This window comes from Aotus nancymaae, unplaced genomic scaffold (genome assembly GCF_030222135.1).
Source record: "Aotus nancymaae isolate 86718 unplaced genomic scaffold, 86718_ANA_hifiasm-v0.15.2.pri h1tg000059l, whole genome shotgun sequence".
NCBI lineage: Eukaryota > Metazoa > Chordata > Mammalia > Primates > Aotidae > Aotus > Aotus nancymaae.
The window spans coordinates 28,066,697-28,292,799 of record NW_026988473.1 but is presented as its reverse complement, the minus strand read 5'-3'; the positions used below and the strand labels follow the sequence as shown (position 1 = coordinate 28,292,799).

Below are 226,103 nucleotides of genomic sequence, written 5' to 3'. Positions count from 1 at the left end.
AGCCTCCTGAGTAGCTGGGATTACAGGCACGCGCCACCATGTCCAGCTAATTTTTTGTATTTTTAGTAGAGATGGGGTTTCACCATGTTGACCAGGATGGTCTTGATCTCTTGACCTCGTGATCCACCCGCCTCGGCCTCCCAAAGTGCTGGGATTACAGGTGTGAGCCACTGCGCCCGGCCCTGTGGATCTCTTTTTATTTATCCTACTTGGAGTTAATTGAGCTTCCTAGATGTGTAAGATTTTTATTTTGGGAAATAAAATTAATTGTATTTTATTATTAATTAATTTGGGAAGTTTTCTCCATTATTTTTTCAAATATGTTTTCTGTTCCTTTCTATTACATGTATGTTGCTGTGTTTAATAGTATCTCATATTTCTCTGAGGCTTTCATTTTTTAAAATTTATTTTTCTCTGTTTTTCTTCATGCTGCATAATCACTATTGATGTATCGTCAAGTTCACTTATTCATTCTTTTATCGGTTCAAATGTAATGGTGAGCTCCTCTTGTTTTTTCTTTCAGTTATTGCATTTTTCAATTTCAGAATTTCATTTGGTTCTTCTAAAATAATTTCTATCTCCTTACTAATATTCTTGATTTGAAGAAACATTGTCATTATACCTTCCTTTGCTTCTTTAATCATGGCTTCCTTTAGTTCTATGACCATATTTATGATAGCTTCTTTGATAAATCTGATAAATCTGACATTGAGTCATTATCATAGACAACTTCTATTGCCTGCTTTTCCTCAAGGCATGAGTCATACTATTTTTGTTGTTGTTATTTTTGTTTTTGCAGTCTTCAAAAGTTTTCATTTGAAACGAGATGTTTTAGACATTATTGTAACTATACATATAGTAGATATATTATAGCCATATATATGTGTTGTACACATATATACATTAGATACATGTATATACATATATGTGTGTGTATACATATATATAACTCTGGGTGTTGTCATTATTAATGGATTTTTTGTTTAGTCATTGGCTGGATTATTTCAGTGAGGCCCTCTCTACCCTTCCCTTCAGTATTGAGCCTCTGAAGTTGCTCCTCAGGGAAGTGCAGTTTTAGGTATGCCCACAGTCACTGTAGGATGACAGTTGCTTTGGCATGTCTCTCTGCCTCTCTTCCACTGACTACACCTGGGTGTTAGCTCCATTAATTACTGTCTAATTGCTCTATCAATGTCAGCAATGGGTTGGGGCATAAACTGTTCTATAAATTAATCCAATCAAGGCTGATTTGAAGAAATAGTTTCTGAGGAATAGTTTCACCGTCTGATATTTGTTCTGACCCTAGGAGGGCTTCTCCCAGCTCTCTTCTTATTCTCTTCTAAAAACTAGGCAGTCCACAGTATAGCCTGTATCTTGAATCTCTTCCCAGTTGCCTTTCACGACAACCTGCACTGTTCTCATGAATGCCCTTAGCCTTGATCTTCTCCATGCCCTGTTGCAAATGAAGACAGTTCCATTCTGAAAAGATTGATAGTCATCGTTTTTATGAGCTGCCTGAGCCCAGACTGTAGAATCAGGTGTGGGGATCATGGCAAACTTCTCTCTGAGTGACATCCCTCCTCTCTGGGCTAGGTGCTAGTTGAAGGAAGGAGGAAGCAGCAAGGGTCATCTAAGTTTGCCTCTCCTGTCATGGAACCACTGCTTTATAAGCCAGGGAAAAGATGATCAGGGCCCCAACAATCTCAATATGTTACACCCAAGAGTAGAGCCTCTGTTACATGAATGCAAAGAAAGGAGTCCCTACACTACTTACCTAGGACTTTGCCTCACAACAGGCGGTTGAAGGCTGAATGAGAAATGTTGATAATCTGATCCTCCCAGGAATAAAGTTCTCCCAGTAGGAGCTTGTGGGTTAATGAGTCCTATGTTCTTGGATGCATCAGTCTGGAGTAGAATCCCTGCCTTACTGAATTGGGAGGAGGAGGAAAGTAGTGGTTGCTTCAATACCACAAACTCTCACCTTTCTCACCCAATTTTCAGACATTTTCTTTTCTTTTTCTTTGCAAGACAGGTCTTGCTCTGCTGCTCAGCCTGGAGTGCAGTGGTGCAATCACGGCTCACTGCAGCCTCAACTTCCTGGGCTTAAGAGATCTTCCCAACTCAGTCCCACAAATAGCTGGGACTACAGGCACACACCACCACACCTGGCTAATTTTTTTAAAATTATTTTTTGTAGAGACAAGGTCTCCCTGTGTTGCCCAGGCTGGTCTTGAACTCCTGGGCTCAAGCAATTCTCAGCCTCCCAAAGTCCTGGGATTATAGGTGTAAGCCACCATGCTTACCCCAGACATTTTCTTGAATAGATGTTTACTTGTTGTTTGTCCTTAGGACCATTTCCAGAGGCTTTACATAGCTGTCATTTAGAAAATTTCTGGAGCATAGCAGCACATTCCTGTGGTCCCAGCTACTCAGCAGGCTGAGGCAGAAGGATCACTTGAACCCATGAGATCGAGGCTGCAGTGAGCCATAGTTGTGTCATTGTACTCCAGCCTGGGCAACAGAGGGAGACCCTATCTGAAATAAATAAATAGTAAAAATAATTGTGGCCAGTTCCACCGAAGAGTGGGGTCAGTGGTGCTCCTCTCAGTGTCATGATGAAACTCAATCTTCAGCTGCTATGGATTTTTTCTTTTTTTTTTTTTTGAGACAGAGTCTCGCTCTGACACCCAGGCTGGAGCGCAATAGCACACTCTCAGCTCACCGCAACCTCTGCCTCCCTGGTTCAAACGATTCTCCTGCCTCAGCCTCCCGAGTAACTGGGATTACAGGTGCCTGCCTTTTTGTATTTTTAGTAGAGACGGGGTTTTACCATGTTGGTCAGCCTGGACTTGAACTCCTGACCTCGTGATCCGCCCACCTTAGCCTCCCAAAGTGCTGAGATTACAGACGTGAGCCACTGCACCCGGCTTCCAGCTGCTATGGTTTTAAAATGTATGTTATTATGCAAAAATTGAAATGGTGTATAGTTTATATAACTGTAAGGGTCTTTGTACCATGTTTGTATGTGATTAAAAATAATTATATATAATAATTATATAAATAAATTAATATGGTATAGTTTGTATATGTAATAAAAAGAATAATTAAAATTTATATTATGGTTTTTGGTAGCATTGTATATAAAATAGCAGAAAATACACTTTTTCTTTTCCTTTCTATTGTCCCTTGGTCCTTCTTTTCAGTTCTATTTTTTTTCTTATTACATATAGTATTTGTTAATGTTAATAGAAACAGCATCTGCTTTTATTTTAAATCAGAAAACAGCTGGGTACAGTGGCTCATGCCTGTAATCCCAACACTTTGAGAGGCTGAGGTGGGTGAATCACTTGTGGTCAGGAGCTCAAGATCAGTCTGGAAAACATGGTGAAACCCTGTCTCTACTAAAAACACAAAACTTAGCTGGGCATGGTGGCACACACCTGTAATCCCATGTACTTGAGAGGTTGAGACATGAGAATCACTTGAACCCAGGAAGTGGAGGTTGCAGTGAGCTGAGATCACATCACTGCTCTCCAGCCTGGGAAACAGAGCAAGACTGTTTCAAAAAAAAAAAAAAAATCAGAAAACAACAAAACCTCCTTACTTCAATTAAAAATTAAGCACTAAACATGTTGGCATGATTAGGTTTTTATTTTATATTGAGACCACAGAAAAGTGATTTACTAACTACAATGCATCCAATTCTTTAAAAAAAGATTTTGTCATTGGGTTGAGAACTGCCTGTTCTGAACTTTGCAGTCACAACTTGACAGCATACTCACTGTTTATATAGTTATATACGTTATTAATGCTTAGGCCCTAAGTGGTGTGTATATGTGTTTAAGAAAGTAGATGATTAGCTAAGTCAGTGTAATTTACTGTTTCTTAATTGTCTATAAATACATTAGCTCTTAAATTAGTCATAAACAATTTTATTTTTTTGCTAACTGGAAAAGGATATTTATAATTCATTACCTAGTGATATCAAGCACCCACTATGTATGAGGTGCTTTGCTTTTGAGACGCAGCAATAAAAACTAAGATGAAGATAAGCCAAGACTGATTATTAACTGGTAGTAGAAGTATAAATTATTTATTCTGGATACTAAAGCTATCTTTTCCTCTGGGTAAAAGAGGCCGCCATCCTGGGCCTTTTTAATTAATGGGGATCTAAGAGACAACAGAAAGAAGCACATACTATGTGCTAAACAATTAGTCTGATAAACATACCTTGATAATTCCTAAATATTTAATATCTTAATTTTCACAACAGACCTATGAGATAGGCATTATTATTATTATTGAGACGGAGTTTCACTCTTGTTACCCAGGCTAGAGTGCAATGGCGCAATCTTGGCTCATCACAACCTTTGCCTCCCAGGTTCGAGCTATTCTCCTGCCTCAGCCTTCCGAGTAGCTGGGATTACAGGCATGTGCCACCATGCCTGGCTAATTTTGTATGTTTAGTAGAGACAGGGTTTATCCATATTGGTCAGGCTGGTCTTGAACTCCCAACCTCAGGTGATCTGCCCGCCTCGACCTCCCAAAGTGCTGGGACTACAGGCGTGAGCCACCATGCCCAGCCAAGATAGGTATTACTATTATCCAACTTTACAGATGAAGAAAGTAGGGAAATTAAGTAAATAACCTAAAGCTATGTAGTGGAGCTAGGATTTGAGCCCAAGTCTTATGATCCAGGTTCACAGTCTTAACAATGATAAATTCAAGGCGCTTAATTCAATGGTAGACAAAATTGGACAAATTCTATGAACAACATTTCTTCAGTTTTTTGTTTGCTTGTTTGATACGGGGTCTTGCTCTGTCTTCCAGGCTGGAGTGCAATGGGCTGAACATGGTTCATTGCAGCTCAACCTGGGCTCAAGTGATCCGCTCACTGATGCCTCCCAAGTAGCTGGACTATAGATGCATGCCACCATGCTTGACTAACTTTCCAATTTTTTGTAGAGATGGGTCTCACCATGTTGTCTAGGCTGGTCTAGAATTCCTGAGCTCAAGCAATCCTCCTGCTTTGGCCTCCCAGAGTGCTGGGATTACAGGCGTAAGCCACCATGCCCAGCCCATTCCTTCAAATTTTAAGTACACAGCATTGAGTGAGTTTGATAATCTATGACAGGAAATGTTACTGGTAATAACACAGACATATCTTTGGAGATATGTTTCATATATAATATATATATTATACAATTATAAAACTTCATATTAGAAATCTTATTTAACAAAATAAAGATGATCAAAATTTTGTAAAAAATAATTATGTCCCATAGTCATCACTCAAATGTCACTATATTTCAAAGTTTTTTTTTTTTTGAAAGAAAGAAAGAAAGAAAAAATGAACAAGAGGAAGAAAAAGGAAGAGAAAGAGAGAGAGAGAGAATGGGAGTATTGCTTTCTTGCCCAGGCTATAATGCAGTTTAGTAGTGGGTATTGAAAACCTCTTTTATACCAATAATTATACTTGATGTAGACAGGAAGGAATAACGGAAGAAAATAACAAACAAGCAGCCAACCAATATTTCATTTAAACCTATGAAATGCTATGCGATTACTGAGGAGTGATTTACTTCCAATTATGTAGTCACTTTTGGAATAGGTGTGAGGTGGTAATGTATGTTTTGTGTATTTGAAGTGGAGAGTTCTGTAAATGTTTATTAAGTTTACTTGTTCCGGGTCTGAGTTCAAGTCCTGAATGTCCTTGTTAATTTTCTGTCTCGTTGATCTATAAAATCATTAGCTCTTCTTGTTACACTGATCCTTTTGCCATTATATACTGTCCTTCTTTGCCTCTTTTGCTCTTTGTTGCTTTAAAGTCTACTTTATCAGAGGCAAGAATTGCATCGCCTGCTTTTTGTTTATTTGTTTATTTTTACTCTCCGATTGGTTGATAAATCTTCCTCCTTTCAAAGTTTTCACTACACATTGTGATGATATGCTTTTAAGACAAGAGTCTCACAAATTATTGTTTTTTATTAAGACATAATTCATATATCATAAAATTCACCTTTAAAGTATAGAATTCAGGCCCAGCACAGTGACTCAAGCCTATAATCTCAGCACTTAGGAGGCTGAGGCAGGCAGATTGCTTGAGGGCAGGAATTCCAGACCAGGCTGGGCAACATGGTGAAATTCTGCCTCTACAAAAAATACAAAAATTAGCTGGACATGGTCCACTGTGCCTGTAGACCCAGTTACTTGGGAAGTTAAGGTGGAAGGATCGCTTGAGCATGGGAGGTTGAGGCTGCAGTGAGCCACAATCATGCCACTGCACCCCAGCCTGGGCGACAAAGAGAGACCCTGTCTCAAAAAATAAAATAAAGCATACAATTCAGCTGTTTTTAGCAAGATTATATAACCATCACCACTAATTCCAGAACATTTGCCTCATCCCCAGAAGAAATCCCATATCCGTTAGTAGTTATTACCCATTTCCCTCTACCCCCAGTCTACCTTCTATCTTTATGGATTTGTCTATTCATATAAATGGAATCACAATATGTGTTGTCTTTTATGTCTGGTTTCTTTTACTTAGCATAATATTTTCAGAATTCACCTATCTTTTTTTTTTTTTTTGAGACGGAGTTTCACTCTTGTTACCCAGGCTGGAGTGCAATGGCGCGATCTCGGCTCACCGCAACCTCCGCCTCCTGGGTTCAGGCAATTCTCCTGCCTCAGCCTCCTGAGTAGCTGGGATTACAGGCATGCGCCACCATGCCCAGCTAATTTTTGTATTTTTAGTAGAGACGGGGTTTCACCGTGTTGACCAGGATGGTCTTGATCTCTTGACCTCGTGATCCACCCGCCTCAGCCTCCCAAAGTGCTGGGATTACAGGCTTGAGCCACCGCGCCCGGCCCTTTTTTTTTTTTTTTTTTTTTAATAGAGATGGGGTTTCACCATGTTAGCCAGGCTGGTCTCAAACCCCTGACCTCAAGCAGTCCACCCACCTTGGCCTCCCAAAGTGCTGGGATTACAGGCATGAGCCACCACACTTGGCCCAGAATTCACCTATCTTATAACCTATATCAGTACTTCATTTCTTTCTCTGGCTAAATAATATTCCATTGTATAAATATATCACATTTTGTTTATCCATTCATCAGTTCATGAACATCTGGGTTGCTTCCACCTTTTAGCTTTTATAAAAAAGGCTGCTAAGAACAATTGTGTATCAGGTTCTTACAGACCCATTCTTCAATTCTCTTGAATATATACCTTGGCCTAGAATTGCTGAGTCATATACTAACTGTGTTTAACTTTTTGAGGAACTGCCAAACTATTTTCCAAAGTGACTACACTATTTTACATTCCGACCAGCAATGCATGAGGGTTCTTATTTCTCCACAATTGCCCAGCAAGCATTATTTCAAAATATATTTTAGGTTAGCTTTTTTTTCGGTCCAGTGCAGTGGCTCATGCCTGTAATCTCATTGCTTTGGGAGATCAAGAGTTTGAGACCAGCCTGATCAACATGGAGATACCCCATCTCTACTAAAAATACAAAAATTAGTTGAGTATGGTGGCAGACACCTGTAATCCCAGCTACTCGGGAGGCTGAGGTAGGAGAATCTCTTGAACCTGGGAGGCAGAGGTTGCAGTGAGCCAAGATCATGCCATTACACTCCAGCCTGGGCGACAGAGTGAGACTCCATCTCAAAAAAAAACAAAAAGTTAGCTTTTTTGGTTTTTTTGAGACAGTCTCTCTCTCTGTCCCCTAGGCTGGAGTGTATTGTGGTGTGATTCCAGCTCACTGCAACCTCCACCTCCCAGGTTCAAGCGATTCTCCTGTCTCAGCCTCCCAAGTAGCTGGGATTACAGGTATCCGCCACCAGGTCTGGCTAAACTTTGTATTTTTAGTAGAGACGGAGTTTCACCATGTTGGCCAGACTGGTCTCAAACTCCTGACCTCAAGTGATCCACCCACTTTGGCCTCCCAAAGTGATGGGATTACAAGCATGAGCAACTGTACCCAGCTGTTAACTTATTTTTCTAAACATGAGGAGAAATATTAGTTCAATATCAGGGGTCTCCAACCCCCCCAGGTTGTGAATCAGTACCAGTGTGTGGCCTGTTAGGAACCAGGCCACACAGCAGGAGGTGAGTAGCTGGCAAACAAGTGAAACTTCATCTCTATTTACAGTCACTCCCCATTGCTCACATTATTGCCTGAGCTCCACCTCCTGTCAGATTAGCAGTGGCATTAGATTCTCACAGGAGCAGGAACCCTATGCTCCTTATGAGAATCTAACCAATGCCTGATGATCTGAGGTGAAACAGTTTCATCTTGAAACCATCACCCCATTCCTGGTCCATGGAAAAACTGTCTTCCATAAAATGGGTCACTGGCACCAAAAAGGTTGGGCACTTCTGCTATAAATGATAGCTGGACCCCAGATGAATTTCTATTAAATCATCTGCTAAATACCAGAAGTAATGACCCTGTCAAAATTGCAGTCTGTTCAAAACACATTACATTGCTATAGTAATTAAAACAGTGTGGTCCTGACATAAAGACAGATATCTAGACCAATGGAACAAAATAGAATGCCTGGAAATAATCCTTCATGTATACGGTCAACTGATTTGTTTTTCTTTTTTTGCTCAAATAATTTTTGACAACAGTGCCACGACCACACTATATGGAAAGTACAGTGTCTTCAACAAATGGTGCTGATAAAACAATATCCACCCATGAAAGTTTGAAGTTGGAACCTCACCTTACACTACATATTTTATCTCAAAATGGATTAAAGAGCTAAATATAAGACCTAAAATTATAAAACTCCCAGAAGAAGAAAATACAGGAGGAAAGTTTTTTTTTTTTTTTTTTTTTTTTTGAGACGGAGTTTCGCTCTTGTTACCCAGGCTGGAGTGCAATGGCGCGATCTCGGCTCACCGCAACCTCCGCCTCCTGGGTTCAGGCAATTCTCCAGCCTCAGCCTCCTGAGTAGCTGGGATTACAGGCACACGCCACCATGCCCAGTTGATTTTTTGTATTTTTAATAGAGACGGGGTTTCACCATGTTGACCAGGATGGTCTCGATCTCTTGACCTCGTGATCCACCCGTCTCGGCCTCCCAAAGTGCTGGGATTACAGGCTTGAGCCACCGCGCCCGGCCTAGGAGGAAAGTTTTATGACATTGTATTTGGTAATGATTTCTTGGATAGACACCAAAGGCACAGGCAATAGTGAAAATAGATACCTGGGACTACATCAAACTTAAAAACTCCTGCATACTAAAGGAAAGAACAAAGTGCAAGGCAACCTACAGTATTAGAGAAAATAATTACAAATTATATATCTAATAAAAGGTTAATATCCAGAATATATAAAGAACTCCTACAACTCAAAAACAAATAAACAAGTAGCCCATTTAAAAAACAGGCAAAGCACCTGAAAGCGTATTTCTCCAAAAAAGATATATAAATACAAACAACCATATGAAGCAATGCTCAACATCACCAACCATTAAAGAAATGCAATTCAAAATCACAAGATATCACCTCACATCCATTAGGATGGCCATTATCAAAAAAAGAAAAGAGAAGAGAAAAAATAAAAGAAAAATAAGAAAATATGGGTGTGGTGGCTGATGTCTGTAATTCCAGCACTTGGGAGGCCAAGGTGGGAAGATCACTTGAGTCCAGGAGTTTGAGTCCAGCCTGGGAAACACAGTGAGACCATATATATATTTTTAAACTGCATAAAGAAAAAGAAAATAAGTGTTGGTGAGGATGTCGAAAAACTGGAGCTCTTGCGCATTGCTGGTGGCAATGTAAAATGTTCAGTCACCACGAAAAACAGTATGGATGTTCCTCAAAAACTAAACATAGAATTACAATATGATCCAGCAATCTCACTTCTGGGTATATACCCAAAAGATATAAAAGCAGGATCTAGAGATATTTGCACACCCATATTAATTACATTATTCACAATTACAAAAATGTCCAATTGCCCATTGAAAGATGAACAGATAAGGCTGGGCGCAGTAGCTCATGCCTGTAATCTCAGCACTTTTGGAGGCCAAAGCGGGTGGATCACGAGGTCAGAAGTTTGAGACCAGCCTGGCCAAGATGGTGAAACCCCGTCTCTACTAAAAATACAAAAATTAGCCATGTGTGGTGGCTGGTGCCTGTAATCTCAGTTACTCGGGAGGCTGAGGCAGAAGAATCGCTTGAACCCAGGAGGCAGAGGTTGCAGTGAGCTGAGATCGCACCATTGCACTCCAGCCTGGGTAACAAGCAAAACTCCGTCTCAAAAAAAAAAAAAAAAAAAAAAAGGTTCTAGAGATCTGCTACACAAGAATGTGAATATAGTTAGCACTACTGAACTTTTTACTTCATTCATGCTTTTACTGACCATATTTCTTCTGCTTACCAAGAAGTCTTCCTCTTCCCCTTTCTCTTCTATCCAGTAAACATTCTTTAACACTCAAGTTTAACATAACTCCACAGAGAAGACTACTATTTTCCTTCAGACAGTCTGAGGAACCCCTCCTGTAATCCCAAAGAATTCTGAGCATCCTGTATTATATTGCTTCTCACATGGCTGTGGAATTGTTTTTAGACATCTTAGTTGTTCTCACCAGATGGAAATCGAAAACAGGCAACAGTGTACTATTTTCTTTTTATACCTCAATCCTAACATACTGATAAGTACATATTAGTTGCCTGATAAATGTCTATTTACTTTTAACCTACCCATGTCTTTGAATCTAACCTGTATCTTTTGCAGACAGTATATTGTTGGATCATGCTTTTTTTTTTTTAAGCCATTCTGCCAATCTCTGTCTTTTGAGTGGAATTTTTAATCCACTCACGTTTAATGTTATTACAATAAAGTAGGGTTTCTTTCTGACATTTTGCTATTTGTTCTAAAGGTTTATGTCTCTTTTCTTCTTCCATTTTCAATTATTGCCTTTTTTGTGCTAACTAGATTTTCTAGTGTACCATCTTAATTCCCTGAATTTTCTGTTTTTGAGACAGGGTCTCAATCTGTTACCCAGGCTGGAGTACAGTGGCCCAATCATAGCTCACTGCAGCCTCAAACTCTTGGGCTCAGATGATCCTGCCCCCTCAGCAGCTTCCCAAGTAGCTAGGACTACAGGTCCAGCTATGTTTTATTTTTATTTTATTTTACCACTATGTTGCTCAGGTTGGTCACAAACTCTTGGTCTCAAGCAATCTTCCTGCCTTAGCCTCCCAAAGCATTGAAATAACAGGTGTGAGTCGCTGTGTCTGACTCCCTGGGGCTTTTAACTATATATTTGTTGAATTATTTTCGTAGTAGTTTATCTGTAAGTCATAATAAACATCTTAACTTAAAACAGCCTAGTTCAGATTAACGCCAATTTAAGTAATATATAAAAACATTTATCCAACACAATTTCACTTTGTTCCCTTCCCCCTCCTTTGAGTTACTGTTAAATAAAATCTATTTTTATACATTAAAAGCCCACCAATGCAGATCAGTATAGTTTTAAACTACTGACTATTGCTTTATGCAATTGTTTTTTAGAGATGGGATCTTGCTATGTTGCCCAGACTAGTCTTAAACTCTGGGGCTCAAGCAATCCTCCCACCTCAGCCTCCTGAGGAGTTAGGACTATAGACACATGGCACCAAAACCAGCTTAGTATTGAGTTTTTAAAAAATGTGTTGATTCATATTTTTCATCCAATTATGGTAATTTTTTGTCTTTGTTTTGTGCTGCTATAACAAAATACCACAGACTGGGTGGCTTATAGATAACAGAAATTTATTTCTCATAGTTCTGGAGGCTGGGAAGTCCAAGATCAAGGTACCTGTATCTGATGACTGTGAGGGCCTTCTTGCTGTGCCTTTGCATGAAAGAAGGCAGAGGGCAAGCTGATATTAACAATGTGTCTTTAAATGGCAAAAGAATGGAAGAGAGTAAACCTATTCCTACAAACCCTTTTTATAGTGGCATTAATCCATTCATGAGGTCAGAGATCTCATGATCTAAATACCTCCCATTAAGCCTCCACTCCCAACACTGTTGCTTTGGGAAATGTTTCCAACACATAAATTTTTGGGGAAATATTAAGACCACAGCATTCTAATCATCATTTCTTTTAGCCCCTTTCTCTCTCTACTTTTTCTGGCCACCCCATTATGGGGATCTTCATACACTTGATGATGTCCCACAAGTCTCTCAGGCTCTGCTCATTTTCTCCTTTCTTTTTCTTTCTATTCCTCATACTGAATAATTTCAATGAATCTATCTTCAAGTATGCTGATTCTTACTTCTTCCAGCTCAAATATGCTGTTGAGTCCCTCTCGTGAATTTTTCACTTACTATCCATATATATATATATATATATATATATATATTTTTTTTTTTTTTTTTAAGACAGAGTCTTGCTCTGTCACCCAGGCTGGAGTACGGTGGCATGATCTCAGCTCACTGCAGCCTCTGCCTCCTGAGTCCAAGTGATTCTCATGCTGCAGCCTCCTGAGTAGCTGGGATTATGGGCATGTGCCACCATGCCCAGCTAATTTTTGTATTTTTAGTAGAGATGGGGTTTTGCTATGATGTCCAGGCTGGTTTAAAACTCCTGACCTCAGGTGATCTGCCTGCCTCAGCCTCTCAAAGTGCTGGGATTACAGGCAGGAGCCACTGCACCTGGCCCCAGCTCTATTTTATAATTTCCGTTTCTTGATATTGTGTATTATGTAAGATATTGTTCTCATACATTCCTTTAATTCTTTAAATATTTTCTTTTACTTCCATGAATATATTTATAATGGGTGATTTGAAATCTTTGTCTAATAAATTGAAGTCCTTGAGCTTCCTCAGGGTCAGTTTCTACTGATAATTTTTATCCTGTACATTTGTTCTCCTTTCCTATTTCTTTGCCTGTTTTACTTTTTGGTTGATAGTTAAATATTTTAAGCACTATAATGTGGTAAGCCTGGATATATACCCACCCCAAGCCAGGTTTTGTTGTAGTTTGTGTTTGTTATGGTTGCTGCTGCTATTTGTTTAGTAACTCTCCTAGTATAATTCTATAAAGTTTGTAGTATTTACCATGCATGGCCACTGAAGTATCTGCTTAGTTAGCTTAGTGACCAGCTAATGATTGCAGATATTTCCTTAAATGCCTTGAACCAGTGAGTCTTCTACTCCTTTACCAAGAATCTCTATGTGTGTTTGGGCACGCTATCAATGCTTTGGCAATTTATAACTCTGCCTTCATCTTCACTTCCTGATTGTGCAGCACCTACAAATCAGCCAGAGGTGAGAGATTAGAACCTCCTCAGGTTTTTTCTGGACATGTTTACAGTATGCAAATGCACATGGCCTTCTATATCTCCAGAATATTCTAGTTTTTCCTGTTGTTGTTGAGACAGGGTCTCATTCCTGTTGTCCAGGCTAGAGTGCAGTGGTGCAACTTGAGCTCACTGCAGCCTCCATCTCCAGGGTTCAAGTAATTCTCCCAGCTCAGCCTCCTGGGTAGCTGGGACTGCACCACTGCAGCTAATTTTTTGTATTTTTAGTAGAGATGAGGTTTCACCATGTTACTCAGGCTGTCTTGAATTCCTGGGTTCAAGTGATCCTCCCACCTTGGTCTCCCAAAGTGCTGTGATTATAGGCGTGAGATACAGAGTTTTGTTTTTGTTTTTATGACCAACTTTTATTTTAAGTTCAGGGGTACATGTACAGGATGTGCAGGTTTGTTAGGTAAACATGTGCCATGCTGGTTTGTGCACACACAGATCATCCCATCACCTAGGTATTAAGCCCAGCATCCACTAACTATTATTCCTTATGCTCTCCCTCCTTTCACCACCCATTCTCCAACAAGCCCCAGTGAGTGTTGTTTGCCCCCCATGTGTCTGTGTGTTCTCATCATTCAGCTCCCACTTTCAAGTGAGAACATGTGGTATTTGGTTTTGTGTTCTTGTGTTCATTTGCTGAGAATAATGGCTTCCAGCTCCATCCATGTCACTGCAAAGGATGTGATCTTGTTCTTTTTTTGGCTGCACAGTATTCCATGGTGTATATGTACCACATTTTCTTTATTCAGTCTCACTGATGGGGATTTAGGTTGATTTCATGTCTTTGCTATTGTGACTAGTACCACAATGAACATACACATCCATGTATATTTATAATAGAATGATTTATAGTCCTTTGGGTATATACTGGGTCAAATGGTATCTCTAGATCTTTGAGGAATTGCCACACTGTTTTCCACAATGGTTGAACCAATTTACGCTCCTACCAACAGTGTAAAATTTGATCAGATGGTTCTAGATGTGTGGTCTTATTTCTGGGTTCTCTATTATGTTTTATTGGTCTATGTGTCCGGGTTCTCTATCATGTTTCATTGGTCTATGTCTTCCACAATAGTTGAACCAATTTATACTCCTACCAATAGTGTAAAAGTATTCCTTTTTCTCCATAACCTCACCAGCATCTGTAGTTTTTTGACTTTCTAATAGTAGCTATTCTGACTGGTGTGAGATGGTATCTCATTATGGATTTGATTTATATTTCCCTAATGAGTAGTGATGTTGAGCTTTTTTTCATATGTTTGTTGGCTGCATGTATGTCCTCTTTTAAGATGTATCTGTTATATCTTTTGCCCACTTTTTAACGGTTCTTTTTTTCTTGTAAATTTGTTTAAGTTCCTTGCAGATGCTAGATATTAGACCTTTGTCAGATGGATAGATTTTTAAAATGTTCTCCCATTTTGTAGGCTGTTTACTCTGTTGATTGTTCCTTTTGCTGTGCAGAAGCTCTTTAGTTTAATTAGATCTCATTTGTCAATTTTTGCTCTTGTTGCAATGGCTTTTGGCATCTTCATCATGAAATCTTTATCCATGCCTATGTCCTGAATGACGTATTCCCTAGGTTTTCTTCTAAGGTTTTTTAGTTTTGGGTTTTACATTTAAGTCCTTAATCCATCTTGAGCCGATTTTTGTATGCAGTATAAGGAAAGGATCAAGTTTTAGTTTTTTGCCTATGGCTAGCCAGTTCTCCCAGCACCATTTATTATGTAGGGAATCTTCTCCTCATTGCTTGTTTTTGTCAGGTTTGTCAAAAATCAGATGGTTCTAGGTGCATGGTCTTATTTCCAGGTTCTCTATTATGTTTCATTGGTCTATGTGTCTGTTCTTGTACCAGTACCACGCTGTTTTGGCTACTGTAGCCCTGTAGTATAGTTTAAAGTTGGTTAATGTGATGCCTCCAGCTTTGTTCTTTTTGCTTAGGATTTCCTTGGCTATTTGGACTCTTTTTTAGTTCCATATAAATTTTTAAATAGTTTTTTTCTTATTCTGTGAAGAATGTCAATAGCAGTTTAATGGGAATAGCATTGAATCTACAAATTGCTTTGAGCAGTATGGCTATTTTCATGATATTGATTCTTCCTATCCATGAGTGTGGAATGTTTTTCCATTTGTTTGTGTCATCTCTGATTTATTTGAGTGGTTTGCAGCTCTACTTGAAGAGGTCCTTCACTTCTCTTTTTAACTGTATTCCTAGGTAATTTTTTCTTTTTGTGACGATTGTGAATGGGAGTTCATTTGTGATTTGGCTCTTGGCTTGCCTGTTGTTAATGTATAGGAATGGCAGCAATTTTTGCACATTGATTTTGTATCCTGAGACTTTGCTGAAGTTGCTTATCAGCTTAAGAAGCTTTTGGGATGAAATGATGGGGTTTTCTAGATATAGGATCACATCATCTGCAAACAAAAATAGTTTGACTTCCTCTTGTCCTATTTGAATATCCTTTACTTCTTTCTCTTGCCTGATTGCTCTGGCCAGAACGTCCAACACTATGTTGAAGGGAGTGCTGAGAGAGGGCATCCTTGTCTTATGCCAGTTTTCAAGGAGAATGCTTCCAGCTTTTGCCCATTCAGTATAATACTGGCTGTGAATCTGTCATATATGGCTTTTATTATTTTGAGGTATGTTCCTTCAATACCTACTTTATTGAGAGTTTTTTAATGTGAAGGGATGATGAATTTTATTGAAGGCCTTTTCTTCATCTATTGAGATAATCATGTGGTTTTTGTCTTTAGTTCTGCTTATGTGATGAATCACATTTATTGATCTGTGTATGTCAAATCAACCTTGCATCCCAGAGATGAAGCCTACTTGATTATGGTGGATAAGCTTCGTGATGCACTACTGGATTCAGTTTGCCACTATTTTCTCTTTTCTTTTCTTTTTTTGAGACAGAGTCTCATTCTGTTGCTAGGCACCAGGCTGGAGTGCAGTGGCATGATCTCGGCTCACTGCAATCTCTGCCTCCCAGCTTCAAGCAATTCTCCTGCCTCAGCCTCACAAGTAGCTGGGACTACAGGCGCGCGCCACCACACCCAGCTAATTTTTGTATTTTAGTAGAGATAAGGTTTCACTATGTTGGCCAGGATGGTTTCAATCTCTTGACCTCATGATCCACCCACCTCAGTCTCCCAAAGTGCTGGGATTACAGGCATGTACCATCATGCCCAGCCCAGTTTGCCAGTATTTTCTTGAGAATTTTTGCTTCAATATTCATCAAGGATATTGGACTGGAGTTTTCTTTTTTTGTTGCATCTCTGCCAGGTTTTGAGATTAGGATGATGCTGGTCTCATAGAATGAGCCCCTCCTTTGCAATTTTTTTGGAATAATTTCAGTAGAAATAGTACCAGCCCTTCTTTGTGCCTCTGGTAGAATTCAGCTGTGAATCCATTTGGTCCTCGGCTTTTTGGTTTGTAGATTATTTATTACTGCCTCAATTTCAGAACTCATTATTGACCTATTCAGTGATTCAATTTCTTCGTGGTTCAGTCTTGGGTGGGTTATGTGTCTAGGAATTTATCCATTTATTCTAGATTTCCTAGTTTATGTGCATAGAGGTGTTTATAGTATTCTGATGGTTGTTTGTATTTCTGTGGGATCAGTGATGACAATCCCCTTATCATTTCTGATTGTGTTTATTTGAATCTTCTTTCTTTTCTTCTTTATTAGTCTAGCTAGCAGTCTATTTTATTAGTTTTTTCAAAATAATGACTTCTGAATTTTTTGATTATTCAAAGGGTTTTTCATGTCTCTATCTCCTTCAGCTCTGCTCTGATCTTGGTTATTACTTGTCTTCTGCTAGCTCTGGGGTTTGTTTGCTCTTGGTCCTCTAGTTCTTTTAGTTGTGATGTTATGTTGTTAACCTGAGATCTTTTTAGCTTTTTGATGTAGGCATTTAGTGCTATATATTTTCCTCTTAACACTGCTTTAGCTGTGTCCCAGAGATTCTGGTACCTTGCTTCTTTGTTCTTAGTTTCAAAGAGCTTCTTAATTTCTGCCTTAATTTCATTATTTACCCAAAAGTCATTCAAAACCAGGTTGTTCATTTCCATGTACTTGTATGGTTTTGAGTGAATTTCTTTTTTCTTTTTCTTTTTCTTTTTTTTTTTTTTTTGAGACAGAATTTCACTCTTGTTATCCAGGCTGGAGTGAATTTCTTAATCTTGAGTTCTAATTTGATTGAGTGGTTGTCTGAGAGACTGTTATGATTTCAGTTATCTTGCACTTGCTGAGGGTCATTTTGCTTCCAATTATGTGATCAATTTAAGAATAAGTGCTGTGTACTGGTGAGAAGAATATATGTTCTGTTGTTTTGAGGTGGAGAGTTCTGTAGATATCTATCAGGTCCACTTTATCCAGAGCTGAGTTTAGGTCCTGAATATCTGTTTAACATCGTCAGGCAGGTTTGTTAAAGTCTCCCTCTATTATTGTGTGTGAGTCAAAGTCTCTTCAAAGGTCTCTAACAACTTGCTTTACAAATCTGGGTGCTCCTATATTGACTGCATATATATTCAAGATAGCCACTCTTTTGTTGAGTTGAACCCTTTTCCATTATGTAATGCCCTTCTTTGTCTTTTTAAATCTTTGTTGGTTTAAAGTCTGTTTTGTCAGAAACTAAGATCGCAATCCCTGCTTTTTTTTTTTCTCCCATTTGCTTGGTAAATTTTCCTCCATCCCTTTATTTTGAGCCTATGTGTGTCTTTGCATGTGAGATGGGTCTCTTGAAGACAGCATACTGATGGGTATTGGTTCTTTATCTAGCTTGTCACTCTGTGTCTTTTGATTGGGGCATTTAGCCCATTTTCTCCTGTGCTTATAAAGCTTAGTTTGGCCAGATGTGAATTTCTGGGTTGAAAATTCTTTTCTTTAGCAATGTTGAATATTGGCCCCCAACCTCTTTTCACTGACAGGTCTGCTATTAGTCTGATGGGCTTCCCTTTGTAGGTGACCTGGCTTTTCTTTCTGGCTGCCCTTCGTGGAGAATCTGATTATATGTCTTGAGGATGATCTTGTGGAGTATCTTATCTTACTGGAGTTCCCTGCATTTCCTGGATTTGAATGATGGCTTTTCTTACTAGGTTGGGAAAGTTCTCCTGTATGATATACTGAAGTATGTTTTCCAAATGGATTCCATTCTTCCTGTCTCTTTCAGGTACCCCAATCCATCATGGATGTGATCTCTTTACATAAGCCCATATTTTTTGGAGATTTTGTTCATTCCTTTTGGGACCCTCTTAAAGAAGCATTCTAGCTGCTTTTTGGTAGAGCAGTTGTGCTGTGTTGGGGATCCTTTCAGTCTGCAATTGATTTGGGCTCTCCAAAGCCCATAGGCTGGACTGGCTGAGAAGCCCAAACAGCCAAGGTGGCAGCCTGCCCTGCCCCTACCCAAGTACTCTGTCCCAGGGAGAAATTAAGAGCTTGGTTGGCAGTAGAATATGGGCAGAGGTGGCTGGAGATCCTGGCTGGGAGGACCCGCCCATGAGGAGGAGTGGATCAGGGTCCCACTTAAAAAAGCATTCTAGCCATACCTCAACAAGATAGCTTTGTCCTGCTAGGGAACTGCCTCTGCTCCATCATCCTAGACTCTCCAAAGCCCACAGGCTGGAATAGCTGAGTGGTCCAACCAACCCAGGTGGTGGCCCTCTCCTCCCCCAGGCACTCTGTTTCAGGGAGAGATCAGATCTCTATCCATAGAAAATGGGTGGGGTGGGCCGGGCGCGGTGGCTCAAGCCTGTAATCCCAGCACTTTGGGAGGCCGAGGCGGGTGGATCACGAGGTCAAGAGATCGAGACCATCCTGGTCAACATTGTGAAACCCCGTCTCTACTAATACAAAAAAATTAGCTGGGCACGGTGGCGCGTGCCTGTAATCCCAGCTACTCAGGAGGCTGAGGCAGGAGAATTGCCTGAACCCAGGAGGCGGAGGTTGCGGTGAGCCGAGATCGCGCCATTGCACTCCAGCCTGGGTAACAAGAGCGAGACTCCGTCTCAAAAAAAAAAAAAAAAAAAAAAAAAAAAAAAAAAAAAAAAAAAAAAAAAAAAAAAGAAAATGGGTGGGGTGACTGGAAGGCCCTACTGTTTGAGGTCTCACCCAACGAGGAGAAATGGATGGGAGTCTCACTTAAAGAAGCAGTCTGGTCACAATCTGGCAAAGCAGCTGTGCTGAGCTGTGGGGACCCTTCCTTGTCCTGACTGTTTGGACTCTCCAAAGCCCACAGGCTGGAATGGCTGAGTCGATCAAACAGCAGAGATGGCGTCTGTCCCTCCCCCTGGGGGCTCCATTCCTTCTCAGGCAGGCTCCACCCTATTGCCAGTGGCTAGCTGGAATTCAGGCTAGTGGGTCTTATCTTGTGAGGTGTTGTGGAAGTGGAGTCCACAGAACTACACTGCTTGGCTCCATGGATTCAGCTCCCTTCCTAGGGATGTGTACAGACCTCCCACTTTCCCAGGGATCCTGTAAAACTCCTGGGTCTCCGTGTGTGCCTCAGTGGCTGCTCTGCTGAGACTCCCCACAGCTCTGTGTATCAGACCCAAGGCCCTGGTGGTGTGGGCTCATGAGGAGATCTCCTGATCTGCAGGTTGCAAAGATTCGTGGGAGAAGTGTGGTTTCCCAGGGCCACACAATCACTCACCACTTCCCTCAGCTGGGGGTGAGGGTTCCTTTGGCTCTGTGTCACTCCCAGGTGGGCCATTGCCCCACGCCGCTTTTCTTTGTTCTCCATGGCTTGTGTTGTTTCCCTGATCAGCCCCAATGAGAGTTACCTGAATATTTCAGCAGAAGGCGCTGTATTCACTTGCCCCTTTCATTCTTCTCCGTGAGTGCTGTGGACTGCAGCTGTTTCTAATCCACCATCTCGGCCACCTGCCCCACAGAGTTTTTCAAAGCCCCTATGGACATCTCATTCCCCAGATTTTTCTTTTAAAGTTTTTTTTTTTAAGCCAGCTTCTTGTTTGCCCCAACTTATATAACCATTTCAGGCTATGGTTGCTAGGCTGCTGCTTTTCACAGATATTGTAGTGAAAAGATTGCTGGTTTTCAAGACTACCATGGAGCTGTGGATGGGGGGATTGAAATAGGGCAAGTTAAACACTACAAATCTCACTGTCTGAGATTTCGCCATTTTTCTTCAATAAGCACTCCTCAAATTGTTACAAGCCTTTGGTTTTTTTCTAGAGTTCTGAAAAAGCAGAGAACATTTGCCAGTGATCTCATTGCTTTTATGGAGAAATAAGTTTTTGGAAGTCCTTACTCTGTCATTCTGGAAGTGCTTTCCAATAAATGTTTATTTAATTATGAGGAATCATATTACATGGAGGCTTCACTTACAGTCTCATCACACACACACACACACACACACACACACACACACACCCCAGAAAACAACATTTACAAAGGGAGCAAAATTGCAGTTCCAATCCAAAATTGTCCAAGTCCTAATTTATATGTTTCCTTTTAATTTACTTCATTTACTGCTATTAGGCTGTCTTAATTATTTATGCCATTTGTTAAAATCCCACCACTACAGATAGTTGCAAGACTGTAGCTAAAAACATAGGAAGAATGCCCGATTTCACATATCCAAATGACCCTTTATATTTCCAAAGGCCTTGTCAAATATTTTGGTGAATGACCCAAATAAATGTAAACTAAAAGTAGCAGACATTTAAATACCACAAAAATGCTAATATGAGTTACTTCAAAAATATATATATTTGTATTTATTTAAATGGTTAAGTGAATTTCGGTATGTTTATGTGATAAAAGAATGTTTATTAAACATTCTTTAATCTATAAAATGTCTATTAAAAAGTTTGTAATATGTTCTAGCATTAAGCAAAAAATGTAAATGCAAAATTTTATATACAGTATGACCTCAATTGCATAACATATTGTTTTAAAAAAAATTTTTAATGCCTCAAATGTTAATAATGGTTGTTTCATAGTGAAAGTTTTCTTTATACATTTTCATTTCAAATGTTCTACAATATGCAATTATTTCTATATTAAGCAATAAAAGGTAAACTCTTAAACTTTGCTCAATATACAACTCCTTTCCTTTCCCAACTTGGAATCATAATGCTGGGTGATCATGGAGAGCTGGAGAAAGGGTTATTTACCAAGTTGCTATTTGTTAACGGCAGAGCCAGGACTAGAAACAATCCTCTTACCTTCAAGTCCTCTTATTTCTCTGGCTGGAGCAAGCAGGTTATTTTGTCTGTGCCCATTGATGTTTTCAGGTTGCTGGCTTCTTCTACTTTGCCTGGATATATGAGGTAAAGAGAGAGCTCATCATCATGTCATTGCTGGGTCCCAAGGCCCCTAGTCGGTCTGCCTTCTCTTCTCCATTCTTAAAGTCTAGATATGTTTGTTTATAGATAGCAGCTAGGGTTTTTGGTTGTACTTAGTAGAAGAAATGGGGAGATGTATTTCTTTTTCTTTTTTTGAGATAGAGTTTTGCTTTGTCACCAGGCTGGAGTGCAATGGTTTGATCTTGGCTCATTGCAACCTCCGACTCCCTAGTTCAGGAATTCTCCTGCTCCAGCCTCCTAAGTAGCTGGCATTGCAGGCACATACCACCATGCCCAGCTAATTTTTTATTTTTTTTATTTTTAGTAGAAACGGAGTTTCACCATGTTGGCCAGGATGCTCTGGATTGGAAAGGTGTATTTCTATTACATCTTCCTAGAAACAGAAGTTGGTACCTAATTTTGAATTTGTACTTTTATCACCACTGCTACCACTGTCATTATCATTGTTGTCATGGTCCCCTCTTGCCCCTCCCCCTTTCCCCTCTTTTTTTTCTCCCTTCTCTTCCTTCTTTTTGTTTAATTTTTTAAAAGCCAGTCAAATGTAGCAGTGGGGGGCTGTATACCAACTTTAGTAACACTAATGTTAATAAGTTCTGATAACCCACTCCCATCAGAACAACCTTCCTTCTTTTTTCAAAGATAGCCCACAAATTTGTAGTAAGTTTCAGGCCCCACAGAACCCAAATCCACCTCTGGCATCTGGCATATTATGAAACCTCAATAAATATTTTTTGAATGCATAAATGATTAGACCCCATATAAGGATCTCATGAAATTACAGTAATAGTGAATTCTAGAAAAAAAATGGTTCCCTTGAAACACTGAAAAATCATAAAGAACAAAAATCTCATTTGAAACACCTCACAAGCAGTGAAGATAATCAGGTATCTGCGTATCTTGATATTCTGGGTAATGCCTTTAGGCTTTGGGGGGGAAAAAAAGCAAAAAGAACTTCCAGGGAAAAAAACTAAACAGCTAAATGGTGACTAATTGAGGATAACTACTCCTGAGTGTAGTTATTACCACTTCAAGATTTCACCTTTCCTCTAAACTCTCATCTATTCCAGCAGCTCCCAATCTACCTGCATTCTGAAACCACTTAGAGAGCTTATTCCTAAGTGCAGAAGAGATGGAAAACTTTCATACACATCCTACCAGGAATTATTGAAGTATATACCTCAGGATTTCCAAGCACCAATTTGTAACTAGCCCCTGCCAAACTACAACTGAAAAGGAACTTGTAAACAAACGGGGGGGAAATCTGCATCAATAAAGAGGATATGAACCAAATGCTCCAAACTTTAAAATGTCTGCTAAACAGAGTATTGAATCAGACCAGAGTGAAGAAAGACATCAGATATGATGTTTAACTTTTCTTCCAAAGAAAGCAGGATATTTGTATGGTAAATAAATAGAGGCGATTTGACAGAATGTAACTATCAACCCCTAACTTGGAGGAATAAGGAGAGACAGAAAGGATAAGTCACAAGACTCTAGGGAGCAGTCCAACTGAAACACCCTTTCCAAACTCAAAAGGACTTTGAAAGTTACAGGAGTTGGAAGGCCTTAGTGTAAACATGTCCACATCAAACATCAGCCAACAGGTGAGAGGGGTTTCCCCCACCCACGAGGAAATTATAACAGGAAAGACATTGAAAACATCATATATATGAGTGAAAGCTTGACCACACTTTGAAAAGTCACTGGGAGGACTGCTTGAGCCCAGGCATTCAAGACTGCAGCGAACTATTATCCCGCTATGTACTCCAGCCTGGGTGACAGAGGGAGACCCTGTCTCAAATAAATAAATATCTGAAAAAATTTTTTAAATTTTTGTAGCCTTAAATATTCAGTAGTAATTTTTTTAGGCTTTACATGTTAGCTCAAAAGAAAAATAAAGCTGTATCTGTTTTGTAAGGGAAAAAAAGAAACTCCATTTGTAAAAGAGAAAATGGTCGATCTAAGCCAAATTCTGGGGACCTTGATAAAATTACAATTGTCACAGTTTATTTATTAGTTTACCAGCTCAAAACATAACACAACTTTACTATAGACATTATGTTGTAAGTATTAGTTATCATATCTATTATTTTGTAATTATTTGAAACTTATATAGAACTAAAGAGTAAAGGAGCCCTTTAATATATTTCCACTACCCTACAAGAAGGGTCATTGTTGATTTATGATTAATATAAAGGTCAAAGGGGGTGGACCATAGATAACTGGAATACTTGTGCAAAATACTTATGGTGAATATGAGTTATTCTAATTCTTCCATAGCACCTATAGCTTCAAACAAATAAGAAAAAATTTAAAGTCCTGTATTTGAAATTATATGAGTACTTCATTAAGACTTAATTTATTCTTCAGTTTTCTATGATTTAAATATCCAAGTAAACATGTACAGAAATTAACACTAAAGATTTTATGCTTCTCACTAAAGAAAACTTAGGATGTAGCATTATAACAAGTAAATGTACAGTATACAGAAAATTCTATACTTGGAATGATTTTTTGAAACACTGTATCCAAAATAAATACTTTATTTACTCAGGCATTCACAAAAATTATTGCAAGCCAATTATGAACCAGATTCTGAACTAATAACTACTAAGGATATAGCAGTGAAAAGATAAAAATCCCTCCTGTCTTGGAATTGACATTCTGTGAAAAAATCCTTATTAGGTAAAAGGAAACTTTATGAGGTGTAAGAGGAATATCCTTCAAAATGTAGTTCTTTAAAATTCTGTATTGTAATCATCTGCAGTGCATGTTAAAAATGATGCAGGGGGGCCAGGCGCGGTGGCTCAGGCCTGTAATCCCAGCACTTTGGGAGGCCGAGGCGGGTGGATCACGAGGTCAAGAGATCGAGACCATCCTGGTCAACATGGTGAAACCCCGTCTCTACTAAAAATACAAAAAATTAGCTGGGCATGGTGGTGCGTGCCTGTAATCCCAGCTACTCAGGAGGCTGAGGCAGGAGAATTGCCTGAACCCAGGAGGCGGAGGTTGCGGTGAGCTGAGATCGCGCCATTGCACTCCAGCCTGGGTAACAAGAGTGAAACTCCGTCTCAAAAAAAAAAAAAAAAAAAGATACAGACCAGGCACAGTGGCTCATGCTTACAATTCCAGCACTTTGAGAGGCCAAGGGGGAAGATCTCTTGAGCCCGGGAGTTCAAGACCAGCCCTAGGCAACAGAGCGAAATCCCATCTCTACAAAAAAAAAGGTAAAAAAAAAAAAAATAGCTAGGCATGGTGGCACGTGGCTGTAGTCTCAGCTACTTGGGAGGGGAAGGTGGGAGAATCGCTTGAGCCTGGGAGGTTGAGGCTGTAGTGAAATGTGATCATGCCACTGCACTCTGGCCTAGATGACAGAATGAGACCCTGTTTCAAAAAAAGGAAAAAGAAAAGATGCAAGTTTGTATATTTTATCACAATGGAAGAGAAAACAACAGAGATTCTCAGGGTTTCCACCCCATTAGTAGTAAATCAGAACAAGTGTGGGGGACAGAAATCTACGTTTTTAATGGCTTCTATACACACTATCATTAGAAAACTTTCTTTTTGAATGTGTTTTTTAGAGTATTTCTAAGGTCTTCATAGACTCATGGTCTTTGAGTACCTCTAAAAGGCCATTATAAGGACATCCAAATCTAAATTATACCTTCTAAATTAGGAGCAGATGGATTTAAATCTGTTGAAATGCAGTCATTTGAACAAACATGTACCAAATGATGCAAACTATCTCTGAAAAAAATCTTCTTTCTTAAGGGACAGAAGAGAATATTTTCAGTGTGGTGTATATTTAATGTTGAAAGCCTGGGCAACACAGTGAGACCTCTTTTCTGCAAAAAATTTTAAAAAATTTAGCTGGGCATGATAGTGTACTACTACAGGTGCGACTACAGCTACTTGGTAGCTGAGGTGGGAGGATCACTTGAGCCAGGGCCAGGGAGGTTGAGGCTGCAGTGTGTTCGCACCACTGCCCTTCAACCTGAGTGACAGAGCAAGACTTTGTCTCAAAAAAAAAAATCGAAATTAGAAAAATAAAAAGCTACAAGGCTAGTATCAAGGCTTCCTTTGCCCTCCCAAATACATCCATCATGTAATATACTATTGCTCAAAATTTATTTAATGGAGGAAAATCTTGCTATGTATCATCCTTTCTAGAAAACAGGCTTTATTCCCTTCTGTTTTCAGTGCCCTCCTGCCCCAGCACTTGGCACTAAAATTGGGAGTATATATGAGAGGGGTTAGTTTCCTAAACACAAATGGTCTACTACTATGGCAATTGTTGGTAGGATGAGTCTTGATTAAGGCATCAGCCTGAATTTCGTTTGTTTTGTTTTTGTTTTTGAGACGCAGTCTTGCTCTGTCACCCAGGCAGGAGGAGTGCAGTGGCACGATCTTGGCTCACTGCAACCTCTGTCTCCTAAGTTCAAGCAATTTTCCCTGCCTCAGCCTCCCGAGCAGCTGGGATTATAGGCACTGGCCACCATGCCTGGATAATTTTTGTATTTTTCAGTAGAGATGGGGTTTCCCCATGTTGGCCAGGCTGGTCTTAAACTCCTGACCTCAGGTGATCTACCTGCCATGGCCTCCCAAAGTGCTGGGATTACAGGCATGAGTCACTGTGCCTGGTCTGAGCCTGAAATTTGAGTTAGCAAAAATTTGAGATGAAAATTTAAAGATTACACTTTCGATATTTTAATAGTGAAAGGATGACATTATATTACCATCTTAATAACAAAGTTAAAAACTATGGAAGATTTTTTACTCATCATCGTTTTACAGTGCCACAGAAACGGGAAGTGGGTTGGTGGTTTTTTTTTTTTTTTCTTTTTGGTGAATTTTGGATTGCACCAGAACAGACCAGTGAATCATAAACTTTCTGCTCTGTTTCCTACCTCTTGACTGGTTTAGACAAGTTTGATCTTAGACAAGCTTAGTCAAGTGAACTTTTTCCCATATGCTAAACATATATTGATTTGACATACTTGTTGGTGAAATAATCAATAAAAGTGGGTTTAAAGCACTCTGTAAGTGAAAATAAAAAATACTATGCAAAGATTACAACTTGAGTGTATGCTGCTGGTAATTTTATGGCACAGAAAAGAAAAAAGGCCAAAGGCTTTGCAGCTGTGCACTGATTAATCAGAAAGGGATGAAAGAAATTTCCTTTCACGTCATCAACTGTCTGATTGTGATACCTTTTAGTTATGAAAGGGACTTTTTTTTTTTTTGAGGCAGGGTCTCACTCTCAAGCAGGCTGGAGTGCAGTGGCGCGATCTTGGCTTACTGCAGCCTCCACCTCTCCAGGCTCAAGCAATCCTCCCAACTCAGCCTCCCAAGTAGCTGGGACTACAGGTGCACACCACCAGGCCCAGATAATTTTTTGTATTTTTTTTTTTTTTTTTTTTTTTTGTAGAGATGGGGTTTTGCCATGTTTCCCAGGCTGGTCTCAAACTCCTGGACTCAATTAATCCACCTGCTTTAGCCTCCCAAAGTGCTGGGACTATAGGCATGAGCCACTGTGCCCAGTGGGATTTTTAAAAGAATTTTTCCTATTAGAAGTTCCTAAACTTAAAAAGGCATGAAACTGATATTTTTTAAAGCTTGCATTTTGATGGGGACAATCAAATCATCTACTATTTGCCCAACAATGCACAGATGCTGAAAGAAATCCGAGAGGTTAGAACATGCTCCATGCCCTGGACAATTTTCCAATTTTCTTAGGCAATTAAGATATGTGTGTGCTGTAATAATTAGAGAGTATCAATACAAGCAGGGGCTGAATAGTAATGCATTTGGTAAGTGCTATAGGTGCTAAGGGAAAAAAATACATCAGGGTAACCTGGAAAAAAATCATGCAGGGAAGAAAGTGGGAAAAGGGTTAGGCATTTCCTATTCCAAGGTTTGTAGAAAGTACCTGAGTAGAGAAGAAAATTCTAGCATTCCAGAAGAGGTAGACAATTATTGCATAAGCTGGTGAAAAACTCTTTGAAATGTTAAAGTATCAAAATGGTCACTGAGGTCACCAGCCTTTTTCAAACGACCCAATATTAGTGTTTGTAGTGAGGGTGGACTTGCGTGTTCATTTAGTTATACAGCAGGGGATAAAGTTAATCGGATATTGGGTGCCAGAAACTGGCCCTGAATGCATCCTCTTTCTGTGAGTAATAGCCAATTGAGATTACAAAGAAAATCTTTTTTTTTTTTTTTTTTTTTTTTTTGAGACGGAGTTTCGCTCTTGATACCCAGGCTGGAGTGCAATGGCGCGATCTCGGCTCACCGCAACCTCCGCCTCCTGGGTTCAGGCAATTCTCCTGCCTCAGCCTCCTGAGTAGCTGGGATTACAGGCACGCGCCACCGTGCCCAGCTAATTTTTTGTATTAGTAGAGACGGGGTTTCACCATGTTGACCAGGATGGTCTCGATCTCTTGACCTCGTGATCCACCCGCCTCGGCCTCCCAAAGTGCTGGGATTACAGGCTTGAGCCACCGCGCCCGGCCAAAGAAAATCTTTAAACAGAAGTGAAGCAAGGTTTTACTACCATTAGGGGAAGGGGGCACATAAAAAAAGTTGCCAACCAGTTGGCAACCTTTTTTTTTCTTTTTTGAGATGGAGTCTCACTGTTGCACAGGCTGGAGTGCAGGCATGATCTTGGCTCGCTGCAACTTCCGCCTCCCAGACTCAAGCGATTCTCCTGCCTCGGCCTCCTTAGTAGCTAAGATTACAGGCACCTGCCACCATGTCCGGCTAAGTTTTGTATTTTTAGTAAAGACGGGGTTTCGCCATCTTGGCCAGGCAGGTCTTGAACGCTTGAACACGTGACCAGCAGCGCGGGTGGGGCCTACAACCCAGGTCCCTAAGGGCACAGCTTCTATGTATTCTCTGAAACAACCCCATGTAGAAGCTCTTTCCAATAAGCAAAATAATGAACTCCCACCTAAACACCGTTCTAATTTACACCTAAATCACATAAGCATCCTTCTTCTAAGAAGACGTGATAATCATTTTGAAAATGATTGCAAAATTCCCAAACTTGAAAAAAAAAACGGGCAAGTATCTGGAAATTGGATTACTGGTCTCTAAGACCACTCGTCCTTTCAGAGGTATCCAGCACTGGATCCCTGGATTCCCTGGCTTCAACTTCCAAGTGCCTCAGACGTGTCCCATTAACAGTCCTTCCTCCTTTTCTCTCCCCACCTTCACTCCAATGGCAGCAAACTGTCCCTACCCACCCGACCCCACAGTTTCTTTGGAGACAGCACACATTTTCTGACAGCCAGTCTCAGGTTTTTTTGTTGCTGCCCTCCTGTGACCTCTAGACATTGCTCCCCTGGGCCACATACGATTTATTTGTTCTCTACAGGGAAGGATGTCAGAAAAACTCGATGATGATGATTATTATTACTATGACATAATTTTAAGCACTTGTATTCCGGACTCAGTTACTAAATGCTGAACCTGAATTGGTTCCTATAAACCTTATTAAAAAACAAACACCTCAGTGAAGCAGGTACTACACCTACCGCCGCATCACAGGTGAGAACACAGAGCAGTTAGGCAGCTTGCCAGGTCGCCGACTTCTCTTTCTTCTTTTTTCTTTCTTTTCTTTCCTTTCTTTTTCTTTTCTTTCTCTTTCTTTTCTCTCTTTCTCTTTCTTTCTTTTCTCTCTCTCTTCTTTCTTTTTTTTTTTTTGAGACAGAGTCTCACTCTGTCGCCCAGGCTGGAGTGCAGTGGTGTGATCTTGACTCTCTGCAACCTCCACCTCCCGGGTTCAAGCGATTCTTGTGCCTGGGCCTCCCAAGTAGCTAGGATTACAGGCGCCCGCCACCAAGCCCGGCTAATTTTTGTATTTTTAGTAGAGACGGGGTTTCACCATGTTGGCCAGGCTGGTCTCGAACTCCTGCCCTCAGGCGCTCCGCCCGCATAGGCCTCCCAAAGTACTGGTATTACAGGCATGAGCCACCGCGCCCAGCCTGAGCCTGGTCCCCCAGTTAATCTGCGGCAGGCTGCGGTTCGAACCCCGCTGGTGTGAGCCCCAGGCCGCGTGGTGCTGGCCCAGGGAACCGCTCTCTCCCCCTCCACCGCTCGCGTGGCGTCGCGCCTGAGGTAACTTGGATCGCTGGCGCCGCGGGCTACGTTCAGTGGCTGCCAGGGAGACACGTGACCGGCAGCGCGGGCGGGGCCTGCAGGGAGCCCCGCCCCCGCCCAGTTAACAGGCGGCCGCGGCGCTGGCGTTCAGAGCGCGGTGAAGCTGTTGGAGAAGTCGGCGTAGGGGGGCGAGGTCATGGCCACGGTGCGGGAGAAGGCTGCAGCGCTGAACCTCTCGGCTTTCCACAGCCCCGCGCACAGGCCTCCCGGTAGGTGCCGAGGACCCCCGCCCGGGACGGCGCAGGGCGGGCTGGGGTGCGTGGGCTGGGTTCAGGCGCGGGGCGGGCGGCTTGGGGCGTTCGGCCGCCTGCGCCCGGCAACGACTGGCTGCGCGAGCCCCGCACAGCTGCGACCACTTGACTAGCGCCCCGGCCGAGCGGGCGGATGGGTTTCTCTCTGGCTGGTGCGCTGCAGGCGGCAGACCCTGCCCGCACAGCCCAGCTTTTTCTCAAACTCCCAACTTGACCGCGCGTTAGTCTGTGCGCCCGCTAACGTGCCAGGCACCCGCCGGGGAGCTCCGGGATGTGCTCCGCGGTGCTGCCGGCGACAAGTGTGGTATCTGGAATTTGTGTAGCTCTTTGCTCCCTGTCTGAACCACAAACCTTGACTGCACAGTACGGCCAGGGGCCGAGCGCCTCCCTTCCCCACTTTGTTCTCCAGACTGCTAGGAGTCAAGAGTCAGCTTGTCTCCCCAGACTCTTCCTGGGAGGTATGAGAGGTTTATGTGAGTTCTATCTGCAGGAATTTGGCATAAAAGGTATTTATTAATACTTTATGTATAAGCAGTATTTTAGTGAATAGAAGTTTTTGACTTAAAAAAAAGTTACATGAAATTAGGAGAGAAGTTGGCAAATTCTGCCACCAGCTTACTCGTGTCTTTTGGGGGCAGTTGATTTAGGATCCTGGTTTCTTCAAATGTTCAAACACTTCAACAGAATCGGATGATCACTTGTAAAATGCTGGTTATAGCAGACTTACAACTCAGTTAATAGGGGTGACTCATAACTGTTAAGATGCTCAGATAACACTTGGCTTTTTTCTTTTTGTTAAGTTACAACCTTTTCCCCTTTCTGGAGCTCCAGTCTGGGGTGTCATAGAAATTGGTTCCCTTTCTGACAAAAGCCTTTCATTTTTAAAAAAAAACACCAACCAGTGAAACTGTGATTCCTTCCTCTGGGTCTAAAGGGTGCATCTCAGTGGTCCTACTCTTGTGGTTGACTTGCTGACTAATGCTCCTTTTAATCTTCAAAATGCTAATGATAGATTGTGATAGAGAACCATTTTCACTTGTTCTTTTCTAAGAAACATAATATTGACCTTTGTCTGCTCCCATGTAAAGGATTCAGATAAGCATGGTGGCCACATTGAGAATCTCTTTGATTTATGTTGTGAAAAGACAAATACTAAGACCTTTGGGAATTTAAAACCAAATGATATTGAGAACAGTCTTGAGAAATCTTTTTCCACCCAGTCACAGCTGTCCAGTTTTAACACCATAAACACAATTCTCTTTACATTTATCTATTTTCATGAGGTTTTGGTTACTGTCCAACAAATGTCCTTTTTCTTTGTTGTCCTGACAATTCTGTGAGTAATATTTTAAAACCTCTTTTGAAAAAAAATCTTAAAATTCTCTTAAATCCTAAGTGATTTAGGATTTATAGATTTGTTATTTACTGATGAAAAGTTAAAGTGAAAGAAATTCCCAATGTCACCTGCTTAAAATAAAAACATGATATCCTGTCTTCTCTAATAGCTGAAATTCTGGGTGTTTGGGCATTTGGGAACAGGTTCTTAGATGATGTAAGGGAATATGTATTCAGAAATCAAGTAGATGACTCTCAAAGATTTGAAGTGCTAGTTATCAGGAGTAGAAGGGGAAAAAAAAAAAACCACTGTCCTCCGCACACCAGCTGCAGTGGACAGTGAGGGGCCCGCTGCTGTTCTCATTCGTTTTGCTTGCTATTGCTGGAATCCCAACCTGGTAACGTTTGTTAGTCTTTCTTTCACCCTTTAGTTGTCTTGTCATAGTCCCAGTGAGCCAAGTAATGGTAGCACACTGTTCTTGGTCCCTGGCCGTTCTTTTTCTGTGTGCTCTGGCAGGCAGCTTCATACTTTTGTTTCTCCACCGATTAGTAGCTCTCCATTACCTCAAAGGGGCTCTAATGACCAAGGACCTGATTTATGTACAAGAAATGAGATCTATATGCCAGTCTTCGGCCAGTACATCAAAGACACTTGTCTTTTAATGTGACAAACAAGAAAGTGGTCTGTTACCCTGTTATCCCTTTATACTGTAACCTAATTCTTTGAGTTTGCCTGGTATCACTTTTCCAGGGAGCTCAAAGTACTTCCCATATGCTGTCTCATTAATCTGTGTGAATTAAAGCAGGGACTAATGTCTGCTTTTGTTGATAATTCTCATAGATATTTTCAATTTTTCTTGTTTGTAGAGACTTCTTTTACCTACCTGCATCCTTCTTTTTAGAGGCAATCACAGTCTTCAGCATGATGCCTCTAATGCCAACTAGCAGGAAAATAAACTTTGGACTACCAGAACCAATATCCAGTAAAAGTGTTGCAATCTTGGGATCATAGTATAGGAAATTTTTCCACTCAGTCACCACTGTCCAGTTTTAACACGATAAACACAATTCTCTTTACATTTATCTATTATTTTCATGAGGTTTTGGTTACTGTCCAACAAATGTCCTTTTTCTTTGTTGTCTTGACAATTCTATGAGTAATATTTTAAAACCTCTTTTGAAAAAAAAACAAGTATTTCTTAAAATTCTCTTAAATCCTAAGTGATTTAGGATTTATAGATTTGTTATTTTCCGATGAAAAGTTAAATCCCCTGGTATGTGCCACATCTTGTCTTCTCAACTCCTGGTGGCCTTTATGTGATTGAATACTGTTCAGAGATTGACATTATCATCCAGGTAGTAGGAGTAGGTAAAAGGTAAACTCCTAAGGTTGAGGATAGTATGGTCCATTTGTCATAATTAATGAACCAATATTGATACATATAATTATTAACTGAAGTCCACACTTAGATTTCCTTGGTGTTTGCCTAATGTCTTCCAGGATCTCATCCAAGATACTATATTACCTTGAGTTGTCAGGTTTCCTTAGACTCTTCTAGACTGTGACAGTTTCCTCCTTTTGTTTTTAGTGATACATCTGTTAATTTCTGGGCATTTTGCTAGACACATTAACATATTGTCTCATGATCTTCACAGTGAGTGAGAGAAGTGGAGTTAGCTCTGTTTTGCAATAGAAAAGTTAGGCAGTTTGCCCAAGATTGTGTTATCAGTAAATGATGGACCCAGTGATGGAACTCAGGTCCCTGGGACTGCAGAGTCCACACTGTTAATCTAACTCTTTGTAGTCACAGCACCTAGCACTGTCTCTTGCATTAGCACAAGTTTCCATGTCTGAACAGTCTTCAGTCAACCCAAGGTTTCTTAACCTTGGCACTATAGATGTTTTCTTTGTAGTGGGGGCTGTCTGTGCATTGTAGGATGTTTAGTAGCATCCCTGGCCTCTACCCACGAGATGCCAGGAGTACCCACATTCATTGTGACAATCAAAAATGTCTCCATACATGCCGTGTGGGGGGTATAAACACCCACTGAAAACCACTGGGTTAAACTTTGTTTAAAAATGTTTTTTATGAGTGGGGTGTAGTGGCTCACACCTGTAATGCCAGCACTTTGGGAGGTTGAGGCGGGTGGATCATCCAAGGCCAGGAGTTTGAGACCAACCTGGTCAACATGATGAAACCCTATCTCTACTAAAAATCCAAAAATTATCTGGGTGTGGTGGCATACACCTGTATTCCCAGCTGCTCAGGATGTTGAAGCAGGAGAATCGCTTGAACCCAGGAGGCGGAGGTTGTAGTGAGCCAAGATCACACCACTGCACTCCAGCCTGGACGACACAGCAAGACTTTGTCTCAAAAAAAGAAAAGAACAGATTTTTAGTAGTTGGCAATAATCAACAACTAACAAATATTGACTAACCAATTGTATTATATTGAGGCAATCTGTAAGGCAATTAAATAATTTAAACCTCTATAAACTGTAAGAAAATCTGAAAGAAATCAGGCACTAGCTAACAAAGTTTTACGGAAAAACATCAGCTATCTGGATTCAGTTCCCTTTTTTTTTTTTTAAAAGTCCAGTCTAAAGCCTAAGAATGAAAACAAAATTGTTTTATGTTCATTAAGAGGTAGTGTGTTTTAGTAATTCTATGTGTATGTTTACCTTACATTGGGATCCAATTTTATAATGTGTATATTGATCTACTTCTAAAGATTTAATATAATCTCACTATTTGAAGTGATTATACAATTGTTTTCCCTTTGGATAGGTTTTCATAGTAGGACTAGAGTTGCTGACAGGATAGATTATGGTTGATGCTGATTATCCCTAATTTTTGGGTAAATGTAATTTCCTGAAATTTTTAGGGAATTATTATAACTTGATTATATAGTGTGAATTCTTAGAAGTGAAGATGATTATTACTAGTACTACACACACATATATAAGTGTTCAATATTATCTTAGAAGTTTAACTTTTATTATTGGTAAGCTTTTTTTTTTGGTAGTGTTCAAATACACGTGAAGGGCAGCTTTTGAAAAATAGCTATTGTTTGCAAGCAAATAAGGATGAGACTGCTTGAAAAATGAAGTTATTAAGGGATGGAGGCAGCAAACCACATTTCCATGTATGTACCTATGCAACAGTCCTGCATGTTCTGCACATATACCCCAGAACCTAAAGTACAACAAAATATATGGTTAACCTAGATTTATATAGTGCATAAGACCATGTGTTGTATGTTAGGTAATGAAATGATTTCTAAGCCTCATTAGGCAACCTTCCAAAAAATTTTATATCTGGTAGGGTCAGATTTGTCTGTATGCTTCCTTTCTTGCCTATAGGTCTGCCATATTAGGTATTCAGTGTCCTTACCTAAATGGAGGACATACAATTTCAGTCTTTACATTCCTATAGTCGGCAGTTTATTTAAAGACAGAGTCTCTGTCACCCAGACTGGAGTGCAGTGATGCAGTCTTAGCCCACTGTAACCTCAAATTCCTGACCTCAAGCAATCTTCCCACTGTGGCCTCCCAAAGTCCTGGGATTAGAGGAGTGAGCCACTGTGCCTGGCCTGGCAGTTTTGACCTGAAACTAACCTAAAATACTGTGTTCAACTATTTTATCAGTAGATAAAGAAAGCTACTTACAGAGATTGTCTCTCATGCAGAATTTTTACAGCTGATCTCTATTTAGACCTGAAACTAACCTAAAATATTGTGTTCCACTATCAGTAGATGAAGAAACTTACTTACAGAGATTGTCTCTTATCCAGAGTTTTTACAGTTGATCTCTAAACTCTTTGACTCCATTTGTCATGATGCTTTTAGAAAATACTTGACCAAATGTAAGTAAGGAAGCATCAAGATTTAGATAGTGATGGATTTTAAATGGTTGTTTAGCTCATATGAAAGTGAGCTTTGAGGACAAGTTGAACCCTTAATTCTGATTGCAAGATTTAAAAAACATTCATTGTCTATTTCTGGTCTCTTAAATCCTGTTTAGAAATCACAGTAAGTCATTTTACTGGGCCGTGATCTGCTATCCCAATATTCATCTCAGATTTTAGATGATGATAAATAAGTTTAAAACCAACATGTGAGGGATGTTTGTTCAACTGGTGAAGTCAGCATTTTAAAAAGCAGGTTATCCTGGTATGGGCTTTGGCACATTTACTTGTCAAGTCCAGGGTATGTTGTATATGAAAGCATCTGTATGAACATGAGCTAGTTTGGGTCTGTGGGTGGTGATGCTTGAAGGGAAGTATCCCAGGATGCAATGGTTGGGAATTAATGGTCAGTGAGAACAGAGGGGGTCTGGAGGGCTGTATTGTATCATGCCTAGAGGACTCTGGAAACGTGTGGTTCACAAATGCCTACTATTCTGCTCTAACCAGTTCTTTAATCTTTTATACAGTGTTATCCAACCTGTAAAACCTCCTGATTTCCCACAAGTTAATATGAGGAAATTTATTCTTTACCTCTTAATTCCTCTGTGAGGATTAGCCCTTTCTACTCATTGAGGCCAAATATCCCCTCTCTCATCACCCTCTTCAGCTGTCTTAGTGGTCTGTAATTAATAAATGACTCAGCTGGCTAGGTGCAGTGGCCCATGCCTGTAATCCCAGGACTTTGGGAGGCTGAGGCGGGTGGATCACGAGGTCATGAGTTCAAGATCAGCCTGGCCAAGATGGTGAAACCCCATCTCTACTAAAAATATGAAAATAAGCTAGGCATGGTGGCGTGCACCTGTAATCTCAGCTACTCAGGAGGCTGAGGCAGGGAATTGCTTGAACCTGGGAGGTAGAGGTTGCAGTGAGCTAAGATCGTGCCACTGCACTCCAGCCTGGGTGACAGAGCAAGATTCCATCTAAAAAAAAAAAAAAAAAAAAAAAAAAAACTGACTCAGCCTTATCATTTAGGATTTGTATGCTAACCCACTTGTAGCAAAAGTGTTATGTCTTAATGTGTTTCATCTTTATATTATCTGTCACAAGCCCAAAAGTCTGTCTCATTGGTACTTAAAAGGAGTCTGATCTAAGTTTGAATCTTGCATGTCTTCCTTTTCCTGTCTTACCCCTGTGTATGTACTGTGGTAGTATTTATTACACATTTTATGATATCCTGCCTTATTTTAGGAGTAGTGACTATTTTTAAATAGCTTAGTTAAGGGTTCTTAGAATTCGTTTTATCTCTTGGCTCTCTTAAAGCTGTTCACTTAATCCAAGTTTCCAACGAAAGGTTAATGCTTAAACAACTTATCTGGTGGCTGACTTTTCATGTATTTGTATTTAAGTACTGGGAACAACAAGTATATATTTATTAGCTGTCTAACTGAGTGCAGGTTTAACTCACTGAGCCTCAGTTTCTTCAAAATAGGATTATTAATCATTTTGCAGAGAAGCTTATCAGAACTAAATGAGGGAAGACAGAACCTGTCATAGTGTAAATACTCAGATGTTAGCTATGAATAATAAAGATTTGAAAAGTTAAGCAGAAATTGTTTAAATCTTATTTATGATCTCTGGTATTTTAGGCAGTTAAGAATATTAGTCGCTAACAATGTTTAGGCATTGTGGCTGGAAACAGTACAACTACTCCTGAGTTCTGGATACCAGGAATAACCTGGACTGACTTTGAGATTCCATTAAATGCCTCATTCTTGCTCTGTTCAACAGAGACTAAATACTATACCAGTAGTAAATCTAATTCCAGCTTTATTCATCTAGTCAATTCTCCATAATTCAGTTCCTGAAACAGCTCACATTATATTTGGAAGACTGGCAACAATTACTTCCATCTTTGTTTAGTACTGGCATATGAAATATCTTCAAATTTAAAACACAGTTTTGACAATTAATCTTGCTGATCATTTTAAACCAACATTATAATAATGGGGAGGTGGTAAATTACCCATCTATTTTTGGTATTAGAAATATACAAATAAACAATAAAGGGCTGTGTGTTTGTGTGTGTGTTATTTTCACTGTAAAGATGTTTAAATTGCTAGCAGCTATAGAATAAAGATGTTTAAATTGCTAGAAGCTACAGAATTATGCTACCAATGAAAACAATGTAGTGGTTCAGTGTACTCCTTGTATTTATTGCAACGTAAGAGATGAATTTCAAATTACCCACTTAAAACTTATGGCTCTAGTGCATTAAGAGGAGTTTTTAGAAGTCTCGCTTTGTCACCCAGACTGGAGTGCAGTGGTGTGATCTTGGCTCACTGCAACCTCCACCTCCCGGGTTCAAGCAATTCTCTGCCTCAGCCTCCCAAGTAGCTAGGATTACAGGCACCTGCCACCACGCCCAGCTAATTTTTGTATTTTTAGTAGAGAAGGGGTTTCACCTTGTTGACCAGGTTGTAAGAGGAGTTTTAATGTCCTTCAGAAGCTTATCTTATGCTTTCATCTTCTTACACATTCTATTTTGCCTAAAAAAGTAGGAAGATAATTTCAAGTAGAAATTTCTTTAATTATAATTCCCTGTTTTCCTTACCATTGTACTCATGCATATGATCTTCTTTTTTAGACTATCTTAAAGGAAGTAATAACTTTAACTTCTCTCCCAAAATATCCTAAAAATAAAGGAAGTAATATACTTAACATAAATGGGGGCTTAAATTAGGACTGCTGAATTTTCAGAGGATCACTGAAAAGTGTAACACATTAAAGGTTATACTCTTTATGTAAAGAGACAGCCAGCCAGCACCAGGTGGGTGATTCGCTAGAGTTCGTTCCATCAGTTTACAAAAACCTAAGACCTGTTCATTGCCAAATATCTATTAATTACAATGATGAAAAATATAAGGATATTTTTGAAAGTTTTTTTCACCTTTGTGTTTGGCAAAAATCTTGATTTACTTCTGTGCCTATTCTATCTTTACAGTAGGTCATAAGATCCTATAGGGCAGGAACCAAATTGTTACTTTACCCTTCATACAAAGTATATTTAACTAATACGCCTGGGTAATAGGAGACTTTAAAAATACTAGTTTATTCCTGCAATGATTGTGTGTCTATGCGTGTATACAGTCATGCATAGCGTAATGACGGGGATATGCTTTGAGAAATGTATTGCCAGGCAGTTTCACTGTTGTGCAAATATCATAGTGTGTACTTCCACAGACCTTGATGGTACAGCCTACTACACACCTAGGCTATGTGGTATAGCCTGTTGCTCCTTGGCTATAGACCTGCGGAGTGTACTGAATGCTGTAGACAATTGTAACACAATGATAAGTACTTGTGTATCCAAACATAGAAAAGGTACAGCAAGAGATAGGAGCAGGAAATTTTAAGTTCCATTATAATTGTATAGGACCACTGTTATATGTGGCCCATTGTTGACAGAAATGTTTTGTGGTGCATGACTCTGTGTGTGTACGTGTGTGTGTGGTATGTATATGTGTGACTCATAAGTACTTCGAAGTTATCTAAAACATGAGCCAAGTCCCAGTACTACCTCTTTGAATATAATATCTGGAAGTGACATGTAACCTCTGTGATTCTGTTTTCCGTCTCTCAAATGGAAACAATACATACCTCATAGGTTGCTATTGAAGATTAGACAATTTATAAGGCACATAATAGAATTCTTGTACATAACTGGTAACTGCCACAGGTCCTAGTTGATGTGTCCTCCTAACTCCCATTCTCAAACCCCAGCCCTACTCCCACCTTGATCTAACTAACTGTTCTTCTCTCCCTCCCCATACCACTCTGGCTGTGCTGACCTCCTTCCTATCCTATGGAGCACACTCCCACCTCAGGGCATTTGCTCTTTCTGTTTTCCCTGCTTTTCCCCAGATGTCTACACAGCTTGCTCCTTGCTTCTTGGTTTTACTTGAGTTTCCGCTCAGGTATAACCTTATCACACAGGTCTTTCCTGACATCCCATTTAAAATAGCATTCCTTATCTTATCCAGCTTTGTATTTCTTCTTAGTACTGATCTAACACATATGGATTATCTGTATCTTCCTACAAAGTCTTAAGTTCCTGAGAACAGAGATCTTACTTTGCTTACTGTTGTATCTTAGCACATAGAACAGTATTTAGTATATAATAAGTTCTGATTTTTTTTAATGAATTGCTATTAATAACAGTATGTCTATAAGCAACTCTCATAATTGCTTTTTATCAATAACTTTGGACATTACTACGTTTTTACCTAAGGATTGCTTAGACCTTACTACAAATTAACAAGGTACTAAATCCCAGTTTCTCTATGATTTTTCTCCTTCTAGGTTTCAGTGTAGCTCAGAAGCCATTTGGAGCCACATATGTATGGAGCAGCATCATAAATACTCTTCAAACACAAGTGGAAGTGAAAAAACGAAGGCACCGTTTAAAACGACACAATGACTGCTTTGTTGGTTCAGAAGCTGTGGATGTCATTTTTTCTCACCTACTTCAGAATAAGTATTTTGGTGATGTAGATATTCCTCGGGCCAAAGTGGTTAGAGTGTGTCAGGCACTTATGGACTACAAAGTATTTGAAGCAGTTCCAACCAAAGTCTTTGGAAAAGACAAAAGACCTACATTTGAAGATAGTAGTTCCAGCCTTTATAGATTCACAACAATACCTAAACAAGACAGTGAGTTAGGCAAAGAGAACAAACTGTATTCACCTTCCAGGTTAGTATATAATGTTAGAGTATCACGGGGATATTGGCAAGGTTTTGTCTACCTTTTTATGAGATGTCGACTGACTTTATATTTACATTTTTAGCATTAAATGTGGCTAAAATATGGGTCTGTGGGTAAATTTGATAAAGTGCAATGAAATTTTGTTAACTTTATTGGGTTTCTCCTAGTCGTATTTAGCAGAAGCAGTCAACACACTTTGATTTGCCTGCTTCAGGTTATAGTTACAGTGTAAAAAATGTTCTCGTACCAAGTGGCATGAGAACACAGCGAAGGCAGGCAGAGAGAAACCCAGATTGCATTGGGAGGGAAGAAGGAATCATTTAAAGGAAAACTGGGGAAACAGAATTGTGGAATCCAGTGATTGAAATGGATGTGGTGATAAGTGCATAATGAACTTACAGCTACTTGTGAAGTAAACCAACTTTACCTTTTCCCCTTTGTTACCCTCAGCTAAACTGTGCAGGGGTGACACAGAGGTATAATTGAAGCTCTTATAATTCAGATCTGACCTAAAGTCAGAATTTTAATGTATTCATTTTCAAATATTTGTCTGTGTCTGTGTATGTGTGCATGCATATATATATATATATATATATATATATTTGAGACAGAGTCTTACTCTGTTACCCAGACTGGAGTGCAGTGGTGTGATCTCAACTCACTGCAACCTCTGCCTCCTGGGCTCAAGCGATCCTCCCACCCTAGCCTCCCAGTAGCTGGGACTACAGGCATGCACCACCATGCGGCTAATTTTTTTTTCTTTTTTTCTGTAGAGACAGAGTCCCATTATTATGTTGCCCAGGCTGGTCTCAAACTCCTGGGCTCAAGTGATCCTCCTCAAGTGTTGGAATTACAAGCGTAAGCCACAGCACCTGACCCATTCTTACATTTTTTTTTTTTTGAGACAGAGTTTTTCTCTTATTGTCCAGGCTGGAGTACAATGGTGCGATCTTGGCTCACCGCAACCTCTACCTCCCGGGTTCAAGCGATTCTCCTGCCTCAGCCTCCCGAGTAGCTGGGATTACAGGCATGCACCACCACGCCTGGCTAATTTTGAATTTTTAATAGAGACAGGGTTTCTCCACGTTGGTCAGGCTGGTCTCGAACTCCCAACCTCAGGTGATCCGCCTGCCCTGGCCTCCCAAAGTGCTGGGATTATAGGCATGAGCCACTGCGCCCAACCCCATTTTTACATATTTTTAACCCAATCTAAAACATGATTAAATGTACCTCTATGTATAGAAAGGAAACATGAGGATAAGGTAAAGTCACAGTTAACACTTTCACATGCAGGTCCACACACTTTAAATGAAATCCTTAGGACAAGATGCATTTAGGAATTTGGAACTTCGGATCATTTAGAAAAGTTACCTTGTGCATATATATGGTTCAACACCCCTACAGGCATCTGGGACAGCATCTGGTAATCAAGCATAATGATATTTCTGTGGTAAACAAAAGAATATACTAACCGGGATAAATAAAAGCTGACAGTTTCGGGACAGGTTTTGTCACAATATGAACTCTAAATAAACTTGATTTTCAAAGCTTTTTGGGTTTCAGAATTGCAGGTAAAGGGCTATAGATCTGTATTTAGAAAACTGTAAGCATTGTCCACCAAAGAATGCCCCAGAAAGAGATAACTGATAAAACCAGTACAAATAATGAAGTTCGCTTATGTTTGATCACATTTTTAAACTGGTGACTAAGATTTTAGTCATTGAATTACATAAATCTAAGAAAATGTTTAAAGGAGAACAAAATAGGTTTATGCTTGAGTAAGAAGGTGGGTGTTTTCATATTTTATTCCACTCTTAGAATTTGCATTTGTTGTGGTTTTGCTCTGAAATGCATAACTCTGCAGAAACTCTTAGCTCTCAAATACTAAAATATTTCTGTGGGCTTAGTAAATGTTCATTTCTGAAATGAATTCATTTTAGGTATGCAGATGCATTATTTAAGTCATCCGATATCAAATCAGCCAGTTTAGAGGATCTATGGGAAAATCTGAGTTTAAAGCCTGCCAGCTCCCCTCATGTAAATATCTTTGCAACCTTATCTCCACAAGGTAAGTTAAAGATGAAACAAAGTAAGAAGTAGAAGACTAACTTCAAAGTTATTTAAAATTTTAAAATCTTAACCTTTATTAGAATTTAAATATTCAAAGTACAGAGAAAGAGTACACTCTGTATTAAAGCTGTTTATGTTCAATTTTAACAGAAGTCTTTTATCTTTAACAAATAGATCAGTGTTACAACTCTTGAACACTGACTTTTGTCCGATCAGCTGGCAAAGGTTCAGATCTGAGATGTTTTGCATGCAGATTTGTATTGAAAATATGCTCTCAGATATTTTTTTTTTCCTTTCTTAAACATGAAATTTTTCACAAGTTATTTCTTTTCCTAAGATTTTATTGGGTCAAATAAAATTTGAAAATTACATTAAAACATTAACAGAATTCTTTGGTTCTTCCGTGTTTGTGGTAGTGGAATATAGTTTAATGACTTTGATTTCCACCTTCTTTCCCCCATTCCAGTTGTGGAAACCCTGAGTGGAATAATCTGCAGCCAATGGTTTCAAACAAGTTTTTAGCTTGAATGAATCATTCTTTCTTCCAAAGTCCTTATTAACATGTTATATGACTTGATCTCTTATCTCTGACAGATTGCTTTTTACAGTACAAAGAATGAAAAGAATTCCTGTTGTCCAAAGCCTGTTCTCCTAAACTCTAAACAAATCTTGGATTGTTTTACTTTGTTATAAGAAAGCACTTCATAAGGTTGACTTTTTCTTTCTTTTTGGCCACAAATTTACTAGCTTAGACCTGCTTAGAAAAATATTGTGGTGAGTATATAGTAACTATTAATTGTTACTTTTCACCTTGTAATTTTTCCTGTGTAGTTATTAATGAAGTATGGCAAGAAGAAACAATTGGGCGTCTACTGCAACTTGTAGACCTTCCACTTCTTGACTCCTTACTCAAACAGCAAGAGGTTGTACCTAAAGTTCCTCAATCTAAGAGGCAGTCCGACATGGTCAACAGCAGTAACTATCTGGATCGAGGGATTCTCAAGGCTTATAGTGACTCTCAGTATGTGGAAATACATATAATAATTTGAGTGTGTTTGTACGTGGATTGAGATAATGATTTTAAGATAATCTGTTCTATTTTTATAGGATCAGATATGCATTGTTAGTTGATATTATCAGTATTTGAGAATGTGAAGAATAAAATTACATTAGTCAAAATTAGAAAAAGATTTGTTTCATTTTTCATATTCATTTTTGTTTCGCATGTAACTTCCACATTAAGTGAAGACAATGATTGTGCTTTAGCTTCTTTTCTTTGTTAAAATGTAGAGCTGTCTGGTCTCTTAAGATTCCTCAAAGGGACCTGGAAGAATAGAAACAGATTTGACAGATTCTTGAGATCCTTTGACTACATATCTAGAATGCCTGTTACATATGTATTTTGTTAACTAGTTGTATTAAATGCAGTGAGGCCAGGTGTGGTGGCCCACACCTGTAATCCCAGCACTTTGGGAAGCCAAGGTGGGCCAATCAACTAAGGTCAGGAGTTCAAGGCCAGCCTGGCCAACATGGTAAAACCCCATCTCTACTAAAAATACGAAAATTAGCCAGGTGTGGTGGCACATAATCTCAATTACTTGGGAGGCTGAGGCAGGAGAATCAGTTGAATTCGGAGGCAAAGGTTGCAGTGAGCTGAGATCATTGCACTGTAGCCTGGGTGACACAGTGAGACTTCATCGCAAAAAAAAAATACAATGAAAGCTAACTCTTACTTTCAGTTACTGGTCTCTTGAAAATAAATTCTAAGGTTTGAAGGCTTAACTTTAGGTGCTAAAGGAATTAAAATTTTTTTCCTTAAGGAAGAGTTCTGTATTACTCATAACTTTGAGGCTCTTCTATAAAAATTATTAAAAGTTAAAGTAAGTTCTCAGATTTTTCAAGCCTAATTTTTTATTATTTTTGCCTTAGCAGATAGTGTTCCAGTCTAGTTAAGGGGATGAAAATGTTTGAAAGGAATACAACTTACATTTTCAATACTTCACTAGTTCACGTTCCAAAGAACTGTTAATACTATAAACAGTTGACTATCAAAAGGCAGCTTTTAAAGCCTTATAAAATGACCTGCCTGAGATACCTTACCTGGCCGAATTAGCTGTCCTGAGTCCATGGCAATAGAGAGACAGACAGATAGATATAAACAAACTGAATATTAAAAGTTTGCCACTTTATTTCTTGAAATGTAACATGTTTCTGAAGTTACCCAGCAAGATTTTACTGTAGATTATAATATTTAATTATTTTGTTGGTTTCTTTTTTGAGATGGGGTCTCATTCTGTTGCCCAGGCTAGAGTGCAGTGGCATGATCTTGGCTTACTGCAGCCTCCGCCTCTCAGGTTCAAGCAGTTCTCCCACCTCAGCCTCCCAAGTAGTTTGGATTACAGGGCGCACCACCACGCCGAGCTAATTTTTGCATTTTTAGTAGAGACGGGATTTCACCATGTTGGCCAGGCTGGTCTCGAACTCCTGACCTCAGGTGATCCACCTGCCTTGGCCTCCTTAAAGTGCTGGGATTACAGGCGTGAGCCACCACGCCAGGCCTGATATGTAATTATTTTGAAATGTTACCTTCCTCTATTCTATCTTAGCTAAAGGGAGAGCTAATAGATAATACACAGAGCTCTGAAGTAAGCAACGCTGTGTTGGAGAAATACTGACCCAGCACTTAGATCTGGGATCTAGCCCTGCCTGAGGCCTGAGCAAGTAACTTGGAGTTTCTTCTCCATTGTAAATGTGAAGAGAAGAGTAGAGTCTGAATTTGTATGCTCTTTTTCACCTCTATATTGTGGTGGAGAGTTTGTTTTCATGAAAAAGGAAAAAATAAAACATTAAGCTGAATTTTTAAATGTGATACATGATCTAGCTATACATTAAAAAGAACCATACATCTCTTAAGCATGTAGAAATTTATCCTGATGGCAAGCTTGAAATAACTAGTGTGTATTTGTGTATATTTGTTATTCTTTGCTTTTTAAATAGTCTTCCTCTCGCCCCTATAGGGAAGATGAGTGGCTGTCTGCAGCAATTGACTGTTTGGAATACCTTCCAGACCAGATGGTGGTAGAAATAAGCAGAAGCTTTCCTGAGCAACCAGACCGAACAGACTTAGTGAAAGAACTTCTGTTTGATGCCATTGGCAGATACTACAGTACTAGGAAACCTCTGTTGAATCATTTATATGACGTTCATAATGGAATTGCAGAACTCTTAGGTAAGTAAGATCTAATTAGATACTAGTATTTACATTTTGGAGGAAACAAGAAAAAAGTTAGTTGTTCTCAAACTTAACCAAAATAGTACTACTACAAGCTGGGAATGGATCTGGATTAATTCATGGAAAGTATGTTTGTTCAAAAACTTCTAGGGCTCATTTGGAAAGAGGCTTTAACAAGCTCTAAAGTTATGCAGAAACTTCTGATTACCCAGGAGCATAATGCTGCTCTTTCTCATTCACCAGAAGCTTAAGCATAAAGCAGCAATTCTCTTCTTTAGAAGAGTTACCAGCACCACCACTACTCCCCCTTCCGCCTCTTCAAAATGGCAGACTCTCTGCTTTGTCTCTTTACCAATGAGCCACATAATTTGTTGGAAACAAATTGGAGGTTTCAGAAAATTCCTCCTATTTTTCTCAAGTAGAGTTGGATACCTGAGTATTGTACATTTGGTATACCCCCAAATGTACCGAATTAATGAAAAACAGAATGGGAATTTATCCACAGAGCTAAGAGTTAGATTTAATGCCTGAAGATATTATATGACAGGGACTTAGGGTGTTAGTTGCCAATTTGAGAACAAGCTGCCTTTATGGTATCGACCATTCATTGTTAATTCCTAGTCTTGCTTTTGCTTTTGGAAATAATTTTGAATAAGTGCACTTTTTAGCTCAAACTGTAACTTGAGTTTTGTTCCCTTTAATATAGTCATATTTGGTTAATTAAAAGCAGTTTTTTCTTTTGGCTTAAGTGAATGGGAAGACAGAAATAGCTTTAGAAGCTACTCAGCTCCTTCTAAAGCTTTTGGATTTCCAAAATAGAGAAGAATTTAGAAGACTACTATATTTCATGGCTGTTGCAGCACATCCTTCTGAGTTTAAATTACAAAAAGAAGTAAGTCTTTTGTTTAAATGTTAGTTGTATTTAATATCCTTAATACTTATAGATTAAGTATTAGATTATTCCATCTTCAGCATCAAGTATGCTGAAATGGATAATAGCTATTAATATTTAATATTCCCTTTTATACTAAACTTGTCTCTTAAATATATACTATTGGATATATTTATTTTTATAGAGTGACAACCGAATGGTTGTGAAAAGGATATTCTCGAAAGCTATTGTTGACAATAAAAATTTATCCAAAGGCAAAACAGATCTTCTGGTACTCTTTTTAATGGATCATCAAAAAGATGTTTTTAAGGTAAAATTGTGAAAGAAGTTAAATTCAGCTTTATGTAATAGATCATTAGATTAAAACGCATTTGAGTAATGTCCTATGTCCCTTCTTTTTCTTAAGATTCCTGGAACTCTACATAAAATAGTAAGTGTTAAGCTTATGGCCATACAGAATGGAAGAGATCCAAATAGAGATGCAGGTAATCTGAGAAATATTATTTTCATGATCTTCCAAAGACAAATTTCAGGTGTTTTTTGAAAATGTTTTGCTCTAAGTAGTTGGACTTTAATTTCAACCAAATTTAAAACATTCTCCTCAGAGTTATTCAGACTAAGCAACTTGACCAGAGTTAGAAAGTCAGTAGTGTTTACCATCTTCAGTGCATATTACAAAATGGGGAAGAAAAACATAAAGACAAGAATATTGCTTGATTTTTCTGAGGAACTGAGTCATTAACTTAACTTTTTACTTTTAAACTTTAAGGATATATTTATTGCCAGAGAATTGATCAACGTGACTATTCCAGCAATACACAGAAGACAACCAAAGATGAGCTGTTGAATTTACTAAAAACTATTGATGAGGATTCAAAACTTTCTGCCAAAGAGAAGAAAAAATTGCTAGGTCAATTCTATAAGTGTCACCCAGACATCTTTATTGAGTATTTTGGAAACTAAGTTTTTAATGTCTGTATATAAGTTGTGTATTTTAAGAATAAATTATGTATCCTAAATATCCAATCACATTTGTAAGCTTGGAAGCTCTAAATATAAACTCTACTTAATAAATTTTTTTTTTATAACTTTGTGTGTCAGAAACTTGAGTATTAGTCATATAGTATATCACTTTTAAGTTCTTACCTTAGGTGAGTTAATTTATAAATACTGTGGTCAATGCTTTATAGAACAAAATAGGAATTTAGATGATATGACATTGCAATGTTTATATAAGAAAGTATTAAACAGTAAAAATGATAATTACATGTTAATAGGAGTGGTGTTTGTGTTTTGAAAGGTAATCCTTAAAGATGCAAGATAGAAGCTTAGGCTGTGATAAAAAGAATTTGCTAATTACCTTAAGTTGTAGACAAATCAGAAATCAGACTGTCCTAATGCTTCTGAAAACTTCAACATTTTTTAATCTTACTGTGGAAAATTTCAAACATACATAAAAGTGGGGAAAATAGAATAATGAACTCTTCTTGTACCCATTAACTAATATTGACAGCTGCCAACTCATGGCCAATCTTGTTTAATCTATACCCTCACTCATTTCCTCACCCCAGCAAACTTCAGATATCGTTTCTTAAATAAAATGTCAGTATGTATGACCAAAAGGATGTTAAACCACAACACCATTGTCATTCACATAAACCTACAATTCCTAAATATCAGATTTCTAGTTAGTGTTGAAATATGATGATGATCTCAAATGATTTTATTCAAATGGACATCCAAATAATAAATTGCCGTTGGTTAATGTGTTTAGGTCTCTAAAAATCTGGGCGGGTTGTGGTGGCTCACACCGGTAATCCCTGCGCTTTGGGAGGCCAAGTTGGGCGGATCACCTGAGGTCAGGTGTTGCAAGAACATCCTGGCCAACATGGTGAAACCCCATCTCTATTAAAAATACAAAAATTAGTTGGGTGTGGTGGCAGGTGCCTGTAATCCCAGCTACACGGGAGGCTGAGGCAGGAGAATCGCTTGCACCTGGGAGGCAGAGGTTACAGTGAACCAAAATTGAGCCATTGCACTCCAGTCTGGGGGACAAGAGTGAGACTTCATCTCAGAAAAAAAAAAAAAGTTCTCCTTTCTCCTTCTACCCTTCCCCTCTGTCTTCTTGTCTGTCTCTCTGTGTGTCTGTCTCTGTTGTTGAATATACTTGGTCAGTTCTTGTTTTCCTCAGTCTGAATTTTTCTGATTACAAGTCTGGGCTGTCCTTTATCATGTTCCTTTTTATCCTGTAGTTCTTGTAAATTGGGCATTAGAGTTAAAGTTTTTAACACCTTTTTAACCAAGTTAATGATTATTTGGAATGAGTGCACTGTTAAGATATACAGGTGACCTTTGAACACCACAAGTTTGAACTGTGCAAGTCCACTTAGATTTGTGTAAGTGTAACAAAAGTTACACAGTGTGCCTGCCTCTCCTGCCTTCCCTTCTACCTCCTCCACCTCTGTGATAACTGAGATAGCAAGACCAGCCCTTCCTCCTCCTCTACCTATTCAATGTGAAGATGACAAAGATGAAGACCTTTAGAATGATCCACTTTCACTTTGAATAGTATATATTCTCTTCCTTGTGATTTTTTTTTTTTTTTTGAGACGGAGTCTCGCTGTTGTCAGCAAGCTGGAGTGCAGTGGCATGATCTCGGCTCACTAAAACCTCCTCCTCCTGGGTTCAAGCAATTATCCTGCCTCAGCTTCCCAAGTAGCTGGGAATACAGGCGCATGCCACCACACCCAGATAATTCTTGGTATTTTTTTAGAGATGAGGTTTCACCGTGTTAGCCAGGATGGTCTCCATCTCCTGACCTCATGATCTGCCCTGCCTTGGCCTCCCAAAGTGCTGGGATTACAGGTGTGACCCACCTCGCTGGCTCCTTATGAATTTCTTGACATTTTCTTTTCTCTAGCTTACTTTATGGTAGGAATACAGTATTTAGAAAAGACACGGTGGCTCATGACTGTAATCCCAGCACTTTGGGAAGGTGAGAGGATTGCTTGAGACCAGCCTGGGCACTGTAGAGAGATCCTGTCTCTTAACACCCCACCCCCAAAAAAGAAATTAGCCAGGCACGGTAGCATGCACCTGTGGTATAGCTACCAGGGAGGCTGAGGTGAAAGGATCCATTTGAGTCTGGAAAGTTGAGACCGCACTGAACCATGATTATGCCACTGCACTTCAGCCTAGGTGACAGCAAGATCCTGTTTCAACCCAAAAAACAAACAAACAAAAATGCTATATAATGTAACATACAAAATGTGTGTTAATTGACTTATTGGTAAGGCTTCTGGCCAGGAGTAGGCTGATAAGTTTTGGGGGAGTCAAAAGTTATACGTAGATTTTAGATTGTGCAGGGGGATTGGTGCCTGTAACCCCTACATTGTTCAAGGGTCATAGTTTGAAATTGTCCATCTTACAATAAAGCCAAAAGATTAAACACTGAATTTTGTCTATTTTAACTTTTTTTATTTTTTTGAGATGGATTCTCACTCTTGTCACCCAGGCTGGAGTGCAGTGATGTGATCTCTACCCACTGCAACCTCTGTCTCCCGGGTTTGAATGATTCTCCTGCCTTTATTTCTCTAGTAGCTGGGATTAGAGGAGCCCACTACCATGCCCAGCTAATTTTTATATTTTTAGTAGAGACGGGATTTCACCATGTTGGCCAGGCTGGTCTTGAACTCCTGACCTCAAGTGATCCACCCGCCTCGGCCTCTCAAAGTGCTGGGATTACAGGCATGAGCCACTGTGCCTGGCCTTTAACTTTGACTTTTAATGAGAGGTGGGGAAAACTTAAACGACACACCAATATACTAGCATGTCAGTAATGTTTGTTTCCCCTTAGGTATAACTGATAGTGGCTAGTCTAAATGGGCAAAGTTTGAGGACTAATATCTATAAAGTACCTATTATACCAGTTCTAATAACTCAGGGAATAACTCAGTTTTTTTGCATAGGTAAGATGGAAAGGGCCAGGCATGGCGGTCATGCCTGTAATTCCAGCACTTTGGGAGGCCGAGGCGGGTGGATCATCTGAAGTCAGGAGTTCGAGACCAGCCTGGCCAACATGGTGAAACTCCATCTTTATTAAAAATACAAAAATTAGCTGGGCGTGGTGGTGGGTGCCTGTAATCTCAGCCACTCGGGAGGCTGAGGCATGAGAATCACTTGAACCTGAGGCCAGAGGTCACAGTGAGCCGAGAGGGTGCAATTGCATCCCGCTCCCCACCAAAAAAAGGGGTGGGGGGAAGGCAGTTCTCTTTACAGTGAGGTGAAAGAGAAGCTAAGTTTATGATTTAAATGTGAGAGGAAGCTTTCAGAAACAGGCTACTGGAACTGTGGTAAGATCAGCTTGGTGGGCAGAGCAACTGCGTGCTATCTGATTTGCAACCTTTATTTTGCACATAATTGAATAGCATATTTATTTCACAACCAAAACTTATCTTTAGGGGAAGGGAGAACTGCTTAGTTACATTCATGCTCCTAGAAAAAGCAACATTCTAGTAAAACGATAATTTCATGGAAAATATACTAGTAAAACCAGCTTACCTTAAGCCTTATAAGCAGAATAGAATAAAAAGAAAAACTGATCATGTTTATTGCAACCATTGTCAAGGTTTTAAACTACAGGTCCAGTGCTACCTTGAAAGCCTCGGGCAACCCTCCTCAGTCACTAGAAATGTTGATTATCTTTTGCTGTGTGCTCTCATTCACCCATGATGACTTCTTGGGGACCCATCCCCTCATAGACACCTGATGCCTATTTAACTGTGAGTCTTGCCATCATCCTAGCAGAGTAGACCAAAGTTGAGCACCTGATCCAAGGGCAGCCTCCCTAGAGGTTAATGAGACTAACCTTGCACAAATCATTTTGGCCTGCCAGGCACAGTGGCTCACACCTGTAATCCCAGAACTTTGGGATGCCAAGGCGGGCAGACCACCTAAGGTCCAAAGTTCAAGACCAGCCTGGCCAACATGGTGAAACTCTTGTCTCTACTAAAAATACAAAAATTAGCTGGGCATGGTGGCATGGGCCTGTAATTCCAGCTACTCAGGAGGCAGAGGCAGGAGAATTGCTTGAACCCGAGGGATGGAGGTTGCAGTAAGCCAAGATTGAGTCACTTCACTCCAGCCTGGTGAAAGAGTGAGACACCACCTCAAAAAAAAATCAGTTTGGCCAATCAAATTCTATATAGGTAAATTTAAATTATGAGGAGGATCAATGAAGAAAGTAGAGAAACCAGCCTGTAGCGTAAAGAAGAGTGGAATAGACTATCGAAAGCAGAGATGTGACGAGAGATCTTATGTCCAGGAGCAGCAGCCCACCTCTAGAGCGGCTGCCACTTTTCTCCCTCCAAGTCCTACGTAGCCTTGCAGTGCACTTCCTTTAAGTTAATTTAAATTTCCAGTCCTTGAAGCCAAAGATCAAACTGGAATGTGTCTATGTATATATTAATATTTAAAGGAAACAGTACAAAACATTAAAAGATTACAGGTGAAACGTCCCAAATTAAATCAGTGATTTTGGTATTGTTGCAGTCACCTCTCCAGGTGCAACTTGAGTATATTCATTCACTTGTTCCTAAACAAGTGAAAATTGGTTATATTAATCTTTCTTTCTTTCTTTTTTTTTTTTTTTGAGATGGAGTCTCGCTCTGTCACCCAGGCTGGAGTGCAGTGACACCATCTCGGCTCACTGCAACCTCTGCCTCCCAGGTTCAAGCGATTCTCCTGCCTCAGCCTCCCGATCCTCAGCTGGGATTACAGGCACCTGCCACCACACCTGGCTAATTTTTGTGTTTTTAGTAGAGAGGTTTTGCCATGTATGGCCAGGCTGGTCTTGAACTCCTGACCTCAGGTGATCCGCCTGCCCTGGCTTCCCAAAGTGCTAGGATGACAGGTGTGAGCCATTGTGCAGGGCCATATGGAAGGTAGGGGAGGTGGTTCTAGCCTGCTTCCCCCAGAGAATCTTTTAAAAATGGTAGGCATCATCCCTCAGAGTTTTGGATAATAGTTTTCAAACCCCTGTCCCCAGATTCCAATTGTAGTCAGGGCTGAAAACACTAGAGACTTTTATATTAGTCTAGACTTGGAAGAACTGCATGGCCAGGCGCGCTGGCTCACGCCTGTAATCCCAGCACTTTGGGAGGTTAAGGCGGGAGGATCACAAGGTCAGAAGAAGTTCAAGACCAGCCTGGCCAAGATGGTGAAATCCCGTTTCTACTAAAAATACAAAAATCAGCGGGGCACTGTGGCAGGCACCTGTAATCCCAGCTACTCGGGAGGCTGAGGCAGGAGAATTGTTTGAACCTGGGCGGCAGAGGTTGCGGTGAGCCGAGATCGCGCCACTACACTCCAGCCTGGGCAATAAAGTGAGATTCCATCTCAAAACAAAACAAAACAAAACTTCATGTTTTCTTTGTGGATCTTAACAGTTTCAGTGAGTTGAGTATCTTAAGGGTTTTTGGTGTTTTTTCCTCCAAAGAGTGAATCTTCACTGGAGAACTTCTGTTTTTGTCTTTTTCTTTTTTAAAGCAAAAAGATTTTAATGTGCAAATTCGTAAGTGGTTTGAGGGTCTGGCATTGCACTCAGCCTTCAATACGTTAGAATAACTACCCATATGTGATCTATTTAGAAGCAGTGTTTGAAACCACCCATTTCACCCCATCTGCTATGTTGTAGTTGGGTTTTTTTGTTTTTGAGACAGAGTCTCGTTCTGTCGCCAGGCTGGAGTGCAGTGGCGCGATCTCGGCTCACCACAACCTCCGCCTCTGGGTTCAAGCGATTCTCCTGCCTCAGCATCCCGAGTAGCTGGGACTCTGTAGTCCACCACGGCCCAGCTAATTTTTGTTATTTTTAGTAGACACGAGGTTTCACCATATTGGTCAGGCTGGATGGTCTCGATCTCTTGACCTAGTAATCCACCCGCCTCAACTTCTCAAAGTGCTGGGATTACAGGCTTGGGCCGCTGCTCCCGGATTGACTTTTTTAAAAACAGCCAAAATGAGAAAAGAAAAATAAACTGTGTAGCTACAAAGAGGAAGCCATAATTAAATTTCAAAGCCCGGGCGGGGAAGGTTTCCGAGGCGGTTGCTTCTTCTCTTGACTGACCCGCGCCTTCTCCGCCTCCCTTTCCCCTCGTCACCCACCCCAACTGCTGGGATGCGGCGGCGCCTTCTGCCTTTCCGTACGCAAACATGGCACCTCCCTGATTGGGGCCGGCCATCCCCAGCTTCGAGCCACCGCCCACTGAGCCTCAGCGGCGGGCACTCGGCCACGCCTCTCACGTTTCCGTACGAAAACATGGCGCCTCTCTGAGTGAGGCGAGCGACTCTTGGCTCAGAGCCACTGCCCACGGAACCCCCCTCAGCGGTCATCGGTCTGCGCTTTCCACCTTCCCTGAGGAAACGTGGCGTCGCCCACCTGCCAGTCACCGCTTACTGAGCCCCTTCGGCAAGCACGGGAAAAAGCCGCTCGCCTTTCCGTACGAAGACATGGCGCTGCCCTTTATTGGGCTGGCGCCTCCCGGTCAAGAGCAGTCTCCTCCTTCCCGATGCTGAGAAGCGGCCTCTTGGACCGCTGGCCACCCAAGCCGGGCTGGGAGGACCGCCCGCAGCGTGGCGAGGGATGCGGCCTCTTAGGGGCAGAGGCTGAACCGCCCCAGTCTGCCGCGCGTCGCTCCGGTCTCCGCCGTAGCGCCAGCCCGCGCCTGATTCGCGGCGGGAGGGAGAACACCGACTCCACGGCAGGTGAGGAGAGCGGGAGCGGGAGCGGGAGCGGGAGCGGGAGCGCGAGCGCGGGCGGAGGCTGACGGGGCCCGCTCCGGAGGCGCGCGGCCCAAGTCGCCCTCATCTCTTCGCCTCTTCCCGTCGGATCCCGTCCGGGGATGTCTGGGGCAGGCGAGGAAGAGGCGGGGTCCGCGGGCGGGTGGGGCCCACGCCTTGAGGCCGCCCTCCTGGCGCGCCCGCGTCCTCCCCTGCTCCCGGCGGTGCCACTCCCTCGCCGGCCCGAACAGCTGTTTACAACGGAATCCGGACGCCGGGCGCGTGTGGAGCTCAGTGCCAGAGGAGGGATTCCCGGCGCCGGAGGACAGAGCCCCTTTCTTTTGCTGAAAGACCCTCTCTGCTGGGGAGCGTCTTGTGTCCAGCTTAGGCCCGCGTGCAGCCCCGACGGATGACCGTCTTCTTGGCAAGTGCGTGGATCCTCCTCCCCTCTGCTCCCTTTTTTACATACAGTGGGGGTTGAATGAATGCGCGCGCTGTAAGCAATTAAATGGTTCCTGGCTGCATCCTAGAGCCCTTTAATTAGAGTTACAGTTTGTGGAAGGCCTGCCGTGTGCCAGCCTCTGCTGTGCACATCTTTCGTTTCAGCTCCCCCCAAACCGAGCAGGTAGGTAGCTCTATTTTACAGAGGAAGGAACTGAAGTTACACAGCTAGTAAAGAGCCAGAATTGGGGCCCAGGTATGTCTGAGACCAACGCCCAGCCCTCCCACATACACTGACATCACAGAGATGACGTAGGGATTCATCTCTGTCAACAGATACTTCGTGGATGTCTATTTGGGGGATATAAGGATGGAGCATAAGTGGGGAATATGACTGGTGCTGGCTCTTAAGAAGTTCGAAATCTAGGTGGAGAATTTTAAAATAAAAACTAGCACTTTTACCATCTGGCCCCAACGCATCTTTCCATCATCACTAGCCACTTCCTTTTCTCATTTTCTGCCCTCTGAGTGAAATGCCCTTTTTTTTTCACCTCCTTTCTCCCCCTCCAGACATGTTTTAACAGGGTGAAATCCTACTCCTTTTAAAGATCAGCTCAAATGTCATCTTTTATGGGAAGGTTTTCTCAATCTCCTCCCAGGCAGTTAGTTTCTTCCTCTGCTATGTTCCCTGGGCAATTTCATAATGCCACTAAGGCTTAAGTTTCATTATGGCTCCTTGTAAGCATGTCTGCCTCCCCCTCTAGACTATATATTTGCATCTTTCTGTTTAAATAAGCATACTTTGAATTGAATTTAAGGCAGTGATGAATGCCAACTGTCGACTAGCCAGCCCTATAGGAGTTGAGAAAGGCACAATCACTGGTGAGGTCCGGGAAGCGTCCTGGGAAGAGACAGGACTTGAACTCAATCTTAAAAGGATGGAGTTAGTTTACTAAGCTGAGTATTAGAGACCTAGAAATCCTGCCTTTCCTCCTCACTGCACAGAATGAATTACTTCATCCCTTCTGGGCTTCTTCTCAGCATGTGAAGAGGATAAAATTAGAAGCGTTTTGTTTGTCCTTTCTCATAGAATATGCTGGTAACGTTATCCTTTGGATCTTGGAGCATTTCCTGACCCTAACAGGATTTAGGATAGAGAGGAGATGGGTGTCCCCAGTGAGGTGTTGGAAGCTAAAATGAGACTAGAAAGGGGAAATTCATGAAAACACCTTCGTATTAACACAGGCCTGGGCCGGGCGCGGTGGCTCACACCTGTAATCCCAGCACTTTGGGAGCCCAAGGAGGGCGGATCACTAGAGGTCAGGAGTTCGAGACCAGCCTGACCACCATCGTGAAACCCCATCTCAACTAAAAATAAAAAAATTAGCTGGGCGTGGTGGCAGGCGCCTGTAATTCCAGCTATTCGAGAGGCTGAGGCAAGAGAATCCCTTGAACCAGGGAGGCAGAGGTTGCAGTGAGCTGAGCTGAGATCTCGCCACTGCACTTCAATCTGGGCCACAGAGCAAGACTCTGTCTCAAAAAAAAACCAAAAAACAAAAAACAAAAAACAGGCCAGAATATTTCAGTTCCTGTAACTTCATTCTATTTAATGGAGTTCTTTGAATTTCAGATAATTCTATTAGGTGACTCTTCACATCTTTCTAATGTGCAGAACACAGTCTGCCAAACTCCCTAAATCACTTGACATTTCCTTTGATCCCTTCATTACCTTCCATGTATGTAAGAAAGTCTAATTAATGTTTATGAAAATGTTTTGTAATCTTCAAGTGCTAATGTTACAAATGTTAATTATTTTCAGCAAATGCAGAGACATTGTGTCTTCTTCCTCAGTTAGAAACACCCTAGGAGGCAGGCGTGGTGGCTCACACTTGTAATCCCAGCACTTTGGGAGGCTGAGGCAGGTGGATCACCTGAGGTCTGGCGTTTGAGACCAACCTGATCAACATGGTGAAACCCCGTCTCTACTAAAAATACAAAATCAGCTGGGCATGGTGGCGCATGCCTGTAATTCCAGCTACTTGGAAGGCTGAGGCAGGAGAATCTCATAAACCCTGGAGGTGGAGGTTGCAGTGAGCCAATGCTCCATTGCACTCCAGCCTGGGCAACAAGAGTGAAACTCCATCTCAAAAAAAAAGATTCTATTTTCTGTCATCTCTAGGTATCTTATTCACACGATAATATCAAGGAATCAACCCTTCAGCCTAGTGGATTCACTTGTAAGCTTGATTAAAAACATTTTTTCCAAGGAGTTTACCTATCTGCTCTTAGGAATGAAAGTGAAGAATGTAACACTGAATCACTGATTAAAGTAGTAGCCGCAGGCAGTTTAGAGTGTGTCTTCTAGTAGTTTAAGTTCCTGTATTCTTGTAACATGCTACTCAGGAGTAGGACAAAAATATTCCAACTAACTATCTGAGATCCAGAAATTTGTTAAATTACAAATGCCATTTTACAAGTATCTGTTTAATCATTGAAGTAGAATATTATAGCTGGATAAGATCTTAGCAAGCTCATTTATTCTACAAAAAAGAAAACTGAAACCCAAAGAGATTAAATGATTTGCCCTAAGTCACATTGCTAGCTGGTGACAGAACTAGAATACTTTTGGTTCTTTTTTTTTCTTTCCTAGGAAAGTGAATAAACTTAATTGAGAATGTCTGAAAACCTTGACAAGTCCAATGTAAATGAAGCAGGAAAATCAAAATCCAATGATTCTGAGCAAGGCCTTGAAGATGCTGTGGAAGGTGCTGATGAAGCCTTACAGAAAGCAATAAAGTCGGACTCCACCAGCCCCCAAAGAGTGCAAAGACCTCACTGTAAGCAAATTTGACTGTGGCTAGATGCAATGTTATCATTGTTTTCAGGTGACAGTTGTATGAGGCCTTTTTGTGCATGTGGCCCTGAGCTAGGTTCTCATAATATATTATTGCCAACATAGATTTAGGAATAATAGCAGTTCCTCAGCTGGCAGCCTAGCTACTTGTGGATTTTCAATTGCATGGAAAATTAATATTTAAGAATAATGTCCAGAATGTTCCTTTCTCCAGCCTCAGTGATATTCCAGTTTCTGAAGTGCTCTGAGAAATAGGAGGGTGGAGTGCAAATTGCAGCTTTCATTAAAAGAGTGAAAAGTCTGAGGCTGATTCCAGCCAGGACTGTGCTTGTGCAGGTTAAAAAAAAAAATGTGAGTGAATTCACCACACACTAATTCCCTGCCTGGGGGCTTAGTTCCCACGAACTTCAGGGGATTCAGTTTGCTGAATGTGTTTGGTGAAGTCATTTCAAATCCCTGCCAAGGAGCAAGCCTCTTAAATGAAAGGATGGCAGTATCTTCAGGCATTCCTAGCAGTTGCCTCAACTCACATCTTTTATGAAGGGTACCTTAAACATTTTGAAGTGAGTCCAAAAATGAAAGTTTTTAAGAGGGAATGTCATAGTCTAAGAATGTTGGTATTGATGTTATCTTTTTAAATTGTAGGTGATCAGTAGTTGTACGTATTTGGAAAAAGTACAGACATTTTTGGGTTTTGGGATGTGTTTCTTCTAAAATGATGAAAGCCCTTCCCAGGCAATGTATTAGTCAACGTAGTATTCTTCAAGCAAACATTAACGGACCCTGTGTTATTGTGATTTATTATCACATAGATTATAATAAATCAACTGTTAGGTCAAATTGTGTCCAGGGAAACATGTTGTTACTAGCACAGTCTAGCATGCTAGGCCTGTCTCCAATATGTATAGTTAGAAAGCTTCTGTTTTCCTAACTTTAAAATGAGGAAAATACATCTATTTCTTAGGGTAGCGGTAAAGATTAATGAATTTGTATGACACTTAGAACAGTGCTTCACAGGTAATAAATTCTTAATAAACATTAGTTGTTGTTACTACTATTGCTACTAACATGTCATCTATTGCATTTAAAGATGCCAGCATCGGCCAGGCACAGTGACTGATATCTGTAACACCAGCACTTTGGGAGGCTGAGGCAGGAGAATCACTTGAGTCCAGGAGTTCAAGATCAGGTTGGGCAATATAATGAGACTCCATCTCTACAAAAAATAAAAAATTAGCCAGACATGGTGGTGCATGCCTATAGTCCCAGCTACTTAGGGGGCTGAGGCAGGAGGATTGCTTGAGCCTGGGAGGTGGAGGTCGCAGTGAGCCAAGATCATACCACTGCATTCCAGTCTAGGTGACGTAGTGAGACCCTTTGTCAGAAAAAGAAAAGGTTAGCTGAGCATGGTTGCACATGGCTGTAGTCCCAGCTACTTGGGAGGCTGGGACAGGAGGATCACCTGTGCTGGGGAGGTTAAGACTGCAGTGAGCCATGATCGTGTTACCACACTCTAGCCTGGATGACAGTGTGAGACAATCCTCTCTCATAAATAAGTAAATAAATAAGTAGGCCAGGATTGTTTGCTGTAATGTGGATGTATATGATAGCTTTGCAACCTATAGTTTCTGCTAAAGAAGAACTTTTGGTTTAGGTCTTCAGTCATTCTCTATTGGTTGGTTGGTTGATTGGTTTTAATAGTTTAAAACAATTTTAATTTTTATGGGTTCAGCCATTCTTTGGTTGATGGCTGCACCTTTGGCAACCTGTCAGTCTGATGGCATGATTCCAAATTAGTGTTAAACCAGTACTAAGCTACATTATCTGAAATTGTGTGTAGTTATGCCCTTAAGGCAAGAATACTTATCCTAGAACCTATGATCAAAATTTAGAGGATCTAGTAACAGCCAAAAAAGTACATCAACATTTGTTTGTATATGCATGCTTTTAGGAAGAAGGTCATGGAAGCTTTCATTAAGTTCTCATAGTGGTCTGTACCAAAATCAGGTTTAAAATCAATGCCCTAAGATATTTCTGTTAGCTGCCTTCCTATTTCTCCTGTAGTAGTAGGTAGGTACAGGGCTATAAACCCAAAAGATAAAGCTAAGACCCCATTATTTGGGGATCAGGTAAGGAAGCATTATTGAACACAAAGAGCATAAATAAAGATTTACAAAATACAGAATTAACAATTTGCAGACATTTTCCCCAAACTCTGTAAATGTGTAGCTACTAAGTTTAAAGGAACTCTAAAGTCACATTTGGAATTCTATAAATTAAAATGTAAGTAGCAAAAAGATAACATTTATTGTTTGAAATTATAACACAGAGTAATACTTTAAGAGTGGAATTGCTATGCTAGGCAAGGTGGCTATCCCTGTAATCCCAGCCCTTTGGGAGGCCAAGGTGGGTGGATAACCTGAGATCAGGAGTTTGAGACCAGCCTGGCCAATATGGCGAAACCCTATCTCTACTAAAAATACAAAAATTAGCTGGGCATGGTGGTACGCACCTGTAATCCCAGCTACTTAGGAGGCTGAGGCAAGAGAATCACTTGAACCTGGGAGGCAGAGGTTTCAGTGACGCAAGATTGCATCATTGTACTCCAGCCTGGGCAATAAGAGTGAAACTTCATCTCAAAAAAAAAAAAGAGTGGAATTGCTGATGGTAACTGATACAGAATATTGAAAAAGGAGAAATGGCTGGCTTGTAAAAAATTGGTTGGTACTAATTTGAGGTGGTGATTTGATTGTAAAAGATTATCTGTTCTTTAAACAGAGATCCTTTAAACAGAATAAGGATCAGTCAACTGTAACTTAACAATGTTTTCTTTAAAATCTTGTACTTGTATATACTTTAATCCTCTTCTCACAAAGAACCTTCTGTTCTAATGTTTAATCCCCTAGTTGACCAGTAAAAGATGCTATATTCAGATGACAAACATCAATTATTACTCCAGTTAATATCCCCTACGTAGGACTTTGGTTTATTAAATCAGATCCTTGTGAATTTAATTAGTAGATCCCAGTCATCCTTAGATGAATAGATGAAACGAGAACTTACATTTCTAAAGCTCATGACTAGACTTTGAATTATGGTATCTCTGTATTCAATCAGTCAAATATTTGTTGAGTGCATACTCTATGTCAGGGATTCAGCAGTGAACCAGGCCCATGTTGTCTCTGTCCTCATGGAGCTTACAGGCTAGCAAGGAAGACAAATTAACAAGCAGTTTCCATCAACATAATAAGTAATATGAGTAACCTTTACCCTTGCTTTACTGTACTTACTCTATAGTAGCTATTTTGGTGACATTTACCATCTTGCTTTCCATAAATGTCCATCCACTTGTGTGACTAACAGCATCTTTTTAGAGGGTATAGACATCTCAGGACACCCTAGTAAAGAAAGAGTACAACCATTCTAAATTAGAACTTCATTTTATTTTGGAATCTGTCTGCCAGGCTCTCAGAAATCATATTTAACCTAATACGGTTTTCAGTTTCTCTACAGGGCATCAGTGCACAAATGCTGTAACAAAATAACAGAATTTAGCAACAGCTTTAGCTTTGTATCACTAAGATAAACTCCAGGGTAAGTTATATGTAACCTTAACTTTTTTTTTTTTTTTAAGAGAACAATCTCTTTATGTTGCCCAGACTGGCCTTGAACTCCTGGGCTCAAGTGATTCACCCACCTCAGCCTCCCTAGTAGCTTAGACTACAAGTGTGCACCACTGTGTCTGAGTTAACCTTATACCATTTTTCATGGCTCTTATTACAACTCAGATTCTCTTCACAAATTGAGGCAAAGCCGTATTGTCCACCAAATTGCATCTTTATGAATTTTTTTTTTTTCTCTCTCTAGGTACAGGAGGCACATGGAAGAGGAAAAAAGATGAAATGTTGTCCTAGATCAGTTAGAGAGTGAATCCTACTTTATTTTATTTTATTTTAATTATTATTATTTTTTTTTAAAGAAAGAAAGAGGAAAAGAAAGGGAGAGAGAACAGGAGTCTTGCTCTATTGCCCAGGCTGGAATGCAATCTAAAAATAGGTATTAAAAACCTCTTTTATGCCAATAATTGTGCTTAACAGCAGAGAATAAGGAAGGAATAAGGGAAGAAAATAACAAACAAACAGCCAACCAATATTTCATTTAAGTCTGTGAAATGGCCGGGTGCGGTGGCTCACGCCTGTAATCCCAGCACTTTGGGAGGCCAAGGCGGGTGGATCACGAGGTCAAGAGATCGAGACCATCCTGGTCAACATGGTGAAACCCCGTCTCTACTAAAAACACAAAAAATTAGCTGGGCATGGTGGCGCGTGCCTGTAATCCCAGCTACTCAGGAGGCTGAGACAGGAGAATTGCCTGAACCCAGGAGGCGGAGGTGGCGGTGAGCCGAAATTGCGCCATTGCACTCCAGCCTGGGTAACAAGAGCAAAATTCCGTCTCAAAAAAAAAAAAAAAAAAAAAGTCTATGAAATGTTATGCAAATGCTGAAGAGTGATTTACTTCCAATTATGTCCACTTTCAAAATAGGTGTAATGTGATACTGAGAAAAATGTATGTTCTGTGGACCTAGGGTGAAGGATTCTATAAATATTCACTGAGTTTACTTGTTCCAGGTCTGAGTTTTAATCATATATGTCCCTGTTAATTTTCTATCTCGTTGATCCGTCGAGTATTAACAATGTGGTGTCAAAGTCTCCCGCTATTATTGTGCGGGAGTCCAAGTCTCTTTATAAGTCATTAAGAACTTGTCTTATGTATCTGGGTGCTCCTATATTGGGTGCATGTATATTTATGATCATTGACTCCTGTTGTTGCATTGATCCTTCTACCATTATGTAATGTCCTTCTTTGTTTCTTTTAGTCTTTGTTACTATTAAAGTCTATTTTGTCAGAGACAAAAGTTACAACTTCTGGTTTTTTTTTTGCTCTCCATTTGATTGGTGAGTCTTCCTCCAATCCTTTATTTTGAGTCTTTGTGTGTCCTTGCTCATGAGATGGATCTGGATACAGCGTACCGATGGGTTTTGACTTTTTATTCAATTTGCCTGTCTGTGTCTTTGATTAGGGCATTTAATCCATTTAAATTTAGGATTAATATTGATATTTGTGAGTTTAATATTGTCATTTAATGCTATCTGGCTATTTTGCCCATTAGTTGATATAGATTCTTCATTATGGAGATACTCTTTACATTTTGGTAAGTTTTTGGGATGACTGATATTGGTTGTTCCTTTCTGTGTGTAATGCTTCTTTCAAAAGCTCTTATAAAGCAGGCCTGGTGGTGATGAAATCTCTGAGTGCTTGCTAGTTCACGAAAAATTTTATTTTTACTTCATTTATGAAGCTTAGTTTGGCTGGATATGAGATTCTGGGTTGAAAATTCTTTTCTTTGAGGATATTGAATATTGACCCCCACACTCTTCTAGTTTGTAGGGTTTCTGCTGAGAGATCTGCTGTGAGTCTGATAGGCTTCCCTTTATGGGTAACCTGACCTTTCTCTCTAGATGCCCTTAGAATTTTCTCCTTTATTTCAACCCTGGTGAATCTAATGCTAATGTGTCTTGGGGTTGCTCTACTTGAGGAACATCTTTGTGGTGTTCTCTATATTACCTGGAGTTGAGTATTGCCCTGCCTTACTAGGTTAGGAAAGTTTTCCTGAATAATATCCTGAAGAATATTTTCCAGCTTGGATTCATTCTCTTCATGACATTCAGGTACACCTATCAAACATAAATTAGGTCTTTTCACATAGTCCTATATTTCTTGGAGACTTTGCTCATTCCTTTTTACTCTTTCTTCTCTAATCTTGTCTTCTCGTTTCATTTCATTAAGTTGGTCTTCGACCTCTGATATCCTTTCTTCTGCTTGATCAATTTGACTGTTAAAACCTGTGTATACTTCGTGGAGTTCTCGTATTGTATTCTTCAGTTCCATTAATTCACTTATATTCCTCTCTACATTGTCTATTCTCGTTAGGATTTCGTCAAACCTTTTTTCAAGGTTCTTAGTTTCTTTATGGTGGGCTAGAACATGTTCTTTTAACTCACAGAAGTTTCTTATTATCCACCTTCTGAAGCCTAATTCTGTTAATGGAATGCACTCATTCTCCATCAGGCCTTGTTCCCCTGTTGATGAGGAACTGTGATCCCCTGTAGAGGGAGAGGCATTCTGATTTTGGGTATTCTTAGCCTTTTTATGCTGGTTTCTTCCCATCATTGTAAATTTATCCACCTGTCATCTTTGTAATTACTGACTTTCAAATTAGGTCTCTGAGTGGACGTCCAACTTGTTGATTCCCAGCGCTGGAATCTGAGCAACCCACTGCGCCAGCTTAAACAGCAGCATTAAGATTCATGGTGCTTTTCTGCCCAGGAATCTCCAGTCTGGCTTCCCTCTTGAGTCCCTTTTTCAATCAGCTGAATGGGTGACTCTGCCTTCCCGGAGCTCCAAACGTCGACCAGAAGGAGACCCAGTCCCGTTTACTCTGCACTGAGAACCGCTGTGCCGGCCACAAGAGTCGCGCTGGCGACCCATGGGGCTCCTCCTCTGGGAATCTCCTGGTCCGTGAGCAACAAAAATTCATCTGAAAATATGGCGTCCTCTCGTTCTCTGCACTTTCAGTGGGAGCTACAATCCTGAGCTGCTAGTAATCGGCCATCTTGGATCTTTATGAAATTTTATGAAATCTTTACCAAATTTTCATTTATGAAATTGGTAAATTTGAGCACTCTCCCAAAACAAAAACCCCCACAACCCTATCATTTGTATGCAGTGAATAATTCCTCTGTATGTACATCTGTAACATGTCCTGATCATGTCTTAGAACTGTAGCTTTTATCTTTCATGGTCAGATACCCCATCATTGATAAGTCTGATTTTATGTAGTCTCTAACTTGGATAGCTCCTGAAAACTTTCTTCTTCCTGGATGTTTGATGTTCTTAGTACTTGGTGCAAGCTGTTTTGTTCCAAGTATGCCCAAAACACTGAGAATGCACTTGTTTAAAATTTGGAGGATTCTTATTTTTCATACAACACACTTAAGTCTCTTGTTTTTACATATGAGAAACACTGACCCTGGAAGATTTAAGTGACTTGTTCAAGGTCATACAGAGTCTAGAGGAAGTGAAATTTCTTCCTGATTTGCTCCAGCTACTGTGTTTCATGACTAGGCAGCATAGTAACAGTGTCTATTATTACCCAGATAGCTAAAATTATTGGGAAATAAATCCACTGAGAGGACTTGATTTGTTTCTGTTATTTTCATAAATTTCAGATGATAAGACATTGGTTACTTTTTGCAAAAGCAAGGTTAAAAGACTTGGAAGCCCCAATAATAATCTGAGTTTTTTTTAAGAGGTTAAAACTTGATGGAGTTTAATAACACCTGATACTTGATAATGATGCTTGATATTGACGTATCCACAGTGGAAGTTTCATTTTCTGATAACTGGTAACAGAAATAATTTAATAATAAGCATATATTTATACATGTGTATAAATACAGCAAATCCCTACCGAGCCAGGCATGCACCTATAGTCCTAGCTACTTGGGAGACTGAGGCATCAGTGAGCTGTGATCACCACTCTCCATTTGGGCAACAGAGTAAGACCCTCTCTCAAAAAAAAAAAAAATTATTAATAGAGTCTGTAACAGAGCGTACATTTTAAATTTTGTAAAAGTCCAAATTATCTATTTTTTATTTTTGTAGTTTGAGCTTTTTGTATCCTAAGAAATCTTTGCCTAATTCAAAATCACAAAGATTTTTATCTATATTTTCTACTAGAAGCTGTTTTCTTCTGTATAGTCTTAGCTCTTAGATCTGTGTTTCTTTTTTCTTTTTGAGACAGGATCTCTATATGTCACCTAAGTAGGAGTGTGGTGATGGGATCACGGCTGACTGCAACTTCTGCCTCCTGGGCTAAGGCATCTTCCCACCTTAGCCTCCTGAGTAGCTGAGACTACAGGCACATGCTACCACCCCTGGCTAATTTTTGTATTTTTTGTAGAGATGGGGTTTCATTCACCATGTTGCCCAGGCAGGTCTCAAACTCCTGGCCTCAAGCAATTTTTGCACCTTGGCCTCCAAAGGGCTGGGATTACAGGTGTGAGCCATTGTGTCCAGCCCTGTGATCCATTTTGAGTTGATTTTTGTTTATCATATGAGAGAAGGATCTAGAGTAAATCTTTTACATATAGATACCTAATTGTTGTAGCACCATTTGATTTAAAAAAAAAAAAAAAAAGACTACACTTGCTTTTTTTTTTTTTTTTTGAAACAGAGTCTCGCTCTGTTGCCCAGACTGGAGGGCAGTGGTACAATCTTGGCTCACTGCAATCTCCGCCTCTTGGGCTTAAACGATTTTTAATAGAGACAGGGTTTCACCGTGTTGTCCAGGCTGGTCTTGAACTGCTGGCCTCAAGCAGTCCACCTGCTTCGGCCTCCCAAAGTGCATGAGCCACCATGCCCAGCCTATCCTTGTCTTTTGACCACATATATACATATGTGCGTGTATATCAGTCTATTTCTGGATTTTCTGCCCTGAATTTCTATATATCCTTGTGCTAAAAATACACTGTCTTGATTATTATAATTTTTAAATAAGTCTTGAAGTCAGTGTCAGTCCTCTAACTTTATTTTTCTATTTCAAAATAGTTTTGGCTTATTTCAAGGTCTTTTGTGTTTCCATATAAATTTTAGAATTAGTTTGTCAGTTTCAACAAAAAAGCCTTCTGATTGGGATTGCATTTAACCAATAGATTGATTTGGGGGAATTGACATCTTAATAATATACACATAGAAATAAAAAATAATAATAATAATATACACATAGATGGGAACAACAGACACTGGGTCTAGTAGGATCAAGGAACATAATGAGTACTAGGCTTCATACCTGACTGATGAAATCATCTCCACAACAAACCCCCGTGACACCAGTTTAACTATATAACAAACCTGCACATGTACCCCTGAACTTAAAAGTTAAAAAAATTGTTTTTAATTGAAAAGATATATTGAGCTTTGATTTTGAATATTTATTATATTTTAGCAATATTCATGAAGCCAGATTTATTATTTATTCTGTATTCTTATTCATATTCTCTGGAAATGCTGAAAATGTTGTGAGGAAGAATTTTGAGTTTTCTCAGCTTCCCCTTGTGAACAAATAAAGATTTTTGCCAGACGGGATTTGACTAGCTCTTCGATTTGGTTCCTTTTTTTTTTCTTTGGTGAACAAAAGAAAAAAGAATGAAAATAACTTTTTGACTAACCTAAGATCTTTTAAAGCTGGGCAAACCAGTGACAATACTTACCTACTTTTAAGGCCAGATCTTATGACTTCACATAAAATTAATATATTCATTTTCTAGGCCAGTGCTTCTCAAACTGTGGGTTTTGGAGCCATCAGCATCAACTGGAGACTTGTTAGAAATGCAGATTCTGGTCCGCGTGCTGTGGCTTATGCCTGTAATCCCAGCACCTTGGCGGGCGGATCACTTGAGCTCAGGAGTTTGAGACCAGCCTGGGGAATATGGCAAAACTTGTGTCTAAAACAATACAAAAAATAACCGGACATAGTGGCGCGTGCCTATAGTCCCAATTACTCAGGAGCCTGAAGTGGGAAGATGGCTTGAGCCTGAGAGGTTGAGGCTGCAGTGAGCCATGATTGTGTGACTGCACTCCTGCCAGTGACAGAGTGAGACCCTGTCTCAAAAAAATAATAATAAAATAATAAAAAGCAGATTGATTAGCCCTGCCCCAGACCTGCTAAATCAGAAACCCTGAGAGGTGGGCCCAGCAATCTGTTTTCACAAGCTTTCCCTCTGACTCCAGTGTAGGCTAATGTTTGAGAACTGCTATCAGAGACTTTTTTTTTTGAGAGGAAGTCTCACTCTGTCACCCAGGCTGGAGCACAATGGTGTGATCGCTCACTGCAATCTCCATGTCCCAAGTTCAAACAATTGTCTTGCCTCAGCCTCCCAAGGAGCTGGAATTACAGGAATGCACCACTGTGCCCCACTAATTTTTGTATTTTTAGTAGAGGCGGGGTTTCACCCTGATTGCCAGGTGGGTCTCGAACTCCTGACCTCAGGTGATCCACCTGCCTCCACCTACCAAAGTGCTGGGATTACAGGGGTTAGTTTGGACTTATCATAGACTTTTAAAAGTAAGAATTCCCCTTTGTTCCTTGGTTCAGAACCTTATTTCTGAACGATCGGTCTCAAGCTTTATTAAAAGAGAGAAGTACGGACACAAATTATGAGACTGTTGCAGCAGTTGATACAGAAGTAAAATCTACAGGACTTGGATAATGAAGCAGGGGAAAGAGAGAAATCAATGATGACTCTTTTTCAAAGTTTTTGATTCACTGGATCAGCATTCTACAAAATTCTTGTGTCACATCTCTTTTGATCTGTCCATTGGCCACTGCAGAGCTCTCATATTCTGTCTCAGTATCCTGTACAAGATAGTAGTTTTAGCATTGTTTAAACAGCATCATCAGCACCATAAAGGACTTGACGCTATTTTAATTTTTTTTTTTTTTTAAGACAAGATCTTACTCTGTCACCCAGGCTGGAGAGCAGTGTCGTAATCTTGGCTAACTGCAATCTCTGTCTTCTGGGTTCAAGGGATTCTCCTGCCCCAGCCTCCCAAGTAGCTGGGACTACAGGTGTGTACCACCACGCTGGGCTACTTTTTGTATTTTTAGTAGAAACAGGGTTTCACCTGCCTCAGCCTCCCGAGTAGCTGGGACTGCAGGGGCACACCACCACACCCAGCTAATTTTTGTATTTTTTAGTAGAGATGGGGTTTCACCATGTTAGCCAGGATGGTCTCGATCTCTTGATGGCCAAGCTGGTCTTGAACTCCTGACCTCAGGTCATCCGACTGCCTCAGTCTCCCAAAGTACTGGGATTATAGACGTGAGTCACCGTGCCCAGCTATTTTAATTATTTTTAACTTTTTATTTTTTTTGAGACAGGGTCTTGCTCTGTTGCCCAGGCTAGACTGCAGTGACATGATCATAGCTCACCACAGGCTCAAGTGATTCTTCAATCTCAACCTCCTCAGTAGCTGGAACTTCAGGCATGCATGCACCACCATACCCAGATAGTTTTCTAATTTTTTTTGTAGAGACAAGGTCTCAGTATGGTACCTAGGCTGGTCTCCAACTCCTGGCCTCTTGCCTTGGCCTCCCAAAGTACTGGCATAACACATGTGAACCACTGTGCCTAGCCTTGATGCTGTTTTCATTTGGGGAGATTCATTTGTGGCAGTGTTTGTAGTAGTACAAAAGTAAACTGCTAATGGGAGCAAAGGAGGTCTTAAATCTGGTGTCTTTCAAGAACAGAAAATCAAACACCGCATGTTCTCACTCATAGGCGGATGTTGAACAATGAGAACACATGGACACAGGGAGGGGAGCATCACACACTGGGGTCTGTTGGGGGGAAATAGGGGAGGGACAGCGGGGGGTGGGGACCTGGGGAGAGATTGCATGCCAGATATAGGTGAAGGGGAGGAAGGCAGCAAATCACGCTGCCATGTGTGTACCTGTGCAACAATCTTGCATGTTCTTCACATGTACCCCAAAACCTAAAATGCAATAAAAAAAAAAATCTGGTGTCTTTTTTTTTTTTCTTTTTAGGGTAGACAGGGGGCAGAAAGATTAGAAAATAAACCCTCAGCTTATGGGACAGATGATCATCTGTAACTTAAGTTTTCCTAAGTTTCAATTTACTGTAATTATTTTCCATTGACCAGTCTTAGTAAAAACCAGATGTTGGCTGGGCGTGGTGGCTCACACCTGTAATTCTAGCACTTTGGGAGGCCGAGGTGGGTGGATCATGAGGTCAGGAGATCGAGACTATCCTGGTAACACTGTGAAACCCCACCTCTACTAAAAAATACAAAAAATTAGCCAGGCGTGGTGGCATGTACCTGTGGTCCCAGCTACTCAGGAGGCTGAGGCAGGAGAATCGCTTGGACCCAGGAGGCAGAAGTCATGGTGAACCGAGATTACACCACTGCACTCCAGCCTAGGCGACAGAGTGAGACTTTGTCTCAGAAAAAAAAAAACCATGTTTTGAATATTAATAAATGATCTCTGCTTTTAGGATTCTTGGTTTAAAAAAAAAGGAATATGAAGTAACATTCTGCTGCTGTTTGAAAATGCCAGAACAAACATTTTAATGGAGGCAATAACTGAAATTATTGTCTGGAACCAGAACCACTGTCTTCTCCTTATTTTAATAGAATATTGAATCTAGTGAAGCAAATCTCTTACAGTGAGTTTTTTTTACAGCTAGTCCTCCTCGCTTTGTGACGGTAGAAGAACTTCTAGAGACAGCAAGAGGCGTCACCAACATGGCTCTAGCCCATGAAATTGTGGTAAATGGAGACTTTCAGATTAAACCAGTTGAATTACCAGAAAACAGGTAAGGTGTTTGCTAAATTATCTTGCTTAGTAGAATACTGCCATTTCCCAGTTCTGGAAATGTTTCCTTCAGTTGATACCAATATATTCAAATATATTTTTTCTTTTGTACATTATTGCTAAAAAATATTCCTAAACAAGGAACACTAATTCTTTAGAATGCAAATAAAAGGTCTGGGAATCTTTTGTGAGAGTCTTTCTTATCAGCTTCTGCCTACTCAGTAGGATCTAGCTGCCTCATCTTGTGTTTTCATTGCATTGTTTCATTCACTTCTTTGAAACTATCACACTGTACTATAGTCGTTGGTTTCCTCACAAAGGTGAAGACTGTGTGTGGGTTATTCTCTGTGTCCCTAGTGCTTGGCACTTACCTTTTTTTTATTGAATAGAAGACTCCACTGATTGTAAGGTGCAACTTTTAAAAATGTGCTGTCATAAGAAAGAAGAAACACTGCCCATTATAATTGTAAAAATGCCATTGATTTTAAGAAAGATCCAAGTTTCTGAGAGATTAAAATATGGGGGGGAATGTTTGTTTTAGAATCAAGGAAATATTCATGCTGATGCCCTTCTGTCAGCAGCTCACTCGAGTCAGGACTCTGGATGGTGTCTGAGAGTCTGTTGGGGTGTCTTCATGGTTGCAGGATGAATGCTGCAGCTCCAAGCATCCCATCATACGTCAGCATTCTGGGCAAGAGGGAAAAGGCTGGGAGGACTAGAGCTCTTCTTTTGTTAGAGAGGAACACCTTCCCCTGGAGTCATGAAACAGACATCTGCTAATATTTTGTTAATCAGAATTTAGTCACATGCTACCCCTGTTATAAGTGAGCCTGGAAAGCTTAAACCGGGCAAAAGGGAATGAACTGCTGTGATGGGCTTATTAGATCAGCATGACTTATTGTCACAGAGTATATTGTTACCCTGAAAAACACTGAGATTCTGTTAACAAAGCGGGAGGAATGGCTGCTGTGCTGGCAAGTGTCTTTTGTAGGAAGTTTCTAAATATGACTTCACAGATATTTCTTATATCTGCAAAGATAGTACTTTTTTGCCTTTTTTTTTTTTTTTGAGATGGAGTCTTGCTGTCGCCAGGATGGAGTGCAGTAGCGCGATCTCGGCTCACTGCAACCTCCGCCTCCCAGGTTCAAGTGATTCTCCCGCCTTAGCCTCCCAAGTAGTTGGGACTACAGAGGCATGCCATCATGCCCAGCTAATTTTTGTATTTTTTAGTAGAGATGGGATTTCACCATGTTGGCCAGAATGGTCTTGATCTCTTGACCTCATGATCTGCCTGCCTTGGCCTCCCAAAGTGCTGGGATTACAGGCATGAGCCACCGTGCCCAGCCACTTTTTTGCATTTAATAATGAAGAATTACTTGTTTTGTGCTCAAGACATAAAGACTGGTTTGTTGTTGTTCTTGTTATTGTTTTTTGAGACAGAGTCTTGCTCTGTTGCCCAGGCTGGAGTGCAGTGGTGCAATCTAAGCTCACTGCAGCCTCCGCCTCCCAGGTTCAAGCAATTCTCCTGCCTCCGCCTCCTGAGTAGCTGGGACTACAAGCATGCACTACCATGTCCCACTAATTTTTGTAATCTTAGTAGAAATAGTGTTTCTATCTCAGGCTGGTCTTGAACTCCTCGCCTCAGGTGATATGCCCTCCTTGGCCTCCCAAAATGCTAGGATTACAGGCATGAGCCCCCACAACTGGCCAAGACTGGTTTTAATGAAATGTTATGATGTATATATAAATTGTTATAGTTTGGTACTTAGTTAAGCAATTGTCCCATATATCACATGGGAATATGATATTTTTAGGAAATAAAGCCCTTCAACCTACTGCATACTGAATTGTTATTATTATTATTATTATTTTGAGACAATGTCTTGCTCTGTCAGGCTAGAGTGCAGCCAGGCTAGAGTGCAGTGATGCTATCTCTGCTCACTTCAACCTCTGGCCAGGCTGATCTCGAACTCCTGACCTCAGGTGATCTGCCTACCTCAGCCTCCCAAAGTGCTGAGATTACAGGCATAAGCCACCATGCCCAGCCTAAATTGTTATCTTAGACTACCTAATTATAAAAATCTTAGGAAACTGGCTAGTATCAGGGAACTAAAAATGATTAGTGTTGGCCATCCGATTACTTGAGAGCGATTATTTCCAATGAGAGGCTTACTGCAAAAAATCACTAACTTTTAAAATAAGGTATGCCATTGGTTGAAATATGCCTGGGAAATTTTTCCTTGGTCCAAATGACTGGGATTGATCTTACCCGAAACCCATAGTATTTGTGCTTTTGAAAGTGATTTGAAACTCAGATATTTTGGTTTTTACCTTTTTTTTTTCCCACTGCCCCAGCTTGAAGAAAAGAGTAAAGGATATTGTACATAAAGTGTTTTGGGATTGCTTGAGTGCACAGCTAAGTGAAGACCCCCCAGCATATGACCATGCTATCAAACTTGTAGGAGAAATCAAAGAGGTGAGGCAAAGAGTGAATTGTGATGCTTTTCTGGTGTGTTAGGAGTGTTTATTCAACTTCTTGTTTCACCACCAGAAGACTTTATGAAGAAACTGAAGGATCAAGAAGTTAAATAACTTACCAAAAGGTGGATCAAGAGTGTTTTTGGCTTAATGCCCTTTTTAAAAAAATTTTAAGCAAGCCATGATAACCTGAAGGCATTAAAGACAACAAAGTTATTTCACAAAATCTAGGTTATTTATAAATGTTAATAGGTGTGGACACATTCCATTTATAATGGCCAAAAAGTGATTCAGCCTTCGAGATAGAGAAAGCTTTAGGTGGAGGGACTGTTTTTGCAATGCCTTTAGCAATAGCAGCAGAGAAGAAATGTATCCATGGAAATTGTCATCTGTGGTTGGCTCACAGGCTCACATTAACAAAACATGCTTTTCTTCTTTCACCATTAACAGGTTTTTCTTCTATCCATTTAATTGCTACCTGGAGCTTAAGTGGAAGCTTAAGTAATTATTGTAAATGATTTGTAAACATGTTTTTCTGTAGATTTGTTGAGTAAGAAGTAAAATATGTGCAATATTACATAGCAATTGGTAAGCCCGTATTTGGATAGTTATAAATTACATATAATTAGAAATGATGTCTAAGGAATTTTGATTAAATGTAGCTGTGTTCTCTTGTAGACTCTCTTATCTTTCTTGCTGCCTGGTCACACTAGACTGAGAAACCAGATAACAGAAGTCTTGGATCTGGATCTGATAAAGCAGGAAGCAGAGAACGGGGCCCTAGACATTTCCAAGCTGGCAGAATTCATTATTGGCATGATGGGGACACTGTGTGCACCTGCTCGAGATGAGGAAGTTAAGAAACTAAAGGACATTAAGGAAATAGTGCCCCTTTTCAGGTATGGAACTATGGTAATCATACTCTGTACACCTACAATTCAGAGCTATTTTCTTTCTTTTTTTTTTTTTTCTTTTTGTGGGGGAAGGAGCGGGGAGGCTGGGCAGGGAAGAAGGGGAGGAAGACAGGCGGACTGGCAAGGGAGCATGAGCTATTTTCTTTTCTTTTCTTTCTTTTTTTTTTTTGAGATGGAGTCTCACTCTGTTGCCCAGGCTGGAGTGCAATGGGGCAATCTTCGCTCACTACAACCTCTGCCTGGTGCATTCAAGTAATTCTCATGCCTCAGCCTCCTGAGTAGCTGGGATTACAGGTGCACACCACCATGCCTGGCTAACTTTTGTATTTTTAGTAGACATGGGGTTTCACTATGTTGGACAGGCCGGTCTTGAACTCCTGACCTCAGGTGATCCACTCACCTTGGCCTCCCAAAGTGCTGGGATTATAGGCATGAGCCACTGTGCTCAGCCCAGAGCTATTTTCGGTTTAAACTTCCCAAAGTCTTGGTACTCATGAATTAACAAAGAAATTTTAAGCAAACATTTTGTAAAATGCAGAAAAGTAAAAAGAGGACATTTACTCATAATTGTACCACTCAGAGGTACAATCACTTTTATCATTTTGATCTATATATTTTTTTATACATCAAATTCCCTCAACATTTTCTTTTGAAAAATTCCAAACCTACAGAAAGGTTTCAAAAACAGTGCAATCAGCCCTCACATGCCCTTCATGTAGATCCATCAGTTTTTATCACATTGTCACAATTGCTTTGCTGCCCAGGCTGGTCTGGAACTCCTGGGCTCAAGCAGTCCTCCCGCCTTGGCCTCTCAAAGTACTGGGATTACAGGCGTGAGCTATGGGTCTGGTCCTCTTTTCCTTTAATACTATGTTTAGTTTACAATTGCTTGGTTCTAAATCCTTTTCTCTTTTAGAGAAATTTTTTCTGTGTTGGACCTAATGAAAGTGGACATGGCCAACTTTGCTATCAGTAGCATCAGGCCTCATCTCATGCAGCAGTCAGTTGAATACGAGAGAAAGAAGTTTCAGGAGATTTTGGAGAGGCAACCAAGTATGTTTTATATTTTATGGTACTTTTTTTGTTGTCTGTGGTTTTTCATTGTAGCTGCCATAGTTTGTTATAATATTATTTTCAGAACATAACTAAAATTTAGTATGAGAATAGTCTAATTTGAAGAGAAAAGCACAAAAGGTTAGGATTCCATCTAGAGTTGTTAAGCATTGAAAAGAAAACTTAATTGACAAGGAATGTGAGTAGACCATGAGAATAGAAATTAAAAACAATGAAGTCCTCAATTATAAATGGTTTTTTGATGAAAACACCAGTTTGAAGTAAAATACATTCTTGGTCTTGATTTTTTAAAACATGACAGACGTCCTGTGAATGTTAATTCACTTTTCTTCTCCCTGTGTGGCATAGCAGGAAATTTAACTTTGCTTTTGTTCTGGATGCATGAATCTTCTTGTTTTATACCCAGGAAGAGTCTTCATTTTTATGGACGTCTCAGATGACTGCAGAAAACAGACAACTATCAGAATCTAAAACTATGTTGTATTTCTAGGGTGCTTTTTATGGTCTCTGCATTGCTGGCTGACATTCTGGGTAAATTTCGGTCTTCAGAGCCAATGTATGATGAATTCTGTTTGGCCTCTAACTTTGCTGATGAGGAGATGAAAACAGCAGTCTCTGGGTTGATTGGGTTGCCTGACCAGATTAGTTGCAATGCCCCACACAATCGATTCATCCTGCCCCAGGCAGAGAAGTCTGAGGTGGTGCTGGGGCCAGGGGAAGTCAGGAAAGGGCAAGGTAGGGGTAGAAATAGAAGAAGTTTGGTAATGTTTACTAAGTGCCAGACTTGTGCCACAGGCTGTATGTGCATGATCATATGTAATCCTCACACAGTAAGCTGATGAGCCAGGCACCTTTTTTTATTATTTTTTTATTTTTATTTTTTTTTCTTTCTTTATATTCTTATTCTATAATTTTTTTTTTTTTATTGCATTTTAGGTTTTGGGGTACATGTGAAAAACATGCAAGGTTGTTGCATAGGTGCATACGTGGCAGTGTGATTTGCTGCCTTCTTCCCCTTCACCCATATCTGGCATTTCTCCCCATGCTATCCCTCCCCAATTCCCCACCCCCCCGCTGTCCCCCCCACTCCCCCACAACAGACCCCCATGTATAGTGCTCCCCTCCCTGTGTCCATGTGTTCTCCTTGTTCAACACCCGCCTATGAGTGAGAACATGTGGTGTTTGATTTTGTGTTCTCGTGTCAGTTTGCTGAGAATGATGGTTTCCAGGTTCATCCATGTCCCTACAAAGGACGCGAACTCCTCATTTTTAATGGCTGCATAATATTCCATGGTGTATATGTGCCACATTTTTCCTGTCCAGTCTATCATCGATGGGCATTTGGGTTGGTTCCAGGTCTTTGCTATTGTAAACTGTGCTGCTATGAACATTCGTGTGCATGTGTCCTTATAGTAGAACGATTTATAATCCTTTGGATATATGCCCAGTAATGGGATTGCTGGGTCAAATGGAATTTCTATTTCTAGGTCCTTGAGGAATCGCCACACTGTTTTCCACAATGGTTGAACTAATTTACACTCCCACCAACAGTGTAAAAGTGTTCCTATTTCTCCACATCCTCTCCAGCATCTGTTGTCTCCAGATTTTTTAATGATTGCCATTCTAACTGGTGTGAGATGGTATCTCAATGTAGTTTTGATTTGCATTTCTCTAATGGCCAGTGATGATGAGCATTTTTTCATATGCTTGTTGGCCTCATGTATGTCTTCTTTTGTAAAGTATCTGTTCATTTCCTTCGCCCACTTTTGAATGGGCTTGTTTGTTTTTTTCTTGTAAATCTTTTTTAGCTCGTTGTAAATTCTGGATATCAGCCCTTTGTCAGATGGGTAGGCTGCAAAAATTTTTTCCCATTCTGTTGGTTGCCGATTCACTCTATTGACTGTTTCTTTTGCCGTGCAGAAGCTGTGGAGTTTGATTAGGTCCCATTTGTCTATTTTGGCTTTTGTTGCCAATGCTTTTGGCGTTTTGGTCATGAAGTCCTTGCCTACGCCTATGTCCTGAATGGTTTTGCCTAGGTTTCCTTCTAGTGATTTTATGGTGTTAGGTCTTATGTTTAAGTCTTTAATCCATCTGGAGTCAATTTTAGTGTAAGGTGTCAGGAAGGGGTCCAGTTTCTGCTTTCTGCATATGGCTAGCCAAACACCACTTATTGAACAGGGAATCCTTTCCCCATTGCTTGTTTTTATCAGGTTTGTCAAAGATCGGGTGGTTGTAGATATGTTGTGTTGCCTCCGACGCCTCTGTTCTGTTCCATTGGTCTATATCTCTGTTTTGGTACCAGTACCATGCTGTTTTGATTACTGTAGCCTTGTAGTAGAGTTTGATGTCTGGTAGTGTGATGCCTCCCGCTTTGTTCTTTTTGCTTAGAATTGACTTGGCTATGCGGGCTCTCTTTTGGTTCCATATGAAGTTTAAGGTGGTTTTTTCCAGTTCTGTGAAGAAGGTCATTGGTAGCTTGATGGGGATAGCATTGAATCTGTATATTACTTTGGGCAGTATGGCCATTTTCACGATATTAATTCTTCCTAACCATGAACATGGAATGTTTCTCCATCTGTTTGTGTCCTCTCTTATTTCGTTGAGCAGTGATTTGTAGTTCTCCTTGAAGAGGTCCTTTACGTTCCTTGTTAGTTGTATTCCTAGGTATTTTATTCTCTTTGTAGCAATTGTGAATGGCAGTTCGTTCTTGATTTGGCTGTCTTTAAGTCTGTTATTGGTGTATAGGAATGCTTGTGATTTTTGCACATTGATTTTGTATCCTGAGACTTTGCTGAAGTTGCTTATCAGTTTCAGGAGCTTTTGGGCTGAGATGAGGGGGTCTTCTAGATATACAATCATGTCGTCTGCAAATAGAGACAATTTGACTTCCTCCTTTCCTAATTGAATACCCTTTATTTCTTTTTCTTGCCTGATTGCTCTGGCTAGAACTTCCAGTACTATATTGAATAGGAGTGGTGAGAGAGGGCATCCTTGTCTAGTGCCAGATTTCAAAGGGAATGCTTCCAGTTTTTGCCCGTTCAGTATGATATTGGCTGTCGGTTTGTCGTAAATAGCTTTTATTATTTTGAGATACGTTCCATCGATACCTAGTTTATTGAGGGTTTTTAGCATAAAGGGCTGTTGAATTTTGTCGAAGGCCTTCTCTGCATCGATTGAGATAATCATGTGGTTTTTGTCTTTGGTTCTGTTTATGTGGTGAATTACATTTATAGACTTGCGTATATTGAACCAGCCTTGCATCCCCGGGATGAATCCTACTTGATCATGGTGGATAAGCTTTTTGATGTGCTGTTGTAATCGGCTTGCCATTATTTTATTGAAGATTATTGCATCTATGTTCATCATGGATATTGGCCTGTAGTTTTCTTTTCTTGTTGAGTCTCTGCCAGGTTTTGGTATTAGGATGATGTTGGTCTCATAAAATGATTTGGGAAGGATTCCCTCTTTTTGGATTATTTGGAATAGTTTCAGTAGGAATGGTATCAGTTACTCTTTGTATGTCTGGTAGAATTCGGCTGTGAACCCATCTGGACCTGGGCTTTTTTTGGGTGGTAGGCTCTTAATTGCTGCCTCGACTTCAGACCTTGTTATTGGTCTATTCAGGGTTTCGGCTTCTTCCTGGTTTAGGCTTGGGAGGAGGCAGCTGTCCAGGAATTTATCCATTTCTTCCAGGTTTTCTAATTTATGTGCATAGAGTTGTTTGTAATAATCTCTGATGATGGTTTGAATTTCTGTGGAATCTGTGGTGATATCCCCTTTGTCATTTTTTATTGCATCTATTTGATTATTCTCTCTTTTCTTTTTGATTAGTCTGGCTAGTGGTCTGTCTATTTTGTTGATCTTTTCAAAAAACCAGCTCCTGGATTTATTGATTTTTTGAAGGGTTTTTCGTGTCTCTATCTCCTTCAATTCTGCTTTGATCTTAGTTATTTCTTGTCTTCTGCTAGGTTTTGAGTTTTTTTGATCTTGCTCCTCTAGCTCTTTCAATTTTGACAATAGGGTGTCGATTTTAGATCTCTCCTTTCTTCTCATGTGGGCACTTATTGCTATATATTTTCCTCTAGAGACTGCTTTAAATGTGTCCCAGAGATTCTGGTATGTGGTGTCTTCATTCTCGTTGGTTTCGAAGAACGTCTTTATTTCTGCCTTCATTTCATTGTTTATCCAGTCAACATTCAGGAGAAAGTTGTTCATTTTCCATGAGGCTGTGCGGTTCTGGGTTAGTTTCTGAATTCTGAGTTCTAACTTGATTGCACTGTGGTCTGAGAGACTGTTTGTTATGGTTTCCGTTCTTTTGCATTTGCTGAGGAGTGATTTACTTCCAATTATGTGGTCAATTTTAGAGTAGGTGTGATGTGGTGCTGAGAAGAATGTATATTCTGTGGATTTGGGGTGGAGAGTTCTGTAAATGTCTATTAGGTTTGCTTGTTCCAGGTCTGAGTTCAAGTCCTGGATATCCTTGTTAATTTTCTGTCTCGTTGATCTGTCTAATATTGACAATGGTGTGTTGAAGTCTCCCACTATTATTGTGTGGGAGTCTAAGTCTCTTTGTAAGTCTTTAAGAACTTGCCTTATGTATCTGGGTGCTCCTGTATTAGGTGCATATATATTTAGGATCGTTAGCTCTTCTTGCTGCATTGATCCTTTTACCATTATGTAATGTCCTTCTTTGTCTCTTTTGATCTTTGTTGCTTTAAAGTCTATTTTATCAGAGATGAGAATTGCAACTCCTGCTTTTTTTTGCTCTCCATTTGCTTGGTAAATCTTCCTCCATCCCTTTATTTTGAGCCTTTGTGTATCCTTGCATGCGAGATGGGTTTCCTGGATACAGCACACTGATGGGTTTTGGCTTTTTTTTTTTTTTTTTTTTGATACGGAGTCTCGCTCTTGTTACCCAGGCTGGAGTGCAATGGTGCGATCTCGGCTCACTGCAACCTCCGCCTCCTGGGTTCAGGCAATTCTCCTGCCTCAGCCTCCTAAGTAGCTGGGATTACAGGCACGCACCACCGTGCCCAGCTAATTTTTTTTGTATTAGTAGAGACGGGGTTTCACAATGTTGACCAGGATGGTCTCGATCTCTTGACCTCGTGATCCACCCGCCTCGGCCTCCCAAAGTGCTGGGATTACAGGCTTGAGCCACCGCGCCCGGCCGGGTTTTGGCTTTTTATCCAATTTGCCAGTCTGTGTCTTTTGATTGGGGCATTTAGTCCGTTTACATTTAGGGTTAATATTGTTATGTGTGAATTGGATCCTGTCATTTTGGTGCTAGGTGGCTGTTTTGCCCATTGGTTGATGCAGATTCTTCATTGTGTTGATGCTTTTTACCTTTTCGTGTGTTTTTGGAGTGGCTGGTACTGGTTGTTCTTTTCTATGTGTAGTGCCTCCTTCAAGAGCTCTTGTAGAGCTGGTCTGGTGGTGATGAACTCTCTGAGTTCTTGCTTGTTCACAAAGGATTTTATTTTTCCTTCACTTATAAAGCTTAGTTTGGCTGGATACGAAATTCTGGGTTGAAAGTTCTTTTCCTTAAGTATGTTGAATATCGGCCCCCACTCTCTTCTGGCCTGTAGGGTTTCTGCTGAGAGATCTGCAGTGAGTCTGATGGGCTTCCCTTTGTGGGTAACCCGACCTTTCTCTCTGGCTTCCCTTAGTATTTTCTCCTTCATTTCAACCCTGGTGAATCTGATGATTATGTGTCTTGGGGTTGCTCTTCTAGAAGAGTATCTTTGTGGTGTTCTCTGTATTTCCTGGACTTGAATCTTGGCCTGCCTTGTTAGGTTGGGGAAGTTTTCCTGGATAATATCCTGAAGAGTATTTTCCAGCTTGGATGCATTCTCTTCGTCACATTCAGGTACACCTATCAAACGTAGATTAGGTCTTTTCACATAGTCCCATATTTCTTGTTGACTTTGTTCATTCCTTTTTACCCTGTTTTCTCTAATCTTGCCTTCTCGTTTTATTTCATTGAGTTGATCTTCGACCTCTGATATCCTTTCTTCTGCTTGGTCAATTCGGCTATTGAAACTTGTGCATGCTTCACGAAGTTCTCGTGTTGTGTTTTTCAGCTCCATCAATTCGCTCATATTCCTCTCTAAGTTGTCCATTCTTGTTAGCATTTCGTCAAGTCTTTTTTCAAGGTTCTTAGTTTCTTTGCATTGGGTTAGAACATGTTCTTTTAGCTCACGGAAGTTTCTTATTATCCACTTTCTGAAAGCTGATTCTGTCATTTCATCACACTCATTCTCCATCCAGTCTTGTTCCCTTGCTGGTGAGGAGTTGTGATCCCTTGTAGGAGGAGAAGTGTTCTGATTTTGGGTGTTTTCATCCTTTTTGCGCTGGTTTCTTCCCATCTTTGTGGATTTATCCACCTGTTGACTTTGTAGTTGTTGTCTTTCTGATTTTGGTAATTTTAAGTCTGCTGTGGCAGAACTCATAAACCCCCTGCTCTTCCCCCGAGGTGTTCTGTCCCAGGGAGTTCCGGTTTTATGATGTTCCCCTGTGCGGTTGCTGTTTTCCCTGCCCACAAGGTGGCAGCCTAGTCACACTCAGGTTGCAGAGGCTTCGCTAAGCTGCTGTGGGCTCCACCCAGCTTCCGTGTGAACTTCTGGGTGTAGTTAGAACTGCTTTCGCTATGTTGGCCCGCCCCTGTAGTGACGGAGTCTCTGTAGTGGCGGATTGCCTTGGTATATTGCCCTGGGAACAGCAGGGTGCCTATGGAGAACGCCCCTCCTCCACAGAGCTGGACCGTCCTGGTTTCAGTTGTGTTTCAGGTCTTCTTGCTGGGTAAGAGGGGACACCGTCTCATCTGATCTGCCTCCGGAGCCGCTGCGTTGGCTAAAGCCGCGGCTCTGAGATTCGTGGCGCTGGCCTGGCTCCCCGTTTCAGCTCCCCTTGCTGGCTTATAGGGGACTCAGACTCTCTCACTTTGTACAGTGAGCCGTTGCCTCAGGGTGCCGGCCCAGCGGCTGCGCCGTTCAAGCCAGCGGCGCCAGCGGCGCTGGCGACCCGTGTGGCTTCTCTGCCTGTGAATCTCCTGGTCTGTGGGCAGTAAAAATCAGTCTGGAAATACGGCGTCCACTCACCCTCTGTGCTTTCTCTCGGAGCTGCATTCCCGAGTTCCTCCTAAGCGGCCATCTTGGATCCTCCTCTCGGCACCTTTTTTTAAACCCCATTTTACAGATGTTGGAAACAGGTTTTAAGAGATTTTTGACCATAATGGACTGACCACAAGCTCACACTCTCACCACTGTTGTGAGAGTACTGGGCAGAGTTGTTTTTTTTTTTTTTTTTTTTTTTGAGTTGGAGTCTCACTTTGTCACCCAGGCTGGAGTGCAGTGGTGCGATCTTGGTTCACTGCAACCTCCGCTGGGCAGAGTTTTGTAGCCTGAAGAGCCTTAATATTAAGGCTTGGCCCTGGAAGCAGGGGTGCAGTGGAGGACTCACTGCTAGGGTGGAAGCAGCTACAGTGCCTGCATCTAGCACTTAACTCACAACATGGAAGCCCAGGTTTCTTAAAGCTGGCAGGTTACGGGAGCATGCTGTCTACAGAAGAGAGAGTGAAGCCAGATGACCCAGCAGTCAGGACTGAGCGCTCAGGGCAAGCCAGAGCTGTATCCCCCTGCCCCAGTGAAGAGCAGACCACAGCTGTCACCTTGGCTGCCCACCTGGTTTTAAGGAAGCATCCACTGACAGAGCTGCAACACCTCCCAGGACCTGATAGGCACGGTTTTTATCAGATGATGTGCAAGATCCTCCAGCTCTCTCTCTGTATCCCTCAGAGTGCCCGCTACATTACTCAGCTTAGAAAAGCAGGGGTACTTAAGGGCTGCTGAAAGCGGTGTGGGGCTTCTCTGTCAGAGTTCACTTTCCCCCAGGCTGAAAGGAAGCCAGATTGAAACCAGGTTAAGATCTAAACAAGGAAAAGCCTCATCATCAGTGTAGAGGATACTTTATACAGGGAACTCTAGCCACTGTCTCATCCCGTCTGTCTCTAGAGCTGGAGTCGCCAGGGCTTTCGGCTCCATGTCATACAGTGGTCAGGAAGGGAGAGAAGAGAAGGAAGGTTTGTTAAATACCAGGTGGGTGGCAAGGCCTGGCTAGGTGTCATATATTCTTATTTTAGACAGGATCTAGCTCTGTTACTCAGGCTGGAGTACAGTGGCGTGATCACCACTCACTGCAACCTCAACCTCTGGGGCACAAGCAATTCTCCTACAGGCACACGCCACCACACCCAGCTGATTTTTGTATTTTTTGTAGAGATGGAGCCTTACCACATTGACCAGGCTGGTCTCGAACTCCTGGGTTCAAGCAGTCTTCCTACCTCAGCCTCCCAAAGTGCTAGGATTATAGGTGTGAGCCACCATGCCTGGCTTATTCATTGTCTTGTGTAATCCTCACAACAGCCTGTGAGGTGGGTATTGTAAATTTCCCTATATCAGGCATCTGAAACTCAGACACATTATGACTTGTCTGAGATCCCTCAGTTAATCGTCGGCACTACTATGATTTGCTCCAAGTTTTATTTGATTCCAAAGTTCATACTTTCTACTTTTATCACTCTGCCAGGACATCGATTGTCCCTAAAGTAATTCCGAGAAGCATCCCTTCTTAGTATCAAGGTAATATGTGCAGCTTTGTTTTTCACAGATTCCCTGGATTTTGTCACCCAGTGGCTGGAAGAAGCCTCAGAGGACCTTATGACTCAGAAGTATAAACACGCCCTGCCAGTTGGGGGAGCGGCTGCTGGCTCTGAGGACATGCCCAGGCTGAGCCCTGTTGCTGTCCAGAATTATGCTTACCTGAAGCTTCTGAAGTGGGACCACCTCCAGAGGCCATTCCCCGAAGTAGGTCTCTCGAGCCGTCTCACTACTCATATTTGTTTTTATGCTGCTGAACTTTTTAGAAAGAATAGCTTTGGCCAGGCATGGTGGCTCACTCCTGTAATCTCAGCACTTTGGGAGGCAGATTGCTTGAGGTCAGGAGTTCAAGACCAGACTGGGCAACACGGTGAAACCCCATCTGTACTAAAAATACTAAAAATTAGCCTGGCGTGGTGGCAGGGGCCTGTAGTCCCAGCCACTTAGGAGGCTGAGGCAGGAGAATCACTTGAACCTGGGAGGTGGAGGTTGCAGTGAGCCGAGATCGCACCGCTGCACTCCAGCCTGGGTGGCAGAGCAAGACTCCATCTCAAAAAATAAAAATAAATAAATGAAATTAAAAGTAAAAAGAATAGCTTTATTCTGATATAATTCATGTACCAGAAAATTCTCCCTTTTGGAGTATACATCTCAGCAGTTTTTAATATCATCACAGAGTTATACATCCATTACCACTGTTTAATTGAGACCATTTTCATCACTTCCAATAGAAACCCGCACCCATTAGCAGTCACTGCCCTTTCCCTCTCCCTCCAGCCCTTGAAGCCACAACTCTGCTTTCTGTCTCTATGGATTTGCCTATCCTGGACATTTGATATAAGTGAAATCGTACACTACCAGACATTTGTGCCTGGCTTCTTTCACCAACATTTTTCCGTGTTGTAGCGTATATCAGTACATTAGTCTTCTTTTCCACTGTGTTTTTTTAATAGTGGTAAAATACACATAAAATTTACCATTTTAACCATTTCTAGTTGTTCAGTTCAGTGGCATCAAGTGCATTAGCACTGTTGGGCAACCATCACCACCAGCCATCTCCAGAACATTTTCTTTTTTTTTTTAGACAGTCTCACTCCGTCACCAGGCGTCAGGCTGGAGTGCAGTGGAGTGACCTCGGCTCACTGCAACCTCCGCCTCCCGGGTTCAAGCAATTCTCCTGCCTCAGCCTCCTGAGTAGCTGGGGCTACAGGCGCGCACCACCACGCCCAGCTAATTTTTTTGTATTTTTAGTAGAGACGGGGTTTCACCATGTTGGCCAGGATGGTCTCAATCTCTTGACCTCGTGATTCGCCCGCCTTGGCCTCCGAAAGTGCTGGGATTACAGGTGTGAGCCACCGCGCCCAGCCTCCAGAACATTTTCATTTTTTCATCTGTGAAACTGTCTTCCCACCAAACACACCAGTCATTCCCCATTGCCCCTGCCCTCCGGCTCCTGGCAGCCATCATTCTGCTTTGAGTGCCTATGAATTGGACTACTCTGAGTATCTTATATGAGTGAAATTATACAATCTTTGTCCTTTTGGGTTGGGCTTATTTTACTTAGCATAATGTCTTCAAGATTCATTTATGTTGAACTATGTGTCAGTGTTCCCTTTCTGGGTTTTTGTTTTTGTTTTTTGTTTCTTTGTTTTTAGAGACAGGATCTCATTGTATTGCTCCAGTTAGAGTGTGGTGGTACAATGGCTCACTCTAACCTTGAACTTTGGGGCTCAAGTGATCCTCCTGCCTCAGCCTCCTGGGTAGCTAGGATTACAAGAGTGTACCACCACACCCAGCTTATTTTTAAATGTGTTTTTTGTAGAGACAGGGGTCTCACTGTGTTACCCAGGCTGGTCTTAAACTCTTGGCCTCAAGTGATCCTCCCTCCCTAGCCTCCCAGTGTTGAGATTACAGGCCTGAGCTACCAAGCCCAGCCCTCCTTTCTTTTTAAGGCTGAATAATATATTTTACTGTATGGATGTACCGCATTTTGTTTATTCATTCATCAGCTGATGAACATTTGGGTTGTTATTATAAATTATGCCTCTGAATATTCCAATATAAGTTTCTGCATGGACACGTGTTTTTACCTCTCTTGATTATGTACCTAGGATTAGACTTGCTGGGTTACGTAGTGACTCTAAGTTTAACATTTTGAGGAACTACCAAACTTTTCCAAAGCAGCTGCGTCATTTTACAATCCCACCAGTAATGTATGAGGCTTCCAATTAGTGCTGCTGAGCTTTTCTGCTGTTTTTACACATCTTGATCAAAACCACAACAGTGGTGTGGTTGCTTACAGCTTTACCTAAGAAAGTTCTTCCCCTTCCATGCTGAACAACATTTTTTCTTTTTATGTTTTTCATAATACATCCTTCTAACTGCAGGACTTCTTTAAGAAGATGACTAAGAAGGGATTCCCCCAATGTTTCTGTAAATAGCTGTTTTGGTATGTAGACTCTCCCCTCTTTTTGGGGGGTACATGAGCTTCTTATCGCTAGCCTCAGATCAAGCTACTTCTCTAAATATCTTTCTCATAAGTTCCTTATTTTTCCTTTCAAGAAGTTGTGAGCTTAAGGTTTTGCCTCTTGCCCCTGAGTTCCCTGTTTTGTGCTGGAGGAAGCTCTAAAGAGAATGTCAAATTGGAGATGGGAAAATGTTCCCTTTAAACTGTAGCATGTTCTTTTCTGGAGGGAAGTTCTCAGCCTGACATATCTCTTTAAAAATAGCTGTGGGAGACCATCCAGTATCTCCCTTTTCCCCACTGCCGATCGTCTTCCCCAGGCCTTAGATACCCCTGCTTCTTCATGCTGTGAATATCCCTAAACCCTCTCTATGGAGAGGGGGATTCGAGACCTGTTCTCCAGTCTCCTCACTTGGCAGTCTTATGAATAAACTCTCTTTTTCTGGGGAAAAAAAAAAAACGCTGTGGGGAAGATGGTGATGGTCCCTGGGGATAGCTGTCTACTCCAGGAATTGATCCTTGGCAATCTCTATCTTAAACTCAAGTCCTGCGGGCTGTTGGGAAGCCACAAAGCCACGTGAAGTCAGAAAACAGACGGACAATAAGTCCTTGGGAGTGTATTTGTTTATGAGCAGAGGATTGTCAATCCTCAGAGATAGTTTTTACTTCTTGGCTGTGACCCCACGTTGTTCATGTCTTGATTTGGCAAATCTCAGTTTCTGACAGCAAGACAGGCCCTTAGAGTCCATTTGATGAACCTATAAACTCTCAGATCAAACGCCCATCTGTGCAGCCTTTCCCTTCTCCTTCCCTCATCCACCTGGGCAGGGGGGCGCTGGCATGGTAGGACCCAGGGCTTCCTTTAACATGGGGGAGGCAGTCGTGGGAATGCACTTGCTTTCTGGGAGGCTTTGGGTTGTTCTTTGTCACTTCTACTCTCTGTGCTTCCTGTTTCTTTCTCCTTTGTTTACTTACCGGTCCTTACTAGCTTCCTTTGTGCTGGGTGCTGAGCGGGTACCAAGGTGAATAAGTGTAGGCTCTGCCCACAAGGCACTTCTCCCCTCCATTGCCCTGGGGTTGTTGTTGTTTTGAGATGGGGTCTTGCTGTGTTACCCAAGCTGCAAGTGTAGTGGCTATTCACAGACATGATCATAGTGCATTGCAGCCTCGAACTTCTGGCCTCAGCGATCCTCTTGCTGGAGCTTCCCAGTAGCTGGGACTGCAGGCGCCCACCAACGCACCTGGCCTTCCATTGCTCTGTACAGGGTGACTGGCTGTCCTAGTTTGCTAGGGACCAAGTGGTGGTTCACAGGATATGGGAGTTTCAATTTGAAAACTGGGACAGTCCCAGACAAACTGGGAGGAGTTGATGACCCTAGGTCTGTGCCTCATTATGCTTTTCGTCCTAACAACATAACTTTTATTTATCAAGTGCTGGCTCTGCCAGCCACTTTATAAGTAGGATCTTTCTTCAGCTTTAAAATAGCCCTGTGGTGTGGGAGTCCCCATTCTACCAGAGGCCTGACCAAGTTGGGAACGCTTACATGAGGTCATGCTTTTTTGCTTTTTTTGAGATGGAGTTTCATTCTTCTTGCCCAGGCTGGAGTATAATGCTGTGATCTCAGTTCATTGCAACCTCCACCTCCCGGGTTCAAGCAATTCTCCTGCCTCAGCCTCCTGAGTAGCTGGGATTATAGATGTACACCACCACGCCAAGGTAATTTTGTATTTTTAGTAGAGACGAGGTTTCACCATGTTGGTCAGGCTAGTCTCAAACTCCTGACCTCAGGTGATCTGCCTGCCTTAGCCTCCCAAAGTGCTGGGATTACAGGCGTGAACCACCATACCCAGCCAGGGAGGTCATGCTGTTAGCACGAAGCCTGGCTTTACACCCAGGCCTGTGTTCTTAGTGAGGGTGCTATGCTGCATCCTTGCTCAGGAGGAAGGACTCTGAGATGGAGGGGTTATTTCACACAGGACTCCCTCAAAGCTCTGACCCACTAGTGCAAACCCTGAGGGAAGCTGCAGAGGCAGGTGTGGGGGCTGTGGCGCTCTCGCCCTCTGCTGGCCAGCCCGGACCTGCAGCTCAGCCATGGCCTCTTCTGTTTATTACAGACAGTTTTGATGGACCAGTCTCGCTTCCACGAGCTCCAGTTGCAGCTGGAACAACTGACCATCCTGGGGGCTGTGTTGCTGGTCACCTTCAGTATGGCAGCCCCAGGAATTTCCAGCCAGGCTGACTTTGCTGAGAAACTCAAGATGATTGTGAAGATTTTGCTAACAGATATGCATCTGCCGTAAGTGGAACTGTTGTGCGTGGATGGGAGGCGGTGGATGGCAGAGAGCCGACTGGAGTCTCCCAGAGGAGATCTCCCAGTGTAAGGCCGAACCCAGGGCCACTCTCTAGGATCCGAGAAGAAACCTTGCTGTCTCGGTTCACTTGGCAAACAGCCCAGCAGAGTTTATTCAGGGTCACAGAGTCAAAGTTAGAATCAGCTGCAGAGTTAGCAAAGCTCTAGGATTGTGGCTTTAAAATGTATGTGACTAGTTGAGTAGCCTATAGGGCCTTAGAGGCCACACCGAGGAGTTGGGTTAATGTCCTAAGAGCAGTAGGGAGCCATTGAAGAGTTTGAAGCAAGAGGGAGAGAGCATCATTAGATTTGTGTTGTTTTTTTTTTGTTTTGTTTTTTTTGGAGACAGAGTCTCCCTCTGTTCACCAGGCTGAAGTACAGTGGCGCAGTGTGTGCATACTCTGCAGCCTCTGCCTCCTGGGTTCAAGCAGTTCTCCTGCCTCAGCCTCCTAGTAGCTGGGACTACAGTTATGTGCCACCATGTGTGGCTATTTTTTGTTTGTTTTTGTTTTTGTGTATTTTTAGTAGAGACGGGGATTCGCCATATTGACTAGGCTGGCCTCGAATTACTGACCTCTGATCCACCCACCTCAGCCTCCCAAAGGGCTGGGATTATGGGCGTGAGCCACCACACCCGGTTCTTAAATTTAAATTTTGGTGGGGGGCACATAGTAGGTGTGAGGGAGCATTTAGGAGGTGAGAGAAGTGGCTCAGGCAGGGGTCGGCCATGGGTAGGGTGGGGAGTGCTGGTATCAGTGATTGCTTGCCTTGAGGAGTCGGAGATCCTGGGCTTAGGGGTCCCGTGGTCCTCCATGCCGTATTAGCATGCTCCTCCCAAGGCCTGGCTCGGTGCTGAGTGCCATCAACTCATTTATTCTCCCTACGCAGGGAACAGAATGCTGTCTGACCCCTTCCTCCTTTAATGGGGCTGTTTGTCTCCTGGCCTCCAAGGTTTTTGTATTTGATGTTTGTTGAGTGCTTTATTTCTCTCCCAAAGCCATTCAAATGCATTCAACTTTTACTGGAGCTTATGAGGAAACTGAAACCCAGTCATTAACTGGGACAAAAATGTTGGTGACTAGGATCTGCAGTAAGAAATTCATTTTCTGTTGTGACCTAGTACACACTTAACACACATGTAAATGTGCATGTGTGCAGGCTTCAGTGACCGCTCCTACCATGGAGTCATGTTTGGGTGACTTCTGTGGTTCCAGCCTATAAAATATCTTTGAGTGGTTCTAAGTAAATGCTCTATCTGACAAGGTCCAATTCAGAGACTTCTTCGAGGGAAGTACCCCCTAAACATTCTCATTTTTACAAAATGGAGAAATTTTGCTGCTGAATTTGCACAAAGCATGGGCGTGTGCAGTGCAGTGTAGGGCGTGTCCACATGTTGTGACTAGGAGTTCAACAGTTTTGACAGTCAGACTAGTTTGTTGAGAGGCCAGGAAACTGTTTTTTCAGCTGAGGGCTTAGCCTGAGGCCTTTGCACAGGCACAGTCCTGGGCTGTCACCTAGGTCCCCTGCCTGAAGAACTATTCTGTCAAAGCTTCTGCTGAGGAAGGGACCCAGGCCAGTGCTTCCTTGGGAGCCCAGCCTTGTACTCCCATATCCACACTCGCCCTCCAGGGGTGGGCACAGAAGCTGGTGCCAACAGTGAGTGCCAGGGCTTTCTCCCATACCCCCCAGTAATTCTACTGTACAAAAGATCTAGACCCAAAACAGAGGCAGTTACCTTCTCACAGCATGCCTCTCAGCAGAGGGGCTCCCTGCAGGCACCCTGGGAGAGCCTGAGGGTTCCAGGGTATCCAGGTACTCTTTTTTTAAACTTTAGGATTTGAAGTTTCTTTATTATTTTATTTTTTAAAAAATTTTTAATTAAAAAAAATTTTTTTTTTTTTTGAGATAGAGTTTCGCTTGTCGTTCAGGCTGGAGTGTGATGACCCTCCTGAGCTCAAGTGATTCTCCTACCACTGCCTCCCCAGTATCTGGGATTATAGGCACCTGCCACCACTCCCAGCTAATCTTTTTGTATCTGTAGTAGAGATGAAGTTTCACCATGTTGGCCAGGCTGGTCTCAAACTCCTGACCTTAAACTCCTGATCCACCTGCCTCGGCCTCCCAAAGTGCTGGGTTTATAGGCGTCAGCCACTGCACTGGGCCTCTTTATTCTTTTAAAAGTAGTTAATACATGTTTCAAAAATCAAAAGGTACAAAAGGGCACTCAGTGAAGAGTTTCTCTCTCCTTCTTGTCCCACAGCTACCAAATGTCTGCTTTCTTGTGTATCCCTCCAGAGGTATATGGAGATATTCTGAGATCATTCCAGGCTGATTTTATCACACAGAGGCTAGCAGGAAGTTGTGCTTTGGGTAATTGGTCCTGGTATACTCTGAGCTCTTGCCCTTCCCACTGTCTTTTCTAGCAGAGAGAGAGGAAGAAAGATCCCTGGTCAGGTATGCACAGCCTGAGAGGCAAGGTGGCAGGGAAAAGAGTCACAAATTGTCCCTTGAACACATAAATCCAGTTACTGATGCTGTTGTCCTCACCCGGTGTGGGTGGTTGGAGCAGTTAGAGGTGTATTTTACTTACAGCCCCTTTCTCCCCTCCTCCACTCCAGCTCCTTCCATCTGAAGGATGTCCTCACTACCATCGGGGAGAAGGTATGCCTGGAGGTGAGCAGCTGCCTCTCCCTGTGTGGGTCCTCCCCCTTCACCACGGACAAGGAGACCGTGCTCAAGGGCCAGATCCAGGCTGTGGCCAGTCCTGACGACCCCATTCGCAGGATCATGGGTATGTTTGAGGGAAGGCAGGCAGCAGGGATGTGCCCTCTGAGGGGCTGGAGGACAGGCCCCTCTGAAGAAACCTGAGGGCTTAGCTGGGGTTAGGGTGCTGATGGGCAAGCAGACAGTGATGAAGCATCACAGAGAGACCAGGGCCACCCAACAGACAGGCACTAGACTAGGCAGCCATCATTGTTCTAAGGGCTGTGACTTTGGAATCACTCACCTGGGTTCACAAGTGGTACCCCAGGGCTTACCGTGCAGCTTGGGCGTGTGATTTGTCATTCGAGTTTCCTCATCTCTAAAAGTGGGAATAAGAGCAGCAACCTTACAAGGTCACTGCAAGGACTCCCTGAGACGAGATGGTGAAGCTCTTGCTATAGTGCCTGGCAACACATAGTAAGCCCTTAGTAAATAGGAACAGTTACAAAAATAGCTGAATAGCAAAATGAAGATGTTATTTAAAAATACTATTAAAATATTATTAAGTATTAGTATGTAATACTATCAACATTATATCAAATATAATAAAACTATTAAAATGATAATAAGATATTGCTATTTAAAATTTATAATAAACTTGAAATATTAAAATATTTTTAATGCAGCCGGGAGCAGTGGCTTATGCTTGTGATCCCAGCACTTTGGGAGACCAAGGTGGGTGGATCACCTGAGGTCAGGAGTTCAAGAACAACCTGACTAACATGGTGAAAGCCCATCTCTACAAAAAATACAAAAAAAAATTAGCCAGCCAGGCGCGGTGGCTTATGCCTGTAGTCCCAGCACTATGGAAAGCCAAGGTGGGCAGATCACCTGAGGTCAGGAGTTCAAAACTAGCCTGGCCAACATGGTAAAACCCCGTCTCTACTAAAAATACAAAAATTAGCTGGGTGTGGTAGCTCATGCCTGTAAGTCCTAGCTACTCGAAAGGCTGAGGCAGGAGAATCGCTTGAACCTAAGAGGCAGAGGTTGCGGTGAGCCGGGATCGTGCCATTGCACTCCAGACTGGGCGACAAAGCGAGACTCCCTCTCAAAAAAAAAAAAACATTAGCCGGGCGTGGCAGCATGCACCTGTAATCCCAGCTACTTGGGAGGCTGAGGCAGGAGAATCAGTTGAACCCAGGAGGCAGAGATTGCAGTGAGCTGAGATTGCACCATTGCACTCCATTTTGTAGAGACAGGGTTTTGCCATGTTGGCCAGGCTGATCTCAAACTCCTAGACTCCAGTGATCCACCTGCCTTGGCCTCCCAAAGTGCTTCAGGCATGAACCACTGCACTCAGCCGAGACTTACACCGTTGGTAGGGAGGCAGGCAAGTGCCTGCAAGTAGACCTGTGGCCAGCAAGTTGCTTCTCATCCTGCTGCCTGGGTTGTTTTGTAACAGCCAGTCATAGTCATGGGGATTACAAACCAGCCCTTACTGGGAGGATTGCTTAAAACCAGGAGTTCAAGACTACCTGGGCAACATAGTGAGACCTCATCTCTACCAAAAATTTAAAAAAATATAAAGTTAGCCAGGACAGTGACATGCATCTGTAGTCCTGGCTACTCAGGAGGCTGAGGCAGGAGGATCATGAGCCCAGGAGTTTGAGGCTGCAGTGAGCTATGACTGCACCACCGCACTCTAGCCTGGGTGACAGAGCAAGACCCTGTCTCTAAAAAAAAGAAAGAAAGAAAAGAAAAACCAATCTTTGGGTAGGAACAATACAAAGATTTCTACTTCGGTGAGGCTGCCAGCCCTGGGAACCTTAGAGAACCAAACTAAGAATAGGGGTAATAGGGCCAGGCATGGTGACTCACACCTATAATCCCAGCATTTTGGGAGGCCAAGGTGGGCAGATTAGCTGAGGTCAGGAGTTCGAGAACAGCCTGGCTAACATGGTGAAACCCCGTCTCTACTAAAAATACAAAAATTTGCTGGGCATGGTGGTGTGTGCTTGTAATCCCAGTTACTCAGGAGGCTGAGGCAGGAGAATCACTTGAACCCAGGAGGTGGAGTGAGCCAAGATTGCACCATTGCACTCCAGCCTGGGAGATGAGGGAAACTCCATCTCAAAAACAAAACAAAAAAAGAATAAGGGTGATAGGGTCAGGTGCGGTGGCTCACATCTGTAATCCCAGCACTTTGGTAGGCCAAGGTGGGCAGATCCCTTGAGGTCAGGAGTTCAAGACCAGCCTGGCCAACATGGTGAAACCCTGCCTCTACTAATAATACAAAAATTAGCTGAGCGGGGTGGTGCACCTCTGTAATCCCAGCTGCTCGGGAGGCTGAGGGAGGAGACTCACTTGAACATGGGAGGCGGAGGTTGCAGTGAGCTGAGACTGTGCCACTGCATTCTAGCCTGGGTGACAGAGTGAAACTGTTTTGGAAAAAATAAATAAATAAAAAAGGGTGGCAGGCGCTGTCTTGTCGCAGTTTTCTGTCTCTATTGTGAGGTTCAGGAGGGCATAAGTTATTTGCACCTGAGAGGATACCCCAGGCAGGAGGCAGGGCATGTAGTTTAAAAAAGTCCATTCCATGTAAATGTCTCTATTGTTTTTGTGATAAAATCTGCAAGAAGTGTGGCTTGATCAAATCTTTTTTCATGAGGGTACACAAGAGTGCAAAAGCATTATGAAGGGGAATGGACTAGAAAAGCATCGACCTAAATTATTCCTCAGAGTAGGACAAGTTTACAAATGCTCTCAACTTCCTTGGCAGGCAGCAGAGAAGGAAGCATGTGCTGCTGCTTTTTTTTTTTTTTGAGACGGAGTTTCGCTCGTTACCCAGGCTGGAGTGCAATGGCGCGATCTCGGCTCACTGCAACCTCTGCCTCCTGGGTTCAGGCAATTCTCCTGCCTCAGCCTCCCGAGTAGCTGGGATTACAGGCACACGCCACCACGCCCAGCTAATTTTTTGTATTTTTAGTAGAGACAGGGTTTCACCATGTTGACCACGGTGGTCTCGATCTCTTGACCTCGTGATCCACCCACCTCGGCCTCCCAAAGTGCTGGGATTACAGGCGTGAGCCACCGTGCCCGGCCCGCATGTGCTGCTTTCATAGAGGCTTGGTAGGAAAAAGGTCACCAGCTGCTGGTGCTTCTCTACTTTTTTGAACCTGTAATTCCTGCTTTATTTTTCTACCTTTTTACATGATCATCAGCAATGGCTAACATTGGTCTCAGGATGTCTTGCTCCTCTAACAGCAGAGCATGTCTCCAGTCACTCGTGTCTTACTCACTCATGCATTGATTCTATTATCATTATTATTTTTGAGACAGGCTTGCTCTGTTGCCCAGGCTAGAGTGCAATGGCGTGATCTTGGCTCACTGCAACCTCCACCTCCTGGGTTCAAGTGATTCTCATGCCTCAGCTTCCCGAGTAGCTGGGACTACAGGTGTGTACCACCACACCTGGCTAATTTTTGCATTTTTAGTGGAGACGGGGCTTCATCACATTGGCCAGGCTGGTCTCGAACTCCTGACCTCAGGTAATCTGCCTGCCTCAGCCTCCTAAAGTGCTGGGATTACAGGTGTGAGCCACTGTGCCTGGCCACTCATGCCTTCATTCTTGCATTTCAAGTGTGTTTGAGCTTCTCCTGGGAACTGGGTCTCGTGCCAGGCACTGTGCTGAGTGCTGAGGAGACATGGTGAACAAGATGAACTGGCTCCTACCTTCATGAAACTACCATCTAAAGGGGAAAGAAAACATTATAAATGGGATGAGTGTGCAGAAATGCAAGGTGCTGTGGGTATCTGGTCTGGGAGTATTGATCGGGGACCACTTCCCCTAAGAGGTGATGGTTAAAGCTGAGGACTGAAGCACACTCAGGGGTTTGTAAGGTGAAGGACAAGAAACAACTAGCCACTTTCTTTTCATCACAGAATCTCGAATCCTGACCTTCTTAGAAACCTACCTTGCCTCGGGTCATCAGAAGCCATTACCCACAATCCCTGGGGGACTCAGTCCAGTTCAGAGAGAGCTGGAGGAAGTTGCTATTAAATTCGCTCGCCTGGTCAACTATAACAAGATGGTCTTCTGTCCCTACTATGATGCAATCCTCAGTAAGATCCTCATCCGATCCTAACGTGTATGCACCTACAGCAGCAGTATTACTCACTTGCTGCAGAATACCTGTTCTCAACTCTAATGTTGCATTGGAAAATGGCTATATAGTACATGTCTATTTAAACAGCATCAATTCCAAAGGGAAGAATATTATGTATCACTGTTGGAAAGATTCGTTGAAAAATGCACTGAATTCTATTTTGAGAGATTGTATTTATGAGTGCAAGTTTACAAATCAAAGATTTTTGTTCTCGAGTTTTACAGGTAACATTCAGCTGTGTCTCTCTACTCCTTTCCCATTGTGTCATTCCAAAGAGGCTGGGACCTCTCTCTTCTGCAATCTGGGTAGTTCTTCTTTCAGATACCCCGTGCTGACAGCCATCCAAGTGTAAAAGAGATCAAGCCATGACTTCATGGCTCTCCCTCAAACAGCCTTGCCCCCGACTCCTCCCTCTTGGTATTTTTTGTTAGAAGAGCTACATAACGTCTTAGTGCCATTTTCTCCCCCTATTTATTGCATAGGGCTCCCAAGCCCTTTGTTCTAGAGGAGAATTATTTGTCTCCTTTTTTTTTTACTTTCTTTTTTATATTTAAATTTTTTTTCTTTTAACCTTCCCCAAAAGACACAGAGTTATTGGACTTTAAAAAGCTTGTTCTTTTATACAGAATTACTCCTGCATCTGGATGACAGCAGTTATGACTTATGACATCTAGTGAAAGGAAATTCTTTGACTTTCAACCCTTGAAAGTCAAGGAGGAAATTTTTTGAAAAATAGTTTACTGTAATGTGAAGGAAATGTTTGAAATTCTTGCTGAAAATTTTACTCTGAGACAATACACAGATGTGTTGATTAAATTAAATTCTGGAATTAGATTTAAGTGTTTTCAGATAAAATAGCTTGAGTTCACAAATCTCCTAGGTAAGGAAGTCATAGAAAATCTCTGGTGTTTGAGCATTATTTTTCAAGGAACTTCAGTGACCAGAATTCCTGACATGTCCTCTGACTGTGAATGATTTGGGTCTCACAGATGATCTGTTCTGTTTGTTTGTTTGTTTGTTTGTTTTAAAGTGTACATGTGCATGTGTGTATTTTAGACAGGGACATTATATTAGAAGCAGAGCCATGAAGTTGGAATGATCTCCAACTGCCAGAACAGCAAGGGGTCAGACTATATTACTGTACGAGTAATGCAGTAATAGCAGCACGTGAAGCCTTCTGGACGGGAAGCTAAGAGAAACTTAGAAGCTGGCTGAGTGTAGTGACTCACACCTGTAATCCCAGCACTTTGGGAGGCCAAGGTGGGCAGATTACCTGAGGTCAGGAGTTTGAGACCAGCCTGGCCAACATGGTGAAACCCTGTCTCTCCTAAAAGTACAAAACTTAGCTGGGTATGGTGGTGCATGCCTGTAGTCTCAGCTACTTGAGAGGCTGAGACTGGAGAATCTCTTGAACCCAAAAGACAGAGGCTGCAGTGAGCTGAGATCATGCCACTGCACTCCAGCCTGGGTGACAGAGTGAGACTCTGTCTCAAAAAAAAAAAAAAAAAGAAACTTGGAAGCCATTTCAGAAAGACCCCAGGAAGACCAACAGCCATCCCTGCACAACCAGAGGTAAGGGCTACCTTTCACTACTGGCAGCTGTTTTCTTTGATCCCTCTTTTTAAGGAAATGCAGTGATTGTAGATTTTCAAGAAAGACTTGAAGAACCAGTTGGGTGGTTATTCCGATAGGACTGATGGGGTGGAAAGCAGATATTCCATGAAAAGGATATTGGTCCTGGTAGAGCCCGAATATATTCTGCTTTCAGGATTTTCGAGATTGCTGATGGTCTCAGGGTTTATACAAGGACTTGGATCTGGTGCTAGGAGCTCAGGTAGAAATTACATGTATACAGATCAGCATTGATGTTGGTTCTAATCTATGATGATGTGATAAATTAAAAAACAACAACAAAAAAAAAACAGGGCTGGGCACAGTGGCTCACACCTATAATCCCAGACTTTGGGATGCCAAGGTGGGAGGGTCACCTGAGCCCAGGAGTTCAAGTCTAGCCTGGGTAACATAGTGAGATCACATCTTTACAAAAAGTACAAAAAAATTAGCCTGGTTTGGTGGCACACGGTTGTACTCACAGTTGTACTCCCAGCTACAAGCTGAGGCTGAAGCAAAAGGATTGCTTGTGCCCAGGAGTTCGAGGCTGCAGTGAGCTATGGTCGTGCCACTGTGCTCCAGCCTGGTCAACAGAGCCACAGCCTGTCTCTCCTTACCAAAAAAAGTAGAGCCAGATATATCTTTAGATCCCAGGCAGAAGACTGGAGAATCTGGGGTCAATGTAATCTGGCAGACTGGCCACATTTTGTGAGAGGACTTTTATTTGTATTTATTTTTTGTTTGTTTGTTTGAACGTGTTATTTTTGGTCGGGGAGGGAGGATGGAGTTTCTATCTTGTTGCCCAGGCTGGAGTCCAGTGGCGCAGTCTTGGCTCACTGCAACCTCCGCCTCTTGGGTTCAAGCGATTCTCCTGCCTCAGCCTCCCAAATAGCTTGGATTACAGGCATGCACCACCATGCCCAGCTAATTTTGTATTTTTAATAGAGACAGGGTTTCTCCATGTTGGTCAGGCTGGTCTCAAACTCCCGACCACAGTGATCTATCTGCCTGCCTCGGCCTCCCAAAGTGCTGGGACTATAGGCATGAGCCACTGTGCCCAGCCTGAATGTGTTATTTTTTTTAATAGAAACCATATCACTTCATTTGTTACAGCGAATAATTCAAGAGGGCCCCAGAAAGTTCTTTCATCCACAGAATTACAGAAAGGATAAGCACCCTCACCACCCAAGCCTTTGGTTCATTTGTTTTGTTTTGTTTTGATCTCTGTTCTCTTACCACACTGATATGCTGCATCCAGAATGGAACTCTGTCTTCAAGTTTTATACTAGTTAGGAGGCTAGTCTGTCAGGACATCCCTAATTGAGCTGAGGAACCTGGGAAAGTCTTCCTTGATTTTTGCTTCATCCCAAGTCCCATAAATGTTTTCTTTAAAAAGCTGCAGGCGAATGATGTAGAATGGATAGAGACATGAAACAGAAATCAGCAGAAGGGCAAAGAGTACGGCTCCCACGCACTAATAGACAGTAGCCTCCCAAGGCCAAACACAAAAAGCAGTGTGACCACCACATGGCTCCAGGGAGTATCTTCTGTAACGTGGGCCACAGGACAAAAACCTGGAGGCAAGTGTTACCATGATGAAGGCATGCAGGGACCGGGGAAGGCGTGATGCCAGCAGCCAGAAGCAAAGTGGCCATGTTCAAGGATAGCGTGCTGGACACGATGGCAGTATTGGCACCATAGTCAAAAAAGGTGAGGTGGCCCAACAGCATGAAGACGGACATGGCATAGATGGTGTCAGTGCTGACAGTCTCTGCCAGATTCTTTAGCACTTGTGAAAAGCCATAAGTGAAAGTAAGGAAGACTAGGGCACTCTCCAGGTCACCCCACCAGGTCCACCCACTTTTCTTCTGCCCTTCACCTCCATCAGTGAAATCAAACAAAACACCCAATCAGTGAAGAAGCTAGGCCAGTCCCAAAAAGCCAATGAGGGGCCAGAAGACTCTCATCCATGGAACACCAGATAACCAGAAAATCACAAATGCTGCACAGCTGCTGGATCACCACACTGGACTCAAGTACCACAGTCCACTATTGGTATTTCCAAGCCTGGATGTTTTTCCGGAGCTCTTCCAGGAACCAGGTCCACTAACTTATCAGGAAAGGGCTGTTTCTTGTACAAGACCTTCTGCCACTTTACCTCCTTGGTGTCAGTTACAGGTTGGGGACACATTATCCTTGCATTCAGACTCAGGCCAGTTTAATTATCGCTTTCACAGAAGTCCATGTGGTTCTTGTTCTTGATGATATTTTGAAATGACACCTCCCTGGAAGTTCCATGCTGTGGTTGATGTTCTACTGACCTTTCCTTGTTTTCAAAGGCAGCAATCCAGGCTAGACCTAAAATAGATGAGTTTGTCTCTGAGGCAGGACAACACAGCCAAGTTCCTGCCCAAGAGTTCCTGGGGATGCATGGCTGGGGAATGGCAGCCACCTGCCTTTTTCCTTGTGAGGGTACTTTTAAAGAAGAAAATCACATCTTGTATGGTATGTTCGATGAGGTCACTTCTGGAATTTTTCTCTTGAGGTGGAGGCTGCTCTGTGACCACTGTGCCTGGTAATTGTATGATCCTGGGTTCCTGGGCTGAGAAGCCTCAGCCTCAGAGTGTTTGGAGCCTTTTCCTCCCTCTCCAAGGCTGAAGGAGAGGAGCTTACCCCCAACTACACAACAGCGATCACCACTTCCTACAGCCATTCTTCCTAAATCTCAAAAACTCTTCTTTTGCAAGAGTAGATTCTTGCAAGATATTTTTCCCCTCCTGAGTTCTTACATTGCCAGAATTCCATTTGGACAGTTTGAAATCTTGATGCATGAATAATTGGCTTCACAGACTCTCTTGGCCCCCACTACCTCGGTGTCCACTGGTGGAGTTCTGCAACTGGCAAAAGCCAAGAATGAAGAAAACAGACTTCAGAACCACAATATTCATATTGAATCATTTTGTTGTTGCTCTATGAAGATAAATAAGCTAATTTTCTTCCTGGAATCTCATAGGATTATTACTAAGGGCCAGGGAGATTCACTTTGTTCATTTAGTCACTCAGGAAGCATTACTAAGCATCCAACTGTACCTTCCCCTACAGCTCTCCCTCCAAAACAAAACATCCTTTGGAGTGTGGTGTTCTTCAGAATAGAATGGATTCTATATGCTGCATTCAGTAACAGATTGTGGAGACAAGTGTCTTTTCCTGAAATTGCCAGGTGTATTTGGCAGTAGTACTTTACTACTTGTGGATAGAACTGAGAGTGAGGTCAGTATCACCAAGCCTCTTGGATTTCTTCAGCAGTCTCATGAATGAGTGAATGTTTAGAGCAGTAACTGCTACTTTGTTGGCTCTTGGTTGGGTGGATGAATTCTCAGTCCTGGTGTTTTAAAAAACTCATTCTGGCTGGGCGCGGTGGCTCACGCCTGTAATCCCAGCACTTTGGGAGGCCGAGGCGGGTGGATCACAAGGTCAGGAGTTCGATACCAGCCTGGCTAAGATGGTGAAACCCGGTCTCTACTAAAAATATAAAAATTAGCTGGGCACAGTGGCAGGCGCCTGTAATCCCAGCTACTTGGGAGGCTGAGGCAGGAGAATCACTTGAACCTGGAAGGTGGAGTTTGCAGTGAGCTGGGATCACACCATTGCACTCCAGCCTGGGTGACAGAGCAAGAGACTCCGTCTCAAAAAAAAATACCCTCTGAAGCAAGCTATAAAATGTGATTATTTATGTGACGATATGACTCCACCATAAATGTACTTCAGGTAAGAAGCACACTGACATGATATCTTACTGACCAAATGCAGTCGGTAGGTATATATGAACCTTTTCCTCTGTGAAGAAAAGCTATTGATAAGTTTGACTTAATAGGCCTATAGTATGCACATACTGGCCAAGATTCTAAATGGATTATTCAGCAATTCTGTTTTTGTGGTGGTGCTTATTTTCATTTCTCCAAAGCCTTAAGATTCCTGGGAATAGAGGAAGTGTTGCTGCCACCAAATTTGCTGGTGAGTTTCAAAGAGAATAGGTGTTTGCTGTTTGATTTTCAGTGACCTTTTGGTGAGCTCTGATTTATATGTGGAACATTTGTGTTTCTTTTCATTGTGAGGTCAGGTGGTAGAGTGGACAGACTGGGAGCTGTCAGGAAACCGGGGCTCCGATCGTCACTCTATAATGTACCAGCTGGGGCAAATCAGGGCCCATTTCCAACTCCTTTAAAATGAAAGGACTAGACATGGCCTTTAAGCTCCCTTCTGATTCTAACATTTGGCGGTAGGAGGATTGTGCACAAAGCTCCCAATTTAGAGAAAGATCTGGGTTTGAGTCTTTTTTCCTCTATCGCCGCCTTACTAGCTGTACAACATTGGGCCAGTCATTCTCCTAAGGCCTCAGTATTTTCATTGTTAAATGGGAACACTCCTAATTCACACTGTTGCTGCGAGGATTACATTTGGTTAGAGTGTTTGAATGCTTTGTACATAGAAAAGGACTATCCCTTTTGTTTTTAGCTACAAAGGTGAACACGTAACCCTCTATCCGTAGGCGCACATCTGCTGTGGTGTTAGTTTCCACCGTTAGCGCCCAACTTCCCTTCAGTCAAGCACATTCTACAGGCCTATAGGGAAGGTTTTCTTCCTGTCCTCTCCTAAGACTTGTTTACATTCATCATCTCTTCTGTACTAGAGCTGCAGTCTTACCTTTGCTCACTTCCTGACATCCACCTCCACCCCAGTGATTTCTCCCCATCTCCACCTCTGTATTATTTGAACTAAATGAATCCATGAATGAACAAATGAGTGGATGAATGAATGGTAATGGATAATGGGCTATGAAGTCATATTTAAAAGCACTATCTCATTTAAAAACAATCTAAATAAATAATTACAATGATATTTGCAAGTGTGTATTTGTATTGGATTTTGCATTATATAATTATTTTAATGGAAAGCCTTTTTGGTCATAGTATTCAAAGCAACTTCAAGGGGTGAGGAAGGGGATAACCTTTAAGCCCAGGTAAGCTCTATTTATTAAACTATCAAATGTTCACTGGTACTTTCAGAAATAGCCAGAGTTCTACAAAATATGTGTTAAAAGCCTAAACAGACATAATTCTACTTAAAACTATGCTTCATGTGGGTTTCTGTCACACCTGACTTACATTTATTGCGTACTGAACCTAAGAACCAGAACTAAGCTATAGGCCTGGTTTGATGGAGTGTCACTTTTCTTGACTTAAAAGTAACCTTAAGAAAGAGGGGCCAGGCCAGACACTGTGTCTCACGCCTGTAATCCCACCACTTTGGGAGGCTGAGGCAGGTGGATCACGAGGTCAGGAGATTGAGACCAGTCTGGCCAACATGGTAAAACCCCATCTCTACTGAAAATAGAAAAATTAGCCGGGCATGGTAGTATGCACCTGTAGTCCCAGCTACTCGGGAGGCTGAGGTAAGAAAATTGCTTGAATCTGGGAGGTGGAGGTTGCAGTGAGCTATCACACCATTGCACTCCAGCTTGGGTGATAGAACGAGACTCTGTCTCAAAAAAAAAAAAAAAAAAAAGAGGGGCCGGGTACTGTGGCTCACGCCTGTAATCTCAGCACTCTTGGAGGCCAAGGCAGGTGGATCATTTGAGGCCAGAAGTTCTAGACCAGCCTGGGCAACATGGTGAAACCTTGTCTCTACTAAAAGTACAAAAATAAGCCAGGCATGGTGGCATACACCTCTGCTCCCACCTCAGCCTGCTGAGGAGGGAGAATGGCTTGACCCCAGGAGGCAGAGGTTGCATTGAGCCGAGTTTCACCACTGCACTCCAGCCTGGGTGACAAAGTGAGACCCTATCAAAACAAACAAACAAACAAACAAACAAAGAAGGGCTGCACATGATAGGTCATGCCTCTAATCCCAGCGCTTTGGGAGGCTGAGGTGAGAGGACTGCATGAGCCCAGGAAGTCAAGACTAGCCTAGACAACACAGGGATATCCTGTCTCTACATAAAATTTTAAAAATTAGCTGGGCATGGTGGATGGCGGTGCATACCTGTGCTCTCAGCTACTTGGGAGGCTGAGGTGGGAGGATCATGCTGTGATCATGTCTCAAACAAAAAGACATCTGAAAATTTTTGTTTTGTTTTGTTTTGTTTTTGAGATGGAGTCTCACTCTGTTGCCCAAGCTGGAGTGCAGTGGCACAATCTCGGCTCCCAAGCTCAAGCAGTTCTCCTTCCTCATCCTCCCTGAGTAGCTGGGATTACAGGCATGCACCACCATGCCCGGGTAATTTTTGTATTTTTAGTAGAGACAGGTTTCACCATGTTTCCCAGGCTGATCTTGAATTCCTGACCTCATGTGATCTGCTCACCTCGGCCTCCCAAAATGCTGGGATTATAGATATGAGCCACTATGCCGGCTGAAATTTTTATTAAGTAACACATAAGTTCACTTGCTCATTGTCACAAAGAACTGCCAACTTTAATGAAGTTTGTCTTAGGAATTTTTTTAAAAAAGCATAATTTATGAATATGATGACTATACTTTAATAAAATTGAACTCAACATTTATTTATTAACTATAGGCCAATACAGGGTTATAAACTTATCAAATAAGTTAATAATTATGGACCAAGGTCAATATATTAACAAAAATGGTGTGTTTTTTTTTAAATTCTTTTTCATTGGTACAATTTGGTTGTTCAGAGAGTTTACTAGCAGCTTCTGTAATCTTTTCCTTTACTAGGTGTGGCCACATAGATGCAACCTCTTTTCCTCTTTGTTTATTTATTTATTTTTTTTTTTGAGACAGAGTCTCGCTGTGTCGCTGGGTTGGAGTGCAGTGGCACGATCTCAGCTCACTGCAACCTCTGCCTCCTGGGTTCCAGCAATTCTCCTGCCTCAGCCTCCTGAGTAGGTGGGATTACAGGCGTCTGCCACCATGCCCAGCCAATTTTTTTTGCATTTTTAGTAGAGACAGGGTTTCACCATGTTGGCCAGGCTGGTTTCGAACTCCTGATCTCATGATTCACCTGCCTTGGCCTCCCAAAATGCTGGGATATGGCGAGTATCACATTGAGGTCACCACCTGAGACCTCGATCACGTTGGGGTCACCAGCTGTGGAAGTCTGTCCTGCAGACTTTGATTCAACGACGGATGAATGAATACACTCTCAGTCCTAGCAGAGTGATTTTGAGTGAGCTAAGGTTGGTTGTCAACTGCTTTCAGAGGGCAATTGCAGCTAATCCACCACCACTCACTGCTTCTCATCACATTTATTCAGTATAGATTTAATAACAGAGGTTCTAAGTCAACATACTTGTGGATAATTAACATGGTTAAAAGAGTGGTTTTACAAATGACAAAAGTTTACATGAGCAAACAGAGACAAAGGAATGTGGGGTAAACAGACTTAACTGGGGAAGCTTTATCGTCCCTATCTTTTACCCTATGACTTAAAATTCTAACGTAATGAACTGGCTGCCTTCAGCTCATTCCATTAAAACTTTTGGCCTTCTAAAAGGTTTGAGATTATAATCTTCTAACTTACCCTAATATTTTGCCAGCCACCCCAAGTGAATCCCAGCACTGGGGTTATAGGCGTGAGCCACCACACCTAGCCGCAACCTCTTGTTTGAATTTTAGTGGTAAAGCCAGAGTTTGACTAATTTTTGTTTAGGAAGGACATATGTATAGTCCTTGAAACTTTTGTCTAGTTCTGGAATCTTGAGGAGATGCTGTCATTGATTTTATAAACAGGAAAAATATGGATATCTTTTGGCAATTTCTCTGGGTCCAGCAATACTGATCTGAGTCCTTGGAAGTGTAGGCCTGACTGTACCATGAGTCTGCACATTAGATTCCCAAAGGTAAGTTCAGATTCTAACATCATGCTACGTGTTGAACTGTTTAACAAAAGGAATTATCAAATATTCAGGTAGAAGCACCTTAAAAACTAAAAATTCATACGTATCTATAGCAATTAGAACATTAGAAAATGTTTTCTTCTACTGAGAAACAATCCTTGTTATGCCCAAAGAGCTGATCATTTCTAGGCGAAAAAAAATCTTATAAATAAATGCAATAGGAACAATTATCATATACATAGTAGCCTTAACAATGATAACAGTTTGAATCTGTGTCCCCACCAAATCTCATGTCAAACTGTAATCTCCAGTGTTGGAGGTGGGGCTTGGTGGGAGGCAATTGGACCGGGGGGCAGAGTCCCCATGAATGGTTTAGCACCACCCCCTTGGTTCTATTCTTATGGCAGTAAGTTCTCGTGAAATCTGGTTATTTAAAAGTGTGTGGCACCTGCCCCCTCCTCTTCATCCTGCTCTGGCCGTGTAAGATGTTCCTCTTCCCCTTCACCTTCTGCCATGATTATACATTTCCTGAGGCTTCCCCAGAAGCAATTGCCACTATTCTGTCTGTACAGCCTATAGAACCATGAGCCAATTAAGCCTCTTTTCTTTATAAATTACCCAGCCACAGATATTTCTTTACAGCAGTGCGGGAATGGACTAATAAAGTGATTAAAGGTACTTTTCACCAGGCGTGTATGTATGTGTATGCCTGTGCTAAAAAAAATGGTTTTTCACACACGTTCAAGTGACTTTGTTTTATTCTGTGGGAACACTTTTGCAGATCACTTACAGGTATTTGAAACTGATTTGTCTTCTTCAAAACACTAACTGTGGAGTCCTAATTAGGGAAAAGCAGAAAGAAAAAGCAGATAAGCTATGAGTCTGCCTTTCTTCGTGGTCCAGGACATGTAGCCGTGCTGCACCGAACTTATCACTAGACACCTGCAAGTTATCTCACTGCAACCTCAGCATTCTCAGTAGTACATAAAGCCCTCTTCAGCACATAGCACCATCGTATAATATCCCCAGCAAGCCTTTTGTCTTTTGCAGACAAGCCCCTTCTCTGCTGTGCTGCCTGGTGCAACCTTGCAATGTATTTTCATACCTTCTCTAATCTACCTACAACTGTCTTGGTAAATTCTTCTTACCCTCACACCACTGGCCCCAGATGCTCACTGCTCACTCACGACACTAACCACCAAAACAGCACTTCAGCAAAGAGTCTACACTTTTATATTTTATATTTTATTTTTGAAGCAGGGTCTCACTCTGTCGCCCAGGCTGGAGTACAGTGGTGCAATCCTGGCTCACCACAGGCTTGACCTCCTGGGCTCAGGTGATCCTCCCACCATAGCCTCCAGAGTAGCTAGCGCTACAGGCTTGTGCTACCATGCCCAGCTAACTTTTTTTTTTTTTTGTATTTTTAGTAGAGACGGGGTTTCACTATGTTGGCCAGCTAGCCTCTAACTCCTGGCCTCAAGTAATCTGCTGGCTTCAGCCTCTCAAAGTGCTGGGATTACAGGCATGAGCCACCATGCCCAGCCTACACCTCTGTTTTAAAGTCTATGCCACCGGGTGCGGTGGCTTATGCCTGTAATCCCAGTGGCTCAGAAGGTTCAGGAAGGAGAATTGCTTGAACCTGGGAGGCAGAGGTTTCGGTGAGCCAAGATTGTGCCATTGCACTCTAGCCTGGGCAACAAAAGTGAAACTCTCTCAAAAAAATAATTTAAAAAAAAGTCTACATCATATGGTATTACTTGTGTCTTTTTTTGTTTTTGAGACAGTCTTGCTGTCACCCAGGCTGGGATGCAGTGGCGCCATCTTGGCTCACTGCAACCTCTGCCTCCCAAATAGGTGGGATTACAGACTTGCATTACCACACCCATCTAAATTTTTTGGTATTTTTAGTAGAGACCGGGTTTCACTATGTTGGCCAGGCTGGTCTTGAACTCCTGGCCTCAAGTAATCTGCCCACCTTCGCCTTTCAAAGTGCTGGGATTTACAGGCATGAGCCACCACCCCTGGCCTACTTGTGTCTTAAGTTTTTTGGGGTGGGGAGACAGTTTCGCTCTTATTGCCCAGGCTGGAATGGAGTGCAATGGCACAATCTTGGTTCACTGCAACCTCCACCTCCTGGGTTCAAGCAATTCTCCTGCCTCAGCCTCCTGAGTAGCTGAGATTACAGGCATGCACCACCATGCCCAGCTAATGTAAAGATGGGGTTTCTCCATGTTGGTCAGGCTGGTCTCGAACTCCTGACCTCAGGTGATCTGCCTGCCTCGGCTCTCAAAGTGCTGGGATTACAGGCATGAGCCACTACGCCTGGCCAGTTTTTTTTTTTTTTTTTTGAGATGGACTCTTGCTTTGTTACCAGGCTCTGAGTGCAGTGGTGTGCTCTCAGCTCACTGCAACCTCCGCCTCCCGGGTTCAACCTATTCTGCCTCAGCCTCCCCAGTAGCTGGGACTACAGGCATGCGCCACTACCCCCAGCCAATTTTTGTTTCACCATGTTGGTCAGGATGGTCTCAATCTCTTGACCTCGTGATCCACCCGCCTTGGCCTCCCAAAGTGCTGGGATTATAGGCGTGAGCCACCATGCCTGGCCATGTCTTAAGTTTTGATGATAACTGATATTTTTAAAAAACTCACAACTTGAAAGTGATACTTGAAAAGATAAAGTCTGAATTAGAGGCAGCTGACCTTGTTTCAAGGCAATTTTAGCTTTAATGGGAAAATACTGGAAACTAAACACACTTGACTAATTTATATAACCTTGCTACATATAAATTTATATGAGAAAATGATTAAGATAATCTTTTTTTACAAGTAAGACTTTTCTGGGACATTTGCAGCTGATTTCAAATGTCAGATTATTTAATCACATCTGAATTCAAATTCTAAACTGTCTAAATTGTTTCTAATATGTAAGATCATTTCTTTATAAACATAGTCTCTTCCTCCTCTCCTTTTTGTTTCCATCCTGCTTATTAGTTTTTAACTAGTAATGAGAAGAGGAAGTAATGTTGTTACCAAAGAGCAAAGTCTAGTTCTCTGGACTTAATTTGCATGACAAATTTTTGTTCACTGTAATTAGAATTTAGTTAAATAGATGTCATTTTCCTTAATGCTATTTACGTTTTAGCTCATGGGAAAAAATGTTCTTGAGCACTGGACACCTTTGAAAATATACAAGTTGAGTATCCCTAATCTGAAAATCTGACATCCAAAGTGTTTCAAAATCTAAAACTTTTTGGGTGCCAATATGATGCACAAAGAAAATGCTCAGTGGAGTTTTTTGGAGTTTGGACTTTTGGATTAGGGATGGTAAACTGGTAAGTATGATGCAAATATTCTGAAATCGAAACAAATCCAAAATCCTGAATACTTCTGGTCCCAAGTACTTCAGATAAGGGATACTCTATGTGAGAACAAGACAGCAGGTAGTTAAAGGAACTTCCACACTTCGGTTGCTTTCAAGAGAGAGAAAAGATAACAGGATCTTAATCTGTCTCAGATTAAGGGGGAGCAAATGCATTCATATTTGAGGATTTCTAAAATGCTTAATTTGCCTCTTAAAAATGTTTTTAGTTAGTACAAAAAAAAAACCAGGAAAGTGTGTGTGATGTAGCCTACATTTAGTAAATACAAGATGACTTTTCCTTGTACTGACATTTATTTTTAAATGGTATTGAACAAATAACATAAGTAGTTATTATAAATAAAATCTGAAAGATGCACAGGAAGCAGATGTTTCTGAATCCTTTATTTTTTAAAGGACTTTTAAAATTTCAAACTACAAAACAGATTTCATACATTCTGCCATAAATAAAAACAAACATAAGGCAGGACTCTACATAAGCAAACCAAGAACAATTGTTTTTCAGAAAATGTGATAAAATGCTTTACAATCATAAGCCATCCAGTTTTTAAAATAAAACTGTTGAAAAACTCACAAATCTTCAAGCGGCACATACAAGACACCCTTGAAGAGGGAACAAAATGTGGTTCTGCCATTTTGTACTGTTCTCACATTTTTGAAAACCTAAATTTTGCTTAGAGCATAGGTCTGTTCCATATTCTAAAATTCACACAGGTTGGTTTGTTTTTTCCCAAGAACCATATGATAGAGGCACCAATGACAATACAACTTTGTTTCCAAGAACCTTGTAACAAAGCGTTGTCTCTTTTAAACATACGACTTGAGGCAAAAAGGGAATCCTGGACAGGAGTATTCTTGCAGAGGCGGTTTGAGCCCTACCGAATCCGCTTCTGCTGCCGTGCTCTGTAAATGTCATGAACAGGCGGGACAACGGCTCCCTTTTCTTCATCTTCATCTGAATCCTCGTTGGGCCTTTTGACAGCCTTGGTGAGTACTGCATTACTTTCCACTGGGCCGTTGCCTTCGACAGCTAGCTCTGGGGCCCCACCAGTAATGATCCTCACAGCTTCCTCAACAGCTATCAAAACAACAAAATGTAAAAACATATTCCACTAGGAAAGGGTATGTATGTTCAGCTGTGGATACTTATAGTTCATTTCATAGCTTACTATTTTAGCAAAATATGGGATGGTACTACTGATGCTAAATAATTAAAGAAAAAGACAAAAGCACTAATAAACTTATTTCATAAGCCAAGTCTGATAGTGCATGTTCACATGAATAGAAAAGATAAGCTTTTATGACATTTTACTTAGTGGAATTCAATATGAATAAGCCTCTCTCTGCCAGAGAGAGTTTGGATAACTCCTGGGTTTCATTGCACTTCAAGTTGGCTGGCTGTTTTCGTAAACTTCAGTGGCAAAGAATAACAGTGTCCTCCGCCTATGAGACAACAATGTGGAATGACACTCTGAAACGGAGCTTCCATTACTTACTATTTGGTATCTTGCATCTTCGGAAAATTTCCATCAGTTCATCCACTTGTACAAAGGGACCCTATTTTGACATGAATAAATTTTAATCCCCAGTAATCTGACAAGTTAAAGTAGCAGTAACTTTGTACACAGTTACTGTAACCCACAGAGCCAGTATCTACCATGAAAATAATGAACAAACCTGGAAACAGATAGGAGGAGGGAGAAGTTTCATTAAAACAACAGCTGCAGGGGGGACTGGGAACACTCCACCAGGTACAGGATGTAAGCCTGGAGCTGTGAGAAAAAGAAAAGTATGAATCAAGTGGGATGGAAGAGTTTCTACACAGAGCTAAAATAATGTGACTTGCAGATAAAGATCTTCCATGTCTATGCTGCTTTGTTCTGGACATTTAAGATGCTTCTAGTGCTTTACCAAACCAAAGTGGGTGAGACAGTGAGAGCTGTCTCAACACCATGGCCACTGGGAGGCAGAGAAGTTGACAAGTGACTTTGTACAAGACCAGGGCTGAACTAAAGTCAGTTTTTGTCAAAGACAGTTTCTGAGTTGCACAAGTCATTTGTTCAGCAATCCTGTTTTAAGTCAATTATTCAACAATATATTTAATCAGAAGGGCCTTGTTCAAAAAGAATCTAGAGAGGCTACTAACTTGAGAAGGAGTTTTGCTCTTGTTGCCCAAGCTGGAGTGCAATGACACGATCTTGGCTCACTGCAACCCCTGCCTTCCGGGTTTAAGTAATTCTCCTGCCTCAGCCTCCCAAGTAGCTGAGATTACAGGCAATCACCACCATCCCCAGAAAATGTTTGTATTTTCAGTTGAGACAAGATTTCACCATGTTGGCCAGGCTGGTCTTGAACTCCTGACCTCAGGTGATTCACCCGCCTCAGCCTCCCAAAGTGCTGGGATTACAGGCGTGAGCCACTGTGACCGGCCATAGCACCATTTCTGAAAACCAAGTATCACTGCCAAATGGGTTCCTGGAATCTGGATCATTGAAGTTTTGTTTTTAGGACATTCTTAGTTAATCTGGTTCAAATATTAAAGCTAAGTTACTTGTCATAGTGACCCTAAGTCTAATAATTAACCCACAATTGAGAGGCCATGTCACTTTACCCCCACACGTTGGATTTAAATCAACAAACAAATCGAGGTCTCAGTACTGGATCTAAAATCATGGCTTACGTGCTAAATGTCGTGGCTGAAATGGAATCATCTGCTGAGTGTCTGGTTTAGGGTATTCTGGTTTTCTATCCACTTCATCTTTCAGAACAGGCACTATAGAAGGAGCTACAACTGGGTCTGGAATTATAGCTGCTAGCTTAGCACGGGAGACATCCTGAAAATGCAGAACAGAAGAATCCTAAACCTGAAAAAGGGACTAGTAGAGAATAATCGTGCAATTCATAACCTTGAGGATACAGTGTTAAAACCTGGGTTAAAACCACAGAAAGAAAATGGAGAGAGATAAGCAAGGACTTCAGTGATGGCAAAGATTATTAACAAAGAAAGCTATTTGGTTTTAAGACTCAGTGTATTATAACTTTACCCCAACACAAGTTAAAAGTTATTAAACTCAGTGTTGCCAGGTAGGACATTTGTAGAACAGATAAAAGCTTTTGTGTGTACTCATAAGACTAGGAGAGGCTAGGATAATTTGGGGGAAAAGACAAGATTTTAGATCTTCTGACACCTCCCTTCCACTAGAATTGAACATTAATTTCATCAAATGAAGAAGCTGGATTAAGTGATGTCCTGCTTTGTGAAGGCATCACACTGCTTAAGATTTTGCTAATGCAATGAAAAATTATTTCCAATGTACTATTTATTACAGGGGACAAGGAAAATTTGTTGAGCAGAGACAATATTGATCAGGCAATTTTAGCCATTTATTCTCTCTTTGATGAGGCAAATAGTAACATCTCCATTTTATAGAAGGGACTAAAGCTTACAAAGGTTCTGATATTTCCCAGGTCACACAACTAGTAAGAAGTAGAGAGAGGAGGATTAGGAGGCCACACCTCTCTGACCTCAAATCCATCCACAGTCTTCTTTTCAGTACACTAGCATTGCCCTGCCAGAGCTAAGAAAAGATATGCTGAAGGGAACAATACAATGAACAGAGCAACACCTGTGAACAGAGGCCCTATCCCAGAGGAGCTCCTCTGCTCCAGGCAACCCAGTGTCACTCAGTCTATCTAGAACCAGAAGAACCCCTTTTTGCCACCATTGAGGGATATAAAAGCATTCCACTTTCTCAAAATTTGTTGAAATGCAGTTGGTGACGTCTGGTATTAATTATATAAGCAAATCTAAATGGTAGGCACATTGGGTATCACTTTTTAAAAATCTCTCTCACACACATACATACACACCATACCACTGACCATACACACAGAAGCACATTAATTCTTCTCCCAAAAATAAAAGAGTAGTAGGAGGTAGTTCTACCTCCTGAATACTTACTATTTTCTTTTTTTTTTTCGAGACAGAGTCTCACTCTGTCACCCAGGCTGGAGTGCAGTGGCGTGATCTCAGCTTACTGCAATGTCTGCCTCCTGGGTTCAAGCAATTCTGCTGCCTCAGCCTCCCAAGTAGCTGGGATTACAGGTGCCCACCACCACGCCTGGCTAATTTTTGTATTTTAGTAGAGACGAGGTTTCACCATGTTGGCCAGGCTGATCTCAAACTCCTGACCTCAGGGGATCCACCTGCCTCGGCCTCCCAAAGTGTTGGGATTACAGGCGTGAGCCCCCGGCCACTATTTTCAAGTTTTACTTGAAAATAATAAGATCTTTCTTTTGTTCTCTTTTTTTTTTTTTTTAAAGACAGGGTCATACTCTGGTTTCTCTTTAGATCATATAAATCTTTCACCTTTTACTAAAAGACAGGGTCTCACTCCATCACCCAGATAGGAGTGCAGTGGTGTGATCACGGTTCAGTAAAGGAGCTTCAACTTCCCTCCTCAGCCTCCCAAATAGCTGGGACCACAGGCAGATGCCACCACAACTAGCTAATTTTTTTTTTTTTTTTTTTTTTTTTGGCAGAGATGGGATTTTATCATGTTTCCCAGGCTGGTCTTGAACTCCTGGGCTCAAGTGATCTGCCTGCCTCAGCCTCCCAAAGTGCTGGGATATAGGTGTGAGCCACTGTCCCTGGCAGATCTTTATTTTCATTAACTTCATTAATTTTCATTTTCATCTTGGAAAAGTTGAAATAGCCTTTAGTGACTGTACAAGGTACAGTAAGTCCCTCACTTAACTTTTTTTTTTTTTTTTTTTTTTTAAAGATGGGGTTTCACCATGATGGCCAGGCTGGTCTTGAACTCCTGACCTCAGGTGATCCACCCACCTTGGCCTCCCAAAGTGCTAGGATTACAGGCATGAGCCACCGCCCCCAGCCTAACATTGTTAATATGTTCTAGGAAACTATAACTTTTAGAGAAATGATGGGCTAGGTGTGGTGGCTCTTCCTGTACTCCCAGCACTTTGGGAGGCCAAGGCAAGTGGAATTCAAGCCTAGGAGTTTGAGGCCAGCCCAGGCAACATTGTGAAACCCCATCTCCACAAAAAAATACAAAAAGTAGCCAGGTTTGGTGGCATTCACCTGTAATCCCAACTACTTGGGAGGCTGAAACAGGAGATCACCTGAGCCCAGGGAGGTCGAGGCTGCAGTGAGCCATGATCTCACCATTGCACTCCAGCCTGGGCTGGATGGACAGAGTGAAACCATCTCAAAAAAAAAAAAAAAAAAAGAGAGAGAAACGATGTATAGCAAAACAATTTCTTTCTTAGCAAGGTTGTAACGAAACCACATTGAACGCAAAAACATTATTTGAGGATCTGCTGTATATCATTTTGCTTAAAGTCAAAGTTTCCAGGAACCTATCAATGATGTTAAATGAGGATTTACTGTTGTAAAATATCTTTGACTTTTCATTGAGAAGTAGTTAAAATTAGAAGCAGAAACTACTTATCCCTGAGCGTAATCCTTTGGTTCATACTAGGAATTTGCGTCTGGCACAGAAATAGGGTTTCCATTAACAAAAATATCTGAATATCAATTATGGGTAGTTTTAATATTTCATCTGAATCAGAAAGAGCAAGACCCAGGCTAAAAGAGGGCAGTGAGGAAAAGGAGAATGATGGTCAGGAACATCCTAATGCTGGCTGGCTTTAAGAGATCAACCGAGGACTTCTCTGTGAATTTCCATCTTAGTCTTTGTTCACATGTCACAGAAAGATCAAGAAATGATAGAACAGTGGTTTTCTCAGCAAGGGCTGTTTTGGGGCTTTGTATATATTAATCTTTCCCTGTGGCCTGAACAGGTTCAGGTGCCAGATTTATTTTTCTCATGACTCAGCAGTCTCTATAGAAGAGTTCCATTCATAGATGAGCTAATTCCTCTAAGGGCCACTGAAGGAGTGCCGTTTTAAGAATACAAATCCCTCAAAGAACGTTATAGATTTAACAAGCTGTAATATTTCTTCATTATATCTTATAAAATATGCAACAGGAACTACATTTGGTTTAAGATCTGTCAAAACATATTTATCAATTTGATAAGAACTATTAGGAAAAAAAGCAATACCTAATGTCATATTCAGATTTTCTTTTGTTTTTCTTCCCTCCATACCCCCTCCATCTTGCCCACCAGATATAAGGCACTGACAATTTCAGGGACAGAATAAAGTATTAAATCCCATTTCATGCTCATTTGTTCAGCAACTTTGACACTCAGCATTTCCTAAACCCAAGGAAAATCTCTGAACTTTTTTCTTGCTTCTTGCAAATCTATTCTAAAACTAGATTAATTCACATTTCAGAATTTAGAGTGCAGGTTTTCAATGAACTCTTCTAAAACACTGGAAAAGTGAGGACACTACACATCTCGATCCTAAGTACATACCTTATAACCAAGTGCTTTTAGTTCACTTGCAGAGCAAGGATATAAATCCATGAACTTGTATCTGTCTACTAGTAAAGCCGTTTCTTTGCCTTCATACTCTTCTTTGAATGCTGTAAACCGTCTTTTCTCCACCTTGAGTATACTAGCTAGATCACCAATATTACTTTCAAAAGCTAGAAATCGGGCCCAGATTTCTCTGTAAGAAAAGAAATACAATCAATACTTTAATTATTCTGGGTTTAGGGCAGGGAGTTCATTTACAAAAATGCCTTAAGCTCTCCCTTTTCCCCTTAAGTTATAAAAAGTGATTTTTTATTATAAAGAGTTCTAAACTATAGAAAAATAGAATAGTATAATGAATACCTATATACCACTACCTATATTGCTAATATTTTGCCACATTTGCTTCATCTTATTTTTGCTTATCTCAAAGCAAATTATAAACCTATCACTTGAGTATTTAAGCCCATTTTTGAGTTTTTACTTATTTAGTATAGCTTCCTATTCTTTGTGGTCAAGATGAGAGACTTACCTTAGAGAGGGTAAACTCTAGGTGGAGAAGTTGGAAAAGGAACCTAGACAAATTTCTAATTTCTCCTGAATAATGTGGCTTCATCGTTTTATTTAAGTGGCAGGAATTATAATGTAGAATACATTCTTCATCTAATATATGAATAAAAATATATTCCAAAATCTAATATGATTACTCTGTTGTTTCCCATTAATGTGGATCACTGGGGACAAACTGGTGCCTCATCATTGTTCTAAGAGCTAAAATTAATGCTCTGAGACTACTTACATGCCCCTAAGCACCTTTGTACTAAAGTAATATATTAAATGCCTCTTATATACCAGATATGCGGCTATCACAAAAATCCTACACTGGTAGACATTATTGTTAATAAGAAAGTGAGGCTTGGTATAGCTATGATATTTACCATCTAGTTGGCTGAGCTGGATATTGAACCCAAGACTCCAAAGCCTTACTATAAAATTTCCACTGTACTGCTTGACAATGTTGTTCCTTTGTAAGGCAAAACAGAGTCAAAACCATAAATCACAGACATAATATGTAAAACAAACTTTGAATATGTAAGAGTCTTTGCTTTTGAGTAAGGGAGGTGAAAAACCATATATATATGGTTTTTTTCTTTTTCTTTTTTTTTTTTTTTTTGAGATGGAGTCTCGCACTGTCACCCAGGCTGGAGTGCAGTGGTGCGATCTTGGCTCATTGCAATCTCCACCTCCTGGGTTCAAGCAGTTCTCCTGCCTCAGCCTCCTAGGTAGCTGGGACTACAGGCGTGCACCACCATGCCCAGCTAATTTTTTTTTTTTTTAATTTTTAGTAGAGACAGAGTTTCATCATGTTGGCCAGGATGGTCTTGATCTCCTGACCTTGTGATCTGCCTGCCTCGGCCTCCCAAAGTGCTGGGATTACAGGCATGAGCCACCGCACCTGGCTGCTTTTTTTCTTTGAGACAGGGTCTCACTCTGTCACCCAGGCTGGAGTGCAGTGGTGTGATCATAGCTCACTGAAGCCTCAACCTCCTGGGCTTAAGCAATCCTCCTGCTCCCAGCTCAGCCTCCCAGTAGCTGGGACTACAGGCATGCACCACCACACCCAGCTAATTTTTAACATTTTTTGTATAGATTAGGTCTCACTATGTTGTCCAGGCTGGTCTCAAACTCCTGGGCTCAAGTCATCCTCCCACCTCGGCCTCCCAAAATGCTGGGATTACAGGCATGAGCCACTGTTTCTGGTTAGGGATATATAGTAAACAAGAAAGATGATAATAAATTGCTATGGCATCTCTTAAAACAATTCTAATCACTGTGCAGAAATTTAAAAATACTCCTAAGCAGGTATAAAAGTATTGCTGGTAGACAAAATAAGTCTTGAGAAGGAAAGGAAATTCCTCCTGAAACTCATACTCAAGCAAACATTCACCCCATAGACCACAATTCAGGTAAGAAACCTGTCTTCAGAACCTCACCAACAGCTGTTCACAATGGCTTACCCAGACTTCTCAGGAGGAAGGCTTCCAGATGTTAAAACTCGTTCAAACAAAACTCGGGTATTATTGTCCTCTAGGATATTGAAAAAGATTTTAAATGTCTTTTTAAAAATTCACTTTTACAAGGCAACAATATTTTCACATGCATTATCTCACTTCATCCTTACAAAAATCCTAAGCAGAAAGGTAACTATTATCACACTTGGTTTTTACAGATGAGGAAACTTGAGCTTCAGAAAGATTAAGGGATTTGATCTGGCTCTTGGTGATTGAGTAGCAGAGCAGTAACTGGAAGCCAGGTTTTCTTCCTTCTAGTTCAGCCCTCCTCTACTGCAGTTCTACTGCATAACCATTTATAACAGTGCTGTCTGAACCAGGTATCCCGTTTGCCTTTTAAAAATAATGACAAGTACATATCCGCTGATGTTAGTCAGACTACTACTATTTTTTAAATACATTGAATGTGGAAGGATGGCAAAACCAAACTTAGAAATAATTGAGTTTCTTATTTTGAGGCACCAGGACTATGCTATATTTAGCTACTTTAACTCTTGCAGAGGTACAATATCTAAGTTGGTAGGTAAATATTGAAATGGAAACGAATTAAGAATGATTGACAGAGGTATATTAAATTTTAAGAGTCTTAGGAGGTCCTCTGTAGCTGGAAGTGGGAAGATGACATTTCTTGCTAAACTCTAAGGGATCTTTTATTACTTAAGAATCCAACAGTAACAACAACCATTGAATCCATTACTAACAACTACTGAATTGTACACCTAATGGACGCACTTATGGCATATAAATTATACATCAATAAACCTGTTCAAAAGAAAAATTAACCCAGCCGAGTAGTTTTTTTTTTAAATTGCCTGGGGGTAGTTATTCCGTTTATTACATGTCTATATGCAAAATAAAAATCCTTTGTTTTTTTAATTTAAAAAACATATTAGAGCAAAGAAGATAGCACTATTTTTGTGACTTCTATCTTCAATTTAACATATTATGCTTTTAAAAATGATCTTACGTTTTCTCTTTTTCTGTTTTATCCCAAGCTTTGGTCCAGACACACGTTTTACCATTCCACAGAACTTTTACACTGCCTGCTATGCTCTCTGCCCAGAATAATGCATTTTTCTGTTTCTTTAGCTGGCTAACTACCGCTCATCTCTCAAAATTCAACTCATGTGCCCTTCTCTATGACACCCTCTAGAACACCGTTGTCCATCAGCAATGTAATACAAGCCACATATGGAATTTAATAAAAAGGGCAAAAACAGGTAAAATTAATATATTTAAGTTAACCTAATGTATCTAAATCTTACTTCCACATGTAATCAACATGAAAAATGTTAAAATAGTTTACATTTTTTTTTGTGCTAAGTCTTTGAAATCTGGTATGCATTTATACTTATACCACAACTCATTTTGGCCTAGCAACATTTCAAGTGTTCAATACCTAATAGTCTAGTGACTACCATAATTGTGCAGCATAGCTCTATAACTTAAATTATACTCTCTTCTCTGTGCTTCTATAGTACTTCATTCAGGAATCTATTAGAGTATTTGGCATATTTTCAATGATTACACCCTCATCATAAATAGTTAACATTTATGGAATAACCGTAACATTCTATATATAAGTGAAACACATGCAAAAACTCATTTACCCTCTCAACAATCCTATGAAATGTATTCTTATTATTACTTCAGTTACTTCTGCAGATGAGAAAATTGAAGTTTACGATTACACACCTAACCTCAGAAATATGATACAATGAACCATCAAATGATGATGCAATTATATTTACACATTGGATTCCCCCACAAAAAAACGTTCTGGTGAATCCTATTCATCTTTGTATTCCCAGACCCTACTAACCAGAAGGTAATGAGTAAATGTTTCATGGATGGATAGATGAATGAATTAATTATCTAAAACACTGATTTTGGAAGACAATAATGCTAACATCATATGTCATCTTCATTTTTAAAAAGTAATAAAAATACGCATACTAGTAGCTATTCTAAAAATTAGGCAAAACAAGATTGATACGAAATATTAAATGCCCCACTATCTCATTTTTTGGAGTTAAATCTTTTTCCCAGAATGTTAGAATCATTAAGCTAAAATACAAAATCATGTATTAAAATTATTGATGTATACTTATAATACCTAATTCTATAATCATTTACATGACATATAATTGCATATTTCTTTCTTAAGCCAACTTTTAGTGATTATTTATTATTTATTTATTTTATTATTATTATTTTTGAGACTAAGTTTTGCTCTTGTTGCCCAGGCTGGAGTGCAATGGCGCAATCTCAGCTCACTGCAGCCTCTGCCTCCAGGATTCAAGCAATTCTCCTGCCTCAGCCTTCCCAGTAGCTGGAATTACAGGCGCCTGCCACCACGTCCAGCTAATTTTTTGTATTTTTAGTAGAGACAGAGTTTTGCCATGTTGGCCAGGCTGGTGTCAAACTCCTGGCCTCAGGTGATCTGCCCTCCTCAGCCTCCCAAAGTGCTGGGATTACAGACGTGATCCACCACGCCTGGCCTATTCATTTATTTTTAAATGGTTTTTAGAGACAGGGTCTTGCTCTGTCAGCCAGGCTGGATGGAGTACAGTGGCGTGTGATCACAGCTCACTGCAACCTCCAGCTCCGGCGCTCAAGTGATCCTTTCAAGCATCCGAGACTACAGGCATATGCCACCACACCTAGCTAAAAAACCAACTTTTATACTACATCTTTTTTGGTTAAGAAATTACATATTATGAGGCCGGGCGTTGTGGCTCATCCCTGTAATCCCAGCACTTTGGGAGGCTGAGGTGGGCAGATAACCTGAGGTCAGGAGTTCAAGACCAGCCTGACCAACATGGAGAAACTCTGTCTCTACTAAAAATACAAAAATTAGCTGGGTGTGGTGGCACATGCCTGTAATCCCACCTACTCCAGAGGCTGATGCAGGAGAATCACTTCAACCTGGGAGGCAAAGGACACTGCACCACTGCACTCCAGACCAGGTAAGAGTGAAACTCTGTATCAAAAAAAAAAAAAATTACATATTGTGGACTGTAGTAAACTAGACTAAATGATATACATATATGAATTACCTAGCACAGTGCCTGGTACATGGTAGGAACTCAATAAAGGATGGCCAGTATTATTCTTACAACAGAATAGGGAAATAAATACTAAAAACCATAATGTTTCTTTTTGAATCTTTTCCCCAGTAGCCTAGTGTTTTCCTTTACCATTTGGGCATCTTTGAGTTTGAGTTTTGGTGGCTAGAGAGTTTTTTTTGTTGTTGGTTGTTTGTTTTTGGTTTGTTTTCCTCTAAAGAAAGAAGACATGATTTGCCCAGAGTCATCAGAGATGAATATAAACAATTCTATGTCTCCTAACTCTAACTTTGCAGGTTTATCCCACTACTGATGGTACTTTACTGAATAAAAACAGTTCTGCAGAGTCAAAAAGTATCTACCATTGCTCTGTAAATATATTCATGGTTGATATGACATAAGTATTTCTTGAGTGCCTATCAAGTCTGCTATCATGTCAAAATTATAATACATTCAAGAAGGAAAAACTCAAGCAACATAATTTTAGATGGTTTAATGTTAAGTAATCATTATAGATTCTAGAATCAACCTACCATTGAGGTGAGAAAGATAGTCAATATAGGCCAGGACATACTCTGGAATATCTCCATACTTTTTTAGCCCCAGCTCAAAAATCTTAAAGGCAACAGATTTGTCCTACAAGTAAAGAAAGTAAAGTACTGATTTCCATGTAATGTCAGATAAAATACTTATAAGAATATTAAAATTATACCTAAATATGACAAAATACTTAAGAATTAAAACAGAAATTAAAATCATGTTAAGTAAAAATTGCTGAGCTAAAAACTATTCAAAGGAGTTTAGGCTCAGAAATGTGGTGATTAATAAGGCATGAATTAGTGGGCAGTAGGGGATTTGGATGATGCTCTGTGTAATTTTACACAGATACACTTAGGCTGCCTTTAAAAATGGAGCAATAAAAGCTTAATGACAGAAACTAAGACCACCTTTCTTTTACAAATCTCAGAAGACGGAAGTTGTTTTACCTTTACACTTGTATTTCAGTATTTACCTTACTACAGTAATACTCCATGAGTGCTGCAGTAACATAGACATGGTGGCGGGTTCTGGTATCTTCTCTTGCTTTTTTAAATATCATTCTTCCAGATTTGATGCCTTCTGCTCTCCGTGCAAATTTCATATATTGGATATATACCTATGCAAAAAAAAAAAGTATTTGTGTTCTACAAATTAGGCAGTATGTTTCCTGTATAAAAAAGCAATCCTGAATACCCAAGAAATTAGAAAGTAGGAATTTAGATAACATACTATTTAAATCCACAAGCTAATTTTTTTTGTATTAGAGATGCCTGTAAATTAATTTGTTGTTGTTTTTTATTGAGATATAATTCACATACCACAAAATTCACCCTTTACAATTCAGTGGGTTTTTTTTTTGTCTTTTGTTTTTTTTAAGACGGGGTTTCACCATGTTGCTCAGGCTGGTCTTGAACTCCCAACCTCAGGTGATCTGCCCACCTTGGCCTCCAAAGTGCTTGGATTACAGGCGTGAGCCATGATGCCCGGCCCTACAATTCAGTGGTTTTAAATATATTCACAAAGTTGTGCAATCATCATCACTAATTCTAAAATTAAAGGTTAAGAGGAAAAGTGTGAAACTACTAGAACATACTCCACTAATGAATGCCAATATCTAAAAATCTCAAAAGTTAGTTTAATACAGGCACATTTGCAATACATGTTTAACTTCTCATTTTCTTGGTTTATATTTATTTATTTTTTTAATTAATTTATTCTAACTCTTGTTGCCTAGGCTGGAGTGCAGTGGCGCAATCTCGGCTCACTGCAACCTCTGCCTCTCAGGTTCAAGCAATTCTCCCTTCTCAGCCTCCCAAGTAGCTGAGATTACAGGCGCCCGCCACTACGCCCAGCTAATTTTTGTATTTTAGTAGATACAGAGTTTCACCACGTTGGTCAGGCTGGTCTCAAACTCCTGACCTCAGGTGATCCGCCCGCCTCTGCCTCCACAAGTGTTGGGATTACAGGCATGAGCCACCTCGCCCAGCCTTGGTTTATTTTTAAAAGCCCACTATTCTATTTTCCAAACAACATATAATGGAACTCACGGATAAACGATGAGCCATTTTATACCCAGCACCTTCAGAGTGTCTAACATATCGTGAGTATGCAGTATTTGTTTAATGAACAAATGACTATTAGTAGAGTCCTGGTTTGTCCAGTTTTGATAATGTCAAGGTATATTACCCAGTTTTGATGGATGGATAAATGGATGGATGAATGAACTATGAGTTCCTCAAGAAAAGGAGTTTAATCTAGTTTGTCATTATGTTGCTGAAGTCTAGCACAATGCATAGACTCCAGCAATATTTTTTCTAGATATGTTTGTGGAATGAATTATAATAATAAATGTAGGAACTAGAGCAGTGGAATCCCAATATAAATCAGTAACAAAAAAAAGTAGTGTAGCTATAATTGACTTGAGGCAGAGGGTCTAGAGACACACCCACAAGCCTGTCCCCTTCCTCTGACAATGGGAAAGTACCAGTGCACTTTTGCACTCAGGACTTTGAAAACCACTATGATAGAATAGGATTTAGAATAAAGTGATTTTCAGTCTAATTTCTTCCCAGGATATTGGTTGTAATCCAGCACTTTGGGAGGCCAAGGTGGGTAGATCATGAAGTCAGGAGCTCGAGACCATCCTGGCTAACATGGTGAAACCCTGTCTCTACTAAAAATACAAAAAATTAGCCGGGCATGGTGGCACGCACCTGTAATCCCAGCTACTCAGAGGCTGAGGCAAGAGAATCACTTGAACCCAGGAGGTGGATGGAGGTTGCAGTGAGCCAAGATTGTGCCACTGCACTCCAGCCTGGGCGATAGAGCGAGACTCCTGTCTCAAAAAAATAAAATTAAATAAATAAATGAAAAGAAAAAATTTTAACAGAAAATAGATCAGCAAATGTCAGAGATAAGGGCAAATGTCAGAGAGAAGGATTATATCTACAAAGAAGTCACATGAGAGAATTTTTGAGGGATGATGGAGATGTTTTCCATCTTAATTGATGATCCCATGACTCAATGTTCTATCTTAATTGATGATCCCATGACTCAATGTTATTTGTCAAGATTCAGAGAACTATAAAACAAAAACAGTGAATTTTACTGTATATACATTTAAATTAAATTATTTTTTGTTAGATAAGAATGTAAAGGTGGAAAAAGATGTGTAAAGTTACTCACCAAGGTGGGGTCAATATCCTCAATTGCCAGAAGTCGATTATATATACTGTGAACCTTTTCATACTTCATGCGACTCTATGGTGGTAGAAAAGAAGTGAATATCAACATGTGGTCATAAATAAGCAGGATTTGAATGCTAAGGAATCCAAAGGCTATAATCCCCCACCTCTAATGGCATCTCCATTGAGCATAAATATAGTATAAGCTGATAACGAATAACTGTTCATTTGGCATTATCTCTGTCTACCAAAAGCAATATGCCTGGCAAAAAAGCAGCAAGAAGAAAAGTTCAGTCCTGCAGTAAAAAATTGAATTATAAGAAGGCTCTAAACATTTTTACTTACCTCTTCATAATCTGCATATGCAAAATAAAGAAGCATATTCTTCTTCAATAAAGTGCTTATGGCTCTTTCATATATATTAGCAGCTTCATCACTAAATAATTTGGCATTATTCATATCCTAGGAGGAAAAAAAAGCTCATCCTCAATAATTTTAGTATAATTGTGAGAGAATAAAATTAATAGTTATATCTACTCTATTTTATTTACATGTGTCAAAGAAAGCACACGTGTATGCACGTACACATATATGTATTTACACACACACATACATGCACATATATGCATTTCTGGATTCTAAAAAAATTCTAAAGAGTCCTTTCATTATTTTAACTTACAAAATAATCATGCAAGTACTCTAAATGATTCGTCACTTTAATACATTAAAAAATAGCCAGTTTATTTTAATTCTGACTAAGGAGGTCTAATTATATGTGTCACTAAGATTCATATTAATATAAGCTTAAAATTTTCAACACTTACACTTTATTACCAAAATTCAGTTATATTTTTCAGTAAATCATTGCTATATCAAAACCACAAAAATATCAAAGTGAGGATAGGGAAGGAACACTTACTCCCTTTTCTGCAAGCAATTTACTTGACTGCTCAAGATACTGTGCAGCTTCATACCAAATATCAGGGTGATGGCCCAGCACAAGCAGGCACTGTTCATAAGCAAACATAACTAAGGGAAGAAATTAACAAACAACCATTCAATTAAAATAAGTATTATTTGTAAAACTATCAATATAAGTATCATAACCAAATTAGGATCCTCAAAAATTAATGATGATTAGAAATAAAAAGCTTTAGTGATTTCTGGCACCATCATCCATGTAAGCTCCATCTATTACTTACTAATTTTTTTTTGGAAGCAGGGTCTCTGTCATATAGCCTGGCATGCAGTAGCACAAATATGGTTCACTGCAGCCTCAACCTCCTGGGCTCAAGTGATTTTCCTGCCCCAGCCTCCCGAGTAGCTGGGACCAGGCGTACACCACCAAATCTGGCTTATTTTGAAAAGTCTTTTATAGAGATCGCATGCGGTGGCTCATGCTTGTAATCCCAGCTCTTTGGGAGGCTGAGGTGGGTGGATCACGAGGTCAGGAGTTCGAGATCAGCCTGTCTGATATGGTGAAACCCCATTTCTACTAAAAAATTCAAAAATTAGCTGGGCATGGTGGCGCATGCCTATAGTCCCAGCTGCTCGGGAGGCTGAGGCAGGAGAATCTCTTGAACCTCGGAGATGGAGGTTGCAGTGAGACGAGATGGTGCCATTGCACTCCAGCCTAGGTGACAGAGTGAGTAAACAAACACTCCGTCTAAAAAAAAAAAAATTTTATAGAGACAGGGTCTCACCATGTTGCCCAGGCTTGTCTTGAACTCCTGGGCTCAAGCAATCCTCCCACCTCAGCCTCCCAAAGTGCAGCTAGCCTAAATTAATATTTATTGAGCATCAACTATATGCCAGGGAATGTGAAAGGTACTGCAAATATACAAGTGAATAAGATTTCCTGTATTCAAGAAGTGTACAGTATATGGGGAAGATAGACACTAAGAAAGCAAAGATCAAAAGTATTATGATGATGGAAGTATAGTATACTCTTAAAACTTACAGCAGCAGGACTTAACATAGTTTAGGGACTCAAGAAAGGCTTCACTAAGGAACTGAGATCTAACACAACAACTGAAGAAGGTCAGAGAAAAATAAGTACAGTGGAGTAAGGATGGGGTAGATATAAAAATGGAGTAGGCAAAAGAAACAATATTTCCAAAGACCTACAAGTAAGACAGCATGGTAAGATTGAGGAATTCAATAAAGGACCAAATTACAGTCTGTCAGTGGCAGAGTAATTTGTATCAGACCAAGCCTCGGCAAGTAAAAATTATAAACAAACAAAAATACAAAAGCAACTATTTAAAGTTACTGGAAATGACCAAAAGAAGCAGAAATCAGAGATTGAGCCCTTAAAAAGAGAACAACACTAGGTGAGATCCATATTTAATATGGCTTTTCCCTTCAAGCACATGCTCACGTGCACTTCTGGGATAGCTAGAACTCAAGTCAAATGCTGCAGTCTTACCGTCTTGAAGTGACACGGAGTTCTGGCCTATGAGAGCAGCTGGAAATTGAGGGGAGACATCCCCAAAAAGAGAAAGCCAGAGCCTGAAAATCTGGGCATAAATATTCTCAAATCCTCAGCTGATCCCTAAAATGTACATACATAGGAAAGAATACAAACAGCCCAGCAGAAAACAAAACTGGAAGGTGGAAAGAGTTAAATAGATACCTCAGCAACTAACTAAGGGAAATGAAGTTTAGAATTTGAGTCCCATCCAATTAGATGATCAAGGTAGACACCTTAGACTTTTCATTATGTCTTAGAAGTAAAGACTATGTTCCAAGAATAAGATATTTACTCTGAGATTAAGAGTAAAACTAAAACAGATCTGTCTTCATAGTATAAAACCAAGCCTCCACAAAGTCCAAGTAATCTGACAGTAATTTAACTTCCTGCTAAAATAAAACAACATTCTTCAGAGGAAGATAACAGATTCCAGAGTCTTTACAACGTATCATCTATGCATTTGTACAATATCTAAAGGAAAAAATTTAAACAGGAAACAAGAAAATATAAACCATAATCAAGAGAAAAAGCAATCAAAGAAAATAAATTCCCTGATGGTTGATGGCCCAAACGTTGGAACTGGCAGATGAGGACTTTATAACTACTGTTACAAATATGTTCAAAGATATAAACAAAAAGATGGTAATGAACACACAAGGACTCTCAACTAAGAAATGGAAACCAAAAAAATGAACTATAAAAAATAAAAAATTACTGCTGGGCACAGTGGCTCACACCTGTAATCCCAGTACTTTGGGAAGCTGAGGCTGGCAGATCACCTGAGGTCTGGAGTTCGAGACCAGCCTGACCAACATGGATACACCCCGTCTCTACTAAAAAAATACAAAATTAGCTGAGCATGGTGGCACATGTCTGTAATCTCAGTTATTCAGGAGGCTGAGGCAAGAGAATCGCTTGAACCTGGGAGGCAGAGGTTGCCGTGAGCCGAGATTGCATCATTGCACTCCAGCCTGGGCAACAAGAGTGAAATTCTGTCTCAAAAAATAAATAAATAAAAAATAGGCCAGGTGGGTAGCTCATGCCTGTAATTCCAGCACTTTGGGAGGCCGAGGCAGACAGATCACAAGGTCAGGAGTTCAAGTCCAGCCTGGCCAATATAGTGAAACCCTGTTTCTACTAAAAATACAAAAGTTAGCTCAGCATGGTACTGGGCACCTGTAGTCCCAGCTACTCAGGAGGCTGAGGCAGAAGAATTGCTTGAACCCAGGAGGCGGAGGTTGCAGTGAGCCAAGATCGCACCACTGTACTCCAGCCTGGGCAACAGAGTGAGACTTGGTCTCAAAAATAAATAAATAATAAATAATTTTATAAAATGGAAATTTATAGAACTGAAAAATATAGTATCTGAAATAAATAATTCACTGGATGGGCTTAATCGCAGACTGCATATGATGAAAACAAAGGTTCAGTGAACATGGAGACAGATCTTTAAGAATTATTGAATCTGAAGAAGAAAAAAAAGATTGGGGTAAAAAAGTTTGAGTCAAAGTTTCAGTAACCTATGGGGATACCAAGTGGCCTAACATACATATAACTGAAGTCCCACGAGGGTTAATCTTGTTACCTCTTTTTGTTATAAGGGTCTGATCCTCTGTACGAAGAGGGTTGCTCTTTTCCCACTGTATATATTTCTTCCACATATCTACTTGTTGAGCTTCTTGAGGAGTATTCTGAGGAGGCACTGAGGGAGCATTGCGGTCCAAGCCTTTCATTACTGTCTCATATTCCTAGACAACAACCATTTAGAATTCTTTGGTGAGCCAGGAACAACTCAGATATATGAGGGATGGGGTAGATCAGTTTGGAAGACTATGTTCAAAATGCCTACATTTTCCAAATAGCACTTTGTTAATATAATCTAAAAACTATTTAAGAGTAGAGAAAAATATAAGAGTATTACCCACTCAAGAACAGGTTCCCAGAATTGGGTGAACAAAACACCCATGGGTCCTCTCTAGGAGGACCTAAGTGATCTAAGAGGTTACTTTCTAAGATGTAAGAGTTGACAGATCAATAGGACTGAAGAGCTGGTGGCACTGTTATTTCCATCTTTGGAGAAACTATCTGTTAAAATTTCAATAGTTTGTATTAATGGGCTATTTTTCCTAATTTCTAACAGTGTCAATGAATGGAAAGGTATGCACACAATCAAAATGTGTCCCTGAGAGCTATGTTATTAGACCACAGAGTAATACAATGTTCGGATGAACCCAAACAAGAGAAGGAAAAGAATTACTTCATCAATTCTAGGTAGAGCCTTGTCTTTATGTCCTCTGTTTCCATATTTTAAAAAATAATTTATTCTAAACTCAATTTATTATATTTTGTTCTTACAAAGAGATATTTCAAATATATCATCTCAGATTTTGCAATTTAATTGCTGTTACTTAAGATTGCTAATGATTGAAAATATCAAGAGTAATACCAGACAGGGAAAGCTCTGCTGTAAAAAACAGACTCAAAATAATCATTAAAAAAAGGGCCTGATGGAATTCCATACCTTTGCTACACGTCTAGCATTCATATAATCTCTACTCCGATCTTCAATCATTTTTTTAGCTAAATGAATATTGATACCCTAGAAAAAGCAAAAATATTTTAAAATTAAGTATAGTATCTTAAAAATTATACAATACAGTTAATTTATTCATTTACTAAGTAACTTTAAATTCTTTATTTTAAAAGATTTCTTGTTTAATAAAGGTTCATACCGCTCATGAAAAGCAAGAAAAAATAAAAATAAAGGTTCAATCACATTATACATCTCAAAGATCAAGGAGGGTGTGCTTATGTCTATTATGAGCTGGCAGTAAGTTTCCATTTATCGGGAACTTCTAAAGATAGAATCATTTGAAAAGGGTCAACTATTTCATCTAAGATTCTACTAAAAAAATTGACATGGCTCATGCCTGTAATCCTAGCACTTTGGAAGACTGAGGCAGGTGGATCACTTGAGGTCAGGAGTTCAAGATCAGCCTGCCCAACAAGGTGAAACCCCATTTCTACTAAAAATACAAAAAAATTAGCTGAGTGTAGTGGCATGTGCCTGTAAGGGAGACTTGGGCAGGAGAATTGCTTAAACCAGGGAGGTGGAGGTCACAGTGAGCCAAGATTGTGCCATCGCGCTCCAGCCTGGGCGACAGAACAAGACTTAAAAAACAAAACAAAACAAAAAAAGACATACAGATTCATCTAGGTGAACAGCCATGGCTTGACTTTGATAGCCCTTTTCTTTTTCTTTTTTTATAGACAGAGTCTTTCTTTGTGACCCAGGCTAGAAGGCAGTGGCACCATCCTAACCCACTGGAACATTGAACTCCTGGGCTCAGGTAATCCTCCTGCCTTAGCCTCCTGACATAGGACTATAGGTGTGCACTACCACACAAGGCTAATTTAAAAAATCGTTTTTTGTTTTGCAGAGATGTAGTCTTGCTATGTTGTCTGGGCTGGCCTCAGACTCCTGGCCTCAGGCAATCCTCCCACTTCAGCCTCCCAAAGTGCTGGGATTATAGGCGTGGGCTACCATACCTGGCTAATAGCCCTTTTCTAACTAGTTCTGTTGTATAACGCTTTTTAAAAAGACAAACAGAAGTAGCAAGGAAAGATAAACATTACCACTCAGTGAGTATCCCAAGGATTCTGAGACCCTTTCAGAGAGTCCCTGAAATCAAAATAGCTTTCAATATAATACTAAGACATTATTTGCCTCTCTCACAAAAATACAGGAGTTTTCGAGAGGCTACATGACATTCAGTATTATAACACATTGAATGGAAGCAGATATAAAAATCCAGCTGTTTCCTATTAAACTATATATGAAAGAGATTTGTGAAAATATAAAAAACAATGCCATTCTTCTCACTACATTTTTTGTTTTGGAAAATACAGCTTTTGGCCAGGTGTGGTGGCTCATGCCTGTAATCCCAACATTTTGGCAGGCCAAGGTGGGTAAACTGCTTGAGCTCAGGAGTTCAAGGCCAGACTGGGCAACATGGAGAAATCCCATCTCTACTAAAAAATTAGCTTGGGGCCGGGCGCGGTGGCTCAAGCCTGTAATCCCAGCACTTTGGGAGGCCGAGGCGGGTGGATCACGAGGTCAAGAGATCGAGACCATCCTGGTCAACATGGTGAAACCCTGTCTCTACTAATACCAAAAAAAAAATTAGCTGGGCATGGTGGTGCGTCCCTGTAATCCCAGCTACTCAGGAGGCTGAGGCAGGAGAATTGCCTGAACCCAGGAGGCGGAGGTTGCGATGAGCCGAGATCGCGCCATTGCATTCCAGCCTGGGTAACAAGCGAAACTCCATCTCAAAAAAAAAAAAAAAAAAATTAGCTTGGGAGTGGTGGCACATGCATGTAGTCTCAGCTACCTAGGAGGCTGAGGTGGGAGAATCACCTGAGCCCAGGAAGTCGATCAAGGCTGCAATGAGCTGTGATTATGCCACTGCACCCCAACCTGGGTGACAGAGTAAGACCCTATCTCAATAAAAAAAAAAATTATTTGTGGTTTTCAATCATTTTTAAAATCCCAAAACCATAAAGTTTGAGAACCACAGCTAATGCCTGTGAGGGAACAATTTCACTCCCCTGTATAGTTCTTCCAAATCACAATATACATATAAGGAACTTTTTTTTTTATCTTTAGAGACAGAGTCTTGCCATCTTGTCCAGGCTGGTCTCGAACTCCTGGGCTCAGGCAATCCTTCTACCTCGGCATCCCAAAGTGCTGGGATTACAAGTGTAAGCCACCACACCCGGCCAAGGAACTTTCTTTTAATGCTAGAGATTATTTGGCATGTATATTTATGTATTCAGATTGATTAGTCAGTTATTAAAAGCAGATCCCAATAACACAAAGATCTTGGATTGCAGCCACACACCTCACAAATTCAAACCAATAATCACATCACTGTAATCAGGTGAAAGAGGTGCACAGCAACTGAAAAAAAATTCCCAAAAGTTACTACTGGAAAAATAATTCCCAGAAGATAACTGTTTTATAGAAGGTCAATGACAATGTGTATGTGTGTGTATGAATGTGTGGATATGGCTTAGCATAGAAAGAATAAAAATAGTTTTATAAGAACTATTGTTCTTCAGAGTATCCTCTAAAAAATAACACTAATATGGAGACTCTCAAAATCTTGCAAAAACATTATAGTGCTTTCATTACAATCAATAAAAAAAAAAGTGTCACACTGATATCCAGGAATGTGATCCTAGAAAGGCTATAATCTACAAATCCACAATGCATAAAAATTAAAATGGCTTAGTTTATAATAAACAACTACTCTGAGGTAATTTACCTCTTCATACTTGTTATAGTCTCTCCAGAGTTGTTCAATGTTGATCATCGGATTAACACAACCTCGTTGATAAACTCTTCGGACAGCTGTTATTCTTTGATTTTCTGCATAAGATCCTACAGCTTCCCTGAAATTGGATAAGAAATGTCATCAATTGTATTATAGCTGAATCCCATTCAACCCATCGATCTCACTACTGAATATCTACCCAAATAACAGCTCTATGGAAAATAGTACAGAGATTTCTCAAAGAACTAAAAATTATATTTTACCTAAATCAACTGTTTTGTCTTTTTTAAAAAACTAGAAAAATACTTACACGCCTTTTAGGAAATTGATGTAATCCACCCAAATCTAAGAAATGAAATAAAAATGTTAATATCTTTCTTGGTATTTGCCCATTTAAGTGCCTATATTAAAAAATTTTAACTCTACCTGATAGGACATAATTTCCATTCCAATTTTATCCAGTGCAAAGTCATATGCTTGAGCCATCTTTTCTCTGAAATGAACATCAAAGAGATATTTTTAAAATTTTTTTGTTATTAAAATTTATCTATGATTAGGCCAGACATGGTGGTTCATGCCTGTAATCCCAGTGCTTTGGAAGACCAAGGCAGAAGGATCACTTGAGACCAGGAGTTTAAGACTTGCCTATGCAACACAGCGAAACCGAGTCTCTAAAAAAATAAAAATTAAAAAAATTAGCTGGGTGTGGTGGTGTGCAACTGTAGTCCTAGTTACTCAGAAGGCTGAGGTGGGAGGATTGCTTAAGCCCAGGATTTCAAGGTTACAGTGAGTTATGAATGCACCACTGCACTCCAGCCTGGGTGACAGAGTAAGACCTTGTCTCTAAAAAAATTTTAAATGAAATATTATTTGAAGGTAGGTGTGGTGGCTCACTCCTATAATCCCAATGCTTTGGGAGGCTAAGGCAGGAGGATCATCTGAGGCCAGGAGTTGAAGACAAGCCTGGGCAACATGGTGAGACCTTGTCTCTAAAAAAAATAAATAAGTAAATAAATAATAAATGTATGTATAACTAAAACATAGCTTCTGATCACAGGATCAGAACAAATTTGAACATTCTCTCTATAAACAAAAATTAAAGACATCTTTGTAAGTATATAAAGTCATTCTTTGATGTTAAGCTTGTCAGTATCATAAATTGTTTCCTTTACTGCTTGTGAGCTTATCAAAGATAAGGCTCATGTCTTACTTTATATCCTTTAAGTTGCATAATTCTATATGTAGCAGATTCAAATGTGGAAATTTGTCGTTCTCTCATTAATGAGATACATTAAGTCTGAAGATCTATTAGCTCTAAAGTAAAATGTAGAAATCTGTAAAGTATTTTTATTGAAATGCTACTTATTTTAAAATGTAAAGGGTATATCAGGGAGAAAGAACTTCTACTTCAATATAAGACAATAAAGTATAAACAGGCCAGGCATGGCAGTTCATGCCTGTAATCCCAGCATTTTGGGAGGCTGAGGCAGGAGAATTGCTTGAGTGCAGTAATTTGAGTCCAGCCTAGGCATGTTGGCTTACCCTTGAGACCCTGCTATGTTTGGGGTCTCAAACATAAAAAGACCCCATTTCTACAAAAAACAAAAATAGAAAAAAAAATCAGCCAGGTGTGGTGGCTCATTCCTGTAGTCCCAGCTACTTGGAAGGCTGAGGCAGGAAGATCACTTGAGCCCAGGAGGTTGAGGTTTAAGTTGTACCACTGCACTCCCAGCCTATACAACAGAGCTGAGACCCTGTTTCAAAATACAAAAATAATAACAAAAAGAATAATCAGGAAGAGACAATAAAGATAGAATATTAGTAATAGACATAACTTGCCTGTTAAGTTATGTACAAAAATAGCACCTCAGAAGGTCCATTATTTAGATTCAGCAAAGATGGGGAGGTGGGTATAAGTCAGAGTGGGGATGGCAACTTCACAATACAATTGTCAGAGACCTCACAGATCACCTTAATTGTCAGAGACCCCTTAGATCACTTAAGTAGCACATTGCATTGTGACTGCCCAAAGTAGTACTAGCACAAGTATGAAGATGCTTTTGAGAAAGTTTGACAACAAGCCTGCCAACAAAGTAGTTTGGTGTTGCAAATACACAGTGTTTCAGGATAGAAAGGGCTTGGGCGATTTCAATTGTCCAGGATAGGACTCGTGCCAGTGACTTTCTTTGAAGCACTTTTTTCAAGGTTACTAATTTCTTAGGAAATCCTAAGGATTTGACTTTTCAAATCCTGACATTTCTTCCCACCTGGAGGTAATACAAGATGTGAGTTTATGTGGGATTCACTGTGTGCCTGGAGATGACTTGCATTCTTAAGATCCTGATTTCACTTACTTGTAACTTGGTAGTTTACCCTTGGTTTCTCGGACATATGAAAGATAACACTTCCATAAATCAATGTGCAAAACCTTCATAAGGCATCTCTGAAATAGCTTTAAATACAAGAATATATTATCAGAATCCAGTTAAATAAATTTCACATGGACATAGATGAAATGGAAAATCAAAAACACAAATTCATCTCCCTTTATGAATTTATCTTCTTATAAATAAAAGGCAAATAATTTCCCCATTTTCAGTTTAGATAATTAAAATGCTTCTCATGATTTGTCAGGAGAGTGTGATTATTTTCTTTTCCTTTTCCAAAATTTTTATGATGAACATTTTTAAGCATATAAAAAAGTTGGATAAGTACAAATTAACTTGTAAAAAACCACTATGTAGATTCAATTATTGTTAACATTTTATTATATTTGTCTTACAAGGTTTTAAGTTAAACTTCAATATAAAATTCAAAGTATATTTGAGGACTCACCTTTTCAACCTTGTCATAATTTTTAGCTTTAATCTGAAGAGAAACAGAAAAATAGAGGATTAACACTATTTTTTTAGAGCAGCAATCTGAATTTTTGACCAGTTTTTAACCAACCTTGCAAACTCATTCCTATACTTTATAATTTTCTTCAAAAATAACAGAAGTTTGAACTAAACATGGATAAAATGCAGTATTAATATACCTGTGTAAATTGAATCTATATGGATTTTCATACATTCATTTACATAGAAACTTTGTGAATTTAATAAAATGCTGTAAAATGAGATGAATACAGAAATATATACCCAATAGGTCTACCTGAATAGGACTTTATGTATCCACTGAAGAAAAACTTAAAGACTTCCTTTCCCTGAATAGCTACTAGAACAATCTGAGTAGAGCAGCAAAAAAAGATTTGCAAATTTTGACTACATATACTCAGTCACACCATCAACCTACTATATTGCAGATATTGTGCTAGGCATGGAGGCTACCAGTGTGAACAAGACAGGTCTGCCCCTGCCCTCACAGAGCTTACAATCTTATGGGGGAAAAAAGGAAATGGAAGGTTGTTTTAAGAGATTATGGATAAATGCTGAAATGAAGAAAGTACTGGGTGCTACAGGAGCATTTGGGAGGAGCAAAAGACTTTAGACTAGGGGAATTGCAAAAGATTTCCTGGAAAAAGATAATAACTTTTTCTAGGAGAATCTGAGATGTTTGGTAAAGAAAGGGAAGTTATTCCAGGCAGGAGAAATAGCATGTGCAAAGAGATTAAATACTATTAGATTTCTTTTTCTTTTCTGAGTATTTCATCACATAGTGTGGGTGGGGTTAGGTGCTCAACTGCATTAATCAGCAAATCTTTGTTTCACCCAGATAGGTAAATAAATATTTTGGCTGATTAGAGATGTTTAGGTCCTTTTCTCTCAAGTAGTACAGTAACAGAGAAGCATTCCCAGTTTTCTGGCTTAAGCTGCTGCAGATGAGAATGCTGATGACAGTCTCTTTTGCTTTTGCTGATAACTTTTCTTTCTGGACTTATTATTTTTATCTTGATCTTCAGAGATCACACATTTCAGCACACTCTTAAACATAGATCTTTGTACTTTGAAGCAGTTCAATCAAGGCTCTGGAGTCAGACCTCTTGGGTTCACAATCTGGCTATTTCTGATTAAGGGGGATAATAATACCTACGTTGTTAGGGCTAGTCTGAGGACTCAATGAGTTAATAAATATGAAGCCTTTAGAATATTGCCTAGCAGGTTGAACAGTGAGTAACTGTCATTTATTTTTATTACCACAAAATCTGCTTGGAACTCAGCATGCCCTTTGAACCCATATACTCAGGACTTTTTTTTTTTTTTAGCTCAAGAATAAGTATCTCTCTTCCATCTGTTCATTCTTCTCCTTCTAGAACTATATACATTAGATCTCCTGGTTCCATCCTTGAAATCTGTTACCTTTACCCTTTCTTTGAATTTTTGCTCAAGGTGTTAAAATAGTTTGTCCAGTAGGTTCTCCAGGCTATTCATTTAGGGCTCCATGTGACCATTCTCTTCTACTTAGCCTTTAACTGTATTTGGCTCATACATAATGGTTTTTGACTCGAGTTTTTAACACAGCCCTTTGAATCCCGTGTTCATATTACTTTGTTTCAGTTGTATTTCTCCTCTAGCAGCTCTATTTTTTCAGGGACCTGACAGTTTTAGTTTATATTCCTTTCTGGTTGCTAGATCCTTCTGATGTGCTGGGTTTTTTCCTGTCTATTCACTAAAGCTGTGTTAACAGTCCTAAAGGAGTAGAAACTGACCCTTCTCTACCATGACAGCTTTGTAGCAAGTGTAGGCAGCAAACACTCCTGCCAAGAAACCAGGAAGAAATCTCTACTGAAAAGCAGGGAGGACTCAGCCTGCCTGTTTTGATCCTTTTTGGTGTTCAAGAGGCCAGACTGATGTCAACATTTGTCTGGGGTAGAGAGGCATTTGAGAGGTTCCAAGTTTTCTAGAGGTCAGCTTCTTAGTCCTTTACCTAGGCCCTCTACTGGGCCTCTTCTTTGCGATTCCCATAGAACCTGAGGCTTCCTTGTATTTAGCTGCTTTGCTTAGTAGAGATAAATAGGCTGAGTTGAGAGTAGGAATAAAGTAGGATGAGTTTAAGTCACCAGTTTCCCAAGTGAGATTATATACAGTTCACACAACTTGTAAAACCAAAGCCACCCACTGGGAAAATAGGCATAGAATATTAATAGTTAATTCCCAGAACAGAAAATGTAAATGGTTAAAAGCTATATGATGGCCAGGAGTGGTAATCCCAGCACTTTGGGAGGCTGAGGCAGGTGGATCATGAGGTCAGGAGATAGAGGCCACCCTGGCCAACTTGGTGAAAGCCTGTCTCTACTAAAATACAAAAAATTAGCCAGGCGTGGTGGTGCGCCCCTGTGGTCCCAGCTACTCAGGAGTCTGAGGCAGGGGGATCGCTTGAACCCAGAAGGCAGAGGTTGCAGTGAGACAAGATCACACTACTGCGCTCCAGCCTGGTGATAGAGCAAGCTTCTGTCTCAAAAAAAAAAAAAAAAAAAAAAAAAAAGGTATATGACAATACACTTCCAATGTGGGAAAGACAAATTAAAATATAGATATTACTTAACAGCCATTAGAATGGTAAAAACTTACAAAGCTATTAACACAACTGAAGCCATGTAATGAAAACGGCACTTCACACCTAGCTGGAGGAAATATGAATTGTTACAGCCTTTATGAAAAGCCATTGGTAATAGCTATTCTAATTTTAAAAAATGAATCTTTTGACCCAGCAATTCCATTCCTGGGATTATCCTATAAAAATAAAAGCAACAGAATAGAGAGGTATTTGTACAAGGTTAATTACCATAAACTTTGTAGTAGCAAAAACAGTTTAAAAATTAAATGTCCATCAGTGGGGAAATAGTTTAATTATGATGCATCCACAGCATGGAATATTATGTATTCAGCTTTAACAGGTAATTGGGAGGGATTGCCACAAGATCTTATTGAATGAAAGGATAGTAAAATTTATATAATCTATCTTTATAAAACAATAACTAAAAATAAATCCTATATATGTTCATGTATGATATAAGCATAGAGAATAAGGAATACCCACAAGGTTGTTAAACATAGTTATGGTTGGCAGGGTGATATGGGTGGATACAAAAATAGAAACAAGAAAAAGACTGTACTGTCATCTATGCATTTCAGTAAAAATTATGTCTATTATGTGCATCTATGAAATAACCAAACTTTACATAACCCTTCCTGACAAAGTGGTCCTGTATCTTGGATTCATCAATTACTTCTTTAATTGGTAAATTGGTATTAGCCCAATAAATGTATGTAGAAAGACACTTGACTAATACAGAAAAACTCTCTGATCTCTAGTACGTGGCCACTGTCATTCATTAATGCAACCAGTAAATATTATTTGAGAGGCCTTCTACAGAGCTGGTACTGGTGGCCTTAACAGAATATCTATAATCTCATTATTTTTTTAAACATCATTCATTAAAAAAAAAAATACTTTGAAGCCAGGGAGGGTGGCTCACACCTGTAATCCCAGCATTTTGGGAAGCCGAGGCGGGCAGATCACCTGAGGTCTGGAGTTCAAGACCAGCCTGACCAACACAGAGAAATTCCATCTCTACCAAAAGTACAAAATTAGCTGGGCTTTGTGGTGCATGCCTGTAATCCCAGCTACTCAGGAGACTGAGGCAGGAGAATCGCTTGAACCCAGGAGGTGGAGGTTGTGGTGAGCAGAGATCATGCCATTGCACTCCAGCCTAGGCAACAAGATCAAAACTTCATCTCAAAAAAACAAACAACCTTTTAAAAATCATCAGCCAGGTGTGGTGGCTCATACCTAATAATCCCAGCACTTTGGGAGGCTGAGATGGACAGATCACCTGAGGTCAGGAGTTCGAGACCAGCCTGGCCAATGTGGTGAAACCCCATCTCTACTAAAAGTACAAAAATTAGCCAAGTGTGGTGGTGCATGCTTGTAATCTCCACTACTCAGGAGGCTGAGGCAGGAGAATCATTTGAATCCAGGAAGTGGAGGTTGCTGTGAGCTGAGATCGCACCATTTCATTGCAGCCTGGGCAACAAGAGCGAACCTCCGTCTCAAAAAAAAAAAATCATCAATGTGTTTTGGAGGTTAAAACTGCAGTGTGGTAAAATGAAAAGAATTTGATCACACTGCATCAGTTACTCTCTTACAGTATCAGCTTTTCCACCTACAAAATGGGAATGATAATAACATCTACTTCAAAGGGTTGTTATCAAGAATTAAAAATATAAAGCATCTAGACATTCCACGTGCCTATAAATCATACCAGTCAACAAAGTTATGAACTAAAGGAATATAAACTTTTCATTACATCTTCTCTAAACACTTCTCTAAATATACCAAGTAGCCAGAAAGAGCAAAAGTGTTATAATTGGCCTAACTGATGCAGAGGAAAGGTGCAGGCCATATTCAAATGCCATTATTAGTGTTGGGATGGCTGAAGACAGGGTATTGACACCAATTAACATTGACACCAATTAACAGTAACATCTATTTTTGACACCAATATCCTGTCTTCAGCCATCCTACCACTAATTCATTTTTCTTCTTTAAAAGATTATTATCCTATGTATTACTAATATTTATATGAAAACATCTTACCTATGAGTTAGATATTCTTAAATATATTTAGCATAGTTATGCGCATTTGTACAGGAATCCATTCTACCTGATAACCAAAGCTTGGTTTAAATTCTAAAAATAAAAAAATTCTTGATACTTAAGATTATTTTGTTTTGACATCTGGGATTCTCAGAGCTTTCTGCCATTAATCAATAGAAAATATCTCCATTTAAAGACCATTAAATGCATACAAATAATTTTGCAAAACTTACTAAGACTTGCTTATATTTAATCTATTAAAAGTAGTGGGCCGGGCGCGGTGGCTCACGCCTGTAATCCCAGCACTTTGGGAGGCCAAGGCAGGTGGATCACGAGGTCAAGAGATCGAGACCATCCTGGTCAACATGGTGAAACCCCGTCTCTACTAAAAATACAAAAAATTAGCTGGGCATGGTGGCGCGTGCCTGTAATCCCAGCTACTGAGGAGGCTGAGGCAGGAGAATTGCCTGAACCCAGGAGGCGGAGGTTGCGGGTGAGCCGAGATCGCGCCATTGCACTCCAGCCTGGGTAACAAGAGTGAAACTCCGTCTCAAAAATAATAATAATAATAATAATAATAAGTAGTGTATATTTTCAATGACAGAGGCTCTTAATAAAATTAACTTTAAGCCAGGTGTGGTGGCATATGCCTGTAGTCCCAGTTACTTGGGAGGCTGAGGCAGGAGGATTGCTTGAGCCCAGAAGTTTGAGGCTGCAGTGTGCTATGATCACACCATTACATTTTTAGCCTGGGTGACAGAGTAAGACCCTGTCTAAACAAAAAAAGAACACATAAATACTTATCCTTCTGGTATACCTACTGTTTATCATAAAAATTTGTCATACAATTGCATTACCTTTTTAATGAATTATCCAAATTTTACAAAGATGTGAAGTGTCTTTAGTGAAAAAAATAATTTTTTAAAATCGCCAACTTCCTATTTTCTTTTATAGAAGAGTATGATAACTAGAATAGCAATATCAAGATCAATTAAGCTTTAAATTTAATTACATTCAAATCAGTGGTTATTGGCTGGGCGCAATGGCTCATGGCTATAATCCCAGCACTTTGGAAGGTCAAAGTGAGTAGATCTCTTGAGCCCAGGAGTTTGAGACCAGCCCAGGCAACATAGCAAGACCCTCTCTCTATTAAAAAAAACAAAAACAAAAACCAACAATGATTATCTTAGGGAGAGTAAAACAAGTATAACATATTGAGTAAACACGTATCTTCTCCTGATACTTTGAAATACTTCATATTTCCAGTCCTTTGTTAACTTCCACAATTATTTCCCAAGCATTAATTAATCATCCCTTATCTTTTGGAACTAAAACTATCCTCAGATAGATTACTGGAACTAATGATTACCTATACTAAATTACTTAATTTTGTAAAGTGTTAACTTTGCCAGAAAAGGTCTAATGAATCTCAGTGACTAACATCTATTTTTAACAGTTTGGATTAGCCATGTCCTTTCCCTGAAATATATTTATATTGAGATCTAAAGAAAGCATGATAGCTATTTAGCTGTTCGAAAATAAATGAGTTTTTCATAATGTTAGGAACATATTTCATGCTTCATTATGAAATGTTGATGTAAATGCTAACGAAATTAACATTTTTCTGACCAGGGAAATAAAATTCTATGTCAAGAGCATTTTAACAGGTTTCCTCAAATTCAATTTTTTTCCCTTACCCCTTGGGGGGGGAAAATCCTACATCAAAAGTCTTAAAAAGTATGCTGTTTTAAAAATCACCAGTTAAGCCGGGCGCGGTGGCTCAAGCCTGTAATCCCAGCACTTTGGGAGGCCGAGGCGGGTGGATCACAAGGTCAAGAGATCGAGACCATCCTGGTCAACATGGTGAAACCCCGTCTCTACTAATACAAAAAATTAGCTGGGCACGGTGGTGCGTGCCTGTAATCCCAGCTACTCAGGAGGCTGAGGCAGGAAAATTGCCTGAACCCAGGAGGCGGAGGTTGCGGTGAGCCGAGATCGCGCCATTTGCACTCCAGCCTGGGTAACGAGCGAAACTCCGTCTCAAACAAAAACAAAAACAAAAACAAAAACAAACAAACAAAAAAAAATCACCAGTTATGAGAATCATTATACAATTAAATTGAAATGGTTCAAAAAAACATTTGAGGCTGGGTGCAGTGGTTTATGCCTGTAATCCCAGCACTTTGGGAGGCTGAGGTGGGCGGATCACCTGAGGTCAGAAGTTTGAGACCAGCCTGGCCAACACAGCAAAACCCTGTCTCTACTAAAGATAAAAAAATTAGTCGGGCATGGTGGTGTGTGCCTGTAATCCCAGCTACTTGGGAGGCTTAGGCAGGAGAATTGCTTGAACCTGGAAGGTGGAGGTTGCAGTGAACCCAGACTGCACCGTTGCACTCCAGCCTGGGCAACAAGAGCAAAGCTCGGTTTTGAAAAAATAAAAACTGATAAATAAATGAACCTGACATAACTCTGTAGAGGAACACCAAGAAGTGATATACTCTAAAGGAAAAGTAAATCTCTGCATACTTTGTCTAGGTTTTTGCACAATAACCATTTGGGACAAGTCAACACAGGTTTTCAGATAGTACTGGGCACACAGCAGTGGCAGGGCTAAGATCCATCTAAAGTGAGTTCTTATAGTAGTTGTTCACAATAAATGTGATGAACGAATGAAATGCAGAATCACATTCCTAATTTGTTCCCTGGATCTTTTCTACTCTAAAGTATAGCACATAAACTTTTCTGGGACTTAAGACAATTATCTTAAACAGATTTGAGATGCAGAAAAGCTGTCTGATTCTACTTGTATTAATTATCAAGAAAGCTTAGCCCCAATCCTGAAACCTGAAAGCAAATGGAATCCTAAATATAAATTTATTTTCTGTTCATTTACTTTTTCACTGCTTTTTTCAGCTATTCTCCAGTCACCTACAGCCTAAAAAATATGTCTTGGAAGATTACAGAATACAAGTAGTTTTAAGAAATTTGGAAATATTACAGAATGACATTTTAAGATCTAGAAACAGGCTTTTAAGTTAGCTACTGGAGTAGCTGCAGAATATTCTCACTACCGCTCCCAATCTTAAGGTAAAGAAATCAGGAAAGTAGTATCTGCAAATAAATTCATTTTTATTCAACAAATAATTATGTGCCTACTATGTGGCAGGTCCTTTTCTAGCACTGAAGATAAAGTGGTAGACTAAGTCATAACTCATGGAATTATATTTTGGTTATATTTTTGGGGCAATCACTACCTAAAAAATAATTTAATCTGTACTTCCTAATTTTCCTATAAGTTGTATTGTTTCTGCAATTTGTATAGATATAAATGCCAGATGTGGTAGTTCACACCTGTAATCTCAGCGTTTGGAGAGGCCAAAGGAGGAGCGTCACTTGAGGCCAGGAATCTGAGACCGCTCTGGGCAACATGGTGGGATTCTATCTCTAAAATTAAAAATACAAATAAACATGTAGATACAAATGTATACCTATAATATATACTGCTTTAGATATAACAGGTTAGCCAAAACCTCTTGATGTCCTAAAATTTTCAATTCTCCAGGCCTTTAAATGTATCACAGAACTATGTCAAAAATGAGTGTAAATTATAGACCACTATCACTTTTTCCAAGTACAATCAACGTTTGTATTATGACCCAATTCTAGACTTCTCATTCCTTTATGCAGTTTATTTCTGTTTTGTTGTTGAAATGACCTAATTCCAAGTTCCATTTTAGAAAATCCTTATCAAATAATCATCTTTTTCACCAAAATTGCGTATTTATTTAACATTGTTTCTCTATTCTTGATCAAACTACACATTGGTCATATTTACTTAAATTCTGAAACACTTAAAAAATCAATCCAATTCAAAAGATCATACCAGCAACAGCAACCTTTGATGGTAAAATATGAATTCTAAAAGGTCAATCTAAAGAAACAATTATGAGTGTTAAAATACTGAAATAAATTTGTATTTATGTAAGAGATTCTTATAAAACAAAAACTGGAAACACTATGAATGATAATTAGGACTGGTTAATCAGCATACATGTAGGATGTACTACTGTGCCACCATTAAAAGTGATTTTATAGACTAAATAACACGAAAATAGGCTACCATGTGGAAAAAACAAGCTACAAAAAGTTAAGGTTTTATAGACAGATCTGGAAAAGTTAACTGTGATTAAGTTATAGGAAATATGGTTTTTTCTTCATTTTAGAATTTTTTTCTTATAAATACATATATTACCCTTTTAAATAAGAAAAATGTTTTCCTTTTTGTAACAATCTTGACACTGCTTTCCCTCCCATCTCTCAAGTTTCAATCACTTGATATTACTTCATTATGCTTGCCTTTTAAAATTCAACCATTTAATTCCAAAAACATTATTTGTGCATGTATTTAGGTTCTGTGACAACTACTTATGAAAGTCTACTATGATAAGTGTATTTTCTCAGTAGTCCACCTAAGTATTATTCTGCTTACTCAGAAAACAAGTGAGCCAACATCATTTAAAAAATTCCACAAAGGCAGAATGTTTTTTATTTCACAGCACCTAGAACAAAGCCTAACATATAGCAGACATTCAATAATTGCTAAATTAATGTGGATAAAAATCCACGTTACTATGTGCATATTCATTCAAAAATAAATTTTAGATGATACTGTCTTAAATATCAAGAGAAATGTAAAAATGTAAATGTGTAACTTTTATAGAAAAGTCTTTGAGTCCTATAATCCTTGTTAAAATATTAACTAAAAATCTCACTTCAATAAGGTTTAGAAAGGGTGCTAAGTACAATACTGTCAGTAAATTCAGACTAAAATGGAGGAATAATTAAAGCTCTAATATGGATTTTGAAAGTTAGATTTTTCACAGGATTTAGATCTTTCCATGAACACACCCAAATCAATTCCACTTTCCATTACTTTTCTTGAATGAAAACATGATTTCTATTTGAAGCTGTGTCAAATAGCCATGTAAAATACGGGAAATTAGGAACTTTGAAAGTGGAGGTTTGAAAAGTAGACAGAGCTAACACATTATCTTTATGAAAAACAAAACAAAAAATTCAGGTAAATATTAAGTTCCAGGAGAATCAAGAAGATTTAGACATGAATTTTTTTCTAATGAGCATGTTCCAAAATTGAAATTTTGGCTCCATCTTAATGGATTCAGTCCACATACTTATCTCCAGAATATTTATAAAATTATTTTATAAAATAATCTACTAGATTTTAAAACTTTTTCCCTAACTTAATGAATTCCTGAGTGCATTTCTCTAAACATGGCCACATTTAAAGGCTTTTTGAAGGACACACCCTATTTTCTCTGGAATTTTTATATAGTTTGAAATGTTTGCATTTAATTTTACTTTCTCTAAATATATATCACATTTTCCAAAGTGAATTAAGAATTAAGTTCAAATACTACATGGAAAGCTGCCTTTAAGGCTTTAGTAGACAAGAATGAAATGAAGATTATATTGGTATTCCTGCTGGAAGAACAGGCCCTTATGGTGCTGTCATTAAAATGTAAAGATAGTTGAAAGGAAAAAAACCTGAATGGCAAGCTCTGGGCTAAGAGGGTGATATTTTCACCAGCAAATGAAGTAAACACATATGGCCATTCTTTCTAGTTGATTCTAATATACAAGTCTAATTTTGTCCATGACTACTATAACAGATCAGTAGAGACATCAGATTATCAAAAGCTGTGAAATTATTAAAAAAAAAAGTTTCCTAATGCTCAGTTTCTCAAAGAAGCTGAACTCCTGGCAGCCCTTTTTCCCAATCACTACCTAAACCTGAGGAAGGAATGGGGAACAGGCACAAAATCATTTTCTGTTTTCCCCATATCCCAACATCCTACAGCAAAATGCACAGAAACAAGATATAAAATAATCTATGGACTAGCTTTCAAATTACTACATTTGAGATATGTTGTTGAATAGAAAAGTGTGCATGTTGAAAACCAAATTCTATAAAGTATTTAATTAGCTCACCAATGTGAAAGAAAACTAGTTTTCAAATATTTAATGTTAATAGAATATAACTCACATATAAACTCACTTCAAAAGGATCTGATTGTTGAAAGATGCCTTCATGATTTTGATGTCTATTATTCTCTACATGACCTTATTGAATAGCTCAAGAAAATCTGTAATGTGAACTAAAATTTTTCTTCACAACTGTTCCATAGGCAAATCAGTTTCAGGAAAAAATAAATATAACTAGCAAAAGAAACATGCACTTATAAAATCTTAAAACTACTTTTATTATATAAGAGTATGTGAGTCTCCTCATGTTTTTCTAATGTTGAGATGCAATATAAAAAGCTTTAAAAAATGAAAAAAATAATTTGCAAACATTAAGACTTAATTTAAATGGGAAATCAGAGGTTTGACTAACAAAAGAAATACTTAAGTACATAACATGCATTTGAAAGACAAATATAGGCCAAGCATGGTGGCTCATGCCTGTACTCCCAGCATTTTGGGAGACCAAGGCAGGTGATTTGATTGAGTAAAGGAGTTCAAGACCAGCCTGGGCAATAGAGCAAGACCCTGTCTTTGCAAAAAAATACAAAAATTTGTTGGGCATGGTGGCATGCAACTGTAGTCCCAGCTACTTGAGGGGCTGAGGTGGGAGGATTGCTGGAGCCTGGGAGGTGAGGGCTGTACTGAACTGTGATCACACCACTGCACTCCAGCCTGGGCAACATAGTGAGATCCTGTCTTGAAAGAAAAGAGAAAAGAAAAGAAAGAGAAAGAAGGAAAGAAGGAAGGAAGGGAGGGAGGGATAAAGGGAGGGAGGAGAAAGAGAGAAAGAAAAAAGAAAGAAGAAAAAAAGAAAAAAGAAAGAAAAAGAAAGGAAAAAAAGAAAAAGAAAAGGAAAGAAAGGATGTAAAATAGTTCAGTAAGAACACCAAAACAACAAAGGAAAATATGTTCTTTCATCTCAGAATGTATTTATCATTCCTTCCATTCTGACAATGAGAAAAACAAGTAAAGCAAGAAATGTAACACATTATTTAAATGTTTAATCAAAATTCTTTCAACTTCTAAACAGGAAATTGTGCTAACATTAAGTTTCCCTTAACTTCCCTAAGGTGCTCTTGTAAAGAAGAAAAAAAACAGAAAAATGGACTAGAGAAATTAGGCCTTAGAAAAAGAAATCTGAAGGGCTCTTAAAAATGAAAATATGCTCAATCCCATCCATAAGGGAAATGCAAATGAAAACCACACTGAGATGATCATTTTTTACCTATAAGTACTGGCAAAAATTAAGAAGTATGACATATTGTGTAAAGAGGATTTGGGAAATGGGCCCTTTACAGGATTATCAATGGGATTTAAAACTATGACAACCTCTGTGGAAGATCATTAGGAAACTGAAAATTCAAATAAACCCCACATACTTTTTGATCCAGCAATTCCATTTCTAGGAATTTAATCCTCAAGAATATTTACACAAATGGAAATGATATGTACACAATTACTGCAGTATTGTCTGTAATAAGACTGAGAAAAAACAAAATGTCCTTCGGTAGGGGACAAGTTAAAAGAAATATAGAATATCATGTACTTGTAGAAAAAAAGATTTCCAAAACTTACTTTCTTAAGCTATATAAAAAAGGTGCAAAACAAAATGTAATAGTTATTAATGTGAAGGACAGAATACATGAATGTATATGCATTAAACATCTCTAGATTCTGAGGGGAACTGGTGCCTCAAGAACAGGGGTAGGTGAGTTTTCACTGTAGGTTCCTTTTGTTTTCTGATTTTTGAACCTTATTTTAATATATATACACATATGTATATACACATGCATATATATGGAGTGTCTAGGTGACATATAACCTGTTTTGAGTTCTTTTACATTTAAACGTATTTCTGTATTTTCATCAATTCTCCAAACAGTATTCTAAAAACTCCCAAAATATTCTTAAAATTTGCAAAAAATGTACAAATAAAACATAATATGCATTATGCATACAGAAATTAGATGTACAATATTGTTAAAACTGTTTAACATTTTTTAAGGTAAAGGATTACCTTCGCAGCCTCTAAACACATAGTAAAATTTAAGCATTAAAAAAGAAAACTATCAACCTTAACACAAACTAATAAAGTCCAGAAGCATTGCCATATTTAGTTTAGATAATTTTCAAACCTAAAAGATGAATACTAATTAATGGAATTTGACGCTGGCATAACTCAAGATTATTAAAAATACTTATTTCCAACCAAGTCAAAGGGTTTTGTAAACATTTAACAATAAAGTTATTGAAGTGATATATTTGGGTAAAAATTTAACTGAAATTCAACATTTAAGATTGTTTAATGCCCGAACTATAAACTTGTGGCACTAAACCAACCAAGTGAGATTTACAGCTCTTATAATAAACATAAAAATAAAACTCATAATCATTTTTGCCCTGAAAGAAGTGAAGCTAAAAATAAACATCAATTCCAATTCCAATTAAGAGTCCTTTCACTTAAGAAAACTTTCATTGGAACAGAATGACTTTAGGGTGGGAAGCAAATATGAAGAGTAACCTGGATACTTAATAAATTAGCTTTTAATTTAATATATATTTAAGTTATACCTACAATTGGACACGTTCAAAAATGCATGTGTAACTTTTACAATGCTATTTTATTAACATGACCCTGGGTACAGAACTTGCAAGTTGACAGCTATTTTCTTTCAGCAGATTGAAGAGGCAATTTCACTGTCTTCTGGCTTCTCTTGTTGCTGGAAAGTTACTACCACCTTACTGCCATTCCTTTGAAGGTCATTTATCTTTTTGTTTCCAACCGTTTATGCCATTTAAGAAAATATATTTAGTTTTCTATAGTTTCAATCTCATGTCTAGTTGTGGATTTTTCAAATTATTACTTGAGATTCAACAAGCATGTTGAATCTGTTGGTTGAAGTCTTCAATCATTCTGGAAAATTCTCAGTATTTCTGTCTTCTAATTGTGCTTCCGCCCAGTGTTTTTCCTCTACTGCTAGAACTTCAAGTAGACATTTTCACACTACCCTTTGTGTCTCAGATATCTCTCATTAAACTCCATTCTGGATTCCTTCAGTTCTCCGATTCTCTCTTCACCTGTGTTAATTAACCTAATCTTACCTAAATTCTAGTTTCTGAAGTCTTTGCAAGTCTGTTTCTGATATATGTAGTCTCCTTATATGCTTATTTTTAACAACTGATCTCCTTTTCCTTCAAAGATTATTTGTGGAAAATCTTTGAGGCCTAGGAAGAAAGTGCATTCCTCCAGAAAGGGTATGAATAAGCTATTACCACCTATTAGGGGCATAATTCAGGCTGAGTCTATTTTACATACATGGCTTCAGTTTTTCTGAATCATTCTCAGATGATGTTTATTTACACAAATCCACATAAGGAACATCTCAGGATACCCCCACTCTGCTCTACTTAGAGGGACACAACTTTTCTCAGTCCCTTTCAGGGAGGAAGGTGGCACACCTTCTAGATTGACTTCTAGATCACTGTCATCCTGAGTGTAGCTTTTGCAGCACATAGTTTTAAGGGGAGAGGATATCCCATTGGACGCTGAACCTTGGGCAGGCCTTGGGGTTTTGACTTTTGCTGCCTGAGGTCCTGGAAGTGTTCAAAATTGAAGCTCAAGTCTTCTCAGTTTGGCAGTTGTGTTAATGGCCAAAACAGTTTAGGCATTCTGTTTATCTCCTCATGTTCCTTTTTTTCTCCCTCCCTACTCCAACAGGCTTTGACCTGGTAATTCCTTACAGTGCTGTAAGTTCTTAAGTGTTAGTAAGGTGTTCTTAAAATTCTGTCTAGCAGCCTTAGCTGTTTTCAGTGAGAGAGCTCATCTGAGCAACCTAATTCACCATATTACCTGCCAGCCTCCTTCATAATACTTAATATCGAGCTTTCAAAAAGATTAGAAAAAAATTGTGTGTGCAAACTATCTTGAAAATAACTAAAAACTCTAAAATCCAATGTTCACTGAAGCACTAAATTACAGAGGTAATCTATTAAAGAAGCCAGATCTGGTAAAAATCTGGCCAGGGACAGTGGCTCATCTGTAATCCCAACACTTTGGAAGGCGGAGGCGGGAGGATTGCTTGAGCCCAAGAGTTCAAGACTAGGCTGGGTAACACGAGACCTGTCTCTACAATTAGTCAGGCATGGTAGCCTGCGACTGTGGTCTCAGCTACTTGGGAGGCTAAGGTGGGAGGAACACTTGAGCTCAGGCAGTGGAAGTTACAGTGAGCTGAGTTTGAGCCACTGCACTCCAGCCTGGGTGACAGAGTATGACCCTGACTCCAAAAATAAATAAATAAAGTAAAAATCTTTCTCTTAAGTTATACATCAATATAATTCTAAATAATGTGAAAGCAGCTTACTCTGAAATACTTAAATGTTTAGGGGTATTAGACAATTCAAAAGAATAGTTTCTTTTTAGTGTTCTAAAAATAAAGACATATTTTTTAACCTGTAACAGTAAAGGTATTAGCCGATCACAATTTTATATTCACGAAAAAATACATCTTGTTATAAACTGGTACCATAACTCTAAGTTTTAGAAATTCAACTTGTAACATACAATTATTTCCCACTGTGGATTTTTAATTCAACAAGTATTACCTTGGTATACTGCCACTATATACCAAGTATTGTTGGAATATATCAACATACAAAAGAGACAAACTATAAGTAAATTACTGAGTACATTAGGTGATAAAAATTATAGGTAAAAAGAACTCAGTAAAGGATGAGGAGGAGTTCTGTGGGGGATAGGAGTGGCAATTTTAAATAGAGTGGTCACAGTAAATCTCAATGAGAAGTTAACATTTTTGTAGATTTGAAGAAAGCAAGAAATATCTTTAGAACAGATAAAAGAGCTAATGCAGACAAAAGCCCTATGAGGGAAACACGTCTGGAATAAATTTAAGGAACATCAAGGATGCCAATGTGACTAAAGACTTTACTATTAATATGTTGATTATTATACAGATATTATGCATAAAATTTTATACTTGTGGGTAACCTAGCATTCAATAATTTTCTACTAATTATTAAATCAGTCTACCTGAAGGTACTAAAAAAATCTGATTCTTGGCTGGGTATGGTGGCTCACGTCTGTAATCCCAGCACTTTGGGAGGCCTAGGCAGGTAGATCATGAGGTCAGGAGTTCAAAACCAGCCTGGCCAAGATGGTGAAACCCCATCTCTACTAAAAACACAAAAATTAGCTGGGAGTGGTGGTGGGTGCCTGTAATCCCAACTACTCAGGAGGCTGAGGCAGGAGAATTCCTTGAACCCAGGAGGCGGAGGTTGCTGTGAGCAGAGATTATGCCACTGTACTCTAGCCTGGGCGACAGAGCAAGATTTCGTCTCAAAAAAACAAAAAACAAAACAAAACAAAAACCATCACAACAACTGATTCTTAAACATACGAATATGTTTTTCACATAATTCACAAATATGGCTTTTCACATAATTACTAAGAACAGATACAAATTTATTTAAAATTCATCAATTAAAAATATCAGAATTCATTAATAGTGATCAAAGTTCCATTATAATTTTTATTTACTCTTGACAGCTATAAAAACATCTTATTTCATGTAATACCACCATCTTTTAAAAAATGTTATTACTATTACATCAACACATTCTTATTAATATTTCTCTCTTCATATCACCTAGGTAGGCAATTCTCCCTCTCTAATTTTTGGATATTACAAATCAATAAAATTAGAAAAAAAATTTAGAAAATGACATGGTCTGCCAAAGGTTTGTGTTTTGTTTTGTTGTTTTTTTTTGAGACAGTCTTGCTGTGTCACCCAGGTTGTAGTGCAATGGTGTGATGTTTTGGGTTTTGACAGATGTTTGGAAACTACTATTCTTGTGCTTTCACTTTTCTTAATTTTAACCAGTCTTTTGGTATTCCAAAAGTATTCAGAAGACATCAAAACATTTTACAGGGTTCTGTTTAAAACTAAGTTTCAAACTTTAATACTAGAATCAATAAAATAAGTAGTATCTTAATCTTGGTTATTATTTATTTGTCCCTTTGGTAAAATCCCTCTTAGTGAACACATTCAAAGTAACAAATATTTACCCAAAAGGGGGGAAATGTTTCTTATGTTTTTTTCATTTAAAAATTCATACAAAAGAAGCAATCTTCTTTCCATACAAAATAAGTCAATTTAGAAACTGTGTGTCATTGGATAAGCTAGACACTGACAATGTGGTATGTTACGACTCCCATTTAGTAAAAACAAATTTTACTTATGGTAAAAACATTTCAAGGAATCAAACTTAGGCAACTTCTCAGGTTTCACCTACTATGGAAAATAACTAATTTTTTATCTTAGGAAAGGTTTTTTTCCCCCTATCAAAAAGTGAAAACTCTGGCCAATTATTGTCATATTTTCCTCAATCGCTATGAAGATTTACTAAAGGGAAAATTTTATAGCTTCTTAATTGTATTAGTTTCTCAGTGCACAAATAGAAACCAAAAATAAATTTTAAAAACAAGGAAACCAAAAGAGTTTCTAAATCAACATGTAGTTTTTTTTGAGAATTGAACACGCAGCTTCCAGTCATTTAACTTATAAATTTATGTAGGCATTTGAGTAAAATAAGGGCCCAGAATTATAGATGATATCTCAACTTAAGCTCTTCCTAGAGCAAAATAATAGTCAACTTATTAATTTAGCAATTATTTCAGATGTTCATGCTTATTCTCCAATTATTCTCCCTAACTGCTTAGCTGTAATTCTAGATGAGCTAATGACCATTAAGTTCGTGTATTTCTACAATAAAGAAAACATTCACATAAGTCACAAGTCATCTGCTTTAATATACTGGGAATGACTAGAAGCAAAATTCAGCTTAAAAATTTAAAAACAAGCTATTCATCTGTTTCTAAAATGTAAAAAATTAAAAATCATCAAGCTAAAATTTTTTCAACTCCTCAAATAAAGCAGGTTTTCTCTCTTTCCTTTGTTAAGGCCTCTGCACTTGCAGTTCTCTGCCAGGTATTCTCTGCTTAACTCATACACGTACTTCAGGCCTCAGTTCACAAGTCCTGTCCTTCCAGAAGATTTCCTTGACTCACCATCCCCTGTCTTCCCATGCAGTGTCTGGCATGCAGTTACTCATTAGATATTGGAAAAATTAATAAATTTTAGAAACAATTTAGGAAAATAATGCCCCCATCTTCCTGACAAGTAACGTGGAAGAACCTGAGAAAAGACATTTTCATTGCTTATTTTTTTTGAGATGGAGTCTCGCTCTGTCACCCAGGCTGGACTGTAGTGGCGTGATCTCGGCTCACTGCAACCTCTGCCTCCAGGGCTCAAGCGATTCTCCTGCCTCAGCCTCCCAAGTAGCTGGAATTACAGGTGCCTACCACCATGCCGAGCCAATTTTTGTATTTTTAATAGAGACGGGGTTTCACCACGTTGGCCAGGCTGGTCTTGAACTCCTGACCTCAAGTGATCCACCCGCCTCGGCCACCCAAAGTGCTGGGATTACAGGCGTGAGCCACCGTGGCTGGCCTTTTTTTTTTTTTTTTTTTTTTAACTTATAACCCCATAAAAACCTGTAAAAATATACAGATGGTGGGGGGTTTGCAAAAATAGTACCAGATGACTTTTTTGGGAACCTATAAATTCAATGGCCAACTGTACTACTGAAAAAAAGGTGTTAATACTTTGGACAATTTTATGTGAATATAACCCAGGCAAATATGTCAGCAGGCATCAGTAAATTTCATTCTACTAAAAGGCCACAATTTTAGGGAACTTTTAAGCACTAGTCCTCCATATACAAAATTACTTTCCACGAAGGTTTGCTAACACAATTCTGCATTTTTACTTTGTATAGTCTCCTAAAAATGACAAACTACAGCTTGTAAACTCCTTCGTACCCATAAAAGTATCTTATAATAAGCATAATTGAATACACTAAAGTATAATTCCAAAATACTTCAATTGTGGGACACTTAGAATTACAAATTGTTTTATAGGTAAATAATACAAATTCTGTTACAACATCATAGTGGTTTACTTACAATCAACTGAGGAGTATCAGGTAGCTACATGAAGATATTTGAGTTTTCAGTGACACAGACTGGAGATGTGCTCAAAAAGTTTATCGACTCTCTAAGCCTGATGCACCACAAATTACAAACAACTGGAAATGCAGATTTAGTTTCAATAAATCAGATTTTCCCATTAACTAGAAAAGTCAAGTTCCTCTTAATATTTTTAAATAGCTAGATATTGTTTCCCTCTGACTTTAAAGTTTCATAATCTCAATTAATAAAAATCTCTTTTCAGATCAGCCTGGGTGTGGTAGCTTATGCCTGTAATCCCAGCACTTTGGCAGGCCTAGGTGGTAGATGACCTGAGATCAGGAGTTTGAGACCAGCCTGGCCAACATGGTGAAACCACGTCTACTAAAGATACACAAATTAGCCAGGTATAGTGGTTCGCACCTATAATCCCAGCTACTCAGGAGGCTGAGGCAGGATAATCACTTGATTGCGGGAGGTAGAGGCTGTGGTGAGCCGACATCACGCCACTACTACACTCCATCCTGGGCAACAGAGACTCACGGTCTAAATAAATAATAGATCATAGTGAATATAGTTTATCCTATCAGAAAGTCTATTTCACAAGACTTCTTGAAAAGTATGAAAACTGTATAATAAGCATATATTGAAAGGCTAATATACTCTACCTAAATCCTTACTTTTGGCCTTGATTTAAGTAAATGCCATTTTAGTAACACTCCTAATTGCTAACCCAAAAAAAGATGTAAAAGTGATTGCTCTCTCTATAATGTGGAATGTAAAAAAATATTCAAAGCGATAAAGAATGTATGTTCTTTGCTTCAGTCCAGGAGTTCAAGACCAGCCTGGGCAACATGGCAAAACAAAAAAATACAAAATTTTAAACTTTTGTCTCTACAAAATAAATTAAAAAAAAAAACCTACAAAAATTAGCTGGGTGTGGTGGTGTGCACCTGTATTGCCAGCTACTCTGGAGGCTGAGGTGAGAGGATCACCTGAGCCTGTACAGGTCAAGGCTACAGTAGGCCATAATTACACTAATGCACTCCAGCCTGGGCGACAGCGTAAGACCCTTCTCAAAAAGAAGTTTATGCTCTTATAAACTTCTTAAAAGTCTAAAATTACAAAGATTTGCCCCTTTTGTGTACAGGATTCCTTTGTACTATCTGAAATTAAACCCAAGTATCTCCAGCTAAAAATCAAAAAACTACAGAAGTATGGAGAATAGCAACTAGAATTTTAAAGATAAGATTTTATACAAAGGATAATCTGGCTACATAAAAGTTATTGTACCATAAATCTTCTAAAAGGTTTGCTGAAATTCTATTGAAGCAATTTTATGTGGCTGTAAGTAGCTATACATAATACATTTTTTCAAATGCCCACCAAACTATTGATAAACCTAATACTGACACAGCTAATGAAGAATGCAAGAGACTGCGCAAAGAAAAACAAGTCAGTTAAAAATTTACAATATATTAATAGCTATTTCCACAACTATATTTTAGATTTCTTAGGTCAGTTAATATAATGGCTAGTGACTAGAAGTCCATATGGAGGAAAAATGTAAGTATGAACTGAATATTAAACTAGATTACTGTTCCTTTTAAGTGTGATAATGGTATTGCGGTTTTATAGGGTACTATTCTTTACATAAGCAGAGAAATACAAAGCATTCATTGAGCCTATGTAGAGGTGTACAGGTATTGACTATTCTTTCAAATTTGTTTGAAATTTTTTAAAATAAAAAGTTGGAAAAAAAAAGTTTAAATTGCTTGGCTAAAGTCCTAGTAATTCAATAAGGAAGTTGTAAGCAGAATATCCTAGGGTCCTCAGACTTCAAATTCTTTCATTCATATTCCTACATATAGCCTTTACAGAGTAACCTGCAAATTCCTTGCCTTGCATTTCTTTAAATAAATGGAGACATTTTAAAGCATATCTTTCCCACACTATCACGTATGATTAGGCCCTTGTTACAGTAACACAGTAAGAAAAATCTCTGACCCTGCAGTTGACACACAGGGCAGAGTAGTTCCCCTCCCCCATAATAAAAACTTGAACTTAAAAAATATTCCTTTTGGGCCAGGTGCAGTGGCTCATGCCTGTAATCCCAGCACTTTGGAAGGCGGAGGCAGGCGGACTACAAGGTGAGGAAATCGAGACCATCCTGGCTAACATGGTGAAACCCCATCTCTTGCTGGTGCATGCCTGTAGTCCCAGCTACTTGAGGCTGAGGCAGGAGAATCACTTGAACCCAGGAGGCGGAGGCTGCAGTGAGCCGAGATTGTGCCACTGCCCTCCACCCTGGGCAACAGAGTGAGACTCTGTCTCAAAAAAAAAAAATTTGTTTTTGAAGTACAAAAAAAAAAAAGGTATTTTAGAGATGGCACGTTACTATGTTGCTCAGGCTGGTCTCAAACTCCTCGGGGGGTCAAAGAATCTGCCCACCTAGACCTCCCAAATGCTAGGACTACAGGCCTGCGCCCAGCCAGAGTAAACATTTTTTTAAAAGTCATTTTGACTTGGAATGCCTGTTATTTAAATGCTAATCTCCTAACTATTCTGTGAACTCAGGAAATTCAAATTTACAATGGAACAGTTAACATTTTGGCAAATATCCCATGGATAAGCAATCTGACATCTTTAATTGCTAATAGAAACTATTTTCTTTAAAGTGCTAACAATTTCATCATTTGTGCCTCACGCAAGTGAAAAATTTTAAGTTAAAAAACATACCATTTGCAAACATAATTATTTGTCTAGATGATCTTTTTCACTCATTAACTTGTTTATAAAGTGAAAGATGTCCTTATTATTTTTAAAGTTCCTAAATTCTTATTTGAAATAACCTGCCATTTGGTCAAATTAATATAGATATCCATTTCCTATATCATAGTTTTAATTTCTATATAACCTAATGCTTGAGGTAGCAATTTTAAAGTTTTCTTCCCCATATGATTTATGACAGAATTGACAGGCATTATTTATGGTAAATGATTTTATATTTGACAAAATTCTATAAATAATCTTTTCTAACTATACTCACTAGTAAGCTTCTGAAATGAAAAAAATCATGATGGGGAGGGGAAAGCTAGGACTTTCCAACAGTTTTCAAACACAATAAAGTTTGAGTCATGAATAGAATACCTATTTCCACTCAATAAATGTATTGAAAAACACCAGATAATTCCATGGAAAAATATCACTGCTTCAACCAGCAATCAATAGGGTCTAAATAGAGTGGACAGTTGTTAGATGAGAATATGTATTTAGTCTCAAAATTATCTCCCCATTATTTTTTCTATTAATTACCAAAGGAATACTATTAACTACACAGTGGACAAGCTGGTCAACACCTGAACCACATCATCAAAACTGACATCACCAATATGGGACAAATGAACATTACTATGCCTTTGGATGAGCTCTCTGAAAACACATGACCATTTTGGTGGCTTTTCAGCTAAAACCTATAACCTAAATCTAATGATGCAGCATCAAACAAATTTAAATTAAGGATGAGGGCTGGATCCAGTAGTTTATGCCTATAATCCAGAACTTTGGGAGGCTTGAGGTCAGGAGTTTGAGTCCAGTCTGGCCAACAATGGTGAAACTCCATCTCTACTAAAAATACAAATATTAGTTGGGTATGGTGGTAACACTTGTCCCAGCTACTTGGGAGGCTGAGGTTACAGGGAGCCGAGATCACGCCACTACACTCCAGCCTGGGCAACAGAGCAAGACTCCAGTCTCAAAAACAAAACAAAACAAAAACCCAAAACAAATTAAGGTTGAGGGACTGTTCTACATTGAAGGAGACTAAGGGGACTGATAATTATATAACGGCCTTGGATTAGATAATGAATCAGAAGAAATTTGTTAAAGAGTATTACCATAACAAAAGTAGAACATAGACTACAGATGATTCTACTAATGTTAAATTTCCTGAATTTCATCGCTCAACTGTGTGTATGCATAAGAATCTTTGTTATTAGGAAACACATCAAAGTATTAAAGTCTTAATATATGCAGTACAATCTCCTATAGTTTAAAAAAATATTCAATAAGCACATGTCAAGATGTTAAAAAGCAGTGTAAAATACATATAGGAGTTCTCTGCATTGTTCTTGCAACTTCTAAGTTTAAAATAATTTCAAAATAAAGTTACAAATGCATTACAAAAATTGCTTAAATGACTAAAATGTCAGTTTGTAACCCCTAAAAGCAATGCTCTTGTTATTCAACCCATACAAAGCAGATTAAATCATGTGATCTCCCATGATTGAATCTTGGACTCTGATAACCTAAATAATGAATGTTTTAAGCGTTTTCTCATCTAATATCCAATACCATACCCTGAATGAAGCACAAAACCTTCAAAAATTCTCCTCATACATGACAGCCAAAACCAAAGGAAATGGAGGGTAAGGGAACTAAAAGAAATGTACAAACACAGGAGTTATTTTGCTGACAATCTTCCCTCCAATGACACTGTCTGTATGTCTATAATACTGGGTAGTGTTGTCATTTTTTTTTTAAGTTTTATAAAATTTAATCTAATTTAATCTAATGTACTTCTAAATATTATTAGTACTTAGATTATTATAGTTGACAAGACCATTCTAAAATTAGCACTAGTTTTTTAGTCATCAAATTTGATTTTAAAACTGTCAAAAGCCATTAAGGAAGCATCTGAGTTTTCATTTTTTAATAAGGATATGAGTTTAAAATGGTTGACAAACACTACAGATATTTCTAGTTTTAAAAATCAGAAATGGACTGAAACCTGACTTTAGTATTAGAAATAACTGGTTATTTGTAAGAAAATATCTCATTACCCACCCCCCAGAAGAATTAGAAGTACCAGTACAACACTCAAGTTGCACTGAAGGAAAAGGATGTTAGCGACCAGACGCGGTGGCTCACGCCTGTAATCCCAGCACTCTGGGAGGCTGAGGTGGGCGGATCACGAGGTCAAGAGATTGAGACCATCCTGGCCAACGTGGTGAAACCCTGTCTCTACTAAAAATACAAAAAAAAATTAGCCAGGCGTGGTAGCACACACCTGTGGTCCCAGCTACTCCGGAGCCTGAGGCAGGAGAATCGCTTGAACCCAGGAGGCGGAGGTTGCAGTGAGCAAAGATTGAGCCACTGCACTCCAACCTGGTGACAGAGCAAGACTCCGTCTAAAAAAAAAAAAAAAAAAAAGGAATAGGATGTTAGCTAATGAACCAAACATAAATACCAAGATGTGGCATTCTTGTTTAAACTCTACAGAGGGTACAAGTTAGCTGCAGTTAATTATTTTAAGCCACATTCTCCAGCATAGGTGATTCTCCCATAACATTTGAAATGTCCTTAAAGGTTATCTGATTCTTAGTTTGGCACTCATGTGACTTTTTTAAAAAAGTTTATGCAACCAGAAAATCGGGTTTCAAACCCAGGAATAAATTCAGTTAGTAAAAAAACTGTCAGTTAAAATGGCATAACCCTAACCTGATTGTGAATCTAACAGTCACAATATACTAAGCACATAGTAGATGCCTCAAAGATTACTTCTTGATTCATTATATACAAAAAGCAAACCAGGAGACTAATCACTTTATTGTTCAGGCAAGTATAGGAAATATTCTGCAAAGTATGAAATTTACTGACAGCAATAATATTCAATTACTGCCCTGCAAAGCCTGAATTCCCAAAACTAGCTGCCAGAAACACTTAAGAAACAAAAACAGATACCGTATGTTCATCCTCTAGTCAGCAGTCCTGGTATGCTAACTGGGAAGCTTCTATCTTTAAAAGCTTCCCAAGTGATTCTAAAGCAGTGAAGTTTGCAAACTTTCGCTCCAGGGATAACAATGTCTTGATTTATTTTACCCACATACAAAATGAGGGGGCTAAACTATCTTCCAGCTCTAAAAATTTGACTTAAAACAGTATGTCCACTTCAAGTATTTAATATGTGCAGCAGTCACAGTCTGGTGAGTGAAAAAATTCCCAAGAAAACCATCATCACAAAACAGCCAACCTTCTTTTTTCTTCAAATCCAGTATAAAAGTGGCAGAAATTGTCACCCTAAAAGACTATTTTCCATATAGGAATCTTGGGACAAAGTCAACAGTACATGCTAGAGCTGACATTTTGCATTTAAATAAAAGGTTGTAATTGAACATGCGCTGTCACATGAATAGACGTATTTACATTTGTTTTCAGAAAGATTAAAAACGGCTTTGGGATCTTCTTATCTTTGACCCTTACTACAGTTCAATGTACTATTTCAAAACTGCATTTGAATCCTATCACTGATCTCAACTTGTCTTTAGAACTATTGCTTAATTATCACCTGCAAATAGAAAATTTTTCTTTGGAGGTCTAGTATACAAAATGGCAAAACTTACCCACTTATGCTTTCCTGAGTCTTAGAAAAGCAGCTGAGTTTCTCAAGTTGTATTCAAAGAAAATATTCGTAATTTTTGTTCAGACTGCTGTGGATTCTGGTATGTTGGGGAAAAAAAATCTATATACAGACTTTAAACTATTATGGCATTATACGAACCAACTATTTGTTTTCTGCTACCAAGTTGCTAGGAGCAAACCAGTTTAGTAATAAAATTTAAAGTTTAATAAATTAGTTACAACTAATAAATGCATTGTCCACATTTATTTAGAGGTGCAGCTTTTTACAAATGTCACTGGTAACATTTTAGACATTTTCATTTCCTAGAAGTGCCTTGAACCAGACTTATTCCAAAGGAATAGCTGTTTCAAAGCTGATGCATTAAAGAAAATACAAACAATAAATCCATTATAAAATTTGAGCTTTTGACCAGGCATGGTGGCTCACGAGCTCAGGAGTTCAAGACCAGCCTGGTCAAGATGGTGAAACCCTGTCTCTACTAAAACTACAAAAAATTAGCCAGGCGTGGTGGCACATGCCAGTAATCCCAGTTACTTGGGAGACTAAGGCGGAGAATTGCTTAAACCCAGGAGGCGCAGGTTGCAGTGAGCCAAGATCATGCCACTGCACACCAGCCTGGGCAAAAGAATGAGACTCAGTCTCAAAAAAAAAAAAAAAAAAAAAAGATTTGAGCTTTTGACTTAAATTGGTCCTTTGTTTTATAAAGGAAAGTCAACTGCCACCTGGTTCCCCTGAGCTCAAGTTACAACCAAAAATGCTCAGCACTGTAAAAAGTCTTGTGTTAGAATTAGTTTCATTGCCAAATATGTAGTTTTCTAGCTCTGTGATATTATGAAGGGCTTACATGTTTGTGTTGATTCAGGGATGCTATGTTGCAGCATATCTTTAATATCTTTTGGGAAAGGGACAGAGTTTTGAACCAAAGTTATCCCCTATGATCCTAATGACCATAATACCCAATAATTTTAACTAGGTATCAGGTATTAGAAATGTTATTCCATGAATGTCCAGGAAATTTAGGTAAAATATTACTACCATATGGAAAACTTCAAATTGTATGATCCAATAGTCCTTTTGTCTCACCACTAATTTTAGAATGTATATGTAACTTTTTATCATAAACCCTTTTCTACAATTTCAGAATCTATCATGACTCTTACTATACCAAAGAATGGACTATAAAGAAGCTGGGTTTAAAACATAAGAGTCTTTGCAGGGTAAAGAAAATGACCATATATTTTCAATATGTTTACCAACGACTGCAGAGATTATAGTTTTGCTTTATAAAGCTGACAAACATATAGGCAACCAGGTTGATTAGCACAAGAGTTTGCTTGAAAATAAATGGCTACATTTCACATAAAAGAATAAATTATCTAGAAATTATAAAGATTAGAAAACATAAGGTTTTATTTAAAGAAATGTTGTCATCTAAGTGACTACATCCTTTTGCAAATAGTTGCTTTGGCAGAGAAAAAAGTCCCAAGGGAAAAAATGTATAGACCATGTTAGTAGAAGTGACAGCACCTAAACATGTTATAATAATGGATAGGGAAAGGGATGGAATCAGATAATTCAATAAAACCTACAATAGTTTACTACTTATAGTCAACATGCAAATATTTCCTTTGCTTATCAAATAGTACTTTATTCAAAGCACTTTCAGATATTGTCATTCAGTTCTGTGTTTACAAGTACTTTTTTCTTTTACATCTCTACTCTACATTTATATATGCATCTAAGGAACTAGATAAAAAAGCATATTGAGTTTTAAAGTAGAATCTGAATAATCACACAGACATGGACCAACATTTATTACAAACAGGAAAAGTGCAGATCTATAAGAAAAGAGTACAGATTTTTTTGGTAAAAAGGCTGCAAGCTGAAGTATAGAAATCACCATAATCTATATAATGCAGTAATTGTATCTGCATTTTAAAATCACATTGCTTAACAGAAACAATACATTATAATACAGTAATTTAAGCTGCTACGTAAAGGTATTAAAACAGTATCAACAGTGGAAAAGTTTATTTCAATTTAAGTCACTCATGTTGCATCCTGAGTTCACTTCCATTTTCCAAGAAGAAAGGTCATTTTGAAAAATTGAAATGTATGCCACACAACCCATTATTTATAAGGAAGAAAAAACCAAGTATAGAGAAAATAATTCATCTTTTGTAAAAATTTTAAATAAAAAACAATCAATTATCTATATGCTTTTATTACAGAAATACAGCTTTCACAGACCGCAAGATACATTGTTGCTATTACCAGCAGCATTACCTTCTTCATTTCTCCTTCAGTCACCAATAAAAAACATCCTTCAGTAAAAAAAATTCCTTATGAATGTGGCCTGAATCAAAACAAATTACCTCTCTAATAAGATATTGTAGCTTACATGTTGTCACTCATCACCTAATTACATGAAAAGCTACAGAAACCACAGGCTGGGTGGGGAAGAACAATTTAAAAGAATATGGCAAAATTCTATAGGTTTTCTAAATTGTGTGATTATTTAGTGACCTTTTTGGTCATTATAAAAAGTAGGTTTTTTTTTTTTTGAGATGGAGTCTCGCTCTGTCATCAGGCTAGAGTGCAGTGGCAGGATCTCGGCTCACTGCAACCTCCACCTCTCAGGTTCAAGTGATTCTCCTGCCTTAGCCTCCCAAGTAGCTGCGACTACAGGCATGCGCCACCACACCCAGCAAATTTTTGTATTTTTAGTAGGGTTTCACCATGTTGGCCAGGATGGTCTTGATCTCTTGACTTTGTGGTCCACCCACCTCAGCCTCCCAAAGTGCTGGGATTACAGGCGTGAGCCACTGTGCCAAGAGCACTGAGGCTCTGACTGGGGCATTCTACTTAACTCAAGTGTTTAAAACCTCTCATTTCTTAAACCCAAAAATACACTAAACTACATTTAAGATATCCTTATTCGATCAAATAGCTGCAGACATATTTAAATCTTCCTTTATTTAAAACTAAGAAGTAGCAAAAGTAGTTTCACATAGTGATAGATTTTATACTTGATAACTATAACTTTAAGAACAGTCATACTTAATGACTTGCTCATCTTATAATAATATTGTTAAATCATGTGTGACGTAGCAGTTTTAAAATAAAGAGTAGAACAATGTATTTCAGGGAGTGAAGGCAAAATGTTATCTCCAATATATTGCTCTAACACTGAAGTAATTTGGTCTAGTTTTTGAAATTATATATTAAGAATACATAGACATTTGTCCTAAATGCCATTCACTAGAGCAAGAGAATTTTACCTCCAACAATTTCCACACTACAGCAGAAAAATAAACGCATGTGACAAATTAAGGATGACATTTTAACATCCAAATTTTACACAGCCAAATAGATACTGCTCAACTCTCAGTTATGAGCAATCTGATATACTGGCTCATATAGTAGCATCATTAACTTTTTTTCTAAGTGATTATTTAATATGCTCTCATTTCTAACTGATGTTTCAAATTTTTAAAAAAATACTTTTTTCCTTTGACATTTTGCACTTTAATAGGATTTGCAAGTAATTTCTCTGGGGAAGCAAATTATCTTCTGTTACTAAAGATGTATTTTCTATTAAAAAATGTATTTGGAGTCACACAAGTTGGGTTAGCTGAATATAAAGAAATGAACATTACAATTTTCCCACCATGAAGTACTGAGTTACAACAAATGTATTAACAAAACTTTATTTTGAGTGCATACAGAATGTTATGTAAACACTGAATTATTACTTTCAACGTAAAGACATTCTTATTCTCACTTCGAATTTTTAAAAAGTATTATAAATAGGTTATGTGTCTTCTCCAGAAATATTAACGGCCACATTGAGTGATATGATCAAAGAAAACTTTAGCCTCTCACAGGCTAAACAAAAAAATGTGAAAATAAAAAATAAAAATAATGAGCAAATCAGGAAAGAGAAAAACACAGCTCAGGATATACATTTTTAAAACCAGTATTCAATTTAAACCCTTAATTCCTAAACCAAAAATATAAATTTAAAAAAACATACATATATATTTACCATTTGTTCTCAATACATGTTAAATATACCTACTTGCGTGTGTGTGTGTATGTATATGTTTCTGTGTATATAAAATAACTGCAAATATTACCAACTAAATAAATCAACTGCTATCAGCTCATTTCATTTCATTATATGAATTGAGTCTGTTATGTAGACAACTTTCAGCCCCTTGGAATAAAACATCTGGTCTTCCTGAAACTCTTTTTTTTAGGATGCAGTTTGTAACTTACAACTAGTAAATTGGAGAAACAAACCCATTGTGTTCAGAGTTACAGAATGGAGTATCTGCCTATTTTAGTTTAACTTATGCTATAATAAAATGCATGAATAATGCCTGAATATTTGAGAAATAAGGAAATTTAAAAACTCAGAAAGTTTTACTTCACTATACAAAAACAATTATATATCAATTATGTTAATTTCTGGTGCATTTGATTATAAGTCTAATGTGTTTGTAAAGCCACACTAGAATGCAGACCATGTGCAGGTGATCCAGGTTCCTTATTTTAATGAGTTAATACAAAGCAGCACTGGCTTCAGCATATTTCAGACAGGCCTCACCTGTTTTGTGCCAAGCTACTTTGGTAATTAAATATTAAGGAAAGAAATGGTCCCAGAGGACAGGTGATGAAACTTTAAGGATATGGTCATAGGCCAAAACTACCAGACTCCACATAAGGCACAATCTCTCTCATACATACAAACACACAAACATACATACCACATACACAACCACACACACAAAAATAAAACACACACAATGTTCCTGGTATTATCCAGTAATTTCCCTCCCCACCAAGTAATACAATCTAAACTATAGCACCAATACAATGAGTACACTGTAGCCTCTATTTGAATCTCCTATTGGTTGGGTCCATTCTGAGGACACATCCACAGGTGACACTGTGTTATGCTGAAATCTATTCAGTACTGCTGATGACCAAAGCCCTTTGAATAGGTCCAAAACAGACCTGTATGTTATCAAATTTCAGGTACAGCAGAAAATGTTATGTTGAGGCTGCAGTGTACTTGATTATGCTGAGAATCTATATCACAAAATAGTAAAAATAAGAGTACTGCGTACGTATTATAAGTTACAAAAAGAACTGCATATAACTGTCAGCTTAATGTGGATATCAGTTATTTACATCTTACCCCTTCCATCCCATTAATTTATATTAATAACCTGAAAATGATTACTTGGTGCCAACTGTTATTGACACATTAAAACTTTTGTTATCATTTTTACTACTAATTCCAGTCTTCAAAAATTAACAGTTCCCTCCTAACCATAACCACGAATGGGGTTCCTCATTCTATACAATATACATGCCTGGATTCAAATTTCAAGACATAAAAAGCAAGAAAAAAAATCAAAATATCATTGGATAAAATTATGATTATAGGATTAAATAGGTTTGAATCACATTAGCTTAATCTTGCATAATACAAACTTCATCTTACAGAAAAATCATTAAATTATTGAAGTGCTTACATTGATAAACCATGCATTTTCACAAAACTAAAATGTGAAGTAATTCTTCTCTTAAAATGTTTCATTTCACCAGACACTCAAAATACCCTATGAAAAACTAAGTTAACATTTCTGTATTTTCATATACTCCCATTCATATTAGTTTGTAAGTAGGAATAAAAAGAAAAATGAGTTCTAAATAAATGACACAGGAGGCAATAAATTGACACATGACAAGTAAATAAAAGGCTAAAGCACTCCAATACCATTGAAACTGTTTTAATGTTGTTGCAACTCCAAAATGCAACAATCATCAGCTTGTAAAAGACCCAAATTTCAAAAATTCATTTTAATTACTCCTTCATACCTATTTTACAAAATAAAGGTTAGACACATTTAAATCCTCCTTGTCCTAGTTGGCTATGTTCCTAACTTGTTTTTTATCACTACAGTGTATGCTGCAATTCCCATCAGATGCTGATATAAGAAAAAATAAAATAAAATAGTAACCTCTGCTTCAATGTACAGTTTCCAGAATCTGCCAGAACTGGGGAACTGGGCAACAAGGCGTTCGTAAGTCTTCCGTGCTTTGTCTATAGGTTGATTCTAAAATTGAAAACCAATAAACAGCATTTACAATGTTAGGATTATGAAAATATTATTCACTGCAGAACCAAGTAGTGTGATTGGACCCATAGAGAAGGAAATGTAATCCTATATCACTAAACCTGTGCCTCTCGAATGAGAATGCTCCAAGCATCAAGGTCATATGGATTCTCTTCTAATTTCTTTTCCGCTTTCTTCACCTTCTCTGGGACATACTCAGCTGCCTGGGGAAAAAAAACAACAGTGAACTAAAGTTATTGTTTTAAAAATCTCATGCCTAAGTTAATTCAAGAACAATAAAGTCCTCAGATGCAATGTCACATTACAAAGCATAAAACTATCATCATATAAAAGAGAACTGTGTTTTCTAGAACCTATGTGTACAATCATCCTTCCTTATCTGTGGGTTCTGCATCCTTGGATTCAACCAAGGGTGGATTGAAAATACTCAGGGGAAAAAAAGACAGCAGTATCTATACTAAACATGTACAGCCTTTTTATTCTTCGTTATTTCCTAAACAACACAATATAACAACTATTTACATGGCATTTATATGATGTTATTATAAATCAATCTAGAGACGATTTAAGTATTTGGGAGGACATATGGAAGTTATATGCAAATACTACATTATTTTATATAAGAGACATGAGCATGGATGGACGCTGGTATCTAAAAGAGTATCCTGGCAACAATCCCCTACAGATACTGAGGGACGATCGTATTTGTAATCAGAAGTAATTTGCATAAAAATAATAAAGCCAAGTGATCAAATATTTTTTATTCAAACAAATTTTTTTTGTATTAAATACTATAAAACAGCAGTTCTCAAATTTTATAGTCTCAGGACCCCTCTACACTCTTTAAGAAGCACAAAGAGATTTTATGTGGGTTATATCAATATTTACAATATTAGAAATTAAAACAAAAAATTTAAATATCAATTGATTGACAAATAAAACTTTTAAATGTTAATTTTTCTTTACAAAAAATAACTTAAAATTCAGTAAAAAGAATGCCTCTCTTTACATTATTTATAAGTCTATTCAATATTCGACTTTTAAAAAGGCAGCTGAATTTTCACATCTGCTTCCGCATTCAATCTGCTGCCCTATCAGATCATGGAAATGCTGAAAAATTCCACTGTACACTCATGAGAGATTAGGAGTAAAAAAGGGCAAATAATGTCTTAGATTTATTATGAGACAGGTTGAACTCACAGATCCTCTGAAAGTCCTTAGGGACCCTTGGGGTTCCTGGACCAACTCTGAGAAACACTGCTGGTTAAAGCATTCATCCCCCACCACAAAGAAAATGCATAAAACGACATGGAAATCTTATATCAATGTAAAGGAATTTTAAAAATACAATTCACAATTGTATATACAACATAAGGAAAACTATAAAAGAAATCTTAAAGAGATTTTTAAAATATATTCAAATGCTTAGACTGATCATCCTTGGAAGATGAGTAGTAGAATTACAGGCCGATTTTTTTCTCCTTTTCTTTCAATATTCCCCAAATCCTTTAGTAAGGTAGTTTTACTTTTATTACGGAAATTTAATCTTTAAAAAAATGCCTAAAATAGTAGCTAACACTTGATGAAAAAAATAAAAGTATTAATTCTCAAATTGTTGTTCAGAATACTACTGTATACCACAAAAAGTGATGTTCAAATAAGCCAGATAAACGTTAATTTATACAGTCCAGGTGTGGTGGCTCACATCTTTAATCCCAGCACTTTGGGAGGCCAAGTCAGGCAGATCACTTCAGGCCAGGAGTTCAAGACCAGCATGGCCAACATGGTGAAACTCTGTCTCTACTAAAACTAGAAAAGTTAGCTGGACATGGTGGTGTGTGCCTATTATCCCAGCTATCTGGAAGGCTGAGGCACAAGAATTGCTTGAACTCAGGAGGCAGAGGTTACTGTGAGCGAGACTGCACCACTGCACTCCAGCCTGGGAGACAGAGCCACACACTGTCTTAAAAAATAAAAAAGTTAATTCATATAAAGTTTTGTCTTTTTTCTAGGACATCTTGAAATCTATAAATAGCAATACATATTGATAATATCCAAGCATAGAGAGAGAAGCATTGCCCCTATTACTTTTCTCCCCCACCACCCTTTTTTTTTTTAGTGGAATTAGTATTTCATGGAACAATTCAGTCAAAACACCAGTTTAGAAAAGTTAAAAAAAAAAAGTCATCTGTTCAGATATTTTTAATTACCTAGGAGAAATAAACTCTTTTCTCTGAAATAAATTAGCTTGCACTACTGGTAAACATTCACTTATTTAGAAAAAAGACATGTTGACTGCTGTAATTCGAATTAAAATTAGGATGCTTTCCTAATATACAAGAACTTTTTGAATAAATTGCTCAAAGAACTAAAGCTGGAAAAGTTTATAAGGGACTACTGCCTCTACCCACATATTAAACTACAGTTTGTTAATGGTGACAAACCAATCACTGGACCAGTGATTGGCTCAGAAAGAACAACAAATGGAAAATCAGCAAACAATAAAGGTGGCATTTTCAAATCAGAATGGTGGATTATTCAATAAATGGTTTCGGAATAACTATATAGTCATCTGTTAGAATAACTGTGAAATCAATTTTATCAAAATAAAGTTGAATTCCTACTTTACTCTTTCTACCAAAATAAGAGAGATAAGAGTTAAATGTTAAACACAAAACACAAGACAGAACTAGAGGAGAATATGGTGAAATGTATCTTTGCATAGGAAAAGTTCTTCAGAAGCCTTTTGGGAGGCCAAGGCAGAAGGACTGCTTGAGCTCAGAAGTTCTTTTAGACCAGACTAGGCAACATGGCAAAACCCCGTCTCTACCTAAATATAAAAATTAGCCAGGTGTGTGGCAGTCTAAGGTACTTGAGAGGCTGAAGTGGGAGGACTGCTTGAGCCCAGGACGGAAAAGTTGCAGTGAGCCAAGATTGCCGCCAATGCACTCCAGACTGGGTGACTGAGCCAGACCCTGTCTTAAAAAAAAAAAAAAAGCCTTTAGACAGGCGCAGTGGCTCACGCCTGTAATCCCAGCACTTTGGAAGGCCGAGGCGGGTAGGTCACCTGAGGTCAGGAGTTCAAGACCAGCCTGGCCAATATGGCAAAACCCTGTCTCTACTAAAAATACCAAAAATTAGCCAGGTGTGGTGACAGGTGCCTATAATCCCAGCTACTCGAGAGGCTGAGCCAGGAGAATCACTTGAACCCAGGAGGTGGAGGCTGCAGTGAGCCGAGATTGCACCATTGCACTCCAGCCTGCCTCAAAAAAAAAAAAAAAAAAAAAAAGAGTCTTTAAAGAGTAAACTTGCCGGGCGCGGTGGCTCACGCTTGTAATCCCAGCACTTTGGGAGGCCGAGGCAGGTGGATCACAGGATCAAGAGATTGAGACCATCCTGGTCAACATGGTGAAACCCCGTCTCTACTAAAAATACAAAAAATTAGCTGGGCATGGTGGCGCGTGCCTGTAATCCCAGCTACTGAGGAGGCTGAGGCAGGAGAATTGCCTGAACCCAGGAGGCGGAGGTGGCGGTGAGCCGAGATCGTGCCATTGCACTCCAGCCTGGGTAACAAGAGCGAAACTCCCTCTCAAAAAAAAAAATAAATAAAAAAAAATAAAGAGTAAACTTACATGGTAAGTTAAAATTTGCACGAGAAAAGTACCAAAATCAAAAGACAACTGTAAAAAAAACCTCCAACACATGACAAATATACTAAATTTATTAAAGTACAATCAATAAAACACCAGTGGTTCAAAAACAAAATGCAGGCAGATAGAGGCTCACACCTGCAATCTCAGCACTTTGAGGCGGGGGCAGGAGGACTGTTTGAGCCCAGGAATTTAAGACTAACCTGGGCAATATGGTGAAACCCTGTCTCTATAAAAAATACAAAGAATTAGCTGGGCATGGTGGCATGCGCCTGTGGTCCCACCTACTTGGGAGGCTGAGGTGGAAGGATCATCTGAGTCCAGGAGGTTGAGCCATGATTGAACCACTGCTCTCCAACCTGGGTGACAGAGTAAGACTGTGTCAAAAAAAAAAATTTTTTTTAATAAAAATTTTAAAAATTAAAAAATGGGCAAAGCATATGAACAGTTTATAGAACAATTAACTTTTTAAACACGCAAAAGAAATGTAAATATAAACCAGAAAACAGAGATCCAACATTTTATAATTAAATTGCACTGATGGGGGTAAGCAGAAAAAGATATTCTCATAATGTTAGCAAAGGCAAGTAGAAACTGATCAATGTTTAATATAAATGTCTGATTCTGAATTCCACTTCTATTAACACCCTACTGCACATGTACACAAAAAGATGTAATGAAAATCAGCTGCTAGACTATAGTTACGCAAGACTGAAAATAAATTATTAAATAACTATGTATAGCCAGATATGGTGGTACATGCATATAGTCCCAGCTACTCAAGAGGCTAAGGTGGAAAGATTGCATCCCAGGAGTTCACGGCTGCAGTGAGCTGTAATCACACCACTACACTCTACCCTGGGTAACAGAATAAAACTCTGTCTCTGTGTTAAAATAAAATAAATAAATAAATATATGAAAGGACCAGTTAAATTATGGAATTTGTAGTCACTTTAAGAAAAAAAGGCGCCGGGCACGGTGGCTCACGCCTATAACCCCAGCACTTTGGGAGGCCAAGGCGGGTGGATCATGAGGTCAGGAGATCAAGACCATCCTGGCCAACACGGTGAAACCCCATCTCCACTAAAAATATAAAAATTAGCTGGACGCAGTGGTAGGTGCCTGTAATCCCAGCTGCTCAGGAGGCTGAGGCAGGAGAATCACTTGAACCTGGGAAGCGGAGGTTGCAGTGAGCAGAGATAGTGCCATTGCACTCCAGCCTGGTAACAGACCAAGATTCCGTGTCAAAAAAAAAGGTATGGCAGGTAGCCACATGGAAATCTCCATAATATTAGGTTAAAAAAAAAAATGATGGTGAGAATGCAAATGACACATACACTTACTCTGTCATATACCCTTCTGGTTTGTTTGAATTTTTCTTATTCACCTGAGAAATATTCACTTAATCCCTAGTATGTGTTAGACATTGTAGTGGCCCTTGAGATACACAACAAAATAAAGAATTATTTCAAAGGGTTTACTTCTTGAAAAAAAATAAAATAAATTTTCAGCCAGGCATAGTAGCTCATGCCTGTAATCCTAGCACTTTGAAAGGTCAAGACATGAGGACTGGTTGAGGACAGGAGTTCAACCACAGCTGGGCAACACAGTGAGACCCCCTCTCTACAAAAAAATTTTTTAGCCAGGCATGGAGGTGTGTACCTGTAGCTCTAGCCAATAGGGAGGCTGAGGCAGGAGGACTCCTTGAGACCAGAAGTTCAAGACCAGCCTGAGCAACACAGTAAGACTGCGTCTCTACCAAAACAAAACAGAACAAAAACAACTTAGCCAGGCATGGCAGTAGGCACCTGTAGTCCTAGCTACTTGGGAAGCTGAGGCAGGAAGATTGCTTGAGCCCAGGAGTTCAAGGTTGCAGTGAGCTAAAATTGTGCCACTGTACTCCAGCCTGGGTGACAGCAAGACACCAGCTCTTAAAAAAAAAGGGGGCCACTCGAGGTGGCTTACGCCTGAAATCCCAGCACTTTGGGAGGCTGAGGCGGGCAGATCACAAGGTCGGTAGCTTGAGATCAGCCTGGACAACATAGTGAAACCCCACCTCTACTAAAAACACAAAAATCAGCCAGGCATGGTGGCACATGCCTGTAGTCCCAGCTACTCGGGAGGCTGAGGCAGGAGAATCACCTGAAACTGGGAAGCAGAGGTTGCAGGGAGCCAAGATAGCGCCACTGCACTTCAGCCTGGACAACAGAGCGAGACTCTGTCTCAAACAAAAAAAAAAAAAAAAGAGAGAGAAATTTTAAGTAAACTAGAATTTCAGTCCTGAGATATCAACTACAAAATAATAACAATTAAGAAGTAAAACTGATATGGAAACCAAAAAACAGTTCATCTATACTTGAACTGTTTTAGGTAATCAGTGATAACAAACACCCCAAACCACTCTGAAACATGGATTAGCTTTGGAAAAATGCCAGGGGACGGGGCAGACAAAGAATCTTACAAGGTATGAATTTTCAATTTATTTTAGCCTGTCAGTACCATTGAAGAATAAACTTGATAAAATCTCAAATTTGTTACTAAAATATATGGTTGTTTTTCTCTTGGTACTAAGATTTGTGATTTTTTGCCCTCTGAAAGAAGGAAAGGATTGTAGACAAGCAGAATCACTACCAAGGTTTATTACTATAATTGTTTTTACTCTTGTTAGTAAGGTCAATTTTGCACTTAGAGAGCTATTTAAATTACTTTACAGTATTCACAGGTATTCTGGAGCTCAAGACTCACTTGCTGAAATTAACCTACCAAATTAGATAACATATACCATATAATCTGTAAAAGAACAGAGAAACACAGAATCTGATCTGCTATCTGACCAACCATAATCACAGTAAGATGTATACATTTCTCCTTAATACATCAAATCAGCCACCCCTTTAGCGATTCTCAATCTCGATCTGCATTACAATCACCTAAGGGAAGGAGATTTTAAAAAGATGTTCAAGCCTCACCCTCAATAAACTAAACCTGAATCTCTAGGGATATACATACCATCAATGTTTTTAAAAAACTTTTCAAGTAATTCTAACATGCAGCAGTCCTAGTTAAAAACCATGGCTCACCAGACACAGTGGCTCATGCCTATAATCCCAACAACTTTGGGAGGCTGAGGCAGGTGGAGCACTTCAGGTCAGGCATTCAAGACCAGCCTGACAAACATGGTGACATCCCGTCTCTACTAAAAATAAAAAAATCAGCTGGGCGTGAGGCTGAAGTGAGAGAATCTCTTGAACCTGGGAGGCAGAGGTTGCAGTGAGCCGAGACTGTGTCACTGTACTCCGGTCTGTGTAATACAGTGAGACTCCAAAAAAAAAAAAAAAAAAGAGAGAAAAAGAAAACAAATGATGGCTCTCTAGTTGCTCCTTTCTTTGGTGCCACAGAACCTTTCTGCAGTCTAGTGAAGTCTATGAGACTTTTCTCAGAACAATTTAAATACATAAATTTTGAGGGATTTCCAAGAAAACAAAAGTTTGTGTGTATTATATGCATGTCGTTGCTGTTGCTGTTTTTTAAAAAAGACAGGCTCTCTCTACATTGCTGGCCTAGAGCTCCTGGGCTGCAGTGATCCTCCTGCCTCAGCCTCCCAAGTAGCTGGGACTTCAGTGGTACACCACCACTCCTTGCTCCCTTTTTTTTTTTTGAGACTGAGTCTCGCTCTGTAGCTCAGGCTGGAGTGCAGTGGCGGCGATTTCGGCTCACTGCAACCTCCACCTCTGGGGTCCCAGTTCAAGCAATTCACCTGCCTCAACCTCCCAAGTAGCTGGGATTATAGGAATGTGCCATCATACCCAGCTAATTTTTGTATTTTGGGTAGAGACGGGGTTTCACCATGTTGGTCAGGATGGTCTTGAACTCCTGACCTCGTGATCCACCCACCTCGGCCTCCCAAAGTGCTGGGATTACAGGAGTGAGCTACAGCGCCCAGCCACTTCGAAGTTTTTTATAGTAATATATACTTAATACACGAAATAACAAGCTCTAGGGGGCCAATTCACTACATGAACGATGACTGCTAGTGCTAACACTATTACCTCTGTAAACGAGTGGTTAGTGAAATAGTGTTTTCCCCCGTCCAATTTAACAGAATCCCTAAAATCCTATCCAGATACCTGGGGAATTAGCAGAAGCATCAGCTACATCAAAATCCAACTTTTACTTTTGAAATAACAACCTATAATCCCAATATCATTCTTCAGGAGATGTAAATGGGGAACAGGCGGGGGACCCTAAATCAAAGGAGTAGAGCAAAAACTGGACTAGTTATCAAGGCATATATATTACCAATGACTTAATTTTATCTTCTCTGTGAATAACACAACCATGTACAACTGGCTAAAAGAAAGAAGGTAGGGGCCAGGCACAGTGGCTCACACTTAGAATCCCAGCCCTTTAATAGGCTGAGGCAGGTGGATCACTTGAGCTCAGGAGTTGGAGATCAGCCTGGCAACATGGCAAAACCCCATCTCTACAAAAATTAGCTGGGTATGATAGCAGGCATCTATAACCCCAGCTATTTGGAGGCTGAGGTGGGAGGATGGATTGAGCCTAGGAGGTGCTGGTTGCAGTGAACCAAGATCATACCACTGCACTCCAGCCTGGGAACAGGGCCAGGCCCTGTCTCAAAAAAAAAGTCAAAAAAAAAAGTTTGAAACTAGGGTAAGCGTATTACATGTTTAACCTTTTATAATTTCTTTTTCAGTACTGGCTTTACTGAGAAGTGATTCACATACAATTCACCCATCTAAAGTGTATAACTCAATTGTTTTTATTTTTGAATATATTCAAGTTTACAGAACCATCACAAATTTAAAACATTTTATCACCTCCCCGCTTCGCAAAAAAATCTGTACCTGTTAGCAGTTACTCCCATTTCTCTCCAATCCCTGAGCCCTAGGCAACTACAAATCTACTTTGTCTCTGGGGATGTACCCATATTTAATATAATCATACAATATGTGTTCTTTTTGTTTCTAGCTTTCTTTTTTCTTTGAGACAGGGTCTCACTCTGTTATCCAGGCTGAAATGCAGTGGCACAATCACAGCCCACTGCAGCCTCAACCTCCCGGGCTCAATTGATCCTCCCACCTAGGCCTCCTGATAATGGACTATAGGCATGTGCCACCATGCCCAGCTAATTTTTATATACATATTTTTTAATAGAGATGGGGTTTTGCTGTATTGTTCAGGCTGGTCTTGAACTCCCAGGCTCAAACAATCCACCTGCCTCAGCCTCTCAAAGTATTGGGATTACAGCTGTGAGCCACCATAACTGGCCTCGTTTTTGGCTTTCAGTTAGCATGTTTTCAAAGTTCATGTTTTTGCATATATTAAGCACTTTTCTTCTAACAATATTCCATTATGTGTGTATCCTACATTTAATTTATTCACGTACCAGCTGATGGACCTTGGACTGTTTCCAATTTTGGCTATTACTAATAATGTTACTATGAACCTTAGTGCTTAAGATTTCTTTGTGGAGTTCATTTTGTGTGTTTTCCTTTTTCTTGAATATACACCTACACATGGAATTGCTAAGTAATGTAGTAACTCTATGTTTAACATTCTGAAGAACTACCAGAATTTTTTTTTTTTTTTTGAGACAGTCTTGCTCTGTCACCTAGGCTGGAGTGCAGTGGCACAACCTTGGCTCACTGCAACCTCTACCTCCTGGGTTCAAGCGATTCTCTTGCCTCAGCCTCCTGAGTATCTGGGATTACAGGTGTGTGCCACCATGCCTGGCTAATTTTTTTTGGTATTTTTAGTAGAGATTGGGTTTCACCGTGTTAGCCAGGATGGTCTTGATCTCCTGACCTCATGATCCTCCCACCTCAGCCTACCAAAGTGTTCTGGGATTACAGGCATGAGCCACTGCACCGGGCCAGAACTACCAGACTTTAAGTGGGCTGTATTATTTTACATTTCCAGTGTATAAAGGGTTCTAATTTCTCCATATCCTTACCAACATTTGATATTATCTGTCTTTTTGATTACAGTCATCCTAGTGGGTGTGAAGTAATATCTCGTTGTTTTGAGTTAACATTTCTCTGATAGCTATAGAAGTAGAGCGGCTTTTCATTTTCTTATTGGCCATTTGTGCATCTTTGGAAATATGTCTGTTCAAATATTTTGCCCATTTAAAAACTGGACTTATCAAGAGTTTGAGACCAGGCTGGCCAACACGGTAAAACCCAATCTCTACTAAAAATATAAAAAATTAGCTGGGTGTGGTGGCAGGCACCTGTAATCCCACCAACTCAGGAGGCTAAGGTGAGAGGATCCCTTGAGCCTGGGAGGCAGAGGTTGCATTGAGCCAAGATTGTGCCACTGTACTGCAGTCTGGGTGACACAGCAAGACTACGTCTCAAAAAAATAATAAATGAAGTAAAAACTGGACGTATTATTATTACTTTTTAAAGGTAGAGTTTTGCTATATTGCTCAGGCTGGACTTGAACTCCTGCCTCAGCCTCCCAAGTAGCTGGGACTATAGGCGTGCACAACCACACCTCGCTGGGTTTTTTCATTAATGAATGTTATATGTTAGAGTTATAAGTCCCTTATCAGACATGATTTGCAAAAATTTTCTCCTATTCTGTGGGTTGGCTTGCTACTTTCCGTGTTTAACCTTCCGTTATGTGAAGCTAACTCACTCAGAGAAATAGAACTTACGATCTTGGCTTCACAGGCACCACGTACTATTCTAACTATTCTCAAACTTTTTGTAAAGGATTGTTTTATACTCTTAAAAACTGAGGTACCCAAAGGAATTCTATCACTACTTAATTAGAAATTAAAACAAAAAATTAAAGTATTTAATTCATTTAAAATTAATAAATTCCTTAAATATCAATATAAATATTTTACCAAAGAAAATTTCTTAAAAAAAAAAAAAAAGTAAAAAGAATGGCACCACTTTACATTTTCAGGATCTTTTAAATGTCTGGTTGAATAGAAGACATTATTTGCTTCTTTCAATCTGTTAAAATATATTGTTTTAGATGAAGAAATTTCAGCCTCACAGTTATGTAGTTAGAAAAGGAAGGAAAGACTATTTTTAACAGCTTTTACATATAATTGTAGATAGGTGATGTGGCCTCTGAAAAGCTCCATGCGTTATGCTTTATGGAAACTCCTAACTATGTTCTTTCTATATGAGCCCATAACTTTTATTAGGAGGTTGTTAATTCAAGGGTGGGATGAGAGGTGATTATTAGGAGGTTGTTAATTCGAGGGTGGGATGAGAGGTGACAGACGCTATCACATTTGTGACTGAAATAATAATATAATTTAAGGCTGGGTGCAGTGGCTAACACCTGTAATCCTAGCACTTCCAGAGGCTCAAGTGGGAGGAGTCCTTGAGCCCAGGAGGTTGAGGCTGTGGTGAGCCATGATCACACCAATGCACTCTACACACTCCAGCCTGGGCAACAGAATGAGATGTGGTCTCAAAAAAAAAAAAAAGAAAAAGAAAAAAAGAAAAAGAAAAAGAAAGATAATTCTCTCTCTCTAAGTAGGGATCAGTTAAAGTGATAACACAGAAGTATGAATACAAGGGTGAGAAAGATGGAAGACTCAAAGATTTAGGATCATGTAAACTTTTCACTATGACCAACAGAACAAGCAGAGCTGAGTCTCAATCCTGGTTTTATGACTATTTCTCACTATTCAGGGTAATAACTAAATATAGTGGGGGTGGGGAGCATGTGGGCAGGAAAAGTCAATAAAATGCCATCCTCAAATATCTGCCATTTTTTCCCCCTCCACTTATTTATCAAGAACGTATTTTAAAACAACTTCTAAGGTCCAGGTAAACTCTGTGGTTTGCAAGCTTTTAGTCATGTAAAAACCACTATGGTAGCTGTTTCAAATGGAGATTCTCAGCTCCACTTAGTTAGGTTTGAAATTGGAGTCTAGGTATCTATGCTTTTATAAAACACCTAATTATGACACAAATGGGCCATGGATTCCACTTTAAGAAATATGTACCACCTCACCTATCTGTTCCACAAATGTTTTCCAATGTCATCTTTCATTAAAAATAAGGTGGCAACAAACTTGTCATTCCAAGTGAATTTTTTGCTAAGATATTAAGAAAACTGCATATACTATATATATGAAGTCTTAAGACTCTCTCTGTGGTTAAATTTTTTCCAAAATTAAAAGTAGAGATGAGTAGCACTCTGTAAGACTTTCTTTTTTCTTGAGACGAAGTCTCACTCTGTCACCCAGGTGGAAGTGCAATGACAGGATCCTGGCTCACTGCAATCGCTGCCTCCTGGGTTCAAGCGATTCTCCTGCCTCAGCCTCCCAAGTAGCTGGGATTACAGGCGTGCATCACCACGCCCAGCTAATGTTTGTATTGTTAGTAGAGATGGAGTTTTACCATGCTGGCCAGGCTGGTCTCTAACTCCTAATCTCAAGTGATCCACTAGCCTCAGCCTCCAAAACGCTGGGATTATAGGCGTGAGTCATTGCGCCTGGCTGAGATTTCAGTAACTTAATTGATTCCATTCATATGCCTAGAGAATAAAGTACTAAGGCTGGGCGGTGGCTCACACCTGTAATCCCAACATTCTGGGAGGCCAAGGCTGGTGAATCACCTGAGGTCAGGAGTTTGAAACCAGCCTGGCCAACAAAGTGAAGCCCTGCCTCTTAAAAAAAAAAAAAAAAAAAAAGAGAGAGAGAGAATAAAGCAGTATATGTGTATATGTGACACTGAGACCAGACATTAGGACCAGATGTCAGCTTAGTTGTGCTCCTTTACCAATACAACCAAACCCTACTCCATGTTTGTTGTGAATGAAACTGAACACATATCATCCAATACAAAAAATAATCCCTTCAAATCTTCCTTCCAGAGATTAAAAATCTAAACACACAAACAACTCAAAAACTTAAAAAAAAGATCTTGGCTTAACATACTGGTTCAAATAATTATATTTACCATTATCTGCTTAGTAAACTTGCATATTCATCCTCTAGGAAACAAAGAGCTATAAAATATAAATTAAAATCTTAACCTTTTGGGATTTAAAAGATGAGACTTCTTTCAAATATGAGTAATCCAGACTTAATTCACTAAATAAACTAAGCCAAACATCAGAAAAACATTAATTAGGACACATAGCTTTGCCCTTCTGATTTTATTCAATATTTACTATGTATCCTAAGTTGTCCATTAATCTAAAAATAGTTCAAACAACTGCCAACTCAAATCTCCTTTTTAGCCCAATTCTCACACCATTACCAACTGTTCAACAAAACAAAACAGAAAGACTCGAATTCGCAAGTAGGTCCTATCTAAAAAGAAAGATTTAGAGACATGGTAGAAAAGCTTAAAATCACTGTCACTAAATCGAAGGTTTATTTAAAAAAAAAAAAGCTTAAAATCATTAATTGGTATGTGCAATTGTCCAATAGGTAAAAACATCCAAATATAGATTTTGACCTTCTGAAGAGTAGAAAAACAAAATTTTGGAGCCTTAAGGGTTCACATGAATTGAAGAGGCCAGTTAGCCAGGCGTGGTGGCGTCCCAGCTACTCGGGAGGCTGAGGCAGGAGAACCATTTGAATTTGGGAGGCGGAGATTGCAGTGAGCTGAGATCATGCCACTACAATCCAGCCTGGGCAACAGAGCAAGACTGTCTCAAAAAAAAAAATGAATGGATGTGGCCAAACACTTTCCTCTCCTTCCTCTTATCCAACAAAACTTTTAAGAATCAACCACACTCTGGAAAACAGATTGGGGGAGAGAACCATCCACTCTTATGCCCCAAGTATTACTATGCACCTGTCTTCCCAATAGTTTAAATTATTTGAGAAATTTATAAAGTATTGCATATATACGACCTAGATGCAAACCTAATCCATTCACTTACTGAATACCTTTAAGTATCAAAGCGTTATTTCTTAGGTCTTTTTAAGATGTAAAGACAAATAAGGCCATCTCTTCAATTCAAGAAGCTCAAAACCCAATGGAAGAACTCTAAGTAACAGCATATTAAATGCTGTAAGAAGAGTAGTACACAAGGTTAAATGAACCTAAGAATGAGATCGAAAGTTAAATCAAACACTTAAAAAAAAAACATGAAATGAATAATACAGCCGTAATTACACACAGAATTCATATATGTTAGTGGGGTAAACCTATATGCAAATAGTTTTATCACCATTAAACTGGCAAAAACAGTAAGCAAGGAACTTCAGAAGAGTATCATTGAACACTATAAAGTAATTTCAATAGCTCTCTACATGCAAAATTGAACTCCTTACTAGAGTTTAAAAAAAAAATCACAGCAGTAAACCTTAGCAGTGATTTTGCTTGTCTGCAACCATTTCCCTCTGTTGGGAGGCACAAATCACAAATCTTAGCACCAGGAGAGAAATGACTAACCATATAGTAACAAATTTAAGATATTATCAGGTTTACTCTACAAACTTGAACTTCAATGCTACTAAAAGGCTAAATCTACACCTGTATCTTGTAGGACTCTTTCTCCACCCCATTCCTTTGCATTTTTCCAAAGAAAATCCATGATTCAGAGTGGTTTTAATTTTTTTCTTATTTCATTGAGTTTCTTTTTCTCATCCATTTCAGGTTATTTTGGATGCTCTCTTCCAGATTTTCACTATTGTCTTAAACATCAAGCAATGGACAGTTGATTCATATTTTCAATCAGTAATTTCTTAAAGTGTCATTTAATGACTATTTTAGCTGAAGCTGAATACAATATCTAGGATTTACTTCAAAGTAATGGGGGTGGGAGAAACAAATGAAGTCATGCAAGAAACAAGATTAGCCATAAACTGAAGCTCTAAGACAGGTACTTCATATACTATACTATTTTTTTATGTTTGAAATGTATTATTAAAAAGTTAAAGAAAAGGCTATATGAAGAAGACTTCCTTGTTGATAATCGGATGTCAAAACTGTCTTTTAGACTGAAGGAAAAGATATAGGAGTCACCAAAAAGGTTTGGACAAGTTGATTGTGCAAAAGGAAAATGGCTATCACTGAAATAACACACTAAGAGAAAGCCATGAATCCATAGCTATACTTAATCTTTAGGTGGTAAAAAAAGTCTTTTTTGCAGAAAAGTATGAGCCAGTGAACAGACACAGATGAATAGAATTGTGGGTTTTTTTAAATACAAAAACAAAACACAAAACCACCATTTGCTACTTCCAATGTAATAGCTGATTTAGTCAAGGTTTATAAATTGATAACTAGGTATAAGGTGATTAAGGAACACAGTATCAACTCACAGATTATTAACTGCAAAGGGGAACATAACCCTTAACAATGAAAAGATCACTCAAACCAAGTGATCAAACTTAACCATCCTAATAGAACCCAGAAGTGCCTGCTACTGTAATAATATAATAATATAAGTATTCTATCTAAAATTACTTAACACAAATATGAAGGCTGGGTATGGACCTAACAGTAAAGTTTTCAGGAAATCCAGAAGATGAATGACATCATCAACCCCCAACCCAAACCAAAAGCAAGCAAGCAAACAACAAAAAACAAATACACCCAGAAAAGCAGTAAGTGTCCTTGACTCTTCAAATAGACAACAGCCCCAGGGGAGAAGAAGAATGGTGGGACTACTTAAGAGACATAACCAAATGATTCAATATGTAAATCTAGATTCAATTCCGGTTAAGAAAAAAAAAAAGAATCACATTTTTAGGACAAGTGGTGAAATTTGAATATGGACTAGATTTTAGAAATATTATTTTGAGTGGGAAAATGGTTTGGTGAGACTGGTAACATTTTGCTCTTACTGAGAATGCTGAACTATTTGGAGCTGCAGTATGTGTCAACACACTTTCAAACAAACATGCATGGACCAGGCATGGTGGCTCGGGCCTGTCTATAATCCCAACACTTTGGGACACGAGGTGAGTGGATCGCTTGAGCCCAGGAGTTTGAGACCAGGCTGGACAACATGGAGAATTCCTGTCTCTACAAAAAAAATACAAAAATTAGGCCGGGCATGGTAGCTCACACCTGCAATTTCCAGGACTTTGGAAGGCCGAGGCCAGTAGATCACTTAAGGTCAGGAGTTTGAGAGCCTGGGCAACGTGGCGAAACCCCGTCTCTATTTAAAATACAAAAATTAGCTGTGCCTGGTGGCAGGCACCTGTAATCCCAGCTACTTGGGAGGCTAAGGCAGGGGAATCGCTTGAACCCGGCAGATGGAGGCTACAGTGAGACAAGATTGCGCCACTGCACTCCAGTATGGGAGACAGAACGAGACTCCGTCTCCAAAAAAAAAAAAAAAAAAAAAGCTGGGCATGGTGGCATGTGCCTGTAGTCCCAGCTACTCAGGAGGCTGAGGCCAAAGAGGTCACATAGCACAGGGAGGTCGAGACTGGGGTGAGTGCACAGCACTCCAACCTGAGTGACAGAGACCATGTTCTCAATCAATTAGCATGGAGAGATACAGCAAATATGGCAAGGCTTTCAACTGTTGATTCCAGGTGAAGAGTTGTCCTACAGGTGTTCTTTGCACTTTGCTTTCAACTTTTCTCTGTGTTCTAAACTTTGCACAATAAAACCTTTGGGGGAAATTATTTTTCTGTAAATTGTCACCACCGTCTGTCCCACTGAAACACTACAGTTCTAAAACATTCAAGAGGTCATGGTAATATTTCTGTGTCTTTACAATTTTAGATAAATTTTAAGAATTAACAATGAATTTCAGAAACTTTCAATGAAACCTCAGTTTATTACTCCTTCACTTTCAGATGACAAATACTAGATTAGAAATGGGGTAAACAGTTTTGGTGTAATAATCTTAAGACTTTGCATGCTTGGGCGTGCAAGCAGTATGTATAATGTAAATAGTGGAAGATTTCTGGACTGAAACCAGTCCTCGAGCAAACACAAAACAATTTAGTCAAACTTAGCCAACATAATGAAATCTATAGCCTTACACGACTATGCAATAGGTACACTCCTATTTTGCCTTATCTGTCAACCTTCAATAACGTCTTCTACGTTATAAGCTAGGGAACTTGAAAAATGAAAACCTAAGTGCATGTCGTTGCTATGGCAATGAGAAATTTCAGGAAATTGAGACTGCAGGCTACCTAGCCTCCATTTTAGAAACTGTATTTATCTAAACATACCAGGACTTAGATCGAAAAACAAATTTAATGGCATCTTTCATAACTATTTAGCTTCCTCTCTCACAGTAAAAGGCAAATACTATCCTACAAAATTCTGAATACAAACAGCAAAAGAAACAAATCACACTGATCTGAAAGTCTGAACTTTAAAATATTTGCCACGCATATTTAAAAATATTTGTCACTCATATTTACTACTAAAACAGATGGCTTTATTTACAGTGGCCAAAACAGACTTCTCATTTTCAACTTATCATATACCTGCAATGCTTCTGTATCTGGAAAAACGAAAATGAAATGTGTCTAAAAGGGAGAAAAGGAAGAAAACGAAAGAAAGCCACAAAATTCTCAAAACCTCACCGTAACTGCTTCTTTCTTCACTCGCTCTAATAGTCTTATTTCTCAAGATTAGCTTTGTCTCAAATATTTCTCAAACTAGTAACCTATTTCTGGGTACAGTGTATTTGGCGGGTTGAAAGAAACACTCAAGTTTTTCTGAAACGGCGGGTGGGCGTTAAAATAATCAACTCCTATCCAATCTACTACCAAAACGATATCAAAGGAAAGCATCCCAACCGGAGTAGTCCCATGAATTGAAATAGGACGAATCAGCCTACCGGCTATTGTTTAAATCAAGTATTTGTTCGTATTCATGCCTAAGATAGAGAAGTAAAAAAACATTAAAGTCTTAGTCAGATTTTGCTCCCGACTCTCACTACTCTTCTATACCCTGTCCCCCAGGTTCACTAGACCCGATTCCTTCCTCAGGCGAACATGTCTGGAGCAGTCGGAGGAACAGACGTGGAGAAGAGGTCGCCACGAGGCCCCACCACTCTCCTTCCTCACCTGCTCCGTAGCTCCGTCTCCTGACATGGCCTCAGCTGATTACAACGTGCGCACTGACCGTCGATGGGAAGCTAAAAAAGAAAAATTAAACTAAAAACCACCCCCAAACCGGTAAAGTTACCCCCTGCCCAGCAGGGCCAGACCGCCAACACCAATCGCCACCGCCCACTCAGATATGAATTAAAATGGCTGCGCCCCTGCCGGCCGAGGAGGGGGCGTGTGGCTTCCAGCATTAACTTCCGGGGCAGTGGGCGGGGCTAATTTCTCGACTCGTTGGTTATTCTGAACGTGCAGACGCCGCGAGATCCTGAGGGCGGGCCCAATTCCCGGGCTGACGTCACCGCCTCGGCTTGGAGAGGCTGCTGCTGAGCCGGCTGCAACCGGCTGGAAGGCGGGAAGTTGTGTCGCTTGGAGGCTCGCGCGCTTTTCGGAATTGAGTTACAAAGCTTTAGAGCCTGGCTCCTCACAGTTGAAGCCTGATTGCTAGTCAGCAATGCTAAGCGTTAAATGCCCCTTATATTTAGGGGATAAGGAATCCGTGGAGGTTTTCTCTGGTTTCAGTTCGTGCTTTTTACTTTTCTTGGGGATGGGAGGGATAGATCAAGCCCATGTTAATTTTTACTGCCACCATCTACTCTTGTGTAGAAAGATTTGAAGTCTGTGAGACCTGGGTTTTCAGCTCAACGTTTCAGCATGGTTCCTTGACTGCAAAGTGGATATAATTATCTGGAGCCAGACTGCGTGGATTTTTTTTTTTTTTTTTTTTTTTTGAGACGGAGTCTCGCTGTGTCACCCAGGCTAGAGTACAGTGGTGTGATATCGGCTCACTGCAACCTCTGCCTCCCGGGTTCAAGCAATTCTCCTGTCTCAGCCTTCCAAGTAGCTGGGATTATAGGCAGCCGCCACCACGCCCAGCTAATTTTTGTATTTTTAGTAGAGACAGGGTTTCACCATTTGGCCAGGCTGGTCTTGAACTCCTGACCTTGTGATGTACCCGCCTCAGCCTCCCAAAGTGTTGGGATTACAGGCATGAGCCACCACGCCCCGCCAACTGCGCGGATTTTAAGGCAGGTAAGTAACTCAGAGCAATTAAACTTCGTACCTCAGCTTTCTGGCCTATAGATGAGAATAACAGTACCTACAACTGAAACAAATTATATATAGAAAAGTCTTAGGAACAGTGCCTGGCATTAAGGTGAAATGAAATTGGGCGCGGATTACAGGATCACACCTGTAATCCCAGCACTTTGGGAGGCCGAGGGACGGATCACTTGAGGTCAGAAGTTCAAGACCAACCTGGCCAACTTGGTGAAACCTCGTCTGTATTAAAAATACAAAAAGTAGGCGGGCGTGGTGGTTGCGCCTGTTAATCCCCAGCTACTCGGGAGGCTAAAGCGGGAGAATCGCTTGAACCTGGGAGGCGGAGGTTGCAGTGAGCCGAGATTCCAACCTGGGCAACAGAGCGAGACTCCGTCTCAAAAAAAAAAAAAAAAAAAAAAAAAGATTAAATGAGGTTAAGTCTTCTCAAACTGCTCTTCCATTTAAGGATCATCGTAAGATGTCTGTAGGCATTTCTCGCCTACAGGGGTTCGATGCCCCAAAATAAACTATTAAACTGTTCCCAGACTCGCCTTATTCTTTTAGATCTCTTTTCCTCTACTCAAGCTTACACTTATTCCCTTTCCACAGGCTGAAATCTTACCTTAAAATAATCAGACACATGAGCAAAAGATGTGTATTAACAGATGTTCGTTGCACCATCCAGCAACGGAGGACTAGTTAAAAATATCACAAGATTAGTTTCTGCAATGGAATGTCATACAGCAAACTGATGCTAATGTAAGATGACATAGAAAGGCAACCACTGTATTAAATGAAAAAAAGAGCAGAATATAAAATAGTGTTTTACGTGTATATACTTAGCACTTTAGCATCCCTAATCCAAAAATCCAAAATCTGAAATGCTTTAATGAGCATTTCCTTTGAGGGTCATGTTGGTGCTCAAAAAGTTAGATTTGGGGGCCGGGCGCGGTGGCTCACGCCTGTAATCCCAGCACTTAGGGAGGCCGAGGCGGGTGGATCACGAGGTCAGGAGATGGAGACCATCCTGGCCAACATGGTAAAACCCCATTTCTACTAAAATAAAAAAATTAGCTGGGCATGGCACGTGCCTGTAGTACCAGCTACTTGGGAGGCTGAGGCAGGAGAACTACTTGAACCCAGGAGGCAAGATGCAGTGAGCCGAGATCGCGCCACTGCACTCCTGCCTGGTGCCTGGCGACAGAGCGAGACTGTGTCTCGGGGGGAAAAAAAAAGTTAGATTTTGGAGCATTTTGAGTTTTGGAACATTACAGATTTTTTTAAATTAATTAATTATTTTTTTTGAGATGGAGCATTTCTCTGTTGCCCAGGCTGGAGTGCAGTGGCACAATCTTGGCTCACTGCAGTCTCAGCCTCCTGGGTTCAAACAATTCTCTTGCCTCAGCCTTCCAAGTAGCTGGGATTACAGGCGCCCACCACCACGCTCAGTTAAATTTTGTATTTTTAGTAGAGATGGGGTTTCACCATTTTGGTCAGGCTGGTGTTGAACTCCTGACCTCTGGTGATCCACCCGCCTTGGCCTCTCAAAGTGTTGGGATTACAGGCATAAGCCATTGCATCCAGCTTTTTTTTTTTTTTTTTTGAGACAGAATCTCATTCTGTCACCCAGCTGGAGTGCAGTGGGGCGATCTCAGGCCACTGCAACCTCTTTCTCCCGGGTTCAAGTGATTCTCCTGCCTCAGCCTCCCAAGTAGCTGAGATTACAGGCGCATGCCACCATGCCTGACTAATTTTTGTATTTTTAGTAGAGACAGAGTTTTATCATGTTGGCCAAACTGTTCTTGGACTTCTGACCTCAGGTGATCCACCCGCCTCAGCCTCCCAAAGTGGTGGGATTACAGGTGTGAGCCACCGTGCCTGACCTGGATTTTTGAATTAGAGATACTCAATCTGTGTATATCTTTTAAAAAGTAAAAGTAGTTACATCTAGATTGTGTGTCACATAAATTTACTCTTCTTACCTGATTTCCGATTTTTCTTTTTCTTTTTTTTTTTTTTGAGACGGAGTTTCGCTCTTGTTGCCCAGGCTGGAGTGCAATGGCGCGATCTCGGCTCATCGCATCCTCCGCCTCCTGGGTTCAGGCAATTCTCCTGCCTCAGCCTCCTGAGTAGCTGGGGTTACAGGCACGCGCCACCATGCCCAGCTAATTTTTTGTATTTTTAGTAGAGACGGGGTTTCACCGTGTTGACCAGGATGGTCTCGATCTCTTGACCTCGTGATCCACCCGCCTCGGCCTCCCTAAGTGCTGGGATTACAGGCGTGAGCCACCGCGCCCGGCCATCCGATTTTTCTTTATTGAACTGATGTAAGAACAGCAAAGTCTTAAAACAGTATTCATATTCTATCTTTCAAAGTTTGACTCAAATGCCATTCTTTCCAGTGTTTATTTGGTTTGTTTTTGAGATGGAGTCTCATTCTGTCGCCAGGCTGGAGTGCAGTGGCGCAATCTGGGCTCACTGCAACCTCCGCCTCCTGGGTCAAGCTGTTCTCCTGCTGCAGACTGCCAAGTGGCTAAAACTACAGGTGTGCACCACCACACCCAGCTAATTTTTTTGTTTGTTTGTTTTTGTTTTTGTTTGTATTTTAGTAGAGACGGGGTTTCACCATGTTAGCCAGGATGGTCTCGATCTCCTGACCTCTTAATCTGCCTCCCTAAATGCTGGGATTACAGGTGTGAGCCACCACGCTCAGCCTTTTTTTTTTATTTATTTAAAATAAGGTCTCCCTCTGTCGCCCAGGCTGGAGTGCAGTGGCCCGATTTTGGCTCACTGCAACCTCTGCATCTTGGGTTCAAGCAATTCTCCTGCCTCAGCCTTTTGAGTAGTTAGGATTACAGGCACCTGCCACCATGCCCAGCTAATTTTTGTGTTTTTAGTAGAGATGGGGTTTCACCATGTTGCCCAGGCTGGTCTTGCACTCCTGGACTTAAATCATCCGAGTGCCTTGGCCTCACAAAGTGTTGGGATTACAGGCGTAAGCCATGGCGCATGGCCCCAATTTTTTCCAGTGTTTTTAATGAATAATTTCAAAAAGGTAAAGGTTCAAATAATAACACAATGAACACCCGTACACCTACCACCTTGATTAACATTTTGGTGTATTTGCTTTATTAAAAAAAAAAAAAATCCGGCTCCCCCGAGAAAAACTATGTATGTAGAAACTATGTAAATACATAGATTTTCTAGGGGAGAGCCAGATTTATTTTATTTTATTTTTATTTTTCTAACTAGGGTCTTTTAGTATTAAAGTTTGAGGTTTTGTTTGCAAAATAATATGAAAATAAATTACAGACATTTTGACAATCCCAAAATAGTCAATTTGTAGTTTCTGTGAATAATGACATTCTCCTCCATATTCACATAACATAAGATATAAAGGGGCTGAGTGTGGTAGCTCACGCTTGTAATCCCAGCACTTTGGGAGACCAAGTGGGGAAGATCACTTGAGCACAAGAGTTTGAGACCAACCTGGGCAACATCACACTACCCCTCTACATCAGTTAATTTTAAAAACTAGCTGAATTTGGTGTCGCATGCCTGTGGTCCCAGCTACTTGGGAAGTGGGAGGGTTGCTTGAGCCCAGGAGTTAAAGGCTGCAGTGAGCTATGATCACACCACTGCACTCCAGCCTGGCCAACGGAGAGAGACCCAGTTTCAAGAAACTTAAATTGATGATAAGAAAAAAATCATAAATAAAAAGATGTGCTCACAATGGCAATAACAACTATAAAACATCCAGGAATGGCTCTTGTTCTGGTCACTTACGACTTTCCAATTGCCAAATGCAGTGGTCAGTATTAGTCCTTTTTATCTTATTCAGTCTACCTGCAGCATTTGGTGAAGTTGATCACTCCCTTCTTTTGAAGTCTTTTTTTTAAAAAAGAACAAAAACAAAACCCCCAAAAAACAAAAAACAAGGTCTTAGAAATATAAATAAATAAATAAAACAAGGTCTTGCTTTCACTCAGACTGGAGTGCAGTGACACAAATCATGGCTCACCGCGGCCTCAAGCTTAAGCACTCCTCCTGCCTCAGCCTCCCAAGTGTCTGGGACTACAGGCATACACTGCCATGCCCAGCTAATTGTTAAGTTTTTTGTAGAAATGAAGGTCTTGCTTTGTTGCCCAGGCTGATCTTGAACTCCTGACCTCAAGTGATCCTGTTGTCTTGGCCTCTCAAAGTGCTGGGACTATAGGTAGGTATGAGCCACTGTGTTAAGTCTGGAAACATTTTCTTCACTTCACATCCAGAACACAAGTTTCTTGGTTTTGCAACTACTTTGTTGGCCACAATTATGTAAATATGTGTTTATGTGTGTGTGTATCAGCCAACATCATTCATAAAACAAATACAGCACTATTAACCCCCAACACATAAATTGCAATATTTTTATTACTATGGATTTTGTCGACTGCAATGTCTCCATGAATCCCCCAGGTGGCAGACAAATACAATTTCCATCTAACAAACTTGGTAAGAACACTGCTTTCTTATCATGAATCATTCAGAAATATTAAACAGAAGTCTAGAATACAGTCCAAGTATATTTATCATATGATTCAGAAACTGACTTCTTACAAGAGTTTTATTAGAAATATAAATGGCAATTGTTTAATTGGTGAACAATCATTGTAATTAAACACTCTAAAAAATATATATTTTATGTGATTCATCATCCCAAACACTTAGAAATGTATCTGCTGGCTATGAAAACTAGTTTTGGAATTTTCTTTGGAATCTGAAAAACAAAATCAATTAAACATCACTTATAATAAAGCGAAAAGCTGTGTTTTTTTTGTTTTGTTTTTTTTTTTGAGACAGAGTTTCACTCTTGTTACCCAGGCTGGAGTGCAATGGCGCGATCTTGGCTCACAGCAACCTCCGCCTCCTGGGTTCAGGCAATTCTCCTGCCTCAGCCTCCTCAGTAGCTGGGATTACAGGCACGCGCCACAGTGCCCAGCTAATTTTTTTGTATTTTTAGTAGAGACGGGGTTTCACCATGTTGACCAGGATGGTCTTGATCTCTTGACCTTGTGATCCACCCACCTCGGCCTCCCAAAGTGCTGGGATTACAGGCGTGAGCCACCGCGCCCGGCCTTTGCAAAAAGCTCTTAACCAACTAATGGGATTTTTAAAATTCTTTGGCGATTTCTACGGTTATTTCTTATTTAAAGCTCATGCATGTCATAGTTAAAACTGGTCATCAAAGGCTAGGTGTCTGTTCTACTTGATATAATATATATACTTGCTATAAATACATTGTGTATTCTCCCTCCTCACTCTAACAGCTGTATTTTCCTAATGTCTCTTTATTATTTTGATCTATTTTGCAGAAAATATTAACATGCCCATGACTACAGCTATGTAGAGGGATGGGCAAATATTTTAACAGCTTGTATGAGAGGGACACAAATATATCTGGGGTTTTATTTTTAAAGTATGTATAGCACTTCCAGAAAATGAATCCCCTCGTAACAAGAGGTAACTGACTAGAATGACTATTGACTCATCATCAATTAGAATGTTGATTAATTGGTCACTCTGGTTGCCCAAAAAAAAAAAAAAAAATGTTGATTAAACACATCTCACACACATTTCCTAAAGTTAATTGACTCTACTGCTTGAGTTTAAAATTATTTAAAAAGTAAAATAACTAGAGATAATCAGTTGAAAAGTATGAGCCTTGTTAAATTATCTTCAATGTTCTAAATGTTTTTTAAACTTTCTTAAATTTGCCAAAGTATTAAAACAACAGTGGAAAACACTGAGAGAAAAAAGCTAATCATAATCTCATCACTTTGAAAAATTTTTATTTCTCATAGTCCCTTTTTGTCTTCAATCACATTCATATACTTTTTTCCATTGGAGTAAATATTAGGCATATATAATTTTTATTAATGTGGAGGGCTACTTGGGGTTTTATTTATTTAGAGACAGGAGTCTCACTCTGTCATCCAGGCTGGAATGCAGTGGCACAATCATAGCTCGCTGCAGTTTCAAACTCTTGGGCTCCATCAAGGGATCCTCCTGCCTTGGCCTCTCAAAGTGCTTGGATTATAGGCGTGAGCCACTGTACTCAGCCTATTTTTGGTTTTAAAAGGTGTGGGACCCATGCTAACTAGAATGACATAAATTATACTGCCTCCTATTGTCTTCCTAAGAGAAGCGGCGAAATCCCTTTGTCTAGGAAGGATACTTGAGTCAGAATCTACCCAGTAGATGTACTCCACACTGATTAAACAGTCTCATGAACTTAAAAGGTTAATGCTCAAAAGAGAGAGAGAGAGAATATGTGGACACTGGTGTAATCAGTCCTAGCACTGCCTTGGCTATGAAATGGCTTAGTAATTTTAAACCATATATGTCCTTATGGTCAAATCCTTTTTCCCTAAGACTGAATGAATGTTTGTTCTTTGCAACCCAAAGTGCCACATAACTACATTTTAACAAATTGTCAATTCATGTCCTCTTTCCTCTTCTTCTTCTGTGTTCCTTCACCTTTTATGTGGGCCTATTCACCTAATGATTCACTTGAAATAGAAGTAATTTTTAAAACCAGAAGTAATTTTTAAAACCAGAAGTAATTTTTGAAAACGGAATTTTTTACCAACTCTGAAAACAGCTTGTTGTTTAAAAGTAATGAATATATTAGAACTTTCCTTCCACAGTTTCATTATTATCCTTCATCCTGGGAATTATATAAAGAATTTATTCATTTTCTAAGAGAAAAATCTACAATTCCATAAATTTACATTATTTAAAATGCCATGTCTGTTTTCAGTACATGAACTTGACCCACAAAGAGCTCTCAGTAAAGTATGTGTGCCTCATAATCTTTGGTGTGATAATACTCTGCACAGTAGTACAATACTACTACTATACTCTGTATAGTGACTTTCATCCAAAGACTCTTCTAAATTCCTTTTATGAGGCAAAAAACACTTAGACTCTCTGATGGTCATTTTATTGTTTCCTAGTAATTGTACACAGAGGATGGAATGTGCTATCTCTGGCATGAAGAGTTCTGCTGGAAGTTTAGAGAGAATAAAATGTCTTCATACTTCAGCGACCAAACAGAAAACACTTGTGGAAGAAAGCAAGCAAAGTTCCAAGAAGTATATATTTACTGTCTCTGCGCTGGTTAGTTGGAATTCTTTGTCGATGAGGTCATAGTTTTTAATCCCAGTATGGCTCATTTGTCTCTGCTGGTTTCCTTAATCATAGCATGCATGCCTAACCCCAGCCAACTGCTCGACAAGTATCTTTTCTTGAGCAAAAGGGGGCCTAAAAAGAGAATAAAATAATCTATGCAAATCCACTACTATAATCGGAAAAATAATTTAAAAATCCAATTAACGATGAATTTATAGAGTCATATTTTCATCTAGACACTAATTAGTTGTGATATAGTCTGTATATATAGGCACTGCCTACGTATACAGAAATAAAACAATTCGGCCAGGGATGGTGGCTCATGCCTGTAATCCCAGCACTTTGAGAGGCTGAGGCAGGCAGATCACCAGACCAGGAGTCCAAGGCCAGTCTGGCCAACATGACGAAACCGTCTCTACTGAAAATACAAAAATTAGCCAGTCATGGTAGTGGGCATCTGTAATCCCAGCTACTCGGGAGGCTGAAGCAGGAGAATCACTTGAACATGGGAGGCAGAGGTTGCAGTGAACTGAGATTGTGTCATTGCACTCCAGCTTGGGCGATAAGACCAAGACTCCGTCTCAAAAAAAAGAAAGAAGAAAACAACTCTTTTTTTTTCTTTTCTTTTTGAGGCAGTCTTGCTCTGTTGCCTAGGCTGGAGTGCAGTCGTGCGATCTCAGCTCACTGCTACCTCCGCCTCCCAGGTTCAAGAGATTCTCCTGCCTCAGCCTCCCAAGTAGCTGGTATTACAGGCATGTACCACCACGCCCTGCTAATTTTTTGTGTTTTTAGTAGAGATAAGGTTTCACTGTGTTAGCCAGGCTGATTGTGAACTCCTGATCTCAGGTGATCCACCTGCCTCCCTAATTAGGCCTCATGCCTAATCCTAGCCTCCCAAAGTGCTAGGATTAGGCGTGAGCCATGGCTGCAGGGCAACAATTCTTCAATGATTCTAGATAAATAATTGATCCACCTTAATGGTGGTGGGATTTCCAAATGTATTTATAATGTGTCAATCAATATATAGATAAGAACCTTATTAAAATGGAGGAATCAAAGGGCTTTAATAGATTAAAAATCTGAGCACTCTAGTTTTACATCAACATCATCTGTTTGGGCCAGACACAATGGCTCACACCTGTAATCCCAGCACTTTTGGAGGCCAAGGCAGGCAGAACTCGAAGCCAGGAGGTCGAGACCTGCCTGGCCAACATAGTAAAATGCCTTCTCTACTAAAAATACAAAAATTAGCTGAGTGTGGTGGCACATGCCTATAATCTCAACTACTTGGGAGGCTGAGGCAGGAGAATCACTTGAACCTGGGAGGCACAGGTTGCAGTTAGCCAAGATCACACCACTAAGAATTAGTGACAGAGTGAGACTCTATCCACCCCCAACCCCAAAAAAAATTGTTTGAAGCACACCAAATCAAACAGTAGTAGAGAAAAAATAATGATAATTTTTACTCCTTTGGCTACTTTGGTCACATAATCATTAGTAAAATAATTTGGTGCCATCTATGTGTAATATATTCCTTAGCATCTAACTTGGAAATCCAGCTATGTGAAAATTGGTCGATGATGATTGCTACAGTACTATTCAACAATAAACCAAAATGTAGGCTTTCAGCGAACCGAGTAATGATTTTTCTCTTAAAGTGAAATCCTAACAAGAAATTTATTAAGAAATTCAAATAAAAGAATGTGCAATTTTTATACATGACAAAAACGAACAAACATAACCTACTGTATTAGAAGTTTTTCATTTTTGGTTCAAATTTTTGTGTAGGTATATATTGACATATAAGTAGTCATATTGTGTCACTGATGATCCTCATCTATAAAATAATTTGCCTTCACATTTTGGGAATCAGTCTTGTGAGTGACAATTTGGGGACAGTTTCTACTGTCTTCTTACTCCTACTTGCACCAGTGACCATTACTGTGGCTCTTTTTAGAAAGGAAAAGTAGATGTTTCTTCTTGCATCATAAAAGTTCCATATGCCCTATTCTTCATCATGTCTGCAAATGTTAAATGGAATTATTTAAAAGCCTCATCTTTAAATATTTAATCTGCAAACCATTATTGAGGTCCTGCTCTGTACTTTGATTCAAAGATAAGTAGCATACAGACTCTGCCTTCCAGAAACTTGGTGTAGATTTCAATGCTTAGTTTCTAAATTCCTTTAAAAAATAAATAAATTCAGCCGGGCGCGGTGGCTCACGCCTGTAATCCCAGCACATTGTGGGGCTGAGGCGGGCGGATCACAAGGTCAGGAGTTCAAGACCAGCCCGACCAACATGGAGAAACTCATCTCTACTAACAATACAGAATTAGCTGGCCATGGTGGCCCATGCCTGTAATCTCAGCCACTCAGGAGGCTGAGGCAGGAGAATCACTTCAATCCAGGAGGCGAAGTTTGCAGTGAGCCAAGATTGCGCCACTGCACTTCAGCCTGGGTGACAGAGCAAGACTCTGTCTCAAAAAATAAAAAACAACAACAAAAAAAGTAAATAAATTCTAGACTTCACTTTCATGAAGGTATTTAAACATTAGGATGCAACTATAAAAACATTAGGATGCAGCAGCAAGTTTGCCGACAATGTTAGATTTTTTAAACATTAAGCTGTCCATTGTTCCCAAATTGTTCTATAGTTTCAAAGCAATTATAATCAAAATGCCCACAGATTTTTTTAAGGATATTGATGAGCTGATTCTAAAATCCATATGGGAAAAGAAGAACAAAATTGGAGGTCTTACACTACCTGGTTTCAAGACTTATCAAAACAGTGCAACACTGTTCAGTGTCCTGGACACTTTGTTGTTTTGAAGACTAGTCAAGTGCAGCAGTGAGAAGGAAGGAAAGAGAACAAGGAGTCTGTAACTGACTGTGAACAATCAATTGAGGTAACTCACTGGCTTTGGACCAGCCCTGGACACTTTGGAAAACAGTTTGACGATCTCTTTTTTTTTTTTTTTTTGAGAGGGTGTCTTGCTTTGTCACCCAGGCTGGAGTGCAATGCTGCACTCTCAGCTCACTGCAACCTCCGCCTCCCAGGTTCAAGCAATTATCCTGTCTCAGCCTCCCAAGTAGCTAGGATTACAGGTGTGTGCCACCACACCTGGCTAATTTTTGTATTTTTAAGTAGAGACGGGGTTTCACCATGTTGGTCAGGCTGGTCTCGAACCCCTGACCTCGTGATCCATCCGCCTCAACCTCCCAAAGTGCTGGGATTACAGGTGTGAGCCACCGTGCCCAGCTGACAGTCTCTTATAAGGTTAGACATGTACTGGCCATATGACCCATCAATCCCACTCAAGTATATTTCCAAGATGAATAAAAATGTATGTTCATATTAAAACCCATACACAAATGTGCATAGCAACTTTATTTATAATATCTAAAAACTGGAAAAGAAACCAAATGTCTTTCAATTAATGTTGGATAAATGAACTGTGGTAAGTCTTTATATAAATGAAATACTATTTAGCAATTAAAAGGAATAACTATATATGTAGAATAGTATAGAGGAGTCCCAAATGCATTATGCTTAGTAAAAGAAACCAGACTCAAAAGACTACATACTGGTTGACTCCATTTATATGACATTCCGGAAAAGGAAAAACTGCAGGGGTGGAGACTAGATGAGTGGTTGCCAGGAGTGGGTATAGAAGTAGTGTTTTACTATGAAGGGGCAATATGAGGATGATTTTGGGTGGTATATGTATCTTCACAGTGGTGGCATTTCCAAAATTCTGCCCAGGCGCAGCAGCTCATGCCTGTAATCCTAGCACTTTGGGAGGCTGAGGTGGGTGGATTGCCTGAGCTCAGGAGTTCGAGACCAACCTCGGCAACATGGTGAACCCCCCCATCTCTACTAAAAATACACACACACAAAACCTAAGAAAAAATACAAAATTCTGTGCATTTGTTAAACTCATAGAGCTATACAGCAAAAAAAAACTTAATTTTAAACTTAAAAATAATGATCAGGCACAGTGACTCATGCCTATAATTCCAGCACTTTGGGAGACCGAGGCCGGCGGATCACTTGAGGTCAGGAGTTCAAGATCAGACTGGACAACATGATGAAACCTCGTCTCTAATAAAAATACAAAAATTAGCCAGGTGTGCTGGTGCACACCTGTCATCCCAGCTGTTCTGGAGGCTGAGGCAGTAGAATCGCCTGAACCTGGGAGGCAGAGGTTGCAGTGAGTTGAGATCATGCTACTGCACTCCAGCCTGGGCAACAGAGTGAGACAGGGTTTTAAAAAAAAAATTAAAAATACCAAAGAACCAAAATATCCATTGACAGATGAATGGAGAATATTATGCAGCCTTAACAAAGAAAGGATTTCTGCCATATGCTACCACATGGATAAATCTTTTTTTTTTTTTTTTTTTTTTTGAGACAGAGTCTCACTCCATCGCCAGGTGCCAGGCTGGAGTGCAGTGGCGCAATCTCCGCTCACTGCAACCTCCACCTCGCAGGTTCAAGCAATTCTCCTGCCTCAGCCTCCCGAGTAACTGGGACTACAGGCACTCACCACCATGCCCAGCTAATTTTTGTATTTTTAGTAGAGGCAGGGTTTCACCACGTTGGCCAGGATGGTCTCCATCTCTTGACTTCGTGATCCGCCCCCCTCGGCCTTCCAAAGTGCTGGGATTACAGGCGTGAGCCATGGCTCCCGGCCCCACATGGATAAATTTTAAGAACATTATGCTAAGTGAAATAAATCATTCACAAAAAGACAAATACTGTACACTTCTATGTATATTAAGCATCTAAAGTAGTTGAAATCACAGAAACAGAAAGTAGAAAGGTAGTTGCCGAGGATATTGATGGATAGAGGAAGGGATAAATACTGTTCAATGGGTATAAGAGTTTTTCAGTTTTGCAAGATGAAAAAGTTCTAGTGAACTATACACTTGAAAATGCTTAGTGTTTTTAATGTCGTGTGTTTTTGCCACAATAAAAAAAATAGAAGAGTTAACTGAAGGAAGTTTAATATAAAGCAGATATTAATAGAAGTGTGGGCAGGTGTTAAAGAGAACATCATAGTTTGTGAAGCACACAGGACTGGCATCGTCAGCCAGAAGAGCAAGAGAAAGGATCCAATACTAGGATCTGGCAGGAACTATGACTATGTGGAAGGAACACTCAGCGGAAGCTGTGTCACTGGGTAGAGGAATGCAGCTATTACCCAACCTCATGATCAGAACCCAGAAAGAAACTGGAGGGCCAGGGAACCAGAATAATGCAATCCATATAGGTCAGCGAGGGCTTTGCAGCATGGCTCTGGTGAGCAAATGGAGGATAGGTAGCATAACCACTCTATCAATAAAGTTTCCTTAGTGCTAGTATCAGAAGCCTTCTCTGGCTAACCTAAATAGGAAGAGCTATAGGGGAGCTCAGATGAATCCAAGAAAAGGCTAAAGACACAATATTGAGAAGGCCAGGACAGCTTTGGAGATGGCAAAACAAAAAATTTTAGATTGTCTTTTTAGAGTATTGTTGCCAGAGCAAATAATCTCTATTAATGTCAGTCATTTTGACCTTTGTGTACAGAGTTATTTGTATTTTCTCTCCAAGTTTTTTTAAATTAGAAAAATGTCAAACAAACACATAGAAAAGTTAACAGAATAGTACAATACCAATATAGGCTCTACATATATTTAATAATTGTAAACGTTTTGCCATATTTCCTCTTATTCTCTATGTGTGTGCATATACATTTCATTTTTTGCTAATCTTTTTGAAAATAAGTTGATGACATCCTGATACCTTAGCTCTAAATATCTTAGTACAGATCGCCTAAGAATTAGGACAATCTTTTATAAAACCATGATACATTGTTATCTAAAGAAAATTAGCTATAATTTCTTTTTTTTCTTTTTTCTTTTTTCTTTTTTTTTGAGACTGAGTCTCACTCTATCACCAGGCTGGAGTGCAGTGGCACAATCCTGACTTGCTGCAATTTCCGTTTTCCAGTTTCAAGCAATTCTCCTGCCTCAGCCTCCCAAGTAGCTGGGACTACAGGCACGCACCACCATGCCCAGTAAATTTTTTGTATTTTTAGTAGAGATGAGGTTTCACTATGCTGGCCAGGATGGTCTCGATCTCTTGACCTCGTGATCCACCTGCCTTGGCCTCCCAAAGTGCTGGGATTACAGGCGTGAGCCACTGCACCCGGCCTATAATTTCATAATATCATGTAATCTGCAGCTCATATTCGAATTTTGCCAATTGCTCTGATTTATTTGTTTGAACAAAAATCCAATCAATTTTCACAATTTTTTTTTCTTCATGATATGTGATTTGTTGAAAAATTCAGGCCAGTTGTCTCACATTCTGGATTTGTCTTTTTATTTCCTCAAGGTGTCATTTAATTTGTACCTCCATGCCTGTTTCTCTTAAGATATAAGATAGCCCTGGAGGGTTGGTAATAACATTTGAGAGATGATATTGTATACTTTATATTGCATTACATCATGAGACACTTAATGTCAATGCTGAGCTTGATCAGTTGATTGAGGTGATCTGCTCAGGATTTAAATTTCAGGGAAGTTACACACTGAGTGTAAGGCAACTATAATTGATGTATTTATTTATTTATATTTATATTTTTTGAGACAGGGCCTTGCTTTGTCACCCAGACTGGAGTGCAGTGGTACAAACATGGCTTACCGTAGCCTTGACCTCACAGGCTCAAGTGATCCTCCTGTCTCAGCCTCCTGAATAGCTGGGACTGCAGGCATGCACCACAATGCCTGGCTAATTTTTGTGTTTTTTTGTAAAGACGGGATTTTTCTATGTTGCCCAGGCTGGTCTCAAACTCCTGGCCTCTAGAATCCTCCCACTTTGGCCTCCCAAAATGCTGGGATTATAGGCATGAGCCACCAGGCCTGGCCAATTGTTGTACTTGAAGAGATTAAAGAGAAACTAGAATACAGATCTAAAGGAACTCAGAATCTCATCCAGAAAGTAATAATGGTGGAAACTATGAAAGAGGGGATAAGAAATTTGCAGGATAGAGTAAAAAGCAAAAATACATCTAAGCTGGGTGCAGTGGAACACATTTGTAATTCCAGCTAGTAAGGAGGCTGAGGGAGGAAGATTGCTTGGACCCAGGACTTCAAGGCCAGTCTGGGCAATATAGCAAAACTCCATATCTTAAATACACACACACTCACACACCTGATTGGAATTTCAGAAAGAGATACTGAAAGTAAGAAGAGGAATATTCCAAAAATACAATGGCTGAAATTTTTCCAGGTTTTTGTGTTTGTGTTTTTGAGACAGGGTCTTACTCTGCCACCTAGGCTGGAGTGCAGTGGCGTGGTCTCAACTCACTGTAACCTCTGCCTCCTGGGTTCAAGCTATCCTCCTACCTCAGCCTCCCAAGTAGCTGGGACTATAGACGTTCACCACCACACTGGATAATTGTTTGTATTTTTGTAGAGATGGGGTTTCATGTTGTCCAGACTGGTCTCAAACTTCTTACCTCAGGTGATCCGTCCACCTAGGCCTCCTAAAATGCTGGAATTACAGGTATGAGTCACCATGCCTGGCCAATTTTCCAGTTTTAATGATAAATATCATTCCTTGGATTCAGAAAGCCCAATGTTCTTTTCGATACATTAATATAAAACTGCAGAACACCAAAGAAAAAGAGGACTTAAAATAAGCTAGAGAAAAAAGACAAACCACTTGGAAAGCAATGATAATGTGGCTTAACTCTGTGTCTCAATAATGGCCTCAACAATAGAAGCCAGAAGACATTGAAATAATGTCGTCCATCCTAAAATTTTATAACCAGTGAAGCTAGTTTTCAGGAATATGACAAAGTTAAAAAAAAAAAAAGCAGGATAGTTAGCCAATACAAATTCCTCATTAATGGAAATTCTAAAAGATTCTTCCTCAAGTAGAGGGAAAATGATTCCAGATGGAAAGTCTTAATATATAAGCAGGGCTTGTGAGCAATAATATTGATGAATGTGTGACTAAATCTAAAGAAATATTCTATAAGATAATATTTGACTTTGGGAGGAAAGTTCAGGACTAAAATACTGGGCACAGTAACATTGTAATTGGCATTACAAAGGTCAAAGTTAAAGCATTGTAAGGTTCTCGTATTGTTTAGGAGAATAAATATATTGGTTAACTCTTGACTTTGTTGAGAGGATATATTAAAATACGGCAGTCATCAAAAGAAGAGATAAAGAAATTATAAGTCAAGAGAACAGTATGAAATTAAAATTAGGGAGAAGGAACAAAATAGAATGAAAAAAACAAGTTTCAATCAATCAAAAACAAAGGAAGAAAGGGAATATAAAACAGAAACAAAAATGGCAGAACTTACAGAAAATACAAAATAAACTTGTCAAGTAAAATTCAAATAAATCACTAATCACTAAGTGTTTTCAACCCCTTTACTTAAAAGACCAAAATTGTAAAACATTTTTTTTCTCATGAGATGGTTCAAGCAAAATATATTTTTTAAAAGCAATTTAACTTTTATGAGTGATCATATGTAAAACAGACATAGAAAAACTAGGAGTCAAATCATAGGAAAAATGTATTGGCATCTATTAAGAAAAAGACACTGAGGTAGCTATTTTAATGTCATGCAGAACAGACTTTAAGACAAAAAGAGTATTACTCATGAAGGAAATTATTCCATGTTAAAAGTTAATTTCACCAGGAAGTTAAGACAATTCTAACTCGTATGATCTTCTTTCTTTATCTCTTTTGATGAATACTCATCTCCTGAATTTAGAATTTCCCACCCCAGGACTCAGTTTAGAACTGTTAAAAAAAAAAAAAGAAAGAAAGAAAAAAACAGAGATGGGGCCTTGCTATGTTGCTCGGGCTGGAGTGCAGTGGTACAATCATAGCTCACTGCATCCTTGAATTCCTGGACTCAAGAAATCCCCTCATCTTGGCTTTCAAAGTGCTGGAATTACTGGTATGAGCCACTGGCTTGACTATTATCACAATTTTTTTCTTGATAATCATATTCAGTTCCATGTCTTTATTTATTTATTTATTTTAGTAGAAATAAGGTCTTGCTATGTTGCCAAGGCTGGTCTTGAACTCCCGGCCTCAAGTGATGCTCCCACCTCAGTCTCCCAAAGTGTTGCGATTGCAGGGGTGAGTCACCATGCCTGGCCTCAGTTCTATGGTTTTAACTGCCAGCTATACGCTAACTCTCAAAGTTATATCTTTAGCCAATATCTCTATTCTGAACTCCAGACTCATTAAATAAATTGCCTATGTGACATCTCCACTTGGGTATCTAATATTATCTCAAACTTGATGCAGTCTGTAATCCCAGCACTTTGGGAGGCTGAGGCAGGAGGATTGCTTGAGTCCAGAAGTTCGAGACTGCAGTGAGCTATGATCATGCCACTGCACTCCAGTCTTGCTGAGTGAGACTCTCTCTTTAAAATTAAATTAATAATTAAAAAAAATTAATGCAGGTGTGTCTAAAACCAAGTTTTTGATCTGATTCACCAAACATGCTCCTCTCCCACTCTTTACCATCTCAGAAAATGGCAACTCCATCTTTCCAATTGCTTAGGTCCAAACAGTGGAGTCATCTTTGACTTCTCACTTTCTCTTCCATCCCATATCTTAACAGCAAATCTAGTAAATTCTATCTTCAGAAGATTTGCTGTTAAGATATGGGATGGAAGAGAAATCTGATTGCTTCTCTCCACCCCTTTTGCCCTCAGTCTGGTCCAAGCTACAATCATCTTTCCCCTGGATTATTGTGATAACCTTTTAACTGATCTCTATGATAGCCCAGGTCCTCTGAGAAGCAGTTGCCAAGACAGGATTAAACGTACAAGAAATTAATTGTGGGAAACCCCTGTGAAAGAAAGTGGGGATGTAGCAGGAGAAGCTGGGAGAGCTTCAGACTGTGATGCAAGTCAAATGAAGGGGAGAAGGGTGGAACATTCTTAGACCATTGTGCAGTTATGAAAAATTCAGCAAAGCTGTTAGGGAGTCCTGAGCTAAAATATTGCCTGTCAAGGAGTTCTGCGATTCCTGGAAATGGGTCTGCCCTAGTATCCCTGCTGAGAGCAGCCAGTGGAAAGCACGGGCTCAAAACCCCGCATCTGGGATCCCAGTCAATTATGCTTCCTGCAGAGAGCCATTGAGAGGGCTTTCCAATGATTGCCATGTGGTATCCCTTCAGTCAATTCTCCCTACTGTAGTCAGAGCGATCCAGCGAAAATGCTGGATCATGTCATTCCTGTTGCTTAAAATCCTCTAATCACTTCACATTTGATTCAGAATTAAACTAAATTCCCTACATGGGCTGCCCCACTACTTGAAAGAGGTGAGATCAATAGGTCCTCAAACCGTAAATTGAATCATTTGTGGCAGATATAGGGTAGTCTGACCAGGTAGTCTGCTCTGACTTAGTAACAATTGGAAAGTTAAAAGATGGTGACTCTTAGAAAAATTACAATTAGACTTCTTTGGATCTGGACCTAAATGTCCTTATAGTGTTGGGCTACTTTCTCAGAATGTGAGGTGATGGGATACTGATATGGTTTGTCTATGTCCCAAATCTCATCTTGAATTGTAGTTCTCTTAACCCTCACGTGGTGGGAGGGACCTGTGGGAGGTAATTGAATCATGGGGTGGTTCCATTATGCTGTTCTCATAGTGAGGGAGTTCTCATGAGGTCTAACGGGTTTATAATGGATTTTTCCCCTTTTGCTCAGCATTTTTCCTTCCTGCTGCCATGTGAAACAGGATGTGTTTGCTTCCCCTTCCACCATGATTGTAAGTTTCCTGAGGCCTCCCCAGCCCTGCAGAATTGTGAGTCAATTAAACTTCTTTCCTTTATAAACTATCCAGTCTCGGGCAGTTCTTTATAGCTGCGTGAGAATGGACTAATACAGATAAAAAAGAGATTGTATCCACATACACCTTCATACTTTTCCAGTGAAAGAATGAAAAAACCATGCATGTTTAAGGTTTTCTTGAGGGAAGTATCTAATGATTCACCTACAACCAAAGACTCTTCAGGCTGAAGATAGCTTGTAATTTTTCTCCTAGTCCCTTCGTAAACCAATTTGACCTTGTTTTCTATTCATCACTTCTAGAGGTGATGACTCTTTCTGGAATTAAGGTTCAAAGGAGGGAAAAGGAAGAAGAGCTGTTTGGAGAAATTGTTACTGGTGGAAGGCGTCCAGGTTCTTGGTACTTTAAATAAAGAACTGGACAAATTGCACAAAGAATGAAACAACACAAGCAGAGAGTTATTGAAAATGAATTCACACTCCATAGGGTGGGAGCAACCTGAGCAAGTGGCTCATGGGCTTGGTTACAGAATTTTCTGTGGTTTAAATACCCTCTAGCCAGGCGTGGTGGCTCACGCCTGTAATCCCAGCACTTTGGGAGGCCGAGGCAGGTGGATCACGAGTTCAACAGATCGAGACCATCCTGGTCAACATGGTGAAACCCCGTCTCTACTAAAAATACAAAAAAATTAGCTGGGCATGGTGGCGCGTGCCTGTAATCCCAGCTACTCAGGAGGCTGAGGCAGGAGAATCGCTTGAACCCAGAAGATGGAGGTTGCAATTAGCTGAGATCCCACCACTGTACTCCAGCCTGGCACAGAGCGAGACTCCTTCTAAAAAAAAAAAACGTAAAAGTAAAAACAAACAAAAAAACCCTGTTTTACTCATAGCTATAGTATCTTACAAAGAAAGGACACAGATTTAAATCAGCAACGTGAAAAGGTGCATGAGGTTAGGTATAGGAGGAATCAGGAGCAAGCTTCCAGTTGTCCTCTCCCAGTGGGGCCACACAGACTGTGCTTAATTCTCTCAACAACTATGTGTGACAACAGATGTGAAGCCTGCTGTCCAAAGAAGCAGACCCAAGCCTTGGTCTCCAGGATTTTCATGGTGATCAGTCACATAGGCATGTGTCATCCATGTGGCTGACTTAAGCTATCCAGTCTCTAGACCCCCAGAGGTCAAACTGATACAGCATGGTCCAGGTCCCCAAGCACAGAAGAACAGGTGTCTGCCCTGAGTCAGATGGTTAGTGCAAAATAACTATCAAACATATAATTTGGCCCAAGGCCTCAGGCATATAGAAACAGTCTTATCAGGCAGGATAATGGCTCAGAGGTTACCTTCCAGCAGCAGGTCAAGGTCCAATCCTTTCTTGGGAATGTTTGAACAATGCAAGCCTCCTGAGTTAACCCCTTACAGAACACTCCCCAATATGAAAAGAGCACAAGTCAACAATGTAGCATACTGAGAAAATATCTTATCTAGATATAATCATGAGAAAACCATCAGAGATACCAGGATTGATCAGCATTTGGCAAAACAATTGCCCTGCCTCTTTTAAAAAAGTATTTGTCTTTTTGTGAGTGTCTTAAGTACTGTGGAAGGTGGGACAAAACAAGAGGCACTTGGATTAATTTAATTAGTGTCCTGTAGAGTTTAAGAATATAGTGTTCGACACATGTACCAGCAGATCAGTAGCAGACTTAGGGAATCACTATTAGGCATATTTCACTTAGCATTATATCCTTGAGGTTCATTCATGTTGTAGCATGTGACAGGATTTTTAGCTGATCCTAGAACTAATTCATCTTTTTTTTTTAATTCCATAGCACAATGTGTGATCCTTCATAGATATTCCATTCTATGTATATATCACATTTTCTTTTCCTATTCAGCTGTCACTGGATACTTGTGTTATTTCTACCTCTTGGTTACTGTGAAAAATACCAGGATGAATGGGTGTACAAATATCTTTTCAAGACTGCTTTCAGGGACGAGGCACAGTTGCTCACTCCTGTAATCCCAGCACTTCAGAAGGCTGAGGTGGGCAGATTGCTTGAGCCCAGAAGTTTGAGACCAACCTGGGCAACATGGCAGAACCCTGTCTCTACAAACTCAGAAGCTGATCCTGGGAAGGTTGAGGCTGTAGTGAGCCATGATTGCACCACTGCACTCCAGCCTGGGCAATGGGGTGAGAGCGTGTCTCTAAATAAATAAATAAATAAAGGATTCTGCTTTCAGTTATTTTGGATGTATATCCAGAAGTGAGACTGCTGGATCATATGACAAGTCTATTTTTAATTTTGTGAGGAATCTTAATACTATTTTTTATAATGGCTGCTCAATTTTACATTCCCACCAACAGTACAAAGAATTCCAATTCTTTCACATCCTTGCCAACACTTGTTATTTTCTGTTCTTTTGATAGCAGTCATCCTAATGTGTGTGAGGTGATACCTCAATGTGGGTTTTTTTGTTTTTTGAGACAGGGTTTTGGTCTTGTTGCCCAGACTGGAGTGCACTGGCACAATCTCGGCTCACTGCAACCTCTGCCTCCTGGGTTCAAGCGAGTCCCTTGCCTCAGCCTCCTGAGTAGCTGAGATTACAGGCATGTGCCACCATGCCTGGCTAACTTTGTATTTTTAGTAGAGACAGGGTTTCTCCATGTTGGTCAGGCTGGTCTCGAATGCCTGACCTCAGGTGATCCACCCGCCTTGGCCTTCCAAAGTGCTGGAATTACTGACGTGAGCCACTGCACCCGCCATGATTTTGATTTGCATTTCCCAATGATTAGCAAGGCTCAGCATCTTTTCATATGCTTCTTTTTCTTTTTTTTGGGGGTGGAGTCTTGCTCTGTTGCCAGGCTGGAGTGCAGTGGCGCAATCTGGGCTCACTGCAACCTCGCCTCCTGGGTTCAAGCGATTCTTCCGCCTCAGCCTCCTGAGTAGCTGGGACCACAGGTACATGCCACCACACTCGGCTAATTTTTTTGCATTTTTAGTAGAGACAGGGTTTCACCATGTTGGCCAGGATGGCCTCCATCTCTTGACCTTGTGATCTGCCTGCCTCAGCCTCCTAAAGTGCTGGGATTACAGGCGTGAGCCACCTCTCATCTGTGTATATTTTTGGAGAAATGTTTATTCAAGTCTCGTCCATTTTTAAATTGTTTTGTTCTTATTAAATTGTTTTAAATTGTTTTGTTGTTGAGTGGTAGAAGTTTTTTTAAATATATTCTGGATATTAACATCTTAGATATATGATTTGTTAACATTTGCTCCCTTTTTTTTTTTGAGACAGAGTCTGGCTCTGTTGCCCAGGCTGGAGTGCAGTGGTGCAATCTTGGCTCACTGAAACCTCTGCCTCCTGGGTTCAAGCAATTGTCCTGCCTCAACCTCCTAAGTAGCTGGGATTACAGGCGTGCACTACCATACTTGGCTAATTTTTTTGGTATTTTTAGTAGAGACAGGGTTTTACCATGTTGGTCAGGCTGGTCTCGAACTCCTGACCTTGTGATCTGCCCACCTTAACCTCTCAAAGTTCTGGGATTACAGGCATGAGCCACCACACCCGGCTCATTTTTTCCCTTTTTGTAAGCTTTTTTCATTCTGTTAATTGTATCCTTTGGTGCACAGCCATTTTTAAGTTTGATATAGTACCATTTGTCTATTTGTGCTTTTTTTCTTTTTCTTGGTAGAGATGGGGTGTCACTATCTTGCCCAGGTTGGTCTCAGGCTCCAGACCTTAAGCGATCCTCCTACCTGAGCCTTCCAAAGTGTTGGGATTACCCATGTAAGCCACTGCACCAAGCTATATTTTCCCTTTCGATGTTTGTGTTTTTGGTGTCATATCCAAGAAATCATTGCCAAATCCAGTATCCTGAGCATTTTCCCATTTTCTTCTAGCATTATACTTTTGGAACTTATGTTAGATCTATAATCCATTTTTAAGTTAATTTTTGTATATGATATGAGGTAAGGGGCCAACTTCATTCTTTTGCATGTGGACTTCCAGGAAGCTATTTTTTTGTTTGTTTGTTTTGAGGTGGAGTCTCATTCTGTCACCCAGGCTGAGGCAGAAGAATTGCTTGCTAGGAGGCAAAGGCTGCAATGATCTTGGCTCATTGCAGCCTCTGCCTCCTAGCAAGCAATTCTTCTGCCTCAGTCCCCCAAGTGGCTGGGATTACTGGTGAGCACCACCATGCCCAGATAATTTTTGTATTTTTAGTAGAGACAGGATTTCACCATGTTGCCCAGGCTGGTCTCAAACTCTTGGCCTCAAGTGATCTGCCCTCCTTGGCCTCCCAAAGTGCTGGGATTACAGGCATGATCCACCGTACTCACCATCATTAAATTTAAAATTTAATAATTTTTAAATTATTAAAAATTTGGTAATTTGGTAGACTGCTTGTCTACCAAAAGTCTTATTAGAATATCATCATATATTTACTCCTGAGGGCATGAGAGTGGTCTTTTCTTGTTTGATTTTCCAATTTAATTTAACAGGAAAACATCTCATTTTAATTATGTAAATGTTAAATATGTGTAAATTTTCCCTCTAAATATATTTGAATACATCAGTGACAAGTACATTTTTATGTATCTTACAACTGTAACTGTGTAAAAAGAAAGAAAATCTTCTAAGCAATTTCAATAGTTTTCTATAAGTGCTAATATATGAATGTTAGTTGATAGAAAAAGCAGTATTAACAGGAAGAAAGTAATTTATTAGCTAATTTGCTTTCCAAAACTAGAAACTGTAATAAGAGGGCTCTTGCTTAGAAAATGAACATTGAAAACGACCTCATATGCTACACAATGTGCTAAGTATTCCTCCAGAGAAAAATAGACGAATATCTTAAATAATATGATAGTGGAAGATGGGACAAAACAAAAAGCACTTGGATTAATTTAATCAGTGCTCTGTTGAACTAAGAATATAGGGTCCTACACATGCACAAACATAGAGCAGTAGCAGATTTAGGGAATCACTATTAGACTGCACCTGTTGGAGTCCTCAGTGAATCCAGTCCTTGTTTAAGGCTTCCAGTTGGAGCTGGCAGTTGTTGTAGGGATTAAATTATTTAAAGCCTTCAGCTGGCTAGTGTAGGCAAGCAGTAGCTTAGAAAACACTTAATCTATTTTTTAAAATCTGTTCCTAAGTTTGCTTTGCTTAGGCTGTAAGACTATATGCACCACCCACCTGCCACATTCTGGAATCTTTTTAATTTATCCAAGAAAAAAAAGTTTTTAAAAGGAATAGTTATATTTTAATACAAAATGCTTATTTTGAACACAATCTATTTGTAGTAAATAAAGCATCATTTGCTGACTATCTAAAAATGTATTGTTTAATTTCAAAAGGAAATTACCAAATTAGTTATTTTCACGGCCATCTTTTAAATTTTATTTTTAATTATAATTAGAGGGGCTTTTGATAACCAACATTATGTGGATCCTTTCAACAGAAACAATATTGTATTTTATATATATATATATATATATAATTTTTTTTTTTTTGAGACGGAGTTTCACTCTTTTGCCCTGGCTGGAGTGCAATGGCGTGATCTTGGCTCATGGCAATATCTGCCTCCCGGGTTCAAGTGATTCTCCTGCCTCAGTCTCCTGAGTAGCTGGGATTACAGGCGTGCACCACAACGCTGGCTAATTTTGTATTTTTAATAGAGATGGGGTTTCTCCATGTTGGTCCGCCTGATCTCTAACTCCTGACCTCAAGTGATCTGCCCGCCTTGGCCTCCCAAAGTGCTGGGATTACAGGTATGAGCCACTGTGCCCGGCCTATTTTATATATATATATTTTTTAGACGAAGTCTTGCTCTGCTGCCTAAGCTGGAATACAGCAATGCAATCTTGGCTCACTGTAACCTCCACTTCCTGGGTTCAAGTGATTCTCCTGCCTCAGTCTCCCATGTAGCTGGAATTACAGGTGTGTACCACCACGCCCGGCTAATTTTTGTATTTATTTATTTATTTATTATCATTATTATTATTTGAGATGGTGTCTTGCTCTGTCACTCAGGCTGGAGTGGAATGGTGCAATCTTGGCTCACTACAACCTCTGCCTCCCAGGTTCAAGCAAATCTTCTGCCTCAGCCGCCCGAGTAACTAGGACTATAGGCATGTGCCACCATGCCCAGCTAAGTTTTGTATTTTTAGTAGAGACGGGGTTTCATCATATTGGCCAGGCTGGTCTTGAACTCTTGACCTCGTGATCTGCCCACCTTGGCCTCTCAAATCGCTGGGATTACAGGCGTGAGCCACCACGCCCTGCCCAATTTTTGTATTTTTAGTAGAGATGGGGTTTTACCATGTTGGCCAGGCTGGTCTCAAACTCCTGACCTCAAGTGATCCACCCATTTCAGCCTCCCAAAGCTTTGGGATTACAGGTGTGAGCCACTGCACTTGGCCAGAAACATATTTTTAAAGCCAGCTCCATACATATTACATAATTTGGTAGCACATTACAATAGATTTAACATATATTTAACTTCTGTTTAGAAAACTAGAATTATTTAATAAGCCTTACTGTGCCTTGGAGTGACCTAAGATTTTTTTTTTTTTTTTAGATGGAGTCTCACTCTGTCACCCAGGCTGGAGTGCAGTGGCCCAATCTCAGCTAACTGCAACCTCTGCCTTCTGGGTTCAAGCGATTCTCCTGACTCAGCCTCCCCAGTAGCTGGGTTTACAGGCACCTGCCATCACACCCGGATAATTTTTGTAGTTTTTGTAGAGATAGGGTTTCACCGTCTTGGCCAGGATGATGAAAAACTCCTGACCGCCAGCGATCCGCCCGCCTTGGCCTCTCAAGACCTAAGGAATTTATACAAAACCTTCTAGATAACTCAGAAGCTGAGGGCTTATTAGGCAAATCTACTTATATGTAATTAACCATTACTTAGAGGCCCACTGTATTTTTGTTTGTTTGTTTGCTGATGAAAAATGCAAAAATTTTCTTTCCTACTAGAAATTTTTAGCCTGATATTATGTCAGTATCATTTCTTTGAATTTGTTAGCTATAGGATAGATTAAATCAATATATTTCCAAAAGAAAAAAACTGATTCTGACATCATTCACTGTCTAAAGTTTTTTTCTTGGCTGCCTTTAAAAATAACAAAACTTTTGTTTCCAAATCATGGGGTATGAAGTAAGATAACTTTGGTGGGCATATATTCTTATTTTCCTAGTATTTATAGTAGAATTTGTGAAATAAATAAACAAAACCCTATAAAATAGGTTTAAAGTATTGAAATGTAAAATTTTAAACTTTTTATATTACTAGTCTCAAGATTATTTGTTTATAAAGCTAACAATTTTTTTAAACTTCTTTCCTTTCCTCCCTAAGACTTTTTATTGCTTTATTTTTAGAAGCTTATTGTGGGCATGATTAAGATGAAAGCAAAAATCTTAGATATGTAGCAGAGGAAGAAAATACATTTAGGACAAACTGCCTTTTAAGTAGAGAAACTAATGGTTGAGTTATTCAGTACACTTTGTTACTTGGTTGCAAATAAACCCTCAAAGAAAAGTGGAAGACGATTTTATGCAAAATGGTGGCCGTCTGTGGAGAGTCAATCTGGGCAAATTAAACTAAATGACCTAAACATTTATACCAGCTACAACACTGTGACTTTTATGTAACTACTTTTATTCAATCAGATAAATTTCATCATTTCTCCAATTTAATTGCTTTAAAATGTTACAATAGGGCGCCATCCCAGAACCCCGTGGGGAAAGCTGTTAAGAAGTCCCAGCTCTATTCCTCTATTCTAACCTCCCTCACAGTCTCTTTCTTGCTTTCAGCCGGCTCCCAAAGGATTCAGCACTCATTCTTTCACTCCTCACAGCTGTCACCACCTGCTCTATTTCCTGGGGTTCCTCCCCCACCCCATCCCACCCAAGACTGGTTATGGTCTGACCCAGTTTCCTTAGCATCCCCCTTCCTTTCTATCTCTGAAAGTATGGACACTGTTTACACACTGAGGGTACAGAGCATTAAGACAAACCTGTAATCCAGCTGTCTCTGCCATTATCGTGCACATATCCTTTGTGGGAGACTCATCTGCCCTCCTATGCCTGACTTCCCCTTAGATACTACAAAGAATCAAATTGGTATGTTTACTTATCTTTCCTTCAAGAATGTGTCTTTTTAGCTAGTATCCCTTTCCCTAGCGTGGCTGCTTACTGCATGCACAATGATTTTGGCATGAAATAGTTAAACAATAAAATCCTGGGCTGCTGTTGAATGGTGCCAGAAGGAAGTAGGTACTCTTCACTTGGCTACCCAGCCCTGCCACACACATTTACAGCCACCACCTGGCCTCTGTAGGCATCGGAGCTTCCCATTTCTGACCTCTCTCATTGAAAGTTTATCAAGATCAGCCACCCATGTTTATACATTTCTAGTGTGTGCTACTAAAGGAGTACTACCTGGATTCAGAAGTAGCATGTTCAAGCTTTGGATTTCCCATGTATTAGATGGGCAAGTATGGCACTCTCTCCGTGGGATTCTTTTAACTCCTCTCCACGCCTGCACCAGAGACCACTGCTAACAATCTGTGGCCATCACCTAAACTCTCATCAAGGTAAGGATTCAAGATCCTTTCCTTTAGCTTGTTTTTAACCATCTCACATATTAGGACTCCTTCAGCTCCAGGCTGATTGAATTTGCATCTTAGCTTTCTCTTATTTTTCCCCTGGATTTAATTATTTAGGTCACTCTCTCTCTCTTTCTTACTTTTTTTTTTTTTTTTTTTAACTGACCTGGTAACACAATAGAATGCTGCCTCTGGCAATTTCCTTTGACCCAGTAGGAAAATTAGGTTAAGCCCTTACAGGAGCAGGGCTTGTTGCATCTCTCTTATCGACAATGCTAGAAGGTTGTCCTCTGTATATTGTGTACACATCATAACATTTTGTTGTTAATAATGGTGTTGAAGACTGTGGCTTTGATGACTAGTTCTGCTTTAAGAAAATATTCCATAAGTCTTCATCCTTGCAGTGATATGATATATATATATGTGTATATATATACACATACACACACACGATATATATATGTATATATATACACACACATATGATATATATATGTGTGTATATATATCCTTGCAGTTATATATATATATATATATATGATTATACCATATGATGGTACAGGGAGTATAATCATATCTATATATATGAATGATTATATATATATATGTATATGATTATACTCCCTGTACCATAATTTCCCCTTATAGGCTGTATATATATACAGCCTATAAGGGGAAAATATGGTGTATATATATACACACACACACATGATATATATATGTATATATATACACACACATATGATATATATGTGTGTGTATATATATCCTTGCAGTTATATATATATATATATGATTATACTCATATATATATGATTATATATGATTATACCATATGATGGTACAGGGAGTATATATATACACACACACACACACACACACACACACACACAGCCTATAAGGGGAAAATATGGTACAGGGAGTATAATCATGAACTTTGAAACTAGAACCTACTGTGTTCAAATCCTCACTCCCTCACTTTCTAACTAGGTGAACTTGGCCAAGTTACTTAATTTCTCTAGGCCTCAATTTCTTCACCTGCTGCTTTGTAAGCTGGGGATAATGACAGTCCTCAACTTCCTTGGGTTCTTATGAGGATTAAGTGAGTTAACATTAGTAATGATCTTGGAACAGTGTCTGACATATCATAAGCACAAAAGTGTTTGTTAGATAAAAAGTGATTTTTTTTTCCTGCCTTAGGTTGACTTGTACAAATAACACAAAAGGGCACCAGCCCCATGCAGATGGCAGTGCAGTGGGTCACACTAGTCCTTCTGTCCTCACACTGGCAGACAGAGGCCTCCTCTCTGGAGTTTTCATAGGGGCCTGGGCACCTTTAGGGGCCTGAGCTAGAGCTGGAAATACAGCTGGAGGTGCAGTCAAAGCTGAGGCTGCAGGGCCTTGATTTGAGACTTGGCCTTGGCCTTGGTCTTGGTCTTGGGTGGGCAGAGGTAAGACCCTTGGCAATGCAGGCAGTAGCATGCTTCCTGAGCTTGGGGCAGGGAATGTAGGCAGGGCGATTGAGCTTCTGGATGACGCGCTTTGGGATTTGTGACTTAACCTCGTTGGCCTTTTTGAGGCCCTTGATAGACTTGACATACAGACACATGGCCTTGGTACTATTGGCTCGCTTCTTCTTCAGGCCCTTCTTGTTGTGTTTCTTGGCAAAGCACATGCTCTTCAGGAACTTGGAGTCTACCCCGTTAAGATGTTTATATCGGCCAGGCGAGGTGGGTCAAGCCTGTAATCCCAGCACTTTGGGAGGCTGAGGCAAGAGGATCACGAGGTCAAGAGATCAAGACCATCCTGGCCAACATGGTGAAACCCCATCTCTACTAAAAAAAAAAAAAAATACAAAAATTAGCTGGGTGTGGTGGTGCAGGCCTGTAGTCCCAGTTACATGGGAGGCTGAGGCAAGAGAATCGCTTGAACCCAGGAGATGGAGGTTGCAGTGCGCTGAGATCGTGCCACTGCACTCCAGCCTTCCAGCCTGGCAAAAGAATGAGACTCTATCTCAAAAAAAAAAAAAAAAAAAAAAAAAGGATGTTTCTATCTTTGTTATCAGAGTTTCTTGATGTCATTCTGTACCATTTAGGGGACTGGTTGTGTGTGCTGTGGTTCTTGGACTTGGCCATGTCTACGTCATAACCGCGGAGCCAGAAGAGAAAGAACCAAAAAGTGAATTTTATTTTTTAAAAAAATGTTTTGAGACAGGGTCTCGTTCTGATGCCCAGGTTTGGGTGCAGTGGCACGATCGTGGCTCATTGCAGCCTCAACTGCCTAGGCTGAAGCCATCCTCCTGCCTCAGCCTCCTGAGTAGCTGGGACTACAGAAACGCGCTACCATGCCCAGCTAATTTTTGGAATTTTTTGTTGAGACAAGGTCTCACTGTGTTACCCAGGCTGGTCTCAAACTCTTGAGCTTAAGTGATCCTCCTGCCTTGGCCCTCCCAAAGTACTGGGATTACAGGTATGAACCACCACGCCCAGGCTCAAGAAGTGAATTTAAAAATAAATAACTGATTTACCTTTCTAAATAGTATTAAAATATTATCATTTGGAACAACTGAAAAATGTTTTTATGTGGCTAGGCAGAGTTCCAGAATGAATTTAATTTAATTATAATTGCTTTGCTTAATTAAAAAAAAATTTTTTTTGAGATAGAGTCTCATTCTGTCACCCAGGCTGGAGTGCAGTGGCACAATTTCGGCTCACTGCAACCTCCACCTCCTGGGTTCCTGTGATTCTCTTGCATCAGCCTACTGAGTAACTAGGACCATAGGCACCTGCCACCATGTCAGTCCAATTTTTGTATGTTTTTCAGAGACGGGGTTTCGCCATGTTGCCCAGGCTGGTCTCAAACTCCTGAGCTCAGGCGATCCACCAGCCTCGGCCTCCCAAAGTGCTGAGATTACAGGCGTGAGCCACTGCACTGGCCTGCTTTGCTTAATATTGATTGCTTTTAGTTTCAGCTTTCAGTCACAAATGACAATCATGTAGTAGATAGTTAAGTGTGATATGGATTACTTTGAAACTTAGCAATGAGAGTCTTTTTTTTTTTTTTTTACAAAATTTCTCTAAAATGGAAATATATTTCACACAAAATAAAGAGAAACTTAGAAAGTGTATCTGAGTATAGTGGAGGCATTCAAATGTTTGTTTTAAGCTTTTTAGTACAGTTATTTGTACAGATCAAGACTTACTAATATGCTAAAAAGGAACAGTTAAAATAAACTACTGTGCATTTTTAAAATGGTCTACTATGCAGCTGTTTATAAGAATGCAGTAAATTTATATATACTCATGTGGGACAGACACCCAGCTATCTTTATGATTTAAAAAGGAATGTGTAAAACAGTATATATGTCATGCATATATTCCAGAACAGTGATCTTTTTTTTTTTTTTTGAGACGGAGTTTCGCTCTTGTTACCCAGGCTGGGTAATGGCACGATCTCGGCTCACTGCAACCTCTGCCTCCTGGGTTCAAGCAATTCTCCTGCCTCAGCCTCCAGAGTAGCTGGGACTACAGGCGTGCGCCACCATGCCCAACTAGTTTTTGTATTTTTAGCAGAGACGGGGTTTCACCTTGTTGACCAGGATGGTCTCGATCTCTTGACCTCATGATCCACCCGCCTCGGCCTCCCAAAGTGCTGGGATTATAGGCGTGAGCCGCCGCGCCTGGCCTAACAGTGTTCTTAAATGGATATCTTAGTCTGTTTCCTGTTGCTTTTAACAGAGTCGTTGAAACTGAGTAATTTATAAAGAAACAAAATTTATTTCTTACAGTTTGGAGGCTGAGAAGGCCAAGGTCAAGGGGCTGAATCTGGTGAGGACCTTCTTACAGGGGGGACTCTGCAGACCCTGGAGGCAGCACAGAGCATCATGGGTGAGGAGGCTGAGAGTGCTAGCTCAGGTCTCTCTTCCTTTTCTTATAAAGCTACCAGTCCTACTCCTATAACTCATTAATTCATTAACCCATGATTCTATTAATCCTTGAATGGATTAATCCACTCATGAAGGCAGAGAATTCATGAGCCAATCACCTCTTAAAGGTCCACCTGTCAATCCTACCACATTGGGGATTACATTTCTACATGAGTTTTAGAGGGGACAAATATTCAGACCATAGCAATGGGTCACACTCAAAATTAGGGATATGCATAAAGCAACATTCTTTACTTTTGCTGCCTCTTTAAACCTTGAAGAAAATTTTGTGTAGATGCCTCACAACTTTTTTGATCACTCATATAATATGAAGTCTCCTAGCACTTTTATTTCCAATAATCATTTCATTGCTGTGATTAAACTGGCCAGTTCCGTAAAAAATAATTAAAACACCAAGGCCCTGTATGAATGAGAGCTCATGGCTTCCTCCAGCTCAGCTTTGCTTTAAGCATGAGGAAAAGGGGCAGCCTAGGAGGCTTTTTGTTGCTCAGTTTCTTGGCTTTGGGCTTCTAGTGCTGCTCTCCTGTTCTCAAAGCAACTCTGGTGCCCCAGGTTTGAAAAGAAGTAAAAGACAGGAAAGGCCTTACTCAACTGGTGACCAGGTAATTCTTGTTGGGGCCTTCTAGGAGTAGCAGATTCTGGTTCTTATTCTTTCTCTCTTCCACAGTTTTCTCAAAGACCCCTCCCATCGGAAACTTCCAGTTGCAATTCCTGTGATGTGGTTGATGCTTTTCTCTGGCAGGCTACTTACACTTCCAGCCCTCAGCACTTGGATGTCTTGGATGTCTGGTGGTTCACCACAAACACAAATCTTTTGAAATCCCATGTCCTAGGCAGCCCAATTGAGCAAGGTCCTTTTAAAGCCAATTTCAGGTTGGTTTTTGCCCATGAGTTTACTTGGCCCTCATGTCAATGCAGACCACTCCCAGAGAAGCCTTGCCTCTGTCTACTCCCTGCTTCTTCATGCCTCAAACCATAGCTTATCACCTTAGATTTCTTAGATGTTCCTCAAACTCTGGGGGATGCCATCCAGCCCAGTCCTAGAAGTGGTATTTTTGGTTTGGGCTTGGGTTTTTTTTTTTTTTTTTTTCTTTGACACATGTTCAGTTCTTGCTCTGTTAGCCAGGCGGGAGTGCAGTGGTATAATCACAACTCACTGTAATCTTGACTACCCAAACTCAAGTAATACTTCCACTTCAGCCTTCCGAGTAGCTGGGACTACAGGCATTGGCCACCACATCCAGCTGATTTTTTTTTTTTCAAAGACAGAGTTTTCCCATCTTGTTCAGGCTGGTCTCAAACTGCTGGGCTCAAACAATCCACCCACCTCAGTCTCCAAAGTGCTGGGATTACAGGTTTAAACCATCTTACCTGGTCAGAAGTGGTGTTTTTGAAGACTTCTCTCTCTCTTTTGTTTTGTTTTGTTTTTGAGATGGGGTCTTGCTCTATTGCCCAGGCTGGAGTGCAATGGTACAATCTCAGCTCACTGCAACCTCCACCTCCTAGGCTCAAGTGATTCTCCTGCTTCAGCCTCCTGAGTAGCTGGGACTACTGATGTGTGCCACCACACCTGGCTAATTTTTGTAGAAACTGGGTTTCGCCATGTTGGCCAGGCTGGTCTTGAACTCACGTGATCTACCCAGCTCGGCCTCCCAAAGTGCTGGTATTACAGGCATGAGCCACTGCACCTGGCCTGAAGAATTCGTTTTGGTTTTTGTTTGATTGTTTTGAGACTGAGTCTTAGTCTGTCACCCAGTCTGGAGTGCAGTGGTGCAATCTTGGCTCGCTGCAACCTCCACCTCCCAGTTTCAAGCAATTATCCTGCTTCAGCCTTCCAAGTAGCTGGGATTATAGGCACCCACCACCACACTTCACTAATTTTTGTATTTTTAGTAGAGATGGTGTTTCATCATGTTGCCCAGGATGGTCTTGATCTGACCTCATATGATCCACCTGCCAAAGTGCTGGGATTACAGGCATGAGCCACTGTGCCTGGCCTCCTTTTGGTTTAAGAGAAGGGAAAACCCCATCCTCCTAGCCCTCATGAACATTAGGAAAACACGCAGAGATAACACACTCCTCCCCAAAGAAAATGCTCTTCTTATGGTCACTTCAGTATGAAGACTTTTATACCCTCAAGATTGGCTAAGGTTCATAAGGGCAGTTTTTTATTTTTGTATTTGTAATTCTGTTTGGGAGATAGCTATTCTCCTTGGAATGTGAGTATTTATGATATCTACTATTTTTCTCCTAACTTTTGAGGCTGTAACTGAAACTAAGACAGAAAGGATCTGATTATAACGTTCTGTTTAACTTATATATCCAGAGAATACTGCTTCAAAAAAGTCTTAAAAATAAAAATTTCAACAAATTTAAAGATCTAATTGGCTTTTAGTAGTGATTCATGAATTGGGCAGCATCCTGTCCAAAATAGAGAGAACTGTGTTGGGCATGCTGAAGAGCTGGTTTTTGTAAGGTAGCTTGAGCAGAAACAAGGAACTGGAAAGTTTTAAAAAGCAGATTGGTTAAGACAAGTTTACTTCAAGGTACTTTCACTGTAAGGGTTAAATCATGTCCTTATCATGTCAACTTGTATTGACTAGGCCCTTTCTAATTGCTTGTAAATATCCTGTTTTTAGGAAAAACTGACCTGTTTGGGGATTTCCTTGCTTTCTTAAAGTTTCAGTTTGATTATGTAGCACTTAGCATGAATGACTCCATTTTAGTTTGGTCTGTTGGGACCTGGTACAAGAGCTCAGTCTAAAACAATAGCCTCCTATAAATTATATTTAATAAAGGATACTTGAGAAATGGCTGCCTACATCCAGGAAACTGAGGAGTTTGGGGAAAGGGTAATAGAGGGAGACATTTCACTGTATAGCCTTTAACACCTTCTAAATTTTATACCACCTTCATTTGTCACTTATTCCACATATCTACTCATGTCCTAAAATGCTTCCTCTTACAATAGCAGGAAAACACACACACACACACACAAAATGAGGTTTGGGCCAGGTGCAGTGGCTGATGCCTGTAATCCCAGCACTTTGAGAGGCCGAGGCAGGTGGATCACCTTAGGTCAGGGGTTCAAGACCAGCCTGACCAACATGAAACCCCATCTCTCCTAAAAATACAAAATTAGCCAGGCATGGTGGTGCATGCCTTAATCCCAGCTACCCAGGAGGCTGAGGCAGGATAATCACTTGAACCCAGGAGGCAGAGGTTGCAGTGAGCCAAGATCATGCCATTGCACTCCAGCCTGGGCAGAGAAACTCCATCTCAAAAAAAAAGAGGTTTGTTTTAAAAGCAAAATTGCAACTCAAGGCACAAAGTGAAGACTTGATATATATATACATTTACATACCAAGAAAGGCACTTTGTCTTTAATTCTCTATATATTTTAGTTCTTCTTCTTCTTTTTTTTTTTTTGAGTAATATTGTCACAATTCTTATTTACACCTTTCTGGTACCATTAAACTGATAAATTATGGTTGATTTCATTATGTTTCAATCTTGTTTACAACTGATTTTGAGTCATAGAACTGCAAAATTCAAAGGGAGCTTAAATGTCATTGTGTAAGTGTTCTTGGGTCATGGCTGACGAAGCTGAGGCCCTTATACTGTCATCACAGCAGAGACACACTCCAGGAAGCCTTTTGCAGAATAGTAAAACCTGCCTGGTTTTTGTTGTGTGTATGTTTGTTTTGTTTTCTTTGTTTACTTTCAATGTAAGTGTTGAAGATAAATGAAAGTATCCACTCTATTATATAACCCAGTGACAGCCTTTGTCCTCCTTGGTGCTACCCTTAGGGTAGGACTCAGTGCTTCTCTTTATTTATCAAAAGAAAGTTCATTCTACAAGGCACTAGAGGGAAGATTTTGTAGGGAAGATGGATTGGAGGGTTACATCATATAACGCACAGTAAAATTTAATAAAAGTCGTCGTTAAACAGTTTTGTCCTTCCTGAAAGTTCATCTTTGGACACCAGCTGCCCCTCTCCCTTATAATCCTTTTTTTCAGGCAGGCCTGCCTGGTTACAATCAGGTTTCCAGCCCCAGGGATCTTCTCTCCAAACTCCTAAATCACTCCTTTTTCTCCTGCAGAGTAATTTAGCTCTCTCCTGGTTTCTTCAATTTTATATCTTCACACCTGAAATTCCGTTCATCTAATAATCTACTTTCATTAGAAGAAAGTAGGTAATCCACAAAATTTTTAAAGCATTTGTTTTAAAATTTATCTATTTATTTAGGCTGGGCACGGTGGCTCATGCCTATAATCCCAGCACTTTGGGAGGCTGAGGCAGGCAGATCACCTGAGGTCAGGAGTTCGAGACCAGCCTGGCCAATATGGTGAAACCCCGTCTCTACTAAAAATACAAAAATTAGCTGGGCATGGAGGCAGACACCTGTAATCTCAGCTACTTGGGATGCCGAGCAGGAGAATAACTTGAACCTGGGAGGTGGAGGTTGCAGTGAGCCAAGATTGTGCCACTGCACTCCAGCCTGGACGAGAGCAAAACTCCACCTGAAAAAATACAAAAAAAACCAAAAAAAATTATTTATTTATTTTAAGGCTAGTCAAGTGGAAGCAGCAGCAGTAGAGAGGAAGAAAGAAGTCTGTAACTGGTTGTGATCGATTAGTTGTAAACACCACTGCACAGCCCAAAAATATTTGTCTCAAAATAATTTTTTTTCCTGTCACATTACAAGAAAGCAACAATAAGTAAGCACAGAATCTGGGTTGATACAGTTTAGGACATTTGGTATCATAAAGCCCCAGAATGTTAGATCTATAAAGGCCCTGACTTAACAGATGTAGAAACTGAGATCCAGAATAATATCCTGTTTCCTGTAAGTTATCCTCCAGAATCTGTTTTCCCTTTTTTCTTTTTTTCTTTTTTCAGATAGACTCTTACTCTGTCGCCAGGCTGGAGTGCAGTGGTATGATCTCAGCTGACTGCAACCTCCACCTCCCTGGTTCAAGTGATTCTCCTGCCTCAGCCTCCCGAGCAGCTGGGATTACAGGTGCCTGCCACTGCTCACAGCTAATTTTTGTGTTTTTAGTAGAAACAGGGTTTCACTGTATTGGCCAGGATGGTTTCAATCTCCTGACCTCATGATCCACTTGCCCGCGCCTCCCAAAGTGCTGGGATTATATGCGTGAGCCGCCACACCTGGCCACAGAATCTGTTTTCTCTTCTCTTACAGTGATAGATTTATAGCTTGGTGTGGCCGTGACTAAATTCTTACCAGTGGAATAGAGACACAGGTGATTTGTGCAGATTCCAAGTCACTTGTTTAAAAAGAAGTTGTCGGCCGGGCACGGTGGATCACGCCTGTAATCCCAGCACTTTGGGAGGCCGAGGTGGGTGGATCACGAGGTCAGGAGTTTGAGACCAGCCTGACCAACATGGTGAAACCTCGTCTCTACTAAAAATACAAAAATTAGCTGGGCGTGGTGGCACACACTTGTAATCCCAGCTACTCAGGAGGCTGAGGCAGGAGAATTGCCTGAACCTGGGAGGCGGAGGTTGCAATGAGCCAAGATCATGCCACTGCACTCCAGCCTTGGTGACAGAGTGAGACTTCATCTCAAAAAAAAAAAAGGAAGTTGTTGGCTGGGCACAGTGGCTTGTGCTGTAATCCCAGCACTCTGGGAGGCTTAGGCAGGTGGATCACTTGCAATCAGGAGTTCAAGACCAGCCTGGCCAATGTGCTGAAACCCCATCTATATTAAAAACAACAACAAAAAAAGTTAGCTGGGTGTGGTGGTGCGTGCCTGTAGTCCCAGCTACGTGGGAGGCTGAGGCATGGGACTCGCTTGAACCCAGGAGGCGGAGGTTGCAGTGAGCTGAGATCACGCCACTGCACTCCAGCCTAGGTGACAGAGCAAGACCCTGTCTCAAGAAAAATAAAAATAAAAAAATTTTAAAAAAGAAGTTGCTTATTCTTCATCTCTTTTCCCCATTCTCTTGAACAAGAAATCAGGCTTGATAGCAACACATCTTGCTGTTCTAAGTGTGCTCCACGTGTGAGTAGCATCAGCATCACCTAAGAACTTGTTAGAAAGGTAGAACCATAGTCTTCACTCCAGACGTACTGAATCAGAGTCTGCAGTTTAACAAGTTACTCATGTGATTCACATTCATATTAAAGTTAGAGAAGAACTGATTTAGAAAATAGCAGAGCCACGAGATGGAATCAGGGTTTCTGATTGTCACGAGCCGAACTACATTGACAACTTGGATCACTTACTTTTTTCCCTCCTCAATTTCAATGTTGATAAAATACATATAACATTAAATTTACCACCTTAACCATTTTGAAGTGTACTGTTCAGTGATATTAAGTACCTTTCAACCATCACCACCATCCATTGCCTGAAGTCGTAAAACTCTATACTCATTAAACACCTCCCCACCTGCCCCTCCCACCAGCCCCAGGCAACCACTGTTCTACTTTCTCTTGGACCCATCTACTTTTGGATTGTTGAGAGTGAGAGCGAGAGCGAGAGCGAGAGCGAGAGAGAGAGAGAGAGAGAGAGAGAGAGAGAGAGAGACAGACAGACAGACAGAAAGAGAGAGAGAGAGAGAGACTTAAGCCACTGTATTTTGGAATGTACTGCTCAGATTTCCCCTTTTTAGGACCTAACCACTCATTTTCTTAGCTACTGAGAGTGTTGGCAAATGACAGACTAAGCTGAGTTCCTCTTCAGAAATTGCCCTTGGCTGAAGACAGATACCTAATCCAAAGTCTTTCCACAGTCAGCCAGTGCACATCCAATGGGTGCAGGGGCCAATGCAAGTATGAATACTAGTTGCCTTGCCCCAATTTGGGTTAATGCCAAGGGATCCTTCCAACTACAGACTTTCTCTTGAGTTATTGTGATTGCATCACAGTTCAACGTTTTCCTCTGCCTAATTCTTCGTTTCCTTCTCCACAGGTTGATCTGTGAATATTCCCTAATAAACATCATTTTGTATCCTTGGCCAAGGCATAAGAGGTGTACTAGTGGGGAAGGCCGTGACCCTCAAACTCCCCCGTGAAGCCCAAGCCCCAGCCCCAGCCCCGGCCTGCCAAGATAGTAAATTAAAAAATCATATGAATTTGGGGGATAATAACAGAGATTGGTGCTTTTTATATGAAACCTAAAGGGTGTGGTGGCCATGGTCCTCAAAATATCTCTATTTTTGAAAACCTGCCAAAATGTCTTCCAAAGTGACTGTATCATTTTGTATTCCCATCAGCAATGTATGAGAGTTCCAGCTTATCGGTTAAAAAAAAATTGCAGTCATTTGAATCAGTGTGTAGTTGTACCTCATCATAGTTTTAAGTTGCATCTTTTTCTTCATTCTTTTCTGTTTTTTTTTGAGATGGGTGTCTCACTCTGTCACCCAAGCTGGAATACAGTGGTGCAATCTCGGCTCACTGATACCTGTGCCTCCTGGGCTCATGTGATCCCCCACCTCAGCCTCCCAAGTAGCTAAAATGTCAGGCACTTACCAGCACACCCAGCTAATTCTTTTGTATTTTTGGTACAGATGGGGTTTCACTACGTTGCCCAGGCTAGTCTTCAACTCCTGAGCTCAAGTGATCTGCCTGCCTTGGCCTCCCAAAGTGCTGGGATTACAGGTGAAAGCCACTGAGCTCGGCCTAAGTTGCATTTCTCTAGTAACTAATAATGTTGAGCATCTTTTCATGTTTGTTTTTTTGTTTGTTTGAGACAGAGTTTCCCTCTTGTTGCCCAGACTGGAGTGCAATGGTGCCATCTCGGCTCATTGCAACCTCTGCCTCCTGGGTTCAAGCTATGCCATTGCCTCAGCCTCTGGAGTAGCTGGGATTACAGGTGCCCACCACCATACCTGGCTAATTTTTTGTTTTTAGTAAGATGGGGTTTCACCATGTTGGCCAGGCTGGTCTCTAAGTGATCCACCTGCCTTGGCCTCTCAAAATGCTGAGATTACAGGCATGAGCCACCACACCCGGCCTTCATCTTCTTATTCTCCATCTGTTTTATTACTTAATAAAGTGTCTGTTTAATTCTTTTGCCCATTGAAAAAATTGAATTTTTTTCTTTTTTTTTCTTTTTTTGAGACAGAATCTTGCTTCGTCACCCAGGCTGGAGTGCAGTGGCGAGATCTCGGCTCACTGCAACCTCCACTTCCCAGATTCAAGCAATAATTCTCCTGTCTCAGCCTTCTTGAGTAGCTGGGACTACAGGCTCACACCACCATGCCTGGCTAACTTTTGTATTTTTAGTAGAGACAGGGGTTTCACCATATTGGTCAGGCTGGTCTTGAATTCCTGATCTTGGGTCATCCACCCGCCTCAGCCTCTAAAAGTGCTGGGATTATAGGAGTGAGCCACTGCGCCTAGCCTGTTTGTTTTCTTATTAAGTTTTAAGAGTTCTTTGTGCATTTTGGATACACATTCTTCATCAGATATGTGTCTTGCAAATATTTTCTCCCAATCCGTGACTTGTCTTTTCATTTTTTAATGGTGTCTTTTGAAAAGCAGAAGTTTTCAATTTTAATGAAATTCAACTCAACAATTTTTTTATTTCATGGATTATGCTTTTGGTGTTGTATCTAAAAACTTATTGCCAGCTGGGCGTGGTCATGCACACCTGTAACCCCAGCACTTTGAGAGGCTGAGGTGGGTGGATCACCTTGAGGTCAGGAGTTCATGACCAACATGACTAACATGGTGAAACCCCGTCTCTACTAAATACAAGAGAATTACCTGGGCATGGTGGTGTATGCCTGTAGTTCGAGATACTTGGGAGGCTGAGGCAGGAGAATCACTTGAACCTGGGAGGCGGAGGTTGCAGTGAGCTGATATCTCACCACTATTCTCCAGCCTGGGCAACAGAGTGAGACTCCATCTCAAAAAAAAAAGAAAAGAAAAAAAAGAATCATTTTGTCAATCTCTACATAATAGTTTGCTGGGATTTTGATTGAAATTGCACTGAATCTATAAATGAGGTTGGGAAGAACTGACATCTTAATAATATTGTCTTCCAATCCTTGAACATGGAATATCTTATTATATATTTAAGTCATCTTTGATTTCTTTCATCAGAATTTTGTAGTTTTTTACATAGAGACCCTGCACATATTTTATTAATTTATACCTAAGTATTTTAAATTTTGGTGCTATTGTAAATGATATTGTTTTTAAAATTTCAAATTCCAATTCTTCACTGCTTGTACATATAGGAAATCAGTTTAAAAAAAACTCAAAAGAGTGAGACTTTCATTTACTCATTCATCTTTTCATTCATTCAACTGACACTTACTGAGCACTTGCTCAGTGCCAGCACTATATTTGTTTCCAGTATGATACAACTATGAAATAAGGACAGACTCTGGGCTGGGCACAGGCTCATGCCTGTAATCCCAGCACTTTGGAAGGCTGAGGTGGGCAGACCACTTGAGGTCAAGAGCTCGAGACTAACCTGGCCAATATGGTGAAACCTCATCTCTACTAAAACTACAAAAATTAGCCAGGTGTGGTGGTGCGCACCTGTAATTCCAGTTATTCAGGGGGCTGAGGCACAATAATCACTTGAATCTGGGAGGGAGAGGTTGCAGTGAGCTGAGATCATGCCCCTGCACTGTAGCCTGAGACTCTGTCTCAAAAATAAAAAAAGGGGCAAACTCCACCCCAGAGTACATACAAAGGCACCCTATCATGAGTGACAAAGCAAAGCATTTTTTGAGAATGCACACGTTTGGGGTAAGGATGGGGGAGTTGGGGGAAATCCATGGATTATTACCATAAAAACCTAATAACCATATAGAAGATGTCTTCAGCCAATGCTGTTCCAGCTTTTACCCCTAAGATGTATAGCTCTGATGGTCTGAGAGTAAGATGAAGGTAGGAAGGAGAAGGAGGTAGAATAGGCTATAGAACATCCAAGAGCTAGGAATCTGTCACAGGGTTTATCCTAAACATTCATGAACATTTTGTATTCTATGCCTCCATATTTGTTATGAAATTAAGATATTTTAAATCACTCACCATTCAGAAAAATTGAGAGTTCCAGAAAATATTCCCTATGCTTTTCCATGATACCACTGCCTTTTTCCAAGGATATGACTGTTAAGCGGCCGGCTGACTCCAGTCTAAGAAGCATGAGGCTCACAGCAGGCCAGCAGCACTGAGATTCACCTAAGGAGCCGGTAAATAATGGTGTCCCTTTTAAGTTCCCATACAGTCAACAGTTGGAGCAGGAATTCACTTGGAAGGGAAAGAGAAGCCAAGCATGCTAGCTTAGTTGGGATATGAAAGGGAGGGGCACTGTTAAGTGAGAGGTGACACAGCCTTCCAGGCCATCCCCACGTGCCCATGTCAGGCTCCCCAGGAGAGTGATCTGGAATAAAAACCAAATTAAAAAAAAACAGCTGCTGCCTCCTTTGCAGCCCCGCAGGAAACTGGAAGCAGAGGCTGCCCTGCTTTCCTGAGGAGCAGTCGTGACCATGGAAATGAGGCAGGGAGGGCAGATGGCTGGGGCTGAGGAGGGGCAAATACCACCAGCAAGGTGGCTCAGCAGTTCCTGGAAACAGAACACAGACATTGCCAGGTGATGGAGGGGAGGGTGGGGGCTGAAGTTCCAGTAATTTTACTGCTCGGCCCTGAGCAAGTGCATAGTTCCAATGCACTCCCAGCTAAGGGATATAGTGAGCTGGTGAGGTAAGGCCAAGAGCTGAAGCTATTTGCATCAGCCACTCACTTGCTGTGTGATCTGGGACAAATGACTTAATCTTGCTGATCCTGTTTCCTCATTTATAAATTGGTGATAAATGGTGTAAAACTATTATTGTAGAGACTTAAGTAAATAATTTCTGGGAAGTTTTGAGTGTGCTTGCCCTAATATAATAAAAGCATATGTAACAATAACATTTTCATTAAAACTGTGGTTCTCAGCTGGGAGTGGTGGCTGACACCTGTAATCCCAGCACTTTGGGAGGCTGAGGTGGGCAGATCACCTGACGTCAGGAGTTCGAGACCAGCCTGGCCAACATGGTGAAATCCCATTTCTACTAAAAATACAAAAATTAGCTGGGAGTGGTGGCAGAGCCTGTAGTCCCAGGTACTTGGGAGGTTGAGGCAGGAGAATCACTTGAACCTGGGAGGCAGAGTTGCAGTGAGCTGAGATCGTGCCACTGCACTCCAGCCCGAGTGACAGAGTGAAATTCCATCTCAAAAACAAAACAAAACAACAACATTTTCATTAAAACTGTGGTTCTTATGCCAATGCATGCCAGCCTGGGCAACAAGAGTGAAACTCCATCTCCAAAAAAAAAAAAAGAAAGAAAATCCCTCCCTAAAATTTATATGAAATATCTGAGCGCCCCAAATAGTAAAATAATCTTGAAAAAGAGCAAAGAAGTTGGAGATCACACTTTATTATTTCAAACTCATTACAAATCTATAGTAATCAAAATAGTGTGGAGTTGGCACAAAGACAAACAGACCAACGGAACAGAATAGAGAGCCCGGAACAAAACCCTCACATACATGATCAAATTATTTTTGACAAGTGTCAAGACCAGTCAGTGGGGAAAAGGGCAGTCTCTTCAACAAATAGTTTTTCACTGAATACCCACAACCAAAAGAATGAAGTTGGACCCTTACCTAACATCATATACCAAAATTAACTCAAAACAGATTGAAGACCTAAATATAAGAGGTAAAACTATAAAACTTATAAAGGAAAACATAAGACAAAAGTGCCATGACATTAGACTTAGCAATGGTTTGTTGGCTATGACACCAAAAGCATAGGCAACATAGGTAAAAATGAATAAATTGGACTATATCAGAAATGTAAACTTTTGTGGATTAGAGGATATAGTCAAGAGAGTAAAGGCAGCCTATGAGATGGGAGAAAATATTTGCAAATCATATAACGTGATAAGGGGTTAATATCCAGAATATAAAAAGAACTCCTACATTCGACAACAACAACAACAATTTCAACAATGGACATAGGTAGCTAGGCATGGTGGTGCATACCTGTAGTCCTAGCTACTTGGGAGGCTGAGGCAGGAACATAGCTTGTGCCCAGAAGGTCGAGGCTGCAGTGTGCCATGATCAGGTTATTGTACTCAAGCCTGGGTGACAGAGCAAGACTCAATCCCCACACCCTCCCCAACAAAGAAATGGGCAAAGGACTTCAATAGCTATTTCTCCAAAAATACACAGATAACCCCTAAGCGCATAAAAACATACACATCACTAATCATTAGGAAAATGCATATCAAAATCACAATGAGATAGCACCTCAAACCTAGAGGGATGGTCTTTTTTTTTTTTTTTTTTAGAGTAGTAAGGAGTAGTAAGGCTGATGAGGATGTGGAGAAATTGCTGGTGGAATTGTGAAACAGTGCAGCTGCTATGGAAATCATTATGGTGGTTCCTCAAAAAAAATTAAAAATAGAACTGCATATATGATCTAGCAATCCCACTTCTTGGTGTATATACTCAAAATAATTGAAAGCAAGGTTTCAAAGAGATGTTTGTACACCCATGTCTTAGCATAATTATTCACAATAGTCAAAAGGTGGAAGCAACCTAAATGTCCATCAGTGGATGGA

The 226,103-nt window shown here is 40.0% G+C and overlaps 3 protein-coding genes and 1 pseudogene across 5 annotated transcripts; 2 read left to right on the top strand and 2 right to left on the bottom strand.

Moving 5' to 3' along the window:
* The first annotated feature begins 29,862 nt into the window (after positions 1–29,862).
* DEPDC7 (DEP domain containing 7) lies at positions 29,863–47,342 on the top strand. Its single transcript, XM_012452297.2, has 9 exons — positions 29,863–30,013; positions 39,658–40,048; positions 42,001–42,128; positions 42,962–43,151; positions 45,148–45,359; positions 46,112–46,254; positions 46,439–46,564; positions 46,661–46,739; positions 47,024–47,342. Exons 1-9 carry the CDS (start codon positions 29,941–29,943, stop codon positions 47,215–47,217), a joined length of 1,536 nt encoding a protein of 511 aa, XP_012307720.2. The 5' UTR covers positions 29,863–29,940; the 3' UTR covers positions 47,218–47,342.
* A 6,370-nt stretch (positions 47,343–53,712) lies between these two features.
* On the top strand, positions 53,713–101,099 carry TCP11L1 (t-complex 11 like 1). 3 transcript variants are annotated; one of them, XM_012452298.3, is made up of 10 exons: positions 53,713–54,015; positions 57,122–57,308; positions 69,651–69,783; positions 72,138–72,258; positions 72,939–73,159; positions 74,091–74,227; positions 82,916–83,112; positions 87,485–87,666; positions 90,339–90,511; positions 94,366–101,099. In XM_012452298.3, exons 2-10 carry the CDS (start codon positions 57,146–57,148, stop codon positions 94,566–94,568), a joined length of 1,530 nt encoding a protein of 509 aa, XP_012307721.2. In that variant the 5' UTR covers positions 53,713–54,015; positions 57,122–57,145; the 3' UTR covers positions 94,569–101,099. The 3 variants fall into 3 exon arrangements, with proteins under 3 accessions (XP_012307721.2, XP_012307723.2, XP_064221116.1); XM_012452300.3 differs by lacking the exon at positions 53,713–54,015 and adding an exon at positions 54,266–54,458; XM_064365046.1 differs by lacking the exons at positions 53,713–54,015; positions 90,339–90,511 and adding an exon at positions 54,269–54,458 and having other exon boundaries at positions 94,366–94,566.
* Positions 97,498–98,391, bottom strand: LOC105717256 (phosphatidylinositol N-acetylglucosaminyltransferase subunit C-like; annotated as a pseudogene).
* A 6,700-nt stretch (positions 101,100–107,799) lies between the features above and the next one.
* CSTF3 (cleavage stimulation factor subunit 3) lies at positions 107,800–182,047 on the bottom strand. Its single transcript, XM_012452295.2, has 21 exons — positions 181,866–182,047; positions 164,315–164,416; positions 164,097–164,192; positions 132,848–132,880; positions 132,367–132,464; positions 130,439–130,505; positions 130,323–130,357; positions 130,004–130,130; positions 127,198–127,275; positions 126,262–126,424; positions 123,123–123,232; positions 122,549–122,665; positions 122,205–122,279; positions 119,992–120,135; positions 119,513–119,615; positions 115,858–115,927; positions 113,840–114,035; positions 110,116–110,269; positions 109,113–109,207; positions 108,932–108,992; positions 107,800–108,513 (listed from the first exon to the last, which is right to left on the bottom strand). The coding sequence occupies exons 1-21, from the start codon at positions 181,890–181,892 to the stop codon at positions 108,311–108,313; spliced, it is 2,154 nt and encodes a 717-aa protein (XP_012307718.1). The 5' UTR covers positions 181,893–182,047; the 3' UTR covers positions 107,800–108,310.
* Positions 182,048–226,103: the final 44,056 nt, after the last annotated feature.

What these genes read in the sequence shown, in the direction of transcription:
- DEPDC7 (XM_012452297.2), top strand. Translation starts at nt 29,941, where the DNA reads ATGGCCACGGTGCGGGAGAAGGCTGCAGCGCTGAACCTCTCGGCTTTC. An exon ending in CCCCGCGCACAGGCCTCCCG is followed by an intron (nt 30,014 to 39,657) that starts GTAGGTGCCGAG and finishes TTCTCCTTCTAG; the next exon opens with GTTTCAGTGTAGCTCAGAAG. An exon ending in AAGGCTTATAGTGACTCTCA is followed by an intron (nt 43,152 to 45,147) that starts GTATGTGGAAAT and finishes TCGCCCCTATAG; the next exon opens with GGAAGATGAGTGGCTGTCTG.
- TCP11L1 (XM_012452298.3), top strand. Translation starts at nt 57,146, where the DNA reads ATGTCTGAAAACCTTGACAAGTCCAATGTAAATGAAGCAGGAAAATCA. An exon ending in AAGAGTGCAAAGACCTCACT is followed by an intron (nt 57,309 to 69,650) that starts GTAAGCAAATTT and finishes TTTTTTTTACAG; the next exon opens with CTAGTCCTCCTCGCTTTGTG. An exon ending in GATTTTGGAGAGGCAACCAA is followed by an intron (nt 74,228 to 82,915) that starts GTATGTTTTATA and finishes TGTTTTTCACAG; the next exon opens with ATTCCCTGGATTTTGTCACC.
- CSTF3 (XM_012452295.2), bottom strand. Translation starts at nt 181,892, where the DNA reads ATGTCAGGAGACGGAGCTACGGAGCAG. An exon ending in AATTGCTTGCAGAAAAGGGA is followed by an intron (nt 122,666 to 123,122) that starts GTAAGTGTTCCT and finishes TTTTCCTCCTAG; the next exon opens with GATATGAATAATGCCAAATT. An exon ending in TGGAGTATTACTGTAGTAAG is followed by an intron (nt 119,616 to 119,991) that starts GTAAATACTGAA and finishes CTTTACTTGTAG; the next exon opens with GACAAATCTGTTGCCTTTAA.